Consider the following 288358-nt stretch of genomic DNA (forward strand, 5'->3'; position numbering starts at 1 on the left):
ATCGTCACCTTAGTCTCATATTAGAATTACGCGGTAGCTGGCTTAAAAGAGCTGCTTCAATTTTAACCATTTTGAGAAAAAACATCTATGTTACATTTGTTCTTGTTGAGTTACGTGACACACCGACACAATTATAGATCTAATAACGATATTCCAGCTTTTGAAGGTGTGAAAAACTCCATGCACAATTTCAGATATAAACCACCCTGTAACGGAGGTCCCTGAAACGTTATTGAGCTATGACAATAATTTCAGGTTTCAGTTAGTTAAAGGTGTCTGAAATTTACACTCATGGCATCGGGCACGAAAAGGAATATTCAAATTTCATTGCACTGCATCCTGCTATTTTAGTAAAACTAAAACAGGAGGTTTATGAGGAAGCCAAAAGTTAATAGATATCATATTTACAGAATTGGAGATGGAGTGCTGTTACAAAATATGGTGACCAAACGAGAAGGTTTTTATAATAAGGTCTATACTTTCGCGGGGAAAATATTTCTATGATATTGCTGAAAAACACCTTAACGTTACGCTTACAGTCTAACAAGTATTAATTATGATTGAATTGGTCTTAATTACTTCATGTAAGATGTGGTTGATATTTTTACTAATTATTATCAGCTCTACAAAAAACTTATACTTTTATGATCAAATTCTGAAAACAAAATACCCATATTTTTTATGGCTCATACTATATTGCGTTTGAACACATAACGACATAGTAGTTACAAAAGCCCGTGGGGCAGGCAACAATTCTTTACAACATCAGATTTAAGTATGGTGTACAACAACGTGCAAAGATTCGCAGACGGATCCGCGTTAGCTAAATAAATTTTGGGGAAATTATCTGGTTAGTAGTCCCCTACTGGTTGAAAACAAGTTTTGGGGAATATATGATTGAGCTTTTCCGTTCGTCCGCCGTTCCATACGTTCGTCCGCACTCACATTTCCGGTCCATAATTCGTCATCCATCAAGGGATTTTGATATCACTTGACACAAATGTTTCCCATAATTAGATGAAGTGTCAGGTGCAAACCTCGGACCCCTAGCTGAAAGGCCAGTGTCATAATCAGCATGGCTTTTTTTCCTGTCCGATCTGTTATTCAACCATTCGTGATGGAATTTTAATATTACATGGCACATATGTTCCCCATAGTAATACGATGTGTCATGCATAACTTTCGGATCCGTAGCTTAAAGATCAATGTCAAACTTGAAGTTCAGAGGTTAACTAGTATGTTTCGTATTTGTTCCAGAATTCTGCTATTCAATGAGGGATTACAATATAACTTTGCTTAAATGTTCCCACAATCAGACGCCGTGTCATGCGCGATATCCAGACCCCTTGCTCAAAGGTCAATGTCACACTTGACTTGACCGATCCATTTTTCTATTTTCCATGAAGGGATTTTAATATTATGTGCTATACTAAAATAAAACTGCAATTAAGGTAATCTTGTTAATAACATATAATAAATGTATTGGAGGAAACAGAAATTAATTGAATTTAGACATGACATATGTTTCACTATCAGCATAATACATCTTACCGATAAGAAATGTTACATTGATTCAATTGTATAAAATGAAAAGTTTAGACATCGTGACACAAACAGATGTTCAATGAAAACACAGTACACATAAGGTTAGCTAGGATATTGTGATGTTTATATAAAACAAGACAGGAGAGTAAATTGTGTGACTCGATGGAAACAAGAAGGATATATTTGCTCATCTGGTTGTGCTGGTTTAGTGTAGAAGATATATCGAATGGGAACGAGCATAAAGGTAAACCATTATACCCTATTAAATTATTTCAAACAATTTAAATATTTGCAAAATAAAAGCGGATACTGATTAAAAGTTACGACAGAAAGTATGGCAGGCTTAACAAGGGATTAATAATGAACTGTACTACAATTTTGTAAATGATTAGCGAATATATGAAGTCAGTCGCGTTTCGTCAACTTATGTGTTTTCAAACCCCACATGTTTTCAAACCCTAAACTTACTCTCTGTCAATTTTACTTGTGGGCCATAAATGATACCATCACTGACAGTTGCAGGTACTTGGTATAAAAGGTACCTGCTACAGCTGTCAAAATTAAAGATGCAATGCATGAAAAACAAATATTTCATTTAAATTATTTCGAGAGGGTGTGCAAAAAGTGTTGTTTTTTTTTTCACTATTACTTTTTGCATGTTTCACATATATCCACTGTATATATTTTCTGTTAATGTTAAAAAATATTTTTCACAGTGAAAATTACTAACTGTCTACTCGTCATATATAAACTATGTGACATAATCAAAAATATATTTGTACAATTGAATTTAAATCTGGTATTTGGCTTATATGAAATATGTAAAATTTGACAAAAAAAAAAATAGCAGGGCGATGGGAGCAGCGGGGAGGGGGCTGAAAAAGTTTAATAATTCCAGTTTTATCGATTCTTACCGATCTGGAATTTTTTTTTATAAAAGTCTGTAAACTGTGATGACATTTTGCTTTTGTTTCAATAGATACTTGGCCTTATTAAAGTACCACGAATAGATAATAGTTTTCAGACTTTATTCTTAATTTTCCGGTCATTAGATTTTTTTCGCTGTGAGAAAAAGACAGACATTTAGTTAACTATAAAAAGTCAAACACCAAGAACTACATTAAAAATAAAAAGTTCAGTAACTTTAACGACTCTAACATCATTCTAACAATAACTGTATGCATTTTAATTGCTGGTTTGAAAATATAATATTGAAAATGGCGTGATGATTTAAGTCCATGTGTCTAAAATGTGCTGTTAATTTGCTTTATTTATAAATTTAGTGTTTTTAAATGTGCAAGTCATCATTTGACAAGAATTTTATCACGTCCTGTGAAAGTCTTTAATTATAAATAATTTCTCTAAATTCATTAGAGGTTCGAAAACTGGTAGGTAACATGATGGTACCTCATTATCGTTGTAGATTTCTAATAATTTTGTTTTGCTTTGTCGACCAATTTGTACTCCATATCTTTTCAGGTGTAGACATAGGGTCAACCTGTAAACATGACAGTGAATGTAGGGCAGGAAATGGCGGGGAATATTCTAAATGCAATGGGAGACTGTCTATATGCATATGCACTGTCGATATTTTAGGTACGTCTGTAAGTGATATTAAAAATATGAAATTAAGACGAATGGTGCAAAAACTGCGTGGGAATGAACGGTTATGTCGCTTTAACGTAATTTACATGCGTGTGTTTTGTTTGGCATGAAAAGTAACGTTATATTTCTACCTCTAATTCAACAAGTGCCATGTCAAGAAGGCCGTTAGCTGGTATGTTTACACTGTCAATCAAGAAAAGTCCTTAAGCCTTTGATATACTGGTTACTCTAGACAGATAATCAATTTCTCAGTTTTTCTTTGAGAATACAGGAAAATTTAATATTTCTTATCAAAATATCAAATAATTTAGATATATTACTGATATGACAAATTGTATTCATACCATATGTTGGTGTTACGTAAAAGGAAATATGTTGAAAAAATAAATCATCTTACGCACTTGAAATATTTGACAAGAATCCTTGAAGTACTGAATGCATTGCAACCAAGCAAAATATTAGCCTATTCGGTTAACTAATGTAATAAAATGTGCAACACCTCATATCCATTAGCAGACCTCTTGTTCCGGTCCGTCTCAACGGGTCGGTGTTACAGTAGGATCTTTGTTTGTAAATAACGGAAAAGACCGAAGCTTCCGAGTACCATGAATGTTTTTTACATTGCTCTCTGTACAATGACAAACAAAAAAACTACATCCAAATGAAAGTTGTTGCTATCGATGGTATGCCGCAATAAATATATTAACATGGACAGTTACAAGTCGTTGAAATTTAAAATTCACTCTAAATCAGGTTAGATATAGAAAAGACGCTTGTCGAAGAAAATTATTTAAATCAAAACCAAGCTTGTCGAAGAAAATTATTTAAATCAAAACCAAGATTCCTGCTTTAAATGAGCATACTGTTAATTTATATTGTTCGGCCCAGAGTCTATTTACTTTATTAATGTCTATATGTGTCATATTCCGTGTCTTTAGAGTAAATGTGGTTAGGTTTGAAATAAAATTTAAAAAGTGAAAAACCACAGCGACAAGTCTTTTTCTACTTCCATCAGTAGCATAATATACAGGCCGCTGACCAACCAACCTTGTATACATTCTGACAAGATCTGATATATCGGTAAGTTAAAGAAAAAAGAGAAACGAGAGTAAAACAATAGTATTTACTTACAGACCATAGAGGGAACATTATGAACGTCAGGTTTACTACTAAGCATGAACAGAGATTTTAATCATAAAATGCTTTCTTGAATAAAACTTCTTATGCTTAATCATCTGCTATAGTAATGTTTTTCGTTTATGAAATTAATCTTAAGACTGGTTTGCATATTCTTTTCAACACTTTAATGGGTCCTTTTACTACTGCTGTTGGATCAGTCTACAACTGACTCTGGGCACGATTATAAAATGTAACCGTCTGCAGATTATGTAAAAATGTGGAAGTGGATTTTTAATGATTTAACATCTTAACATTTTATTTCGTTCCAATTGTAAAAGTTGGATTGTCAGGCTAAAATTAAGAAACCTTTCATTAATTTCATTCGTAAATGTAACTCTTGTGTATAAACGTTAGGTAAATATTCCGAAAATTGTTTGGCTTCTACAGAAAGATATCATTTGCAGGTTTCTGAAACCTATATTGTAAAAATATTAGTCAAACGCAACGTGAAAGCATTGCTTACCTTACAAGTGCCATTGAATGGGCCACGTAAGTTGTCACTGTTCAAATGGTATAGTTTAATGATAAAGCACCTTTGTTTTAGGTGATGACAGATGCCAACCCAGAGTTCGTACTGGAGGTCGTATGTGCAAGCATAAGCCACTCTACACTGAAAAAGACAAAAAGAATGTATGCGCCACGGAATGTTCAGCGAAAGGTAAATAAACAACAGAAAAAAAAACGTAAAGATATGTGACTGTTGATTTTGCTTAAATATCAAACAGGAGGAAAATGCCACGTTCCAAAAAAGCAGTCTCCCCAAAACGAAACACACAGCACACAGATGTGCAAACTACCAACACACACACACTCACATACAAAGCAAACACACGAGGACAAAACGATAAAATAAAGGAACATAGTGGAGCACCGGCTTGGAAAGGTCAGTGGCAAAAACACCATTGCGGATCTTAAACCGATTATTGGTGCGCACCCAACCTCGCTCTTCCTCCTACTATGTTCCAAAGTCACGGGACAGTGTAGATAAAAGTATACCCGCCAGGTGAATCTCTAACACACGCAATGGAAACAAAAGGCATGGCATGTAAAACAGAAAAATGCTCCAGTATAATTATATAAAAAGCAAACTTTAAGAAGACAGAGCATCAAGAGAAACACCCTTAAGGGCCCGACGAAACATACCAGAAGACAGAAATCAAAACAGCTCAGTCCTGGTGGGATTTAAAAACTGCTTATCACAGAGTCCTCACCCTCTTCCGCCAGACACAAAATGGGAAGCGTAGTGTCCAACTGTAAACGGGTTGAACACTAAACATGCGGTGTGTCTCAAACAGTTGGGTCGCAATACCTAGAAATTAGTAATAAACTGAATACATTTTTCCTTGTAATATAAAATACAGAGATGTTTAGATGTTTCAGAACGTAAACTATGTACCGTTCATTCAAAAGTAAGGAGGATCAATTTATTAATCTATTGCCTGAATGTTATATCTTATTTACCTCGAATAAATATTATCTACCTAACTGAAATATACATTAAATATTTCCTATAACATTTTACCAGTACAGAATACTAGAATACCCATACAGGAGGTATAAACTAAAATATTACGTTATGACAGCATCTGGAAATCTGCTTAAGAGGATTATTTTCATAACTTCATCATCTTAAAGCAGGTAATTTTGCAGGGAAATCATTGTTTTTAATCAAAACATGAGAATATTTTCAGGGACATGGGAATTGCCTGATGACATGGATTGGTATGGGTATTTATCAGAACAGTTTTCTTCAGTATACGTTCGAGATAAAAAGGTATTAAGAACGAAGTTCTAACATATCTCAGATATCATGAATTAAGATGAAATGGTTCGTGTACAATATAATTTTAACAAAAAATCCTTAAACGTCCGAATTTTCCATCTTCAGTTTCATAGCAGGTGGGGCGCAAGTAAGTCGTGCATATTTTTCGACCAATAAATATATATAGAGGATATTACATGAGTGTCTTTTCATACTGAATTTATTAAACGAGTTTAATAACATAATAAAATTCGAGGCTCTGCAGAGCATTTTATCAATTTTATTCAACGAGTTTAATAAATTCAATGTGGAAAGTCACAAATGTAATATTCTTTTTATCACATGTTAGCTTTTCCTGCCGAGACATAAAAAATCTATTTTCTTTAACTAATATAAACAAGTCAATATGACCAACGTCTCCTATACTACAAAATGTATAAACGACGTCGACGTCAAAGCTTTATCACACTTAACTAGAATGTTGCCAAATTATGTAATGACTTTATTTCACTTCCATGACGTCAAACATGTGATAAAACCTATTAAAAATCGGGATTTATAACGAAAAATCCAGAAATAACAAACTAAATGCAAAAGGGTGATGTTGCTTTCTGCGAGATATTAATGTATGCGGGTTTCATTTCAATGTATTTCTCAAAGCAATACCAAGATCAATGCAAAATTAAATGAATTATTGATACACGGCTTAGCTAATGTAAGGGAAACAACTTAATCAGAGGGGAATTGATTTAACACAATCGATAATCAAAAGGAGAGAATACTTGATATTTCTCGTTAAATGCTGACCTTGATTTATGAAACCGCAACATTTAAGTTATGATAGAAAGATATAAGTTTGACCGAAACCTTAACATGCATGAATGAACAAGACCGACATTATGACCTTATCAGGCTTGGGGCTGATTCATGTGTCAGTAATTGGTTACATTACAATTACTTTTATATTTTCTAATTATAATTACATTTGATTACTCTAAATTTTCACCAGTAATTGATTACATTACATTAATTGCACTCAAGTAATCATGATTACATTTGATTACTTTCAATATAACCATTTTTTGGACGACAGAAATATAGGCATATATAACTGAATATATGGCGTTTAACTTTATTTACAGATTTGATTATGCAATTAATGATTCATTCAATCTGGAAATCCAAAACCTTCATTTTTAGCACTGTATCTCACTGTAGGGTATAACTGCACTTAATCATCATTAACTTGTGAAAGTTTTCATTACTAAGACAACATCGTTCAGGTCTGAAGATTTTTCCTGCAAAACTAAACAGTCGTTCTACTGGAGCTGATGCTGATGGGATGGAAAGGTAGTATGCTGGTCGGAAAGCAAATTCCTTTTTCTTTCCAGTAATGTAACGGGTTTAGTTTATACTATTAATTTGTTTTTTAGCTCGATTGTGATGAAAGCTTCAAGCTTATTGGAGCCGCTCTCGAGTCCGCTTCCTGGAAAAAAGCCAGTACTGGGGTCATATGAGAAGTCATGGTCGTGACTACAATGGGGCTCGAACCCAAGATCCCTGGACTGAGCGGCCGACACCTTATCCACTAGACCACCGCTACCCTTTGGGTTTGATTCCAGATGTTCAATTTCTTCTGCTAGTTTACTTCAGTTCTCATATTATCTGGTGTAGATACATGTCCTTTCTTTGTTGGATGTCAGTGCGACGTTAAACTCAACAAAGTAAATGAAATAAATTTCTTTGTTTGGAAAAATGAAGCACTCACTTTGACATCCTTCAGTAAAGTGTGAAAGGACGGTTTGGTTGCATTGATAATATTATGCAGAGAAGGGACTTCTAACAAAACTCTCTGTGTAGTTTGAAGGATAAATTAGCCCTGATCTTATAATTACATTCTAATTTCAATTCAGGCATGTCATATTTGCATTACCCAGAGGCATTGTGTAAATTGTTGGTACATTAACTGCTAAATGTCATATTTACTCACCTGTGCATAACAACTGAACCCACAGTAGATAATGTAGGTGACACAGTGATTATTGATCCTTAAAGGGAAAGGCAGTGTTATTTTTTTTTATGTTAATTCCATCTGCTGGGATTTCTTTAATCATTTAAAGAAGTAAAAGAGTTTTCAAAATCGACTTAAAATGAGAAAGTTATGAGCATTTAAATATCTAATCAAAATGGCGGCCATTTTGTTTCCATGGCAACAAAAAAACAAAACGGCGGATTTATTAAATTTCTAGACAAATATTTGAACTCTATTTACTTATTTTTTAAAAATAATTTCTCTATTTTTTCCAGCTATGATGAAAGAAATTACCATGTTTTACATTTTACACTCAAGAAACATATAAAATTAATCTATTTAAAAGGATTTTTGCTAAAAAAAAAAGAATTCAGCAGTGTGTAAATGACGTCATAAACACACAAAATGGCTGCCTCCATGGTCAGAAATTTTCTTAAATTTCAAACTCTCCTTGTCCTTTAATAAGTTAAGACTATAATAAGATAGCAAACATCTCAATTGTTTAGGGATAATTATGAAATGAAGTGTTTTTGACTGCATTTAACTTAATTTTAGGAATATTCTCCAGATGAAGTGAAGCAAGCATAGTAGATAATCCCTTACATTGTAAATTTATATATCTATACCCTGGTGTCATAATAATAATCAGAAAGTAATGAAAAGTAATCATAATTACAGGCAAAACATTTACTTTAACTGATTACATTACATTACATGTAATCAGATTGAGGTGAGTAATCAAATATATTTAAATACTGGTAATGATTTGAGTAATCAATTACAGGTGGATACAATTACTATATTTGATAACCCTAAGCCTGGACCTTATTGACTTTCTTGGCTATCTCTCTAGTTCAAGGAAACATGACCAAAGCAGTAACAAGCGTAAATGGAAAACATGATGCATAAATTATCCCTCACAATATGCAAATATATATGTCATTTCCCTGGATGAAAGGACTGTTTTAAATAAGAACTAAGAATTATTGTGTATATTTCAATAAGACTTCCATTACAACTGTATTTTGTACGAAGCAAATAAACATAAACATAACGTGTTATCATTTCACCAGACTTCAGCTTGCTACGATCCAGAGAGAGCTATCCACAGTGTCCCGGATGGTTTTGTAATAAAGAATTCTTCAATCCCGAATGCTGGACTAGGAGTTTTTACAGAAATGTACATACAACGAGAGACAGTTTTTGGTCCTTATAAGGGCATATTCGACTATAACGGAGGTACAGGATACAGTTGGACGGTAAGAAAACTGTTTGGTGCTAGGAATCTATATAGAATGTTGCATAAGTTAATGTTTTGTTATAGAGCACCGAAAAGAAATTGATACCTCGACTCGATATGTAATGTCTTCTCTGACTGGCAATTATTTCAAGCTTTATAGATCAAGAGAGATATGTTTGTTCTTGATACATTTTGTAACATTTTAGAAATAAATCGCGGTTTAGCAGTTATATTATGGTCATTTGGTCAGAATGTCTTTACGTTTTTTAACCATAGCCGTGTTGGAAATCCTGTATCGTATAGCTTTATTTTATGTTTTTACATTGTTTCGATTTATCCAATTTAAATGGCAGGGGCCAGTTACGCATTTGGCCCGGGTACGTTTTTTAAATAAAACAGATAGATGTACTTTAAAGGCATATATATTCAACTGGTTATTTATGATGTTTATAGAACTAAGGATTCCTGCGTACGAGTAATTATTGTGTAAAATAAATATGTGCTTGAATCGATTTTCCTAGCTCTGTGTAGACGGCCGGGTCTAAAGTCTTACCTGAGGTAACGGAAGTCAGACGAAATGGAAACGGTCATCCAGCCATCCAGATTCAGCTCAAATTTGCGGAAAAAGTAAACGGTTATGAGACACTTTTCTTCCCACCATTATTTTCGTCTGGTCACATGCTTTAAAAATATACATGTGTTCTAGGTCAGTCATTTGCAGATAATACAGTACAGGTCGCGCAAGGTGTGCATTTTGGGCCATTTTTGCCTGAAAACTTAGTGTCCTGAAACCGGCGTTTTCTCGATTTTAGCACAGAAGCAACAGAATCGGCAGACTGAAAATGTCACATAATGAAGTGCTAAGTATATGCAATACATCCGCTCAAGACTTGCCTTGAATTTGTCAAAATTGGATTTTTTATGATTTTTTTGTGGAATTTTCAAATTTACTGTCCCTTGCCCCCATAAAATGAGGTAGGTTATCTTAATTTTTGTACGTGCGCATGCCCAACCGGAAGCTAACGTGAAGATTCACGACAACGTTTATGTCAAACCAAATGTGTATGTATATTCATTCTTCTGAAACAAAATCATTAACCTGTGTCTAATCTTCTACTTAAAGGTAAATAATTTTGAAATAATGAATTAATTACCTCAGAAACCCTAAAAGACATTGCTGCGCTAAAATCACGCATCGACGTCATGGTGTTACGTGTCAGTTTCCGCGCAAAATTGATAGTAAGGCATAGATAACTGAGCTCATCAAAAGGAAAAAAAAAACAAGGATAAATATCAAACATGGGAAAGCCGTCGAAAGACTGGTTATCAAACAAAGTTATTTAACAAATGAGAGAATATGCGTTACCATGGAAACATGAGCTCCGCGACATATACATTTTAAGTTTGTATAAGGCTAACGTGCATTCTAATAAAATTATCAACTACACAGACTTCTGCGGATAACAATCAAAAGAAAATACAATAAAAACTTGGTAAAAGGTGTTAAATATCTGTATTTTCTGTCTTCTTTCAATATAAAATAACTTTGGAGGTCTATGTACTTCAAACATGATAAATGAACTCGAGATTGTAGCAGTTGAAACATTGAATTACAAGCGACGGTTCAACTTATATAAATTCACCCTTGTGACAAGGTATACTACCTCCTTAAAAGTGTTTCTCACTTTGGAAGTATTAGTCTTCTAAAGCGACAAAGGCATCAACAGAAGTCTGCTTTAAAAATAGATTTATTTTGGCATTAAATATATTTATCTGAAACATTCTGATATCGCGTGACAACTAATGTTTTCAATAAGCAACACGTTCATACAGTTTTTTTTTCCACTATTCTTAATATTTCTTTGCATTATGTGTCAAGAAGAGTTTTTCATTGCCGGCTGCTTATTGGTATGGAAGCACATTTTGCTAAATGAGAGTTTTCAAGGGTAGACTAACAACTAAACATTGCTTTATGTGCTACAAGATATAGCGTGCAGTCTAATCATGCTGAAATTTTACTAAAATTTATCTAAGAATGTTAACTGTATGACTAATTTCAAGATAGGAAATTTGCCTTTGTAGTTATTTCTGACAAGTTCACTTTTATTTACCGTCAATATTCACAGCCAAGTCAGTACAGAGTTTGGACGAGCCATAAAGCATATCACCAGATATGACAAATTATACTATGAAAATTCTTTTTCTTTTAAGTATTGTTGTTGGTTGAGGCTGTATACTAAGAGGATAATATACGGCTCCGGTGTGCCTTCTGGTCATAATGGCACACCAAGTGTCATAATAGCCCGAGGGCCATTATGATAAAAGGTGTGCCATTGTGGCCAGAAGGCACACCGGAGCCGTTTATTGACCTTTTTATTATATACCCGAGACCTCCAAATCCTTTATATTCCCAAGATGTCTAAGGATGTTATACCACGCATAGTTTCCATCATAACATGGCATGTATTGTTTATTTTGAAATTTGCGATAAAAAGCATATAAATTCATAATTCATGAAACGTGACAAGGTGTTACTAAGTAAATTAGCAGTTCTCTATAAGAGATTCGATAATGCAGTCCAGTTGTATATTAAATTTTAATTACTCACAATTCACAAGTGGTGTAAATTTATTTGACTCTGCCGCTCCTCTACGACATTTCTTGGAAATTCCTCCACTTTTTTAGGTCCGATTTCGTTTCCGATTTTGTATTATCATTTTTTCATGCTTTCAGCAAACTGATATGTGTTCAATTCATTATTTATATTCTGTAAAAGTCTATCTAAATTCAATAACCGATCCGACTCGCTCGCCGGCCATTTTGGCGTTGCTGAATGACGTCGACTCAAGAACGCGCAGACGTTCCGGTTACCCGGGGCCATTATGATTATGGCGCGTGAGGCGCACTGCGCCATTATTGATTCGTCAACAGAGGCCGTAATGACCATTTTAACGTGTTTTTTTGTTACTATTTATAGTAAGGTATATAATAAATGAAATTAATATGTTCATTAATCTTATACATAATATGTATAATTATCTATAATGCAAACAAAGACTTTGATATCTAGATGAAATGGTAAGGATAATATTACAAATCTATTTTTTTTTTATTAATGTTGCATTCTATAACTCATCCTGAAAACTATTTAAGTGCCAAGAATATATATGTTAAATTATTTCAGTGATAAAACTGTATGTAGATTTATTGGCAAGTATAGAAAATCGAAAGAATGAAAGAAATAGATCGATGTTTTCATACAAGAAGAAAGCGGGTGCAGCGGGGTAAACTTTGTACAATCTAAACATGCGTGTCTTTCGCGCTCGTTAAACGACAGGTGTCTTGCCCTTTAAAATTTAATTTATGTATAAAATAAGCTTGATGGTATTATATAGAGGATATTACATGAGTGTCTTTTCATACTGGATTTATTAAACGAGTTGAATAAAATAACAAAATACGAGACTCTGCCGAGTATTTTATCAATTTTATTCAACGAGTTTAATAAATTTAATGTGGAAAGTCACAAATGTAATATTCTTTTTATCACACGTTAACCTTTCCTGTCGAAACATCAAAAATTCTACTTTATTTTACTATATAAACAAGTCAATTTGACCGACGTCTCTTATACTATTAACGACGTCGACGTCAAAGCTTTATTACACTATAGTCTGTCCCACCTAATTTTGGACCTCAACTTTGGGCCGATATGAAGAAATGTAACGGGATCAAAGAACATAAAACATGTTTTTGTGAATAAAAAAAGTCGAGAATTTCAAGGATTTTTGCAACAGTCGTCTGGTTTTCCCGTGCGACAAAATTTCAGTTTCTCTATGGGAATTCGCTGTTGTTTATTTCTGGTCGCCATTGCCAAAATATTCTCCATTTTGGAGATTTTTGGGAAATTTCACGTGTTATTCCTCGGGGACGTTTCACATTTATTTTTTACACTTAGCTAGATCTTTTTTTCCTCCCGTAAGAAACAGAATGGGTTTGAAATAGAATTTACAATTTAGTAGACTGTTAGTAGATCTAGTAGACACAAACGAAATTTTGAAAATTGTAAAAATGAAAATTAGAAAAAGTAGATCTACTTACTTTGCACGAAAGAATCCTGCCATTAAGTATTCAGTTATAAATTCCTTTAATCATAATTCCATTTATCCTTAAATCCTTCCAATCGATGTCCAGTTCAATGCATTATTTTCAAAGTCAGAAGTTTTACACAGAAAATCCATCATCCGAAAATTGATCCAGTCAATATGCGGCGGTGTTTCGAAGAATTTCAGGCAAATAACTGAACCATGCATTTGAAACAATATCTTAAATCACAGGATTTTCCAAATGCCTAATCCAGGAAGAACCTGTACGATACAAAGTCGTCAACTGCTTCAGCCTTCATAGAATATAGCCTTCTACACATTTAAGCTCGCCATAACACAATAACTTTTCAAACGCTAAATTCCAATTATGTCATACACATATTTATAAATTCGAAATTTGGACTTCTTACCTGTAAAGTGTAGATGATTGTTAGTTAGAATACCCAGAATTATCAAGGACAGTCGAACATCATCAAAGGATATTGGCTCACATTCAATTCATGTTTACAGCGACTCACGTAATACAATTGGACATGAATAATACAAACTGTTCTGTATTAATAGTTGTATCTCACAGAAATTTAACTATCTGAAAAATATAAACATTTATCACATGTACAGATCAATTCAGACTTTAGTTTTGAAGATTATTGAAATTTCATCAAAAACAGTTTTGGGGTGTATTTCAATTGGCTGCCGTTAAGTGGGCTTCTCGGCCATGCGGTTGAGACTGCTTACTTCGAATCACTTGGCCCTAAATTCCAGTGGCACGAAAATCCCTTTGTGTGTAAAATTCTTTCATGTTAGGAAGCCATCCAGCTGGCTTTCAGAAGGTCTGTAGATCCGCTTAGGTTCTCGTCCGTGATGAAATAATGCCCTAGGATCTTATTCCGCCATCAAAAACTGTAAAGTCGCCAATATGACCTAAACTGTGTAGGTGTGATGTCAAACCAAGCGTAAAAGCAACAACACGAAAACCAACAAATGTATCGCTGTTAAAAGCATTTGGTCAACATAAGTTCTGAAGTTTCATGAGATTCCGTATGATATATACAATGAAAATCCATTTGGCATGTGACTATATCACGGCATACACATGACCGCAGTGATATTCTTTGTATATTTTGCATTAGTTACAAGTTGTGGCAATTGATACAGTCATTTTTGCCAGAGTATATTTTTGTAATGAAATGGGTAGATGTATTTAATAAGCTAATTATACACAGTACGGTAAAGTTCCTGCAACTACGAAATTTTCGACTGAATTTCTATAAAAATTTTGAATTGCTACAAATCATTTTTAACGGAAACACTGTTTTATTTGTATTAATTTTGCGTTCAACGTGTTTTGGAGGAATTTTCAAAATAGCTGCGCACTGCCCCCGTTTGTAATAGAAGTAAATGTTTCGTATACGTACTTTTTGGCGAGAAAAAAGCACGTGTTTTTCATACCATCGAAAATGAAAGTAACTAACGCGCTTGAACATGCTTCATTTATCTGGCTGAAGAACAAAATACCCCTTCAAAATGTCATATTTTTATTTCGTCTATAGATCTACCATGCCTATCAATAGCACAAACATGTTTAAACATGCCCCACTCTACAACGGCCGAGAATGAGAAATAAAGACGCGAGGATGGAATTGATAAAATAGATATTATGTAATTATAAAGAATAAAGGCAATTATTAATTTGTTTAACGTAGTCCCTTATATAGGCCGTTGTCTCAAATTAAAATATGTACATATTAAATCATTAATTGCATTGAGGAATAATGTTTCACCTAGATCGAACGGTCACTAAAATAGTGAGACGTAGGTAACAGAAAGTACCAGTCAGTACACAAACATGTATTCATGCTAAAAACAACATTTTAACATCCGAACCTTTGATACGATTGTAAACAACAGTAACCCATAATGAAAATGAGTTAAATGGGTTGCGCGCATCTCTGCTGTCCCCACCTCTATTATGATATCTATGGCTGAAACAATGATACGCACTTGATTTGAGACATGTATTTATTTTACGTCAATACTAACGGGTATTACTGTAAGTACAAACACGTTTTCTGAAAAAAAAAGCTGAAAATCTGAAACGGAAATAACTGCTTAATTTGAAGTAAAATGTTAATTCAGAACCTTCCGTACAAGTAAATCCTACAAGTTTTGGACAAAGTGTGTTTTAATTTTCCATGTCTGTTATTCAACAATAAATGACGTTTGTATGGACGCCGCCATCTTGGGATGGACGTCACGTAATTTTACAACGCAAATCTATGGGGAAAAACATAAAATCTTGATTTTTAACTTCATTTTACATTTTTTCAAAAAAATGAAAAAGGTGCTTAGATGTATTAACCTTCTGGTATTAACGATGCCATTTTTTGACAATTTTACATACAGTATAAATAAATTATCGGAGGTCCAAAATTAGGTGGGACAGACGTCAAACATGTGATAAAGATATATATATATCCAAAACTTACTTCAGGTAGATATACATATCAGCAACAGGAAGTTTTAGCTAAACGCCGTACAATCCGTTAGTATCTGGAACAAAGACAGCATATGACGCTAGCATATAACTATTTTGTTCCGAAAATAAATTACAAGATAAGGTAATTTTATTATGGATAAACATTCATTTCTTAGATGTTTTACACAGATATATAAAGATGAAGTCCGACAGGAGCAGATGTTTGTTGATGCTTCGCACGAGTATTTATCAAACTGGCTGAGGTATATTAATGCGCCTGTATCAGCAGAGACAGAAAATATAGTTCCCTTTCAACACAAAGGCAAGCATACGTACTGGTATATTCGTGTCATTTACATTATTTACATGAGTTGCTTCAGGGGTGAAGAATTCTGAGGCTGCAGAATTAGCGTATCTGTCTTCACCCACCCCCCACTCACCCGTAGACAGACGTGTTAACTGTATCCGTACACGTGTTGGTTCCACAGAAGGACATTTGTTAGACGCCATTCAATAATATTTTTAGCCTGCATAATGTAAAATTGTCTTCCTGCTATAAAAAGTCTTGCACTTAAGGATGTTTCGATTCGCAAGGGTATATGATATTAATAATCATTTATTAAAACAACAACTAAAGAAATTTTTATCACAAATGTTGAAAAAGAAAACTTCGTTTTAGAACATAAGAACTTTGTTTGGGGTATAAAATTCATTAGAGATCGTTTATTTTGCAACCAAATTCCGTCAAAAAGTGCACACAGTCTGAGTGAAAACAGCGGGCGCGGAGACGCTGGTGTTAACGAACAAAACATTATATAATACATTTTGTCTGAGACGGAAACGGACGGGAGTATGATCGTGGAATGCGACACACGTATAGATTATGTGCAGGCCTAAATTAGCAAATTAAAATCCTACAGACGGCTTTAAAAACAAATTATTTATCCAAACTATTGGCAAACATATCTAAATTAATGGGAACGTACAGTGTGTGTCCAACTAAAGAGTATCAGTGTAGAGTTTTAGTGACGTTAGTCAAAAATATCAATGCAGGGACGTATGGTGGTATGCTGTACAGAAGTATGTGTTTAGTATTGGCATATACAATTTTAACTGCCATGCCACGAATCCAATTTTGTAACCTTACTTCAGCTTATCGGGATTGCTTATTTTGTGATCAATTTAATTTAACAGTAAAACCGTTACCATGTTATTGTAATGTTACCAAATCTGAAATTGTACGTTTCAGGGCATATGTACTATATGGCATTGAAGGCAATACCTCCTGGAACGGAGCTGCTTGTTTCATATGGTAAAAAGTATGCAAAACGTCTAGGAATAAAATATTTTAAAAGTCCAAAATATGCTCATGCAAAATGTAAGTATTGAATATGATTGACTTTGATTCTACAGAGGTGCTCGTGTGTGTTAATATGAGGTTCATTTATGAGTTGTTTCTCTGTAAGATAATGTAAAAATTAATGTCTAAACTCCTCGTCTTGTTTTCAAATATTATAATTGATATGGCAAACCAGATTAAGACCAGGTAAGAATAAATTTGAAATAATAGTTTCTCATCTAGACAAAACGTGTGGGTTGAGTTATAGTTTTCTGTATCAAATTCTTTTGGATTTGTAACGTTGTCGAATGAAATTCAACAAAGTTCTTTGCAAAAATGCAGATGGAACGTGTCCGCCCGGACACCAAATCAAAAAAGCTCGCCCAAAAGTGCTATACTATTTTCCTCAAATACATTCTGTGCTCACAAGAATTAAAACTAGACAATTGAGCCGCACCATGAGAAAACCAACATAGTGCATTTGCGACCAGCATGAATCCAGACCAGCCTGCGCATCCGCGCAATCTGGTCAGGATCCATGCTGTTCGCTTTCAAAGCCTATTGCAATTAGAGAAACCGTTAGCGAACAGCATGGATCCTGTCCAGACTGCGCGGATTCGCAGGCTGGTCTGGATCCATGCTAGTCGCAAATGCACAATGTAGGGATAATACACGTTTTTTTTGTGTATTAACGCCTGCAGAAGCCCGCGGGATTGTTTGTGACCGGGACCGAAGGTCGAGGTCACAAACATATCCCAAGGGCTTCTGCAGACGTTAATACACAAAACAAACGTGTATTGTCGCTATTCTTGCATAAAAATATATTTCACGACGATTTATGTATTGTTTTCATATGTGATGACTTGACGATTCCGGTACATTTTTTATTTACCATTCCAGTTGTTCTTGGAAACGGTAAACATGTTTTAAATATCCGTATCCAGGGCCCGGAAATAAACAACACTATCAAAAGCACATCCTGAAGGTTTTTAAGCGATTTTTTTATCTCTCATTATTACAAACATAAAATTACCAATGATTGTTCATATCATTTCACAATTTGGTGGACTCGAACACAATTTCAAGAATAATAACTTTACATTCGAGTTATATTGAGCACGGACACGCAATTGGAGTACGGATGAGTACGGACGTAGTGTCAAGTTTCCAAGCTGTTTATATAAATTCTTCGAGGAATTAGATAAAAACATACTGACTGATACTTACCAAAATCATAAATAAATCTGAATTGAGTTCTAAAAGGGGAGTAAACAAAGGAAGAAACGAGTACCTACAATGTTTGGGGCAGCGCATTTGGCGTTAGTTACTGATACAGTAAAACATGCTATGGTTTAGATTCATCTTTAATGCTTCAAGAAGAGGTTTTTATGAAAGAAAAAAGACGCAGATACCAGATGTCAATCTGCGCAGAATTACATATACGTCCCTGGGAAAGCATTTCAAAAATAAAAATCGGGTATTAACAGCACGTGAATTGCCTTGTTTGCACACGATTTTTCTCCCGTTAATACATGGGCGGATCCAGTGAAAAAAGTAGTTTTTATGCAAGAATGTTGGTTTTCTCATGGAGTGGCTCATTTCTTGTTTTATAGCAGGATATGCTGGAGGTTTATGTACCAACGTAGGTAAAAGCTGCCGATATGACAAGAACACAATCTGTGTACGGGGTTGGTGCTTTTGTATACGTGGATCTCATCGTAGAGCCGGATTTTGCATACTAGGTAAATTTGACTCTCATCCAACGTCTGCAATTTGAAGATCTAACACATTAATTTTTAGAAATAAATATACAGAGTACTCTAGTTTAACTTGAAACGTCTGTTATGCAGTACTAAATCAACGCGGACCTGAGTCGAAGGCAAATAGAATGTTTGGAAATGAATGCAATAATTATTTGAAAGTGAATTGTATATAATACACTTTTGTTTCCTCTCCATATGTAAAATATAAAGGGTACAAATACATATTCCTTAGACCTACGTTAACAACGTGCAGTCCTTAAAATATAATTTTATCCGCTTTGTAGATTACTTGTAGACAATGTGACGTATTGAAAGCAAATCACTTTTTTCCCGTTTTTTTTTTTTGTTTGCTTCAAATATAGAATGTCTTAAAGAAAGAAAACCGTTGTCATTCACTTTGAACTTGCTTCTAAAAACTGTGATCAAATTATAAATTTAACTAATGACAATAATCATGAATCGTACCCCTGTGTTTGTAAAACATTATTTGGTATTTCCTATACTCTTATTATTATTTGACAGTATTACTCTATTTAAGTGCATGAGCACATATCATTTGTCAAACAAGAGCACCGTCTCGCGGGTGCAGACGCTCCTCTGATTTTTTGTCTCTATGTGATAGATTCTTTTTAAGCCAAAAGCGGTCATAAATCTTGCAAAAAGCAGTGTTACGGTACTTGCTGTACACAGCTCTGAATGGCAAATAACTGCTCTAAGTTTTAAAGAAATAGCTTTGACCATTAAGGAGAAAAGGTTTACCTAAACACAAAATTTAACCAAGAAATCTGATATTTTCTAAGTCTAAAAGGGGCTATAATTCTGCAAAAGCAGGATGAAATTATGTTTCTTGCTGTTCAGAGTCAGCTTTTGATGGTGAACAAGTGTTTCAAGTTTCAAAGCAAAAGCTTCGATAGTTTAAGAGAAAAGCTGATCTAAACATACAACTTAACCAGGCAACGCCGACACCGACGCCGATCAAGTGATGACAATAACTGATCATTTAAAAAAAAATCTGATGAGCTAAAAATGATTTCTTTCTATGTACCAGATGAAACATTGGGTGGAATATGTGCAGGTTCCGACGGGGAAACTTGTAAACATGACAAGTACGCCGAGTGCAAGAGAGGAGTATGTGTCTGTAAAAACAGTTCTACTCCCGCCAGGGGAGTCTGCATACCTGGTAAATGCTACCTGAATCTTTTTAAAAGAATATTGTTCAGTTTTTAGAGAGTTTGTCAATTCATCTGGCTATGTTCATGGAATTGTGACTACTTATTCTGCAAAAGAAGTTGACAACTTATTCACGAGGATGGATGTTATTGTGCGTTTTATTCGACCTGGTGGGGCGGAGTTAATCTCTGTCTTGTGCAAATAATGGCAATCTTAAAAAACGAGCAAAATAGGTAGAACAATATAATTGTTTAATTCCGTAACCAACGACTAAAATTCAACGGTAATTTGGTTACAATGTAAGGTAGATGGCCACTGTATAAGAAATCAGGCTACCGAAAATACTACATATCCTGTACAATAATGCAGTGGACCGTACCCCACCCTCCAGGTCGATTAAAAAAGTTGCAGCACAAAGATCTCTTTACTTAGCCAGCCGGAGCGGATTTTTAGAGTGATGCAGATACATTACAATAAGTTTATACATACGTACACAAATACTGCAAAGGTCATCGCTACCTTACATGAACTTAAATACTTATTTCACAAGAAAGCAATGAAACGGTTATTCAAAAAGTCTGAAACGATAAAGTTTTAGTGACATAAAATCGGAACTTATTTATTTAACAAAATGCTAGTAGTTTCATTCTTTGACCGAATCCTAACTGTTCCTTCTGTACCAGAATATTAATAAATATCCATGCACATTTCTTTGGAGAAGCATTAAAATTGTATTATCAGTTTTTCATTGTTGTCTTACACGCCTGGTAAACAATAGAGCTACCTCTTTCAGAGGTATACGCTAAATCGCTCTGTCGCAGCTTCCGAGCTAGTGCATGTCGCGATTAAAAGACGTCAACAAAGGTGAGCGTCATCATATTTTTGTATTTTTACAAGCATTGTATCGAATATAAAAAATTGGGGAATGGTAGGCGATGTAGATATAGTTTAACTTTACAGAGAACTTAAAGTTTGCTAATTTATTCTTGATTTGTGGTCGTGGCGGTGTTTACCAGCAAGCTGATTTAGCAGTGAATTCGGTTGTTTCGTCATGAAAGCACTTTAGGTGTCAAATATTTACATTTTAACTGATACCAAGAAGCAAACCAAATAGGTATGAGCTAGCTGTAAAGTATAAAATGTATTTGGAAAAAAAAATATACCGAAAATGGCTTGGGAGTAAACATATTCACTTCTTATTGTGAGAGACAGCTTTGTCGTGAAGGAGATAGTCATGTCGCCAAGGAGATAGCTCTGCGTTGCATTAACAGATTTGAGCAGTTTTGAATGTAACAGGAAAGTAGTTATGTCCAGTTACGAGATTCAATTCAAATATCACGTTTTATATTTATACAGCAAAATACATATTGCTTTATATTTTCTAATATTTATTTTGCTTGTTTTGTATTTAGTGCCGTTTTAACCAGAACTTCTAGATTCAGCACCAGTACTAACATTTTTTTTTTGTAATTTATATTTTATTTGAAAAGACATCATTTTACAAGTTCACATAATATAATATCATCAATAGTTCAGTAATGTTGAATTGCAAACAGATAATTGTACATAATAAATGATGACACAGTCAGTGAATAACAACCACAATAATCGTATATTCTATTGCCAGCAAAATTTTGAAGGTAAACAAAAGCTCTAATATTATGGACTTCCTTGCTTGTAGACAAAACAAGATAATTAAAGGAAGATAACAGCTGTTATTAATGATACATACTTTCTGACTGAGTTGTTTCCCTTTGTAAGACTGCCACACGGAAAAAGCAGATAAAATAAGAAATTGAATAAAACATATTTTGTTATTTTCATTCTTTAAAATTTTAATTTACCTTTATAATAATATTTCTTATTATTAATAACAGTTTGGTCGTGCCTTTTCTAATTTAACAAATCCATTCTATGTATTGAGAAATATATTTTGCAAGTGATTGAATAATAAAGTACACCGATTTTTATTTTCTAAAGCTTGATCAGGACAATAGAACTATTTATCGAGTTAGAGAAAAACAAGAGAACGGAATCTGATTTGTAACACAAGGTTGTCAGTTGCTACTGTAATACTTTGAACACAATACTATAGAAGTACTCCAGGAAAAAAAACCGAAGGATATATAAAAAATAGAAAGAGAAAGAAAATAGAAAGGCAAGGGGGTTTAGCGCGTGAATTTTCTATCTGTGTGACCGGGTGTTTTTTGTTGTTTTTTTTTTTTGTTTTTTTTTTTTTGGGGGGGGGGGGGGGGGGGGGGGAGGGTGTGGGCTTCAACCTATTTTTAACTTGATACAAATAATATAGAAGCGCTTTGACCTTCAATATTATGATATATAAAGTATAAAAGGTAGCATAAAAAGAGCATTTATATAAATCTGGTATAATAGCGATAACAATAATTTCTGTTTCAAAGAATTTCTACTTTAACAAGGGGAGGAAATCTCTCCGTTGATTTTCTAAAGTCTGTAACTTTCAGGTTTTAACTGCATTGTATTTATTTACTTTAAATAAATAGTTGATATTCTTCTTCAGTCCTTCTATGTTTGGCAAAACATTTTTCATTTTACAAGAATGAATATATGATTTACATGAAATCAGGATAGTGTTAAGTACATCTGGAAATAATCGATTACCAAATAAAGTATCGGTATTTGTCCAGTTTGCACCTATGTAATTGATGAACACTTACTTTGAATCCAACTTCTAACATTTAACCAGAATATGGTTATAAATGGACACTCATAAAAAAAGATGTAAAATAGTTTTTTGTAGCTCTGTGACAAAAGGAGCATTGGTTATCATGAACAATACCCATTTTGTAACCAAGACGGTTAGTTCCTAAGATTCCGAGATTGATTCTGTACTGTAACCACAGTAGTTTTGGATCTGTTGTAACTTTAAAATGTAAACTGTACATCTTTTGCCAATCAAAGTTAACAAGATTTATCTCATTTATCCATTTTTGCTGAGATATTGGTTTGTGTTTCGTTACAACAAGTGTATCGTAAATAAACCTACATCCCTGCTTTTGTGTAAGAATAATTTCAGACAAAAGAGGTTGTAATGGCATGTTTTCCTTCTTTGCTTTATGTGAAACATGTAAGGTTTGTAAATAAGCTCGGATTGCAGGTACGATATTATTATAAAGTAAAAAGTCATTTCCTTCTATTTTATATATTTCATGAAACACATCAAAGGATAGAAGATTTCCGCCTTTGCCCATAAAGTCATTTACTAAAAAACATCTTTACAAATGAAATTTCTAGAACAAAATGGCTTTCTGCCTATATGAAAATTATGACTATTAAAAACGGGTTCTGAAAGAAAATCTTCCCAACTTGATGGAGTATTTACCAAAAGTAATTGGTGTATTCCTGTGAAAACATTTTTCGAAAATGGATTTTTAACTTCTGAAACTTTCTTTTGTAAAGTCTTACGGTCTTGATTTACTGTATCTCGTTTAACCTTATCTGGGCTATTATTCCACAAAAACCTAAAGAACACATTCTCTATTTCCTTTATCATATCACGCGAGGGGGTAGAAAGACTAGCAAAAAGATGATTAATTTTTGGTAGTGTTAATGTTTTCAAAACATTTTTTTCCAATAGGAGTTAAAATCCTTTTAGAGCAAATTGTCAAGAGAGTTTTAATTCCTTCAATTTCTGGGCCAAAATTCAGTTGTACAATATCCTCTAAGTCTGTTGAAAAATTTACTCCCAACAACTTAAAGGTAATTTCTCACTGAAGAGACAAATCTGGACAAATACAGTGATTTCTGTTCCTTAAAGCACCAATCCATAACTGCTTTAGTTTTATCCACATTGACATGGAGGCCTGAAATTTCTGCATAGAACTTTAGCATGTTTATAGTATTTCTCAGTGACTTTGCTGAACCATCTAGCAAAACTGTAGTGTCATCAGAATATTGTGACCGTAAGAAAACCTGACTGAATACTTTAATACCTTTAATGTTCTTATTTTGTTTTATCAAAAGCAGAAGTATTTCAGCACAGAGGATGAATAGATAAGGAGACAATGGATCGCCTTGGCGACAGCCACGATGTACATAGATAGATGACCATTTACAGTTACAAAAGACTGAACATTTTTGTAAACAAGAGCTGTTGGAGGACAGCCACGCTTGACTATTCAACAGCCTTGTCAAATGAATGAATACAAAAGTCGATAAAGGAGCATAATTTTGTAAAATGCAAAGTAGAGTTATTGAACCTTTGCACTGTATGTCATATCATGACAGTGAACAAGTGTGTGAAGTTTCAATCTTTTCCCATTAATGGATACTGAGACACCAGCTTACATACAAAAACTTAACCCAAAACTGCTAAGTCGAAAAAGAGGCATAATTTTGAAAAAATGCAAAGTAGAGTTATGGACTTGCACACTGCATGTTAGATAATGACAGTGAATAAGTGTGTGAAGTTTCAATCCATTCCCATTTGTGGATTCTGAGATACTAGCTTATATACAAAACCTTAACCAAAAATTTCTAAGTCGAAAAAGGGGCATAGTTTTGTAAAAAAGCAAAACAGAGTCATGGAACCTGTGCAATATAAGTCAGTTTATCATAGTAAATATGTATGTGAAGTTTCAAGCCATTCGCACAAGTGGTTACTGAGATACCAGCTTACATACAAAAACTTAACCAAATCGGGACGCGGACGCCGACGCCGACGCATGGGCGAGTCCAATAGCCCTACTATTCTATGAATAGTCGAACTAAAACCTTGAACCAATTTTAGAAAATCACCACCAAAATTGAAAAATCTTAGTACATTAAACATAAATTTCAATGACACAGAATCAAACGCTGTTGCAAACTCAACCAAATGTAGCATCTCCGGGATATTTTGTTCTTGTGTGCAGCTCATTACATCATAGATTAGTTAGCACCAGTACTAACTTGTTTTCAGCAAGTGACTATCAGCTTCTCCATTTTAATTTTTGTGTCATAGATGGAAGATAAATGATTTCAGACACACTGTGAAATAGTCAGGTGCATCAGACTCAAAGCCCATGATCAATAGATCTGCACTTTCACTCTTCACCTAATTAAGCGGGCGGGCTATATTTTCTTAGAATCGGGATGTGCTTCTTTTTCTATAAAATAATTAAATTCAGTTAGATAAAATGTAATACGTGAAATAATCTTGTGAAAAGCAAGGGTCCCTTTATTTTTTAAGACGCCAACTTTGGTGGCATTGGCTCTGAAACTTGTTTACACTACGTATTACACTCGTAAAATCAAATCTGAATAAAATGATGCCATAATTACTTTTGTTGAGGACACGGCAAGTTTGTTTGTACGTACCGGTAAATAAAATGTACTTTGTACCAATATCAGAGTCGCTGTGACTTCATCATTGTACGAGCACGTTCAAATGCACTTGTGAATATAAATGTACCCTGAAGAAGACACGTGAGAGTCGAAACGTCGGTTATTTTCAGTAAACAAACGTTAAAACCATCCTGTGTTGATTGTTTATTCCACTTTTCCCACTTATGTAGCATTGTAAATACAAAATCTGAAGTTTTAAACAAGTTTTAAACAGTCATGCTGATTAACTAGCTAAATAAAATTTATAGGACAACTTAAATTTACGCTGAAGCTAAACATTATGCATTTCGTGTGTTGACAATGTACGCATTAAATTAACAACATCAATCACACATACAATAACTGACAAAATGACCAAAGTGACCGAATTCTAAATTTTAGAACTTTCTGTATAACTGGAATTCTAATTTTCATTTCTGTCAATCTATCTTTTATCTGAACCAATCAGACGCGTTTGACTGAAATAATTTAAATTCGCTAGCATGAAATTTCGCGCAAACGACAAAAGATAGTTTCGCGCGCATTTTCAATTTAAAAAGTTTTTTTCATAAATCGCCAGCATCACATGCGTCACTAATATGTGACGCCTGTAAATAAAAGCGGTCCTTTTATGACCTTGTTAAAAATCAATATGACAGTGCAACTGATAATTGGTGACCTAGTTTTTGACCCCAGATAACCCATTTTCAAACTTGACCTAGATTTAATCAAGGCAATCACGCTGACCAAATTTTATGAAGATGAATTAAACATACAGCCTCTATGGCATACACAAGCTCAAAGTTGACAGTAGACAGACAGTGACAGACGACGGACACCGGACATCGAGCCATCACAATCACTCACCGGAGCAAAAGTTAACAGAATGTACAACTTTTCAAAATTAAAGCCTTATGATGAAACTTGGCCTTGATGTTCCTCATGCTGATTTACTAGCTAAATAAAATTAAAAGGACGGCAACTTTACGCTGAAGCTAATCATCATGCGTTTCGTGTATTGACAATGTACGCATTAAATTAGCAACCTCAATTACATATACAGTAAGTGACAAAATTACTAAAATGATCGGATTCTAAATTTAAGAACTTTCTGTAGCCGAATTAAAATTCTAAATTTCATTTCTATCAATCTATCTTTTATCTGAACCAATCAGACGCGTTTGACTTAAATCATTTAAATTCGCTAGCATGAAGTTTCGCGCGCATTTTCAGTTTAAAAAGTTTTTTTTTTTTTTTTTTTTTTTTTTTTCATAAAGCGCCAGCATCGCATGTGTCACTAATATGTGCCGCCTGTAAATAAAAGTGGTCCTTTTATGACCTTGTTTAAAATCAATATGACAGTGCAACTGATAATTGGTGACCTAGTTTTTGACCCTTAGGATAATCCATTTTCGAACTTGATCTAGATTTTATCAAGACAATCATGCTGACCAAATTTTATGGAGATCAATTAAAAATACAGCTTCTATGGCATACACAAGCTCAATGTTGACAGACAGACAGACAGACAATGACAGACGCCGGACGCCGGACATCGAGCCATCACAATGACTCACCTGAGCAAAAGTTAACAGAATGTACACTATCAAAATTAAAGCCTTATGAAAATATTTATCAAAACAATACTTGGCAAGTTCATACGTATGTGTATCCGATGGAACAGTGACTGCATATTATTTCAAAAGAGGACAACCCAACGTAGATATTGTAAAAAAATTCAATATAACATTAAAATTATGAACACAGAGCTCTCTTATGAAAACAGAACTATCTACTTGGCGACTTTACTCCCCCTTCACGACAAAGCTGTCTCTCATAATAAAAAAGTGAATATTTTTACTCTCAAAACCCTTTTTTTGTATTTTTTATTCCAAATGCAAATTTTTTACTTTACAGCTATGTACGCCTCCTCGGTTTGCTTCTTATATTGGTTAAAATGCAATATTTGACAATGAAAGAGCTTTCATGACGAAACGGCCAAATTCACTGCTAAATCAGTTTGCAGAAGAATAAATTAGCAAACTTTAAGTTCTCTGTAAAGTTAAGTCATATCTACATCGCCTACCATTCCCCGATTTTTGATATTCGATACAATGCTTGTAAAAATGCCAAAAAAAAAAAAGATATGATGACACTCATCTTTGTTGACGTTCTTATCGCGACATGCACTAGCTCGGATATTGTGACAGAGTGATTTACCGTATACTTCGGAAAGAGGTAGCTCTGTTGGTTACCAGGCGTGTCTTAAATGTTCGGCTAGGTACATACTGGAGAAACTGCAGGCATGGTTAAAATCATTTTTTAAACATATTTTTTGTGTACTAACATTTCAGATCATACCTAAACACCCTACACTAGTCTATTTGGAAAATGCTTTTGAAAATAGGATGCATATTGTAGTTAGGGTCACTGTCAATAGCGGTACAAAACTTGCACAGATGCGCGGTTTTGTCTAAGCGTCGCATATAAATCAGCATAGTTTACACCTGTTTCACTGTGTTTAGGGGAATGATCAACTGTGGATGCTATGACGACAAGAACTACAGTTTTGCATTTTGTGTATATTATCGTTGTTTTCCACCATATTATTGAATTTCGGGATAAACTTTATTAGATCTATATTAACTCGTCTTAAAACATTGATGTGTGTGTGTGTATGTGCATGCGTGCGTACGTGGGCGCGTGCGTGCACATGTAGAGTAATCGTCTTTGTAACTGTAAACACACATTCTTCGTATATTTAATATACAGGTTAACTAGCAATACTATTCATGATGAAAAATAATTTCATTGTCATTAATTTTCAAGTGAACATTATCTCATTTTCCTAAAAAAATAAATCTGTTAACTTGTTGTTTCATGGGAAATACAAGACGAATTTGCCGGTGGTAGATGTACGGGCCCTAATGGTCAAGACTGTATGTTAGACAGCAATGCAGAATGTGTGCACGGCTTGTGTCACTGCAAATATGGTACAAGTTTGATAGAACAAGCATGTAAAAGGTAGGACTCAAAACTGAATAGTTATGCGTTACTTTTAAGGATTTGAGCCTGGTGTATTTTAGACTTTGTTTGATTCAATGATATGTGTAAAAGCAAATAATTAATTGAGGTACTTGATGGATATCTTGGAATACAAGAAACACATAGAAACTGTTCTGTTTTGTCAACAAAGGTACTGTATATGTGTTTAGAATATCCCCTGATTATGATTATTTTAAATGATGCGAGAATACTAGTAGTATTTTGAGGAAATATGATTTCAGCTTTGGACGCAGTCTGGATCTTAAATACTTTAGAACTTTTTGCTTTGTTACAGATGAGACATACATGGTAAGATGTGATGTTAGTGACGGGAACGTTTGTATTTGGCACGAATGTGATGCTGGAATATATTTGCGTATTGCAAGAAAGGTTACTGCGTCGGTGGTGTATGTAACTAGGTTGGGCATTTTTGTCATTGTTTTAATTCATACTTTTAAGACACGAATTATTGCTCATTTCTTCATTGCTGAAGTTTGCATGTAATAATTTATACGCGTTAAACCTACTAATATTTGGTCTGAAATGATATGTTTGTGCCAATAAATAAGGACATGAACAATATGCATTATTTACTATGATGGAACAGAAGCGGCATGTAACATAACGTAGGAGAAATATTTTTCTTACGGAAACTAGTTCGTAATATTCAAATTGTTCAAGACACCTTTATGGTTCAACAGTTTAATCAAATGACAGCCCTTCGCATCTTCGATGTATTGAAAGACAATTGAAGAAATATCTATTAATTTTACTTCACTTCTTCGGCATATTCGACAGAATGATGAAATATATTATGAACAATGAGACCCAAAGAATTTTGCAGAATAAATTGTACAAGCCTATGGAAAATATAATTATTTATTCAACGTCATTAGTAAAGATCTGCGACCCATTTTGACACACGTGTGTAGTGCATAATAACTATAGCAATTATAGTGAATGCAATGATACTGTTTTAATGATTTATTTTGCTTATTTTGGTTTAAAAATGTGATCCCTTACAAAAATGATAAGTTTGCGGCAAATTTGCCGCAAAGTTGCGATAAATTTGCCGCAAGTATTTTAGTTCACCAGAACAGAGTAATAAATGTTTGCAGGAGTTTGCCGGTAGCGGCGATCTTTTGGCAAACGGTTCAGTGACTTTGCTGCAAACTCACCACAGACTTTACTGAATGAAGAGTTTGCCATAACATCGCCAGAAACTTTATCATATGATTTTGTTCACCAAAACGTCACCAGAATCTTTTATCTATATTTTCGTCTTCAAAACATTCGCCATAATCTTTTATCTGACCAGATGTGAAAATTCGCCATAGGATTGCCAGAACAGTATCACATGACTTCTTTGTTTTTATTGGCTGCGTAGAGTGTGGCTCCATTTTCAAACTGGCAAACAGCAGTTGAACAACGATGTATTATCATGGATATTTTTTGTATCCATACTTAACAAAAAACTTTACAAAAAGATGGTTAAATCACGGAAGTCTATTATGTTTAATTCTGTGGATGAATGTTGCAATGTAAGGTTAGTTTTCACATTATTACACAGCAAAAAACTGAATGATTTTTAACAGTCAGCTTTTGTTTAGTTTACACGTTTGCTACCTGAATACCACCAGATACAACAGATTGCAATAATTTAGTGAAGAAGACATTTGCACACTGAGGAAATTTTTGCAAATCAGTTATCAGCTTTCATAACCTTTAAAATATTTAAAGAGTTTCAAACCCATGTAAGCATAAAACATAAGACATACTTTATCATACTGATATCGTACATTTGTATTTCTGTCTGTATAATTATTTAGAAAAGATAAATCATTATTATGTTTTCTCTTCATTTCATTTAGGCCAAACATAAATTATTTATTATCTCACTTAAATTCGTACCAGAAATAAACAAGCAAGAATGTATAGGATTGGTACAAACAGGTAGATGTATTTATTCCATTTTCGCACATTCAAAAATCACACATGAATAATGGTTCAACAAAACAACAAAAATTGCCATAATGAAACGTTGGCTGCACTGTCTCTTAACATATAAGAAAAGAAAAAAAAATAGCACGTAAACATTAATGGTATCACGTGAATAGTCCCGAACCACTATTCCCACTCACTATGTAGTATATAAATCACAACCACACTTTGCATGTCTCCCGTCTTTCGTACCCGAACATACTTCAATTCCCATGGCAACAGAAAATCACCATTACTGAAACAGATAAATTCATATAGAAATATATACATAACATGTGAAATATATTCGATCAAATTATATAAAACTTTTTATTTATTTAAAAAGTTTATGTGCGACATCTACCTGTTCAGACCGTCGAATGAAAAACATTTTATAAATCCATAAAGCACGAAAACTTCGTGAATACACTTGACTGACCACTATCACGGTGGTCAGTCTAACATATCTCGGTACGGCATACGACCGTCAATAAATATATTTATGTTTTCTCTTCATTTCATTTAGGCCAAACATAAATTATTTATTATCTCACTTAAATTCGTACCAGAAATAAACAAGCAAGAATGTATAGGATTGGTACAAACAGGTAGATGTATTTATCGACAGAAAAAGAACGGGCCAATTGTTTAAGTTGATTATGCCTTAGCTTAAGAAATTTAAAACAACGAAAATATATTGTCATTGTAAATAATGTAAACAATATTTTTCTTCTACAAAGGTCAAAATAATTACAATAACATACAAATATATTTTAAAATAGTTATTCATAGCAAAATACTCATACTTTTGAGCAAAGAAAAACAAGTTTATACAAAACGCTAAATCCCCAAATTTAAGGAAATAGACCTTTTAATATCGCCGAGTACACGCACGTAATGATCTTTGGCATTGTCTGATCGCCATCTAATGTGATTTTTAAACAAACGGTCATTGACACCAACAACTGCAGCTTTTGTTACTCTACCGGTTCTAAAGGAATGAAGGCCGAAGTTTTTAGCGCCTAAACCTAACATGGTAAGCTTCTCCGTAAAACCTCTTTAGCTCTAGTATAGCTCTAGTGTAAAACGTGCTTGTTCTCATTCTTGATATACTTGACCTTTCGAAAAATAATCTACACTGGACACGTAAAATTCCCAGTTCTTGCGATAACAACAGTTTGAATTTCATTAACAGATCAGTTTTACTTGAAATAATAGTCACTTTGACCTGTTTTTCGTCAAATTTCAAATCGCAACCTCCAAGTCTAACAAGTTATCGAAGAGTAAAAATCCTACGAAACTCAAGAGGCACATAACTGTGAATCTAGCATCTATCAAGTCCGACGTAAAGCCAAAACGTGTTACATATTGTAAACCCGATACAGAAACTTACTGTTTCTCTCATTATACATCTCTTGCCATATGAACCATGAACCAGTTAAGACTTACATGGATCAGAAAACCCAGCAATTAGATGTACAAAGGTAAACCCCTAAATAACTGCATTGACCTAAGATCTTTTTGTGAACAATGCAACAGAAATACCAGAAGCTTGGTAAAGAACTTAATTTATAAATTTTACACCAATTAAACCTTTTGAAATAACAAGTGTACTGTTTATAAATGTCAGCTTTAGATGTTCTCACTAACTATTTAATATCTTTGCCGAGTCCTACCAGATCTGTATGAGTTATCAATAAAACTATCTCTTGCCAGATACCAACACGAAAAACGTCTGTCAAATGTATACAATAAGAAAACATCTTTAAGAAAACACATTTACAGATAATTAAACTTAATTCCTGTTTAACACAGGACTTCGCCCTACATAACTGTGATGTAGGCGGCCTCATTCAATGAATTATAAATGTGAAAGATTTTTAATTCCTGTATAACACAGGACTTCGCCCTACATAACTGTGATGTAGGCGGCATCATTTCAATGATTTATAAATGTGAAAAAAAAAAATTCCTGTATAACACAGGACTTCGCCCTACATAACTGTGATGTAGGCGGCATCATTCAATGAATTATAAATGTGAAAGATTTTTAATTCCGGTATAACACAGGACTTCGCCCTACATAACTGATGTAGGCGACCTCATTCAATGATTTATAAATGTGAAAAAAAAAAATAATTCCTGTATAACACAGAACTTCGCCCTATATAACTGTGAAGTAGACGGCATCATTCAATGAATTATAAATGTGAAATTTTTTAGAATTCCTATATAACACAGGATTTCGCCCTACATAACTGATGCAGGCGGCATCATTCAATGAAGTATAAATGTGAATTTTTTAAGAATTCCTATATAACACAGGACTTCGCCCTACATAACTGATGCAGGCGGCATCATTCAATAAATTATAAATGTGAATTTTTTAAGAATTCCTATATAACACAGGACTTCGCCCTACATAACTGATGTAGGCGGCCTCATTCAATGATTTATAAATGTGAAAAAAAAAAATAATTCCTGTATAACACAGAACTTCGCCCTACATAACTGTGATGTAGACGGCATCATTCAATGAATTATAAATGTGAAATTTTTTAGAATTCCTATATAACACAGGATTTCGCCCTACATAACTGATGCAGGCGGCATCATTCAATGAATTATAAATGTGAATTTTTTAAGAATTCCTGTATAACACAGGACTTCGCCCTACATAACCGTGATGTAGGCGGCATCATTCAATATATTACTAGAACAGCAACGAATTCGTTTCGATGGCACCTATGTTAAAAACTAGACATCTCCTGCACAATTTTGAAACACGTTCCAAATCAGAATAAAACAAATAACTAGTTCTACATGTATAGTTTGGTTTGTAAAAAAAACTAAAACAGTGTATCTGAAAAGTCAGATTTGATTTCCTACATTGACGTCTCAATCTCGTACATGTATTTTACATTTATTTTTAGAAAATGAATCTATTTTTATGTTTCCATCAAAGGGACTATCTCAAAATGTGTTTTACCTGTCAAAATTGACAGCTATGAATATTACGAATTATGAAAATATAAGTAAATATAAGCGCTAAAGAGAACAGAAAATAACAGGAATTTTGAAATAAACGTATTCAAAGTATCGAAAATGAAGACAATAATTTTCTAAAGCAGCAAATATTTATATGTTTATTTATTTATTTAAATGTGTGTTTATATAGGCTAAAGTTAAATTTTCACAGACAAAATTTTATTATCAAAACGTCTTGATCCAAAGACTGACTGGCTGCCTCTGACGAAAATGTCTCGTTGTTTTCTTAAATTCCAAATTTTTACGACAAAAATCTTGTTCTCAGCATTGTGCTTAAAGAAAACTGGACCAAAAGGAATAGCTGGGTCATTTTGGCAGGGACTATAGTAGAACAATAGTACTTATTGTCCACACAGAAACCTAGAAAATTTTTGATAGGATAGATATACATCAATATGATAGTACCCATTTGAATATAAAACTGAACTGTCTCTACGGAAATATTCGGAAACTACTTTCCAATCCTTGAAAGATATATTTTCATTACAAATATACTTATTTACAATTCTAAAGTATACTATAAGCCGCCCTTTCCTAGACTGTTACCTAACACGCTAAATGGTACAAAAGTGTTTGAACAATATAACCACAACTGAACATTTCGGATATTGATTGCTTTACAAAATCCAAATTTTTAAGTGTAGACTAGTTAACAGAACGCAGAGGAGTATTGAAAAAAGGAATCTTGTAGCCTTCAGTCAAAACATCAATTATTTCATTGTAAGCCCCTATTTTTATTCCAGTACTGTAAGTGCTGTTTAAGACTACCTTTGACATTAATACTATTGTCAGAAATTTTTTCTTGAAAGCCAATTTCGTGAACTTCAAAGAAAGTATCGCACTCAAAATACTGAAAATAAAACTTATCATTTATTTGCGTTTGCTGCACCGATTCCTCTTCCAATAGACTTTGTGTTAGACTGGTTGTACGTGTTGGTGAAGTTGGCCCATAAGCAATCTTTTCGGAATGGCCTGTTTTCCGGCATGCGAAGTGGATGTCTATACCCGAGTCTCGTCTTTTCCTATGAAAATCAGTCAAACACTGTAAAGGATCCACCTTTGGTCCATCTTGGCAATCTTGGGTCCATGACACCAGAACGCATGAAATTAAAAGAATTTTTAGCATTACTGACATGAGAAGTTTTAAGCTTTTTAGTAGCCTTAATTTCAGCAGATTTTAGTTTCTTTTCGTCTTCACTATCATCACCAAGTGAAGGGGTCCCGTATTCGCGAACCGTGGCCCAGCCCCCAGGGGAATTTTCTGCGATCTTAATGAGTTTATTTCTATACTGCAATTTCTTTTTTTTTTTTAAGCAAATTCTTAGCGAGAAATTTAACATGTGCTGAATCCTCGGAATGAACAATAATTTATTCAACAAAGTTAAAAACGTCGCTGTTAAATACAAACTGCTGCCTGTGTGATTCAACCTTAAACTTAAGTACTTTATCTTTCACTTTGGTGTTGCTCGAACTGCCTGCACCGACAGAAAACTGTTTCTTTAAATCACTAATTTGACAGTCAAAGTAACATCTAAAAAGTCCTAAAGCTTCGAAAACATTTCCTTCACAATCCCCTGAGGGCTTACCTGTAATAGGGCCACGTGCGCCTCCTTCAAGTTGACCGAAATGCCCTCGAGTGTCACCATGTGGTCCCCTTTCTTGCAAAAATTGCTGACTGCTTGAAGAACTTTGAAAAAACGGCTGTCGTCCTAAACTGCTCTCGCCTGATGAGTCTTGTTGAACAATTTGAGACAATGAACTAGGAGTGTTGTCTATTTTGTGCGCGGAAAAAGAATTGTCGATTTCCCTTGACATAATGGTAGAAGAGAAAAGTTTATGTGCGACATCTACCTGTTCAGACCGTCGAATGAAAAACATTTTATAAATCCATAAAGCACGAAAACTTCGTGAATACACTTGACTGACCACTATCACGGTGGTCAGTCTAACATATCTCGGTACGGCATACGACCGTCAATAAATATATTCAGCAGATGATATTTTTTGCCAATTTAAGAGACAAATATGCCTTTCCTTGAAAATATATTGCTGAACTAGGAATAATGTATTACATTATATCAATTTATGACCCTGGCTGAACCCAGATCCAGTGCCTGTTACTTTAGCGCCAAAAGTTTGCAGCAAATTTGTGGCAAACAAATTTGCATAATTGTTTGCAGCAAAGTCACCGCAAACTATACTCAAGAAAGTGTGCACTCAGGTTTTCGTCAACTGAAGTAGATTATGTTGTCCGACGTTGATTATTTTGTCTAAAAGTATGTCAAGTTTGGTACCAAAATTTAGTGCGGTTTATGGCAAATTTGATGTGTTTCGATCATTTCCAAATTTTGACATTTATTGGGATTCTTGGCTATTCAAAGCTAACAGGGGTCAAAAACGGAAGTTGTAAATCTCTTTCTTGTTAGATGATAAAAAAGCTGCCTGTTCCTCAAACATTATTTTGTTTAAATATCATGTGTGAACACCTCTGCTATTTATTCAAGCATTGATATGGCAACGCTTAGACCTAACGTAACAGTAGAATGACGTCACGAGGATTTTTTCCCATTCTTGAGTAGCGGTTGTCACCCGAGTTTTGCTGAATCTAATGCACAACTTGACCAGTTTAGTGAAATGGCTGGTGCAAAAGAATTATGACATTACTTTGGCACCCAAACGTTCTGTTGACGTAAGTAACGTTGTCACCCCGTTGAAGCATTGTTAAGCTTCAATTCGCCGAGTTTCACTTAGTCGTGGCATTTTATATTCAGCATAGATTTGAAATCTAATGGTATAAGAAAACTGACAAAACACGTTTTTGTAGACATGTACATTTTCTATGGACAGCACGTGCAAATCGTGCAAATGTCTACTATCGCTAGTTATCTTGACACCCCCCAGTTTTTATGGTAAAATTGAAGGAAAATCAATAGTACATGCTTCGAGCAAAGTATATTGCAAATTGTAGACGGTTACCTCTTTTAGAACTAAGAATATTCAAATTTAAAAAGTGCACACTTTGTTTTGCGTTTGAGTATAATTTGCATAAATAGTTTGCCAAAAGCTCGCCAGAACTTTGCCATTATTTAAATTGAACTTAAAAGTAATGTTTTCTTTGTCAACGGTCTAAGCTTCTGTGGCAATACACGGCTTTATTTCAGTTTGGTATTTGGAAACAGCAACATGAATATACTATTACAGTGAATTTACATTTCTCTTTAAAAATGTTTAAACAGTTAATTCTCCATAATCAGTATATATATTGTAGCAAAGTATACTGATATACAAAGAAATTTTTCACTCAGTTAGACACAAATGAAGTTATTGGAATGATAGGAGGGGTGTTCCGAAAGTAATGCAACTAGGTCTGTATTTTGCAAATTATGTTCATTTAGTTCAAAATTCCAGTTCATTTTGATTTAAATAATTTTTTGTCTCCTCTTTAGCAGCTACTCAGTACCTCAGCTCAAAAGGGGGCATTTTGATAATGTATTACCAGTGAATGTCCTCTTGATGAAATATAACTATTACATTCCTCAACAAGTTTGAAAGAGGACCACCCAAGGAACATCAAGGCCAAGTTTTATCAACTTCCATCCAATGGTTTCAGAGGAGGTGTTGTTTGAAGAAAAACGTGGACGGACGCCGGATGGTGATCAAAATATCTCACCCTGAGCTCTTTGTGCTAAGATGAGCTAAAAATTATTGTGAATATATTTGAAGCAATTTTTTTTCATATCAAAAACAAAATATAAACCTGTTTCATGTGATTTCTTGTTTAATTTTGAAATTATTCATACATGAAAACTGAGTAAAAAAACTAGAAGATGCTTTTGTAAAAAAGCGCATGTCTCCCCCAATGCAAAGTCGTATAGGCAAGAAGTCAATAGGGGTCAGGAGCGAAAGTCAAAGAGACACTGATGGCTGGCTGCAATAGGGATCGTCTACTTGGCATGTCCAGTCATCCCGCTAAGTTTCAACACTCTTGGCCTAGTGGTTCTCAAGTCACTGTTCAGGCTCCTGTGACTTGACCTTTGATCAAGTGACCCCAAAATAAATAGGGGTCATCTACTCTGCATGTCCAATCATCCTATCAAGTTTCAACATTCTAGGTCAAGTGGTTCTCAAGTTATTTTCCGGAAATGATTTTACATGACCAGGCCCTTGTGACCTTGACCTTTAATAGACTGACCCAAAAATCAATAGGGGTAATCTACTCTGCATGTTCAATCATCCTATGAAGTTTCAACATTCTGGGTCAAGTGGTTCTCAAGTTATTGATCGGAAATTGTTTTCTATGTTCAGGCTCCTGTGACCTTGACCTTGACCTTTAACAGAGTGACCCCAAAATCGATAGGAGTCATCTACTCTGCATGTTCAATCATCCTATGAAGTTTCGACATTCTGGTTCAAGAGGTTCTCAAGTTATTGATCGGAAATTGTTATCAATGTTCAGGCCCGTGTGACCTTGACCTTTAACGGAGTGACCCCAAAAACAATAGTGGTTTACTCTAAATGACCAATCAACCTATGAAGTTTCAACATTCTCGGTCGAGTGGTTCTCAAGTTACTGACCGGAAACGGTTTTCCATGTTCAGGCCCCTGTGACCTTGACCTTTAATAGACTGACCCCAAAATAAATCGGGGTCATTTACTTTGCATGTCCAATTATCCTATGCAGTTTTAACATTCTGGGTCAAGTGGTTCTCAAGTTACTGATTTGAAACGGTTTTCCATGTTCAGGCCTCTATGGCATTGACCTTTAACAGAGTGACCCCAAAATCAACAGGGATCATCTACTCTGCATGACCAATCATCCTATTAAGTTTCAACATTCTGGGTTAAGTGGTTCTCAAGTTACTGTCCGGAAATGGTTTTCAATGTTCAGGCCCCTGTGACCTTGACCTTTAACAGTGACCCCAAAATCAATAGGGGTCATCTACTTTGCATGTACAATCATCTTGTGACGTTTCAACATTCTGGGTCAAGTGGTTCTCTAGTTATTGATCGGAAATGGTTTCAAATATTCAGGCCCCTGTGACCTTGACCTTTGATGGAGTGACCCCAAAAACAACAGAGGTTGTCTACTCCATCAGCCCTACAACTCTTTGAAGTTTGAAGGTTCTAGATCAAACAGTTCTCCAGTTATTGATCGGAAATGAAGTGTGACGTACGTACGTACGTACGTACGGACGGACGGACAGGGCAAAAACAATATGTCTCCCCCAGAGGATGGGGGGGGGGGAGACATAATTACAGGTACATATCAGGATTTTCGGTCGTGACCAAAGTGGGGCTTGACCCAACCTTCGAGCCGTTTGTGTTGAATGGGCAACACATTAAGCACTAGACTACCTCTGCCCTTGAATTCATCCCGTCACCGCTACAATATACAATAGACACTCTAATAATACAATGAAGTGCAGCACATACAACAGAATACAAAACGAAATTCTGACCCTCATAGTTTACAAATGTCTTACATAATAATTTCAAAGCCTATATAAGAGACATGATAATTGTAAACTGGGCTGAGATCAAAATACACTGCTGAGTTGTACCAAAAGCTTGAACCATTGTGTAACAGTGTAAAACAAGCGGGTCATGATGACCCTGGATCGCTAACCTAAGTAATATTGCATACATCATCAATAACAAGAAAGTATGTCAGAAGGTAAAATAAAGCATAAGTACTGATATCTGTGAAAATGGTCCACATATCAAAGCTGATGCTAAAATATTCAGAAAGTAGGTCAGTAGGTCAAATTCAAGGTCATTCAGCATCAGAATAATTAAAAATCTGCATAGCTGTTGACATAGTAAAATAATTTTATTTATCTATTTTGTTGGGTTTAATGTCGCACGGACACAATTATAGGTCATATGGTAACTTTCCAGCTTTGGTGCGCCTTCATTATTTCATCACAAGTGGGCACCTTGGTAGAACGACTGACCTTCCCTAAGTCAGCTGGATGGCTTCCTCACATGAAGAATTCAACGCCCCGAGTGAGGCTCGAACCCACATTGATGAGGGTCAAGTGATTTAAAGTTAGCGACATTAACCACTCGGCCACAAAGGCCCCAGTAAGATAAAGAGATATCTTGAATGAAGATGTATGTCACACCAGCACAAATCATGAAATGAGCCACGCCATGAGAAAACCAACATAGTGGCTTTGCGATCAGCATGGACCCAAACCAGCCTGCGCGGCTCATTAATGTGTCTTTGGAAGCCATTTCTGTAAAATGAACATGGAACATTCCCTTTGCTAGCAAGTCAAGAGAAACTATGAACAAGTTTGTTAAGTATCTGCCAAGATAAACATGGAATCCATTTGAACACATAAATTTAACATAATCTTTATCCTGAGAATTGCATGTAAACAGCACTGGCAATTAAATTTACAGATTCTAGGCATTATCCAAAACTCAGGTGTATTTACAAGTGCATATTTACAGGCACGCTCCAATAATACTTATGTCCCATTCTTTTCCAGCTCACGCACAAGACCATAAACAAGTGTCTTAATTGCCGCTAGACTCCTCCTTATCCTAAATTCTTTCTGGGACGCGAGACACATTACTTAAACTGTTGTGACTTTCTTTAAAGGCCTTTTTACATAGAAATGCAAAAAAAATAGGTATAACTTTAAAAGTTATCAATATTTATTAAATAAATTACACTGCTTCCCCTTCTCACTAACTGATACACTTGTAAGGTATACTGACTCTCCAATAAACATTGACCCTTGCTTATTGGAACCATACTGTGATAGACATTAGACCCAACTGTGCTGGTGAAGACAGAAATCCCTTGGCCCACTGCCACGATCTAGGCCTTTACTACTGTGACTGTTTACTACTGTGTGTATCAAGCGACTGTTTACTACTGTGTGTATCAAGCGACTGTTTGCTACTGTGTGTATCAAGCTACTGTTTACTACTGTGTTTATCAAGCGACTGTTTACTACTGTGTGTATCAGTATGCTATCAGTACCTGTGCATGCTTTTATACACAGGGGGCCTACGAACGAATTGTCATCTTTGACCAAAAAAGTCTTCCAACAGTTTTACAATAAATAATAGTAATATGATCCACTTTCCTTAAACAAGAGGGCCATGATGGTCCTTAATCGCTCACCTGAGTACCTTTGTATGACTATATAACTCACATTAAAACCAAGTGACCTCAGGTCAAGGCTTTTAATAGACCCTGGACCATGATTTGCACAATCTTGGTGAAGGACCACAAGGCAATGCCACATGTAAAATATCTAAGCTCTTTGTCTCACAGTTTCAGAGATTGTGTTCATGTTTCTCCTATAGATCTCTATGTAAAATCTAGAGACACCGGGGTGGACAATATACCATAGCCATATAGGGAAAATAAGCTCTGCCCCTTGGTGGTCACGTTTTTTTGGATCAGATAGAACAGCTTGAGCAATTTTGATATAAAGGGTCACCCAGAGATCATTTCTACAAAATATTTCTTAAATCCCGTTTATAACTTCCGATGAGAAGATATTTAAAAATTTTACTTTCGGTTGCCATGGCAACCAAAGTTCTGCATGGATCTCAATATATTTCCCAATATTTTCCCTGTGTAAACCATGTGACCCCCAGTGTGGGGCCATATTTGACCCATGGGAGACAATTTGAACAATCTTGTAGAAGACCACTAGATGATGCTACATACCAAATATCAAAGCACAATGACCTGTGGTTTTTGACAAGAAGATTTTTACAGTTTTTCCTTACGGTTGCGAAGGTAACCAAAGTTCTGTATGGAATCCAGTGCTTTGAACATTTTTTAAAGCAGACCATCTAAGGAACTTCACTGTAAAGTTTCATTAAAATTGGCCTTGTGGTTTAGATGTTGTTTAAAGGAAAATATTGACATGACGGACGCTGGACAATCACTGACCAAAATAGCTCACCTTTGAGCACTTCGTGCTCATGTGAGCTCATAAGTAAACCCATTGAGTTCATCCCCTAACATACTTAACTGAAGATCAGATTGGATAATAACCCCAGACCAGCCTTCTTCAGATCATGACTTTCTTTTGACTTCCTTGCACATCCATTCAAAGACATTTTTGTTTAAACCCACATACTGGCATACTGAATTTTTAAATAATACTAAAACAGATTTTGAAGGAAGGACAACCAAATTACTCCAGTGTCTTCCATTTGGATTTCTGTTAATATTCTTAGATTGATCCATGAGGAATTCTATAATTTCTTCACTTGCACTGGGTATCAGCTCTTTATATTTATTAGGAACACATCTGCAGACTCTAAATGTCATCTTTTGGCATACACTACATGTTTGACAAGAATTAGTTATGGCCAGTATTCTAACACAACTTTACTTTATGATTGCCAGTCTTCAAGTGTGTGAAATCTGCTTACAACAACTTTACTTGGTACTGACACACCTCCACACATTTCTAAGCTACTGACTATTTGGCAAATAAGCTGAACCCCTTTTTCGTCAATGATGAATTTATTGTCAATACCTAGCTTCTTCAGATCAACTTGAACACCAGCATCTGAAAGGATCCATTCACCATTACTGTTGAAGGAAATATTTTTCCTTACTTCGATACCATTACTATAAACATCAGTTTTCATTTCAAAATTAATAGATGTGACTTCAAACTTTTGGAACAATACATGGTCATGTTGTAAACAAAGGTATCAAGCTGTAAGTCAGTAAATCGCGGGCTTAGCGCAAAACGGTTGTAACTTCTTCTTTATTTCATACAAGTTACAACCGTTTTGCGCTAAGCCCGCGAAATGGTACCAGATAAAATTCAAGTTCCTAAAGGAAATAGACAACATGAAAACATCTACATTGTTAAGTACCTGATTTTCACATTTCTAATATTTATATATGAAGCAATGTTTTGGGAGAGACATTAAGGTATGAACATACTAAATACCTGGCCTTCTTTATTCTAGATAAAATTGACAAATTTCAAATGGCTACAGCACAGAGCAAGGACCTGTTTTAAATGTTTGTAGCTTACATTTTTACATTTTCTTAAAATATATTGTCAGTGTTGAAAAAACATCAAAAGTAAATTGGGGGGTCATGTACTTCAGTCAAACAAACCAACTACAATATCAACTAAAAAGGATACAAAAAAATTGTATGACCTATATTTCCATAATAAATCTGTCATGCTATCATATTATTGCGAAAATGATTCCTATATGTCAAGGATAGATCTGTTATGTGATTTTAGCAAAAAAAAAAATGTAAAAAAGGAAGGAAAAAAGCTCTACAGGGCAAAGAACGAGGACTCTTTGAATGCGCCATTTTGCGACTACCATGATTTTTTCCGCGCCAGTTTTCTATTTAGTCTCTGTATACCTTAATTGTGATCATTGCATTGCTTAATTCTGTTGATCTGTATTGACCAGTATTGACCCTTGATTTTTATTACCATGTACACTTCATAGAACCAGTTAAATGCCAGTGCAATAACACATTTATGTATAAGAAATATAAATCTGTCAAACAAATGTATTAGAGAAGTACTGGAAAACAAATCAAAATTCTTAGATATCTATTAAATTGGTGTTAATATCAGTTTTTTATTTTATGAGTCTTTGGATGAGTCATTTGATTTTTTTATATAAATCTATTGCCCTAATAAATACAGATATACAGGTTAACTCGTGGACCTAAACATGTGAATATTTTTTACTTTTTTTATATTTTATTCATAAGATCCATGAATTCTGATTCTTTATTTATGTTAAGTTCAGTAATATGATAATTTAATGATTGAAATAAATTAATTTGCCCTTAAAATGTGATTTTTAACAATTTCCCCTTTAAGGACCTCATATTATTTTTCCGAAGTCATGTATATTGAATATGTATAAAATGTAATTGGAAAAAAAATTGTGTCAAGGTTATAATTGGTTAAGGTAATGAATTAACATTTTTTAAATTGTTCTAGATATATTTAATTGAAATAAATAAAAGGGAGTTCCCCTTTGGGGCCTCAGCTTTTTGTCTATTCAAGCCAACAAATTGTATATGTAGTCCATTTCTGATCCAGTATACTTTATGATAGTTAAACACAAACTTTCATGCTTTCTTCATAAGAAACATCTTTTCACACGCAGTTTTGAAATTAAACATACAGTAAAATCTGATCACCTCCCTTTTTAGTATGTATCTTGAGAAATAAGAGTGTTTTGTAGTAAACTTTGTACATTTGTCAATACCAAATGGTTGTTTGTCTATGCTAGTGATATGTTATCCATGTTAAGATCATATGAAACATTACTTTAAAGATATATTTCCATTTCAAGGAAAAATAATTTCAAGATATTTTTACCTCCCTTTTTTAAACTGATTTAAAAGGAGGTTCCAGCGTGTCTCCTCCTATTGTAGGATTTGGGATACATTAAAGTAATTTTATGTAAAATTTGGTGCTTTCTTCCCGAAGGGGAACATCTTTGCCATTTTTTGTTCCATATCTTACTCGCTATATATGCACACTGTCGCTGTATTTGATGATACCTCTGAAAATGGATGGAAATAAACAAAGATACCTACCCGTTTGCACATAGATACTATCCTCGTTATGTCAATGAACATTCATAAAACTCCTCGGATCGATTACTTCCTCTTTACTTCTTTTTCTCCTTCGGCCTCTTTCTAAAAACGACAAAATTTGTGGATGAACTTTCGAGCACCTGCACATGTGCATATGATAAGACCTTTCTTTTCTTCTCGAAAGGGAATTCGAACACCAGCCCCTGATCTGCGCATGTATGCGTAATAGGGAGATGCTTCGGCTTCATCAATTTACCTTATATCGTATCGGGTAATATTCGCCTCTGTTTATAGGCGCAACCTCCATTAAGGTAGTGCTCATTACGCAACTTATTTACAAGTGCATACAATATACACAGATTGGTTTGTTCATACTTCAACTTACTCCCAGGCTTCAGATTCATAATCACCATTTGCAATACATGAATTCACAACATGACGACAGAAGAAGATATTTTAATAAAGTGTAAGTATCAAACGAGCTGTAATAATTTGGAAATAATATACAAAATGTACCTAGAACAAGTATAAGGTGGATCCAGGTTTTTTATCAATGGGGCCCGCCAGACTGTAAAACGTATTTAGTTTCACCAAAATGTTTCGTCTTTTTCATTTTTTCATTTCCCACCATTTTATGTCCGATTTTCAACATTTTGAGAATTAGCAAATTCCTTGAGGCTTTAATTTATCCGACAAACCTACAAACCTACTAGAGGTGGTAACAATGAAACAATGTTGTTCCTGTCAGTCTCAATTTCAATTTCTGTTGGGCCTACGGTCCTGGGTCTCTTCGGTTCACAATTCGAGAAGCAGACATTAACAAAAGGAAAGACAAATTTACATCTCCAGTAAGGGAGCGTCTATAGGCAATCTTCTATCTGTAGACACCGCTGCAATAAAACATTAGTGGAACAGCCGAATTCATATCTTCTTAATGGGTGAATATTTTAAACAAGACAAGACAACACGTACTGACAGGCAATTCAGTTGGTTAGTACACACAAGAATGGATCTATGTGGATGGATCGTGATAGCAAATTTGAAGAAATTATGCGAGAAGAAGTTTACTTCGGATAGGCAGCTTCCAGTAACTGAAGGATATGGAAAACCCAAGCTTTATCTTAATCTTGGTCATTGCATATTATCGCTAAATTTTAGAAAAGGGATCTGCGTCTGTGTCTCAGTGTAATGTTCATTTCAATAACGAGGACGGTATTCTCTCGAATGACAGAAACAACGAGGATGGTATCATGGTACATCGTCAGAGGTATCCCTTTTTCTACACAATGTCTTCAAATAAAACGCTCTAATGTTACTGTATTTTTGTGAAACGAAAGCAATGGCTTACACACAGAATGCCTTCTTTTTATTTCTTAGCAAACATTTCCTAATGTAATCCTAAATAATACAATTATTTATGAAAAAGATAGCATCGCCTTAAAATATCTTCATTTTCGCGACAAAAAATTTTTTTTCACAATTATTCATATCATATGAAATTTGACATGAATATAGTTATGTGATCTTACACCTTCAATACTAAAACTTTTCAAATCTTCATTTAAATACGGAATAAATACATGTTTTAGGTGTATAAATTTATTCAGTTTGAGTAAACGTCTAATTCGCTTGTCAAGTACATGTAGAAATTATCCGACTCCCTAGACCATGGACATCGGTCACTCAATATATAAATTTGCCTTCCACATGGAAAATTAGCTAGCTGAATTTAAAGCGTTGTGAAAAATCAGGTAAAATCACTTACAAATCATTTGCTTATATTTAATATAAATGTTTTTGAAACATTTGATTAGTTATCTGTCTTAACCTTTGATTTTGCATTTTCTACTTTTGCATGAAATGACTCTATTTGTTGATAATACACCTTTGGAGACATGTTAATCGAAACCAACATAAATAAATTCTGTTTTATGTAAAGGCACGAAAAGTCCTGCTAAAACACATATTTGCATGAAAATATTTCATTTCTTAAAGGTTTATTAGACAAAAATACGATTACGAAGACAAAATATATGTGAAATTTGATGTAGCTAGATTGTTGGTCTTTAAATAAAAAAAAATATTGTATCAATATAAATTATGTGCTGAACGTGCATTTTGCTTTCAAAATATAGGCTAAAATCCTAAGACAGTGAGTGAGCCACACATGCAAACAAATATAAATCATCCAAAACTTGAGACAATTATCATCACAGAGGAAGAAGTAACAGAAACACTCAAATCACTTACAGTAGGTAAAGCTGCAGGACCTGACAACGTGAACAACAGAATCCTGAAGGAACTCTCTCAGGAACTTGCAAAACCACTCTGTCATCTTTTTAACATATCTATCAGCACTGGTCAAATGCCATCCAAATGGAAATTGGCACATTTATATGCTGTTTTCAAGAAGAATGACCCACAGCTAGTCTCAAACTACAGGCCTATATCACTTCTAAGCACAATCAGCAAAGTACTAGTTTCTATATATAATACTTTTTGCCAAGCATTAGATGAAGGTAAAGAAATCCGTGCAGTTTTTTTGCGATATATCCAAAGCTTTTGACCGTGTATGGCACAAAGGTCTTTTGTTCAAGCTGGAATCTGCAGGTGTATCTGGAAGCCTATTAAAATGGTTTCGTGACTACTTATCTGAGAGAAAGCAGAAAGTTGTTCTTCCTGGAGATTCTTCTCAAACGGTTTTTATCTCAGCAGGTGTGCCACAAGGTTCTATCCTTGGTCCTCTTCTTTTCATCGTCTTTATTAATGACATTGTTCTTAATATCAGTTCAAATATCAGACTCTTTGCTGATGATACTAGCTTGTACATTGTTGTTGACAACCCGGTCACAGCAGCCGAAACCCTTAATTCAGACCTCATGAAAATAGACGAGTGGGCAAATGAGTGGCTTGTCGATTTCAACCCTAAAAAACAGAATCACTTCTTATTTCTAGTAAAAACAACAAAAACTGAATCCTCCTCTGTATATGCATTGTGTTCCAATTAACGAGGTGACGTCTCACAAACATCTTGGTGTTGTTTTTTCAAATGACGGAAACTGGCACGAACATGTAGATAGTATCAAAGAAAAGGCATGGAAAAGAATCAACATAATGAGAACCTTGAAATTTATTCTTGACCACAAGTCTCTTGAAACTATCTATTTGTCTTTTATTCGGCCTCTCCTGGAGTATTCTGATGTCGTTTGGGATAATATAACCCAGCACGATGAATTTGAACTTGAGAAAATCCAACTTGAAGCATGCAGAATTATTACAGGAGCCACCAAACTTGTTTCTTTTGCCAATCTTTATAAAGAGACTGGCTTCCAACCCCTTAAAGTCAGAAGGCAAAAACATAAACTCACTCTTTTCTACAAAATGAAAAATCATTTAACTCCACAGTATCTTTGTTCATTGGTACCTGACACTGTTTCACAAACATCCGTATACAATCTTAGAAATGCCGGTGATTCCAGAAACCTGCTTTGTCACACACAGCTCTTTGCAAACTCCTTTCTTCCATCAACTGTTAGTGACTGGAACCAACTTCCGCTAGACCACAGAGATTCTCCAACATTGGGCATCTTCACAAGACGACTTTATTCTGATGTAACGAAAGTTCCATCTCATTATTATGTAGGTGAACGTAAATTCCAAATTCTTCATGGCAGACTTAGGACACATTGTAGTTCTCTTAATGAACATCTATTCTCTAAAAATATCGTAGACAGCCAACTGTGTGTATGTGGCGAGGTGGAAAGTACACGCCATTTCTTTTTCAGCTGTCCTAATTATCAGAGAGAGCGCACAGAACTATTTAACTGTATTAGGCCAATTACCACAGTTACACTAAAAACACTGTTACATGGCGATTCCTCAATTACAAGCGGACTTAACAACTCCATATTTCTCCATGTACATAAATATATACAGAAGACAAAGAGATTCGATATGTAATTTCTTTATTACTTTTTTTCTTGAACACTAATAGTTGTAATAATAGCTTTGTATTCCAGGTCCTTTGTCAGCTTAGCCCTTCTTTATAGCCTTGACGAAAGTCCTAAAACTCCATGTGTCTTAAGTGACATTTCTGACCTATCGACCCCATTTCCTCTATTTTAAATTTCTTCCTTCCTTCCTATCCCTATCTTCTTAGATATTATTGCAGGATAAAGCATTTATAATTTAGAGTAAATTTCATATAAACATTTCAATTTTCTTATCCAAAAATCCTTTTTGTCAATCTATTTTAAAAATACAGTTGACACATTTTGTCAGATACCATTATATAAACGAAGAAACTGCAAGCAGAACATTATGATGGATTGTTTATATTGTTACCATTGAAATTGTATTAGTTATAGGGAGAGTGTTTTAAAAAAGCTTATAGCTTTCTACTCAATCCTATATGTTTGTACATTTAACAATTTAGTGTAACAGATGTAATTATGTCAATAAAATACTGTTTAAACCAAGACAGTGAGTGAGTGAGTTAGGTTTTACGGCGAATCGACACAAAATGGTCATATATCACCGAGTGCTAAGACAGTGGCCGATGTCCATTGATTTATTATATGCAATAAAACTAACTTATAGTCTCCCATTATAGAATTTGTAATTAATTGTCATTGGTTCATTGAAAGGATATGGTTCTACTCGATAGTAAAACTAATGATTTATGAAAACAGTTGTCTTTACAACGTTATTTCTTACCTTTGCTCGTTATACATACTTCAGGACAGTAACTCTTGCATATATTATAAGTGACGATTGATTTTTTGTATGAAAAACGCATTACCAGTGTGAGAAAAAAATCATGATTGTTTTTCGCTGAAATGCATATTTCATCAAAACTGGCCTGGTGAATAAGGAGATGTACAGGTCTGTATTGTTATGGTTTTGTAAAATTGTGTCTTTGCCTTATTTCTATTTCAACGTAAATGGCCAAAGGCAAGTAATTTGCTGATTTGCCAATAAAATTTTAACTTGAACTATCAGCATAATACATCTAACCGATAAGAAATGTTACATTGATTCAATTGTATAAAATGAAAAAAAAATCTTTAGACTTCATGACACAAACAGATGTTCAATAAAAAACATAATACACATAAGAGTACGTATAATATTGTTATGTTAATATAGAACAAGACAGGAGAGTAAATTGTGTGACTCGATGGAAACAAGAAGGATATATTTGCTCATTTGGTTGTGCTGGTTTAGCCTAGAAGATTTATCGAATGGGAACGAATATATAGGTAAACCATTAAATTCTATTAAATTATTTCAAACAATTTAAATATTTGCAAGATGAAAGCGGATACTGACTGAATAAATTATATAAAAGTTACGACAGAAAATATGATAGTCTTAACAATGAATGAATAATAAATTGTATTGCAATTTCATAACTGATTAATGAATTTATAAAAGCAGTCGCATATCTTCAGTTTACTTGTTTCCAAACCCCACTTATTTTTGAAACCGTAACCTTTTACTTGTGGGCCTTTAGACAGTTGCAGGTACTTGGTCTGTTTACATAAAAAATAAAATTACTTACTGTCATCTTGTCAAAGTCGTGTACAAATTATGTGACATAATGAAAAATATATTTGTACACCTGAATTCAAACCTGGTACTTGGCTTATATGAAATCTGTTCAATTTGACAAAAAATGTGAGCAGGCTCGGGGTGGTGGAGCAGTGTTAGATGGAAAAAAAAGTTTAATAATTCCAGTTTTATCGACTCTTCCCGTTCTTAAATATTTAAATAAAAATGTTAACTGTGATGTCATTTTGCTTTTGTTTCAATAGAGAAAATACATTTCTAAATGTTTGATACTTGGAGTTATAAAAGTACCACTAATAGATAATAGTTTCCACACTTTATTCTTGATTTTTCTGTCATTTGATATTTTATTTTGCTGTGAGAAAAAAAATCATTAAAAGTCATGAATATCAAGAACTACATTCTCTAACATCATTCGAACAATTATTATATGCATTTTAGTAGCTTGTTTGAAAACAGAATATTGAATACGGCGTGATGTTTGAAGTTTATGTCTTAATTTCTAAAGACATGTTGGGTTATTTATAAATTTACCGTTTTTAAATCGTGGTTTCAGTCATCAACTGAAAACAATTTTATCATGGCCTGTAAAAGTCTTTAATCATATGTATTTCCCCTAAATTCCATAGAGGTTTGAAAACTGGTAACTATATTGTATCTCATTAATTTTGCAGATTTCTAATAATTTTGTTTTGCTTTGTCGACCAATTTGTACTCCATTTTTCAGGTGTAGACATAGGATCAACCTGTAAACATGACAGTGAATGTACGGCAGGAAATGGCGGAGAATACTCTAAATGCAACAGGAGACTGTCTCTATGCATATGCACTGTCAATATATTAGGTACGTCTGTAAGTTGTACTAAAAATTAAGGAATCAAACGGATGGTGCATCAAATGCTTAGGAATGAACGGTTATATCGCTTTAGCGTAATTTATAAGCGTGTGTTAAGTTGGCATGGATATAACGTATTTCTACCTCCAATTCAACAAATTCCAAGTCCAAAAGGCCGTTAGCTGGTATGTTTACACTGTCAATCAAGAAAAGTCTTCAAGCTGTTGATATACAGGTTACTCTAGACAGATAATCATTTTCTCAGTTTTTCGTTGAGAACACAGGAAAATTTGATATTGCCTATCAAAATGCCAAGTGATTAAGATATTTTGTTGATATGGCAAAATGTTGGTGTTGTGTAAAAGGAAATGTGTGGGAAAAATAATCAGCTTACGAACATAAAATATTTCACAAGATTCCTTGAAGCATGGAATGCAACCAAGCAAAATATTAGCCTATTCGGTTTACTAATGTAATATAATGCGCAACACTTCATATCCCTTAGCAGAACTCTTGTTCCGTCCGTTTCAACGACGGGTCGGTATTACAAAAGGATCGTTGTTTGAAAAGGAAAAGATCGAACTTTTCGGGTACCATGAATAATTTTTACATTGCTCTTGGTACAATGACAAACAAACAAGCAAATTATGTCCAATTTAAAGTTGCTGCTATTGATGGTAGATGGTAAGCCGCAGTAAATATATCAACACGGACATTTAAAGGTTATTGAAATTTAGATTTCAGTCTAAATCAGGCATGATCTGTGAATAAAGAAAAGGTCATTGCCGAAGAACATTATTTAAACAAAAAAAGCATGCCTTCTGTTATAAATGGGTACAATTTTAATTTATATTGTTCGGTCCACAGTCTTTTCACTTTATAAATGTCAATATGTATCAAATTCTTTGTTTTCGAAGTAAAGTGTTTGGAATGAAAAAAACAATAGTCGAAAGCCATAGTACTAAGTCTCATTTTTCTATTCTATAAATGATGTTGGATGTTTTTTATTTTTTTAAATTGTCTTCAAATTCCCCTTTTTGATCCCCGTAAAGTTCACATTTTTAACTTGTGATACATTTTATTGATAAATATTTATTCAATTATACTAATAACATGAAATAATTTGTTGAAACATATCTAAAGATAAAGATCTATATTATAAAGCAATATCGATTGAAATGTTTTTGTTAAAAACAGTGGTAATTTTTACCCCCATTTTTAGCCCTTTCAAAGGCATTTGCCAGATGGTCAGTGTATGTTTTTAGATTCAGCATACCCAAAATATGTTTAAAAAAAAGTATGTTGGACCAAATACTAACAAAATGCTTGTAACTAAGCTTATATCTGCAAAATCGGACTAGACAATCACGCTGAACAGTTGCGTAATATACGGGCCGCTGGCTAACCTACCGTATACTCTAACAAGATTATAAGATTCTTTCACTGGTTGCTGGTGCAGATGGGAATTTCCGGTCTCGAGGGTATCTGTTTAAGCGGTTACGAGTCTCCAGCCGAGTGACCGCGTAAACAGTTACCCGAGAGCCGGATATTCCCATCTGCACCTACAGCCAGTGATAGAATCTTTTTCTTGCATACCATATTCAACAAAGAAGAGTAAAAAATAAATAAAAATAAATTCAAACAAATGATTTTCTTATAGCACTTTTTTCGTATAGTAGCTTATTAACAAAGCGCGGGAACTTTACGTCCGTAAACAGGAAGTACGTCATGACGTTACAGAGACGAAAACAACGTAAGAGTTCCGGTTTTGTTTTATCATCTGCAATGCAACATTATGTTATATTCTTAAGATAACGTTTTTTGAATCGGGAAATATGTTATAAGGAACAAAGAGGAACTATCAATGTATTTAATTTTTATCCCGTTTTACGAAAAACATTATTATTACTATACACATCTTCTGCACATATGTAGTTCATTAGAGTCATTTTACCTATGCTCGACCAGCCAAGTGCTCGACCACTATTTATAAATGTACATGTTTATTGAAAAAAACCTTTGAACTCACGATTGTTGTTCATTTATTTCCTTCCCGGCATCCTTGTATGACATCATACACATTTGATCTGGATCTTTAAGGGGCTTGTTTGTTTACAGACGACAGCTTCTTTGCATCTGTCAAAATACTTACCGTGAATCTCCTCTAGAAAATGATGCGTCTTTCCCTAATTCTTTAAGTTAAGTGCTGGAACAACGTATTTTATAGTCTTCTAACCTTTATTGATAATTTGACATAAGCTTATATCTGTAAACTATCGACTTGAAAGTAAACTTTAAAATGTAAACAAACACGCCCACCTCTCGACAGGTGAAAACAAAAATGGCACATTCATTTGTTGCGTCATGTAGACGCTTGAAATAAAGAGATTCACCGTGCCATAAGACAAGTTCGATAACATGATTATGGACATTTGACTTATTGAAGTTTTTAAGTTTGTTTGATTTAAAACGTACAGTTTGATTTCTTGTTAAATTACTTGATGGATACTGCAGACACACCATTTACCAATGTTCCTTTTGCCCGCTTTTCAGGTAGGTGTTTCTAACTCTTGTTTGAAAGTCTGAAACTTATTAGTTTTCAAATCTGAAAACAAAACTAGAAAATATGAAGTTTTGACTATAAAAATATTTGTTTGTTTAATTTTATGATTACCTCTGAAAAAAGAAATCGGTCTGGTCGAGCATAGGAAAATGTCACTTTAAAATTTAGTGTTTTACACCCTATAGTTTGAACCACGCTATATTTTATCCTGATCAATGTCAGCCAAACACTTGAGTGGAAATTAACCAATAAAAGTAGGTCAATTCAGAAACTAAACGTTTTCCATAACCTTGTCAGTTTTTAATTTGTTTCGAGAAACATACATGTAAATCTGGTCAAGCATAGGTAAAACGAGTCTATACGTCATTTACAGCACGAGAGTCATCTTACACCCCGGGGTGTAAGATGGAGTTTTTCAGCACCGGTGAAATCACCAGAAATCCCCGTCTGGTATGCAAGAAATGACAGGTCTTTAAGTTAAACAAAAAAGGAGACAAGCGTTTAACAATAGTATTTACTTGCAGACCATAGGTCACAAACAGGTAAATAGTTTTCCCTATATATTCTATATAAAACTGACATTTTTTAAAGAGCTACCAAACATAGCTAGACCCATTTCAGAGAACAGATCCTTACCTCATTTTAAAGAGTTATGATAAAACTGGTATAAAATGATAAGAAAAGTAGGGGTCATATATCTTCTAAGAGCGATTTCTCTGGTCACATTTGTATACTGTAAAATCACATCAAAATCACACTGCTGTGACCTGGAAGTACTACTCATACTAAAATTGAGCTTCACTTCACCAAATACAACCTGCTCTCTCATTTGCCTACCAAAATGTCAAAAATACATCCACAAGGAAATTTAAACAGAAACTAGCTTTAATTTAGACATGTAGTGGTTGTAGGTATATAAGGCCACTTGCAACAGCCTTGCTGTTGGGTTAACCCTTTAGCGACGTGGTTAGAGTGTCCGCCTTCAGATCACGAGGTCTAGGGTTCGATCCTCGGTAGAGTCTGTGGTATTTAACTACAATGGCGACGAGGATGTTTGACGGATTCATGCATTTGGATGAGGCTAGAAATTGATAGCAGGTTCAGTTAATGCCTCGGGCTAGAAACTGGTAGGAGGTTCAGTTGATGCCTCAGGCTAGAAACTGATAGGAGGTTCAGTTGATGCTTCGGGCTAGAAACTGATAGGAGGTTCAGTTGATGCCTCAGACTAGAAACTGATAGGCGGTTCAGTTGATGCCTGGTCCTTCAATGTTATAGAGGAGAGGAGTGTAATGGTTGTAGGTATATAAGGCCACTTGCAACAGCCTTGCTGTTGGGTTAACCCTTTAGCGACGTGGTTAAAGTGTCCGCCTTCAGATCACGAGGTCCGGGGTTCGATCCCCGGTAGAGTCTGTGGTATTTTACTACAGACCTCTGTTGCGACGCCAAGTGAAAAATTAGTGTTCAAATACCTGGCAGCCATTGCGCGACTAGACCAGATGGCTCCCACGCTGGTTCCTTTACTTTAATTAGGCCCATACAGGGGCCTTTATGATCGTCAGGATTATGAATAAGCATGAATAGAAATTTAAATCATAAAATGTTATCTTGAAAAAAAAACACAACTTCTTATTCTTTGTCATCTGGCAGATTCTAAAGCGAGGTCTGTCGTTTATGAAAACAATTTCAAGAGTGATTTATTTATTCTTTTCATCACTTCCATGGATCATTTTACTACCGTTGTTCGATCAGTCTACAATCCGGCACCGGGCACGATTATAGAATGTAACCGTCTGCCTATTATGTCAAGATGTGGATATGGATTTTTAAAATGCCGCGAATGATTAAACATCTTGACGTTTCATTTCGTCCCAATTGTAAAACTTGGATTGTCCGTCTAAAATTACGAAAATCTTACATTAATTTAATTGGTAAATGTAACTGTTGCGTATATGTAAATATTTCGAAAATTGTTTTGATTCTAAAGAAAAATATCCTTTGAAGGTTTCTGAAACCCATATTGTTAAATTCCTACTAGTCTGAACTGTACTATTATTCAAACGTAAGCATTGCATACTTTATAAGTGACATTGAATGCACCACAGAAGTTGTCACAATTCGCAGGGTAATGTTTAATGATAAAGCACCTCTGTTTTAGGTGATGACAGATGTCAACCGAGAGTTCGTAGTGGAGGGCGTGTGTGCAAGCGTAAGCCGCTCTACACTGAAGAAGAGCAAAAGAATGTATGCGCCATGGAATGTTCAGCAAAAGGTAAATAAACAACAGAAAATAAACGTAAAATGTGTGACTGTTGAATTTGCTTTAATATCAAACAGGAAATACCACGTTCCAAAAAGAAAGAAAGAAACACGAGGACAAAACGAACAAATAAAAGAACATAGTGGAGCACCGCCTTGGAACTGTTTATGGTGCGCACCCAACCTCACGCTTACCCCAATCATGTTCCGAAGTCACGGGACAGTGTAAATAAAAGTAGTCCCCGCTAGCTGAATTTCTTACACACGCAATGGAAACAAAAGGCATGACATGTACAACATTAAAATACTCCTATATAATTATGTAGAAAGCAAACCTTAAGAACCAAAAGAGTATTCGCAAAAGACTCTTAAGAGCCTAACGAAACAGGTGTAGCAGTGTGTATAATTCGCCTATGATAATGATTGTCCGATTAGCTCAGTTGGTAGAGCATCTGACTTGCAAGCAGAAGGTCGCAGGTTCGAGTCCTGTATCGGGCTGCACATTTTTCCGCTCCTGTTAAATTGGTGCCGTGAGTGTGGTGACTAGCCTTGGAATCCTAGAGCTAGGGTGAAGCAATGGCTGGGTTAGTCAAAAGAATCTGAGCTTGTCTTTGAAGAAAAGGAGAGAGGAATGTAGCAGTTTGTATATAATGTATATAATTAGTCTATGATATCGATTGTCCGATTAGCTCAGTTGGTAGAGCATCAGACTTGCAGCAGAAGGTGGCAGATTCGAGTCCTGTATCGGCTGCACATTTTTCCGTTCCTATTACATTGGTGCCGTGAGTGTGGTGACTAGCCTTGGAATCTTAGAGCTAGGGTGAATTAATTGCTGGGCTAGTCAAAAGAATCTGAGTTTGTCTTTTAAAAAAAGGAGGGAGGAATGTAGCAGTGTGTATAATTAGCCTAAGATATCGATTGTCCGATTAGCTCAGTTGGTAGAGCATTTGACTTGCAAGCAAAAGGTCGCAGGCTCGAGTCCTGTATCGGGCTGCATATTTTTCCGCTCCTATTACACAAGCAAGAAGAACAGTTCAGTCCTTGTGGGATTTAAAACTGCTTATAAAGGAGTCCTCGCACTCTTCCGTTAGACACAAAGAGAAAGGCGTAGTGTCTAATTGTATACAGGTTGAACACTATGATTAATGCTGTGTGTCTCAAAACAGTTGGGGCACAATATCTATAAAGTAGTAATAAACTGAATAAATTTTTCCTTGTAATATAAAAATACAGAGATGTTTAGATGTTTCGCAATTCAATCTATGTACCGTTCATTCAAAAGAGAGGAGGATCAATTTTGTAATCTATTGCCTGGATGTTATATCTTATTTACCTCGAATTAATATTATTTAACTATTAAATATTTCCTTAGGATAACATTTTACCAGTACGTAATACTGAAATACCCATACGGGAAGTGCAAACAAAAATCACACGTCCGGAATCTAGAAGTCCGCTCAAGAGAATTATTTTCATAATTTCATCATCTTTAAGCAGGTAATTTTGCAGGGAAATCATTGTTTTTAATCAAAACATGAGAATATTTTCAGGGATATGGGACTTGCCTGATGACATGGATTGGTTTGGGTATTTACCAGAACAGTTTTCTTCAATATACGTTCGAGATAAAAAGGTATTAAGAACGAAGTTCTAAAATATCTCAGATATCATAAATTAAGATGAAATGGTTCCTGTACAATATTATAAGATTCTTTCACTGGTTGTAGGAGCAGATGGGAATTTCCGGCCTCGAGGGTAACTGTTAAGGCCGTAATGAGACTCCTGCCGAAGTACCGCCTAAACAGTTACCCGAGAGCTGGATATTCCAATGTACACCAATAACCAGTGACAGAATCTTTTTCTTGCATACCGATTTCCAAAAAAAATAAATAAATGAAAATAAAATCAATCGAACGGCTTTCTTTTTAAAACTATTAAGTTCCGGTTTTGTTTTATCAGTTGCAGCGTAACGTTGATGAATTCTTGATAAAATAACGTATTTTGAATCGAGAATTCCTACGCATCTGAACTCTGAACAGTGGTAAATCAGACGATAAACAGCTCGAAGGCCTTAATTATTTGTTAATTCTAACATGGCTCGATTTGATTTCCAGTTAAACAAAGAAGGAAATCAAGCTCTGTATAGTCTGCGATAAACAACGGTCGACGCGCGGACCGGTAAGATAGCATTATGACGCCAATAATGACGTCAAATTGCCGCATGAGGTCCGATACATTACTCCTCGCGTAAATGAAGTTCAGCGTAATATTTATTAGAATATTTCAATGAGCATGTCAGAATAAAAACAATCAAGGCCTTCTTGTGTTTTATCGTCTGATTTACCACGGTTCAGAGTTCAGATGCGTAGGAATTGAACCTTGAGGGCGTTATCCCGAGTGGTTAAATACTGAAGCATCTGTACGATGAACCGTGGTAAATCAGACGATAAACCACAAGAAGGCCTTGATTATTTGTTAAATATACTATCAGGAACAAAGAGGAACTGTCAAGGTATTGGATTTTTATTCCGCTTTTGTTTTTGTTTTTTTTTTAATGAAATATAAATTACTACATAAATCTTTTTCATATATGTTGTTCGTAATACGTCATTCACAGCATGAGAGTCATCTTACACCCCGAGCTGTAAAATGGATTTTTCCATCAGCGGCAAAAATACCGGAAATCCCTGTCTGGTATGCACGAAATGTGTACTTGATTTGACAATATATTTTCTTCTCATTTAACTGAAAAGAAATAAACATCTGAATTTTTCATATTCAGTTTCTTATCAGGTGGGGCGCACGTAAGTCGTGCATATTTTTCTACCAATAAATATATAGAGATCTATAAAGGATTTTACATGAGTGTCTTTTCATACTGAATTTATCAAACGAGCTGAATAAAATGATAAAATGCGAGCATTTTATGAATTTTATTCAACGAGTTTAATAAATTTAATGCGAAAAGTCACAAAAGTAATATTCTTTTTATCACATGTTAGCGTTCCCTGTCGAAACATTAAAAATTCTACTTTCTTTGACAATATATATAGGTCGATTTGAATAACGTTTCCTGGCCCCAATTTCCTGAAAAAAAATTAAGTAGTTGGTTAGTTAAGTCTGTTATTTAAAATGTTTGTCTTTGTCCTTTATGCGTCTTCAATGTTGACAGAACCGTATATGTCTATTTCATAGATCAAAACACAATAATTCTGAATTTTACTTAAGTTTGTTATATCATGCTTTAAAAAGAGAATTATCATATTTGCGTGACAGAAATCAGTACTGCAGACAAATACTACTAACCATAGTGTATTTTAGCTGTAAATACATTGTTATAGAAAAATCAGCTTTAAATAACAATCACTTAAGTAATATCACGATTTTAAAATAACAGACTAACTAAGAAATTACTTAAATTTTTTCGTGAAATTGGGGCCTGTACTATAAAAGACGTCGACGTGAAAACTTTATTACACTAAAGTTTAGTGCATTATCATTTTTTAAGTAATGGCTTTATTGCAATCCCACGACGTCAAACATGTGATAATTTTCGTTAAATGTTGACCTTGATTTATGAAACCGCAACATTTAAGTTATGATAGAAGGATAATATAAGTTTGACCGAAACTTTAATATGCATGAGCAATTTCATTTTTGATGAAAATGACCGACATTATGACACCTTATTGACATTTTTGGTGATCTCTCTAGTTCAAGGAAACGTGATCAAAGAAGGACAAACGTGAATGGTAAACATATTAATGTCATTTCCCTGGATGAAAGGACTGTTTTGAATAAGAACTAAGAATTATTGTGTATATTCAATAAGAATTCCATTACAACTGTATTTTGAACGAAGCAAATAAACAGAAACATAACGTGTTATCATTTCACCAGACTTCAGCTTGCTACGATCCAGAGAGAGCTACCCACAGTATCCCGGATGGTTTTGTAATAAAGAATTCTTCAATCCCGAATGCTGGACTAGGAGTTTTTACAGAAATGTACATACAACGAGAGACAGTTTTTGGTCCTTATAAGGGCATATTCGACCATAACAGAGGTACAGGATACAGTTGGACGGTAAGAAAACTGTTTGGTGCTAGGAGTCTATATAGAATGTTGCATAAGTAAATGTTTTGTTATAGAGCATTGAAAAGAAATTGATACCTCGACTCGATATGTAATGTCTTCTCTGACTGGCAATTATTTCAAGCTTTATAGATCAAGAGAGATATCATGAGCAATTTCATTTTTGATGAAAATGACCGACATTATGACACCTTATTGACATTTTTGGTGATCTCTCTAGTTCAAGGAAACGTGATCAAGGAGTCTATATAGAATGTTGCATACGTTAATGTTTTGTTATAGAGCACTGAAAAGAAATTGATACCTCGACTCGATATGTAATGGCTTCTTTGACTGGCAATTATTTCAGGCTTTAGGCCTATAGATCATGAGTGATATGTTTGTTCTTGATACATTTTGTAACATTTTAGAAATAAATCGCGGTTTGGCACTTTTTATTTTATGCTAACTGACGAAATACTGTGTTTTATCAGTGAGATATTTATCCATATCACTCACTGCATACCACTCACTGTAAATGCCGATCTACTTGTACATTGTGTATATATTTTAAATTATTTCCTTAAAACAGGATGAAAATTGTAATCGTACTTTGTTCTTTATAGTATATTTCTCGATTCATTATTTTACTTCATGAGCATTTCATAACGTTATGCAGCAAAATATAATATAAAATGGAATTCTGTTGTGTGCGTCTTTCTAACGTCACAACACGTCTGACGTCGTGTCTGTTAACGCGCGTCTGTTTCTCGCGCTGAGATTTAATTTTGTTGCAAAATGCACATCTCAACGTAATCAAGCATAAAATAAAAAAATTTTTTTTTGTTTTTTCGTGAATATGGAATATATCTCACTTCGAAGTGAGAAAATTTTCACATTTTCACTCGCGCTACGCACTCATGAAAGTATTTGAAATTGTCTTACTACTATGGTAAGCCAATTGTCTAATAACTATGTGAACCCCGGTTCACGGTCGAAAAACTAGGATTAACGATCGAAAAACTAGGTTTTTCAAATACTAACCTATATTTTCTAGCGAAAACATAAGATACCGGGCGTAAACCATAGTTAACGCTCGTGAACCCAGGTTTACGTTCGATAAACTAGGTTTCTCGATTGAACTATGAATTTTGGTCGTTATCCTAAGTTTACGAGCGTGGACCTGTATTTACGAGCGTAAACCTGGGTTTGCGTGCGTGAACCATGATTTACGAACGTGGATCTATGTTAACGACCGTAAACTTGGGTTTATGGCCGTGAACATGGGTTTACGACTGAAAATATAGGTTCACGTTCGTGGACATAGAATAACGACCGAAATTCATAGTTCAATCGAAAAACGTTTATCGAACGTAAACCTGGGTTCACGTTCGTAAACCCAAGTTCACGGTCGTAAGCATAGGTTCTCGCTCGTAAACATAGGTTCATGTCCGTAAACTATGGTTCACGGCAAGCCAATTATCCAATAATTACGTTTTTGGTAAAAAAAACTAGGATTATCAAAAATTAAACTTTATTTCCGAGAGAAAACACAGAATAACGGTTGTAAACCATAGTTTACGTTCTTGAACCCATATTTACGTTCGATAAACTAGGTTTCTCGATTGAACAATAAATTTCGGTCGTTATCCTAAGTTTACGAGCGTGAACCATAGTTTACGAACGTGAACCTAGGTTTACGACCGGAAATCATAGTTTTGTTCGAGAAATCTAGTTTCACGCTCGTTAACATAGGTTCACGCCCGTAAACCTACGTTCACGCACGTAAATATAGGTTCATGTCCGTAAACTATGGTTTACATAAAACTATGTTCATGCTCGTACACATAGGTTCACGACCGTAAACATAGGTTTACGGCCGAAATTGATAGTTGATTTGATAATCCTAGTATATCAATCGTAAACCATGGTTTACGTTCGATAAGCTAGGTTTCTCGATTGAACTATGAATATCGGTCGTTATCCTATGTTTACAACCGTAAAATTGGGTTTACGAACGTGAACCTAAGTTTACGAGCGTGAACTATGGTTTACGATGTTATCCTATGTTTCGCTCGAAAAAAAAATAGGTTAATATTCGATAAACCTGGTTTTACGTTCGAAAAACTTGGTAACGTAAACCTAAGTTCACGATCGTATACCCAAGCTCACGTTCGATAACATAGGCTCACGTTCGAAAATATAGGTTCACGTCCGTAAACTATGGTTCACGGTCGTAAACAAAGGTTCACGTCTGTAAACATAGGTTCATGGCCGTAAACCCATGTTCACGCCCGAAATTCATTGTTGATTCGATAATCCTAATATATCGACCGTAAACCATGGTTTACGTTTGATAAACTAGGTTTTTCGATTGATGATTTCGTTTAAATGAAATAACATTTCGTAGAAACGAAATGATTTCGTTTAAACGAATTAGTTATTTCGTTAAAACGAAGTGATTTCGTTTAAACGAAATGTTATTTCGTTTAAACGAAATAGTTATTTCGTTCAAACGAAATGATTTCGTTTAAACGAAATAATTATTTCGATAATTCTGGAAAGTTATTTCGTAAATTATTTTGTTTAAACGAAATCATTTCGTTTAAACGAAATAGAAATAAAAAAAGTCTCACATTACCTAAGTGGAAAAAAGTGTGTAACATGTCACTTTAGGGGCACCGTACAGGAGGGTAAACATTGTGTTTGCTGTTTTAAAAATGAAAATATAAACAGTTTATTTAGAGTCAAAGCAAGACAGTTTTGAACAGTCTGATTTCAAATTATGTAATTAAGCTAGAAAATCTTAATGTAACTTTTAACAGGGTTTAAAAATTGGTATATAAATCTACCCATAAATCTTCCGTCAAGCATCATTTCTGCTATCAAAATTTCTGCACCGGAAGTCAATCAAAATAAACCTTGATGACATCAATCTGCCTGATTTCCACTGTAAGAGATGTGGACTGCGTAAAATAGCAATAGGCGTTACGAGAAAGAACTGAAACACATAGATCCTCTATTTATTTTTTCAGATATAAGTCAGGGCTATCTGTAATAAAAATATTTTAGAAGAAAATTGTTAACTTTTAAAAGAAGTTCAGGCTGTAGCCTTTTGGTATTGATATGGGTAGGTTATGAAAAATATGTAGCAATTTGATGTTTTTGAATTATTTCAATTGTCACATAAGTGGCTAGGCAACCATATTATTTGTGCATAGACCTATTGTTTTAATTTAGAAATATTCAAAAAAAAAAATAATGTCAAATTCCATTTTTATATAACAGGTGCTATTTCCAAATTATATACTTTTTGCAGTGATACAGTTTCACAACAGTGATTGTTACAGAAATGGTAAAAATATCAGTTTCTAAATATAGCTCGGGAATATATGGCAGGTGCTTCCAGGAACTAGAAAGTAGGTCACGGATAAAATGTGTTACTGTGAACTCAACGAAAATAGAATTGTGTAATTTTTTAAAGCAAGATGATCAGGAAGGGGTAAAATTTTGAGGAAATGGTGATTTGAAAGATGAGTTTATCTTATTTACTTTTAAAATATGCCTGTTTTTGTTAGACTGTCGAAAACACATGACGCTAGGACATGCATTTGAAACAATATCTTTAATCACAGTATTTTCCAAATGCATAATCCAGGACCTGTACGATACAAAGTCGTCAACTGCTTCAGCCTTCTTAGAATATAGCTTTCTACACATAAAAGCTCGCCATGACACAATAACTTTTCAAACGCTAAATTCTAATGATGTCATACACTATGACATCACTAAATATCTCGAGCGATAAAGTGCATACGCGGCACGACGTGGGCTATCTTAAGCATAGCTACCTCAACGACAATTAATTTAGTAAATAATGAAACTAACTGAGTCCCGAATTTAAAGAGGGTAAAGTCAGCTGTCGACTGTGTCAGTCTGGCTACATGGATAAAATTTAAGTCAAAGGCGGGAATTGTTCAGTTTGCTTTAAGTTTGAGCCCAGACCTAAATCTGAAAAATAGTTAATTTGTTACCTTTATAACAAACATATCGACACTGCTAATTTAAAAATATACGTGTAAAAGGGATTTTTCTATCACCGACAAAAACAAACAACCTTCACGTTACCGGTTACGGAAGGTGCGTTATATTTACGAATTTGAAATTTCGACTTCTTACCTGTAAAGTGTAGATGATTGTTAGTTAGAATACCCAGAATTATCAAGGACAGTCGAAGATTCTCAAAGGATATTGCCTCACATTCAATTCATGTTTACAACGACTCATTTAATACAATTGGACAAGAATAATACAAAATGTTCCGTATTAATAGTTGTATCTCATAAAAATTTAACTATTTGAAAAATATAAACATTTACCACATGTACCGATCAATTCAAACTTTAGTTTTGAAGATTATTGAACTTTCATCAAATATTTTAAACGGCATGTGTAGTATAAATAAAGCGACAGTGTGATTTATATGCCTTTAAATTAGAATTTTAGCAGTTTTGGGGTGTATTTCAATTGGCCGACATTAAGTGGGCTTCTCGGCCATGTGGTTGAGACTGCTTACTTCGAATCGCTTGCCCCTAAATGCCGGTGGCTCGAAACATCCCATTGTGTGTAAAACTCTTTCATGTTAGGAAGCCATCCAGCTGGCTTTCAGAAGGTCTATAGATCCGTTTAGGTTCTCGTCCGTGATGAAATAATGCCCTAGGGCCTTATTCCGCCATCAAAAACTGTAAAGTCGCCAATATGACCTAAACTGTGTCGGTTTGATGTCAAACCAAGCGTAAAAGCAACAACACGAAAACCAACAAATGTATAGCTGTTAAAAGCATTTGGTCAACATAAGTTCTGACGTTTCATGAGATTCTGTATGATATAGGCCTACACAATGAAATTCCATTAGGCATGTGACTATATCACGGCATACACATGACCGCAGTGATATTCTTTGTATATTTTGCATTAGTTACAAGTTGTGGCAGTTGATATAGACTTGAAACAAGCATGCAGGAGCTCAAAGAATCTCAGTATGAGCAAAATGAAACAATTTTAGATCTGCAGTGTAGAAGTATGTAAGAAAACCTGATATTTTATAATATAAAAGAAGCTGAACTACAAGAAGGACAACATGAAAATACTGAACAAACACTACATGAATTATTAATGAGAAAATGAACATAAAGCAAACAATAAGATTCCAAAGAGTACACAGACTTGGAAGGAGAAGACGAACTCATTAAAGCCACGCCCAGTTATTGCAAAATTTAAAGATGACAAAGATAGAGATCTCATTAAACATACAGCCCCAGAGACACTAAAAGAAACAGAGTTTGGTGTAAGAGAACAATTCCCAAAAGAAATTGAAAATCGCAGAAAGTTGCTATACCCTAAACTGAGAGAGGCAAAAGAAGAAGGCCAAAAGGTAAAACTGGTAAGAAACAAATTGTTTATAGAAAATGAATGGTATATACTAGCCAAAGATTCAGTCCTAAGAAATACTGATAGAAATGAGGGCACACATTACAATAGAAGAAACCCTACACAACAACCTAAACAAAAAGAATATAGTCACAGAAAGGTGTACTATGGAAAATCTACAAATAGAAATAATAGACAGTACCAAACTCCTATACCTAGATACACAGCACAAGACAGTGCAAACATAAGTACCCCAGTTGCAAACAGATATCAACCCCTAGCTCATTTGGAAGATGCAGATGATAAAAGTTACAATCATTCTGGCAAAAGACCAGCAAAGTCCCCAATAGACACTTGCAAAGAAACAAAAAAAAAAACGTAGAGAATACCCCCAAGCCAATACTCTGACAATGAAAGTGATGTTGAATATCAACAAACTACAAATGACAAAGTTTTGTCAGAATTAGAAAACCACAAAAATGATAATGAAGCAGCACAACTCTCAGTTTATGAAGTTGAACAGGAAGGGAATGGATTCTAGCAGGATGCAGAGGGCAACTTGCATTCTAAGCAAGACAGTAATACTGTGACAGAACAAGAGATAAAACTATGCTCAATAAATGTTTGTGGTTTGAAATCAAGGCTTAATTGCCCAGAGTTTATAGAATTTATAAATAAATATGACATTTTCGGCATCCAAGAAAGTAAACTTGATGATTTAGATAATGTTACAATTGATGGCTATCAAATATATATGAATAACAGGCATGAGAATTCTAGACACAGGTCCGGAGGAATTCTTTCTCATAGTTAAAAATGAATTGAGATCAAAAATTACAGTTTTAAAAAATGAAAGCAAATTAGTGCTATGGTTTAGATTAGATTTTAAACACAATAATCAGTGTAAACATATCATTGGTGGTGTCATATATATTCCACCTATAAAAACCAGATATTCTAACCAATACCCATATCTAGAATTGCAAACAGAAATAAGTAAGTTTAATGATCAATGTCTTCTCTTGTTTGGAGATTTCAATTCACGTGTTGGAGAAAAATGTGATTTTGTTCAGTGTGATGAGTTTATTTTACATACAAATGGAAATGATGAGCTTGTATATGAAAACAATGAAATTTTAACAATATTAAAGGAGAACAATGTGCCTTTAGAAAGAAAGGTTGTAGATAAAGCTACAAATGAGTATGGTCATATGTTGATTGATTTTTGTGCTAGTAATGACCTATTTACATGTATCATTAATGGTAGAGTTGGTTCAGACTATGTAAATACAAGTACTACATGTAAAGGAAAAAATACAATAGATTATTTCATATGTACAGTAAAGTTATTTGAGATAGTTAAGAAAATACAGGTAGAGAATTTTCAGATTTGTTATCAGATATACATAACCCAGTTACTTTAACAATTGATTTACAAAAGGAAAAAAGAGATAGAAATGATATAGAAAACATCATTTGTGATGAAAATTTAATCAAACTATGGGATTGCAATATTAGCAATGATAATTTTATAAAAAATATTGACTTACTCAAAGTAGAAACTATACTTCATAACCTGAATACATTAACAGGCTCTAGTATGGTGAACCAGGCCAACAGAGACCAAATTGTTGAGAATATAAACTCCATATTTATAAACAGTTGTAAATCAACATTTGGGGTAAAACAGCATAGAAGAAAAAATAAAAAAAAGGATCAAAACATTTAAGCCTTGGTTCAACCAAGACTGCTTTAGCATGAGAAACCAGTACCATATTGCACGGAAGATGTTTAATAAAAATAGATCAGAAAGAAATAAAGAAATATTAAAGAATGTTAGCATAATAAATACAATACATAAACTACATAATAGGAATAAAATATAAAGTCTAAGAGGGTTAAAGGGGAATATCCCAAAAGAATATTGGAATACAATAAATAATGTAAATAAAACACATCAAGGACAACATGCTAAACTTGATGACTTATATCAATATTTCAAAAACATAAATTGCAGTAAAGATACAAGTTCAACCGATGATAATGCAAGTAATATTGAAGAAATAACAAGATTAAATGAGATAAATGAAGATATAAATATTGCAATTACAGAAGAAGAGATAATAGGAACTGTAAAAACATTAAAAAATAAAAGTCCAGGGGTAGATAATATTTTATATGAGCATATTAAAAGCACCTTAAATATAATGTTACCAGTTTAAGTAAAGCTATTCAATATTATTTTTGATTCTCGGGTAATACCTGGATGCTGGACAGAAGGTAATGTCATGCCAATATATAAAAAAAAGGGAAATATTAAAGCACCAGAAAATTATAGACCTATCACACTTTTAAGTTGCTTTGGAAAATTATTTACAGCTATTATAAATAAGCGATTAAACAAATTTGCTGAGGAAAGTGATTTTATACGAAACTGTCAAGCAGGTTTTAGAAAGAAACACTCAACAATAGATAATTTGTTTGTTTTAACTTGGCTTTTAGATATATTAGGCGCACAAAAGAAAAAATTGTTCTGTGTGTTCATTGATTTTAAACAGGCTTTTGATACTATATGGCGACAAGGACTTTGGACAAAACTACTGAACTGTAATATAAATGGTAAATGTTTTCGTGTTATCACAAACGTGTATGTAGATATAAAATCTAGAATAAAAACAAACAGGATATTCTCAGTTTTTCCCTTGTATGACCGGGGTAAGACAAAGTGAAAATCTTTCTCCCTTATTATTTGCAATTTATTTAAATGATCTAGAAAACTTTCTCAGTAATGAAGATGTAAATGGTATCAAATGTAACATAAGCCTTGATGACATTGGAATGTATTTCTAACTGTTTATAATATCATATGCTGATGATACAGTTTTATTAAGTGAAAGCAGTGCAGACTTACAGAAAAGTTTAAATGTATTTGAAGACTATTGTAAACAGTGGAAATTAGAAATTAATACACTAAAAACTAAAGTTCTTATCTTTGGCTCAAGGAGTAAAACATATGAAAATCATTTCCATTCTAATGGTGAAACTCTAGAAATAACAAATGAATATAAATATCTTGGTCTCTATTCAACAAAAACAAAAAGTTTCATTAAAACTTAAAAACACATTGCAGAACAGGCAAATAAGGCCATGTTCTCTTTACTCAAGAAAACAAGAGCTCTTAATTTATCTACTGACTTGCAAGTTGATCTATATAATAAAGTCATTAAACCAATTTTGTTATACGGATGTGAGTTATGGGGATTTTCAAATAATAAAGATATTGAAACTGTACAACTAAAATTTTTAAAACTGATACTTAATCTTAAAAAGTCAACACCATCACATATGGGATATGGGGAATTAGATGTCACACCCTTACAGCTAGACATTAATTCTAGAATGATTAGAATGATAAGTTTCTGGAGTAAATTAACTGATAGAACAAGTAATAAATTATCTAATAACATGTAAATAATTCTAAATGGGTTACAGGAACAAGGGAAAATAAATTCAAAATGGTTAATATATATAAAAAATTTAGTACAAAAAAATGGATTTGGAAATATATGGGATCAACAGACAGAAATAAATAGAAAATGGTTTCCAAAGGCTTTTAAACAAAATATAAATGATCAATACTTGCAAGAATGAAATGATATAATATCAAAATCAACAAGCAGTTATAGTTATAAATTATTTAAGGACAATTTCAGAATGAATAAATATTTCTTCTTATTACCAAACTATTTTTGTAAAATTTTAACAGCTTTTCGCACTAGAAACCACAGACTCCCAGTTGAGGTTGGTAGGTGGACAGGATTATCATTGGCAGAGAGAAAATGTAACCTATGTGAACAAACTGAACTAGGAGATGAATTTCATTACCTACTTTGTTGTATTTTTTTTTCAAGAACAGAGGAAGCAATTGATAAAACAGTATTATTATAGACACCCCAATATAATAAATTTTTCTAAGCTTTTGAACAGTGGAAACAAATTTGAATTAATAAGATTGTGCAAATTTTTAGATATTGTTATGAAAACTGTTAGAAATAATCCTTAAAGATTTGAAGAGACCGGTAGCGAGTTTTAAAATATTATTTCAAATGATCCATGTTGAATTTTGTTAATATTTTGTTAATTTTATTGTATAACTACTGCTGACTATATAAATTGTTTGTAGTATATGTTATATTCCATGCAATGGTCAATGTTTTAAATATATATTAACTCAAGCAGAACTAGTTCTAACTGAACTATAGTTTAGGTCTTATAGGTAACACTGACTGTACAGTATATGAAACGTATATATGATAATGTTATATATATGTAGATATCTTGTTTTAAGGTACATAAATATTGTCATAACTGATCTCTAAGATATCCACCAATTTAAAATGCAAGTTAAATCGCTCTTTTCTTTCGTTTCGCAAAAGAGTGTACAAATTTGCTGCATTTCTGTGCTGTTTCCATAGGTTATGCTATTTAAATTATAATAGCATATTATTGTATATGGAATTATGAGCACGTAAATACCATGTATATTTTAATACTCATTTTTAATACCATGTATATTTTAATAATCATTTTCCCTATATTTAAGTGCATCTAAAGTGTGAATAATTAATTAATCCAAATCTGTAAAGTTTAAACAGAAAGTTCTGATCCTAAATGCATCCTCATAATCACAGACATTTGGCACAGGGCTCAGTTGGAAACTAATATTCCCCTCCCCCAAGTACTACCCCCCTCCCATACACTACAACCCCCTCCCATACCCTCCCCCACACCCCCATACCAAAATAACACAAAAAAAATGTTTAACACATCTCTTTAGGATTCATGTCTTTGACATTATGACTCAGCATTTACCTAATATATAATCAATATAATGTCATTATAATATACAGTTGAGTCTATGCAGAACACAGGGTTTTTCAAAAATGGCATGTTCTAATCTCTGGCCTGGCCTGGCCCGGCCTGGCCTGGCCCGATGAGCCCAATTTCCGACTGGGCCGGGCCAGGCCAGGCCAGATTTTATTGTACATAGAGAAATGAATGGCATAAAATCTAAATATACAATTACAGTAGCAGGCAGTATTAACCTGTATTGTTTACTTGCTGCATGTCAAACAAAATGAGAAACCAGTTCTCTGGAGAATCATTTATTAGCCGTCATTCATCTTATTTGAAATACAGATTTGCACTGAAGAAAATGGTGTAACTAAATGATAACTACCCATTTTTTCTGTGATCAAATTATTTAAAGTCAACTTTAACACTTGGTTTTAAAACTAATGTCTAATTTCATTGATAAGTTTACCTGCTGCAATATAACTGAATATTTGCATGCAGTGAATTCATCTCTTTGCGAATTGTAATTACAGGTTGTGTCCCTACTATCCTTAGCTGACCTTTTAACTGTTCAGTTGAACTTTTAATGTGTGTTTGGTTTAGTTAAGCTGATGTTCAATTTATGGAAGAGTAATAAAAATAATATTCATTGTGGGACCTCTAACTCATTGTCAGGGTGTTGGCATTTTAGATTATTGATATTTTTCTTGCACAAAAAAATAATGGTGCATTGTGTTTATGTTATTTCTAAGTGATATATTTAATGATAATGGATGCTCTTGAGCCTGTTTCAAAAAAACTTTGTAGGATTTTTTTCCACATACTTAGATCAATATAAAAACAATCTTACAAAAATATTCAATACGTGTATAACCTAAACTACAAACTTTACTTATCGCTTCCCCACACTATACTATCCCAGATTCTAGAACGGAGGTAGCATTATTTTAGAAATTGAAAGTTGTTGTCCGTTAGTATTGACAGGTGCCACTTATTAATCTTCGCCAATATTTTCGGGAGTTTTCTTTATTTTACACCATATTTGTAACCTGAAAATATCTAAATTGACCAAAATAACATACAAAGTTTACCAATGGCACAGTGGCGTAGTGATAAGTTCTCCGACTTTCACACATGTTACCGTGGGTTCGATTTCAATTCAGATTGTTTTCATTAAATCAATATAATGTCATTTTATTGATACTGTTTTTATTCTTACAACATTTTATGGTAATAATTTGTATGTAGAAGAATGTCAAATACTTGTGTATATCTTTCAATAAATGAACAATAAATCACGATCAGTGACAATTTTCCTGCATTCTAAGTTTACAGATGAATTATTTTTTAAAAATGATAATGAAAATGGTCAAAGGTGTTTCGAATTTACAGTCCCGAGATTGGTAGCTGAACGTTTTGTCAGCACAACTATATCTGCATGTACGACCTGGCGGTAAAGAAATGTTTATATTTTATTTGGTTTTCAATATTTATATTTTTATTTATGTTTGGGCAACAAAATGTTTTTTACGGAAGTATACGGAATATTCTTGAGTGCTAGTTCAATAATTTCGGACAATACTAAATAATCCTTAATGGACAAAATAATAAAAATTAGTTAGGTTATTCAATTGGGGGAAAACCAAACCACTAGTCAAGAGTCAATTGAGGTGGAGATCCCCTGATAATAGTCATAACAATTAATCAGACATCACCTTTAAATTAGACATAATAGTTATGTTAGCTATAGGCTTATTCCCAGGTGTATAATTTTAGAGAGTGGGAATTCAAAATGTATTTATATAATGTCTGAAATATCCAAACTTATTCCAAAAGTCAGATTTTAAAGATGCTATAGAAATCACTTTCACCTTCTACGAAATTGAAATCTATGGCCTGGCCTGGCCCGGCCCAGTCGAAAATTGGGCTCATCGGGCCAGGCCAGGCCAGAGATTAGAACATGCCTTCAAAAATATAGCCCTTTTGTACAATACTGACACCTGACACAGTAAACTTATTGTTCCTTCTGTTGAGAAGGAATATTTTAATTCGGTAAGTCACACTTGACTGAGCTACTGATACCGAAAGCTGTTGTCATTACAAGCTGGCCAGTTAAACTCCGTGACCTTAGAAATAACCTCTGACGTTAGACTATTCTTTCCTAATTGAGGCGACTCTCTGACTGAACGCGTTCCGTAGAGTACATATTACTAAACCCGAGGATGTTATTTCCTCCATTCTTGAAGAACATAACATATATTCAGTCGACCAGATAGACATATATCAGCAAATTTAAATGTAAACAACTAAATATTATCGTTACCTTCAAATGCATGGTTAATATATGAAAACAAACCCCATTGCGACCCTCTAATTATGCGCAGCAAATTCACACATCGAATCGTAATGGATTGACCGGGTCAATGTCTTATTGCCGTATTTACTCTACTGAAAATGGTAACAGATTAAATTTGTTGTTGGATTTAACAATTTATGTTAAATAACTAGCGTAAATACTTACTTGACATTTTTTGGCAGTATAAAACAGACATTGCAACAAAAAATTTACAAGATGATCATTTTATATTTATATAGATGTGCCCTAGAAGGAACTTTTGCTATGCTTTAACTTGTATAATAATAATACAATTGACAAGGTTTATGCAAATACAAGCTCCTGCCAATCATATTTTAGAATTAGCACTTGTCTTAATACTGTAGGGTTAATGAAAATACTTACATTCTGACGTAGATATAATATCCAGGTTTTTGATTTGGTCTTCATGAACCAAGATATCACTTCCCCAAAATCACAAAATAAATGGTCAAAATAACTAATTTATATATCTATATTCCAAGAATACAAATCCCGTGAATACACACAATTCCTTATATTCTGATTGTATTTTCCTGGAAAGCATACTCCATTACTGGTTGGGAACCATTTTCCGGACAGGACCAGTTTCCGGACACATGTAATATCCGCTTTATTTCGTTGTTATTCATGTGATTGTTTCATCTAGATAATTTAGATGTTTGTTCTTCATGTCTACAACAAACCACTATTTGGCTGTATAATGTTTGGGTTTTTGATGATAACTCACCTGCGTTTACAAAACAACTTTCTGTCTTAACGGGGCATGAAGATAGCATTGCGCATGCGCAGTAGTTCACACATGCCGTGGTATCAAGTGGGGAAGAAATAATCAAACTACATAATGATTGTATGCTGATAACATGTTCTACTTTTAATTTCACGCTAAAAGTTACGCAAGATGCAGGGCTGTCGATTTTTGCACTAATTTTATTCTATATCTATTGGAATTATCAAGAATTCGTATAAGACGAAATTCGAGTTTTTTATAGTCAACCTCGGTTTGCTTTCGTAGCTGCTATTGAACGTCGGGTTATGTTTCATGTGCAGTTTTGAAAAGATGAATGATAAAGACATGTGTAGAAATAGTTTAATTACTTATTTTGATATCAAATTAACAACAAAACACCGTCAAAATATTTGTCCGGATACTGGTTTACCTGACGGGAAAAATAACTTATTTTAGTGACCCCATTTGAGGCCCCATGGAACCCATATTTTACGTCACAACGCGATGCTGATTACAACATCGGATGTGGAAGGAGCTGAAGTTTGTGCAGTGTGGGCTTCATTCATGTCAAATATTTTTTTAGGGAATAATGGAGCCGATATATGAAAATGTGTCCGGAAAATGGTTCCCAACCAGTACAGTAATTAATTAATTCACTAGGTTATTAATCCATAAATATTTCCACGTGGCAACCTTTTATGCCGAAAGTGGTCAATCAGTCACACAAACCGTTGTAAAAACACACCCAGGCGATTATACGTTTCATAGCATCAACTCGGAACACGACCTATTTTTAACATTTCTACTGATATGATTAGCAATTAAGGCAAAGAAATACCGCAACATTGGATGTAGTACTATTATTCTGTAATAGCAATATCTGTATTATCTTCATTTTTGTGTGTGTTAAGAAGTTTTTATTGTTGCCCTCATGTATATAATGAATGTATTTTTCTCATGTTTTTGTATATTTGTACAAACGGAGAGTTAAATGAAATAAACTTTGTAAACTTTGATACAGTCATTTTTGCCAGAGTAGCCTTAGGCTATATTTTTGTAATGAAATGGGTAGATGTATTTAATAAGCTAATTATACACCGTACGGTAAATTTAAAGTTCCTTCAAATACGAAATTTTTGACTGAATTTCTATAAAAATTTTGAATTGCTACAAATCATTTTTAACACTGTTTTATTTCATTTTTTTTTTTATTTATTTTTTTTTTTGTTTTTTGTTTTTAGTTCAACGTGTTTTGGAGGAAAGTTCAGTACAGCTGCGCACAGGCCCCGTTTGTAATAGAAGTAAATGTTTCGTATACGTACTTTTTGGCGAGAAAAAAAACACGTGTTTTTCATACCATCGAAAATGAAAGTAACTAACGCGCGTGAACATGCTTCATTTATCTGGCTGAAGAACAAAATACCCCTTCAAAATGTCATATTTTTATTTCGTCTATAGATCTACCATGCCTATCAATAGCACAAACATGTTTTAACATGCCCCACTCTACAACGGCCGAGAATGAGAAATAAAGACGCGAGGATGGAATTGATAAAATAGATATTATGTAATTATAAAGAATAAAGGCAATTATTAATTTGTTTAACGTAGTCCCTTATATAGGCCGTTGTCTCAAATTAAAATATGTACATATTAAATCATTAATTGCATTGAGGAATAATGTTTCACCTAGATCGAACGGTCACTAAAATAGTGAGACGTAGGTAACAGAAAGTACCAGTCAGTACACAAACATGTATTCATGCTAAAAACAACATTTTAACATCCGAACCTTTGAAACGATTGTAAACAACAGTAACCCATAATGAAAATGAGTTAAATGGGTTGCGCGCATCTCTGCTGTCCCCACCTCTATTATGATAGCAGAGCTACCGGCGCCGTGAAGCGGCGCCGACAGCGTCGCATTACGGTTAGACGTGTGAAAAAGAAAATGAATAGAGAGATCAAGATCTACCTGGGTATACTATCGAGTTGAAAATTCGTGGTACTTTCTGGAATCGGTGTTGTTCGGATTTTTTCATGTGATCTTCAGATGTACATAGTAATTAATCAGTAAAGACGTCAGTAGACGCTTACTGTTTACGGTTGACAAAAGCGTCTCGCTTACTGCTTTGAATATTGAATAAAAATGTAATTGATCGTTCGATTATAAGAAATTAGTGCTAAATACATTTTCTACGAAGAAAAAAGAAATAAAATACAATAATTTCATTTTGAAACGACTTCCGTCACGCTGCCGTTACTGAACTTTACAATAAATACTTATGTTTGTCCATGTGACGTCATAACTCCACATTGGTGTAGTGGTTAGCGAGTTCGCGTTGAAATCCAGAGATCGTGAGTTCGAACCTCACCTGATCCAGACTTTTTTAATTCCTTTTTTATTTCAGTCTCTTTTTTTTGTATAATTATAAGTTTTGAAAATATTGTATAACTAAAGTCATTCATGTAAAAATTAACAAATGTTTATAATTTTGATGTCAGGTTCTAATGCAGTGCCTGTGCAGTAGTCAGTAGACATAACTTTAAAAAAAAATAGCTTTAGGATCAAAATATACAGGCCTTGAACTGTGAAAAGCAACTAATGCTCTTTTCCCCGTTCACATATATTTCGTCCGTTAGCTTTAAAACCACTAACCAGAGTTTATATAAATAAAACTATAACTATTGGCGATGAATTATCAATAAATATCAAAAAGGTTCTTACTGCCATCCCTATTCTCTAGTGCTAAAAGATTAACCATAAAAAGCCATAGATTGTGAATTTAAAAGTTCTGCAAATAAACAGGTGTTTTCGAGAATTTCGGCAAACACTGTTTTTCTCTAGGTAAAATTCTGATCTGCCGTTCATTAACTTTTAAAAATTGCTAGTCTTTTGGGTTAAAACAAGCTTTGTACAGTCATGTAAATAATTGTAATTTTCCAATACAAGGCATCTCTTATAGCAGTATTTTTGACTAAAAGTTGGACACATTCTTCCATCCAAAAAGAACCAAAATTTGACAATAATGACATTTAAAAGAACTACAATAGTCATTTCCAGGATTACGTTAATTCTAATTTCTATTAACTTTGGAATTGGAACATTAACTTTTTTCATTAAGTCCTCATTGCCAAATATTTACACGCAAAGAGACAGAATTCCTTTGGCTGTTGGTCTAATGAGATTCTGTTAAGTTTGAAATTTTCAAGATTCAAGCTTTTCAATTTGAAGGAGTTATCATTTGTGACTGGTTTCCAGTATGAAATCTATATCAAACTTTCTTTTGATAATAATATATAGAATATCTTTCGAGTTTTTCACATGTCAAGAATTAATCTTGATGCAGTCTAAAACATGCATTCAGAAATCATGAATTATCATTAATATTTATAATTTTAATAGATCTAATAGAACATAAACTTCCTAAACGAATCCATAATTCCAGATAATTCCAGCACCACTCCTTTAATTTTTAAGGGGCACTGGTGATTTTTCAAGGGAGCTCTGCCTTTTAGGTAGCACCTAATTTCATATTATCTATGGCTGAAACAATGATACGCACTTGATTTGAGACATGTATTTATTTTACGTCAATACTAACGGGTATTACTGTAAGTACAAACACGTTTTCTGAAAAAAAAAGCTGAAAATCTGAAACGGAAATAACTGCTTAATTTGAAGTAAAATGTTAATTCAGCACCTTCCGTACAAGTAAATCCTACAAGTTTTGGACAAAGTGTGTTTTAATTTTCCATGTCAGTTATTCAACAATAAATGACGTTTGTATGGACGCCGCCATCTTGGAATGGACGTCACGTAATTTTACAACGCAAGTCTATGGGGAAAAACATAAAATCTTGATTTTTAACTTCATTTTACATTTTTTCAAAAAAATGAAAAAGGTGCTTAGATGTATTAACCTTCTGGTATTAACGATGCCATTTTTTGACAATTTTACATACAGTATAAATAAATTATCGGAGGTCCAAAATTAGGTGGGACAGACGTCAAACATGTGATAAAGATATATATATCCAAAACTTACTTCAGGTAGATATACATATCAGCAACAGGAAGTTTTAGCTAAACGCCGTACAATCCGTTAGTATCTGGAACAAAGACAGCATATGACGCTAGCATATAACTATTTTGTTCCGAAAATAAATTACAAGATAAGGTAATTTTATTATGGATAAACATTCATTTCTTAGATGTTTTACACAGATATATAAAGATGAAGTCCGACAGGAGCAGATGTTTGTTGATGCTTCGCACGAGTATTTATCAAACTGGCTGAGGTATATTAATGCGCCTATATCAGCAGAGACAGAAAATATAGTTCCCTTTCAACACAAAGGCAAGCATACGTACTGGTATATTCGTGTCATTTACATTATTTACATGAGTTGCTTCTGAGGCTGCAGAATTAGCGTATCTGTCTTCACCCACCCCCCACTCACCCGTAGACAGACGTGTTAACTGTATCCGTACACGTGTTGGTTCCACAGAAGGACATTTGTCAGACGCCATTCAATAATATTTTTAGCCTGCATAATGTAAAATTGTCTTCCTGCTATAAAAAGTCTTGCACTTAAGGATGTTTCGATTCGCAAGGGTATATGATATTAATAATCATTTATTAAAACAACAACTAAAGAAATTTTTATCACAAATGTTGAAAAAGAAAACTTCGTTTTAGAACATAAGAACTTTGTATAAAATTCATTAGAGTTCGTTTATTTTGCAACCAAATTCCGTCAAAAAGTGCACACAATCTGAGTGAAAACAGCGGGCGCGGAGACGCTGGTGTTACAAAACATTATATTTTACGTTTTGTCTGAGACGGAAACGGACGGGAGTATGATCGCGGAATGCGACACACGTATAGATTATATGCAGGCCTAAATTAGCAAATTAAAATCCAACAGACGGCTTTAAAAACAAATTATTTATCCAAACTATTGGCAAACATATCTAAATTAATGGGAAATGTACAGTGTGTGTCCAACTAAAACGTATCAGTGTAGAGTTTTAGTGACGTTAGTCAAAAATATCAATATAGGGACGTATGGTGGTATGCTGTACAGAAGTATGTGTTTAGTATTGGCATATACAATTTTAACTGCCATGCCACGAATCCATTTTTATAACCTTACTTCAGCTTATCGGGATTGCTTATTTTGTAATCAATTTGATTTAACAGTAAAACCGTTACCACGTTATTGTAATGTTACCAAATCTGAAATTGTACGTTTCAGGGCATATGTACTATATGGCATTGAAGGCAATACCTCCTGGAACGGAGCTGCTTGTTTCATATGGTAAAAAGTATGCAAAACGTCTAGGAATAAAATATTCTAAAAGTCCAAAATATGCTCATGCAAAATGTAAGTATTGAATATGATTGACTTTGATTCTACAAAGCCTGATGATGCTCGTGTGTGTTAATATGAGGTTCATTTATGAGTTGTTGTTTTTTTTTTCTATAAGATAATGTAAAAAATATTGTCTAAACACCTCGTCTTCTTTTCAAATATTATGATTGATATGGCAAACCAGATTAAGACCAGGTAAGAATAAATTTGAAATAATAGTTTCTCATCTAGACAAAACGTGTGGGTTGAGTTTTATTTTTCTGTATCAAAATCTTTTGGATTTGTAACGTTGTCGAATGAAATTAAACAAAGTTCTTTGCAAAAATGCAGATTGAACGTGTCCGCCCACACACCACATCAAAAATGACTAATATATTCGACTATTTGTGGCTTACAATGTACAGATTCAAACTGAGCCTTCATTTATTTTCCTCTATTGAATTCTATGTTCACAAGAATTAAATACTATACTATTTTCCTCAAATACATTCTGTGCTCACAAGAATTAAAACTAGACAATTGAGCCGCACCATGAGAAAACCAACATTGTACATTTGCGACCAGTATGGATCCAGACCAGCCTGCGCATCCGAACAATCTGGTCAGGATCCATGCTGTTCGCTTCCAAAGCCTATTGCAATTAGAGAAACCGTTAGCGAACAGCATGGATCCTGACCAGTCAGCGCAGATGGGCAGGCTGGTCTGGATCCATGCTGATCGCAAATGCACAATGCTGATTTTCTCATGGCTCGGCTCATTTCTTGTTTTATAGCAGGATATGCTGGAGGTTTATGTACCAACGTAGGTAAAAGCTGCCGATATGACAAGAACACAGTCTGTGTACGGAAATGGTGCTTATGTATACATGGATCGCATCGGAGAGCCGGATTTTGCATATTAGGTAAATTTAACTCACACCCAACGCCTGCAGTTTGAAGATCTAACATATTAATTTTTATAAATAAATATATAGAGTACTCTAGTTGATCTTGAAACGACTGTTATGCAGTACTAAATCAACGCGGATCTGAGTCGAACGCAAATGGAATGTTTGGTAATGAATGCAACAATTATTTGAAAGTGAATTGTATATACCGGTAATACTTAACATTCACGCGTTGTAGACTTGTTTTCCCTCCATCTGTAAAATGTAAAGGGTACATATACTACATTAACAACGCGCACGTCGCACTGCAGTCCCTAAAAATATAATTTTATCCGTTTTGTAGATTTCTTGTAGACAATGTGACGTATTGAAAGCAAATCACAATTTTCCCGTTTTATTTTTGCTTCAAATACAGAATGTTTTAAAGAAAGAAAATCGTTGTCATTCACTCTGAACTTGCTTCTATAAACTGTGATCAAATTAGAAATGTATCTAATGACAATAATTATGAATCGTACTCATAAGTTTAAAAAAACATTATTTGGTATTTCCCATCTGACAGTATTACTCAATGTAAGTGCATGTCATTTGTCAAACAAGATCACCGCCGTGCGGTTGCAGACGTTCATCTGATTTTTTGTCTCTATATGATAGATTTTCTAAGCCAAAAGGGGTCATAATTCTTGCAAAAAGCAATGTTACGGTACTTGCTGTACAGAGTCAGCTTTGAATGGCAAATAATTGCTCTAGGGTCCGTCCCGAGGGCACCTGCGCATTGGGTGGTAATGAGGCTTGCCGAATTACCACCCATGCGCAGGTGGCCGAGAGACGGATATTTCCATCCGATTCGTAAACACATGACTGATATTTTTTCTTGCATATCGTCTACATGTTAGCATTTTATTCTGGCAGATTATTTTTCTTGCATACCGTATTCTACAAATAACAGGTAGAAATATTTTCTTTGTAGCACTCTTTCTTATAGTAGAGCGCGGGAAATTAACGTCCGTAAGCAGAAGTGACGTCATGATGTTTTGCGTTACGCACAATAACAAAGTTCCACTTAAGGAGGTAGGTTACCTTCATATTTGTATGTGCGCATGTCCAACCGGAAGCTAAAGTGACGGTTTACGACGAGGTTTACGACAAACTAAATGTGTTTGTATATTCATTCTTCTGAAAACAAGTCATGAACCTGTCTTCGATCTGATGCTTTATGGTTTAATAATGCCGAAATAATGAATAAATTGCCGCAGAAACGCTTCAAAACAATGTTGCCTTAAAATGACGTCATTGACGTCATGACGTTACGTGTCAGTTACCGCGCAAAATTAATAGCTTTTATCTTGAAAGTACGCAATTCTGTGCATTTTCTTTATTTTAACTATTATCAAATAACCATTATTTGCTGAAATATTTTTTATGAGTCTTTTGCTCTGAATAATAATCAATATTTTGCTTCTTTTATGTAGTTATATTGAAATGTTATGCGGAATGTAAGAAAATGGATGATGGTAACCAATGTTATTTGGAATATAGCTGGGTGAAAGGTTACTTGTTACGGCCATTTTCAAATAAAAATCTAGCAGTTTGATCTGTAATACCTATTTTTCAGGTTCCGTTGATAATTTGAAACTTACATACTAAAACTACGATCTAAAATTGTTCAAATTTCAGTAGAAAATTGTGGTTTCTTGAATTGAATTGATGTTACCATGGAAACGAAGCCCGTGACCTATGTATCTAAATGTAAAATTAAAAAAAGTTGACATTGGTCTATTTAAGTAACACAGCTTCGGCTTTTTATTTTCATTTCAACAATATCCATGAGAATAATAGCAGCATGCTGAAAGATTTTTTCATGAAAATGTCAGACGAGGGGTACTGCTGTAAGTATTCTAAGATGTGAAATTTGTTTGAATAAATGCAGATAACACGAAAATATAACTTACGTTAGAAATTATATGTTTTAAAGCTACATTAACTAGAAAGATAATCTTATTCAATATTTTTATAAGAAATTACGACAAAAAGTAAGATATAAGCGATTTTAAACATCCCTGTTGCCATGGTTACTTTAAACTTTAAGAAAAATAGGGTACCATGTAAAGCGCTTGGTATTTTACTAATAATATTACCAAAATATTCCATGTTGGTCATTAACAGAATGGCACTGAAGCCTTCAAAAACCCCTATTTTTATACATAGTTGGTTAAAAATAAGAGAAAATGCGTTACCATGGAAACACGAGCCCCGCGACATATACATTTTAAACTCACATTAGAAAGCTTACGTGCATACTAGTAAAATTATCAATTATGCAGACGTCTACGGATATCAATGAAACTAAAATACACTGAAAAGTGTTAAATATCCGTATTTTCCTTCTTCTTTCAATATGAAATACCTTTGGATGGTCATGTTCTTCAAACCTGGATAAAAATTGAACTTGAAGGGATAGAGACACACGACATTGAGATTGTAGCAGTTAAAACTTCATATTACACGAAATACAAAAAATTGCTGCGGTTCAACTAATTTGAATTTACCCTTGTAACAAGGTAACCTACCTCCTTAAATTTTATCGTTTGTAGCGTAACGTTATGTTCTTATGGTAAACTAACGTATTTTGAATCGAGAAATATACTATAAGGAACGGAGAGAAACTATCAAGGTACCTGCTTTTTTCGTATTTTTACAAAAACAGAGTCAGCTGTTGATGGTGAACATGTGTTGCAAGTTTCAAAGCAAAAACTTCGATAGTTTAGGAGAAAAATTGACCTAAACATTAAACTTAACCGGGCAACGCCGACACCGACGCCGATCAAGTGATGACAATACCTCATCATTTAAAAACCAGATGCACTAAAAATGATTTTTTCTATGTACCAGATGAAACATTGGGTGGAATATGTACAGGTTCTGACGGAGAAACTTGTAAACATGACAAGTACGCCGAATGCAAGAGAGGAGTATGTGTCTGTAAAAACAACTCTACTCCCGCTGGGAGTGTCTGCATACCTGGTAAATATCATGCATATGCTACCTGAATCTTTTAAAAAGAATATTGTTCAGTTTTTAGAGAGTTTGCAAAATAGGTAGAGCAATATAATGCTTTAGTTCCGTAACCAGCGACTGAAATTCAACGGTAATTTGGTTACCATGTAAAATAGATAGTCACTGTATAAGAAACTACATATCTTGCACAATAATGCAGTGAACCGTACCTCGCACGCCAGGTCGATTAAAAAGCACATTACGATTAAAAATGTTGCAGTACAAAGATCTCTTTACTTAGCCAGCCGGAGCACAGGTGGCAGTAACGTACCTAGGATACAGTATGAGTCCATGAGCCATATGCATTTAAATTTACTACAATTATAATGTTTTCTTAGGAAAAAAATGACAAAAAGCCATTGTTGTTGTTGTTGATGATGATCTTGAAGTTTCCCCCGTTGATTTTGCGAGGCACCCAAGGGGTAATCCTTGGTAATTGGCGAAGATAATGAATGGGTTAATCCAACGAATAAATCACATATATCCAAGCAGAAGAATATATACACATATATACACACACTATGCAGATAGCTTGCAGCCTAATTTCACTCTCTTCAAGATATTAAATAACAAATTTTCTGAACTTTTCAAATGATTTTCACTTGTATTTACTTCAAACTTCACTTTTCTAAAATTTTCATTTAATATTTCACAACTATTAAAACATTATTATTTTCCTCATTTCTTTTCAATGGCACTCCTTATTTAACTATGTGTTATCTCCCCAGATAAATTCAATACTGCTAAATTAGGTTGCTCCTGTGACAATGAGCCATGAGAAAGGTGATCAAGAACAGTTTGACATGTGCATTGCTTCCAGGTCCGTTTTTTTTTTCAAAACAATATTTCCTTATCAATGATTAGCCACCTTTTCGGCAAAAGATTAATCTTTCAGAAAAACCTTACTTCAAAACCCAATTCCAAACCGTTTACGCATTACGAGCGAGCAACGGCGTACGAAACGATAGCGATTTCTCCACCCGAATAAATCCCACACATTTTTCGCACCGAAGTCTCCCCCCTAAAACAAATCAAGTACACCATGTCAGTTAAAAGTAGCACTACAAGCAGTCAAAATAGGCTAAATGTAAACTAACAAGACTTAAAATAAGGTTCAATTCTACTTAATTACTTACCAGTTGTTATTTATTTGAATTTGGTAAATAATCCTCGTGAGCCATCGCTGCTTGTTTATATTCGGGTACTCTTTGGATTTTATCGCTACGTTTGAAATACGTAAACTGTCTCCGCCAATGAAAACGTTCTTTACAACCACTGTCTTGTCAACGGTATTCATGGCAGGCGAAGGTAATTTCCGAAAGCGAAAATGTTAAATAGCGAATTTGTAAGTAACAAAGTAGGATTGAACCTTGTTTTCGGTCTTGTTAGTTTGTGTTTAGTCTGTTATGAACGGTTATATCGTTATTTTAAACTCGCACTGTGTGCTTGATGTGTTTTAGGGGGGAGACTTCGATGCGAAAAATGTGTGGGATTTATTCGGGTGGAGAAATCACTATCGTTTTGTATGCCGTTGCTCCGTCGTGATGCGTAAACGGTTTGTAACTGGGTTTTGAAGTAAGGTTTTTTTGAAAGATTAATCTTTTGCCGAAAAGGCGGACAACAATTGATAAGAAAATATTGTTTTGAAAAAGAAAAACGGACCTGGAAGTAATGCACATGTCAAACTGTTTTTGATCACCTTTCTCATGGCTCATTGTCACAAAATGGCTTTTTGTCTTTTTTTTCCTAAGAAAACATTTTATTTTATGTTTTTCGGTGGTTTATCGAAATATAACGGTGAATTATATCCTGATAAACTCACTGGCCACTCAGTGAAAATTATCAAATCTGATACCCGATTAACGTCAAAAAGTTTACCGAGCGTACTGAAAGCCGGAAACAATATGATGATGACGTCGTTAAAATGACGTCATCTTTGCGATGCTTCCTGATAAAATTTCCCGCAAATTTCGACATTTTATTGAAATAAACACAACAAAAGTAGAGTTTTAGACATAAAATAAACAGAAAAATTGTTGGAATCGATATAATATCACGGTAATTTAACTCGTGAACACCAAAAGTTGTTATTTTCACTCGTGGCTGCGCCACTCGTGAAAATATCACTTTTGGTGCCCACTCGGTGAAATTATAACGTGATATTACACCGAAACCAACAATTATCCTCTATATAATTGTAGTAAATTTAAGTGCATATATGGCTCATGGACCCATACTGTATCCTAGGTACGTTACTGCCACCTGTGAGCCGGAGTGGATTTTTAGAGTAATGCAGATACATTACAATAAGTTTATACATACGTACACAAATACTGCAAAGGTCATAGCTACCTTACATGAACTTAAATACTTATTTTACAAGAAAGCAATGAAACGGTCATTCAAAACGCCGGAAACGATAACGTTTTAGTGACATAAAATCAGAACTTCTTTATTTAACAAAATGCTAGTAGTTTCATTCTTCGACCGAATCCTAGCTGTTCTCTTCTGTACCAGAATATTAATAAATATCCATCCACATTTCTTTGGAGAAGCATTAAAATTGTATTATCAGTTTTCATTGTTGTCTTACACGCCTTGTAAACAACAGAGCTACCTCTTTGAGGTATACGGTAAATCGCTCGGTCGCAACTTCCGAGGTAGTGCATGTCGCGATAAAAGAACGTCAACAAAGGTGTCATCATATTTTTCGCATTTTTACAATCATTTTATCGAATATCAAAAATCGGGGAATGGTAGGCGATGTAGATATGTTTTAACTTTACAGAGAACTTAAAGTTTGCTAATTTATTCTTGATTTGTGGTCGTGGCGGTGTTAACCAGCAAACTGATTTAGCTGTGAATTCGGCCATTTTGTCATTTGCTATTGTCAAATATTTGCATTTTAACTAATATTAAGAAGCAAACGGGTAGGTGTGAGATAGCTGTAAAGTATACAATGCACGTGAAGATAAAAATGTACCGAAAATGGCTTGGGAGTAAAAGATATTCACTTTTTATTGTGAGAGACAGCTCTGTCGGGAAGGAGATAGTCATGTCGCCAAGGAGATAGCTCTGTGTTACATCAACAGTTTTGAGCAGTTTTGAATGTAACAGAAAAGTAGTTATGTCCAGTTACGAGAAACAATTCAGTTATCACGTTTTTTTTTAAAGAAATGAAATGCTTTTTTTCTGTGTTCATGCGAAATGAACGTCAGAATACTGAGGATCGGCAAATCCATGAATAGCGCTAGCGATTCATGTTTAATTTGCCGATCCTATTTTGTCGTTCATTTCGCATGAACACCGGAAAAAATCATTTCATTTCTTATATTTACATTATATTTCCTTTCCATTTGTAAACAAGATAATATTATAAATTGCATATATTTTGTGGCATTTAACATTAAAATCAGCATCCCGGCCATTCTGTTCAACACACGGAATAATTGCGACGTCGTATAAGGAACGTTCTCCCGGACTATACGCGGACGTCGTCAAAACAGCGGTCGGTTATCACAATGCAGCGATGACTTATATTTCGCGCCTTTCCTTCTGCTGTTCATACGAAATGAACGTCATAATTTTCAATGGAAAAAATAGGGCGAATGTAAATATATATCTATACAGCATTTGTATAGTACATATTGCTTTATATTTTCTTATATTTATTTTGCCTGTTTTGTATTTAGTGCCGTTTTAACCAGAACTTCTGGATTCAGCACCAGTACTAACTTGTTTTCAGCAAGTGACTATCAGCTTCTCCATTTTAATTTTTGTGTCATAGATGGAAGACAAATGATTAAAAACACTGTGAAATAGTCAGGGGCATCAGACTCAAAGCCCATGATCAATAGATCTGCACTTTCACTACTGACCTAATTAAGCGGGCGGGCTATATTTTCTTAGAATCGGCATGTGCTACTTTTTCTATAAAATAAATTAATTCAGTCAGATAAAATGTAATACGTGAAATTATCTTGTGAAAAGCAAGGGTACCTTTAATTTTTAAGACGCCAACATTAGTGGCATTGGCTCTGAATCTTATTTACACTGCGTATTACGCTTGTAAAATCAAATCTGAATAAAACGATGCCATAATTACTTTTCGTTGAGGACACGACCAATTTGTTTGAACGTACCGATAAAAAAAAGTACTTTGTACAAATGTCAGAGTCGCTGTGACTTTACCATTGTACGAGCAAGTTCAAATGCACTTGTGAACATAAAATCTGAACTTTTATAACATTCATGCTGATTTACTAGCTAAATAAAATTTATAGGACGGCAACTTTACTCTGAAGCTAATCATCATGCGTTTCGTGTGTTGACAATGTACGCATTAAATTAGCAACCTCAATTACACATACAATAAGTGACAAAATTACTAAAGTGATCGGATTCTAAATCTAAGAACTTTCTGTAGAATTAAAATTCTAAATTTCATTTCTATCAATCTATCTTTTATCTGAACCAATCAGACGCGTTTGACTGAAATAATTTAAATTCGCTAGCATGAAGTTTCGCGCGCATTTTCAGTTTAAAAAGTTTTTTTTGTTTTTTTTTGTTTTTTTTTTGTTTTTTTTTTTTTTTGGGGGGGGGGGTTCTTTTTTTCATAAATCGCCAGCATCGCATGTGTCACTAATATGTGCCGCCTGTAAATAAAAGTGGTCCTTTTATGACCTTGTTAAAAATCAATATGACAGTGCAACTGATAATTGGTGACCTAGTTTTTGACCCTTGATAACCCATTTTCGAACTTGATCTAGATTTTATCAAGGCAATCATGCTGACCAAATTTTATGGAGATCAATTAATAATACAGCCTTTGTGGCATACACAAGCTCAATGTTGACAGACAGACAGACAGACAGACAATGACAAACGCCGGACGCCGGACATTGAGTCATCACAATGGCTCACCTAAGCAAAAGTTAACAGAATGTACAGCTATTCAATATTAAAGCCTTATGAAAAATATTGTTCAAAACAATACTTGGCAAATTCATAAATATGTGTATCCGATGGAACAGTGACTGCATATTATTTCAAAAGAGGACAACCCAATACAGAAATTGTAAAGTTTTCAATATAACATTAAAATTATGAACACAGAGCTCCCTTATGAAAACAGAGCTATCTTCTTGGCGACTTGACTCTCCTTCACGACAGAGCTGTCTCTCATAATAAAAAGTGAATATTTTTACTCTCAAACCATTTTCTGTATATTTTTATTTCCAAATGCATTGTTTACTTTACAGCTATGTCACGCCTCCTCGGTTTGCTTCTTAATATCGGTTAAAATGCAAATGTTTGACGATGAAAGTGCTTTCATGACGAAACGGCCAAATTCACTGCTAAATCAGTTTGCTGAAGAATAAATTAGCAAACTTTAAGTTCTCTGTAAAGTTAATTCATATCTACATCGCCTAGCATTCCCCGATTTTTTTATATTCGATACAATGCATGTAAAATGAAAAAAAATGTATGATGACATTCGCCTTTGTTGGCGTTCTTTTATCGCGACATGCACTAGCTCGGATATTGCGACAGAGCGATTTACCGTATACCTCTGAAAGAGGTAGATCTGTTGGTTACCAGACATATCTTAAATATTCGGCTAGGTACATATTGGAGAAACTGCAAGCATGGTTGACTCATTATAAACATATTTTAGTGTACTAACATTTCAGATCATACATAAACACCGTACACTAGTCTATTTGACATGCTTTTGAAAATAGGATAGCATATTGTAGTTGGGGCTCATTGTCAATAGTGGTACAAAAACTATACACAGATGCGCGGTTTTGTCTAAGCGTCGCATATAAATCAGCATAGTTTACAGGTATTTCACTCTTTTAGGGAAATGATCAACACTACAGTTTTGCATTTTGTGTATATTATCGTTGTTTTCAACCATATTGTTGAATTTCGGGCCAAACTTTATTAGATCTATATTAACTCGTCTTAAAACATTGATGTGTGTGTACGTGCGTGCGTGCGTGCACATGTAGAGAAATCGTCTTTGTAACTATAAACACACATTCTTCGTATATTTAATATACAGGTTAACTAATAATGCTATTCATGATGAAAAATAATTTCATTGTCATTTATTTTCAAGTGAACATTATCTCATTTTTCTTGAAAAATAAAACTGTTAAATTGTTTCATGGAAAATACAAGACGAATTAGCCGGTGGTAGATGTATGGGCCCTAATGGTCAAGACTGTATGTTAGACAGCAATGCAGAATGTGTGCACGGCTTGTGTCACTGCAAATATGGTACAAGTTTGTTAGAACAAGCATGTATAAAAGGTAGGTATTCAGAACTGAATAGTATAATGCAGTTACTTTTTAAGGATTTTGAGCCTGGTGATTTTTTTGACCTCTTGTTTGATACCAAACTGCGTAGTAAAAGACAAATAAATTAATGATATGGTCTTGATAAATATCATGGAATACAAGAAATACTTACGACACTGTTCCGTTTTGTCAACAAAGTTATTGTATCTATGGGTTTAGAATATCCCCTGATTATGATTATTTTAAATGATGCGAGAATACTAGTAGGTATTTTGATGAAATTATCATTTCAGCTTTGGACGCAGTCTGGATCTTAAATACTTTAAGTAACATTTTTTGCTATTGTTACAGATGAGACATACAATGGAAGATGTGATGTTAGTGACGGGGAACGTTGTCATTTGGACACGAATGCTGAATGTTGGAATAATATTTGCGTATGCAAGAAAGGTGCAACTGCCGCCGGTGGTGTATGTAAACTAGGTGGGGATTTTATGTTCATCATTTTAATTTCAATACTTGTTTACGACACGAATTATTCACCTTTCTTCATTTGCTCGTAAATTTGCATGTAACTACAATTATAATCGCGTTAAAACCATATTAACAGTTTAATTGTAGAAATGATATGTATTGCTTCTCTTAATAAAAAAAAGGAATGAACAATACTGCATTCATTTATTTATAGATGGAACAGAAAGCGGAACATAGGAAAAAATGTTCACTTGACGGGAACTAGTACAAGACACCTTTGATGGATCAACAGTTTAATCGAATTACAGCCCTTCGCATCTTCGATGTATTGAAAGATAATTGAAGAAATAGTTCTATCTATTAATCTCACCACTTCTTCTGCGTATTCGGCAGACTGATGAAATATATTATGACACCACAGACTTTACTGAATGAAGAGTTTGCCATAACATCGCCAGAAACTTTATCATATGATTTTGTTCACCAAAACGTCACCAGAATCTTTTATCTATATTTTCGTCTTCATTTCATAATCTTTTAATTATCTGACCAGAGTTCGCCAGTGGAGTGCCAGAACATTATCACACGACTTCGTTTTTTTTTTTTTTTTTTTTTTGTTTTTATTGGTTGCGTAGAGTTTGGCTCCATTTTCAAACTGCCAAACAATAGTTGAACATAGATGTATTAACATGAATTTTTTCTGAATCCATACTTAACAAAAAACTTTACAAAAAGATGGATAAATCACGGAAATCTGTTATGTTTAATTCTGTGGATAAATGTTGCAATGTAAGGTTAGTTTTCACATTATTACACAGCAAAAAAACTGAATGATTTTTAACAGTTATATCTTTTGTTTAATTTAGACTTTTGTTACCTAAATACCACTAGATACAACAGACTGCAAACAATAATTTCGTGAATCTGAAAATTTATGAAGACTTTTGGACACGGAAGAATTTTTTTGCAAATCAGTTAACAGCTTTCATAACCTTTAAAATATTTAAAGAGTTTCAAACCCATGTAAGTATAAAACATATTTTACTTAAGACATACTGATCTCGTACATTTGTATTTCTGTCTGTATAATTATTTAGAAAAGATAAATCATTATCAGCAGATGATATTCTTTGCTTATTTAAGAGACAAATATGCCTTTTCTTGAAAATATATTGCTGAACCCAGATCCCTTTGTTCTTCAAAAACAAAGTGCCTATTACTTTACCGCCAAAAGTTGCAAACAAATTTGCATAATTGTTTGCAGCAAAGTCGCCGAAAACTAATTTGCATAAATAGTTTACCAAAAGCTCGCCCGGACTTTGCCATTATTTAAATTGAACTTAAAAGTAATGTTTTCTTTGTCAACGGTCTACGCTTTTGTGGCAAGACACGGCTTTATTTCAATTTGGTATTTGGAAACAGCAACATGAATATACTATTAAAGTGAAGTTACATTTCTCTTTGAAAATGTTTAAACGTTTAATTCTCCATAATCAGTACATATATTGTAGCAAAGTATACTGATATACAAAGAAATTTTTCATTCAGTTAGACACAAATGAAACAAGGCAGTCTGAAAGACAGCTAAATCCCCCGCAACTGCTATGGATAGTGAAAGGGTAAACCTTTGACCTTTAGCTGTGACCTTGACCTTGAACTGACATGGCTGACTCATAAATTCTGCACAATGTCTTGATGAGGTGATCATTTGACCCAAGTTTCATGAAAATCCTTCAAGGGGTTTAGGAGATACAGAGCTCAAACCTTTGACCTTGAGTTGTGACCTTGACCTTGAGTTGACATGGTTGACTCATGAGTTCTTGATGAGGTGATCATGTGACCAAAGTTTGATGAAAATCCTTCAAGGGGTTTAAGAGATACAGAGTGGACACAAAATGGAAGGCTCAAACCTTTGACCCTAAGTTGTGACCTTGACCTTGAGCCGACATGGCTGACTCATAAGTTCTGCATATCGTCTTGATGAGGTGTTTATTTGACCTAAGTTTTATAAAATTCCTTCAAAGGGTTTAGGAGATATAGAGCGGACACGAAATGGAAGGCTAAAACCTTTGACCTTGAGTTGTGACCTTAAGTTGTGACCTTGACCTTGAGCCGGCATGGCTGACTCATGAGTTCTGCACATCGCCTTGATGAGGTGATCATTTGACCCAAGTTTCATATGAATCCTTCAAGGGGTTTAGGAGATATAGAGTGGACACAAAATGACCTTGACCTTGAGCTGGCATGGCTGACTCATAAGTTCTGCACATCGCCTTCAAGGGGTTTAGGAGAGATAGAGCGGACACAAAATGGAAGGCTCAAACCTTTCACCCTAAGTTGTGACCTTGACCTTGAGCATGCATGGCCGACTCATGGGTTCTGCACATCGTCTTGATGAGGTGATCATTTGACCCAAGTTTTATAAAATTCCTTCAAGGGGTTTAGGAGATATAGAGTGGACACAAAATGGAAGGCTCAAACCTTTGACCTCGAGTTGTGACCTTGACCTTGAGACGACAAGGCTGACTCATGGATTCTGCACATCGTCTTGATGAGGTGATCATTTGACCCAAGTTTCATGAAAATCTTTCAAGGGGTTTAGGAGATATGGAGCGGACACGTGTTACGGACAGACGGACAGATGGAAGGACGGACGGAAGGACCACTCCTATAACCCCCCACCATTTGTGGCGGGGGATTAATAAATGGAATGATAGGAGGGTTGCAACTAGTAATGCAACTAGGTCTGTATTTTGCAAATTATGTTCATTTAGTTTAAAATTCAAGTTCATTTTGATTTAAATAATTTTTTGTCTCCTCTTTAGCAGCTACTCAGTACCTCAGCTCAAAAGGGGGCATTTTGATAATGTATTACCAGTGAATGTCCTCTTGATGAAATTTAACTATTACATTCCTCAACAAGTTTGAAAGACGACCACCCAAGGAACATCAAGGCCAATTTCATCAACTTCCATCCAATGGTTTCAGAGGAGGTGTTGTTTGAAGAAAAACGTGGACAGAAGCCGGATGGTGTTCAAGAAAGGATCTTATGGTGACACAAGTTGTGTGCAAGTTTGGTTAAAATAAAATCATAAATAAAGCTGCTATTGTGCCGACAAGGTCAAAATAGCTAATTCTGGCCCTTTCAGGGGCCATCACTCTGGAACTCATAACGGAACCTGGCCACTTCAAGAAAGGAACCAAGATCTTATGGTGATACAAGCTAGTTGTGTGCAAGTTTGGTAAAAATCAAATCATAAATAAAGCTGCTATTGTGCAGACCGGGTCAAAACAGCTAATTTTGGCCCTTTCAGGGGCCATAACTCTGGAACCCATAAAGAGATCTGGCCAGTTCAATAAAGGAACCAAAATCTTACAGTGATACAAGTTGTGTGCAAGTTTGGTTAAAATAAAATCATAAATGAAACCACTATCATGCAGACAAGAAATTGTTGACGAACGGATGACGGACGAACGGTGATCACAAAAGCTCACCTTGTCATTATGCGACAGGTGAGCTAAAAACAGCGGGTAGGAACATTCCCTTTGCTTGCAAGTCAAGAGAAACAATGAACAAGTTTAAGTATCTGCCAAGGTAAACATGGAATTCATTTGAACACATAAATTTAACATAATCTTTATCCCGAGAATTGCATGTAAACAGCACTGGTAATTAAATTTACAGATTCTAGACATTATCCAAAACTCAGGTGTATTACAAGTGCATATTTACAGGCATGCTCCAATAATACTTATGTCCCATTCTGTTCTAGCTCACGCACAAGACCATAGACAGGTGTCTTAATTGCCATTAGACTCCTCCTAATCCTAAATTCTTTCTGGGACGTGAGACACATTGCTTATCAGTATGCTATCAGTACCTGTGCATGCTTTCATACGCAGGGGGCCTACAAACGAATTGTCAGCTTTGACCAAAAAAAGTCTTCCAACAGTTTTACAATAAATAATAGTAATATGATCCACTTTCGGGCCATGATGGTCCCTAATCGCTCACCTGAGTTCCTTTGTATGACTATATAACTCACATTAAAACCAAGTGACCTCAGGTCACCACTGCAGAACTAATAACTCATATGTACAAAGTTTCATTGAAATTAAAGCTCACATTTAGGGGATGGGGATACCCACCTGTGTCCACCACAAAAAAATGTCCATATATACACTTTGTTTCAATGGACTTCCTTTCAATATGTGAGAGTAGTTTTCTCCACATTTTTTTTGCAGAGAAGGGTATTCAAGAACCCCGTCTTTATCCATTCCAGAAAAAATATGCTACACACATCATGTGAATCAACTTTCATTAAAATCCTTGTAAAAATGTGGAAGCAGTCCTTTCTACAATCTATATGCAACGGACCAACCAGCTGACCATAAGATAACTTATGTATTCATGCCCCCTACCCCTTGAACTATTTTTTTAGGGGTATAAAGATTGTTGCATAACCTGATACATATATAAGGTGCTCTTTCATTAAATTTATTTCAATGAAATAAGAAAAGTAACACAGGCATGTTTTAATCAACTTTATCTCTATAAATTAACAATGAAAAGGTATATACCTAACATAGAAAAATAACAGCTATTTTAATACAAATGTAATGTAGATCAACCATTTCAAGTGATCAAAAAGCATGAAGCATATCTCCTACAGCAAGCATATCTTATAAATAAAAATTTGAATAACATTTAGCAGAATTCTCTAAAACAAGAATTAAGCTGTTGCAGTGTTTGTTTGTTTTGGTGGTTTTCATGCCAATTTTCAACGGGCTGTCCTTTATATACATGTACAGGATTTGTTTTTAGTACTTAAAGCCTGTTCTCTGCACGTAACTGACAACTCATCAACATAATTAAGCGGTAGAGACTGAATGACTTTAAAAATGCAATGTTTTTAACCTATCGCCATGGAGAACATACTTCTTTATATCAGTATATCCCACATAATATTATATAAAAAGAGATAACAAAATAATGCTGCAATACTTTTTTAAAAGAGTCACAATATTCATGGGTATACTAAAATTTCATTGAATACGTCAACCTAAACGAAAATACAAAATAAGATCATACTTTTCATACTCAAATGACAAAGTAAATTACAACATTTGAGGGAAAAAAACGCATCCTGCTTTTTTATGAGATTTAAATGACATTTGGTGCTTTCTTCTTTTGGCATCCTTTGTCCGACTCCATTACAACTTTATTTAATAAATACACAATAAGTTAATAATCTAACCATATAAAGCTATAAACAATTATAAATACACACATTAGACTAAATAATGGAATAAAAATAATTCTAAATTTACATACATATCACAGATGGCTTTATCAAAACAAAATATGTCTGAATTTTGCCTCAATCCTTTCCGTTACAAGTTTTTTACAGGAATTTTCCTAAAATGTAACACAATACCATTCAAATCATAAATCATTATAAAGAATTCCAAGAGTGTAATAGGAACTTTTTACTTGTCTAAAATACTTTAAATTAATTTTGAATTTATCATCACAAAAACAAAAATATTTGATAGAGTATTTGCCACTGTAAATTTCAATCATGCTGCTGTATTAACAGAATCAGTAACTACAATCTAGCAAAAATTGTAGAAAGAGGCGCAAATGGCTAACCTAAGAATGTCCTTTATCTTTTGACTTTGTACATTTTAAAGACGATTTCTGCAGATATATTTTAGCAGTTTTTTTTTCTAGAAACTGTTGTCAGTGCTGAGATAGGATGACCTAGCAGAGATCAAACCTTAGGATACATACCAAACAGCTAGTGTAAAAAGTAGTTTTTCTCAAAATTTAAAGTCTGGGAGAAAAAAAAACCCCATATATTTGTAGTTTTTTGGAAATTTTATCTATAAAAAAATAAAGCATTCAAGGGATTCTTTTAACAATTTTGTATTTTTTCGAGAATACAATAAAACATCAATATTGGTTATCTTGCTTCAGTTGATTGACACTGCAAAGGATCAAAATTTCAGAAAAATGTTTAAAAGCATTTAAAAGAAATTAGGAAAATGCTGAAATCTTCTTTAATATCTCACAATCTGAAACTTGTTAATACAGCACAGATGCAACAATTTACCTATATCAAACAAGGCAGTGGAGCTGTTATAAGCTATAAATGCTTGTAGAATAATGAACAATTTTTTTTTATAATGAACAATTAGTATCTATACCCAATCTGACTAAAGTACATCTCCAATTAACGCTACGCTTTGGATCTGAAGACGTGCTATTGATAGCCTCGTTCTGACTACCCTACCGCTAGCCAATCAGAGCCTTGCTTTTAACATTTTGAAAGTGAAAGTAGAAGTTTAAAAAATTTATATTTAGCCTGGGTTTTTCATGTTTACAATTCTTATGATGACCACATCATGACTGCGCCCACGTGTTTTGAGAGGAATCATATGTCACGTTATGGACTTGGTCACGTAAGGTGTCAGGCAGCCAGTTAGCTCAGTCAGTAGAGTATTCACCCTGTAAGCGAGGGGTCCCGGGTTCGAGCCCCGGACTGACTGCACATTTTTCTCACCCTTTGACATTCGATGGTATTTTGATGGTTCAGCCAAATGCTTGTTGAAACGATTTGTCTGACTTGGTTCAAATAACAAGAGGGTCATGATGACCCTGGATCGCTCACCTGAGTAATATGAGCCACATGTTTCAAATGGCAAACTGATGCTAAAATATTAAGGAGGTAGGTCAGTAGGTAACTGAAAGTCAGTTTTAAGATTGGTGTGCAACTGTACATGTCACCCAAATTTCAAGGCTGTACCTTAAAAAACAAAAAAGTTGGTCAGTAGGTCAAGGTCACAGTCAAGTGATCCCTTATTGCTTGGGGTCATCAGGTAATTATAATTAAACATTCTAGGAAATATGATCTGATAATTTTTTAAGTATTTTTTCCTGTATAACTCATAACTCTTTTCACCCCAGGGGCATAATTTGAACAAACTTGTTAGAGATCCACCAGGCAATGCTACATACCAAATATCAAAGGCCTGGGCCTTGAACTTTCATACAAAAAGACCTTTAATTTTTTTTCCTATATAAGTCTATGATAAACTTGGTACACCCAGGACAGGGCCTCTTTTCACCCCAGGGACATAATTTGAACAATTCTGGTAGAGAAACACTAGGAAAGGCAACATACCAAATATCAAAAGCCTAGGCCTTGCAGTTTCAGGCAAGAAGATTTTTAAAGTTTTTTCCTTATATAAGTCTAGGTAAAACTTGAGACCCCCGGGGCAGGGCCTCTTTTCACCCCAGGGGCACAATTTGAACAATTTTGGTAGAGGACCACAATGCAATGCTACATACAAAATATCAAAGTCCTATGTCTTGTGGTTTTAGAAAAGAAGATTTTTAAAGTTTTTTCTTATATAAGTCTATGTAAAACTTGTGACCCCCGGGGCTGGCCTCTTTTCACCCCAGGGGCACAATTTAAACAAATTTGATAGAGGACCATAAGATGATGTCACATACCAAATATCAAGGCTCTACACCTTGCAGTTTTAGACAAGAAGATTTTTTAAGTTTTTCTTTTCGGTTGCCATGGCAACCAGAGTTCTAAATGGAATTAAATTCTTTGAACAATTTTGAAAGGGGACCACCGAAGGATCATTCCTGTGAAGTTTGGTGTAATTCTGCCCAGTGGTTTTCAAGAGGAAGATTTTTTTATAAAATGTTGACGGACACACGACACACGATGGACGACTAATGACAGACATTGAGCGGTCACAAAAGCTAACCATGAGCTTTTGGCTCAGGTGAGCTAAAAACAATTTTGCGAAAATAAAAATAGCAATATCGAAAATCCAAATATACAGAAAGATGAATGTGAATGGGTCATCCTCAGCCCTTCGTTTAGAAGATCATGAACTTTAGTCAGATTGTATCTATACCTAACAAATAAATACACAAAATGTAAAAAAAAAAAAAAGTTTATATGGATAAAATATTCATAAAAATATAATACATATCTAAAAGGAAGATAAAACTATGTCTTAAGTTTGTAAACTATTATACCAAGAGAAATTTGTACTTGAAAATAGTTGAGACAATCATTACAATGCAAGTATTTTCATATATACAATTTACAATAGCTATCACATATATGAACTTCTCATGGAAGGAATAGACGTATTGGCACAACAGGTTATAGATAATGAAAAGCATAAATGAGCCACACTATGAGAAAACCAACATAGTGCATTTGCGACCAGCATGGAACGGTTTCTCTAATTGCAATAGGCTTTGAAAGCGAACAGCATGGATCCTGCAGACTGCGTAGATGCGCCGGCTGGTCTGGATCCATGCTGGTCGCAAATGCACTATGCTGGTTTTCTCATGGTGCAGCTCAAATACAGAAATAGAAAATATATAAAGAAGAAGTTTCTAAACTGAAAAATTTAGATTTTTCATAAGAAAAACATGACTTTGTAGCAACAGTAAAACAAACACATTTGTTGTTTTCTGTTAAAGTGGTGCTGTTGAATCAAAGACATGGGATTTGAGAACATGCACTGCACAAGTGTAACCTTATGTATTATAATAATACAAATTCTCTTAAAGCACCCGCTAGGTGGCATATTTACACATTGATCACCAGTAACAATTGCTATCCTGCAAGTCATATAAATGTCTTATTTACATGCAGTACCACTTTAAATCAGCAAACATGTGTAGATTATGTTTAACATGTACCATATAAGGAATGTTTGACAGGATTTTTGGTAACCTACTAAAGCTTTGGCCATATCTAAGACAATAAAGTAAATCACAGGCAAAATTTAACTACTCATAAGATCTAAACCCATGACCTTAAAGCAATAGTGCTTCCTTAAACCTAAAGTAAACATACAAGCATATGGATATGATGTAGTATAGTCAGCAATGACTCAGATTGTGCAGAATGACCATATCACATATTCAAAAAATATTTATAATGTACACTATGTTTTACTGCCTGTTCCCAACAACTGTGTATACTAAAAAAACTCAAAATTTCTGACATTCTAAATCCATAACCATAACTTGATCAGCCTTTATAACTTGATAATAAAGTGGGTGTTGAAAGTAATTGTAATACAATTTATGATATGTAAATAAAGTTCTATAATCTAGACTTTTTGTTTTGATTTGATGCTAGGAGATTTTGGATCTTGTATAGTCACTTTCTGCTGTGATTGAAGGCTATCAGATCTCGACTGTCGGGACATTCTTCGTTCTCCAAGCAGAGGGACATCCATAGATGACTTTCGACTACCATTTCCTGTACCTTTTGGCTTACCTGTAAAACAGTTGTGATTTTTAACACACAAATACAGGCAGTAAGTTATGAGGTTAAATGCATTACAACAAAACAAAAGTCTATCCAAATCAAAGTAATGTTCTACTGTGTGATCAACCAACTTTATAACAGGGCTTTTGTGAATGTCAACTTTATTATGCACGATTATACAGTTATACACCATCCTTAGAAGGACTCCATGCATAGATGTTGGAACTTTTTAATCTTAAAGATATAAGGCAAATTGTATATATCCAAAAATGTATATTACCTTGTGTAACATACTGATATAAAATTATTAATTATGCTACTTCATAAAATTTTACAGGAAAACTTTGCTCTGTAAGAATCCATCAACAAATAGAACAAAAATTACAACAACTGGCAAACGCTTTAATGTCCCAAATAGCTGAAATTTACAATGAAAACTACCTTATCAAAATTGTTAGAGACTTAATTTAAAATTTAACATTAATGCATTTTGCAATTTTATTGTATTTTGAAAAATGGACATTTAATAGAGAAAAGAAAACATGCAAGAAATTTTCCAATTAAAATAAACTTAAAGTAAAATGTTACAACAATAAATTAATTGATACAATCTAAACACATACCATTTTCTCCATTCTCCACAGATCTCCTGAAAAACAAATAGATAAAATAAACACATTTTACAACCTGAATACTCTGTCCTTTAATTTAAAAGAAAGACTATCTAAACTTAAAATCAGATAAACATTCAGCACTATTTATTAATTATATTTTATTGCAACTTCATATATAATTTCTTTAATGATTGATGTTAAACAACCTTGTAACTTCTGGCACAACAACATCAGCTTGAACTACTACTGCACAACCTTGCTACTTCCGACACATCAATATCAGCTAGAATTTTTGCCAAATGCTGACTAATATACTCCCTTTACCAACTAAAATTTATCTTGTATACAATGTAAATTTTCTTAGAGTTAATCCTACTTTTTAAGCAATCACATGACAAATATTTTCAATATTTTTCAGTATTTTTTCATGTAGAGTAGTATATTCTCCACTTAGCACGTTATTCAAAGGCTAATCTATCTCATCTTGTACTGAAAAAGTAAGGAAAACACTACCTGGAATAGAGGCTATGAAGTGAAATACTCAGCATTAAGAAACACCAGTCAGTCACTTTGCTCCTTCTCCTCTGGTTTCTTAACACTGAAGATTCCACCTCATTCCCTCTATTCTATAAACAATCAAAACATTAACAAGAGCACCGCCATGCGGGTGCAGACGCTCATCTGATTTTTTTGTCTCTGTATAATGGAAATATTGTCCTTGCCATAATTATCTACGTCCAAAAGGGCCCAAAATTCTTGCAAAAAACAATGTAGAGTTACAGTACTTGATGTGCAGAGTCAGCTTTTAATGGTGAATAAAACTGCTCCAAGATTTAAAGCAATAGCTTTGACCATAAAGGAAAAAAGTTGACCTAAACGCAAAACTTAACCAGATGAGCTAAAAATGATGAAACATATGTTTACAACTACTTATCTTACAACATGCACATTCACAGTCAACGTCGGAGCAAACTGCCTTAGTATGAGGAGTTGGTCACAGAAAGTGATACAGATATATGCTAGTTGGACTTTTGAGACAGAGGTATATCCAAAGTATGAAAAGATGTTGATGGAATGGAAATAAGACAGGAAATGGAAGGGCTGAATGTAATAAGCCCCTCTGAGGGGCAAGAATAAATCGTTCATACTTCCTTTCTGAGTCTCCATCAGTCTTACTTCCTTTCCTCTCATCAGATTGACTTCCAACCGAGGCTCTGTCAGTGCCTACACTCTTTACTGAAGCTGTAATTATATACATATAATCAGTATCACACCTAGTTTGATGTCATAAAAAGATTTTCTATAGTATTCAGAAATACCACCCTATTCATATAGCTAACAGTCATTCTTGTATGAAAAGAGTTGATACATAATTCTTGCCTACCTAGTGGGGAAAGTATACATTTGTCCGAGCACATGCCGGGGAGAGATATTCCTGTCTTTCCTTACGGAAAAATCTTGTCTAAAATAGCATGCACTAAGGTGACATCACATAGTACTGGCACTATTATGCCGTCATAAACTATATAAATAATGTCAGGAAATACTCAAATTTATTTGTCTCCATGATCTATTTTGAACATGATGGGCAAGAAAAATGATCTAACATATCTGCTTATGTAAGACAGCTGTTTCCCCAACCCTCAGGACAGCTTGGATAAAAAAACCTTGCTAACACTCGGTTTTCCATTCCACACTGTCCCTCGGGTAGGGAAAACCCCATCTTACACAGGCAGGCATGTAAGATCCTTATAATATTCTGTCTTTTGAGCATTCCTTAACAATAACTCATCAATACTTACTGGCAACAGCTAATATGGTGGCTGAAGATCCATTACATACTACCAAAACCCATGAGAATTGCAAAAAGTATTTTGGTAACATACAGATGTCCGTTATAAGATTCTTTCGCTAGTTGTAGGTGCTGATGGGAAAAACTGGCTCGAGGGTAACTGTATAGGCAGTAACGAGGCTACGCCGAGTTACCATGTAAGCAGTTTCCCGTGAGCCAGATATTTCCGTCTGCACCTACAGCCAGTGATCGAATCTTTTTCTTGCATACCATATTCAAGAGATCGGGAAACCAACATCCATAAACAGGAAAGACATCATGACATTTCAAAGACAAATGACAAAGCATAGTTCCGGTTTTGTTTTATAAGTTACAGCGTAATGTTATGATTTTTGATATAATAATGTTTTTTGAATCGAGAAATATGCTATTAGGAACAAAGAGGAACTGTCAAATCATTGGATTTTTATTCCCTTTTATGAAATAAAGTACCAGTTACTACAAAAATCTTCTACATATATGTAGTTTGTTATAGTATGTCATTTATAGCATGAGAGTCATCTTACACCCAGGGGTATAAGATGAATTTTTCCAGCACTGGTAAAAATTCTGGAAATCCCCAGCTGGTATGCAAGAATATCCTATCTAGTATCCATGTTCACATCATTACCAGATTGTTCTCAGCAAGCAAAAAACAACTTCCCCTCAAAAATCAATGAAGGATGAATGTCTTCAGATTAAGTGTACACTGTCAAATCACCAAAGAGAACAATTGTCTTGCATTGGTAATTACCTGTACCTGTCAGTAATAAGGTAAAGGATGATTCATCAGTATATGTCAGCAATGAGATACATTAGGATTCATCAGTATCTGTCAGCAGTGAGGTAATAAAAAGATACATAATGTGTATCTGTCAGCACTGAGGTAAATAAGGATTCATCAGTATAATTACCTGTATCTGTCAGCATTGAGGTAATAAAAAGATACATCAGTACAATAACCTGTACCTGTCAGCATTGAGGTAAATAAGGATTCATCAGAATAATTACCTGTATCTGTCAGCATCGAGGTAAATAAGAATTCATCAGTATAGTAACCTGTACCTGTCAGCAGTGAGGTAAATAAGGATTCATCAGTATAATTACCTTATCTGTCAGCACTGAGGTAAATAAGAATTCATCAGTATAATAACCTGTACCTGTCAGCAGTGAGGTAAATAAGGCTTCATCAGTATAATTACCTTATCTGTCAGCATTGAGGTAAATGATGATTCATCAGTATAATAACCTGTATCTGTCAGCAGTGAGGTAAATAAGGATTCATCAGTACCATTACCTTATCTGTCAGCATTGAGGTAAATGATTCTTCGGCATGATTACCTGTATCTGTCAGCATTGAGATAAATAAGAATTCATCAGTATAATAACCTGTACCTGTCAGCATTGAGGTAAATAAGGATTCATCATCAGTATAATAACCTGTACCTGTCAGCATTGAGGTAAATAAGGATTCATCAGAATAATTACCTGTATCTGTCAGCATAGAGGTAAATAAGAATTCATCAGTATAATAACTTGTACGTGTCAGCAGTGAGGTAAATAAGGATTCATCAGTATAATTACCTTATCTGTCAGCACTGAGGTAAATAAGAATTCATCAGTATAATAACCTGTACCTGTCAGCAGTGAGGTAAATAAGGATTCATCAGTATAATTACCTTATCTGTCAGCATTGAGGTAAATGATGATTCATCAGTATAATTACCTGTATCTGTCAGCAGTGAGGTAAATAAGGATTCATCAGTACCATTACCTTATCTGTGAGCATTGGGGTAAATGATTCTTCGGTATGATTACCTGTATCTGTCAGCATTGAGATAAATAAGAATTCATCAGTATAATAACCTGTACCTGTCAGCAGTGAGGTACATAGGGATTCATCAGTATAATTACCTTATCTGTCAGCACTGAGGTAAATAAGAATTCATCAGTATAATAACCTGTACCTGTCAGCATTGAAGTAAAAAAGGATTCATCAGTACACTAACATGTACCTGTCAGCATCGAGGTTAAAGGCCTAGATTCACTACTATATAAGTGTCCCCCACCCCCACAAATCCAATATACAACTCCCATCTTATCTGCTGCTTATCAATGATTATGTAACCGTAACTGATCAGAGGGCAATTAGCACAGCAGGGACCCCAACTAGACCATGAAGATGTGTGCAGCGGGGTTGAAAGAAATTAATTTTTCTTCAGTGAATGTGGAATGATAATAATATTAATTATTATTTAGATATTATATAGATGATAATAAGTATTACTTTAATGTTATAATACTGATAATAATAACAATAAAAATAATCATACCAGTAAAAATAATTATTATTATTATTGTTATTATTATTATTATATTACATAAAGGATGACTAAAGATACAGTAATAATATTGAAAATAATAATGATAATAAAACACAAGCATAGTGAAAACTTCAGGAGTTCTTTGTGCTGACAAACAATATTTTTCTAATTGGAAACTGGGTTTCTTGTATTCATGTAATCAACATTATTTGAACTTAAAATTATTGTGTTCCATCTATACTGAATTTTCATTTACAGTATGTTGCCAAAAGTGACTTTTTTTTCATGCTTTGCTTTGTAACTTTGAAATGCACATACTGTTTTCAATCTGTAGACAAATGTTATTTACAGTATTCTGCAAGCTTTAGATGAGTGAAAGTCACAATTTTCTGAAATATCACAATTCTCCAGACAGAATTTAAAAAAATAAAAACTTGCATATTTCTTTAAGTAAGTTTATCATTATTTCATTATTGTGAAAATAAGTGTCTGATTATCTTATTATTGTGTTTGATCAACAAATATTTTTCTTTACCTAGAAATGCCAAAAAAAAAACTAGTATAACTTTAAAAGTTATCAGTTATATATCAACTTAAGGTAAATAACATTGTTTCCCCTTCTCACTAATTGATACACTTATAACGTAGACTGACTCTCCAATAAACATTGACTCTTGTTAATTGGAACCATACTGTGATGGTCATTAGCCCCCAACTGTGCTGGTGAAGACAGAAATCCCTTGGCCCACTGCCAAAATCTAAGCCTTTAAAAGGATTCATCAGTATAATTACCTGTATCTGTCAGCAGTGAGGTAAATAAGGATTCATCAGTATATTTACCTTATCTGTCAGCAGTGAGGTAAATGATGATTCATCAGTACAATTACCTGTATCTGACAGCAGTGAGGTAAATGATGATTCATCAGTATAATTAGCTGTATCTGTCAGCAGTGAGGTAAATAAGGATTCATCAGTACAATTACCTTTTCTGTCAGCATTGAGGTAAATGATTCTTCAGTATGATTACCTTATCTGTCAGCATTGAGATAAATAAGAATTCATCAGTATAATAACCTGTACCTGTCAGCAGTGAGGTAAATAAGGATTCATCAGTATAATTACCTTATCTGTCAGCACTAAGGTAAATAAGAATTCATCAGTATAATAACCTGTACCTGTCAGCATTGAAGTAAATAAGGATTCATCAGTACAATAACATGTACCTGTTAGCATTGAGGTTAAAAGGATTCATCAGTATAATTACCTGTATCTGTCAGCAGTGAGGTAAATAAGGATTCATCAGTATATTTACCTTATCTGTCAGCAGTGAGGTAAATGATGATTCATCAGTATAATTACCTGTATCTGACAGCAGTGAGATAAATGAGGATTCATCAGTATAATTACCTGTATCTGTCAGCAGTGAGGTAAATGATGATTCATCAGTATTATTTAACAGTTCCTCTCTTTCTAAAGCATTCATGTAGTTAGAGTAAGTCCATGAAATCTTGTCTTTTTCCTCCACCTCTGCATCACCCTCAACACTTTCTGCCCCACCCAGGGCCTTAAATGGATCGTGAAACACATCCTCTTCTTCTCCCAAGGGAGGTAATCCCATGGCAGCTCGCCTCTCTGCCTCCTAATGTAAAACAAAAACACAACAAAATGAGGAATTACACTAAGTAATGAATCAGTTATGATAGTCCTGGGCAATTCCACTCATATATTTCTGTTTGTCTGCTACAAGATGATAAAGATATATGCAATGAAAGCAGAGAGACTTTGCAAAGTTCCATGCATTCAAATCGTTTTCTAGTCCTGTATTGATGATAAATATGGTTGAACCCTTGGTTCAGAGAGGCACATTTAAGCCTTACACGAATGTCATAAAACTTACAAAGACTTACATGTTGCAGAATACCTTTTTACATAAAACTCGTGATGAACATTTAGTGCATTCTTTCATTTGCATTTATAAAAGTAACATTATAGCAGGTGATATGGAAACAATTAATAATAATTTGACACAAAGAAATTGGATTACCGGTAACTTGTTTGCAGAAGCCATGCATATAGAATACTAAATACTTTGCATCAAGCTTGTTAATATAATTATAATAACTGGAAATGTAAGTAATAAATATATTTTGTATATGTTGTATGAGGAGAAATGAATATAATGCAATATTTGTGTGCTCAAACAATCACACCTGACAATATACCTACTCCTGATACAGAATACAGTAAATTTGGATAACACTTTGAAACCTCATCAGTGCTCTAGATTGGAATCTTAAGGAACAAATCTGCCCCTTCCCACCTTTATATGCATGCTATACAATCTATCCACAGTTCCACCACCAGTACCCTGCCTTGAGCAAAATATCAGTAATAAACTACCATCATTATTCAGAAATTCTCTCTTCTCCTATCTAGAGCACTATACCTGAATTGTGGCCCATAAAATGGAAACAGAAGCTTAAACACATTATATCTTAATAACTGTTGTATTACAAATAAAAATAGTGAAAACACTGTAACTCAAAACTTAAGAAAAAGTGTGGACCTATAACACTGTGATGTTCCAAACCAAATACCACACTATGTGCTCCAACTATATTCATATGTACATATATATGTGCACTAGTACATCAATCCAGACCAATCCAAATAAAAAAACAATCACAAAAACCAGTGATGGCCTTTCCTATTGGTTTTCTAACCTTCCACCATACAATGAATATAACAGCATTCTACATCCCTATAAATGTTTTTTTCCCACTGTTCAGTATCACTCATTTTCAATGAAATCCATCTTATTCTCCAGTTGGCATTAACATGGCCTAATCACAGCATCATCAATTTTGCTCTGTATAAATATTCCCTTTAATAATACATTACTTAAAAGGTTTTTTACAGTGAAAAAAGTGCAGTTTTGAATATATATATGATCAACCATGCAAAATCATGCCAGGAATTACCCGAAATTTTACGTAACGCATTTTCCCCTGTAATAATTATAAGCAATACACCATTAAAGCAATGAAAATAAATACAAGACTACTTTTAAAACATTATCAAAGCTTCATTATTAACATAATAATAAAATGCATTATGCATGCAGAGCATGCACATTAATTGCTTCTTCATAAAACATTAATATAAAATCAAATAATATAAATAGAAAAAAACCAAAACACCTAAAAATTCTCTCTATTTAATGCAACATTTACCCATATCAAATCCAACTAATATTTCAGGCTGGTATGACATCCAAAGTTTAAAATGTTTTTTTTGCAAACAAGAAAAAAGAGAGAGAGAATATTAACTTTGTGCCCTTCTGTACTTGAATCTGAGAGTTGGAGACTTGGCAGGCCTAGCAGCATATGCTTATTTTTTTTTAAATATAGCTGATATGATGTTAAGAATGTTGCCGACGACATGTGTGATAATATTCAAACATTTATAAAAATTTGAATTTCCTTTATGTTTTTTAAACATTTAAGTTTAATAACACACTTGAAACAAGACATTTCCCACTTAATGATAATATTTGTGTTTAAATTTGGATGATAACTATAGGTGCTTTTGAGAAAAGTGCATGTCTCCCACAACTGCCTAATCATCTGAATAGTAAGTCTGTCTTTATATACTGTTTACGTGTTGGAGTAAGCGGCCTATAGGTAATTCACATGTTGGAGTAACCGGCCTATCGGTAATTATGTTCAAGGGCCATAATTCCGAAGTGCCTAAGTCGATTTGGCTAGTTATCAAACTTGGCCGAGGACTTATTGGCAAACACATTTTGTTAAAGTTTGGTGAAGATCGGATGAGAAATGTTCGACTTAGAGTGCGGACAAGATTTGTGACAGACTGACAGATGGACTGACACACACCCAGACAGGAGTAAATCAATATGTCTCCCACACCATTGTGTGGTGGGAGACATAATACATACCAGACAAGTAAAATGATAATTTCTCTAAAATAGGTTCTGTTTGTCAGTGAGCATCTTTGAACTGTGTCAGTTGTAGCAAATCCTTGTGTAGTAATAATCTTAGCAGATTCAGGCTTGTAAAAAAAACCATCTATTTCTTAGTCAATATTTGCCATTGGTGAATGAACTGTATTTGTACTCCGACAATATCATTGCAATGTATGCATCTGACAGATCGGGGAACAAATGAAAATGGCTCAGAATGGGTATTTGGAAGTATTTTGCCTGATCAAGAGTATTGAAAAATTGTTACTACTTTAAAAAATCTTGATGAATATTCAGTGTTTGAATAACTACGTATAAAATATGTACTTATACTGAAATAAAACGGACAAAGTGAAATGGACTAAGACATTTTTATTTTGTTTCGCATTATATATTGTTTTACATTGTTGTGGTGCATGCACTGAATTTCCAATTGAGGTGTGTATTGTCAATTGATTTTTTTCTATATACAGATATTACTGTGTTAACAAAAAATAAAGGGAGATAATTACATGATAAAAACAATTCAACTTTTGTGCATAATACAATGACAAATTTCTAGAACTTTGGATGTCATACAGTGTTTTATGTTGGTTAACAGGGAGGGGTAATTTAAAGACTATACCTTAAACTTTGGCTATAAATAAATAAAACAAATGTTTCAATAAAATACTCTATTTCAAAAGTTTTAACACAATATTAATCAACTTTCATTTGGCTGCAATTCTACTCACATGACATATTATTATTATTGGACTTGGGTAAATTGGTTTTATTTAAGAATTACAGAAATTATCTAGAAATGTTGAGAATACTCAAAAGAGTAATTATTATAATAACTACTATGTCTGTAGTTTTAAACATATATTTGGCATAAATTGTAGCAAACAATTCTCAACACACAAAATCATGTCTATACATGTGTTAACTATTCCTGATCTCTGGTTCCTGGGATAAACAAATTCCAAAGTCTTAAAAACATTTCAACTCTAACCAGAATTCAAACCCTACACAACTGTGAGCAAAACTCAGTCATCTGAACTGTTAATGATTTCATACAAATAAACAATATACTTAACCAGAAATTTACATCTTAAACAGATTTGTCTGTCAATATATACTGAACAAACCACCTTATCTGTCATTTGCCATTTTCCTTTACCTTAAAAATGGCTGAAATTTGGTTATCAAGATATTGGAATTTAAAAACATCACATTACACAAAAATGTAGTTTTATTCATGTTTGTTACTACCTCACCCCATTTGTAAAAAGTCACAAACATATTCTCTGAAGTTATGTTTTTAGAAAACAAGTGAATACTATTCATATGAGTAAGGAGTATATATAACTGTTGTTTTTTTATTAGAAACTGGTTAAATATCACACAATTATTTAATGCTTTACAACAATGTTATCATTTTCTTCCTACATTTTGCTGCTTTGAATACATTCTAGTGTATTTTTGTGACTTTTATAAAATGGGTTGAAGTCATAAAATAAATAAATAAATATATTGCCATATTATGATTTTGACGGAATTATGAATAGTCATTAAGCAACATATTGTACTGAGTATATGCTATTAGGTAATTTTGAAGACATCAGCAAAATATTAGATGGCAGTTTTGCTGTTTTGTTCAGTATGACATAATTAGTACATTATGTTGTAAATTTACAGTGTTTAAAACTAAAATACTAGGTACTTTATTTCAGTGGTAAAAGTGACTTATGAAATACTAGGTACTTTATTTCAGTGGTAAAAGTGACTTATGAAAAAAACATGAATATACTTAAATAATATCAATAAATTATTCAGAGAAGACAAAGCAGAGTGAATATTATTTCGCATATTGAAGAACTATATATATATTTTGTAACGAGAGTGAAAAAAAAAATCATTCATCAAAATATATTATCCACAGTGTCTTTTAAATATACAACACAACAGTTGCACCATCACTGCATTGCATGGTATATTAGTCTCCAAAATACATCAGTATCACGCAATCAACAATGAAATTCAGAATGGATTTAATATGCTGATCAAAGTAGAAAAGATGTTTTGAAACCATTAAAAAACGCTGAGACATTTTGACAACATTTTGTTGTTTACTTATCAATGAAGGACAACAAGTTTTAATTTTTTTCCATGATATGTTTATATTTTTTACATGCCTATTCTCCAATTATGTATTGGCTGATTAGTACAAAACTGTTAACTTATATAATTAAAAAATACACTATAACTAAACTATTTGATATAATGACAAATGGTTTAAATTGATGCATCATGTGTATTTCACGCTGATAACAATATTACAAACTCATATAATTATATATACAAAATAAAACAAATAGTTAATAAGAAATCTATAAAATTATAAACAATAAAAACAAGAGCTGTCAATTCTAGCGCCTGACTATTATAATTGATTGGTAAATGGGTTTATTAAAATTCAGAAATTTCTAGAAGTAAAACCAAAAAAATGATTATAATAAAATATATTCCTGTATTTTAAATTTTGATAAGCTTGACAAACAATTCGTAACACATGATGTGCAACATTGTTAATAGGATCTTGGTTCAGGAAAACATGATTCAATGCAAAAATTTAACTTAATAAATTCCAAGCCTACAAAGGGCATAAACTCAGTCACAATGTTAATGAGTTTGTACTATATAACTACAAAGAAATTCATCGTTAAACAATATGTTTAAATTATACAAAACCACCTTACTAGTTTTGCCATTTTCGCTTTACCTTAAAAAAGCTGAACAATTGTTCAATATTGAATAAAGCATAATTACACAAAAATAGTTGTACAAGTTTGTACTACTGCACCCATTGAATCAAATCACAAACAATTCTTGAAGATGTTTTAAAACAGATATTCATATGAGTAAGGACAAAACATGGTTAAATTAAAAACACAATAATTTCAATTGCACAAAAGTCATAATTTCTCCTAATAATGTCTTGCGTTTGATACAGTTCTAGGTATTTTGCTTTATAAGATATTTATCATAAAATGATATAAAATATATTCCAAATGCCAATTATGAAACATTTACAAAATTTACTATATATGCTTTAGGAATGAAACATCCAAAATTTAGATGGCAAAAGGTGGCTTTATGTTCAGTATGACAAATGTAGATTATGTTGTATGTACATGCTACAACTAATTGGATTGTAAATCAAGTGTTGAAAGTGCTTTGAATACAGTCTTTATTCAGTAAAGACTTATGTAAAAAAACTGATAACAAAAATATAACAAATTTCAGAGTAACAAAGCGGGACAATTATTCGCAAAAGCTATATGATATTTTAACGTAATCATTGCCAAATACAATCCGACAGGTCTTAATATACAAACAACAGTGTCATGATGAGTTTACTCAAAAGCTACTAGTTAAAAAGACTTGTATCAAAATTAATATACATGGTAGAAAAACTGTTGAAACCAAGATTTAAAAGTCCACAACATTTGGCCATAATTCATGACAACAATCTTGACGAGTTATGTACTCTTGCCTATATATGGACTGTTGATGGAAACAGTGTTAAAGTTTCAAAACTTAAACTAAAAGACTTTGTAAATGTGACTAAAGAAAAAATGTACACAGGGTGACCCGACGCCGAACCACCCATAGTAAGTTTAATAAAGCATCAAACATAAGTAAACTACATATCTGGTAAATAGTCAGTACAGAAAAACAACCAAAGTTGAAATGTGAAATAGCAGATTAAAGTCAAAGATTAAAAGAATGGAGTTTAAAATCTGAAAAATATTGTTTGCCGACTTTCTGTATGCACAAGATATCAAGAAATAGAATGAACATAGAAAACTGACATAATAATTAACTATAAAATATTGTCCATGGCAAGAAAATAAAACATTTTAATGCTATCATCTACTATTACAGTTACAGCCATATTCACACTGTAAATTGAGGTGAAGTTTCAAACTTCTTAATTGAAAAGTAAATAAGAGTCAAAATAAATCAACTTCTGATGAATCAAGTTTTTTTATCAATTAATTACTCAACTGCAACTGTCATATCTTTGCCATATTACTGCATGACAAAACATAGTTCACCAGAAAGGAACAGAATGTTTTTTAAAAAAGGGGGAGGCCAAAGCTTTGCAATAATAATTACTGTATCTGACATTCACTTTAAGGTTTGTTAAAAGATGACAAAAACAAATCTTAGAACGTGAAAAATTAAGTGTCTAAAATGTTCACGGTCTTTTTGCAATTGTGTCATATTAAGAAAACAGACAGTTTATTACATACAAGTATAAACATAACAAATAAGAAGGGTTGTGGTATATTTCCATTGTGAATGAAATAACTGCAGTTTTAAGTTTGTTTTAACTTGTTGACTACTTACAGGCTGAACAGCAAGCTAAAAATTCAATGTGAACTTTATATATGGATTTAACATCCAGGCTGGATTATTTCAAAGGCGAAACTTTCATGAAGAAAACATTCAATTGGTGAAAAGTATTTCATTAACACTATAAATATTATGAACAAGACCAAGGTCATAACATAATATGCCAACATGACATACACCTCCATGGCAAAAGCAAAGTGCAATGGACAAAAATGTAAGAACAAAGCTAGAACTTTTATGAAACTCTCATATAACTAGCTCTGAAAATGCACTTTTCATTCAGTTAAGGTCAAGTAACTAAAGAAGAAATGAATACATGTACACTTAAACCTGTCTAACCTAGTTTCTAGCAGAAGTGCTTAAGTACACATAAAACTTCTAAATTTTTTATTAATTATTTCAGCTTAAACAAATATTTTACAAACCTTGGCTTGTTTTTCCTCTAATTCCTGTAAGCGCTTTCTCTCTCTAGCTCTGGCATGTTTGCGACGTCTTTCAATTGTCGGAAGAACTTTCTCCTCAGCGAGATTAAGACGGAAATCACAAAACTCTTTCCAGTGTGGGAATAGCACTCTAAACACCACCAACTAACAAACAAAAATATATCTTAGAATAAATACCTACACATTAAGAAATGTATTAAATGAAAGAAGATAAATTTCTGAATATACTTGCAAGAGAATATGCTAATATCAGCAGTCTTACAAAGTACACATAATTCATTCTAGTTAAACTGTTGCATATGCAATGCCAAGTACACAAAGACTATACTTTTTATTTCACAATATAGACCTCTGTCTTGTTTAATATCTGAACACTGTGTTTTACACCTTTTGATATATCAACTGTTTAGATCAGTGTCTTGGAAATGAAATCACCTAAACAATATATGAATATCCACAACTACAAGGCACTTTATACAAATTAATGTCAAGATTTATTTTGAAACTTACAATATTTTGTTGTAAATTTTTGTATATGTTACCTGAGCTTCTCTGAAGAGGTAGGGACATTTCTCATATTTCCTGTCTATGATCCTGTCAGCCATCTCTGGTGGTATATCTATCTGTAGACTAGGCGGGATCTGTGACTCAATGAAGCAGTTGATGATTGTGTTGATCTTCTGAGTGATCATAGAGTCCTCACAGTGGGCATGGTACATGTCCTGGTATTTAATACACACAACACTGTCTTACAATTTCAATATTTGAATTTTACATTTTAACATGTTTGGTCGGCCTCAAATGAAAATTAGCAATTAAAATAAAGTCAATGCAAAAATGAACAAAATAATGTACCAGTATTTACATTACTTCTCAAACAGACCTTTTTGTTTACACTTTAACACTTAAGAGTTATGTTCAAGGACTGCTTTCAAACCTGAAAGATGTACCTATCTCAGTCGCATTCTTGTCCTCACTGAGACCTTCAACCTCTAACCTCTGGGTTGAAGGCAGATGCCCCACCACTCCATACCTTCACTTTTTAATTTTTTGTTGTTGTTTTCTTTTGTATTGCTAAAATTTGATTGCAGGATTTTAAAATTTTATTTCAAAGTCAGGGCCCATTCAGAAAATGTGACATGAAAACAAAGTAACAGTAACACTTACCTTAAATTTTTGAACCTCCAACCAGAAGAGTACATCATTTTCTAGACTATCTCCCTTGATAGAGACAAACCTTCTGAACTGTACAGAGGTCACTGGGTTCAACAATGCTTTACGGAAGATAATGATTTCATTGGTAGAGGACATCCACTTACTATCCAGAAGCTGAAAAGAAATTGATGCATTAGGTCTAGTCTTGAGTAACCAAATGTGGATATCTACCGGTATCTAAGTGTCTGATGAAAATTAGATTCAGTTGATTAATAAATAAATGAAAGAATGAAGTCCAGTACAGATATCAAATAACCCTAGTTTACAGATAGAATTTTAATTAAACGGTTTTTGTTGAAGTCTGTTAAGTTGTCTGTTACTAATCTAGCAACCTAAAAATAACAAGCAAATTCAGTGAATTTATATTCCCCACTGAATGGGTTGTTTTGTGCATGAGGGGACTATACTATCTAATTTTAATATATATTCATGAATTTATTAAAAACAATTAAAGGGACATTTCTCTGCAGTTAAAACAGAAATTCTGATGAAAGTGTGCCTGCACCACCGCCCTATAGTAATCTATATTTGTATAAATTTTCATGAAGATCCATAAATGGATTACTTTGTTACGTGTGCATTAATTTTTAGGTAGTAAAATAGTCAAAGGGACATAATTCTGGTTACTGAAATTATCCTGATAAAAGTCATCCGTGCAACAGCACCCTATAGTGATCAACACCATTGGTATATTTTTAGCTCACCTAAGCAATGCTCAGGTGAGTTTTTCTGATCACTCGATGTCCGGCGTCCGTCGTCTGTTGTCTGTCATCTGTCTGTCTGTCAACACTTAGCTTGTGTATGCGATAGAGACTGTATTTTTCAATTAATCTTCATGAATATTGGTCAGAATGATAACCTTGATGAAATCTAGGCCGAGTTTGAAAATGGGTCATCTCGGGTCAAAAACTAGGTCACTAGGTCAAATCAAAGAAAAACCTTGTGTATGCGATAGAGGCTGTATTTTTCAATTAATCTTCATGAATATTGGTCAGAATGATAACCCTGATGAAATCTAGGCCGAGTTCGAAAATGGGTCATCTGGGTCAAAAACTAGGTCACTAGGTCAACTGAAAGAAAAACCTTGTGTATGCGATAGAGGCTGTATTTTTCATTTGATCTTCATGAATATTGGTCAGAATGATTGCCTTGATGAAATCTAGGCCGAGTTCGAAAATGGGTCATCTCAGGTCAAAAACTAGGTCACTAGGTCAAATCAAAGAAAAACCTTGTGTATGCGAAAGAGGCGGTATTTTTCAATTAATCTTCATGAATACTGGTCAGAATGATAACCTTGATGAAATCTAGGCCGAGTTTGAAAATGGGTCATCTCGGGTCAAAAACTAGGTCACTAGGTCAACTGAAAGAAAAACCTTGTGTATGCGATAGAGGCTGTATTTTTCATTTGATCTTCATGAATGTTGGTCAGAATGATTGCCTTGATGAAATCTAGGCTGAGTTCGAAAATGGGTCATCTCAGGTCTAAAACTAGGTCACTTAGTCAAATCAAAGAAAAACCTTGTGTATGTGATAGAGGCTGTATTTTTCAATTAATCGTCATGAATATTGGTCAGAATGATAACCTTGATGAAATCTAAGCCGAGTTTGAATATGGGTCATCTCAGGTCAAAAACTAGGTCACTAGGTCAAATCAAAGAAAAACCTTGTGTATGCGATAGAGGCTGTATTTTTCAATTAACCTTCATGAATATTGGTCAGAATAATAACCTTAATGAAATCTAGGCCAAGTCCGAAAATGGGTAATCTCTGGTCAAAAACTAGGTCACTAGGTCAAATCAAAGAAAAACCTTGTGTATGCGATAGAGGCAAAATTTTTTTACTGATTTTCATGAAATTTTGTCTGAATTGTTGCCTTGATGAAATCTAGGTCACGTTTGAATATGGGTAGCCTGGGGTCAAAAACTAGGTCACTAGGTCAAATCAAAGAAAAACCTTGTGTATGCGATAGAGGCTGTACTTTTCAAATGGTCTTCATGAAATTTGGTCAGAATGAATGCCTTGATAAAATCTAGGTCAATTTCAAATATGGGTCATCTCGGGTCAAAAACTAGGTCACTAGGTCAAATCAAAGGAAAAGCTTGTATATGCGATAGAGGCTATATTTTCCAATTGATCTTCCTGAAATTAAGCCAGAATGATTACCTTGATGAAATCTAGGTCAAATTTGAATATGGGTCATCAAAGGTCAAAAAGCAGGTCACTAGGTCAAATCAAAGAAAAACCTTTTGTATGTGACAGAGGCAAAAGTTTTTCAACTGATCTTCATGAAATTTTGTCTGAATGGTTGCCTTGATGAAATCTAGGTGAAGTTTGAATATGGGTCATCTGGGGTCAAAAACTAGGTTACTAGGTCAAATCAAAGAAAAACCTTGTGTATGCGATAGAGGCTGTATTTTTCAATTGATCTTCATGAAATTTGGTCAGAATGATAGCCTTGATGAAATCTAGGTCAAGTTCGAATATGGGTCATCTGGGGTCAAAAACTAGGTCACTAGGTCAGATCAAAGAAAATACTTATTTATACTCAATATTTTTGCTCCAATTTTAATGATAATTGGTCAGAATATATTTTTCCATGAAATCACTAGGTCAAACATGTTTCACTGTTATACTGTGTTATGGTGTGTTTCTCAGGTGAGCGACCTAGGGCCATCTTGGCCCTCTTGTTATGACAATCCATCAATAGCTTACTTAGATAAGTCAAAAATCACTACTTTTTAACCAAATCAAATGGAAAACCCCTGCTTTTGCTGGGTCAAGGGAATAGTACTATTATCTGAGCAAAGGTCATGAGCTAATTAATAAATGTATGATGTTTGGTGACCTGACTGAAATACGTTTTGAATTATAAGCATTTTTAATATCGGACAGACGGATACTAGGACACATGCACAGACTGAAAACAGCCAGATGGATAATGCCAAATCTATATACCACCACATTTGCATAATAAATGTATTGATCTTGTTTTGATAAGATCTAACATCTGCCAGCTCAACTATCTGACTTAAAGTGCATGTAATAATAGTAACAACACCTTTAACATATTCAGAGACTTTTTCTTTTTCTGCACCATGACATCATCTACAACATCATCCATGTTCTGTCTAGGTTTTTGCCTCACTGCAAACTCTGGAGTTGCAAGGAATAGAGGCAGCCATTTTTTCTCTAGTCTGTCCCTCACATACTTCTGTGCTTCAAGGATCATGGGATTAGGAGGTCTGTCTTCCAGAAGTTTACCCCACCCACCTCCAGCTTCTGCAACCTATTCAAATAGTGTGAGCTTTAAAATTCAGTTTCATAAAGAATACTATCCTTATAAATAAAAAACTACAAGCTTAAATTCCACTAAAAACCATTTTAACAATACAAAAGTACAACACAATCTGTAAATCTTCATAACATAAAAGTCAATATGCCATATATAAAAGAAATTACACTTCTTCAAGTCAGAATATTTATCAATTATTATTATTATAAAAGTATTGTATTTTCAAGCACTATCTGCAGAAAGAACAACAAGTGAAAGAAGTATGATTGATCATGTTCACAATGTATGTAATCTTACTTTGTCCTGTCCCTCTTTACCAGCAGGGCTGTTAGCACCAAAGAAATATTTCTTATTAAGATACTTCATTTTGATTTCCCGAGCTTTTGCATCCCTCTTCTTCTCATCAGTGTGTGTGATTCTACGGAACGCTTCAATATCCATCCAACACATGATGTCCATACTGGCGTAGTTTTCAGCCAGGAAGTTCCGGAAGTGTTCTAGCTCTATACGGTTATGCACGAGTTTCTCGAGCGTATAATCTTTAAATTCTTCAGGAATGTTTTCAATCAGGGCCTCATCATAAACTGGATCTTCATATCCTTCCATTACATCAGGGGTACTAACTCTCTGTATTAACAAGCATACGTTTTAAAGCGTAAATGATCTCTGCACTGTAAAGTTGTGAATATCTATAAGAAGATCCTTTGGAACCACAGCAGGCAACCAAACAAAGTAATAGCAGATTCAATTTTATCCAATCTGTTCATGACAGGTTAATGAAATATTCAAAATCCCTCCCACCCAGTAAACCATTACTTATTTGAGCTTCTTTTCCTTAAGAAAGTTGTGCTCACTGTATCCTATTCTTCCTAAGGTAAAAGGTTTTGGTAGAAAGTGTTATTCATTTATTGGATAAGTTTTTGAAATAAATTAACTTCACATGCAAAGAGTTTTAACATGGTATTCAAGATCATATACTAAAAACTTAACTATGATGCTACTTTGGTGCTGCTGATCTATGATTTGTTACTCACCAGTACTTGTTTTGTTATACTGTCATAAGGATTTTAAGTTTTTTATTGTTAATGTGTACCATGTTTTAATGATCGTGTAATGTACTTGATTTCAAAACTAGAAATACATTCTGCATTCCCACGGGCAGAATGTCGAGCCCGCCAGCACCTTTGACATCTAAGTGTGACCTTGACCTTAGCCCTAGGGACCTGGTTCTTGCGCATGACACTCCGTTTCATAATGGTTAACATTTATGCAAAGTTACATCAAAATCCCACCATGCATGAAGAAGAAATGCTCCGAACAAACTTCAACTTGACCTTTGACCTCCAACTGTGACCTTGACCTTTGAGATAGGAACATGGGGTTTGTGCATGACACTCCTTCTCACTGAGGTAAACATTCAAGCCAAATATAAACAAGACTGGTCCATGCATGTCAAAGTTATGGTCCGGACAAAATCAGACGGATGCACGCACGGACGCACACATATACACCGACCCGCCAGAAGTGACGACTATATCGAGCTCACCGCAAGCGGGCACAACAATAAATCTATCTCTCTAACAATATTTATTTATCTGGGATTTACGGCGCACCAACACAGTATAGGTTATATGGCGCCAAACAGGACTACAAATTTTGGTTTCACATCTCATTTACATCGAAATAAAAACATGAGGTATGGAATCAAAATTTGCATACCTGCTGGAATCACAGAGTTACAGCAAAACCAAGTGTTAAGACCCTATTACAATAAATTCATCTATCTCATTAATGACAGGTAACCGTACAAAAATTGTTATTTCATAATTAATAGGAAGATAATTCATCATTTAAAAAATTTATTAAATTTTTATGTAACTTTGATCCACAACAAGAGCTGTCCGTAAGACAGCCAAGCTCGACTATTCGAAATATTGTCACAGAAGCAGGAAATTATTACCCAAAATGTTAAATATCAAAAGAGTTTTAAGTTCGAAAGGGGACATAATTTGACTAAAATACATATCAGAGTTATGGGACTTGATGTTATCAACTAGTTTTATAACCCGAAGAAACATGTTAAGTTTCAATTCAATATCTGCATTAGTTTTGGGGATAGTAACTTGCATGTTAAACTTTAACCAGAATTTTCTAAGTCCAAAAGGGGGCATAATTTGCTCAAAATACATGTTAAGAGTTATGGAACTTGACCCAGTGAGGTTGGTAATTGACCTTGAAAAAGAATAAATAAGTTTCAAAGCTATATGCCTTTTGGTAATAGCTGTATGTACTTGCACGCAAAACTTTAACCAGGATTTTCTAAGTCCAAAAGGGGGCATAATTTGCCCAAAATACATGTCAGAGTTATGGGACTTGGTGCTATCAACTAGTTTTATAACCCCGAAGACATATGTGAAGTTTCAATTTAATATCTGTAGTAGTTTTGGAGATAGTTACTTGCATGTAAAACTTTAACCAGAATTTTCTAAGTCCAAAAGGGGGTATAATTTGCCCAAAATACGTGTCAGAGTTATGGGACTTGACCCAGTGAGGTAGGTAATTGACCTAGAAAAAGAAAAAATAAGTTTCAAATCTATATGCCTTTTAGTAATAGCTGTATGTACTTGCACGCAAAACTTTAACCAGAATTTTCTAAGTCCAAAAGGGGGCATAATTTGGCCAAAATACATGTCAGAGTTATGGGGCTTGACCCAGTGAGGAAGGTAATTGATCTAGAAAAAGAAAAAATAAGTTTCAAATCTATATGCCTTTTAGTAATAGCTGTATGTACTTCCACGCAAAACTTTAACCAGAATTTTCTAAGTCCAAAAGGGGGCATAATTTGGCCAAAATGAAGGTCAGAGTTATGGGACTTGGTGCTATCAACTAGTTTTATAACCCCAAAGACACATGTGAAGTTTCAATTCAATATCTGCATTAGTTTTGGAGATAGTAACTTGCATGTAAAACTTTAACCAGAATTTTCTAAGTCCAAAAGGGGGCATAATTTGCTCAAAATACATGTCAGAGTTATGGGACTTGACCCAGTGAGGTAGGTAATTGATCTAGAAAAAGAAAAAATAAGTTTCAAATCTATATGCCTTTTAGTAATAGCTGTATGTACTTCCACGCAAAACTTTAACCAGAATTTTCTAAGTCCAAAAGGGGGCATAATTTGGCCAAAATGAAGGTCAGAGTTATGGGACTTGGTGCTATCAACTAGTTTTATAACCCCGAAGACACATGTGAAGTTTCAATTCAATATCTGCATTAGTTTTGGAGATAGTAACTTGCATGTAAAACTTTAACCAAAATTTTCTAAGTCCAAAAGGGGGCATAATTTGCTCAAAATACATGTCAGAGTTATGGGACTTGACCCAGAGAGGTAGGTAATTGACCTAGAAAAAGAATAAATAAGTTTCAAAGCTATATGCCTTTAAATGATAGCTGTATGTACTTGCATGCAAAAACTTAACCAAGGTGTGACGCCGACGCCGACGCCGACGCCGACGCCGACGCCAGGGTGAGTAGAATAGCTAGACTATTCTTCGAATAGTCGAGCTAAAAACTGAAAGTATTTTTACCATAGGAAGAGGCCTCAGAGAGCAAGAGAGAGTAAAATACTTACAGCTTTGATTAGTCCACTCTTCTGTAGGTTAAGGACATATTTTGATTTTGTCTCCAAATGTCTCTTCACCTCTATTAACTCAACCTGAAATATCACTATCATTTCTGATACTGTGTTTTTATCAGGTTTACAAACATTTTCTAAACAAGTAGCTTGACAACTTCTCCATAAGAAAGAAAACCTCGCTTTACATAGCAAAATCATTGTAATTTTTTTTTTCCTTCCAAATTTTGGAAAACTTAATTACTGAAATAAATCTGTAAAATCATTGAGAAACTCACTTTTTTTTCTTTCAATAATATTTCATACATGTTAGCCTCTATTTTGTCAGCTACAGTTATAGATAGGCAGACAGACAGACAGACTTTATATGGATTTTCTCTATGCAAACCTTGTGGTATGTTTTCTGATCCATTTCCCACATTTCCTGCCATGCCTCATACAGCACTGTGATGGCGTGTTCCTCTGCATCATCAAATAGTTCCTCAAATGGTGGTATCAGGTGACTGCGTATTTCCTGTGCTATCTCGTCTCCTAGACCTAGATGATGTTTTGCACCAACCACTATGTATTTAGAGTATACTGACTGTAAAATACAAGATTTATTTACATCTTCAAATAGTTTTAAACAAAACATGCAGTTGAACATCTTTGACTGATTCAAAGTTTATTCTTATTTAATAAAGGAAACTCACAATTTGACAAAATCTTAATCCATATTTGTTCAAAGAAATATAAACAAAAAAAAACACTGAAAACTTCCATGAACTCAAGAATAAATATAGCTGGCATACTCAAATCAACATATTCAGAGTAAGCTGTAAAATAAAATAGACTCAACATTTTACTCTGTGAATAACATGTAAGAAAGGGATTTTACAAACTGTATATTTTCATCAATAACTAGAATATCAGTATTCAGAGGACCATGATGAATAAAAATATTTTCATTTTTCAATGTATCTTAGTGTTCTCTAATAGCTTGTTGTAGTTAACAACACTGTCTAAAACAATATGACCAGTACAAGAAAGTTCATTATTATCAGGAAGAGCTGTGTTGGACCAAATTAACAAAAGGGAATACATCTGTACAAAAATAATGGTTTCTCCATAATGTATTCCCTATCAATGTCCTCGGTCATTGCATAAAATGTAAATTCAATCCCTTAAACAGTTTTTCAGTTATTTTGCAGACAAGCATAATGAAGTTTAATAAAAGGGCATAATTAATGAAATATGGGGCAATGTAGAGTAACGATTTCTGAACGATGCACTTCCCCTAAACATCCTATGTGAGAAATACAATTTCTCTTAATTTATTGCTATCACTGAGTGAAATATAAACAAAACTCCCTGATCTTTTCTTTATGAAAAGTATCATTAAAAGATATTAGGGAGGTGCTGGGGGTCACTGAAAAGTCAATAGGGTGATGGTTTTCCTTCTTAAGGTTCTCTTTGCAAGTGATTTTGACAAATTTCATTCAGCACTTTTATCAAAGTTATACTCTGGGAAACTGAATTTAAACAAGAGCACCGCTCTGCACATCATCTCGATGTGGTGAACATTTGTGCTAAGTTTCTTTACAATCCTTCAAGCAGTTAAAGTGTTACAGAGCGGACACGAAACACACTCATATGACTATTGACCCCTAAGTGTGACCTTGACCTTGAAGTGAGCCATCCAGAACATGCGCTCTGCAAGTCGTCACGATGTGGTGAACATTTGTGTCAAGTTTCTTTGAAATCCTTCAAGGGGGTCAAGATTTACAGAGCGGACACGAAACACACTCATATGACCTTTGACCTTTAAATGTGACCTTGACCTTGAAGCAAGCCATCCAGAACATGTGCTCTGCATGTCGTCCCGATGTGATGAACATTTGTATCAAGTTTCTTTGAAATCCTTCAAGGGGTTTATATAGAGCAAATACGAAATTGCTAACGGACGGATGGACTGAACGGACAGACCGACAGACACTGGGGGCATAACATAATACATCCCTTTGGGCATATAAAAAGGGAGATAATTCAAAAAGTAGTAGTTCTTGTACATTGCACTTCTTTTTATCGAGTGGATGGTCAACAAAGTCCATCTGATAGTTTAAGAATAAGAGTAATTCTATTAACAAATGTTATAAGGAAATTTAATAAAAGAAGATCATTCAAACTGTAATCAAGGTGGAGTTATTGTTCTTGTACACTGCACTTTTTCTCAATGTGCTCTGTCATTGTGTGAAGAATTAACGAAAACTTAGAATATTTTATTTGTTATGACCTGGTCATGTCATTTACCTTTACAATTTTCTCAAATATTTTTAAACCAACTGCTACATTTTTTTCTAAGAAATAGGCAGTAACATGTGAAAAAGCACCTACCTTAGCTTTTTTATGAACAATGTATGGGTCCATATATTTTCCATAGAATAACATGTGATAGGCTTGAATATCTCTCCAAAAATTCATGTTATCTATCCATATCTGAAAAATACAATAACATCTGTAAAACACTTTTAATCTCTTTGGTTTTACATATACGAATTGTCTCCCTTCACATAAAACATTCCCTTCATTCTGGAGGCCATAAATGCACTTCATAGAGTTAACCAGGTAGGTACAAATAAAGAACATCTGTAAGGAGTAAAGGACAAAATGATAATTACCTTGCTACCACTTCTCTCCACATATTTACGGAAAAAGCTACCAGAGTCATTCTCATGGTGTAAAGCTTGTAGCAGGTGCTCCATTCTATTTCCTCCCAGAAATTCTGATACTTCTGAGGAAAGGTCCTCTGATCTGAAACAAGAGTGCCAGATTGTAAAAAAATATGCCCGTCTAAATATTCAGTAACGTATCATAAAGGTAATAATGTTGATGTTGTATGCCTTGTTAACCCAAAAAAAGAGTAAGAAAGTATCAAGGTATTTGTGAGGTTCCATGTGGGATGAAATAACAACAGACAATCGGATCAAAACTGTTTGAATGGAAAAGGCTAATTTCGCAGATTTCAAGTAATTCAAGGGCCATAATCCAAGAGTGCCTGAGGCAATTTGGGTGGTTATCGAACATGGCCGAGATATTATGCCCAAAAACATTGTCACCAAGTTTGGTGAAGATCGGATGAAAACTGTTTGACTTAGAGGGCAGACAAGGCTAAATAAGCAGTTTTTCGAGTAATTCAAGGGCCATAATCCAAGGGTGTCTGAGGCGATTTGGCTAGTTATCGAACTTGATTGAGATATTATGCCCAAAAACATTGTCAGCAAGTTTGGTGAAGATCGAATGAAAGCTGTTTGACTTAGAGAGCAGACATGCTTTTGGATGCCGACCGACGGACAGCCCACCTTCCCACCACGTGTGTTCACATAATACGCCCCACTCAATACAGTTTTGACATACATTTTTTCCGCTGATTCAAGGTTAGATTAATGAAATGATGAAATTTTATATGACGGCTTTTCTCACATGTACAACCCATGATGGAAACACTAGTCCCGTAGTCTCTTCATAATGAAAAATCAATATTACACAATGTCATATTCTTGGGGAATTTACATTAAATCTACAAAAAAAAATGAAATACAAGTTTGTCTCATATTTATCTTATTTTGAAGAAACCCGCACTTTTATTACAATGATATATATTATTTTACAAGATGTGCTATTGCAAGAAAATCAAACTGAACAACAGCTATTTTAACTGTCTCGATTATGCTATTAACTCAACAAGGGTTTATTAATAAAAGATCATGCAATGAAGTGTGATAGCCACAAAATCAAAATATTGTTCAAGGTAATGATCCTCAATCTTCAATCTCAGGGTCACTTGGATCTTGACCTTTAACTTCCTAACAAGAAAAAGAAGAGGGGTCCTCTACTGACCATAGACAATAACACCAAGAAAAAATAGGGGACATGTGCAATCATCCATCAAGTTGGTCAAGTGTAGGTCAAATTATCATTAGTTACTAGTTGGAAAACATTATGTGTCCACTCCCCTACAGAAAGATGGGCAGACAGAATCAATCAACACAAACAATGCTTAAACTACATAACTCCTCTTTTTGAAGGGGGCATCAAAATATATTTTCTAAAAGCAAATACCAAATGTGCATAAAACAGAAATTTCATTTTCAGAAATATCGTTCTTAGAAATAGGTAATTTTAAATTCTTTCAAATATATTTTCAAATATGATATACTTTATGAAAGATGTAAATTTTAATACAGTTTTAAATGCCTTAAGTCAATTTAAGAATATTAAGTCTACCTGATTGAGGCTATACTTGATGCTGCTGATGATGGCCTTGACCTTGGAGTTCCTGATGCCTTTGACCCTGCATTCATTGAACTTTGAGCAGGTGACTTTATACGTACACGCCCTGTTGCAGACTCAACAGATATTCTTGATGACGTTGAGTGAGCGGTGGAGGGGCGGGTACTTGGCTTCACTGCCGATTTTGGTCTAGAGGACAATGAGACCAATGAAGTTCTTCTCGGAATTCTGCAATAATGTGACAGAAAATTTATAACTAAAATCATAACCTATATATATCAGAAGCTACACTTTTATATGTCTGCTAATTTCATTAAGAAAAATTCAGTAAGACACTTCTACCTGATCTGAACTGGTCTTTTTTTCAATAACAATCCAATGTAAAGATATTAAAGAAGTTTATATTGAAGAAATTCTACTTATTTCACTTATCATTTTATACATGTCATAACCAGCTGATGAGAAGGAACAGGGTTGAGCCAGAATTTCAGTACTGACCAGGCAGTATCTTTAAATTCAAAACAGTGTAGCATACACATGATTTCCATAAGTATAGTATTAATAATTTCAAAATGGGTTAGACTATATCACCAAATATATGGTCAAAATGCACCAGAGATATTTCTCTAATTTAAAAAACATTCTGAGGGAGCATGCCCTAACCCCTTAACGTCTGCCTGCAAATTATGTGTGTGCATATCCACTGGTAAAAAACTATTCTAATCACATTTAAAAAAAACTAACTTAGCCGAGGCAGGTCTTCTTAACCTTGGTGTTGAGGTTCGCGCCACATTGAGTCGTGGAGAAAGCAGCTGCGTGTGAACCATTTGTTCTTTCTGCCAGTTGGCTATGAACTTGATGGTAGGCTCAGCGTAGGTCCTTTTCAAGCCTACAGGAGGAGAAGTATCTAGGGTATCTGGTGGCTCAAAATATATTGGCTGAATCTGAAAGAATATATTGATCCTTAAAATTTTACCATGAATCCTGACTTTTCTTTATCTAGTATAGACTTTTTAATTTCAGACATGTCTTTACAACACTGATAACACTGCTAACCCTTTTTTTTGTTTTTACTGTAGATGAGACTGGACCAATTAACTATTAATACATAATTGCAAGATTTGGTCATATACAAAAGTCAGTGTTAAATTAAATAAGTAAATGTTAGCCTACAAAGGAAAGCATATGACAGAATGATTGTGTGAACACAAAAAAAAGTCTAAAATTCTGAAAATTCTAGAAGTTCACAGTGATACTGTTTTTCAAATATATCACAGAAGTAAGGTGATACTGACAAGACAGATGACCATACTGTTCCATCTGTTACACAGATATCAAACAGTGATATATAGCTATACAAATACTGTCAAATCATCAACATTTGTGGGAGGCTAACTTTTATCAAGTTCATGGTATTGCAAATGCACAAAATCTAATTCCAAAAGACAAATAAAAGTTCCATTCATTTGATCTTCAAAAGTTGGAATCTATGAATACATATAACCATGAAAAAACATTTTTGCCAAATGCTTTCACAGTAATCTGCAGTAAAACCATAATCATTCCTGACACATATTTTTGTGGATTTCTTGGTCAAAAATCCACAAAATAAAGCATTATGAACTGACTTATTTATCTTAAACATTTGAAATCCACAAAGTCATGATGAAACTGCTACTGAGGCTAAACCAAATAAGTGAAATCATTTTACAGTAAACATCAAATAGAATATTTTGTATTAACCTGAGGTGCTATGACTGGCTCTTGAACTTTCATTCTTGGAAGACATGACTTTGGCCTGAGTGGTAAGAGAGATGCTGTAGGCGGGTTTGGATCTATGCCGGCTGGATGCTGGAGATGCTTAAGGTGATGGTAAAGGAGATTCTTGTCTGGGTTGGTTCTCATCATCTGTTTCAGTAAGAATCTAGGTGCCCTGTCACACAACAGATTTGTAAAAATAATGCTTGCTGTTTTAAATCATAAAAATTGTTTGCAAACCTAGCTAAACAGTAACTGTTCAGCATACAAAAATCATTTCAAATCCTTTTGAAAAAGTTTGTGATTTTCTGCAAAGAGCAGCATACTCATTAACCAGAAATATAGATCAGTCTAGTAAATGGTTTACAGGGAACACTTTAACACAAGAATAATCCAAGTTCAGTATATACCAGTAAAGTACAAGAGGTTCAGCTATTTGGTTGTGAACCATCATCAGTTTATCCATGGTCCAAGCAGAAGGTTCAGACAGACCCAGCTGTATCTTCTGCTCGACTGTAAGCTCAAACTCGGCACCAGGCTTGTGGTACTTCTCTCTCAACCAACACAGGTACCTGTACAAACAAGCAAGATGTCATTATTGGTGGCAAGCCTTTGAATTTATACACATGTGCTCCCATTAGATTTATACACATGCAATATGACAATAAAGCTTCACATGAAATACCATGGTTTGATTGGTATTAATATATTAAAATTTAACAGACTTTCAAAAACAGTTAAGTTTGCCAATGATGATTTCTTAAACAACACAACTGTTAAAGTGACAGTTCATAGTTTAAATGAGCCGTGCCATGGGAAAACTAACATAGTGGCTTTGCGACCAGCATGGATCCAGACCAGCCTGCGCATCGGCGCAGTCTGGCCAGGATCCATGCTGTTCGCTAACGATTCTCTAACTGCAGTAGGCTTTAAAAGCGAACAGCATGGATCCTGACCAGACTGCGTGGATGCCCTGGCTGGTCTGGATCCATGCTGGTCGCAAACCCACCATGTTGGTTTTCTCATGGCATGGCTCAAATATGTTTTTAGAAAGGAAAGAAGTAATCCATTTTATTGCATGCTTTTCAATGAATCATTGAAATATTAGAGTGAAATATATCTGGTATTTTCACAGTGAAAATCAGCAAATACGGAAAATTTAGTAAAAGCATGAAATAAAAAGAAAATTCATTTGTTTTACAGTTTTGCACACCATAATTTACATTTTCATTTGTAGCTGCATGACACCTGAAAATATTGCATATGGTGTTCACTCGGTGAAATATATTTTTGATCTTATACTAAAACAAACATTTTAAATTCCCTCTATGAATATAATCATAATGTTGAAGCACTTCAATTATTTCAGTGAAAAGGCATAAAATTCATATTGATTAAAACTGACATGGGATCATGTGCTTCCAAACCTGAAATGGACTCAAGAGGTTACATATCCTTTCCACGGCCGTAACATAGTTAAACATATCAGCGTCTGATGGTCCTTTCGTGCTTCCGTAGAATCAACATTTATTATATGAAACTCATTTAGTCTGCAGCTCTCAAATACTGAAATATCTTACATCAGAGGCATATAATGACACTTTCAGACAACACCAAAAATGTTTACTTTCATTTTCTTTACTTTGGAAAAAGCTGAAGGTCATCTGACGTCATTTTCTGTGTTGTCAAAAAACATACATATGCTTGGCGAGATTGCATGAAAATGTGCCGGCAGTCCTAAGGATATACAAGATTCCAGAATGTGAACACATACACAATGAAAGTGTATTTACTGCATCAGATATTATCAATAATATTATATACAGCAGATAAATAATCTTTATATCTGTCATTTAGGTTAAGCTGCTTTGTTTCTTCTTCACTTTTGCATTGTAATGAAATGCGCTTTACAAACAAAAACTAATTTACATCGGAGTCCGACAAGTAATATCCAGTTATTTTTCTGTTATTTTGCAAATAAACAACTAATTTACCTAAAATTTTCAACTTACTGCAGTAGATGATACAGAATTTAACAATTTTATAGTAATTAATATTTTTCAGTATGAAATATCAGGGCAACGATGAACTGTCACTTCAAGGTTCAATCTTTTGAACGTTGTTGCAGTTAGCAGATAACGGAATGGTCCATACAAACATACTGGAATAATGAAGATTTGTTACCCTCTGTCTATACATGTTTAATCTCAGCAAGATTTCATCTCTCTAGACTAGAAATATGTCCACTGGGTAAAGGGTCCCAACAGAAATAACAAACTGTCCATACAAAGACAGTTCAAAATTCTTTAAAGGTTTCCCTACTTAAATATCTTTGCATGATGGTTGAGCATCAGATAAAGTTTGAAAGTTCTGCTTCATAATGAATACAAGAAGGGTCGAAGACAGACAAGGACGAAATTACAGTAAAGGAGGAGGGGAGGGGTGGGTTCATTGCTATTGAGCAGAAATTGTATACATACAGCTGTATCTCACTGTGATTGGTCATCAGTCTCATCCTATCAATGTCTACCCATAAATTCCAGTTCCTTTCACCTAGCGTGCCCTTCAAGAATCTTTTAAACTGATCTACACCTTTCCTTGTACTCAGACTGTACGTCTTGAACTTGTGTTTTCGGAAGAAAGTATCTTCTTCTTCGTAATCCTCCTCACTGTCTAACAATGAATCCACATCACTCTCCTCCTCCATATTCTTCCTCATTCTTTCACTGATTTTCTGTTCATTCTCTTGCTCAGTAGTAGTAGCTTCTTCAGGTTTCTCTTCTTTGTTTTCTTCAAGAAGTGTAACTCGGTCTAATGATTCTACAGTGAGTTTTGAAAACTGGCCTCCTTGAAAAAGTTCATAAATTTCTGGAATTTTTTCTAACTCAGCTTCTTCGAGGTTTGTCAACTGTCCAACAGCTTTCTTTAAAACCACACCAACTATAACAGATCCTAAATCATCTATATTCTTAAACACTATTGGTTCCGACTCTAATGCAAGACTATCGTTCATATCAATATTTTCATCATCACCTTTACCAGAGTCTCGTTCATCATCATCAATTATTCCTAATTCTGCATCTTCAGACTTAAAATCCACCCTTTGTTCTGGTTTAGGAGTGGAATATACTATAGAGCTATATGGTCTGTCTTTATTTATAACACATAGATTGTCCGTTACACGATGTGTAGGTTTACTGTCTCCAGAGAAAAGTTTGCTCATCATTATATCATCCTCGTGTTCATTCTGACTGTACTTAGACTGGTATAAAGTACTGTATGAACTATTCTTCGTGCTTTTGGCTGAGCCTTTCAAGGAAATTCCCAGTCCGCTATCTGATCTATTATATGGATCGCTGTAAGCACTGGTGGGTCGCGCACTTGTAGGGCGTGTACTTGTGGCAGATCTGACTCTCTCACTAGTTGGACGTGAAGGTGAGGTGTAAGTGGTCTCATGTTCGGTGGCTATCTTCGCTGTGCTGTACCAGGCATCAGTTTCTGTGGTGCTAGCATTTCCCATGCAGACATACAAATCTTTCATCAACACCTCCTTTGGGTCCACCTTTACTTCTTCATCTTCCGCTTTCTTTTTTGCCTAAAAATTGAAAGATACATTGTATATACATGCTGGTGTTCATCAATACTCAATTCGCGTGTGAAGTGATGCAAATTTTACTATTTGTATTCATAAATTTCATCTTTTTCTTATTAGTTTTATACAGACTACTTTTACACAGAGCCAAACATCAAGTACAGACACAAGACACATTTCACGAAGGAAATAGTCCTTCTGTTGTATCGCAATATATTTTATTTAACCATTTTAGGACCTGAGTTGTCTCCCTTGCTCACTGATACTTGACATGTACCTTTTTCACCCTAGGTTTGTAATCAATCTTCATGAGAACATATTCTCCTTGTTCTCCAGTAATCCTGGCCTGACCCAGCAGCTTTGACAGTCGATATTCAAGGTACAGATCACTTTCCAGAAATGACGGCAATCTTTCTGCCTTCACCCAGTGTATACCTTGCTCTTTATTCAGTGTCTGAAACAGAACATTTATATGGAACGCATATAGAAAAAATCAGAAAAATGAAGTATGATAAAATGGAAAATTGAATCAAAACACTTCAGCCAAACTTATTCGAAAACTGAAATCAATGTTAATGCATAGGTTATGTGGTATACTTTATAATTCACAGAGAACTGAAGTAATAGTACTGAAAAATCCTGTACATATACTCTGATTTTGTTTTTCATTTCATAACTGACATTAATGTTTCATAATCTTTGCGTACTTGTCATCATGATTTGAGGTATTAGTAAAATACTTCCAAGAAAAGAGTTTAAAAAATATTTACTGTGACTGTGAAACTAGTGTGTATTTCTTGATTCTCTGCCTCTTTTTCATGTTCTATAGGTATAAGAGGTATATCGATGAAGCTGTGTTTTTTGGCAACTCTGTAGATCCTAGGGGTTCGAGCCTGCGACCGTAATGCCTCCTTGATTTTCTTTGCCAGCTCTTTCTTGGCAGCACTGACCACCTCAAAACCTCCTGTATCCTTGTTGAAATACAGGGGCTCAGGAAATGTCTGAAAATACATAGCAATATTTAAATATTTTTGAAATACAGTGGCTTGGGAAATGTCTGAAAATACACAGCCATATTTAGACCTTACTGAAAAACAAGAGGACCATGATGGTCCTGAATCGCTCACCTATCCCCACATGACCCAGTGTTGAACTGAGTACGACGTCGTTATTTCTATTATTTGACATAGTGACCTAGTTTTTGAGCACATGTGACCTCGATATCATCAAGATCAAAAATTCTGACCAATTTTCATGAAGATCCATTGAAAAATATGACCTCTAGAGAGGTCACAAGGTTTTTCTATTATTTGACCTAATGACCTAGTTTTTGAAGGCACGTGACCCACTTCTGAATCTGACCTAGATATCATCAAGGTGAACATTCTCACCAATTTTCATGAAGATCTCATGAAAAATATGGCCACTAGAGAGGTCACAAGGTTTTTCTATTTTTCGACCTACTGACCTAGTTTTTGACCACACATGACCCAGTTTCAAACTTGGCCTAGATATCATCAAGAGGAATATTCTGATGAATTTTCATGAAGATCCATTGAGAAACATGGCCTCTAGAGACGTCACAAGGTTTTTCTATTTTTCGACCTACTGACCTAGTTTTTGACCGCACGTAACCCAGTTTCAAACCTAACCTAGATATCATCAAGGTGAACATTCTCACCCATTTTCATGAAGATCCATTGAGAAATATGGCCTCTAGAGAGGTCACAAGGTTTTTCTATTTGTATATCTAATGACCCAGTTTTTGACCCCACGTGACCCAGTTTCAAACTTGACCTAGATATCATCAAGGTGAACATTCTGACCAATTTTCATGAAGATCCATTGAGAAATATGGCCTCTAAAGAGATCACAAGGTTTTTTTATTTTTAGACCTACTGACCTAGTTTTTGACCCCACATGACCCAATTTCGAACTTGACCTAGATATCATCAAGGTGAACATTCTAATTTTCATGACCATCCATTGAGAAATATGGCCTCTAGAGAGGTCACAAGGTTTTTCTATTTTTAGACCTACTGACCTAGTTTTTGACCGCAGTTGACCCAGTTTCGAACTTGACCTAGATATCATCAAGGTGAACATTCTGACCAATTTTCATGAAGATCCATTGAGAAATATGGCCTCTAGAGAGGTCACAAGGTTTTTCTATTTTTAGACCTACTGACCTAGTTTTTGACCCCACATGACCCAGTTTCAAACTTGACCTAGATATCATCAAGGTGAACATTCTGACCAACTTTCATGAAGATCTCATGAAAAATATGGCCTCTAGAGAGGTCACAAGGTTTTTCTATTTTTAGACCTACTGACCTAGTTTTTGATGGCACGTGACCCAGTTTCGAACTTGACCTAGATATCATCAAGATGAACATTCTGACCAACTTTCATAAAGATCCCATGAAAAATGTGACCTCTAGAGTGGTCACAAGCAAAAGTTTACGCACGCACGAACGCACGGACGACGGACGCCACGCGATCACAAAAGCTCACCTTGTCACTTTATGACAGGTGAGCTAACAAGAGCACCACCTTGCGGGTGCAGATGCTCATCAGATTTTTTTGTCTCTGTATAATAGAAATATTGTCCTACCCGAGATTTTCTAAGTCCAAAAAGGGCCATAATTCTTGCAAAAAGCAATGCAGAGTTACGGTACTTGTTGTGCAGAGTCAGCTTTTAATGGTGAATAACTGCTCTGAGTTTTAAAACAATAGCTCTACTGTTAAGCAGAAAAGTTGACCTAAATGCAAAACTTAACCAAGAAATCTGATTTTCTAAGTCCAAAAGGGGCCATAATTCTTGCAAAAAGGAGGATGGAGTTATGTTTCTTGCTGTACAGAGTCAGCTTATGATGGTGAACAAGTGCTGCAAGTTTCTTGATAGTTTAGGAGAAAACTTTACCTAAACATAAAACTTAACCAATAAATCTGATATTTTCTAAGTCCAAAAGGACTTATAAATAATTCTTGCAAAAAGCAGGATGGAGTTATGTTTCTTGCTGTACAGGGTCAGCTTATGATGGTAAACAAGCGTTGCAACTTTTAAAGCAAAAGCTTTGATAGTTTAGGAGAAAAGCTGACCTAAACACAAAACTTAACCATGAAATCTGATTTTCTAAGTCCAAAAGAGGCCATAATTCTTGCAAAAAGCAGGATGGAGTTATGTTTCTTGCTGTACAGGGGTCAGCTTATGACGGTGAACAAGTGTTGCAAGTTTCAAAGCAATAGTTGTGATAGTTTAGGAGAAAAGTTAACCTAAACATAAAACTTAACCAAGAAATCTGATATTTTCCAAGTCCAAAAGCGGCCATAGTTCTTGCAAATAGCAGGATGGAGTTATGTTCCTTGCTGTACATGGTCAGCTATTGATGGTGAACAAGTGTTGCAAGTTTCAAAGCAATAGCTTTGATAGTTAGTTTAGGAGAAAAGCTGACCTAAACATAAAACTTTACCGGGCAACACCAATGCCGATCAAGTGATGACAATAACCCATCATTTTCTTTTCAAAAAATCAGATGAGCTAGCAAGGGCTTGGAAAATTACCTCATTTAAACCTTGTTAAATACATGGGCACCAGAAGTATCTCAAAATACATATTTAAATCTTGTTGAAATACAGGGGCTCTGGAAATGTCCGAAAAAACATACTGTTGAAATACAGATGCTTGTGAAATGTCTGAAAATATATTAGTACCTATATAGCCATTTTAGTCTTGTTGAAAAGAAGGGACCTGGAAAATGTCTGAAAATACACAGCCATATTTAAACCTTGTTGAAATACAAGGGCTCTGAAATGTCTAAAATTACATAGCCTCATTTAGACCCTGTTGAAATACATGAACACCAGAAATGTATGAAAATACTGTATGATAGCCACTGAAACTCTACTGTATCCCTGTTGAAATTCTAGGGTGGGGCTGTGGAAATGTCTGAAAATTCAAAGTCACTATAAACCTTGTTGAGATAAGGACTCAGGAAAAGTTTGAAAATACATAGCCACTTAAATCTTGTTGAAATACAGGGACTAGGGAAATGGCTGAATATACACAGCCATTGAAACCCTCCTATTATCCTTGCTGAACTGAAATACAGGGGCTCAGGAAATGTCTGAAAATATATTAGCCATTTAAACCCTCCTGTATCCTTGCTGAAATACAGGGGCTCAGGAAATGTCTGAAAATATATAGCCATTGAAACCCTCCTATATCCTAGCTGAAATACAGGGGCTCAGGAAATGTCTGAAAATATATAGCCATTGAAACCCTCCTGTATCCTTGCTGATACAGGGGCTCAGGAAATGTCTGAAAATATATTGCCATTTAAACCCTCCTGTATCCTTGCTGATACAGGGGCTCAGGAAATGTCTGAAAATATATAGCCATTTAAACCCTCCTGTATCCTTGCTGATACAGGGGCTCAGGAAATGTCTGAAAATATATTGCCATTTAAACCCTCCTGTATCCTTGCTGATACAGGGGCTCAGGAAATGTCTGAAAATATATAGCCATTGAAACCCTCCTGTATCCTTGCTGATACAGGGGCTCAGGAAATGTCTGAAAATATATAGCCATTGAAACCCTCCTGTATCCTTGCTGAAATACAGGGGCTCAGGAAATGTCTGAAAATTATGCATTGAACCCTCCTTTCCTTGCTGATACAGGGGCTCAGAAATGTCTGAAAATATTGCCATTTAAACTCTCCTATATCCTGCTGATCAGGGGCTCAGGAATATTGAAAGTATAGGCTTTAAACCCTCCTGTATCCTTGTTGAACTAGAGGGATCTGGGAAATGTCTGTAAATACATAGCCATATATGATAAGTGGCCATCTTTAGTAATTCAATTAGTAATTTAGTATTTAGTAAGTAAAGACTTTCATCAAATTTACAGTGAACAGTGCAAATAAAAACTGCAAAACTTTCTCGAAACTTTCAAAAGCATATAAAAAAAATATTATTTTATCGGTTTTTAGTGTATTAGGTTGGCTCATGTCAAATTCATAAGCTGAGTTACATATGGGTTCTTCTGTAAATTGTTTTTATGTGTTAACAGGAGTAATTTTTCCATGGACATTTTCATAAACCTTCAAGTTCCATTAATTTTGTGTAAAAGTACATTTTGGATCAAATCATATCAGATCTCTATGCAAATCTGATACAAGTAATTTCTGCACTGAAACAACTTTGATCTTGTCTGTTGTATTATCTCAGTACAGATATCTCCAAAGCATTTTCGTAATCAAAGAAAACCAACAATTTACTGAGACAGCTCATATTTCACAGGATTTAAAGTGTTTACTGTATTGGCTTTATATTTGAAAGTCACATAAATTTATGCTAATTCTTTTGTATTCTACTTACACCGTGTCATACTGATTATGTTAATAAGGGATTTAAATTCAAATCTCATACATTCATAAATACCTTTTTTAATGGGATTTCAACATTTCAGTAGCATTATTATTCTATACTGCCATTAAGAGTAAAATTTTTTAGCCAATACGTTTTTCCTGATATTGCACACTACCCTCCCACATTCAACAAACTTTCCTTTCAAGTGAAGTGCTAACTGCTGTTTTTTTTTGTTGTTTTTAGATGCATTTTAAGGAACAAGAAACAAAACAGCCCAGACAACAACCAACAACCTAAAATTCAATTTACATTTAAATGACACAAGTATGCTAATAAAACAGCTTTTTGCTTCTATTTCTAAAAACATCAAAGTAACATCCATCCTTGAAGAAAGGAGTTTGTGCATAAATTATTGCATATTTTCGCTATACTGCTTTCCTCATTGCATATCTAACAAATAATGAATTCAATATCAATTTTGACTTTTAATGTTTTCAACTTCTTCATCCATGATGCCTGATGCAAACAAGTTTGCAGAAACAAAAACATACTGTTAGTCCAAAGGAAATAAACTCTGCTAAAAACATAATTATGACTAGAACTAAAATAGAACTTGGCTTGTAGTCTCTTCATCAGCCAAATCCACACCTAGTGAGCTCAGTATGAGGCTGCATTTAGTCCAAAGATTCTGATGCAAATAGCCTTACAAAAATGACAGTTAACCGGACAATGGACAAATGTGCTATTACAAAAACTCGGCTCAGGTAAACTAGGTCTTTATAGCTAGTGAATAAATAATTTAAGTTCAAAAATATTCTCAACATAAAACTTTCTTATAAATTATTGAAACTGAGCAGAAAATGGAACTTATATACCTTATCAGGGGAAAACTTATAGGATTAACCCTTACCATGCTGGACACGATTGGTTCTGCCTTTGCAACCAATGAAGATCATGATCAGCCTGCACATCTGTGCATGATCATGATATGCACTGTTCAACATCCCGTCAGTGTCTATTTGGAATGCATGTTCATTACAGAAATTTAGCAGGGTAAGGGTTAAAATATAATTCTTTGTCTAAAGCACACGAGACTGTTTTTGCAGCGGTTTCCAAGGATGTATAAAAGATTGAGAAGTCAAGAGATGAAACAAATACTCAATTATTCATAAGGACAAACATTTTCATTTCAAAAGTTTATGGCACTTGAAATGTTGTATACTAAACAAACAAATCTGTTCAAACAAAAGGCTGCTCAGATTACAACTTCTGTGAAAGTTTATCTTTCAAGAGGGACATAAATATCTTGAATATTCATATTTTAAATAATTCATTTGAAAGAATATGACTTGAGCGATAAAGGAAAATACAACCAAGCTTTGGCATGTGTCTCCCATGGAGAGAGAACACTGCACTACCTTTATACAAGTCAGCACTATGACCCCTGGGAAACTGTCAATTTTATGTTTTAGAGGTGGTCATTCTGAACTTGATCAAGTAACAAACTTTAATCATTTATGCTAACAGTAGGAGACCAATCGCTTGAGGTCGCCAGGGGATGAGCAGACTAGTAAGAGTTGTTCAGAGTTTTTAGCAATAACTAGAATGTGTCTGTAGGACACAGGGTGTGCCCCTCACTGGTACATTTGTCACAAATAAGGGGAAATAATTCAAATGTTTGCAGTCTTAATGGGGTATAGCCTCAACAAACATTTTATGAAAAGGATTCATTATTCTAGGCTATATACTTTTTGAACTATGAGTGTCACAAAAAAAAAATTCACTATTTTGGCTATTTCAAGAGCCGTAACTCTGTAATAAGCACTAAGATTCTCAAGAAAAATGCCAAGTGCACAAGGTCAAATCATAATAAAGACTCAAGCAAGGTTTCATGAATTTACATCAAATACTTTTTGAACTAGGCACATAATTAGGTGAAAATGTTCATTTTTTGACTATTTCAGGGGACATAACTCTGAAAATAGGGGGCGGAGGCAGACAAAAAATAGGAGGTGTGCAAGTTCATATCATGATTAAGACTCATGCAAGGTTTAATCAATTTATATGTAATACTTTTGAGCTAGGTGCTTCACAAGGTGAAAATGTGCATTTTTTTGACTATTTCAGGGGCCATAACTCTGAAATTAGGGGGAGGACCCAGATGAACAAGAGCTGTCACAGGAGACAGCGTGCTCGACTATTTCGATGCTGGATAGTGAAACTGGGCACATCTGAGGAAACTAGATCTGTCACTGGAGTGTTTAATGACTCCAATTGTGGATGAAGATATTGCACAATAGCCTGAGTCTATGTCAAAAATATCAACTTAAAGTAATAAGAGAGGTAAAGATAAAATGTATCAAAACACTATATAAGTATATCCTAAGCAAAAAGGGGCATAATTCATTAAATATCGGTGCCAGAGTTATGCAGCTTGTGTCATATAGTGTGGGTGATGATGCTGAACAAATATTTTAAGTTTGAATCAAATCCATTCAGTAATAACAGAGACAGAGTGAAAGTGCATCAAAACTTTAACCTAAAATTCTAAGTAAAAAGGGGGAATAATTAATAAAAAATTGATGCCAGAGTTATGCACCTTGCGTCATATGGTGTGGGTGATGATGTTGAACAACTATTTTAATTCTGAATCAAATCCATTCAGTAATATCAGAGACAGAGTGAAAGTGCATCAAAACTTTAACCTAAAATTCTAAGTAAAAAGGGGAAATAATTCATGAAAAATTGGTCCCAGAGTTATGCACCTTGTGTCATATGATAAGGGTAATGATGTTGAACAATTGTTTAAGTTTGAACCAGATCCATTCAGTAATAACAGAGATAGAGTGAAAGTGCATAAAACTTTAACCTGAAATTCTAAGTAAAAAGGGGAATAATTCAAGAAAAATTGTGCCAGAGTTATGCATCTTGTGTCATATGATGTGGGTAATGATGTTGAACAACTATTTTAAGTTTGAATCAAATCCATTCAGTAATAACAGAGATAGAGTGGAAGTGCATCAAAACTTTAACCTACAATCTAAGTGAAAAGGGGGATAATTCATGAAATACTGGTGCCAGAGTTATAGCCCTTATGTCAGATGATGTGGATGATGATGAGGAATAAGTATTTCAAGTTTTAATCAAATCCATCAAGTAATTACAGACTGAGATAAGTTGAAAAAAGAGAAAGTGCACCAAAACTTTAACCAAGGTGGGGACGCGGAAAGACGCAGACGCCAACGCCGGGCCGAGTAGGATAGCTCTCCTTATACTTCGTATAGTCGAGCTAAAAATAGGAGGTGTGCAAGTTCATATCATGATAAAGACTCATGCAAGGTTTGATCAAATTATATGTATTACTTTTTGAGTTAGGTGCCTCACAAGGTGAAAATGTGCATACTGGCTGATATTTACTGGCAGGGCAAGGAACACATGCTGATACTTACTGGCAGGGCAAGGAAGACATACAGGTACTTACTGGCAGGGCAAGGAAGACATACAGATACTAACTGGCAGGGCAAGGAAGACATACAGATACTTTCTGAGAGGGCAAAGAAGACATGCAGATACTTACTGCCAGGGCAAGGAAGACATACAGAGACTTACTGGCAGGTCAAGGAAGACATAATGATACTTACTGAGAGGGCGAAGAAGACATACAGATACTTACTTGTAGGGCAAGGAAGACATACAGATACTAACTGGCAGGGCAAGGAAGACACACAGATACTTACCGAGAGGGCGAAGAAGACATGCAGATACTTACTGCCAGGGCAAGGAAGACATACAGGTACTTACTGGTAGGGCAAGGAAGACATACAGATACCTACTGGCAGGGCAAGGAAGACATACAGATACTTACTGGCAGGGCAAGGAAGACATACAGGTACTTACTGGAAGGTCAAGGAAGACACACAGATACTTACTGGCAGGGCAAGGAAGGCATACAAATACTTACTGGCAGGGCAAGGAAGACATAAAGGTACATACTGGGCAGGGCAAGGAAGGCATACAGGTACTTACTGGCAGGGCAAGGAAGACATACAGATACTTACTGGCAGGGCAAGGAAGATATACAGGTACTTACTGGGCAGGGCAAGGAAGGCATACAGGTACTTACTGGAAGGGCAAGGAAGACATACAGGTACTTACTGGGCAGGGCAAGGAAGACATACAGATACCAACTGGCAGGGCAAGGAAGACATACAGATACTTACTGGCAGGGCAAGGAAGACATACAGGTACTTACTGGGCAGGGCAAGGAAGACATACAGATACTTACTGGCAGGGCAACAAGGGCATACAGGTACTTACTGGGCAGGGCAAGGAAGACATACAGATACTTACTGGCAGGGCAACGAGGGCATACAGATACTTAATGGCAGGGCAAGGAAGACATACAGGTACTTACTGGCAGGGCAAGGAAGACATACAGATACTTACTGGCAGGGCAATGAAGGCATACAGATACTTACTGGCAGGGCCAGGAAGACATACAGGTACTTACTGGCAAGGCAAGGAAGACATACAGATACTTACTGGCAGGGCACGAAGGCATACAGATACTTACTGGCAGAGCAAGGAAGACATACAGGTACTTACTGGCAGGGCAAGGAAGACATACAGGTACTTACTGGGCAGGGCAAGGAAGGCATACAGGTACTTACTGGGCAGGGCAAGGAAGGCATATCGATACTTACTGGCAGAGCAAGGAAGACATACAGGTACTTACTGGCAGGGCAAGGAAGACATACAGGTACTTACTGGCAGGGCAAGGAAGACATACAGGTACTTACTTGGCAGGGCAAGGATGGCATACAGATACTTACTGGCAGGGCAAGGAAGACATACAGGTACTTACTGGGCTGGGCAAGGAAGACATACAGGTACTTACTGGGCAGGGCAAGGAAGGCATACAGATACTTACTAGCAGGGCAAGGAAGACATACAGGTACTTACTGGGCAGGGCAAGGAAGACATACAGGTACTTACTGGGCAGGGCAAGGAAAGCATACAGGTACTTACTGGCAGGGCAAGGAAGACATACAGGTACTTACTGGGCAGGGCAAGGAAAACATACAGGTACTTACTGGGCAGGGCAAGGAAGGCATACAGATACTTACTGGCAGGGCAAGGAAGACATACAGATACTTACTGGGCAGGGCAAGGAAGACATACAGGTACTTACTGGGCAGGGCAACGAAGGCATACAGGTACTTACTGGCAGGGCAAGGAAGACATACAGGTACTTACTGGGCAGGGCAAGGAAGACATACAGGTACTTACTGGGCAGGGCAAGGAAGGCATACAGATACTTACTGGCAGGGCAACGAAGATATACAGATACTTACTGGCAGGGCAAGGAAGACATACTGATACTTACTGGCAGGGCAAGGAAGACATATAGATACTTGCAGGGCAAGGAAGGCATACAGATACTTACTGGCAGGGCAAAGAAGACATACTGATACTTACTGGCAGGGCAAGGAAGACATACTGACACTTACTGGCAGGGCAAGGAAGGCATACAGATACTTACTGGCAGGGCAAGGAAGACATTGATGTACTCCACAAACAAGTCATCCGTGGCCAGGAAATCTTCAGGCATACAGATACTTACTGGCAGGGCAAAGAAGACATACTGATACTTACTGGCAGGGCAAGGAAGACATACTGACACTTACTGGCAGGGCAAGGAAGGCATACAGGTACTTACTGGTAGGGCAAGGAAGAAATACAGATACCTACTGGCAGGGCAAGGAAGACATACAGATACTTACTGGCAGGGCAAGGAAGACATGCTGATACTTACTGGAAGGTCAAGGAAGACACACAGATACTTACTGGCAGGGCAAGGAAGGCATACAAATACTTACTGGCAGGGCAAGTTAGACATAAAGGTACATACTGGGCAGGGCAAGGAAGGCATACAGATACTTACTGACAGGGCAAGGAAGACATACAGGTACTTACTGGCAGGGCAAGGAAGACATACAGATACTTACTGGCAGGGCAAGGAAGATATACAGGTACTTACTGGGCAGGGCAAGGAAGGCATACAGGTACTTACTGGAAGGGCAAGGAAGGCATACAGGTACTTACTGGGCAGGGCATGGAAGACATACAGATACCAACTGGCAGGGCAAGGAAGACATACAGATACTTACTGGCAGGGCAAGGAAGACATACAGGTACTTACTGGGCAGGGCAAGGAAGACATACAAATACTTACTGGCAGGGCAACAAGGGCATACAGGTACTTACTGGGCAGGGCAAGGAAGACATACAGATACTTACTGGCAGGGCAACGAAGGCATACAGATACTTAATGGCAGGGCAAGGAAGACATACAGGTACTTACTGGCAGGGCAAGGAAGACATACAGATACTTACTGGCAGGGCAACGAAGGCATACAGATACTTACTGGCAGAGCAAGGAAGACATACAGGTACTTACTGGCAGGGCAAGGAAGACATACAGGTACTTACTGGGCAGGGCAAGGAAGGCATACAGGTACTTACTGGGCAGGGCAAGGAAGGCATATAGATACTTACTGGCAGAGCAAGGAAGACATACAGGTACTTACTGGCAGGGCAAGGAAGACATACAGGTACTTACTGGCAGGGCAAGGAAGACATACAGGTACTTACTGGGCAGGGCAAGGATGGCATACAGATACTTACTGGCAGGGCAAGGAAGACATACAGGTACTTACTGGGCTGGGCAAGGAAGACATACAGGTACTTACTGGGCAGGGCAAGGAAGGCATACAGATACTTACTGGCAGGGCAAGAAAGACATACAGGTACTTACTGGGCAGGGCAAGGAAGACATACAGGTACTTACTGGGCAGGGCAAGGAAGGCATACAGGTACTTACTGGCAGGGCAAGGAAGACATACAGGTACTTACTGGGCAGGGCAAGGAAGACATACAGGTACTTACTGGCAGGGCAAGGAAGACATACAGGTACTTACTTGGCAGGGCAAGGAAGACATACAGATACTTACTGGCAGGGCAAGGAAGGCATACAGATACTTACTGGGCAGGGCAAGGAAGACATACAGGTACTTACTGGGCAGGGCAAGGAAGGCATACAGATACTTACTGGCAGGGCAAGGAAGACATACAGGTACTTACTGGGCAGGGCAAGGAAGACATACAGGTACTTACTGGGCAGGGCAAGGAAGGCATACAGATACTTACTGGCAGGGCAAGGAAGACATACAGATACTTACTGGGCAGGGCAAGGAAGACATACAGGTACTTACTGGGCAGGGCAACGAAGGCATACAGGTACTTACTGGCAGGGCAAGGAAGACATACAGGTACTTACTGGGCAGGGCAAGGAAGGCATACAGATACTTACTGGCAGGGCAACGAAGATATACAGATACTTACTGGCAGGGCAAGGAAGACATACTGATACTTACTGGCAGGGCAAAGAAGACATATAGATACTTACTTGCAGGGCAAGGAAGGCATACAGATACTTACTGGCATGGCAAAGAAGACATACTGATACTTACTGGCAGGGCAAGGAAGCCATACTGACACTTACTGGCAGGGCAAGGAAGGCATACAGATACTTACTGGCAGGGCAAGGAAGACATTGAAGTACTCCACAAACAAGTCATCCGTGGCCAGGAAATCCTCCTGAAAATAGATAAAATGGAATGCACTGGTCTGATATCAATTTACACCTGTTCATAGGATACACAAAGATTGAATCTTTCAGATTCTTTTAGGATGACAACACAGTTGAACACTAGAAGCTTCTCTGGTCTGATCACTTTGTTCAACAAGAATTCTAACCTGCATGGTTCAACTGGTCTGTCAGTTTAACAAGGATGGAATTGTATATTTTCTCAGATACTGTCTTTTTTTATCATAACATGTTGGATTGAAAATAAACCTAGTCTTCCTGTTGTCTATAGTCTGACCTTTGGATAATATGACCACTTAGGCTAACATTCTCTTGGTTAAACTCTGTGAACTGTGGTATATCAAACAATAAACCCTACTGTAAGTGCCTTGACTATTTACTATACATTTGTTAGTAGTACATATCATTTACAGATTCCATTCCAAATTTTGATAATTTCTGTAAAACCTCTAACTATCCTATCATATTGCCACTCCTGAAAGCAACTGTTACCATATTTTTAAGATGCAACACAAAAATCCATGAAATGAAAGTCTTGAAAAAAGTATGCTATGGAGAAATGAGTCTTCTCGCCCAATGTTATGCACCATGCAAAATATTCAAATGAATTCACATTTAATAAAATATAGATCATTCGCAACCAAGATGCCAGGTTCAGACTCTTCTTTGACCATTACCATACCTCATGTTGTGGCACCTTATACAAGTTTCACAGAGGACTAAAAGAGATTTAAGCTGTCTATACAACTGAACTTTACAATGACAATTGATTCCGTAGACCAAACAGATACCACAAAACAGGACAAGGCCTGTATATACTAAAACCATATTTTGTACTTGACCTGAAAAAAGTTACACAAAGTGTAATATATTTCTCAAGGTTGACAATGTTAATCTTTCATTTTTAAATGTATTTTTATATTGTACCTTTGATATTAAAATGAAATGCAAAGAGTAAATCAAATACTGAATTCTCTTTAATCATTCATTCAAACATTTGAATAATATAAAATCTATATCAATTAGGCAATTGTAGTATGTAACATGAAATATCAATTTTCATCACAAAAGCCCCTATTTAATGGAAATGAATTGATCTTTTCAGTGTTAATTGCTACCAAAATCCATTTGCTCGTGACCAAATGTTCAAAGTTTGTCTAATTACTTCTGTTACAATCTGTATATTTATTCAGCACATTTCAGTTTCAACATTTGATATTTTCTAAGACATACATTACATTATAGACTATCCCAAAATAGCATAGACAAAGCATACAAACGATAACAAATATTTTTCACTTGATATAACATTTATAATATTTTAAATGTACATGAAATGATAAATAAAATAGATAAAATATGATGCATAACACCTTGGCACTTGATGCAATGTCACAGGTCGCAAATGATGTCCTGACAACTGACAGCATTTACTAGTAATGTCTGGGTGAAATTTAACCACTTTCTAGAGTATATCAAAATCTGCACCAGTCAAAAGATTTCCTGCGGCCAGAAGTTATACAGACCAGAAATTGTTATGGATGTATGTGTGACCACTCAGTCTAAAAAGTAACTTATTGGAGAATAACGTGCTTGTTTTTTTTTTTTGTTGTTTTTTTTTTAATTATACAATTACGCTTAAATGTAGGAAATATTACTCCATTCTACATGATTTACAAGTAGATCTATGAAATATGTTTTTCTTAATTCTGAAAGTTATTGTTTTGAGCAAAAATAACTTTTAGCTCAACTGGTCACATTCCTTGACTATTGAAATGCTTCACTAGAGCGATCACAAATGTGATTCATGCCTTCACCTGGACTTCGTTGACATACTAAGTATAGAGCAAGACAACACAGGACCATAATCCAGGAAATTAAAACCCCTTATGCACAACTAGGAATCAATACTGATAATTGCTGAAAGTTTGAATAAATTATATGATATAATGAATGAGGAATTTAGGTCACAAACATTGCTCTATATATCATATAGAGTGCCGGCTATATTGCAGAAACGGCGTTCCATAAATGCGATAAGCCAATCGCATATCGGTAAAAAGTCACGTGAAATCACCCAGTCCCCATGTGCTACACTACTTGTTGTATTCCAATATACCTGCGGCCTCCAGGCCGCAGGTAATAAATTTTACTTTTTTTCTAAAACCACAACTTAATATGTATTTTCTGTGACTTTAAACAGTTTAAAATTAGGAATGTGGTAGTGAAATGAATAAAACAGAATATTTCTATCAGTTCATATTTTTGAAATTTTGAAATGTTATTAATAACATGTGGATCTAATTGTACCCATAATTTAAAGGAAGTAATGTCTGTAACATTTGAGGTATCTGTCATTGGCAAAATAACAAATGAGCCGTACCATGAGAAAACCAACATAGTGCATTTGTACCGTATTTTGGTGTGTATAGTTCGCGGTAATGTATAGTCCGCATCTAATTTTTGCTCTGGAAATGGTCGGAAAATTTAACTTCTAGCGTATTAGTCGCATTTAAATTTCGGATTTTTTCCCCAGCAATATTTAATATTTACCGGCAAAAAAGTTATGGCAGCGGCCATATTGATGCCACGGACTGAATTTTTATCAGAACCTGATTGGTGGAAATCGGACAGTGTTATTTTCGTTCCCAACTGTTTCGTACCAACAGTAGTATTGGTAACAGACTACATCAAAGAAAAGCGGCTTTTTGACACTAACTGGCAGCAGACGGTTTGCGGTTTCATTCTGTTATGCAAGTTTAAGTGTGAATTGTTTGCACAGCAATTATAGCACCTTTCCGTGTCATGTAACTAACCGCGTTCTTTTGATTCTGAGTAAAAAGATTAACAAAATATCTCTTTTTGGATTTTTTTCTTTTATTTAAAAATCAAAAGTAAAAAATTATCTTTCAAGTTTTTTAATACGCTAAGAATTAGTAAAAACAATGTTTGGAATGGAGGACGGATCTGTCCGGATTTAATCCAACCCGGAGTACATGTCAATGGCGTCCAGTAAAACGAAAGTAGAAACAAACGTAATTCAGACTGCAAAAACATCTTTGAATTAAAGTGATTCGTAATTTTAATAGTCTGTATGGGTTATTTACGATATATTTTATTGAAAGTAACCGCTATTGGTTGAAAAGCTGCCGATATTGATATTTTTTATCCATTTTGTTCGTTCGTAACAGATGCACGTAATTTTGAGAGAGCTACGGTCAGAAAATTGGCCCGAAAAAAAACTGCTGGCAATGTTCTGTCGTATAGGTCGCAGGAACTTTTTCAGGCAGCAAAATGGGTAGAAAAAGTGCGACCTATACGCACCAAAATACGGTAACCAGCATGGATTCAGACCAGCTAATAAAAAAATGCTTATAACAGTGACAGTTAACCTTTAAGTGTAAAAAAAAATACTTTAAATGGTGACTGTTAAGCTTTAAGAAGTAAAACCAACTCTAATCTCTTTAGAGCACAATAAAAACTGACTTAATACTATAGTTTAACCAAATCTCTAAAAATCCTCTATGATATGTTGAAAATTATATCATCTATACAATTAGGCAGAATACCCCTCAGTGTTAAAATATGCACATAACCTCTATCTATTAAGACTTAAACATGAAACATTTATATCAAAAAGATTGTTTACTATTGATATTATGCTGGTTTCTATATTAGTGATTTTTAGTAAAAATCTCCAAGTTTGTAAGTTATGAGACTATTGTAACACAATTTAACCTATCTAATTAATGTTGATCCAGATCAGTTTGGGTTTTTTTTGTTGTTGTTTAGAATTTGCTAGTACAGGGGCAGGTAGAGTTACTAAGAGGCCACATAATTATGTAAAGCATTTCATCAAATTAATTTATTTCAATATTTCTCTAGTCATTTCAGTTCAAGAAAGTCTCAGGGACGTTCTTTTTCAGACCATGATAAAGTTTTTTTCAGACAACATTAGGTGCATAGACAGTTTTTATTTAATATAAATAAAATAAAAAAAAAACAGCTACTTCCATGAAAACATTTATATAATGAAGTAAAATCTTTTCTAGAAATTCTGGGGTACGTTCCTGGACTATAATCTTTCTGAAATATAAAAGTAAACGTAACATTTTACAATGAAATTATAACGATAATTAGAATCGTAAAAATTTGTAGCAATTCAAACACAAATATCAATACATTACCCTACATACTGTAGGGATTTAGCGACACTTTCAATATTGACAATACGATCTGCCAATATTTTATTAGCGAGACTTTTGATCTGTGTAACGTGTCTAAGTGACCAAATGTTTGAATCAATTATATTTTTGTTGGGGCATTTATCATATTTTATTAGAATGAATGTATACAGTTGAAATGATATTGGAAAGCTGTATATCAACTCTTCAACATTTTATAATGACATACCATGATCTCTATTCACATTCTGGAGGCTCAAATTCAAATTATAAAATATTTTAAAAGCTCTTCCCAGTATTTTGATCAATTCATGTTAACTAAAACCCATTAAAAGCCCTAATATACTGTGAAATCATTAATATTTGTGGGGGACTAATTTTCATGGTTTTCGTGGTTGAGTTAATCCACGAAATTTAATCCCAACCAACAAGTAAAATTCCCATTTATTTTACGTTCAAAAGTTGATATCTATGAATTCATATCCCCAAAAAATTGCCATTTTGACCAAAACCATGAAATTTCATGCCCACAAAATTTAATGATTTTACAGTATAATGAATGATATTTTTAAGTTCAGGAAGCAATACGTACTTTTTAACACTTATTTTTGATATTGAATGTCGTTATTTATAAACAAACATGAATTTATTTGAAATTAAGCTGAATGAATTTCTGTATTTACAATGTTTCCTCAGAACAATACAATTGACTCATAACAGTTTATGCTAGATGTCACCTGAATTTGTGTTGTCTTCAAATCTTGCTGATTAAAGGGGAGACAAAATAATAAAAAATCAATTAAGTAGTGATATCATTAATGTTATAAAAAAAAAAACTTTCTCACTTATATTGCTCCCAATGCGCTCCATAATGTGAACAAGGTAAATAAGATTTACATTTTTCATCTTAAAACTCAGACTTAAATAGAAACTGAATACCCCATCATTCTAACATTTAATTCAGTACGTAAATAACTTGTTTAATATGCTGATAATGTAAACGTATCAGCAATTTAAATTGCATATCAGCTTTAAATGTAAGATAAGTTAATTAATAATTTTGGCAACAATTTTAGCTACGAGTTGATATTTGGCAACAAAGTTGTTATTTCTATCTAAATTACTATTTGAAGGCAAAAGTTGCCTCTATACTATTTTGCTGACCAAGAGACATTTTTTCAATTTAAATTCAAATCTGGTGACCAAGTTGCCTCTAACTTGTATCTTTTTTCTCTGGTGTACAGTAATGGAACATTATCTTTTTTCAAGTACAGAATGTCATCTTAAAGTAATAATACTGCCTTAAGGGCAGTAAATCTGACAAAAATCATGCAAATATCATCTGTAAATACCTGTGTAACAGACTGAAAATACTTCAGCCCTGACTGGAAATCAACTTGGGACCTCTCACACCTAAGGTGAACACTCTACCACGTCGCTATAAAAACTAGCACAACAGCATGGAAGTATAAGTACACTATTAAACTCTACCCTACTACATACTGCCTCCCCCCACCCCCCATCCTCCTGCACATATAAGAATTCATTCCTTAAATTCTAGGAGTTTGAACCTATGTGTGACATTACAAGGTGTCCATTCATATCTACTCGTGAGTTATTTATATTTGGCACCAAATGTAACAGAATGAAAATACTTCAGCCCTGACCGGGAATCAAACCTGGGACCTCTCAAGCAAGGAGTATAAGAGTCGATCACCAGAAATTTATTAGCGTTATAAGAACAAAAAATATTTTTTATATACACCCTTCTATATTTCTAAAATGGACTGGTCCATCCATCATTCAATTTCGGCACTACTTTTTTATTATTCAAAGGAATTTACAGACTGAATAGTGAACAGTGCAGACCATGATCTGCCTGCACAGATGTGCTGGCTCAGATCTTAGTCTGTGCTGGTCGCAAAGGCAGAATCACTCACCAACAGCAGGTTAAAAGTTAAAGAGCCATAACTCTGTTTATGATTTTAGTAGCAATAAAAAGGTAAATTCATATAAAAGTTTTCAGGAAACATCTATGCGCATCCAAATACATTCCCACCATAAACTACTTTAATAAGACTTGAACCATTAGACATACCTGCTTCAGTCTGAACTATAAACCTTCACTACTATCATTTTCAGGAAAATATAAAACTGTCATAAAACGGAAAAAACAAGTTCTTAAAAAGTAACTAGGTTTAAAAATAAATCTTATACAAGATTTGATAATTTTTTTGCCTTTCATACTTCACTTACCAAAGTTTTAGCCTTATTAACAATCAAGGCCATGGCAACAAAATAAATCCTTTCTTTACTTAAACCATACCACAGGACTAAAATATCACCTTGTTGTAACTACTAAAACACTCAGAATATTAACACTATTTTTTATTTTTTAATTTTCCATAAACTTTTTGTTCTCATATTGCAGCCATTAACACCTCCAATCCCTTTAATGTTTCAAGATTTATATATTAAAGTTCTCAAATTTCCACTTTAACAGAATGACCTACTGTTTCAGTTATTTCTTTAAATAATAACGTCACACTATAGTTTAACAATACCCATAACTTTCTGTCAACGGGAAAGGTTTAAAGCAGTAAAAGTCTAATCTTGTATTGATATATTGACCAAAAGTAAATCCTAATGGCTATTGCTAAAATTTACACATGTCTTAATTTCTGGTAATAACATAATAACATAATGACTTCCTTTAAACACACAAGATAAAAAACATACATAAATCATGAAGAAAGTAATATAAAAAAAAAAAGAATTATTGTAACTACTTTCTTTACTGCAATTAAATAAACCCTTACCCTGCTAAATTTCAATATTGAACTTGTCCATCTTTCATTTCAGACAGTACCATTAACTGTTAAAAGGGAATTGCTTACAAAAATTAGCTACAGACTAAATAGCGAGCAGTGCAGATCATGATCAGACTGCATGGATGTGCAGGCTGATCATGACCTACACTGGTCACAAAGGCAGAATCAGTCGTGTCCAGCATTATAAGGGTTAGAATATTATATGTAAAATGTATGATTTTCTTTAGGAGGCGGGGTTAGTATTAAAAATTATGACTGTATAATGACAGGATTATAATTTCATTTATTTTCTGCAGGAGTTTACTTGTAAATAATTAATGCATGACATGCAAACTCACGACCGCAGGTTTCATAATCAGACAGTGTTACAACTGGACCAATGTGTCTGTCCGCTTTTTACTATATAGTCAAATCAATTCATTTATGTTGTAACAAAAAACATACTAGAGTATGAACAAGCATAAAGTCTGCTATTTTTTTTATTTCAAGGGCATGTGACTCAAGTACCAATCATCCAAACTGTCTGGTTTTCAAAAGTAACAGATATCTAAATTATGCTTATCTGACACTGAATATCAAAAAATAAACAAAGACATGCAGTGCATAGGCTTAAATCAGTTATTTTGCAATATCAAGAGTGCATAGCTATAGCATCTGCCCCAGTTATTAGACCAAGATACTTTTCAAAAATAAACAGGATCTTTCAATTATCTTACCCACTTCCGGGGAACATCCGGTGCTAGAGTGCATCCCTGTTGAGCTGTAGTTCATGAACTGATGAGCGTCCATGAACTGTTCACGAACTGTTCATGAACATTCCTGAACCATTCGTGAACAATGCGATGAATGTTCCTCAAAAAGTTTGTGAACTGTTCACAAACCAAAAGTTCATGAATTGTTCATGAAACTATTCCTGAAAAAGTTCACCAACTGTCTGTGAACCTAAAGTTCAAGAATTACTCATGAACTGGTTCTTCAAAAATTTCACCTTTGGTGCATGATTTTAAGTTCATGAATTATAAGTTCAGTAATCAAACAAGTGACTTCATTCAGAACTCCAGTGCAGTATTTGATTTTACTTCAATTATGCTGATGGTTCATGAACCTGAAGTTCATACACTGTTCATGAACTTCAAATTAATGAACTGATCAATCAAGTCTGAAATTCATAAAATTTATAAAACTGGATCCGTTTACTTGTAAAAGCTTCTAGTATTTACAGCTGAAGGCTAATACCAGAGTTACTGATAAAATACATATGACTAGGAATGTTACTACATGTATTTTGTATCTTATGTTGTCTGCAATTTGTACAAAATTTTGATTAAACATTGGGGATAGCTAACAGAAGTTTCAACATTATTTGGCAATTTAGAAAATGTCACTGGAAAAGAATAATGGTGTACATTGATACTTGGTTGGTGAATTTATTGATGTCTTTCATTTCATACCAGAAATCCTTGAAATATTCATGAACTTGTTTAAGAATGAATCAAGATTTTTTCATGAATGTCAATATACCTATAGAATTCAAGAAAAATTCTTGAAAAACAATGATGAACATTTTATGAGCAGTTTAAGAATATTAAATTCTTAAAACATTCTTGGTGTGTTCTTAAGAAAAAGTCATCTAATAAAAGTACTAAAAATTCAAAACCTTTTTCTAGTTCATGCAGTACCAGTTCTTGAACGCAATAAGGAGTTTCTGAACTGTTCACTCATTAAACATAAAACTTAGGTTTTCCTTTTACAATAAATAAATAAGTTCATGAACTGTTCATGAATGTTCATGAACATTAAATTTATGTCACATGATCAGTTTCCATTATTTTGTTGCATGCTGGGAAATTTTTTGCACATGTGATTCAGCAATTTTTTTAGAAGTTTGTGCAGCAAATGAGAAGGAAATATTTATCATACTACAGTAAGGAATGGTTTAAAAGGAACATGAGTATACTGAATATCAAATAAGTGATTATGGTGTTGTCATAAATTGTTCATTTTAAAAATATAAAATCCTTTTAAAATGTCACATGTTTTCACGACCCTGAAACAAAGCTAGTATCTAATCTGAATGTCAATCTTGAGATTAAAGTAAATTAGACCGTCTAGCAACTGAAATCTGGATAAAATTTCACTTGGGATTTTGTTGTTTTTAGTAATTTTTAAATGCAAAATGGACACAATCGGATGTCTTCGGATTTAATCACAGGTTTAAACAGTCCAAAGTGTTCTCAAGTCACTGACCTGAGAAAGCCTGCTTTTCTCAGACAGGCTTTATCAGGCAGTTGCTATAGTAACGTCACTATTGTCAAAATCACTGTTTCTGATCAGCTGGGTTCATCAACTTTCCATTTATCTTGTTACCTTCATTTCATGAATCCTTGGTTCATGAACTATGGTTCATCAACTTGATGAATAGTTGATGCCGCAAAAAGTCCCATTTCTAGTTGATGAACTGTTCATGAATAGTTCACGAATAGTTCAAGAATTATTCATGAACTGTTCATCAAGTAGGCGAATTTCTGGTTCATCAAATTCATGAACCTATTAATTCATGAACTTTTATGAGCACATCCAGTTCATGAATTTGATGAACCAGTCCAGTTCATGAACTTGATGAACCACGCCCAGTTCATGAATTTTTGATGCCGTAAAAAGTCCCATTTGTAGTTCATGAACTTTCGCGAACTATTCGTGAACTGTTCATGAACAAAGTTCTGGAATAGTTCAAGGATTATTCATGAACTGTGCAAGGGATAGACAGCACACTAGCATAAATTCAGATATTTTTGCAATTTCAAGGGTGCATAACTCTGGCGCTAATTATTCTATTTGGGTGGTTTAGGAAAAGAATCAAGATATTCTGACCATGTAACACTGGACCCACGTTACATACAAAACCCTCATCAGAATTGTAGAGTGAACAAGAGCTGTCACTAATGGTGACAAATGCCCCCGCAGCGCCTTGACCTTTGACCTGGTGACCTTGACCTTTGACCTGGTGACCCCAAAGTCAGTAGGGGTCGTGTACTCAATAAGTACTATCAGCATGTGAAGTTTGAAGGTCCTGGGTGCAGTGGTTCGCGAGAAAAGTGCCTTCATGCAAAAAGTTAACATTGGCCCCTGTGACCTTGACCTTTGACCTGGTGCCCTAAAGTCAGTAGGGGTCGTGTTTTCAATAAGTACTATCAGCACGTGAATTTGAAGGTCCTGGGTGCAGTGGTTCGCGAGTAAAGAGCCTTCATGCAAAAAGTTAACATTGGCCCCTGTGACCTTGACCTTTGACCTGGTGACTCCAAAATCAGTAGGGGTCGTGTACTCAATAAGTACTATCAGCACGTGAAGTTTGAAGGTCCTGGGTGCAGTGGTTCGCGAGTAAAGTGCTTTCATGCAAAAAGTTAACATTGGCTCCTGTGACCTTGACCTTTGACCTGGTGACCCCAAAGTCAGTAGGGGTCGTGTACTCAATAAGTACTACCAGCAGGTGAAGTTTGAAGGTCCTGGGTGCAGTGGTTCGCGAGTAAAGTGCCTTCATGCAAAAAGTTAACGATGTGATGAATGAACTAACGAATGGACGGACAGTTGAAAACTAATATGCCTCCCTTTGGGGGCATAAAAAGAGGCAAAATTTTGTCAAAGGAATATGCCATGTGAGATGATCTCATAATGTCAAACAATAATTAATACATGGCCAATTTGGACCATATTCTGATATGTATACATGCCATGCACATGGGCCAAACGAACTACAAAGAATGCTTGCATTCCCAGCTGTAACTTTTTCAAATTATTTGTCATTTACAACTATATTACTTCTGTTAAGCATTTTTCCTTTTTACATTAAATTTTACACGTTTTGTTCTATGTACATGTATTTGCATGTAAATGACAATGTTGCCTTTACAAGGCTAATGCCCATATGGGCCTAGTTCTTGAATAAATCAGTACAAGTAATCTCCCCTACCCACAAGCTTCATTATAGTAAAGTACTTATACAGCTTCAGTGAGCATGAAATACACGACCAGATGATTGAAGCTGCACAAACCAAAATAATAATGTTTTTCTTTATGCATATTCAGGCAACTTTTTAAAATGTGGTTCTTTTGTACAATACTGGTTTAAATGAACCAGCCAGCCAGCACTAAATGGGTTATAATATGAACCACAAAATCATTTCAAGGGAAATAATACAAAAAAACATTTTTAATACTAATGATGTATTTGTCTCCCTTGTTCCAACTGAGACAATATATTCCAAGCTAACTGAACAGTTTTTATGGAAGGTATGGTTTTGCTTCACTACGACTAATCTATATGTAGCAACAGATTCCAACTGAGCTCAGTGATCAACAGATTCCAACTGAGCTCAGTGCTTCATGCAAAACCCCAGATAAATAAGGATATAAATGATATCATCAAATAAAATGAGCCGCAACATGAGAAAACCAATATAGTGCATTTGCGACTAGCATGGATCCAGACCAGCCTGTGCATCTGTTCAGGATCCATGCTGTTCACTAACGGTTTCTCTAATTGCAATAGGCTTTGAAAACGAACAGCATGGATCCTGACCAGACTGGAGTGATCAATGCTCCCAATGCCGGTAACAATCTCAAACTGAGTCAATTAAATCTCAGTAATTTGAGAAATAACAGAGATGTTATGAAAGTGCAAAAAAATATTAACTGAAATTTCTAAGTATTGAAGTGATATAATTCAGGGATTACTTCTGCCTGAGTAACGTGCCAAGAATGCATCATATTGTGCAATAAATATTTGAGCCGTGCAATGAGAAAACAAACATAGTGGGTTGGCGACCAGCATGGATCCAGACCAGCCTGCGCATCCGTGCAGTCTGGTCAGGATCCATGCTATTCGCTTTCAAAGCCTAAAGGAATTAGAGAAACTAATAGCGAACAGCATGGATCCTGACCAGACTGCGCGGATGCACAGGCTGGTCTGGATCCATGCTGGTCGCAAACCCACTATGTTGGTTTTCTCATGGCACGGCTCATTTCAAGTTTGAATAAAATTCATTTAGTAATAACCTTGACTCAGTGTGCTGCAATTTTAACATGAAATTCTAAGTGAAAAGGGGGAATAATTCATTACATATTGGTGTGAGAGTTATGGTTTTTTTGTCATATGATGTGGTGATGATCAGGAATAACTACATGTGGTGATGATCAGGAATAACTACATAAGTCTGGAGCAAATCCATCAAGTAATAACAGGGATAAAGTGAATGTGCATCAAAAGTTTAGCCAAGATGTAGATGCAGACAAGGACATCAAAGCCTAGGTGAGCAGTATCGTTGATAGCTCTCCATATACTTCATATAGACAAGCTAAAAATCCTTTTCATAATTCTAGCATTATGTTCTGCACAAAAGTGTTACAAGTATATCAAATAAAGGGAGATAATTTAAGTCACCTTTTTTCAATATCCTCTGTCAATGTGTGAAGCTTTAACAAAATCCTTGCAAAAGTTTTAGAGTTAAATGTGCAAGACAAATGTTTTATGAGTAAACATAAAAAGACAGATAACTGGAGAGTTTTAAAGTAAATGATAGCTAAGCTTCTTGCACTTCCTGTTATTGTGTTAGGTTTTATAAAAATCCCTTTCATATTAATTATACTCTGTATACAAGTGTCATAAGCAAATCAAATAAACGGAAATAAACTCAAAGTGTTACAGACAGAAGAATATGCTCTAAGGGACAGATGCACAAATGCACTTACTGAAGAATCATAAAGGGGCTGTCATATAAATGAGCCTTGAATACAGGGCTGTTTAAGCCTCAGTTTCCTCCCTTTAAAGCAATGAACAGAGGGCCATTATAGTCTCTTGGTCATGGCCTTCTCTACATTGTAGGGTTACGAATATGAATATAACAGAATTTTCCAAATTTGCAACTTAGTAAACAAGAGCATCAAGATCATCAGACCCTACATCGCTCACCTGTTAAACTTGGCTTTTGAATCATCATGATAATCATTTTGACAGAGTTTCATGAAGATTAATAAGAGTTATAAAATGTGGCCTCTACAGTGTTAACATGTTTTTCCTTTGATTTGACCAAGCGACCTAGTTTTTGACCCCATATGACCCAGTTTATTGCCTACGAATCATCAAGATAAACATTCTGACCAAGTTTCATGAAGATAGGCTCATAACTGTGGACTCTATGGTGCTAACAAGCTTTCCCTTTCATTTGACCTGGTAACCTAGTTTTTGACCAAACATGACCCAGTTTCAGGTGGGCCTAGGAATCAGCAAGATAAACATTATAACCAAGTGTAGTGAAGATAGAATCGTAAATGTGGCAACTTTGATATTACCAGGTGACCTAATATGCAAGCTGTGTGCAAGTTGGATTAAAATCAATTGCAAAATATGGTCTCCATTGTGTTCACAAGCCAAAATAGCAAATTTTGGCCTTTTATTAGGGGCCATCACCCAATAACCCAAAACAGGATCTGGCCAGTTTTCGAAAGGAACCGTGATATTATGACAATACAAGCTGTGTGCAAGTTTGATTGAAATTGGTTGCAAATTGTGGTCTCTATCTTGTTCACAAGAAATTGTGTAAGAACAACGGACGCTACCTACGAACGCCACCAACGGATGACACACAAATGGCAATCACAAAAGCTCACGCTATGTGACAGGAGAGCTAAAAACTATATATCTATTACAGCCATGCATATATTATGGATTGGCTATACCAAACTGACTCAGAGAAACTAGAAACACGGCATCCTCAAATCAAACAAGTGAATTGCCATGCAATACAAAGTCCCCTACTGGAAGGCACCTAATTTTCTCTATTGTTATTTATAGTAACAACAAAGGTAAGTTAATCCTAAAAAAAAAAAAAAAAAAAATATATATATATATATAAAATATTTTTTTGTAAGTCCACACATAACTCTTTACCAGGTAGAGCACCTAAAAATTAGATATAACTTGCACGTTGTACCACAGAAAAAAATGGTCTCAATTTTTCCCTACAGCCAGTAATAAAAAAGTTACAATACATGTATAAGCTATTTATAGTAAAACAAAGGGAAGTAATCTTTGACCTCCAAGTGTGACCTTGACTTTAGACCTAGGGACCTGGTTCTTCCGCATGACATTCTGTCTCATGGTGGTGAACATTTTTGCTAAGTAATATTAAAATCCCTTTAAGGATTGTTGAGTTAAAGACTGGACAGGAAAAAAGCCCTTTTGGCCTTTGACTTCCAAGTGTGACCTTGAACTTCCAGCTATGGGCCTGGGTTTTGCGCATGCTATGTTGTCTCATCTAGGGGAATATTTGTGTCAGCTGATATTTAAAACTGTTTGCATGACAAAGTTATAGACCGGACAAGAAAAAAAAAAAGATTTTTGTTCACCAAGTGTGTGTCCTTGACCTTTAAGCTAGGGTTCTAGGTGTTGCACATGACATGTCATCTCATCATGGGGAACATTTATGCCAAGTAATATTGTAATCCCTTGATGGATGAAAGAGTTATTGACCGGACAGGAAAAAAACCTTATTGATCTTTGACCTCCAATTGTGACCTTGACCTTTGAGCTAGGGGTCTGGGTTTTGCGCAAGACATGTCATCTCATCATGGGGAATATTTGTACCAAGTAATATTAAAATCCCTTAATGAATGACAGAGTTATGGACCGGACACGCAACAAACCCTGTTCATGCCATTTAAACATTTGACTGCCAAGTGTGACCTTGACCTTTGAGCTAGGGTCTGAAAGTTGTGCATGGCATATCGTCTTGTTTGAGGTATATTTGTGCCAAGTAATATTAAAATCCCTTCATAGATGGCAGAGTTACGGACCGGACAAAAAAAAACCCTGTTGACCTTTGAACTCCAACTGTGACCTTAACCTTCGAGTCAGAGGTCTGGGTCTTGCACATGACACATCGCCTCATCATGGGGAACATTTAATATGCCAAGTAATATCGTAATCCCTTGATGGATGAAAGAGTTATTGACCAGACAGGGAAAAACCCTATTGACCTTTGACCTCCAATTGTGACCTTGACCTTTGAGTTAGGGGTCCGGGTTTTGCGCTTGACATGTCATCTTATCATGGGGAATATTTGTGCCAAGTAATATCAAAATCCCTAAATGAATGACAGAGTTATGGACCGGACATGAAACAGACCCTTTGCATGCCACGTAAACATTTGACTGCCAAGTGTGACCTTGACCTTTGAGCTAGGGTCTGAAAGTTGTGCATGACACATCATCTTATTATGAGGTATATTTGTGCCAAGTAATATTAAAATCCCTACATGGATGGCAGAGTTATGGACTGGACAGGAAAAAAGCCCTATTGACCTTTGACCTCCAATTGTGACCTTGACCTTTGAGCTAGGGGTCCAGGTCTTGCGCACGACACATCGTCTTATCATGGGGAACATTTGTGCAAAGTAATATTAAAATCCCTTCATGAATGACAGAGTTATGGACCGGACACTAAATTGCAGACGAACGGACGGAATGACGGATGGAAAATTGCATTCCTATAGTCCTTGAAACTGGTTTTCAACCAGTAGGTGACTAATAATGATGAACAAAAGTCACATTATAAAGTTTTAAAAGACATTCTTGACTGCATCCAGGAAACATAGTACATAGAAATTCTTATATTGCATAAAGCGAAAAAGAAATTCTCCAGTTTCTAATAATATTTATTGCGATAAGGATTTAAAGATATCAAAATATCTAAAATCATTCTATTCAGCTAAAATATATAAAATAAATTATGAGATAATCTTTAAAAGAGTTATACACTTATGCTGTGGTATTAAATTGTAAATTATTGCAGTCAATGAGGAAAATTTATTATTTCTATTGAAGTTTTATGACAAATTTCACCAGCTATATTCTATCATTGTAGAACATGAGAGGCTTTCAAAATCCTGTGATAATCCTTTTGGAAAAAGAATAAGCATTCGAAAGTGTACATATTAACATACAAGTGAAAATGGATAAATTTATAGAACGTACTGTTGACATGAAATAAGATTACAGGTTCGCACGAACATTATCTTTTGTCGTTTTCCATCATTCAGAAAAGCTTTGCAAACAGAACTGTTCGAAGTGTTTGAACAAGAAGAGATTTAAATCTTGTATTTCCATATTGGGCTCCTAAACTATTGAGTTTAGACCTTGCAAATTAAATTATCTTAAGAAATGTGGGAGATTTTTGATAGTGTTGTTGACGTTACAGAACTTGATGCTCAATAGTGCCGCAGCAACCGGTGAGATAAAGGCAAAAGTCAATTAAATGTAAATGAATACAAGAACTTTATTGTTGTTTAAAGTGTTTGTAATAACCACTATCAGCACATTAATTGTGTCTTCAATCTGATTTCTTCAAGCTTCACTAAACAAATTTACATTATCAAGACATTTTCTGGGTAAAAAAAGAATATTTTTTTGATTGGGTTAATGAAATGCAGTGCTAGCTCTGGCAAAAATGAGATAACAGCCATCTGATTTCATATCAAACCTTAACCAAAAAATTTCTAAGTTGAAAAGGGGACACGGACGCTGATGCGACGCAGATGCAGTCGCGATGCATGGGCGAGTCCAACAGTTCTACCTATTCTTTGAATAGTCAAGCTAAATACTCAGGTGCACAAATTTACATGCTGGACAATATTTCTACATGATTTCATGACTCTAGGTGAAATATTTTATAAGATATATGCAACATAAACTTTTAAGCACTTTATATGATTATATTTTTCACTAAATGAAAGACCATAACTCTGGTCTACTTGTGTAAAATCCCAAACAGAACATCAGGTGCGCAACTTCACATGCTTTATAACAATCACTTACTGTTTTATGACTCTAAGTCAAATATAGCATGCCCTTTCAATCAAATTGCCATAAATTTGGTCTGACAGAAATCTGGAACAAAATCCCAGGTGGCGGGAAGGAGGGAGGGGGGAGGGTTTCACAAAAACAAGAAACAACACTTTCTATTTTAGGGTCAAATGAAGAGATAAAGAGTGAAAATAGTTTAAGTTACTCCAATGCTTATTCATAAATCACTTCAAACATAAACATCTTAAATCATGGAAGCTGTCAACAAATGTACATGTGAGATGGTAAGAAAATGCAAACTAAAAGATGCTTTTGTAGAAAAGCGCATGTCTCTCCCAATGCATAGTCCTATAAGACATTTACGGATTAAGTCTACGTGGACTGTGGACACCTAAGGCGATAGATTTTTCAAGGGGACCGTCTCAACATAGTTTAATTATATTATGCGCGATATGAAAAAGAGTTTATAACGGCAATAGGGTTATTATATCATCACTATGCGGTAGGTAATATAAATTTGGATGTGCCTGTTTTTAGCTCGACTTTTCGAAGAAAAAGTAGAGCTATTACACTCGCGTCGGCGTCTCCGTTGGTTTAAAATTTTTGATAAAGTCAAATATATCTGTTACTGTCAAAGCTATTGACTTGAAACTTAAAATACTTATTTACTATCAAAGTCTACACAAGGAAGAAATTTTTACAGAATTATGCCCCTTTTAAGTTTAGCATTTTTGGTTATAGTTTTTGAAAAAAGTCAAGTATCTCTGTTACTATCAAAGCTATTGACTTGAAACTTATAATAGTTATTTACTATCGAAGTCTTCACCATGAGAAATAACCCCATAACTCTGATTGAATTTTGATAGAATTATGCCCCTTTTAACTTATAATTTTTGGTTAAAGTTTGTGATAAAGTCAAATATCTCTGTTACTATCAAAGCTATTGACTTGAAACTTAAAATAGTTATTTACTATCAAAGTCTACACAAGGAAGAACACTCCCCATAACTCTGATTTGAATTTTGACAAAATTATTCCCCTTTTAATGAAGAATTTTCTGTTAAATTTCATTATAAAGTCAAATATCTTTGTTACTATCAAAGCTACTGACTTGAAACTTAAAATAATTATTTGCTATCGAAGTCTTCACCAGGACAAACATTCTACGTTACTCTGATTTGAATTTTGATAGAATTATGCCCCTTTTAAACTTAGAATTGTTGGTTATTTTTTTGTTGATAAAGTCAAATATCTCTGTTACTATCAAAGCTATTGACTTGAAACTTAAAATACTTATTTACTATCGAAGTCTACACAAGGAAAATCAATCCCCATAACTCTGGTTTGAATTTTTACAGAATTATGCCCCTTTTTTAATTAAGAAATTTCTGTTAATTTTTTTTGATCAAGTCAAATATCTTTGTTACTATCGAAGCTACTGACTTGAAACTTATATGACCTTTGACCCCTTAGTGTGACCTTGACCTTGTATCTAACCATCCAAAACATGCACTCTGCACGTTGACTCGATGTGGTGGTCATTTGTATAATGTTTCTTTAAAATCCCTCAAACAGATCAAGAGTTACAGAGCGGACACGAAACAAAGTCATATGACATTGACCCCGAAGTGTGACCTTGACCTTAAAGCAAGCCACCTGATACAGGCGCTCTGCACGTCCTCTTGATGTGGATAACATATGTTTCAAGTTTTTTTTAAATCTTTAAATCCGATATTGTTAACGGACAGATGGACAGACAGACAAACAGACAGACAGACGGCCAGATGAACACCTGTGGTATCCCAAAATACGTCCCTTCGGGCGTATAATAACAACAAAGGAATGGAGATGCAAGATATTACGTTTCCTACAGTTTTCACAATGTTTTACCTGCTGACCTACATTTTGATCCCAATTTACACAGTTTAGATTTTTTTTTCATGTTGCACGACGACGACGATGGAATACGGATACTTTGCGATCAGACTAGCTCATCTTTTCAACTTTGTCGCAGATGCGCAACTTATAATATTGAAGAACATTTCAGGAAAGTGTTATGACGCTAGATCAAATACTTTTTGCGATATGTATAACAAAACATTTCTTTGGCGAACAGACGGACGGACAGACAAATCCAAATATTATCCTGTGCAGTGACATATTAAGCCAGACCTTACCATCATTATAGGAATGTTTTCCTACCAAACATAAATTAAAATTATCATGCTGAGACGGTCCCCTTCAAAAATCGACCGTCTTAGGTGTTCACAGTCCACGTAGACTTAATCCGTAAATGTCTATAGGCAAGAAGTCAATAGGGAAAGTCAAAGAGACACTGATGGTTGGCTGCAATCATCTACCTAGCATGTCTAGTCATCCTACTAAGTTTCAACATTCTGAACCTAGTGGTTCTTTAAGTTATGACTTGGAAATGGTTTTCCATGTTCAGGCTTCTGTGACCTTGACCTTAGATCAAGTGACCCCAAAATCAAAATGGGTTATCTACTCTGCATGTGCAATCATCCTATTAGGTTTCAATATTCTTGGTAAAGTGGTTTTCAATTTATTGATTGGAAAGTGTTTTCTATGTTCAGCCCCCTGTGGCCTTGACCTTTGATAGAGTGGCTCTAAAACAATAGGGGCCATCTACTCTGTAAGTCATATCACCCTATGAAGATTGAAGGTTCTAGGTCAAATGGTTCTCAAGTTACTGACCAGAAATGGATTTCCATTTTCTGCCTGCTGCGACCTTGACCTTTAATAGAGTGATCCCAAACTTTATAGAGGTCATCTGCTTTGCAGGTCCAATCATCCTATAAAGTTTCAACATTCTGGGTCAAGTGGTTCTCAAGTTATTGACCGTAAATGGTTTTCCATGTTCAGGCCCGTGACCTTAACCTTTAACAGAGTGACCCCAAAATAGAAAGGGGTCATCTACTCTGCATGACCAATCATCCTATGAAGTTTCAACATTCTGGGTCAAGTGGTTCTCAAGTTATTGATCGGAAATCGTTTTCCATGTTCAGGCCCCTGTGATCTTGATCTTTGATGAAGTGACCCCAGAAACATTAGGGGTCGTCTACTCCAGCAGCCCTACCACCCTATGAAGTTTGAAGGTTCTAGGTCAAATGGTTCTCCAGTTATTGATCATAAATGAAGTGTGATGTACAGACAGACGGACAGATGAACAGAGCATAAACAATTTGTCTCAAACTGGGGGAGTCATAATAATGTTGCTAGATATCTTCTTCAGATTGTAATTTGTACATTACTCATGTTTTACAGGCATGTATGTGTTAAAACTTTTGTTTGATATATTCTGTTAATGTTACAGCATGAAATTGCTAATTTGCATTGTCAAGCTTTAATAGTGCATTAGTTACTTTTTGGTTTCTCAGCTGATTTTGACTGGATTTTCAATCCCGACCATGATTAAGAAAATATTTGAATGAATATTCAAGAACTTTACATTTTCTGTAACAGACAATGTATTTAAACTGCTTCTTAATACTGACAGAAACTTTAAGAAACTGATGATACCATCAAGTCCCGATACAAAACAATGATTTAAGGCATTTTTTGAACTTGCTAAAGTCACTAATTTCAGAAAACCAAAATATCATAAGAGTGTTTTTCAAGATATTGAGTGGAAACAGTTTTCAGTGTTCAGGCTCCTTTGACCTTGACCTTTGACTTACTGACCCCAAAACAAAAAGGGTCACTTATTTCATAAACCCAATCATGCTAATATCAAGTTTGAAGGTTACTGAACATAAACTGTTTTCAAGGTTTAGGCCCCTTTGACCTTGACCTTTGACTACAGGATTCATTTACCTAATAAGCCCAGTTATATTTCCAAGCTTGAAAGTTTTGGGTCAAGTGATTCTCTAGTTATTGAATGGAAACTGCCATTCACTCTACCGACAGACGGACCGACCGATGCATACAAAGCAATATTCCGCCCATTTCTTCGAAGGGGGAGCATAACAATCAAGTGAGATTTGATTTAGAAACAAAGATGTAATACTTACAACATCTTCAATATCAACCTCAACTGGATCTGAAATAGAAAACAAAGTTGATACATTTTTCATTCATTTTATACAAATATGATGAAACAAGACTGAAATAGGCCATGCCCCTCTGTTACAAAAATATATGGCATATGGCAATATAATCTGCATATCTGAGGAAACTTTATTAGCTGAAGCTATTAGTATTTTTTTATCCTACAGTTTTCACGGTAACATCTCAATCATGTGTATAATGGCAGTCATTCTATGATTTATAAATAGTTATAAGCAGAAGGTATTAACTGTATCCAAACACTAGGAGGTGGGGGTGGGGATACAAAGGTTATTTAGTTATGCTCCGGACACAAAATAGGACAGACAGGCAGACAGACAGACAGGCGAGCAGACTGATGGACAGACACATGTTATCACAAAATACATTAGGCATATGAAAATGAGTAAGTACACATTCTGCTATCTTCAAACTGACAAAATTGCAACAAAGGCAAAGAAGAAAGAAGAGCCAACTAGGACATAAAAGAAAACAAGAGGACCATGATGGTCCTGAATCGCTCACCTCTTCCCACATGACCCAGTTTTGAGTATGACGTCGTTTTTTCTATTATTTGACATTGAGCTCATGTGACCCAGTTTTGAACTTGACCTAGATATTATCAAGATAAAAATTCTGACCAATTTTCATGAAGATCCATTGAAAAATATGGTCTCTAGAGAGGTCACAAGGTTTTTCTATTATTTGACCTATTGACCTAGTTTTCAAAGGTATGTGACCCTGTTTTGAACTTTACCTAGATATCAAGGTGAACATTCTCACTAATTTTCATGAAGATCTCATGAAAAATATGGCCTCTAGAGAGGTCACAAGGTTTTTCTATTTTTATACCTACTGGCCTAGTTTTTGACCGCACGTGACCCAGTTTCGAAACTGACCTAGATATCATCAAGGTGAACATTCAGATCAATTTTCATGAAGATCCATTGAAAAATATGGCCTCTAGAGAGGTCAAAAGATTTTTCTAATTTTAGACCTACTGACCTAGTTTTTGACCGCAGTTGACCCAGTTTCAAACCTGACCTAGATATCATCAAGATGAACATTCAGACCAACTTTCATACAGATCCCATGAAAAGTATGGCCTCTAGAGAGGTCACAAGTTTTTTTATTATTTGACCTACTGACCTAGTTTTTTATGGCACGTGACCCAGTTTCAAACTTGACCTAGATATCATCAAGGTGAACATTCTGACCAATTTTCATGAAGATCCATTCAAGGGTATGGCCTCTAGAGAGGTCACAAGGTTTTTCTATTTTTAGACCTACTGACCTAGTTTTTGAGCGCAGTTGACCCAGTTTCAAACTTGACCTATATATCATCAAGATGAACATTCAGATCAACTTTCATACAGATCCCATGAAAAATATGGCCTCTAGAGAGGTCACAACGTTTTTTCATTATTTGACCTACTGACCTACTTTTTGAAGGCACGTGACCCACTTTCGAACTTGACCTAGATATCATCAAGATAAACATTCTGACCAATTTTTATGGAGATCCATTCACAAGTATGGCCTCTAGAGAGGTCACAAGGTTTTTCTATTTTTAGACCTACTGACCTAGTTTTTGACCGCACATGACCCTGTTTCGAACTTAACCTAGATATCATCAAGATGAACAATCAGACCAACTTTCATACAGATCCCATGAAAAATATGGCCTTTGGAGAGGTCACAAGGTTTTTCTATTATTTGACCTACTGACCTAGTTTATGATGGCACGTGACCCACTTTCGAACTTGACCTAGATATCATCAAGATGAACATTCAGACAAACTTTCATACAGATCCCATGAAAAATATGGCCTATAGAGAGGTCATAAGGTTTTTCTATTATTTGACCTACTGACCTAGTTTTTGAAGGCATTTGACCCACTTTTGAACTTGACCTAGATATCATCAAGGTGAACATTCTGACCAATTTTCATGAAGATCTCATGAAATATATGGCCTCTAGAGAGGTCACAAGGTTTTTCTATTTTTAGACCTACTGACCTAGTTTTTGACCGCACGTGACCCACTTTCGAACTTGACCTAGATATCATCAAGATGAACATTCAGACCAACTTTCATACAGATCCCATAAAAAATATGGCCTTTAGAGAGGTCACAAGGTTTTTCTATTATTTGACCTACTGACCTAGTTTTTGACGGCACGTGACCCAGTTTCAAACTTGACCTAGATATCATCAAGGTGAACGTTCTGACCAATTTTCATGAAGATCTTGTGAAATATATGGCCTCTAGAGAGGTCACAAGGTTTTTCTATTTTTAGACCTACTGACCTAGTTTTTGATGGCACGTGACCCAGGTTCGAACTTGACCTAGATATCATCAAGGTGAACATTCTGACCAACTTTCATAAAGATCCCATGAAAAATGTGACCTCTAGAGTGGTCACAAGCAAAAGTTTACAGACTGACGCACGCACGCACGCACGCACGCACGGATGGACGACGGACGACAGACACCGCGCAATCACAAAAGCTCACCTTGTCACTTTGTGACAGGTGAGCTAAAAAAACGAGCACAAACCCCAGTGACAACAATCAATGTAGTAAATGAAAGGCCACTGGGAGCACCCAAAGTTAGAAGATGAAACTGCAGACAGTACTAAACTGAAAAATGCAATCTTGTCTAAATTCAAACAGCACACTACAAAATGGCAAAAACTAGAGGTAATTTAGATTATTCTGAATCTTGTCAGATCATTGCAAGAAATTCAGTAAATTTATCAGGATGCTCAAGTTTTGAGTCTCAGGTTGACAGAATAATCCTGGAATCAAGATAAATTGTGAAAATAATAAAAAGCTGCATTTTCTCATTAAAGGGAGGTAATTTTAAACTAGACAATAACAAAAAATTTTGACCTCTCAGTGTGACCTTGGCCATGGAATGTTTAGATACAGATCTTTGCATGAAAAAGTTATCAACTGGACAAGAAAATAACTGAATATATTGAGTGTGACCTCAATCTTAGAGCTAAGGGGCTAGGTCCTGCACAAAACAAGTCTTGCTGTTAGTTATGGTGTATGTTTGTGCCAAGTTACTTAAATACTGGTACTGATGATAAACCCGAACAGAAAATGAGGTTTTTTACCAGTAACTTTTTTATTTCTGTGAATTGTAATCAATGGTCGGTATCAAAATAAAGCTTAACATTTGCTGAAAACTTTACATAATTCAAATTTATATTTAGTAAGCAAACTCACACGAAATGAGGCCCTGAAAGAGGTTTGTAAAATGGGGACTGTATGAACATTGATGATAAATTCCACCACTTTGTCATTTACAAAATTTTCTTCGTAGTATTATACTGAAACTTTCCCCAAAAGCTGCAACATTCATTCCTGATCAAGTAATGAAAAGTGACCCAATGTCCAACCTTCATGTGTCAACAGTGAGCATGTGCAAAAAACACACCCTTCCCCAGTAATTTTGGATAAATATTTTTATACAGATAAATGTAAGTCATTTATTTATACAGAATATTTACCAATTTTGTTTTTGTTTACACCAGTTAGTGAAAACTGTTAGATGGTGTGTTCACTTGTATAAATAACCGATTGCAACTGAATAATTCCAAGGTGGTCGACTTTATCATCTGTCCGGGTTTATCATCAGTACCAGTATCCATCAATGTATGACAATGTTTCTGACAAGCAGAGAATGGGATGTACTGGCACACTGATGGACTGATGAAGCATTAACCTATAGTACCTGAAAATGGAAGACAATTTCTGTTTCTTATAACCTGCTCTGTTAAAAATGTAAATTATATTTCTGTACCATTCCATTGTTAGTGATATCAAGACAGACAACATACCTTGTTCAGTTTCGTGACAAAATGTTGAATCAATCTCTTACATTCAATGATCATCCCATTTTGACATAGTAATTTAGGAGTTCAGTTTAACTATTTTATTATTATGGTCTTAGCACATTTCATATCTGTTAGTGCATTTTTGTACATAGAGCTGAAGTTGACAAGACAGAACAGGGGAGGTAATTTAAAGTTTAAATTGCAATGACTGTCATTTCTTGGTCAAATGTGATGAAATAAGCCACAAAATGCTGCTAATGATTCAAAGATATCATCTAAATCAAAATACTGAAATTGTTTTTAAAGTTGATATCACATCCATTGTATATTCTAATATGCTTTTCTCTGTTAAAACACTCTTACGCTAAAATGACGTCATGCTAACGTGCGGTGACGTCAATGTTTTTGTTGCGACCAAGAAAGAGCGTAACTATATTTTATCTACTGTTTTCTCGGGCGGAAATACGTCGTCGAATAATTCCACTCGGGCTACGTCCTCATGAAATTATTAGGCCCGACATATAACCGCCCATCGTGCATAAATAGTGTTAAAATACTCTTTTGCTATAAATTATTTCTTAAATATTATATATATGAAGAAGTACTTTGCACCTATATCAATAAAATGACTTTTCAGTGGACTTTTATGGAAGTAAAAGTAATCAGCTTTTAACAAAATTAAAAAATATAAAATTTTGCTTGCAAAATTAGAAAAAAAAAATTATTTTTTTTAATTGATCATCATCTGTTTTTGTGGTGAATACAATTTTGTTGTACTTAAAAGTTTATTCAACACTTACAAAAGGAAAAATTCCTGGGAAGAGAAAAGTACCAAACTGATTTATCCATCATGAACATCCATTAACACAACCTAAAACACTAGCAACACATATTCAAATAGTAGACTTTTGGCAAACAGCAAAGCTGAAAACCAGGCATTCAATTTATATTGATTAAAACGACATGATCCTAAATAAGGGTAAACATTATCAATTTAGACCAACTTGATCTGTAATGAATTGCATATAAAGCAAAATTAAATTCATAAACATCAATAACTTCAAAAGTAAAATGATCTTAACATTTTATGTCAGATATAACAATGAAGCTTCCTCTAATTGCAGATATTATTGTTAATAGATATATTGTTAATAGATAGAATATGATAGTATAGAACAGTTAGAACTTGTCAAAATCTAAACATAAAGGAGCAAAGTTTGGCACAGTGACATTATAAATACAAATATGGTATAAATAGTTTGACGGGTTCATACAGAACATCTGAGACAAAGTCTAAGTATTTTTTACACTTTTTCAAAGAATATTTTTCTTGAAACAAGCTTATCTTAAAATTTTAGTCAGAACAACTTTTATCATTTTTTTTCCCAAATCGGATGCTGTTATATCTGAATTTGCTCTGTGTGAATTGAGATAAAATGCCATCATAAACCTCAACTTATGACTGTTAGAATCGATAAATGATCAAATACAGAACCATACTGTAAAACACCCATCACTCAAGGCTGCAACTGGTTGTGCAAACTGCTCCGTTATCCGCTTACCAAAAACATTTAGGTTTGATGACCAATTTCTATTGTTACATTTTCAAACAAGAGGGCCATGATGGCCCTATATCGCTCACCTGAGTTTAATTGCTTTCTTGAAAAAAATTCTTTGCTAAAGCTAAACAAATAACCCCATCGGGTGGGGTCAATTTGACCCCGGAGGTAATGATTTGAACAAATTTTGTAGAAGTCTACTAGGCAATGCTACATGTCAAATATCTAAGATCTAAGCCTTCTGGTTTATTTTTTGAAATTTTTTGAAGATTTTCCTATGTAAAATCAAGTGACCCCTGGGGTGGGGTCAATTTTAACCCCGGGGGTCATGATTTGAACAAATTTTGTAGAGGTCCACTAGGCAATGCTACATATGAAATATCTAAGCTCTAGGCCTTCTGGTTTATTTTGAAGATTTTTCTATGTACAATCAAGTAATCCCATGGGGCGGGGTCAATTTGACCCCGGGGGTCATGATTTGAATAAATTTTGTAGAAGTCTACTAGGCAATGCTACATGTCAAATATCTAAGACCTAGGCCTTCTGGTTTATTTTTAGAAAATTTTTGAAGATTTTCCTATGTAAAATCAAGTGACCCCTGGGGTGGGGTCAATTTTGACCCAGGGGTCATGATTTGAACAAATTTTGTAGAGGTCCACTAGGCAATGCTACATGTCAATATCTAAGCTCTAAGCCTTCTGGTTTATTTTTAGAAATTTTTTGAAGATTTTCCTATGTAAAATCAAGTGACCCCTGGGGCGAGGTCAATTTTGACCCCGGGGTCATGATTTGAACAATTTTAGTAGAGGTCCACTAGGCAATGCTACAAGTCAAATATCTAAGCTCTAGGGCTTCTGGTTTTTGAGAAGATTTTTTAAGATTTTCCTATGTAAAATCAAGTTACCCCCGGGGCGGGGTCAATTTTGACTCTGGGGTCATGATTTGAACAAATTTGGTAGAGGTCCACTAGGCAATGCTTCACACCAAATATCTAAGTTCTAGGGCTTCTGGTTTTTGAGAAGAAGATTTTTAAAGTTTTTACTTTTGGTTGCCATGGCAACCAGAATTCTGTATGGAATTCAATTCTTTGAACAATTTTTAAAGAAGACCATCCAAGGAACAACCCTGTGAAGTTTCATCAAAATTGGCCTGTTGGTTTAGGAGATGTTGTTTAAAGGAAAGTGTGGACGGACGGACGGACGGACGGATGGACGCCGGACGGTGAGTGATCACAATACCTCACCCTGAGCACTTTGTGCTCAGGTGAGCTAAAAACATATACCCAAAGTGATCTAAGATAAATGTTTCAGTATGGTTTTAAAACATTTTATTCGTATTCATAAAGACTGCCCTCTCCTAGCTACACTTTGTGAAAATTTAGGACATCAATTTTGAGCACATACTGTAAAATCACACTCTGCGTAACTTACTGCTAATAGAGAGTTTGAGATTTCAACCTTCGCCTTCCCCTTCAACGTCTCTTGCGAAGTTAACGTATGAAGTTGAAGTTCGATTAAAATTCCTTGAGATTTCAAACATTAGAATGAACCTTACTTCTTTTAATCCGCCCAATCAATTTATCCGTAATTATGATCGTTTTTTTCGTGCATTCTGATACCAATTGTCCGAAAGGGCAGGAATTTTACAAGAGACTTTAAAAATGAAAAGAATGAAAATTAAATGAAAAAAAACAACATTTCAATTAATATAATCATCGCATGGATATTAGAGCGATTACCTAAAAAAAAAAAAACGCGATAAAACAATGTGGTTTTATATAAAATTATGTCAGTATAGTCAGTATACAATGCACAATTGTAAATCATACACGAGAAGAAATAAAAATGATTATTAGATACCTAAAATTATTTTCCATTGGGTTTCAATGGACCGCGATCGTGCAATATTTTTCCATATCATGACGTTGAACGCTTTCATATCGGACTAGTCCCAATCCGTGACTCTAGTTACCTTCCCTGACAGTCCGTCCATTGCGAATCTCGTTTCTTTAGATTTGTGTTGCTATTGTGTATTTGTTTAATTTGTAATTTTTGCAACATTTTTTTTTTTACTTTTACACTTTGATTAATCTGACCTATTAGATACTGGCATGTTGTAATTTATCAGACTGAAATGAAATGAAAGTTATAATTACGTCATGAGTTGGACTAAAATAGGACGTGGAATGTTTTCTTAACGTTGTAATGGAAAGAATCGCGTGACGTCCATGGCGTCCACGCGCACGTTGCGACAACAAGTTGACGTCATTTTCGCGGAAAATATTAATGCGCGTCAGTTTGATTTGTTTATTGCATTATCGGAGAATTTTTTTCCGTATTTTTAAGTCTTTCGTGACAGAACGATAATTTAGATATAAATTAATCATTTGATAGTGGATATGTAATAAAAAGGTTATCAACTTTGTATGTGGATATATGCACTCGTTCTTTCGCGGACAATATTGCGCTCCTAAAGTCGCGCAATATTACCGCTGCAGGACTCGTGCATATATCCACATACAAAGTTAATAGCCTATTATGAGCATATCAAAGTGATAATGACACTCTGTATGACTCTGTATAATGCCAAACTCTCAGACAGCACAATATGATTTTAATATACTATTTTTTAAGTACAGCATCTGCGGATCCAGGACTTTTTGTAAGAGGGACACCAACATTAAAGAGGGGGTCACCCATTTCGGGGGGGGGGGGGGGGGGGGGGGGGGGGGGGGGGGCGGGGTCACGCCGAGTTTCAAGACTGACTTTCTTTGTAAAATGTAAGAATCAAAAGGGGAATTAACCCACAATGTCTGTCTGTCAGGCTCTGGTTCCGTGCATTTAAAAAATGGAGTTATCCCATACGGCTAACAGGAAAAGTCTCTCATCATGATATCATAAATCTGAAATTGTCTGATACTTCAAAAGAATTTTCCGTCTTACCAGTACCATTTTATGTTTATAATTAAAACGCAATTGTCGTATTAAGTGTCCGACAGAAACAGATTGATTTTATTTGGATGTGAAAATAAACTGTTCCACCAAATGATAATCGCGCGTAATTATTTATTTTTCAAGTAAAATGACTGTCATGCCATGTGCCTCCATCCAGATTTCAGTCTTTGATGCGAGTATGTGGACAGAGTAGATGTAAAAAGAATGAAGTTTCGACATTCGTGATATCACATCTTCGGACGTTCAAAACTTCACTTCATACGACAGAAAGGCCCATCTGGTATAATCCATACCGCCTGGGGACACAAATATGCCGTAGAAGTTAAAGTTTGAACAAAATCTCAAGGTTTCTCAAAATCAATTGATAACTTTATACTTCCAGGTTCAATTCAATGTATTTAGTTAAAATCATTAGCCATACAAAACTTCATTATTCTTATACCTATTGATAGTGTTTCGCATCAAATCTAGTCTAATTATATATATGGATAATCAAATAACTTAATAAGCAGAAATCCTGAAACTAAGTTTTTTATTTCGCATAGTAATAAAGCGAAGTCTTAGGCTTACGTAATATTACATGGAAAACTTTAGTAGCAACGTGTGATTTAAATAAAATACACGCATGTCGGTGATGTTTTACCCAAAATATATATGAGAGACGTTGAAGGGGAAGGCGAAGTTTGAAATCTCAAACTCTCTATTATCTCAAATGAAACTTCAAAATTTACAGAATAGTTATGTCTGAGTGCATTATGTTATGTATAAAGCTCTTGTAGGCAATATGGAATATGAAGTTGTAAATACCAAAAACATTTTCATAATATAAGCTGAAAACATGCTAAAGGTATGCCATAAGTGACATAATGTTTTGAAAAGGTGCAACATGATGCATCAGTGTTCAAAGTATGAAATTTAAAAGGAAAATAATCATATTTTTACCAATTACAAGTGGATTATGATGCAATACTGATTTTCTCTCTATGCAACATTACATTTTCACCCTGTCATACTTGCTGTTTCAGCATCAATGAAAAGCTGATGGCACATCAGTGCAAAAAATCCATCAGGAATCGTAACACTATCAAGCAGATATTTCAATTTCCTATTAATTATCATCTTATAATAATTCATCAATATCACATAATACTGACATCCAAGACACAATATACATCTATTGAAAACTCTGACAACAGATTTTCACAATCAATTAGACAGATTTAATAGAACTCAAATAATTATAGCCAGTGCAAGTTTTAATTGTTATATTCCTGAAGGCAAAAAGGAAATTCTGTTTAATTTACAACAATGTATTTAGCTTGAGCTCAAAGAAAGCTAAAAAAAATGAAGCTTAACTGAACTACTCTGGAGCCCGCTTTTGGGAAAACAAGAGCTGTCACTAAAGCTACAGTCACACATACGGATATGTCCGTGCATTGAGGTACGGTGCGGATAGGATTAGTCTGTGGGTGTATAACTAAGGAGCAGTACGTCTTAGTGCGGGAAAAATGGTGAGAAACAGGAAACAAGAGATCACAGAGTGATCTTGGCGCCCACCAATGTGCCATTTTTGAGTCTTCCAAATTTCAAGTCTTATTGACTAGCTCAAGGTCAAATTTCATTTCTGTACACAACACTGTGCATGTGGTCCACATTCGAAAGCTGTAGCTTGAGAAATGTGAAAGTAGGTCAAAATCAAGGTCAAATTTTATTTCGGAATACAAAACTATGCATGTGGTCCAAACTTGAAGCCTGTACATTCAAAAATGTGAAAGTAGGTCAATAGGTCAATGTAATGGTCAAAGTTTGTTTACGTACACAAAACCATGCATGTGGTCCAAATTTGAAGGCTGTAGCTTGAGAAATGTGGAAGTAGGTCATTAGGTCAAAATCAAGGTCAAATTTTATTTCGGAGTACAGACCTATGCATGTGGTCCAAATTTGAAGCCTGTACCTTCAAAAATGTGAAAGTAGGTCACTTGGTCAATGTAAAGGTCAAAGTTTGTTTCGGTACATAAAATCATGCACTGGTCCAAATTTGAAGGCTGTAGCTTGAGAAATGTGAAAGTAGGTCACTGGGTCAAAATCAAGGTCAAATTTCACTTTGAAACACGAAACTATGCATGTGGTCCAAATTTGAAGCCTGTATCTTCAAAAATGTGAAAGTAGGTCACTAGGTCAATGTCAAGGTCAAAGTTTTTTCAGTGCACAAAACTATGCAAGTGGTCCAAATTTGAAGGTTGTAGCTACAGAAATGTGAAAGTAGGTCACTATGTCAAAATCAAGGTCAACTCATGTCAAGGTTCATCTTGCCACTCAAAACCATACATGTGGTCCAAATTTGAATATTGTTGGTTATTGACAAGAAGTTTTTAAAAGCTTTTCCCTATATAAGTCTATATGAACCATGTGACCCCCAGGGCGGGGCCATATTTGACCCTAGGGGGATAATTTTAACAAACTTGGTAGAGAACCACTAGATGATGCTACATTACAAATATCAAAGCCCTAGGCTTTGTGGTTTGGACAAGAAGATTTTCAAAGTTTTTCCCTATATAAGTCTATGGAAACCATGTGACCCCCAGGGCGGAGCCATTTTTGACCCTAGGGGGATAATTTGAATAATCTAAGTAAAAAACAACTAGATGATGCCACATACAAAATATCAAAGCCCTAAGCCCTGTGGTTTTGGACAAGAGGTTTTTCAAAGTTTTTCCCTATACAAGTCTATATAAACCATGTGACCCCTGGAGCAGGGCCATATTAGACCCCAGGGAAATAATTTGAATCATCTTGGTAGAGGACCACTAGATGATGCTTCATACCAAATATCAAAGCCCTAGGCTCTGTGGTTTTGGACAAGAAGATTTTCAAAGTTTTTCCCTATATAAATCTATGTAAATTATAGAAATAAACAAAGGGCCATAACTTATTAAAAAATTGTTGAACCAGTCTGATTTTCAGGGGGACACAACTAGGGTACCAATACATCATTCTGACAAAGTTTGGTCAAAATCCCCCTGGTAGTTTCTGAGGAGATGCGATAACGAGAAATTGTTAACGGACGGAAGGACGGACGGACTGACGGACGGACCACGGACGCAGAGTGATTTTAATAGCCCACCATCTGATGATGGTGGGCTAACAAACAAAACAATACAGGACGCGAATAAGTATGGATAGGTATGAGGAACTACGTTGAATTACGTTTTACTTCGCCTTGCAACTTGCCCAGTGCACGGACGGGTCTGCGGTAAACTACGCTTAAGTACGAGCAGCCTCGGATAGCTACGTTCAGCTACGGCGAGGTACGTAACAGCACGGATAACTACGTTTAAGTACGTTTAACTACGGATGAATAAGTTTCAGCCAAGTTGGACTAAAGTCACGCTCAAATGGCTACGGTTCGCTCAAACTTTTGTGCATGTTCAAACGTTGGAGAAACCTGCAAGTTTGGAATAAGTTTTGAATATGTTTTGGTATGGATTAATACGAATGACTACTCTGAGGTATGGCTCAGGTACGGATCGATAAGGATAACTATGTTTCCGCACCGTATGTGACTGGGTTATTATGGTGACAAATGCCCCTGTAGCACCTTGACCTTTGACCTGGTGACCTTGACCTTTGACCTGGTGACCCCAAAGTCAATAGGGGTCGTGTACTCAATAAGTACTATTAGCATGTGAAGTTTGAAGGTCCTGGGTGCCGTGGTTCGTGAGTAAAGTGCCTTCATGCAAAAAGTTAACATTGTGATGAACAGACAGACAGCTGAGAACTAATAAACAGTACATGTGTCGACCATACAGGCAGGGTTCAAACCAGCAACAGTGGTTTTTACAGCAAATACTTTATCTACTAAATTACCATGCTCCCTGCTGTTGCTGTTGACTAAATATTTTTTATATTTAAATTCTTATAAATGTTTTAAAAACATACCATGATACTATTATTTGGAGAAAAATATATGAATTCATTAATTGAACTAGGCATTAGCATAATCATGAAATACATTCTTACATTTTGCAGATCTGGACACAATGGCGCCATGAACTCTTTTGTGTTTATGTGTTTAGAATCAACAGCAAAAATATATAGAAAACTTGCTACTTGTTAATGCAAATGTTTATACCTGATAACAAAACATACAGGAAAAATAGACATGATCTTTCCCTACAGATAGCCACTTTGTTCAAATCAATGTCCCTAAGCCCCCTTGAGAAAAAATTGATAGCTAAGATTAACTTGCGACAGTTTTATTCCAATTGATCAAAGCCTAAAATGGAATGAAATAAAACCTATAGATTCCATCCATTTAGGTTGGCATGACAGAAAGATATATATCTGCAAAACTTGCATTTAGATAAGCCCAAAGTATCATTTTGGGGACTAATGCGGACATAAATAATTGAGTCACCAAAGTGATAAATTCAATGCTAAAACAATCACACCTGATAAGAGACAAATATTTACCTACACTATCAAAACTGGTACAAAAGATCAATTTGAAACATGTCTTATTAATGTTCAAATATTTAAATATTTTTATATCTCTAAAAGGTCTAACAATACAACATTGTAGATCAATATTTGAGATAAATACATTTTCCTTGACTTTAATAGTTTTAAAATTACAAAGAGCAGATTAGCATTAACAGAAAAGATGCAAAAAAACCCTCGAGTGTTTTAAATCAATTTGAATTTGTTAACCCTTACCCTGCTGAATTTCTATAATGAACTTGTCCATTTTTCAATTTGGACAGTACCATTAACTGTTACAAGGGATGCTTACCAAAAATATACTGATTGAATGGCGAACAGTGCTGATCATCATCAGACTGCATGGATGTGCAGGCTGATCATGATCTACACTGGTCGCAAAGACAGAATAAATCATGTTCAGCATGATAAGGGTTAAAAGCATTTTATATAATAGTCCAAGTAACTTGTCACTAAAATTAATATCACTTCAAATTCAGTGAGACAGGAAATCTAGCCGATTCTACAAAAGACTGATTTCACAATTCGTAACTTAAGACTGGAAATTGAAAAACTTCTCAATTTTACACTTTAGCGTTCTCTTTTATGAAACGTGAAATCATGAAGTATAAAACAATGAAATTCATGTATTCACATCTGCATTACTTTTTTCTGAAATTTCATAAAACATGAAACTGTGAATTATGAAACAAATCTGTTTTTAATTTCATAGCAAGTGAAATCACAAAGTAGTCAAAGGTAAAATCATGAAGTTCATGACTACATACATCATCATTTAAGGTTTTATATTGTTAAGTATGTAATTATGAAGACACCACCAGTCTTCCATATTATTCACCCTTGACTCTACCAGTGGGCCAATTCATTTCACTTTTGTGGCATACACCATTTCGCCTGTGACAGACAACCGGCTAGGCGTTCGTTTGGCTTCCCAGCACTGCCCGGGTCTATCCGGCATACGCCGATGTGCCCGGGTCTTGCAAGATAGGCAAAGCAGCAAATCATACATTTTTGCAATATAAAATCAGATAAACATTTGGAAATTTGGGTTACTACAAGAACGTTTTGCTAACTTATTTGGAACAGGCCACAATAGAAAAACATAATAAATTGGAATATTTTTTTTTGTATTTGCAGCTCACCTGGCCGGCATAGGCTGAAACGTTTGTTTATTAATAAACCGGGGAATTTTTTGTTTGCATGTCCCAGGTTGAGTGAAACGAATTGGCCCATTTATGATTCATGCCATTGATTATAGTGCATATTTTCTTTGTCAATTAATTACATCAAGCACATCCCTTACCACAATAAAAAAAAATTACATAGAATTCAAAAGCAAACAAGAACATTATGGATCAAATATTTGAAACATGAAACGAGGCAGTAAATGAAGGGTTTTCACACTCATCCTTTCTAGTCTAATATATGGCAACTTTTCCAGCTTTGGATAGTAGCAGAAGATCCCAGGCGCTCCAGGCATTGTTTCGGCATGGGTGGGCAATGCATAAGTTCTAAAGTTGTGTCACATCACATGCTTTACATGCATCATGTCGGGTAAAATTCACATATATCAACATATGATGAATAGATATGTATGTAAACAATCTTAAACACTCCAGAATGCTCCGCCTTGTGACAATTCACAGCCATGCGAGTTCATTCACTGGTTTTAGAGGTTTATCCTTGCAAATGCAGATGCAATTTAGAACGGTATTTGCCATCTCATAAATAAACTGTTTCAACAAGAAATATACAGGTACTATATATTTTGAACTACGTATTTAAGTTTTCTTGGTTAACAAAGTCTGCAGGCAGAACTTCCCTATTATTTGGAAGGGGTATTCAATTTTTATAATAAATGTCAGATTATGTAACAAGAATTATAAGAGAAGATCTTTGCATGTATCTAGGATTTCTGACTAGGTCATTTGTTAACAAATACATCTAAACAAATCAGAACTACTTGAACAAATCAAAACTATTTTAATGAATACAGACTTAATGAATCATGTTAATCTTTAATTCATATATAGATAACTTCTTTGATTTGTTAGGGCTATTGATTATACAAATGAATTATAAAATGTTGAAATTTAGACCTCTACACTTTTTGTACATTGTAATGGAGGAACACAATACATAATACCAAACCTATTATTACAAAGTTATTCAGGAAGTTTGCCCTAGCCTTATTTATTAAATTGAAAAACACATTGAATGTGTATCCTACCTGGGTATATGAAATCAAACTTCTCCATTCATATGGTTTAGTTTCTATACAGTTCATGATGCCAGTAACTGGAAAGCTATTTACATGAATGTATTAAGTTCAAACTTATGGCTTTCTATTTACAATAATAGGTCATAAAATGTTGTTTGATAAAAATTAATGTATTTACCATGTATGGAGAATAAGTAAGGTAATTTTAATCATGTACATCTATTTCTGCCCCCAATATTTCAGACTCAAAATTTACCGTCTGTGACAGGAATGTCCAAAAAAAATCAACACTTTAAATACAAGACCATAAAAGAATAAATAGTAAGAAAGTATCTCATTAAATATTTAATGATGTTAATGCTCTCTGAAGGTGGTTACAGTTAGACAGCTGTTCTATTTTAGAAATCACTCTTCACCTATAGATGATATATAAGTGATACACAACTTAAACAATAAAATTTTGGAGGTAAAAATGATTGTTTACTATTTCTCTCTTGAAGGCTTCATTCAATCCATTCTTTCAGTTTTACTTAATCTCTGTTGTTTTTTTTTGTTGGGGACTATTATAATTATTCACCATAATTTAGAAAGGAGAAAATAAAATCAAATGTTTAACAGGCATTTTAAAACTTTAAACATTAGTTTAAACATATTTTATTTCAAACATAATGTGCATATTACATTTTACAAAGGTCTTCGTTAATAACCCTAGCAAGGAAAGATTTAAAAAAATTCTTAAGACAAAAAATTGTACATTTCAAGCTGATTACTCACCAAGATTTACGGCAATTGTCTTCATTTTTAATCCATAGAAAATCCCTTAATGTCTATGCAGCCATTTAAAAAAATGGACAGAAATCTAAAAGTCACAACAACAGTTCTTTCACATCATTTTAATTTTTAATGAATTCAATCTTCAATCTAACTATAATAATTATTGTAAACATTTATAACAAGACAGTGCTTAACATCCAATCCTAATTTAAACCAATTGATATCAAATGTCTTGAACAGTATACAAATAGTTAATACACCTTGTCGAATGTAACAGGTTTCTATCTACTGAAGTCAATAGCAGCACTTGTTGATATCCAATCACCTTTATTGTAGAGACATACAATTATCAAATATTGGTACTGTGTCAATAAATGAATATTACGCGGGTTATACAAATGATAAAATTGAATAAAACATTGTTTAATCTGATAACATTTTTGAAACACTAAAATAATTCAAAAGAGAATATACCATGATTATTTAAAAAAAGGAGCAATGACGTCAAATTTAATCATTAAATTCTTGCTATGAAATCCTTTATGAAAATTAAATGCTTTCAAAAACTTTTCTAGCAGCATTTTGCTTGCCTATGAAGCGGCAAAAAATATGTTGTAAAAAAATCTGTTCATATAAAGTATATATATGCTCTTAAAGTTGCTATGACCTTGACCTTTCATCTAACATCTCAGGTTACTGGTTAAAATCTGGAGTAACTCTGACCTAAATTTCTGACCTTGTTACCCCAAAACCAATATGGATCATTTACTGACCAATGTAAATCCAAAGAGCAGAAACTGTTTTTCAATCTTAAATCACTTTTACTTTGACCACTGACCAACTGACCACAACAGCAATAAATATTATCCTTTGTCTACATGCAATGATCCTGAGAGGTTTCAATACCTAAAGCCCAAGAATTCTCCAGTCACTGATCAATAACCTTGACCTTAAACACACTGACTACATAAACCTATAGTACTGTCTACTAATCATGTGCAAACATCCTAATAAGTTTGACAGAAATAAGCTCAAGCATTCTTTCAGTTATATGACTGGCATAAGCAAAGCTAATTATATCTCATAGTGTGACCTGGCAATTCTACCTTGTGCTATACAGTCTACTGCAAAAATCAGCTAAGAGGCATCACTCTGGTAAATTAACACTTTTAACAATTTGTTCATCTAAGCATAATGAATGATGTCTGGAGAGAAACATAACATTCAGTTAATCATGATTAAGAAAGAAGAATTTCGACAAATTGCACTTAATCTAAAATGTACCATAACAATATGAAAAAAACACAAAGGGCAATAACTTGTGCAAAATCAAATATATCTCCGTGTATGGGTACCATAAATATTGCCTCATGCATTCAAAGATGCATAAAATACAAAGCATCTATATTCCTATAGTAACCCTTTGGGCTAATATTAATCTCATACACTGATACAGGGTATAAAAAGACCTGTGTATGCAACAAGGGAGCTATAAATTGCAAAATCAGCTGAGGTATGGAGTGTGTGTGACCACCAGATGAGAATTAGAAGTAACCAGAAGATGCTTTTGTAGAAAAGCTCATATCTTCATCAATGCATAGTAATATGCAAGAAGTCAATAATCATCTACTAGCATGTCCAATCATCCCACTAAGTTTCAACATTCTGGGCCTAGTGGTTCTTAAGTTATGAACTGGAAACGGTTTTCCATGTTCTGGCCCCTGTGACCTTGACTTTTGATCAAGTGACCCCAAAATAAACAGGGGTCATTTACTCTGCATGTCCAATTATCCTATGAAGTTTCAACATTCTGAGTCAAGTGGTTCTCAAGTTATTGATCAGAAAGTGATTTCCATGTTCAGGCCCATGTGACTCTGACCTTTTACAAGTTACTGATCGGAAACCATTTTCAATGTTCTGGTCCCTGTGAGCTTGACCTTTGATCAAGTGACCCAAACATCAATAGGATTCATCTACTCTTCCTATGAAGTTTCAACATTCTTGGTCAAGTGGTTCTCAAGTTATTGATCAGAAACAGTTTTCCATGTTCAGCTCCATGTGAACTTGACCTTTGATCCTGGAACCCCAAAAACAATAGAGGTCATCTACTCTGTAAGCCCTATCATCCTATTAAGTTTGAAGGTTTTAGGTCAAATGGTTCTCCAGTTGTTGATCGAAAATGAAGTGTGATGGATGGACGGACATACCTACGTAAGGGTATTCATGTGGCTACTTTATTGTTCTCTCTATTGTTCTTTTAGCCATGTTATAGTGCATATTTTCTGACCTGGCGGAGATATTTATAGAAAGGTCATAAATGGACCATTCTATCATTTAGTTTAGGGTAATCGGCTACATCGTTAGATTTGGTTTCATTCCGTACGAATAAATCCGATATGCACAAGTTACCTATTGTTTTTAATGGTAAAGTCTGTACTAAAAATATCTTCGCCAGGTCAGAAAATATGCACTATACAGAAAAATAGCCGCATAAAAGCTTACATGAATGACATTAAAGAAAAAGTACAGTTACCTATTTTTCCTATAACCACCTAAGTATGTAAATGTAAGCTCGGACTGACTGACTGACGGACAGGCAGACAGGGCTTAAACAACAGGTCTCCCACAGTGGAGGTGGGAGAAATAATGATCTTCATGTCTCTGTGTGATACCGAAGAGAAATAAAAAATGAAGACTTGGCTTAATGTCATAAAGAACATATACTGGTATGACAATCTCCAATATAGAACTATCCTCACTTGTCAAAATTATCAGATTTTCCCATAAAATTACAGTTGTGTAAAATGGTGACACTAATGTGTGCCAAAATGCTAGCTGGCAATGACTTGACAATTCCTGTGTCAAGCACACAATACTTAGATGATAACATCATGCATTGGCAGCAGATTTATTCCTCCATTCAGATGTATTACATAAATCTACTGATTTACTGATACATTGACACAGTTGGAATTTGTTGACATGTCTGACAGTTTATCATTCCTGGCACTAAACGCAGTAATCACACACTCAGACTTTTAGTCAAACGCTCATGCTAGTCACAGTTAATCTCAGACATTCAGTTTTTTGTCTTGTAATTTTTATTGCCTGTGGTAATTTGTTACAAACTGAATAATATTTTTTTCCTACTATACTTATTCAATTCAAGATGGAAGACAAAATGGGTCTGATCACCTGGCCAGTATTCATAAAGTGTTACATTTGAATCTTAATTTGACAGTTTTGTTGCAATTTTCACCAATTAATTTATTAATCCCCTGCCACGAGTGGTGGGTGGTTATAGGAATGGTCTCCATCTGTCCGTCTGTCTGTAACATTTCGTGTCCGCTCTGTATCTCCTAAAACCCTTGAGGGATTATGATGAAACTTGGGTCAAATGATCACCTCATCAAGATGATGTGCAGAACCCGAGAGTCAGCCATGTCGGCTTAAGGTCAAGGTCACAACTCAAGGTCAAAGGTTTGAGCCTTCCATTTTGTGTCCGCTCAGTATCTCCTAAACCCCTTGAGGGATAATCATGAAACTTGGAACAAATGATCATCTCATCAACACGATGTGCAGAACCCATGAGTCAGCCATATTTGCTTAAGGTCAAGGTCACAACTCTAGGTCAAAGGTTTGAGCCTTCCATTGCATGTCTGCTCTGTATCTCCTAAACCCCTTGAAGGATATTCCTAAAACTTGGGTCAACTGATCGCCTCATCAAGATGATGTGCAGAACTCATGAGTCAGCCATGTTGGCTCAAGGTCAAGTTCACAACTCAAGGTCAAAGGTTTGAGCTTTCAATTTTGTGTCCGCTCTGTATCTCCTAAACCCCTTGAAGGATAATCATGAAACTTGGGTCAAATGATCACCTCATCAAGACGATATGCAGAACTCATGAGTCAGCCATGTTGGCTCAAGGTCAAGGTCACAACTCAAGATCAAAGGTTTGAGCCTTCAATTTTGTGTCCGCTCTGTATCTCAAAAACCCCTTGATGGATTTTCATGAAACCTGGGTCAAATGATCACCTTATCAAGACAATGTGCAGAACTCATGAGTCATGTCGGCTCAAGGTCAAGGTCACAACTCAGGGTCAAATGTTTGAGCCTTCCATTTTGTGTCTGCTCTGTATCTCCTAAACCCCTTGAAGGATTTTCATGAAACTTTGATCAATTGATCACCAAGACGATGTGCAGAACTCATGAGTCAGCCAAGTTGGCTCACTGTCAAGGTCACAACTCATGGTCAAAGGTTTAAGCCTTCCATTCTATGTCTGCTCTGTATCTCCTAAACCCCTTGAAGGATTTTAATATGACTTGGATATAATATTCCCTTATCAAGACAATGTGCATAATTCGAAATTCACCCCTGCCAGCTTAAGGTCAAGGTCTAATTCAATGTTTAACGGTTCCACCCAATACCATCAACCCTTTCACTATCCATAACAGTGGCGGGGGATATAGCTGTCTTTCAGACTGCCTTGTTACTATATTGATGCATTTTATTATTATGTGGATGACTGATAGACTTGGACTCTGTCTTACACTTCAATGAAAATAATATGCTGAATAATCCACAAGAGTGGTTTTAAAATGAAAAAGAAAATTATAAAAAAACTTAAAATTCTTATCTTATGGTGTTTTTCTTAGCTAATATGTTTTAAGGATATAGACCCAGGCAATAATAATTGGTCACTCACAGCTTTGTTCTACCTTCCTGATCATTCTTTCAGCAATACAGATCTTGGCAACATTCATATCTCTACACACAGCATCCATATAGTAAGGTTTATGAAGTTTCTAGTATAGAAAACTACTGTATATGTTCTTTCTGTTTTCCTAAACTCAGTTATCTCTGGTCACTGTGCCACTAAATCATAGTATATGTAGGGTAAATCCGTAGAAACTCGGACAAAATTCCAATGAACAAACTTGACAGATTGCTATACTTTACTAAATGGCGATAGCTTCCTTTGGATTACTTCCCTTTACTTATAACAACATTAGTTTCCCATTTTGAATCCAATTGCACTGTAATGTCTGAAGCATTCTGAAAGATACGAAGAAAATGTACCTTCAGGTGAAACAGCATGACTCGGACAGCGTAGCAGAAATTCGGACATGCTGTAGTAGAAACTCGGACATGTATTTTTTACTTGTCAAAACTCGGACATAACACGATTTTTTAACAAGAGCTGTCGGAGGACAGCAACGCTCGACTATTCAACAGCCTTGTCGACTGAATGAATACGAAAGTCGAAAAGGGGCATAATTTAAAAAAAGCAAAATAGGGTTATGGAACCTGCATAGTGCTTATCAGCTCATGACAGTGGACAAGTGTGTGAAGTTTCAATCCATTCCCATTAGAGGGTACTGAGATACCAGCTTACATATAAGAATTTAACCCAAAAGTCCTAAGTTTAAAAAGGTGCATAATTTTGTAAAATGCAAAGTTGAGTTATTGACCCTTTGCACTGCATGTCATATCATGACAGTGAACAAGTGTGTGAAGTTTCAATCCTTTCCCATTAGTGGATACTGAGATACCAGCTTACATACAAAACCTTAACCAAAAAATTCTAAGTCGAAAAAGGGGCATAATTTTCTAAAAAAGCAAAATAGAGTTATGGAACCTGCTTTGTGCATGTCAGATCATGACAGTGAACAAGTGTGTGAAGTTTCAATCCATTCCAATTAGTGAGTACTGAGATACCAGCTTACATACAAAACCTTAACCAAAAAATTCTAAGTTGAAAAAGGGGCATAATTTTGTAAAAAAGCAAAATAGAGTTATGGACCTGTGCAATGTAAGTCAGTTTATCACAGTGAATAAGTGTGTGAAGTTTCAATCCATTCCCACAAATGGTTACTGAGATACCAGCACCAGCTTACATACAAAACCTTAACCAAAAATTTCTAAGTCGAAAAAGGGGCATAATTTTGTAAAAAAGCAAAATAGAGTTATGGGACCTGTGCAGTGTAAGTCAGTTTATCACAGTGAATAAGTGTGTGAAGTTTCAATCCATTCCCACAAGTGGTTACTGAGATACCAGCTTACATACAAAACCTTAACCAAAAATTTCTAAGTCGAAAAAGGGGCATAATTTTGTAAAAAAAGCAGAATAGAGTTATGGGACCTGTGCAATGTAAGTCAGTTTATCACAGTGAATAAGTGTGAAAAGTTTCAATCCATTCCCACATGTGGTTGCTGAGATACCAGCTTACATACAAAACTTAACCAAATCGGGACGCGGACGCGGACGCCTACGCGGACGCGGACGCCGACGCATGGGCGAGTCCAATAGCTCTACTATTCTATGAATAGTCGAGCTAAAAATGAACAACTGTAAGCACATGGTTATCATGAAATAATTTGAGTGTGTATGTAATTGTCTAAGGGTACGGATCCGTACCTCTAGATTCTGATTCTAGAGCTATGGATCCGTACCCCTAGACAATCCTGTTAGGTGTTGTCTAGGGGTAAATACCTTCTTTTTCCAGATGTTGTGTGTTATTTACATCTTAGATTTTGTTGCAAATAAACAATCAAATAATATTTTACCAATATCAAACTTAAACTTGAATCTAAATTGTTCATAGATACCAGAATTCTCCCGATTGTTAACACTTTCATTCGAACCTAATAACCGAGTAACACCAAATAAATAACAAAGTATCGAACTGGCACAAAATATATTAGACCAAGTGATCTTGAGATATGTTTTGCCATACCATTTATAATAATGACTTAGTATGTAGTATTTACGTTTTCCGCACATTTGGCGACCATTACGTATATTTCACGTTTTCATTTCCTTCAACTCATGTCCGTTAATTGACGGTCGGACCACTTTTTTGCCCGAACATAATATCGACCATACCAGTTTTTTGCATGAAATTTTATCTTTTGCTTAGATGAAAGTGCCGAAATTTTGCCTTGTTAATTATCCACAACGAGCAGTATCTGTCATGATTACCCTCAGGGTGTGAAAACTTCGGCACACTTCGTGTCAAACGTATCGACCCTGTTTGAGTGGATTAATCATAATTAAACTCTTATCTGATACATCTTTAATCTGCTATAATAAAACAAAACTAACCGAAAGTTGATTTCTACTAACTATTTTGATTAATCTTAAATAATTGATTTAAATCAAACAAGAGCACCACCTTGCAGGTGCTGATGCTCATCTGATTTTTTTGTATAATAGAAAAGTTGTCCTACCCATGATTTTCTAAGTCCAAAAAGGGACATAATTCTTGCAAAAAGCAGAGTCAGCTTATGATGGTGAACAAGTGTTGCAAGTTTCAAAGCAATAGCTTTGATAGTTTAGGAGAAAAGTTGACCTAAACATAAAACTTAACCAAGAAATCTGATATTTTCTAAGTACAAAAGGGGCCATAAATCTTGCAAAAAGCAGGATGGAGTTATGTTTCTTGCTGTACAGGGTCAGCTTATGATGGTGAACAAGTGTTCCAAGTTTCAAAGCAATAGCTCTGATAGTTTAGGAGAAAAGCTGACCTAAACATAAAACTTAACCAGGCAACGCCGACACCGACGCCGATCAAGAGATGACAATAACTCATCATTTTTTTTCAAAAAATCAGATGAGCTAATTAAATGCTGATGTACATCTCAACTATGAAAATATGTAAACTTCGTTTCTATCTCCTCTAAATTCTGAAACCGTATACTTAATTTGTTGCTGCAAAATGGCCATACCTCAAATTCCAAATTAGCCAAAGACACTGAAATTTCCGAAACGCACCTTTGGTCAGAAAAATCCAGTGAATAGAAGTTTTCAGCCTTTGTGGTTCACCATAGATCGTGGTTGCATAACGATGAAACTACTGACCTCGCTTATTGTCATGTGTGTATGGTTGCTCACAGAGATGGCAAGTATAAGTTCAAATCTTGATAAAGCCTTGACAAAGCCTTCATTATTAATGGATTTTCGAAATGGAAAGATACTAGCGTATAAAAACATATCTTCGGAGCTGTATGCCGCAGACTAGACTCAATAGTCTCATGACTATGCATGTGCATAAGCATAGAACAGACACTCTCGATTTGACCTCTATTGCAGATGAGTTTACTGCTAGGAATGAAAATTGTAGATGTGTTTTTGGTAAATTTTGAACGTTGAACCATGAGCTCAGTGTGTTAAACATGTAATATGATACGAGGGTTCATGTGGACCTTGTATATATGTTAACTACTGAATAATTATATAATGTTGTGTGTTGGAAAATATCATAATAAGTGACTATGACCTCGAGCAAATGTAATACTGAATTTAGTAGCTCCGAGACAGGTTTATTTATGCATGAACGATTAAACAAATACTATGTCTATAACTGTATTGGTTATTATAACAAGAGGACCATGATGGTCCCGAACGCTCACCTTCCCCCATGACCCCTTTTGGGTTTTTTTACGGGTTTTTTTTTCTTTTTTTTGACTAGTGACCTAGTTTTGAGCCATGTGACCCCGTTTTGAATTGACCCCAATATTATCAAGATAAAAAATTTTGACCAATTTTTATGAAGATCCATTTAAAAATAGGTCTTTGAGAGGTCACAGGTTTTTTTATTATTTGCCTATGACTAGTTTTTAAAAATACGGCCCTGTTTTGAACTTTTCCCAATATCTTTAAGGGGAAATTTTCACTATTTTTATGAAAATTCCCTGAAAAAAGGCCCTTGGGAGGGGCACAAGGTTTTTCTATTTTTTTTACTACTAGCCTAGTTTTTTACCGCAGTGACCCCGTTTCGAAACTGACCTAGATATCATCAAAGGGGAACATCAGACAATTTCATGAAGATCACCTCTTCCCACATACCAGTTTCTAGATACGTCGATTTTTCTATTTTGACAGTGACCTAGTTTTTGAGCTCAGTTGACCTAGTTTTGAACTTGACCTAGATATCATCCCGATAAAAATTCTGACCAAATTTCATAAGATCCATGAAAAATATGGTCTCTAGAGAGGTCACAAGGTTTTTTATTATTTGACCTACTGACCTAGTTTTTAAGACAATACCCCGTTTCAACTCTAACCTAGATATCATCAAGGTGAACATTTTCACCAATTTTCATGAAGATTCATGAAAAATATGGCCTTAGAGAGGTCACAAGGTTTTTCTATTTTCAATACCTACTACCTAGTTTTTGACCGCAGTTGACCCCGTTTCAAACCCGACTAGATATCATCAAGTAAAATAACAATTTTTAAAAACCAAACTTTCTAGAGAGGTCAAAAAGATTTTTTCTTTTAGACCTACCTAGTTTTTGATGGCACGTGACCCACTTTCGAACTTGACTTAGATATAATCAAGATGAACATCAGACCAACTTTTATACAGATCCATGAAAAATATGGCCTCTTTGAGAGGTCACAAGGTTTTTTTTATTTTGACCTACTGACCTAGTTTTTAAGGCCACATGACCCACTTACAACTACCTAGATATCATCAGATTAATATTCGACCAATTTCATAAGATCCTTAAAAATATGCCTCTAGAGAGGTCACAAGGTTTTTCTATTTTAGACCTACTGACCTAGTTTTTGATGGCACGTGACCCAGTTTCGAACTTGACCTAGATATCATCAAGGTGAACATTCGACCAACTTTCATAAAGATCCCATGAAAAATGTGACCTCTAGAGTGGTCACAAGCAAAAGTTTACGGACTGACGCACGCACGGACGGACGACGGACACTACGCAATCACAAAAGCTCACCTTGTCACTTTGTGACAGGTGAGCTAAAAAGAACAAAGAAAGAAGAGAAATTAAAGAAGCAAAACAAAATAAATTCTAAAAAAAACAACTATAGCGGAAATACATCAACATTCATGAATAGCAATCAGCTTAAATTGGGCAAATGTCGGATAGTTATCCTTGAAAAAATATAAAAAATTGACTGAAAATCTTAATGGAAAATGCTTTCAAAATGCAAGGAAAACCCACTTACGGGCATCCCAAATCTTAACATTTTCTCGGGGGACAAACCCCCCTTACAAGAGGAGAGTATCTCCACTGTCCTGCCTTCTGCACTCTTGAGACGCCTTCAACGTCCCATGGCCAGACCACATTTGTGTAGCCAGCGATGGCCCTGACAATACACCATAAGCTGTATACCGCTAATTAATGAGTGGTACAAACACGCAATCTGACTAAAGTATATCTCCAACTACGCTATGCTTAGGATCTGAGAACGAGCTATTGATAGCCTCGTTCTGATGACCCTTTCCCTAGCCAATCAGAGCTTAACTTACAACATTTTGCAAATTTCTAGTTAGTCTTGATTTTTGATATATACAATTCTTATGACGATATGTGTCAGATATAGCTGGTTAGCTCAGTCGGTAGGCCACTTGCTCTGTAAGCAAGGGGTTCCTGGTTCAAGCCCTGGATTAACTGCACATTTTTCTTACTCTCTGACATTTGAACAATTCGTCTGATTGGTTGAAATAAAAATATATTTGCGAAAATAAAAATAGCAATATTGGAAATCCAAAATTTACAGAAGACGAATGTGAATGGGTCATTCTCAGATCTTTGTTTAGAAGATCAAGTACTTCAGGCAGATTGTACAAACACGATAATCTAAGGCAATTAACTTTTCACATTGATTAATAAACACCTTTGATAATGACAAGGCATTATTGTACTTAATACAAACCGCGAAATGACCACGTGTCGTTCGGCGCGTGGCATGACTGACATCTGTCAGAAGCTAATTAACATACGACGCTCCGCCTACTGCCATACTTGCGCTTGTGCCTGCGAACAATATTGATATTCACTGGGATTTTGATTGATAAGGGGCAGAACTTCCGAACAAGAGACGCATCGAGCTAAGCGAGCGCATGGGGCGTATTCAGTGCGGGTCAAAAACGAGGTTTTCTCAATTTTCTCGGGTCACAACCCGGGACCTTGGGTCAACCGAACGCCCTGAAATCTGTCTTTCCATATTTGGGGTCAGAAACACCAAACTTATAACTATCGTCAGCATTAGAAAGGGTTTCAAGTTCTATCAATTAGAAATCGGACGTCGATGCGATTCATTTTGCTGGAAAGCTGCATTTTTATTCGTCTGACTTTTAACTACAATGCAAAAAACTTCGGACACTTCAGTTTTTCTCTATTTTACATTTATTTTCCCCGTTTCTTTTTACAAAATATCATTTTTTATTACATTTTCAATAACTATAGTTTCGGTAAGATCATTTATATGGAAGCTTTTGAATAAATAAAATGAAAACCACTGATTGCACCCAAGGATTCAAATGACCCGCCTTGTGATATAGAGCAAAATTTCGTATAGGATGTGTGTGTTACGTCACTGACTAATGTGTATACATAAACGGTGTCAATGAAAAGATAATGCAGCTGTGTTATTAGATAAAGCAAGGGGCTATATAACACTAAAAATAAGGCTTTTGGACCTGTAACGGTGGAATTAGTTAGATAAACATGTTTTACTGTTAGCTGTCCGAGCTTCTACGATTTCCGACTTTCTACGGATTTACCCTATAATTATAAAGTAATGACATTACCCTCCAGTACATTTGTATGTATATACTATATCCTTACAAAATACCTATTTTGGTAAAAAAAACACACAAAATTAAATGATTTCACAGTACCATTCAAAATATCAAGCTTACTTTAATATGATAATATAACACTTCCTAATGCCATTTCTGTAGGACCATGTACACAACCTTCCTTTTGCCATGATTACTGAAACAAATTTATAATATTACAATCAATTATTTTTTTTGTTTTCAGATTTTTTTTCATATAAACATAATTACAGCAAAATATGCAACCATTTTAATTACATCTGTAATCAATTCTGATCAGTAAACAGACCAGTCAGAAACTGACAAGTCTCCGTATGTAAAACACTAAAAATTTTGGCCATTAACACAACATGGCTTTCTCTACTGAGCCAGTATATAGTTTTCAACTTCTCACATTATTTTGACCGCACAATCACACCTATCAATCCAAACAGCCCTGTTTTTAAGCATTCTACAAGGAGTTTGTCAGTAAATGGCGATTGTTTTAGATCATAAGGTCCATTTCAAAGTATAAACGCTGGAGCACATTTGGAAGATAACAACATTAACTGTTGCAAACCAGTCACAAGCTGATACAAGGATATAAAACAGGTAATTTATTTACTGGTATATATATTTTACTTCATTTGTCAACAGGGAGACAACTCTAATTATCTTTGCTTTCTTATTAATACAGATTACCTTACAAAAACAACCTCTGAAAATTTTCAGTTCAGGCTTATAGTTTCTTCCACTCTTGAACTTCAGAAGAGATTCCATCGTTTATTACTGATTTCCATCAGAACACAGTTGTCTTTAGCAGTTTTCTGAAAAATAGGAATACTCAGATCTCAAAATTTTATTATCAACTCCATGATATTACTGTATCTGATGTTTGGTTCATGTATCCTGTAACAAGACCTTTTGTTTAAGAACTCCAAAGATTATAGAACTTTTTAAGATTTAAAATACAGTCGACATTGTATCAAGAGACCGCCCAAGGGTCTGCTAAAAAGTGGTCTCTTAATGGAATGGTCTCTTAATGAATTTCAGTCAGGTGAAGAGAACAGTTATTTTAACTGTTAATGTAACTGTATTTATTATGAACATATATATATGTATATATATTTCACAAACTGTGAATATTATAGCTGGATTGTTCGTCAGTTCGAATATTACAAAAGTTATTTACATTTAGGCAGGTGCAAAACATACTCGCTAATTACACAGGTGAAGAAATGCCCGGCGGGAATTTGGTACCAGGTCGCTTAATAGATACTTTTGTCGAATATTTTACCTGTCGGGACTACATTTATGTGGTCGCTAGTCGTTTAATAAAAAGGCCGTTTAATGGAATGAATTTATATACTGAAAACGTTCGGGAGGGATTTTGACCGGTCGTTTAATACAAAAATCGCTTAATAGAGGTGGTCGCAAGTACGATGTCGACTGTATACATGTACTGTTTCCTGGGACATGCATTTGTGGATTTCAGAATTAATCTACAGGCCACAGATTTTATAGAGATGGACATTCTTAAATAATATATGCAGGGGCGTCGGAACAGGGGCTGCAGTCGCGGCCCCAATAATTTTCCCAAAAACGATTTTTGTAAACTTATAAGTTGGAACCGCATATCCACGGACCCAATATTTTGTATAGTATATTAATTTTGCTTCGCGTTTAACAATAGATATATATATGCTGTCCAGATTAATGTGTTACCATGGTGATGGTGACATGATGGGGACTGCTATTTGGAGTCATACACAAATGTTCGTGATTGAACTTAAATACGCGTGAACAAATTAGCATGGTTTTAATTCACATGTTTATAGTTAATAGTTAGGTACGTTTAAGCTATACCCCGCCGCTAAGATCTAAGGAAGTAAACTAGAAAATCAAGAAAAATAATTAGGTTTTTTTTCTCTTTTTTTTTAATCACGGGCGTCGGAAAGTGTTTATGATTATCACACCGCTATGTAAGGAATTAATTGACCAGCAGGAAGTTGGCAGTAAGCAGTTGCAGCAGTTACAGCAGTTAACTGCTACAACTGCTGGCAGTTACAGCAGTTAACTGCTACAACTGCCAGCAGTTACAGCAGTTAAACATTGCGAATGTATGAAATAACAATAATTACAAAGCTGAAAAATAACAATGCTTTTAGTAAGAATGTAACATCTATACAATATATACAGTTTGAAGTAGCATAAACCTACGGATCACCGAAGTTTGCACTGGAGTAGTACTTGCAGTTTTGCTGCTTTTAGGTTTTAATAGCAGTTACGGTAACAACATTCTTTATTCTATTACTGTTGTAACAACAAACATTAAATTAACAGAATCCATGTTACTACTGTATTCCCAATTTTGAGGGCAAACCATATATAGCTACGTTTATTTTTGAAATAATATCTAGCAAAAACATATTTTAACATAAAAATTATATAAACAATACGCAGAGTATAGGGCCTACACCTGCGAAAGAATTCCACGAGTCTTGTCCGAGTGAATTATCCACGCAGCGTGTAACTGACTAGTATTGTTTGGATAATTAAAACATGGTTCCGCTGATTATTATTTCGATCGATTGTCATATGTTTTTTTTTTATGTAAAAACGTAAATGGAAGAATGGGGAAGCACTAGTTCACGTCTCATTTAAGGCACCGAATATTGTAGGTGGACACGTCACCGTGCAACGTGTATTTGTGCTAACAACGCTGAAAAAACGTAGTAGTGCGTAGAGTGACGTCTATCCTGCATACCTAGTAATCCATACACTGTGCGTAAATTAGCTTTTAAGTGTAACAAGCCTTTCATATGAAATAGAAGATTAAATGTATATATAGCAGCACTCTTTATTCGTACCTGTTAAATGTAATTTTTTTTCAGAAACATGTTGGTTCATATTGAAAAAATGTTAGTTTTAAATTGTTGCGACATCAACCATTTCTGTCAATTCAGCATACAACGCCAACATCATGTCTTTGGTACTGAATTAATAGAATTATTGTGTCTAATACCTTTATAAAGAAAAAGACCTCAGTATGTTTAAATTGTAGTTACATTAATGTAACTGTTATGATATTACATTGTTACAGTACGTATAATATATTGTCGGAACAATGTTGTCTTTTTTCCCCTAGTATCGTGTGCGCTGAACTAATGTGTCAAGGTTCCAATTTCACTGGTTGCAGTTCCAATGTGGTTTTGTCTTTTGCCCGGCATTAAAAGATAGTCCCGACTGGAGATCACATGGAGTTAATTTTGGCTAGTGATTGATTAAAAAATCTTTAAACGGGGTCAATGTCAAGGTGTTTGCCTTTCGGTCCTGGGGTTGTAGGTTCAAGCTCTTATAGGGTCGCGACCAGGGCTTCGGAAATTTGCCGGTTTGTCAGTTTTGGACCGATTTTTGACTTTTCAGACCGATTCGTGAAGTGAAAAAACGAAAAAAATCGGTCCCATAAAAATGGAGAAAAGTATAAATTTCAGTCTGATATCTCAATACACGACCACCTGTCAAGCAGGAAATTGTTGGTCGCACCTTCAGATAATCAATAAACGTGTCAATCAGTCTAATTGTCACTTTGATAATCGGTCTGTAATTAGAACGTGACGCAATCAGTGCTCGCGCCGCACATCCTTTAATGTTTGCAGACAGCCGACTGCAATGTATTAAACATTTTTGACTGGTTTCCAACAGTTTCTGACTGGATCCAAATCATTTTGACGGGGATCCACTTCATTTATTTAGAATCCGACGGATGGCTTATTTCAAAAGGCTATGTTTGATCACGGGTAAAAAACAAATGGTCACTGCATTTAATCAACGAGCTATAATTGTACATTATAGGTCTTTGATTTAATGAGACATCACACGGAAAACCGATAAAAATAATTTCAATAATTACTTTATGAGAAAAAATTACATGATTCATGTTTTGGGGCTCCAGTTGAAACAAGTGCAGAAAATCGTCTTTGCAACCCGACCGTACAAAAAAGAAAAAGAAAAAAATGGACTGGCAAACACGAATGATAAAGAAAACCGGGGTTGCGCTGTTTATCAAATTGGTCTTTTAAAAAACGTTTCAAAATGAGTTTACATCAGAAAAGAACATATAACTTTATAAAATGTAGTTGCTTACTGAAGTACAACGTAAGTGAAATGAAATATCCGTGGCCAACCCGCATGATCTTTTGGTACATGCGGGAAATTCGATTTCAGCGTTCACATAACGGACACATTCGGTCCACGGCAGAGTATTCTTAAAATACTGAGGATATATGTCGTGTAATTCACTTTGACGCATTGTATTTTATAGGATTCCGTCAAAGAATGAGGAAACATCACAAAGTATCTGCCGTGTATACGGTACCGAAGTCACGTGCGTTGGCTTTTAGACTAGTTACCACAGGCACGGGTACAGTGTATATTTTTTGTTTAATATAATTTTTTTCACACAAATATACTTTATATATGTTAGTCAAAAGAAAAAAAAATCGATGACAAAAAATCCGGTCATAGTATCATTTACACTGAAAAGGTGAACTATGCGAGCGTAACGCTATGGGAAGCTACTCGGCAAACATGTGGAACATTTCAAAATCAGAGTTTATACACTTGCAGCCACTACCTGCATGATCGCACCTTTGAAACATTTAAAGCCTTCCATAAAATTAATGCTAAACTGACCCCATAAATTGCTTTGAAAAACACAGTACAAGTCTCAACAAACAAAATATTTCAGTTATCCCCGGTGATTTCATTCCGGATAGCGGACGTGTTCCTGGTTTTTATCACTTCATTCGACAGCTGAAATCGCCGGGGATATTTGAAATATTTCGCTCCTAGAGACTTGTTCTGTGTATTACAAAGCAATTTATGGGGTTAGTTTAGTATTTATGGATAGCTTAAAATGTGTCGAAGGTGCAATCATGCAGGTAGCGACTGCAAGTGTATAAACTCTGATTTTGAAATGTTCCACAAGTTTGCCGAGTAGCTTCCCATAGCGTTACGCTCTTTTCAATGTATATGACACTATTACCGGATTTTTTGCCATCGACTTTTTTTTCATTTGACTAACATATATAAAGTATATTTGTTTGAAAAAAAATTATATTAAACAAAAAATGTACACTGGACCCGTGCCTGTGCTAGTTACGTGCCTCAGCAATTTTATCCTTGCAAGTATTTTCTCGGAAAAACATCGAAATTTAAACAAAGTAACGATCACTCATAACACTGAATAACTGTCTTCATTGTATGGTAACTCGCAGTGACCGGTAACTCATATTTAATGAATGACATGCTTATTTCTTTACTCTATCACATTTTACAAAATGTGTAATATTGAGAATGCGGTGGATGGGGTAGTGCCGATATCAGGATTTTCGTTTCGGACCGATTGAGTTATCAAAATTTCCGGAGCCCTGGTCGCGACAACACCTTAATCTTACTTCTTTTTCAAGGAAGTGGACAGAATAAGTGTGAATCTTTATCACAATTAGGGTGAAAGAAATAGATAAAACGGGAGACCATGTGAAACGCAGTAGGAAATAATTACTACTACAAAATCTAATGTAAATTATACTTTGGTGATGAAAAGCGCGTCTGTCATCATTCTATTTACCTAGACTCATTTTATTTTATATTATTATTTTGTGTGTGTGTGGGGGGGGGGGGGGGGGGGGAGGGGGATTATATGAACCTACTAGGCGAATGCTATTTAGAGAGATACGCAACGAGATAACGGTATAGCTTTCTATACTGAAAACCTGTCCTTGTCAAAAAAGGGGAGAGCGTTCCCGGCCAAACACCAAAGTCCACCCTTGCTCGGAAATCAGACCTTAACCAGGATGGCCACCACCCGGGCGTGTCCGGCGTCCACCCTCTCTACAACGACCGCCCGGTGGCACCCCAGTTTCTTCTACTGTTGCGGGACTGGACCCCGACACCGAAACTCGCCATTTTACGTTCTGCCCAGACTTTGAAGCACGCTCACGAAAAAACCAGACCTTAACCGGGATGGCCGCTATGCCAGATCCGCATGCACGGACCCTCTCTACAACGCCCACCCAGTGGCACCCCAGTTTCTTCTACGGTTACGGCCAGGCAATCAACTGCTGGAGGCGAAATGGCGTTTTCGAGCGTTCCCGGCCAAACACCAAAGTCCACCCTTGCTCGGAAACCAGACCTTAACCAGGATGGCCACCACCCGGGCGTGTCCGGCGTCCACCCTCTCTACAACGACTGCCCGGTGGCACCCCAGTTTCTTCTACTGTTGCGGGACTGGACCCCGACACCGAAACTCGCCATTTTACGTTCTGCCCAGACTTTGAAGCATGCTCACAAAAAACCAGACCTTAACCGGGATGGCCGCTATGCCGGGTCCGCATGCACGGACCCCCTCTACAATGCCCACCCGGTGGCACCCCAGTTTCTTCTACGGGTTCGGCCAGGCAATCAACTGCTGGAGGCGAAATGGCGTTTTCGAGCGTTCCCGGCCAAACACCAAAGTCCACCCTTGCTCGGAAACCAGACCTTAACCAGGATGGCCACCACCCGGGCATGTCCAGCGTCCATCCTCTCTACAACGACCGCCCGGTGGCACCCCAGTTTCTTCTACTGTTGCGGGACTGGACCCCGACACCGAAACTCGCCATTTTACGTTCTGCCCAGACTTTGAAGCACCCCCACTCATTTAGTTTCTTGTCATACATTATGTTTATTCTTTTTACCTCTCCTTTGTTCAATTATAATGATAAATAACTACTTGAATATAAATGCATGTAAAATGCATATACGTGTTATATATAAATTTAGTACCCGGGACACATTCGAAACTATCAAAATCTTTTCAGTTTCCACTTTGAAATTTGGAATTCCCTACTTTCATTTTAGTGAAAGATAATTATGTAATGGTTTTTGACTTTTCTTTATGCTAATATAAAGTTTAGTAACTCTTACTTAATTCTGTAATATCACATGAATTAATTTCCTTTTATTCTGAAAATTTAATTACATTTGTTTCATAGCATATATACAGTTTGTTAGAATTACATATTAATAATTATTCTAAGAGCAATTTTATTTCTCTTTCAAATGTAAAAGAATTCTGATTATGGTATAAGTAAGATATTTATTACTTATGAATATGTTAATATGCTAATTTCATACCATTTTAACTGTGACTGAAAGTTTACATAAATACTAATGAAATCAAAGCAACTCAGACCCTACGTCTAGCATATTTTTTTGTCACAAATCCGTGGGTTACGGGCAGCCATTTTCTGTCATAACCCAATGGATCACATAAATTTCTACATCTAAAAGGGTCGGGCAGCCCAATTCTGTCATAACCCTTATATAGTATATGGTACATTATGGGTTACGGACGGCCCTCTTCCGTCACAACCCGCAAGTTCTTAGCAAAGCCTCATCTATGAACTGTACCTTACTTGTCACATTTTATTTTATGATGTATTAACTTAGCTGTTCGCTATTGTTAAGAGTTTTATAAATAAATTTGAAAACTGCTTGGTTTTTACTTTGTCTAACTTTAGAGTAAACTTGATATACCCAGTGTACGAACCTACGGTAGTAACCACCCTGCTGAAATATCTGCTCTTTGGAGCTATAGCATGGCTGGAAAGTTGCATGCTTAGTGAAACTCTTGAGTGAACTTGAGGGTTGCCAGTTAAGTGCATCCTACAGGATCAGCTTAAGTTGGCACTATTTTAAGTCTGAGCAGATGGAACGGTTACAATTGTAAGGGAAAGGGAAGGCGATACTGAGGAATTCTTTCTGATTAATTTCTCTTTGATGGACTATAACTTACAACCGGTAATACAAGTAGCTGTAAACTGCTGCAACTGTCAGCAGTTGTAGCAGTTAACTGCTGTAACTGCTAGCAGTTCTAACAGTTAACTGCTGAAACTGCTAGCAGTTCTAACAGTTAACTGCTGTAACTGCTAGCAGTTCTAACAGTTAACTGCTGTAACTGCTGCAACTGCTAACTGCTCACTTCACACCGATAATTAATTGTTGTTTTTACTCAAAAATTGATAGTTTAAACAAAATAAGAAATGAAGTTCATCTTATGTCATATCTTTTATGATAGTCATAATGTATCCTCCTAACCAACCACTTAATTTCAAAGTTCCAAAACGCACTTTAACAAAAATCCTGAACAGCGCTCATTCATGTTCAGTGGTTCTAATGCTGGAAATAACTGTGACAATGTTGCCAATATTACTCTTTCTGCTGTTACCAAAAAGTTCATATATGAAACCAGCTTCTCACGCTATGTTCTTTTGAAATTGTTACTGTCTTGAAACTGATATTAGTTATGCCTGCCACCAACGCTACTAGTGAGTGTTCATTTTCAGCTTTAATTAAGGAGATTAAAAATATACTTACGTTTCAATATGACTGAAAAACGTTTAAACCACACTATGACTTTACATATTCATAGAAAGGCTACAGACAGTATTGATCTAGATGTTTTGCAAATGAGTTTGTGAACAGCAGAGACTCATCTTTAATACATTTTTGGGAAGTTTTAAGAGACTGACTAAGTCCAATTACACTACTGTACATAACAGCTGACGTAAAACTGATCTCACATTAAACTGATTTGTGAATGTTGAAAACTGTTAAGTTAAATACTTGCGCTTCAACAAAGGACATCGGACATTATGCTAGGGATTTTGCCCTAAGTTCAATGCTATTTCTTGACTTCAGTGGCTGATAGTTTTATATAACAGCTTCAAATCTGATAAATAAGTTATATTCCTATCAAACTGTCACAAAAAATAGTTTTATTTTATATTCGTTTTCTTGAAATTCGAACAGTTTGTAACTAAGGGTCATATTTTTGAAAAATTTAAAATGTGTATTTTTAGTTAAAATAAGCACTGGTATTTAAGGTATGTCTACTATGAAATATTTTAACACAATAAATAAACTGATACCATGCAGATTATCAGTTTTATTGAAATTTTTCAAAATAAATGAAACGGAAAAAATAAAAGTGGAACAAAACATTTGGTCCCTAACTGTACTTCAGTTATTTCCACCCGAGTGCCCATGATAACACTGATGCATTGATCATATCCTATTGTTTGTTTTCTATACATCTATTGCTATACTGTATTTATACACATGTATTAGTGGATCGCGATAATTTCATTTTAATGGTACTCGGTAAAATCCAAAAACAGGTAAAGCAGGTGTGTTATCCGATAAGTGGTGTTAATTTGTATATTATAGTATTCTTAACTCTAAATACGGTCCTTTATTCCAAAACAGATTTATAGCCTAGTGGATAGTGTGTCGGACATCTATTCTTTTTATGTTTGTATGGTGTAGGTTCGAGCCCTTCTTTTTTTAAAACGATTTTTACTTATTCTATTTTGCAGGTTTTTGTTTATATCGTCTTTTGTATTTTTTCTTTCATTTTTTTATTTATGTATTTGTTTAATTATTATTGCAATGTATATAGATTCAATGTCTATTCTAATAAGAGATCCTCTGAAAAATGTCAATAAGTACTCAGTATAAGTGCACAAGAAAATCATGATATAAATAGTTTACATGAATTCCTTCTCCAGATAAAAACATGCTGGAAAAATAAAAAAAGTAGCTCGTCCTGTATTCAAACCATCACCGTAAGCTTACAAATCACACGTGTTAACCACTAGACCACGCCGCAACTTACATTGGTTTTGCGATATAAGATATTTGTCATATAATGTGTCCACCTGATTCCCTATTTCATTGTTATGGGTTAATCCGGTATTAGTAAATAAAGGCTACAGTTATCGCGTTTTGTTAATACAATACTGACCGGGCATTATGTGGAGGATTATTATTGAATACATGCAGTGGTGTAGCTGGCCATACATTGGCGTAGTTGGCCTTTTTCAGTTGAAACGGAGGGGTGCAGGAGACTGCCTATTCTGCTGCGGGTTCAGGGATGCCTTACTTTTAGCATTTTATATCAGTGGAACTTCACTAGCTTGTATCAACATTTATATAGATATTCTTGGGGTGTCTGTTTTAGTTCTTTGAGGTCCTTACTAGTATTTCCAGGGTTCCCGCTGTCGGTCGCCAATGGCGCCAAATGCGACAAAATGTAAATTCTGGCGCTAAAAATCTTCAATTGGCGAATTTCATTGGCGCCTACAAGATAATCGTCGATCTTATCTTCTAATCTTTCTCAATGACGCAATAACGGATTATCCGATATTTAACACTACACGAAGACATTACACATCGTGTCAATATCGATTTACACCTCGGGGCATAATTTAAAACTTCACCGAGTCACTAGAGCGTTCCTCCACGCAAGAACGATTATCAGTCAATCTGATTCGCCAAATTTTGCCCCGCCTACTTACACGAAAGCAAATGAAACGAAATATTAGCTGCGTGCTTCGTCTAATGCACCACCTTTTTTATGATGCAAAAAAACGCGAGATAAATTTACAGGTTATTTTAATAACAATCCGATTCGCCGAAGTAATTGAGACCGAGAAAATGCCGAAACGTAAAAACGCGATCAAAAGATACATAATTTTATGCTCCGATCGTAAATAGATAATTTCAGTCGCGGTCGTATAAATTCAATCGAAGAATTTTTGAGATACAAATGAACTAAAGCAGTTCTTTTGGTTCTTTTACGTGCCCAACGTAAAGCATTGATACACAGGGAATTTTACAAAAGCTCAACCCCAGAGCTTCGAAACAAAGTGCTAATAATACCTGTAGGTGGTATTTTCGCTATACAATAGTATGTATGAATGGAAATAGAAATTTAGTTAAATATATATAATGAAACTTAAGCATTTTAAAAAGCTTTTCAAAAGTTATAAAATAATATAAAACAACACTGTTTTTGATAAATGACCTAAATAAATTTTGAAATAAAAAGTTAAAAGAATAAAGAGATAAATATTCATGTTTTAAAAACATCTATTTAGTGAAAATGACCATTAAAGGGAGATAATTGAAAACAGCAAACTATATAAAGAGATAATTTTATAGATTGAGCAATTACTTTTGTTTAGAAAATGTTCTTGAAAATGGTTGGGAAGATTAAAAACTATTTTTGATTCAATGTGATATTAGGATAAATATTCATGTTTTAAAAACGTCTATTTAGTGAAAATATCCCTTAAAGGGAGATAATTAAAAATGGCAAACTAATAAATTAAAGGGATAATTTTATAGATTGAGCAATTACTTTTGTTTAAGAAAATGTTGTTGAAAATGGTTGAGAAGATTAAAAACTATTTTTGATTCAATGTGATATTAGGATAGACTGGTTCAAGAGCAAATTGCATGGTTACTGTAAAGAATCAAATGAAAAAGAGATTGAAAAAGAAAATGGTATGTCGCAAATCACAGACTATTGGCTCCAACTTGAGAGCCACTGGCGCAAACTTTTCCTAATTGGCGAATTTGTTGGCGCAAAGTGAAACTGACCCAGAGGAAACCCTGATTTCGGTTGGTTTCGAAATAAGTTTCAGACGTGTGAGCGAATTGATGTTAATTCTGGGGGTGTCAGTGTTAGTTATGGGCGAGTCAGTATTAGTTCTATGGGTGTCAGTGTAAGTTCTAGAAGCAATTAGGTTAGTTAATGAGATGGTGTCTGGTGTAGTTTTTGTTAGGGTATAGGATGCTGGATCGAAATAAAGCAAATGTTGCTCTTAAAATGCATTCTAGGTTCGCTTCAACTGTGTCCTACAAAAGGTAAAAAAGTTGCACCTAAGTGGCACTATTCCCATAGAAGTTCGTCTGTATTTCTTTGTCATGTTTACGTTGAAGACACATAATTATGTAATATGTCGAAGCCACTTGCTCGGTTCTTGATTTATGACAGATGCAGCTGTCTCAATCCTGATAACACTCAATCGACGGACTTACACTGTCAAGAGCTAACAGATCTGATAGAAAAATTCATAAGATATACTTATAAGGATCTGTCTGCTTTCTAGCTTCACTTTCTATGTCCCCTTTTTATTTAGTTTAGTGTTTTCTGTGCTTGAAATAGTTACAAAAATGAATAAAGCTGTATATATGTAAGGTTTAGGAAACACTATACGTGTCAAATATTTATGTAAAAATTTATTTGCTGACACCCTGTACGTAGTTTTTTTCAATTTTAAACACTTTCCCACCTGTGACCAAGTGCCATTTTTGCAGCATACGTATATAATAATAATTTACAAAGACATGTGAACTATTTTGTTGCGTCATGGGTGGGAAAGATGTTTAAAACGTAAAAATGATTTCTGTTCATATTTTAATAGAAAAGAGAATGAGAAATGTCTGCAAAGTCTTCTTTTTTGTTCATAAACTTGTAAAATGAAGTCGCATTTATCAAGAAATGGTCTTCAACTATCATAACTATGCAATTTCAGAAGTCTATCCCTTTGTCACGTTTTCCTTAATCGGATAGGCAATCTGAATAGGAAAATGTCCGAGGTCCTTTATAAAATGTAACGATTATTTTTCAGTATATGAAATTCAAAAAAAAAACAACAACAAAAAAAAAACAAAAAAAATAACATGCATGTATTCTTTGTATTGCGTTATACATTATTAATTATGATAAGAGTTTATTTTGCTTATAGTCATGTAAATAGTAATAAATACTGGAGAACTGAGAGGCGATTCAGTACCCCTAAAATGCAGCAGAACTTGCCAAGTATGCTCCTGTTCTTTTAAATGTTTTCCGGGGGAAACCCCCTAACCCGCTTTACAGGAGAGGGTATCTGATATGATGATCAAATGGAAAATGTGGTCTATATAGTGTTAACAAAGTTTTTCTATGATTTGACCTATTGACCTAGTATTCAGCTCATGTAACACAGTTTCAGATTTACTGGCAAGCATTCTGGCAACGTTTTTATGAAGATCAAGTAGAAAATTCAGCATCTAGAGTATTAACAAAGTTTTTCTATGATAACCTATTGACCTTGTTTATGACCGTAGGTAACCCAGTTCTATTTGTGACCTAGACTTCACAGAAACAAATTTTCTGACGAATATTAATGATGTTCAAGTAAAATACTGTTGCCTATAGAATGTTAACAAGACTTTTCTATGATTTGACCTAGTGACTAGTTTTTTTTACCTAAAACAACCCCAGTTTCAAGTCTGACCTAGATTTCATTATACTAAGAGACAAACATTTTGACACATTTTTATGATGATCAATTAGCAAATGTGGCCTACAGGTAACTAACAAGGTTTTCCTATGATCTGACCTAGTGACCTAGTTTTGAATCTGATTTAGATTACATCGAAACAAATATTCTGACAAAGTTTTACAACGATCAAGTAAAAGATGTGGTCTTTACGGTGTTAACAATGTATTCTATGATTTGACCTGATGAACCTTGTTTTTGACCTGAAATAACCCAGTATCAGTTTGACCTAGATTCCATACCAATTCTGCAGAACAGACTACCTCAGACACTCCTTCTTGAAGTTCTTCCCTCAGCTGTACGCCTGTGGAACCAGATGCCAGAGCACAGTGCCACTGCACCCAGCTTGGAGGCCTTCAAGAGGGGTTTGGTGACATGCTAGCACAGCTAACAGATATTGTAAATAGTTTTAAATGCACATCAATTGCACGTACCTCACATCTACTTTGTACAGTCACCATGTACGACAATGCTCCAGAGTGAGCCCCATACATTAACGAAGGAAGTGTCTAGCCGTCCGGTAACCGGACGCCTAGCCTGCGTTCTAGCTTAGCGGACGGCTAACAGATCCTCAGGGTATTTTCTAGCCGTACGGTAATAGATTTCGTAATGAATAAGTAATGATTTTATATAGTTTTAATGTTATTTACTAAAAGATATCGATACTTATCTGCAAAAAAAATTGTGTGAATACATACTAAAGATTTACAATAAATCACTGCATTATTCAGCCGATAAAATGAAAGTTTGCTGAAATCAATAATGGCGAGATCGCCGTGACGTCTCTCAATAAAATATTTTCATCTGGTGGCTTTTATTGGAACGGAATTTTTAAATTTTAACCTTTTTTTTCACTGGATTTTCAAAATTAAAACATTTTTGAAATACTGACAATTTTCATATTTTAATATTCAAATATTTTTTTAGTGAATAACTGTTTTAAATAACATTTAATTTCAATAGCAGCAGTGTATCATATTCAAAACTTTTAGAAAAACAGTAGTTAAGCGTTCATAATTAATCCATTTTATATCGAAATAATAGTCAAAATTAATTAATGAATTGCTTGTTTTATAAGCTTTCCATTCTTCAAAAATATATATAAATTTGTATTTTAACAATTTAAGTTTAGGCCTAAAAAAAAGTCTTTGTTTCCGGTAACATGCTCAAAAAAATTAGGTACTAGGTAGAATCTAGGTTGGAAAAAACATTTTTTTTGGATTTTCTTTTTATCAAGGGAGACTTTTCAGAAATTATTTTTGTGTCAAAAAAAGAATACAAATAAGGGGGTTACGTCTTTAGAGCATCAGTAAGTTGATTTCTAACATCACTGGCCATGTTTAAAGCATAAAAAGTGCAGTTTTGCAACTTTTTGTTAAGAAGTTGAAAAAATATTCTCCAAGGCCATAAAAACATTTAGGGTCGGGCCAAAAATTTAGGGTAGGTCGGGATACCAGAAACAAACATTTTTTTTTTACGCCTTAGGCCGTTAGAAAAACATCACTTTTTACAAAATAACATGGACGTTCGGCGATCAATGTTTTATCATTTCTAAATATAGAATATCAACGGATTTTTATACAAACACGATCTCATTCGTTTTATCGACTGAAAAATCAGATAAATATTGATATCTTAAGTAAATAACATTTAAAACTATATAAAATCATTACTTATTCATTAAGAAATCAATTACCGGATGGCTAAAAAATCCCTTGAGGATTTGCTAGCCGTCCGGTTACCGGATGGCTAGAACGCAGGCTAGGTGTCCAGTTACCGGACCGCTAGACACTTCCATTAACGAAAGAAGAGAAGAACAACACTCTGATATAAAGCTTTATGAAGATGAGGTATAAAACTTGGCTTTAATACTATATTGTCATTCAGATAGCTACGCATAATAGATCAAGAAACAAACACCCAAGTTTATGAAAATATTGTGAAATGTCACTACTGGTACTGATGATAAACCCGGACAGATGATAAAGTCAACCACCTTGGAAATATTTGATTGCAATCGGTTATTTATAAAACTGAATACACCAATTCTAATAGTTTCCATTTACAACACCAACTGGTGTAAATAAAAACAAAATTGGTAAATATTCTGTATAAATAAATGACTTACATTTATCTGTATAAAAATATTTATCCAAAATTACTGGGGAAGAGGGTGTTTTTTTGCGCATGCTCACTGTCGCCACATGAAGGCCTGACATTGGGTCACTTTTCATTACTTGATCAGGAATGACTGTTGCAGCTTTTTGTGGAAAGTTTCAATATAATACTACGAAGAAAATTTTGTAAATGACAAAGTGTTCGAATTTATCATCAGTCAACCTGCTTACAGTCCCCATTTTACTAACCCCTTTCAGGGTGGGGGCCTCAATTCATGTAAGTTTGCTAACTAAATATAAATTTGAATTATGTAACGTTTTTAGCAATGTTAAGCTTTAGTTTGATACCAACCATTGATTACAAATTGCAGAAATAAAAAAGTTACTGGTAAAAAACCTCATTTTCTGTCCGGGTTTATCATCAGTACCAGTAAAGACCATTAGATAATGGCTCATAATTTGTCGCAGGGGCAAAAATTTACAAAATGTTTTTTTGGCATTTTTTCTCACTCAGAAAACATTATCATTGTACTATCTTCCAGAGTGTGTACGAGTTGTAAGATCTTTTTAAAGCTGCATGGCTATAACAGATCAATTAATTCCATCTTTTTCACAACTGGAAAGTCACCTCGCGAAATCGTATGTCAAAAGACAAATGTTGTTTACTTTAATAGACTATCGTCTAGCCTTTTCTAAATGACTTAATAATATCACATGGTTTCTATAGAATCTACAGTAGTTCTAAAGAGATAAGAAACGTAAACTGTTGTCCAGCAAATTAAAAACTCATTGTTGCAGAAACCATCTGTTGTTGTTATTGCTGCTGCTGACTAATTGTTTACGAGTGACTTTTTCTCGGCTTAAGCCCAGATTGAACACTGTATCGCGTAGTATAGCGAAAACCAGCGAAAGACACATCTATAAATAGCTAGAAAACAATATGTGCAGCAGAAGACGAGGTGGCCGAGTGGTTAAGGCGATGGACTGCTAATCCATTGGGCTCTGCCCGCGTGGGTTCGAATCCCATCCTCGTCGGATACTTTTTCTATTTTGTTCATATTTGTGTATCAAATTGTCCTTGCTTGTTACTCTCACATTTTTATTGATGTTTTGTCTATATATTTACGGCTACTAAACCCTAGCTCCGTCAAAAAGTGATGATAAGGAAAGGAGCTGTCGGCATTTCCGTGGTGCAGCTCAGTATCACAGTTATTCATTATCGCGGGCTCATTACGAAAAAATGCTATTGACGGTAACATAGTTCATTTTCTGGAGTGCAAGATTATAAAAAGGCAATTTATACGTGGAAAAATACAATGTTTTATGCCACCCCTGAATACCCTTAACCTTCATTATGTCGCCTATATGTCACTCTTATTTCATACTCGTTTCTATTCCCCGTTAAGTTACAATGGTACCGGAAACGTCAATATTTTTCCATACACTGACGCCTGAATTTCATATCGGGTGCGTGACGTAATTCAGTGTTTGTTGTTGCACTATTTTTTTCTGTTTAGTTCAATATTGTCAATCCTATTCAATAGCCTGAATCACGGGGGAGGAAGTGTCACACGAAGGATTCAGGCTATTGAACAAATTTCATTAATTACATTATATTTATACGTGTAGATGTGTATGTAATAAAAAAAGGTTATTATCTTTGCATCAGCGGAAAGAGTCTAAAATCGCGCAATATTTCCGCTGAAAAACTCGTGCATATTTCCCGATACAAAGCTAATAACCTATAAATATATACCTCTAAAAATAGGCGAAACGGGTGTGGGGTAGCCCAGTGGTTTTATTACCTGTGACGCTCCTCGTCGTTAGAAATTATCCAAATTTCTGTATATTGTTGAAGAGACACCCTTCTTTGGATTTAGGGTATTTTTGTCACTTTATTATTATTATTATGAAATTTATAAAAAGGAAAAAATAAATACTGTGGGTCAATTTAGAGCATAGATCATAACTCCCGAACAGGTGGAGCAGATCCAATTTTTTTTCCAATAATGAATGAGGAGTTGCGATCACAAAAAATGTTGCACGGACGCACGCACGGACGGATGCCATTACCGGGGGGTCATAATATTATGACCGGGGGTCATTATTCTATGGGGGTCAGTTTACGCCTAAAACATTCTTTGTTTCCGGTAACATGCTAAAAAATTGGGGTAGGTAGGTCAGAAATCTTCCTTTTTTAGATTTTTTTTAATAAGGGAGACTTTTCGGAAATTATTTTTGTGTCAAAAAATGAATACAAATAAAGGGGTTATGCCTTTAGAGCATGAGTAAGTTGATTTCTAACATCACTGGCCATGTTTAAAGCATAAAAAGTGAAGTTTTGCAACTTTTTGTTAAAAAGTTGAAAAAAATATTCTCCAAGGCCATAAAAACATTTAGGGTCGGACCAAAAATATTTCTGATTTACGCTGTCAAACTTGGCCACTAACGGCACTTTTTGGGCGTCATTTCTTAGCTTCATTTTCATTGTTTCTCCAAGGTTTTCAGCATATCCCTGTTTTAGTTGGAAGCGGGCACGAATGAAATTAATATATTTTTAAAAGGCCATGGCTCATTGTCACAGGAGCAAATTTTTTTTCAAAATGGCTTTTTGTCATTTTTTTCCTAAGAAAACATTATAATTGTAGTAAATTTAAGGGCATATGGCTCATGGATCCATACTGTATCCTAGGTACGTTACTGCCACCTGTGGTTCGATGGTGACACTGCGATTGTGAAGCACGACAGAGCGATGGCGAAGCGTGACAGTACGATGGTGAAGCGCGAAAGTGCGATGGCGAAGCGCAACAGTGCAGTGGTGACACTACAATGGTTAATCGTGACAGTGCGATGGTGACACTATAATAGTTAAGCGTGACAGTGCGCTGGTGACACTTCGATGGTGAAACGCGACTGTGTGATGGCGAAGCACGACAGTAAAATGGTGAAGCATGACGGTACGATGGCGAAGCGCGACAGTTCGGCGGACTGTCACCATCGTACTGCAGCGCTTCGCCATCGCACTCTCACGCTTCGCCGTCATTTTTTTTTTTGTTGATTGTTTGATAAGACTTTTTTTTCCATTACATATCAGCTGAGCTGCAAATTTCTAAACTGAGTAGCTGCGTGCCAATCGCGATTCTCTGCGACATTATTTGTGAACTTAAACGCATCTTCTACTTTATCTGAATACTTGAGTGTTGCTTTTCGATCAACCCTTGCCGCTTGATACACTTTTAAGAGTGCATATGCATCTTCGACATCACCGTGGGCATATTATGTCTCCTGCAAGAACTCAGAGTAAAATGAAGTAGGTTTACACTGTTTAATATCCTGAAGTTTTCTTTCTAATATGTAATGGAAGAAACGTCATATCAAGTCAGCAGTCGAGCTCGAGTTACAAACAGAAAATCAATGATAAAAATTATATAGTATTTCTTTAAACTAAAAATGAATGAGTAGACAAACTCAGCTAACAGAAAAAATCCAACTTGTTGGTAATTCTTTACTTTAAGGCGCACAGTTATAATATTTTACATTGATATCGTCCATGTATGTAAAGTGCTTTAGATAAATTTGAAACGGTAACAAGCATGAGTCCATTATAATCACACATTCACATCGAATACTAATAATAAAAATGATAAAAGATTTTTATGATTCGCTTTTTGACAGAAGTAATTCCATTATAATCACGTATTAAAATCGAATGCTAATAACGTTTATTGAAGTAAAAGAGCCGTAGGAACAGTGGGAGAGGTGGGGTGGGGGGGGGTGGGGGGGGGGGGGGCAATAACTTGACCGATTATGGTAATTATCTTAGCAATTTGTTGACAGCGAGTCAAGTTTAGCTGATTTTCAAAATGTGCCCCCCCCCCCCCCATCCAATCTGAAAATGTTTCCTACGGTCCTGAGTAAAAACCAAAAGTTCGCAGCTCAAAACTAACCGGAACTTCTTTTTTTCTATTATAATTCGATTTACAGTATATGTATTATTTTCTTATAGTTTAGTATATGCTTTCATTGAACGTATATTTTTACGATAAAATGTCGACAATATGTTTCATAGTGAAAGTTTTCCGAAATCGTCCGAAACCTTCAGCGTAACTTTAAAAATACCACAAAATTAGGTTGGGGTGGGGAAACAAAATCGGTCGTAATGAGAAAACGAAATCGGTGACATACACTTTTTTGTTAATCAAACGCAAGTGAATATATTTGCGCATTTATGATTAAAATTTAAACAAAATTCCTCAACTTGAAAACATGTTATACACGTAAAACGGACAAATTTCTAGCAAAACTCTACGTTACGCTTTATGTAAGTCTGACGCTTTATAATAAGTCATAATCTTAACGTACGTCATAGTTCATTCATTTCAGGAAAGGAAATTTGTAATCTTTTAAAAATATATTAATTTCATTTGTGTCCGCTTCCAATGTATTTATAGTGTACGTGTCTATGCATCGTACCATAGCTCGAATACAGGCAGATATCAAAAATGTACGAATCTGGAGAAAAGCTCTTGATACCACGATTTATATAATATTCTAATGAAATTACAGTCATCCTGTAATAAAAGTGTTCTTACACGGCACTGCATTCTCCGATTTTTTAAACAAAGTTTATCAACAAAAATATAAGACAGAATGTAGGCCTAAATATTAACAATTTGAAACAGGGAAATGTCAATAGCTCTTTTTCCTTATCACCACTTTTTAGTGGTGGCGCTAGGGTTTAGTAGCCGTGTATTTTTATGTAACAATAGTTACTTCATTTCATTATACTAGCATTTCAACAAATAGTAACAATATCGAAACAACATTGGTAAATATGTCCTTTATTTAATTAAAGTTTGTTTAAAAATTGGCATCTTGCACTGCAAATAAAAAAGAAGCGTAAACCCGGCGAATAAGACTTTTACCGATAGATGTCTTGTTTCTATTTGTTTGTAGCAGGGCATTTTCTCGAAATCATTCATCTATTTAAAGAATTTCACGAATATGTTTTAACGTTATCAATGCGCGGAAAGAGGTTATACATGACGAGGGTGTAGCCCGAGTGAATTATTCTTGCGACGTATAACCGATTTTGAGTGTATTTAAAGGATTTTTTGAGTCGGCTAAACGCTGTCAAGCGTTTGACGAGTCCTTGCTATCGCCCGATTTCTTATTCTTAAATGGCCTCACAACACAGCGAAGTGATGTAGTTCCATTAGATTGTCTCTAATTTCAAAGAGTTCATTGATCGAATGAAGTTCATTTATGTCAATCCTATTTGCTGTGACCAATTTACGATGTAATCTGTCATATTTATGACTTGTAATTGTGCAATACTCGAATAAAGCCACGTATTTTCTTCCGCGGTAACTCATTAAGCATAAACACGCATAACGATTCTGCGGGATTTGGTAATACATTTGCGCATATGATTATGGTGACGAATTTTATGCCCTTTTGTCACAAAATAGCAAATATGATGTTCACAAATTCAAATAAAAACTGCATATTAACTTATTAGCCAAATCATCCATTTGTTACCCTGTCCGTTTCAAAAAATAATCTTTAAAATCATTGCGCAAATAACAAATTTATTTCGCTGTGCATTTTATGAATGGCGCAGGCTTACAAAGCTTGCGTAACATCCAGCGAAAGACAAAATATAGTTCCAGAACATACTGCTAGTATTTCATTGAGTGGGTACCTCTGAAAGCATTTGAATATCTCTTATCAAAGAGTTTACCACATCGATGAAATTAAATTATGACAGCTTCATTTTAAATGACCCGAATAAGATATGTGCAGTACGTTAATTCTTCCGCGAGACTTCGCGGATGAATCCTAACTACATTCTGGACACTTGTCGGCGAACACGCGTGACCTGTTTATAGCAACGCTTCTACGACTTTGCGTGGGTTGAATTTTGCAGTCAGTAAACGGATAAATTATCGGAAGAAGAAGCTCTTACTGGTTTGTTTAGTTACTACTGATATTAAAAATGATTTTATTTCTTATTTTTCGAGAAATAAACAAATCGGCGAAACATTAACTTGTATTTTCTTGTAGTTTTCGAAATCGAAAGTAGATCGTCTATGTTTGGCTGCTTTGATGAAACGAAACAACGTTTTTATGAAAATATTTAAATAAGAGGTAATTTAACCGTAAACTTCAATGTCAGATACTGCCAATTGCTGCTAAATGTCTTCGTATCATCACAATTTGTAAAATATATTGTTGAAACTAGAGAAAAGTCTAATCGTATCCGGATATAATATTTTGGGTAAATATCGAGCTGTGTTATGAAATTTAAACATTCAAGTAACATACATGATAGATATTATTGTAACAGAAATGATTCTAGAATTTATTTTTATTACACCTACATATAATCTATATCAGACTCATATTCTAGTCCTGAGGCATGATCTGAAAGTAAAAAGATGAAGTGACAGTCATACTTTGGATATTCTAATACTAGAAAGAATCTAGGTAATATTTAGAAATTGAAACAGAAGATTTTCAGTTAAAATCGCACCAAAGGCTGTATCAAGGGTCTACATATTCAAAAATTTCTTGTGGCAATACCCCAAACCCTACTTGCAGGAGGGGGTATCCTCCCACACCCTTCCCCCATATTGCCACTTTACAGTTTGATACATTTGCCCTTTTACCACCTGCGGCAGTGCCCATTTCAAAATCTGACTGCAATTTAAAGCGGAAAGAAACACCCCTCCCCACACCCACCCTGCTACCGACCACGTAAAAATGGCTCAAACATTTTTCTGCCCAGTCTGGGCCTGTCTGTCTACATGAATCAAAATGGATAATTGAAAGTGGATGGACTTCGGGATAACAGACATGTTTTGTAAGGGGTTAACAAGTCTGAAATAGAATAAATGATAGTTTTAACTAAAAAAGAACTGCATTTATTAATATCGGTTACACTATATATTGACACTCAGCAACATTTACATACATGTATCTCGCAAAAGTAAGTATACTTTAAATTGACATCACTAAAGTCTTATAATATGATTGAACAATACCCAACATATGACAAGGCAATCGCCAGGCCCATTATAATATCTGTAAAATATCAGTTCTTTCGTCCATCCGTTACAAATAGAATGTGGCAATCTGCGCTGTAAAATTTTAATATTATAAATTGTCATATTCAAATTTTATCATGTTCGAATATATACCAGCCGATAATTGCCTCTTTTGGCAATGCCGGAGGCAAATGTTTACTGGAAAAATATATAAAGTCATGGGCAGTATCTTAGTGTCAGCTGTCAAATTGTAGTTTGTACTTGCAACATTTTTATTTCTGCGAACCACTCTTCAATTTTAGAGAAATATATTGGGTTTAAATACTTGTATAATGTCAATCAATGTTTTACTAGGCATCGACCGAATGTTCATTTCATTTATTGTAACAAAATTTATTTTATGCTTATTGGTGAAATACTGGAAAATAGCAGTGAGATATAAATCGATATCATTCACAGTGCCGAACTTCTTTTTTTCCCAGATAAATTATCTCCCTTGTAGAAATATATTCTTTAATTACCTCCCTTTGCTGCCTTTAAAATTACTGGATTATACTAATACTCAAGCCATACATGAGTCATGAACTGCTAGACAATCATAGATAGAACAGGCTAGCTATAATTAAATTTGCAAAAGAAATAATGTAACCTTTGTCAGCTTGGTTGCTAGGCCTTGCCATTCATATAGCTACTGATATATGTGTGTTTTCTCTACTTTTTTCCATTGGTTCACTATCGTATGGTAGATTTTACTGGCGACAGCACATTTAGTTGGTTGTTGTCTTAGTTAATTATCACAAGACATCAACTCAACCTTACGTAATATGCCAGCATTTTCGTCGAAGTACTTTCCCACTCCAACTCCGAGCTCAGCCAGTTGTGTTCCAACTTCCATCCATTTTGTTATGCTATGCAGCTCCTAGATCAATATTTCCTAGCTATTTCTATTGAATCCATGATGATATTTAATTCTGCAGCTTGATTTTCCAAGGACTTACGCATATTCCACAGTTTTTTTCGTGTTTTTTTTTTTTTAACCTGACCTTCAGCGTGTGTTTTGGTAAACAAAGCAAGCTTCCGGTTATTCAACGAACTGACGGATTAACCCGAAAAGTTTTAAATATTCTTCTACTTAACTACCGGCATTTGTCAATGTCTGTATTAGCCGCGGACTGTGTATTTTTTACAAAAAATATTTAAATGCAGTTTTTGTTTTTAAAAACAAAATGGCGTCGTGTTGATTTAATGAACCTAATCACCAATATTCGATGTTAATGTGCCTAAGTGTCCATGGTAATTTAGCGGATGTATCATATGTAACACGGTAGCTTAAATAAATCCGAATTTCGTCATGAAATATTGGATTTATATGAACATTTATGCACGTAATAAACAGAAAATTTGTTGATCTTCACAAACTAGCATAAAATAAAAAGAAAATTTGTTTGTTTGCAGTGAGATATCGAAATATATCATCACCGATAAGGGAGACAATTCTGATATTTTCACTCAGGCTCCGCCTTCGTGAAAATATTCAATTGTCTCCCTTATCGGTGATGATATATTTCGATATCTCACTGCAAACAAACAAATATCCTCTATATCTCTTTAGTTGGGGAAAAAACTAAAAACAAACTGAAACTGGTAGACTATACTGTCAGTACATCAATCATTAGCCGACTCAGGCACTTCAGGCCTTTGATTTCTACTTTAGCTCTAGCAGCCCCTAAAAGGGGCCAAACGGAAGAAAATAAAAAAGTTTGACAGGTGTGTGTAAGGATGCTACAGACCAAGTTTGGTGACGATCCATTAAAGTGGTCTGCAAGAAAATGTCATTTAAAGATTTTTTACAAGTTTTAGCTCTGGCAACCATGGAAAAGGAGCTAGCGAAATCATCTGAACAAATCTGAAAGAGGATCATACAAGGATGTCTATCAGGTGGTTCATGAGAAGTAGTAGAGTTTTTTTTCTATATTAAGCTCTAGAGGCCCCTGAACAGAACCAAGCAGAACCATAATTTTGACACAAAAAAAAAAGAAGAAGAAAACTTGAGGGAGGTTTATGCCAGGATGCTACAGCCCAAGTTCAGTGTAGTTTTGACTAGCAGTTTCAGATGAAAGGATGTTTAAGTAAAACTGTTGGTATAGGACATTGGACCATCCACCTGTACTAATAGCTAATTCTGAACTAAGTTCAGATGAGCTAAAGAAACAATGGTGTTACAGACCAAGTGTAATGAAAGCCCATCAAGTCACTTAAAGGTATTTCAATTTTTAGCTCTAGTGGCCCCTAATTGGGACCATGCAGCCCAATTTTTGACCTTACAATGATGTTACAGGCCAAGTTTGATGAAGATCCATCAGGCACTTATTGAGAAGTCATTTGAACGTATTTCTATCTTTAGCTCTAGTGGCCCCTAAAAGTAGCCAAGCTCTTCCATTTTATAAAAAAATGAGAGAGAACCCAAAAAGGATAGTACAGATCAAGTTTGATGAAATCTATTCATGAAAAGATGTTGATTTAATGTACTTCTATTTGTAACTCTAAGTGCCCAAATTTGAACAAACTAGGGAAAGGACCTTATAATGATGTTACAGACCAAGTGTGATGATAATCCATCAAGCAGTTCATGAGAAGTAATTTAAAGGTTTTTCTATTTTTAGCTCTGGCAGTCCATAAAAGCGGCAAAGCTAAAATATTTGAACAAATATTATAGAGGACGTGCCAGGATGCTATTGACCAAGTTAAGTTTTATTCTGACAAGTAGTTTCAGAGATGTTTTCTACAGACAAGATCCCCAAATGGGCCTTAGTCACTAACCTGAATAAAACCTTAACCATCTGACTTTGCCTCTAAGTTTCGTGAAAATCCTTTAAGCTGTTCATTAAAACAGAAGTTATTTAAAGATTTTTTTCTATGTTTTGCTGCCACACACCAAATACGCATTATCACGGGTAGTAAACGCGCAATCCAATTCCCACTGGGAATACGCTAAAAATGGGTTGCGCGACTTCCGGTGCTGGTGTTGCGCATCAATATATACAAAATCGAGGTAGGTTGGTTTTTGTTTTTTGTAAATAATGACACATTTACGAGTGCTTTCGAAAAAAAGCAAAATGCTATTCGACACAAAAATGAATAAAGATCATATGTGTGAAATACCAACTTATTAATTTAAGAATCGGCCCTGTTATCACGAAAACTCTGTTGGCTCCAGCTGTCAAAAAAGCATGGAATCATGAAAAATGCAAATTTTCTAACTCTTGTGCCTTCTTTCTGGAAATGTGACGCTTCTAATGACCAAACGCGTGTAAAACAGTAATGAATGTTGATTGGCAAAAAATAATCGGGAATGGGGTTGCGCCCCGGGAATGGAGTTGCGCGTATACATTATATACATTATGATGTATACGAGCAGCTCCATTCCCGGTGCGCAACCCCATTCCCGATGATTTTTTTTGTCAATTATGTCCCCGTAAGCAGGATTTGAAGCAAATAATTTTGATATTCGTTACTTTATAACAGTTGAGTTATCATAAAAAGCATCAGATGTCCTCAGATTAGGCATATGAGGTCAGAAACTCCCATTTATGTTGATTTCATACTTTTTTCACGTTTCGTGTCGCCTGAGTTTTTGTGATAATAGAGCCGAATCATAAATCACAAACCAGATATTTTACACATATGATGTATTATCATATTTGTGTCGAATAGCATTTTGCTTTTTTCGAGAAAATTTATTCTTGTCTCATACTAAGCAAAATCATAACTTCACATACCTCAATTTCGTCTTTTTTTACGCGCAACACCAGCACCGGACGTTGCGCAACCCATTTTAAGCGTATTCCCGGCGGGAATTGGATTGCGCGTTTACCACCCGTGATTATATATAACCATCAGGAGAAGTCATTTAAAGGTAATTCTACTTTAATGCCCCTAAAAGGGCCCAGGTGTCCCCATTTCAACACTTAAGACCTTATACTGATGTTACAGACCAAGTTTGATGAAGATCCATCAACCGGTTCATGAGAAGAAGTACTTTAAAGACTTCCATTTTAAGCACTAGTTGCCCCTAAAAGGGACCAAGTGCCCGCAATTAAACAAACATGTTAAAGGACCTTATAATGATGCTGCAGACAAAGTTTGATGAAAACCTATCAAGCAGTTCATCAGACAAAGTTATAAAATGGTATTTCTATTTTTAACTCTAGCAGACCTTAAAAGGGGCCACAAGTGCTTCTAACTTCTAACTGGACAAATTTGTTAATGGACCTTATATTGATGCTACAAATCAGGTTTGATAAGATCCATCAAGCGGTTCATGAGAGGAAGTCTTTCATAGGCATTTCTATTTTTTACTTTAGCCGCCCCTAAAAAAGGGCAGTGCTCACCCCCCACCCCCAATAGAAGAAATTGGGAGAGAACCTTATACATTATAATGTTATAATGATGCTACAGACCAATTTTGATAAAGATCCATTGAGACATAGTTGTTAAAAGGTATTTTTATTTTTAGCCCTATCAGCCTCTAAAAAGGCCAACTGCCCAAAGTTGAATAAATTTGAGGAAGGACTTTATAATGCTCCTACAGACCAAGTTTGATGTTCATTAGAAGAAGTTGTTTAAAGGCACAAGAATGTATTTCTAATTCCATCTCTAGCAGCCCCTAAAATGGGCTAAGTGCCCCTGTTTGAATAAAATTGAGAAAATTCCTTATAATGATCCTCTTGACCAGGTGTGATAAAGATCTATCAAGCAATTCATGAGATGTTATCTAAAGGTATTTCTATTTTTTAACTCTAGCAGACTCTAAAAGAGGCCAAGTGCCCCCAACTGAACAATGTTGTTGAAGGACCTTATAATAATGATGCTACAAATCAAGTGTGTACCATACCATGTATTTTATATACTGAAATCAATCAATCAGTCAATCAATGAAGATCCATCAAGTGGTTCATGAGAAAGAGTCATTAAAAGACATTTCTAATTTTAGCTCTGGTAGTCCCTACAAGGGCCATTAATCCCAATTTGAACAAAACTGGGAGAGGACATTATAATGATGCTACAAACCATGTTTGATGAAATCCCTCCAGCAGTTCATTAAAACAAGAGCTGTCAGTCAACAGCGCACTCGACTATGCTCAGTGCTTGATAGTATAATATAAGCTATGAGTAAAACTTTAACATTACAATAAGCATATTCTAAGTCGAAAAGGGGCCATAATTCAGTCAAAATGCTTGATAGAGTTGCCTCCTCCTTTTTACAGACTGGGGTCATGATGGTAAACATGTATGCAAAATATGAGAGCAATATCTAAATGGACTTTGAAAATATTTAGGGTGGTACGCAAACTTTAACATTTATTCTAAGTCGAAAAGGGGCCATAATTCAGTCAAAATGCTTGATAGAGTTGCCTCCTCCTTTTTACAGACTAGGGTCATGATGGTAAACAAGTACGCAAAATATGAAAGCAATATCTCAATGGACTTTGAAAATATTTGGGGTGGTACGCAAACTTTAACATTTATTCTAAGTCGAAAAGGGGCCATAATTCAGTCAAAATGAAGTTTTTACAGACTGGGGTCATGATGGTAAACAAGTATGCAAAGTATCAAAGCAATATCTCAATGGACTTTGAAAATATTTGGGATGGTACACAAACTTTAACATTTGTGTGACGCTCACGCTCACGCCGGGGCGCGTAGGATAGCTCCCCTATTCTTCGAATAGTCGAGCTAAAAAGTCATTAAAGGTATTTCTAATTTTAGCTCTAGCTGCCACTTAAAGGGGCCAAGTGCCCCCATTTGTATAAAATTGGGAGAAGACCTTGTAATGATGTGACAGACCAAGTTTGATGAAAATCCATCAGGCAGTTCACGAGAATGTCTTTTAAATGTATTTCTATTCTTAGCTCTAGTGGCCCCAAAAAAGAGCCCCCTAGTGCCCCCATTTGGACAAAACTGGGAGAGGACCATATACCATAATGAAGCTACAGACCAAGTTTGATGAAGATCAATTTCACTGTTCATGAGTTGTTTAAAGGTATTTCTAATTTTAGTTCTATTTTCAGCTCTGCCAACCCCTAAAAGTGGCCAAAGGTGAACAATTTGAACAAACTTGATTGAGGTCCATGCCAGGATGCTACTGACCAAGTTTGTTGTAATTCTTACCAGTAGTTTCAGAGATGAACAAAGTTAAGGTGAGCTTAAAAGTGTTTGTTTGTTTTGGGTTTAACGCCGTTTTTCAACAGTATTTCAGTCATGTAACGGCGGGCAGTTAACCTAACCAGTGTTTCTGGATTCTGTACCAGTACAAACCTGTTCTCCGCAAGTAACTGCCAACTTCCCCACATGAATCAGAGGTGGAGGACTAATGATTTCAGACACAATGTCGTTTATCAAATAGTCACGGAGAACATATGCCCCGCCCGAGGAACGAACTCACGACCCCGCGATCCGTAGACCGATGCTCTACCTACTGAGCTAAGCGGGCGGGCGAGCTTAAGTGTAGACGGACAGATGATGGACAAAAAGATGGACTGTGAGCAAACATTATAGCTCATCCTGAGCACCCCATGCTCAGATTAGTGATATACACACAATTATAATTGATATCTTTTTGAAACCAATTTGTTCGTAGTAACAGAGACGGGCACCCAGTTGTGACTGGTGAAACTGCTACACAGTTTGAAAAACAGAAATTCCAGCCAATTAGCTATAATCACCATCTAACTTTGAACACAAGAAACATGCATTCGTAGCGTGGCTACAAACAATAAAACATATGCTGTTGTCATTGTCACATCCCTTTTAACTGCTTTCTGTATGGATTTAGGAATAGGGCTGCATTTCCAAACAGCATGTAAAGATATACTATCGAAAACAAAACAAAATTATGATCAATGTTTATTATTATCAATACTATAGAAAAAAACGGTTTAACAATTTAAAGCGGAAAGAAAAAGAGATACAACATCTAGTTTTAGCAGGACATAATTTATAGCTATCATGAAAATACATGTACAATGAATAAAACTTTGCTATCAAACATTATGCAAAATATGTATATAAACAGTTCTACTGTATTTACAATATTTCACCAAATGACAAAAAAAAAATGTCATTTTGCTGTATTAGCACTTTTTTATCACTTATAAATCTGGACTACAATCTCAGCAGGAAGGATAATCAGAACAGACTATAGGCATTCAATGTAAGCTCGAAGCAGGAACCAATTTATACAAACATGGCCATCTGACTTTCACTCGCATTTTTATATCAATGTGAAACATAAAAACATGCATAGCTTTATACAGCATGTACATTAATATGCAGTAACAACACAATTGTTACTTGTATGAAATCACTTTCCCCGAAAATAAACATTGGTAATCATCAACAATTCCAAACCTTTACAACATGATTTACTCATATAACAAACAACCTTTTATATCCCTACATATTTTTGTTTCAAATATAACAGGTATTCACTAACAAATCCAAATCCCTGTGTTCAACTCCTATCCATTCAGAGAAATATCCATTCTGAAATGATGTAATGATGGTGTGTAATTACATGTCAAAATGTTCACAATTTCAAATGGATTTTCAGTCTTATTTACCTAAAATAATATAGTCAATGCTGATTGATTCAACACTAGAAATAGGTATATGTATATAATTAAAGGGTCATTAAAACTGAACCTTGATCTGAAAGATGCATTCTGCTCTCATGGATTTTGACAGGCCAGATCACACTTGTTCTAGGCCTGACAATATATACTCCAACCAGTTACAACACTGCAAATCAAAATATAAATATAATAACCCTACTATATTACAAATAACTGAGTTTATTTTCTTGTTCTGCCGATGTCACCATTACAATGATTCTCTATTTTTCTATCTCAAATACTTAAAAAGTTAAAATTAGCAATCAATCTGTGAGCGAATTAATATAATGTCATTCTGATGAAATGTTGCATAATCAAGATATGACATTCTGAGAAAGGATAGCATAAACCATTTCACATTCTATAAAAACAAGTGTAGGCTGATAACTTCTGTTAGAAAAAATATACTTTAAAAAGAAATGTGAAATGTGACATTGGAATAAGTAATGAAAATTCAACCATTTACATTAAGCAGGTTACCAAGAAACAGCTTAACCTGTTGGACTTTTCTTATCCCTCTGTACCAGTTCTATAACTTCATGGATTCATTGAATTTCAATAAGTCTGCAATAAAGTATGTCTGATGAATAATTTCTCCACATTTAACCCTGTTTGAAACCAATGTGCATATACATTGATGGCTACTGAGATGAGAAGGCTATAAACGTTAGAAAGAGTATATGAGTGTTTGTCTATACATCAGGCTCCATGTTTTAAAATACAAAAATGCTGCACCAAGATATAGAGTATAAAAGAAGAAAACTGATTCAATATGAATACTTTATGGTAAAATAATGAGGGCAAAATATATTGCATCATGAACATTTAGCACTTTCAATAAAAAAAATGACACATTTATATACAAATAAATGGAAAGCAAAATCATTGTTAGCTTTCCATCATGTGTTACAACAGATACAAAACAGAAATAAACATGCACTTTCATTTACAGTTACTTAACTCATTACAGAACCACCAAGCAAAAAAAAAAGAAAAAAAAGAGTATTTCAAGTGTGAGCCAAACGCATGCACAATCTGATCGAATAGGCAAAATTTTATATATTACTGTGAAATCATTAATTCTCGTGGAGGGCTAATTGTTGTGGATTTCTTGCTTGTATAAATCCATAAAATGAAATCCCAATGAGCAGATCTAAATCCCATTTATCTAACCTTTCATATTCTCCAAAATAGCTATTTTGACTTGAACAACAAAATTTCATGGCAAAGAAATAAAATGACTACAACAAATATTCATACAAACTGAATTAATTACCCTGTCAATTACATGCAACAAATGAGGTATATATACAAAGTTACTTTAATTGGAATATCTTTGTTCTCAAGTACCTGGTCATGTAAACATATTAATGTCTCATTTTGAGGGCATTACAGTTATTATGCAATTGAGATAAGTAAGAGTAGTTCAGCAAGATATTGTTCTGATAAATAGAAATCTAACTGTCTGGCCAGGAAACAGTCTTAATGCCAAACAAGTTAATGCCACCAAACATCTTTACAAAAGCAACTTTATAGCTGAGAAATCTAACTTAAAAACCAAGATAATTTCTAAGCAATTTTAAAAATTTTCCTATACAGAGGGTGGATATGCCATTATAGGTAATACACAGCAAGCAGAACAAAAACCCTAGTAAGAAACTTTTCCATACAGGTGCGATCGACTAAATTCTTTATGCTTCTGAAACTAAACTTCGCAAAAAAAAAACTATGAATGATTAACCAAGCTTAAAATTTTATAGCATGACCACTTTTAAATACACTGAAATTAAATACAAGAAAATAAAGTAATTTTGCTCCCTTGGAAAACTGCATGGCATGAGAATTTCGGCCAGATTTCATTATTTATAATATGATACCTAAACATAAATCATGAATAAAGTAATGATTATAGAATTTCAGAATTACTAAACCTGACATAAGGACTTGATTGTTAACACTCTTCCAATGTTCCTCTCCTCAAACATTTGTTACAGTATTTGTTTTTGTTTTTGAAAAATGAAATGACAGAATAGACAGATGGAACCTTTCCATCTGAAAGTATCCAATATGGTTTAAAAAAAATCTAAACTAGAGCTGCTTTTGAGAAAAGCACATGTCTCCCACAGCTGCCCAATCATCTGAATAGTTATGTATCTGAGTCAACCATGCACTAACATGACTTGGGAGTTCGGATACTGGCATCTTTGTACAGAACGATTTTCGGTAATTCAAGGGCCATAGATCTGAAGTGCCTGGGCCAATTTGGTTAGTTATCGAACTTGGCTGAGGACTTATTGGCAAACACATTTTGTTCAAGTTTGGCGAAGATCGGATGAGAAATGTTCGACTTAAGAGTGCAGACAAGATTTGTGACAGACAGACACATGGATACACAGACAGAAGTAAATCAATATGTCTCCCACCACAGTGGTGTGGGAGACATAATAATATATTTTATGGGACAAATGAAGTCACATACAAATCTGAACTACTTTAACATATATAAAACAAGAGCTACGCTCGACTATTCAACAGCCTTGTCGATTAAATGAATACGAAAGTCGAAAAAGGGGCATAATTTAAAAAAAGCAAAATATGGTTATGGAACCTGCATAGTGCTTATCAGCTCATGACAGTGGACAAGTGTGTGAAGTTTCAATCCATTCCCATTAGTGGGTACTGAGATACCAGCTTACATATAAGAATTTAAGCAAAAACTCCTAAGTTTAAAAAAGGGGCATAATTTTGTAAAATGCAAAGTTGAGTTATTGACCCTTTGCAATGCATGTCATATCATGACAGTGAACAAGTGTGTGAAGTTTCAATCCTTTCCCATTAGTGGATACTGAGATACCAGCTTACATACAAAAAGTTAACCAAAAAATTCTATGTTGAAAAAGGGGCATAATTTTGTAAAAAAAAGCAAAATAAAGTTATGGGACCTGCTTAATGCATGTCAGATCATGACAGTGAACAAGTGTGTGAAGTTTCAATCCATTCCAATTAGTGAGTACTGAGATACCAGCTTACATACAAAACCTTAACCAAAATATTCTAAGTCGAAAAAGGGGCATAATTTTGTAAAAAAACAAAATAGAGTTATGGAACCTGTGCAATGTAAGTCAGTTTATCACAGTAAATAAGTGTGTGAAATTTCAATCCATTCCCACAAGTGGTTACTGAGATACCAGCTTACATACAAAACCTTAACCAAAAATTTCTAAGTCAAAAAAGGGGCATAATTTTGTAAAAAAGCAAAATAGAGTTATGGAACCTGTGCAATGTCAGTCAGTTTATCACAGTGAATAAGTGTGTGAAGTTTCAATGCATTCCCACAAGTAGTTGCTGAGATACCAGCTTACATACAAAAACTTAACCAAATCGGGACGCGGACGCCGACGCATGGGCGAGTCCAATAGCTCTACTATTCTATGAATAGTCGAGCTAATAACAAAATATAATATCACACATAATTTGTAACAGCCATCAAAATTATGTTAGAATAAGCTAGGCTCACATGCATAATAATTAGGCAAAAAGTAAACATTTAGGCCAGAGTTCAACTTAAGTCATTTCAACTTTTCCTTGATTTTTCTGTGTTCTTCCCTTTTCTTTTTCAAAGCAGCTATTCTATTGCAGACAGCTGTTTTAGGGATTTCAAAATTTTGGTTCATTTGAATGCTCTGCAACTGTAATTCTTCAAAGAGGGTGAATCTTTCAAATAAAGTACTTTTAAAGGAACTGAACAAAGCCTTTAAAACAATGGTCCTTATTTCAAACCCATGGGCTACAACTGTATAAAAAGCAATCTGGCAAAGTTGCAACTAAAAGAATTAGAATACAAATATTAATTTCATGATTATCAATTTTCGTCCCAAGATTTCTTTTTAAAAACATCGTATTTGAGAATGAACCAATGTTATATTATATCAAGCAAAAGTAGCACATGTATGTGACATGGCCAAATTCCAAAATACATATATAAGCATCAAAATTAACCTTAATTTAATATAAAACTATGAAATTACTAAATAACTTGAGGCAATTATAAAAACATTGCCAAAAGGTAGGGTACACAACGGTATCATTAACTGCCTAACTAGCAAATAAGTGGGTTTAAATATTTGTATTTACTTAGTTAGCTTGAATTGTTTGGTTTACACTTCCAGGTGAATAATGCTATCATTACATTCACTGTATTGGTGTAATATATAGGTTCCTCACAAAGCAAGTCACAAAGCAAGTAACACAGAAATGCTTTACTAACAAAACAAAAGTTATCTTCTAGATTCCTATCAAATGACAATACATATATCATTGATCATTTAATAACAAAAATATATAAAACTAACTGTTTTTTATTGCCATATTAAATGACAATTATACATTTATCACTGATTTGATTGGTTCCAAACCATACATATCAGTCACTTGTACAAATTAGAATTTTCTAAATAAATTAACAAAAAGTGTATAACAAGTATATAACAGAATCTATGTGGAATAACTAAAGGGATATACAAGAGATATCTATCTTTGATCACACAGCCCTGTGGGAAACAATCACCATACATTATGCTATATATGACTGGTTCCAGTCCCATCTACTGTACTATAAAAGTCAACCTGATCACTCCTTAAATATTCTATTTATAAAACCTTCCACAAAATGTGCATGTGAACTTATTCTGGGGGGAAAAAAAGCATAAAAGTTGGCTAAAGTTTAACAACATGTACTTCTGCATTTCATAATTGCTACTGTTGACAACAAAATATTGGTGTAGATGAGTTTAATGAAGTCCACCATATATTGAACAATATGCATGAAAATGTCAGTGCTGGACTCCGACTGTGTACCTATATAGCTGGGCCAATATATCTACAGCTCACTCAATAAATATGCCAATACACTGGCCTTTGTTCTATTGTAAAACATGTCTTAACCTGATCAATATCACATGTGAAATTCTATTTCATTTGCCATTGTTTACAATACAACTAAGCAAAAATGATTTATATAATATTTAAAAGATCAGCAATCATTTTTAGGCTACATTTCTTAACATTTTTAAACCATGATTACCATATTTATACCATAGAAAACAAGAGTGCAAGAATGTCACAATATACGCCCGTCACAGCAAATTTCTTTACTCTAGCACCTGTATTTGCAAATGGAATTTTAATTTTGTGGTTGTTTAGTAATAACTAAGTGTTTTGTTTTTCTAAGTCCACAAAAAAACTCCTTACCAGGTAGAGATACCTTAAAATACACCTAAAATTGGAAAGTAACATCTATGTTGTACCACAGAAAAGTGGTCTTGGTTTTTCCCTACGGTCAATTATAAAAAAGTTACAATATAAGTTATTTATAGTAACAACTAAGGGAAGTTAATCTTAAAAAAAATCAAAAAAAAAATAAAAAAAAAATCAAAAAAAAAAATTGTAAGTCCTCACAAAAATCTTTACCAGGTAGAGACTGGTCAAAATACACCTCAAAATTGGATGTAGCATGCATGTTGTACTACAGAAAAGTGGTCTCGATTTTTCCCTACGACTAGTAATGAAAAAGTTACAATATAAGCTATTTATAGTAACAACAAAGGGAAGTAATTCGAAAGAAGGGAACTGCGCATGACACTTCGTCTCATGATGGTGTATAATTGTGTCAAGTTACATCAAAATCCCTCCATGCATGAAGAAGAAATGCTTCGGACAAAGTCATTCTTCTATCTGACCTTTGGCCTCTAAGTGTGACCTTGACCTTAGACCTAGGGACCTGGTTCTTGCGCATGACACTACGTCTCGTGGTGGTGAACATTTGTGCCAAGTTATATCAAAATCCCTCTATGCATGAAGAAGAAATGCTCCGGACAAGGTTTTCATTCTTGTATCCTTTGACCTCTAAGTGTGACCTTGACCTTAGACCTAGAGACCTGGTTCTTGCGCATGACACTCCGCCTCATGGTGGTGAACATTTGTGCCAAGTTATATCAAAATCCCTCTATGCATGAAGAAGAAATGCTCCGGACAAAGTTTTCATTCTTGTATCCTTTGACCTTTAAGTGTGACCTTGACCTTAGACCTAGGGACCTGGTTCTTGCGCATGACACTCCTTCTCATGATGATGAACAATTGTGCCAACTTTCATCAAAATCCCTCTATGCATGAAGAAGATATGGTCCGGACAAAGTCATTCTTGAATTTGACCTTTGACCTCTGTGACCTTGACCTTAGACCTAGGGACCTGGTTCTTGCGCATGACACTCCGTCTCATGATGGTGAACAACTGTGCCAAGTTTCATCAAAATCCCTTCATGCATGTAGAAGATATGCTCCGGACAAGGTCTGTGGACGCCGCCCGCCCGCCCGCCAGCCCGCCCGCCCGCCAGGGGCGTTCCCATAATACGTCCCGTTTTTCAAACGGGCGTATAAAAAAGTGAAAGAAGAACCGCATGTAGAAAATAATCTTTTTACAGACAATAATCTGTTTACACAGTGCCCTATTTCAGCTACAGCTGTGCAAATACATAAACATGACCAAAGTTGCACATGTTACAAAATCTACCTAAACTGGTTTGATCCGCTTCATATAACTTTCTGGTTTTTATTTCAAAACTTGGCAAAAAAGCAGTAAACATGCTCTCTGCATAGTAGGCTCCATGCCAGATAGAGCTTAAAATAGAAACATCAATGAAACTACATTTGATACAAATGCTTTCTTTCTATGTATTTTGCTTTTAATTAAAATGCAAGTTAAAGTTTTCTATAAATTCATATGCATATAATGATACAAATTCAATTAAAAGTAATTATTAAGGATGGAAACAAATATTAAAACACACACTCAAAAAACTTGTCTAGGTTATTTGAATATTCGTATACAAACACCAGTCCACAGTTTAGACGACGTTCTAGTATTCTATGTCTAAAATACTCTATACTCGGACAACTTGGTGTCACTTAATCATGTGAAATACTTTTATGCATGTGATGAAAAATCAGATGTTGTTTGATTGAACAGTATTTGATCTGCTCTTATAGAAATAAGAAATAAATTAGATAAAAAATTCAATGCACCTGTCTTGGAAGTTCTAACAATGCATCTGACTGTCTTTTACTGAGTAATAATTTTTGGTTGGTTTTAACTGAGAGTAAACGTGATTTGTGTTGGGTTTTTTACAAAGTGACTGTAGTTATGTCCCTTTGTTTTGGTACCAATTATATTTACAATTAGATTCATACTTTACTTATGAAATAAAGGTATTTAAACAACAAGCTGACAAACGTTTTCAATTTAGGATCTTTAACTTGCACAAATGACTTTTGTTATCAAAATACCAGCCAACACAAAGTAGGGTTATTGAGCTATTGGGAACTGATGGCGGGTCCAAAATCTCTTCTTTTCACCAGATTAATGTAATATTTGTCTTACACCAAACATGTTGAAAAACTTTCTAAAAATATTCTCCCATCCTTAGCCATTACATAAATTCCTAACAAAAATAACTTTAACTTTTTTTTCTTACATTCTTAACAGAGGATAGTACCAATAACCTTTGTAGAGTGCTGTTGAATCTGAAATAATTTGTAAATAATTTTAACATAAAAGTCCGCATTCAGTACTAGTACCATGTAGTTTTGCAAATTATCAACTGAGATAATTTAAGGCCACATATATGGGCAAAATCTGGTTTCAGAACAGATGAAATATCTGCAAGAGTTTCAGCTGTTACCATTACTTCTGGTTAAGAACAGAAAAAAGGTTCACTTACACCTGACTGACATTCAGTGGTGCTTTTTTGAACAAGGGATCCTTGCTTGGGTCATAACTTTCTACAGTCCACTCTGTATTGTGCATAATAAAGCGCAGGAATAGTTTATATAACGTGTGCCTTGCTTTGATTTCTACAGTCATGGCTATGAAGAAGGCGACAAAAAACATTACTCCACATGTGAGTGTGATTATTTCTTCTGATGTAAGCTTAACCTTGTTTTTTGGAAACTTGGCAGCATTGTCACGGTCGGATAGAAAGCACATAATGGTAGCTATAGCACAGCCAACCATGATGAGGAGATTGAGTAGGAATATAATATGAAGACACTTGTCTCGTGGACGAACTCTTGGCCATCTCCACTGGCTGAACTGAAATGGAAAATCAACAATTTATGATAGAGAATGTGATGTAGGAGTCTACGCATTCACACATATGGATGCAAGTGCCCATTTTAAAATAGGCCACACTCATCAAGACAAGTGTAGCTAACATTAAGTTGATATACTTTTCACTACAAAAATTGTTAAATAAATATCAAACAATAATAGAAAATCAACCTTGCGCACAATTTACAACAAATTTCTGAAATTATTGGAATCAACATCAGAAGTAGGAGACATCCTTTTAGTAATTACCTGGAATTTTAAGTTATTCTTAAAAAAAAATGCACATTAACTTTAATTTAAATATGGAGCAAGCAGACTGAGAATGCTAAATAATAGCTAGATCCATACAATAATGCTCTGCATATAATATAAACAAAGCAAAGGATTGAGAGAAAATCCATAACTCTATTATACAAGTCTCATTGATCCTGTCTAACTTACACAGCAAGATAAAATATATGGTTTTACCTTGAATTGTTTATGCCTCATATACTGGAAGTGGCAAAGTTCACACCTTGGTGGTTGTTTCTTGCCGCGCCTCTGTGAGATTCTTATCCATTTCTGAAAAATATCAATTTTCTAAATAATATATTTGGGATCATGTTGGACCTTTCTTTTTAGGTTACCAACAAACTGTGCCTCAGACACTGGAAGCCATACAAAATCCCTTCTTGTCCTTTTTTCCAACCATATCATAATTAATTATCGTCTTAAAAATTGTAATTTTTTCATTTCTGTTCATCATCATTTATTTTTAAATTTTGAATCAACAAAATCAAGGGGAGATTTTGTCCACCTTGGTCAAATTTAACAGGGGGGTGGGTTGTCATATATTTTTCAAAAAATATATGCCTCAAAAGGTGTTCACAGACTTTTGGTATTTTAATTTGTTTTTAAAGCCACATCGCATCACATCTTAAGACGGTCCTAGTGCACTTTACCATTGTTTATAGTTACTTTTATAAAGCTGATGCTTATTATAAAATATCTGACTCAATTATTTACCATCTGAATTCCAAAAACATTCCATACAATGTAATTAATTATTTTTTGCAGTACTTCTACCTACCTATAGAAATTCTGTTTCTATGCAGAAGAATACATGTATCATCTCATTAGCTTATGTTTTTTATTTAGAAGTATGTTATTTTAATGAGGGCTTCACAGTTGGCATTAATTCTTCTGCATTGAGTGTACGCATGCATTGAATAAACACTATTAAACCTACCGGTATGTTAATACTAACCCGAACAATTAACCAGTATATTGAACACTTAATATGTAAAAAAGGGGCTTTTTAATGTTTGTGTTCCAGCCCCACAATCTATCATAAAGAAAACTATGATGTATTTTAAATTATCTGCTGCAACCTTTAGTATTCTGCAAAAAGAAATTGATTAAAAGAACCCAGGGAGGCGATTTAATTTTACAAACACACATGCAGACCACAAATCCTATTAATAAGACAGCATTTTAAGGTACATTAATTGCTTTGGGTATATTGTTCCTACCTGTTTATATTAATCATAAAAATCAACAAAAAATCACAGACAATTGCAGATAAAGTGAAGATTTATAATCAAACCTGTGATAAAGATTACATATGTTGGAAAAACTTCAAAACTGTATAACTTATAAATATATTGGTATCATTAATTTTATTGACTGAATATATATTTAAAGTGCACTTGACACATTTTCACAGTACTTACAGTGACAACAGTTTACTGGCAAGACATGGAGGAATTAGACAGTCATTTGGAGTTCAACAGATTGATAAAACTCAGCATGTTTACTATTGGTATTATTCCTAGAGAAAGTAAGGCTAATGACCAACAGGGTGGTAGAAATAGTTCACATAATCAGGTCAGACATAGCTGATTCCAACCAGGCCTGTGCATTTGAACCAGAAACAAACCATATTCTGACATGTGTACATGGGCTTAATGAACTATGTTAGATGCATATATTAAAATGACTTTCAAAAATTGACAAGATATGTGCAAAGAAAAAGATTCGCAATAATGTTCAGGCGTGTAAAAATCCATCTGAGCCTGTATTTTGTGCTAAGTAGCCTCGACTTGTTTTTTGCTGAAGACAGAGATAAAAGAAGGTGGTTTTGGCACTTAATATCATAAATCATGGATTATTTAGCTTATTTTTAGGTAATTTTCGAGTCACACATTAAACCGGAATCCACCTAAAAACCGAAATACACCAGAATACACTTTCTATAACCGGAATACACCTGTATTTTTTAAATTAAACGTATTTTTGAAGGGTTTTTTGACAGAATTCAATCATATGATGATGTATAACATAAATAATTAAGTTACGAAAGGAAAATAAAATACGTTCGGGCAAAACGATTTTATACAAGATTGAAATTCGGTGAGCGCATGGCCAATTTCCATAACCGAAATACACCTGTATATTTTTAATTAAAGGTATTACTGAAGGGTTTTTTGACCGTGTGCTTGCCGGATTTCAATCTCGTATAAAATTGTTTTGCGCTAAAGTATTTTATTTTCCTTTCATAAGTTAATTATTCATGTTTTATATGATTGAATTCTGTCAAAAACCCTTCAAAAATATCATTAATTAAAAAATACAGGTGTATTCCAGTTCAAGAAAGTGTATTCCGGTTTTTAGGTGGATTACGGTTTAATGTGTGACCGTCATTTTGTACTTTAATTTGTTCACTTCCTGCCACTGGCAGCCATGTTGTAATTTCCAGGCATGTGATGCAAATTAGCCAACTAAAGCTGGTGAGTAGTACTGGGAGACAACCCATGTTTATGCTATTAAACAGGATAAATAGCAGTATCACTATTACTACACATTTTTCTTAACTTAAGTCTGTCACTCAAGTTAACAATGTCCCCAATTTACTCAAATGAAACCAAGGTGAACTACAATGACTTAATGGAAGTATTTTCTACATTAGTCTATACTGACTTGTATGTAAATCAATATTCAAAACTCAAAGTCATTAAGCTAGCTTTGAAAACTTGATAAAGTAATCTTTAATAATATGATATATTTTTTAAACCTTATCTTCATTAGAATTAAATACAGAGAAAGCTATTCAAAAATTCAGATTATATTTTTTAAAGGGCTTAAATATAGCATCTGGAATCCACCTCCAGTAGACTGGCAAAACACACGAAATAAGATGGCAAGAAACCACTTTTTCAAAAGTTTGCAGGGTACCCGGTACCAGTCAACCCACAAAGGCCCCTTGTATGCTTAAGGTAGAGGACCCATAATCATAATGACGATTGGCAATTACATTCTCCCCATATGCAATTTCGGCTTCTCCATTTTTTTCTGAAAGCCATGTGCCCATTGAGCTACATTTACGTGTACATAATGTAACATCTAAAGGATACCAATATGCCCAAGGAGTAATCACGCTGAAATAGCTCAGTGTAATTACAGGTCTGCTACCTTAACCTTAATTAAGTAAGTCTGCCATTTGCCAAACACATATGGTAATGATTTATTAAGAATTATCCCCTACCTTGAGACATGAGACATGTATATATCGTAGTGTACCAGAACATCGACATGGTGTGATCAGGGGGTCCCTCTCATCTCCTTGCATCTGACAGATCTTACAGAACGAGTACATGTCTGTTCCACAAGACGACACTGTCAGAGAACTGTAATGACAACTTGACATCTTTTTTGATAGGACACTAGGTGACCTAGTCAGTTCATCAATACGAGATCCAACACTTGGCTTAGCTCTAATAGGCACTTTGTGCATTGTCCCCAGCGAGCTACCTAGCCACACTAGGTCCTGTTGAGCAGACATTGGGACACGTTGTGGTGGGAGACTTATACTGGAACTTCCTGCTGCGGTAATGTCATTAACATCACAAACTATAGGACCAAAGTGGGGCACAATTGGTCGACCATTTAACAGTAATCTCGAAGGACTATCCGACACTTTCATTCTTATGTCCATAATATCATCATCAGAATCATCATCAAGTGAGAAATCTGTTCCGTCTCCATCTGTATCAACTGGAAGCTTTGTGTCCGAATCATCGGGCGGACGTGGCAACTTGTGATGGCTGTCAGATTTTTGCTGTGATTCACATTCGCAATGATTATGAAGACTTTCCGCCTCTACACCGTTTTCTGCCATTCTTCTTGTTAATGTAAACTTAACAGTTTATCCTGAAAATATATATCAACATACATCAATGGTTCCAGAATTACATCTACTGGTCAGTATTAGCTATCTAATAGCCATATCACAGCTTAATTTCAAAACAAGATGGTAAGTGTAATCAAAATAACTTCCAGCAATGCATATAACAGAATTTAAAAACTGAACTTAATTACTCTAGAATTAAAGTTATGCGTGTACCATACTCCATGAAAAAGATTATGACATACTGCCTGACTACCTTATCAAGTATCTGTTGCCTTACTTGTAGCATACACTAATACTTTATACATGTACATGTATACACTTAGGCTATAAACCAGGTTGTCCTTGATCACAGTCACCTCAACTATACATTTACCAAAGATAAATGGTTAAAATCTTTCTCCTCATTTTTCAATGCAAATGTTTAACTTTTCTATTTTATCTCAGATTACTCTTAACAGCTTTATATATATAATCCAGCTGATATAATCAGACCAATAGCACATACTACTGGTGACATGGGTCATCAGCTGATTCAACCCTGATTTTTGTAACTTCTTTTGATTTAAAATGGTAAAATATCCTTTACAAAAAAATAATGATTGAATTTTAACTTATATTATCTTTTTAAACTTTCGAAATTTTTAAACAACAAATTACTAAAATAAATGCTAATTTATATACGGTATTTGAAATTTCATTTCCATAATAAGCCATTTCTGGTCCATGAACATTAACATAAACTTTACATGTTAACATGTACAAGAAATAGTAGTATGACATGCAGGTCAGATGGCGGACAAAAACCACATACTAATCCCCAATGATAACGAGACTCCCGCTGAAACGCGAGGACGAGTCCATGTCATGATAACTGATAAAATAACAATTCATAATCATTGCACATTAGTTGACAATTAAATATTAGTATTTGTTTCATTTTAACTATCCACTAAGTATGCGGCAACATAGCTCAGTCAGGTAAAAAGCAGATAACAATAACATTAAATATAAGCATCTTCTTTTGTGAGTCGAATCCTATTCAGGATATCTTTTCAGATTTTTTTGTTTGTTTGTTTTACTTATTCCTTTTTATTTTTGATTCCATATTTTCGTTTCTGTATTTGATGGTTTGCGTATAATTATATGTCTTTATATAACATAATATTATGTTCATTATTCGCTTAAGTGCATGCATTAATCATCTTTGATATGAAGCTAAACCTTTCTAATCTGCCATATTGGCTTTAGATATTTCTCTGTCGTGTTGCCACAGAGCATATGAGGGAATCTAAATTTTTTATACCAAAATGAAATAAAAATTAAATGCTGATGCTGAGTTTCGAATCCACACGGCAAAAGACCTGTTTAACATGGACAGTATGCTTTACCTCTGAGCTAATTTTTAATTGGTACTAAAACTAGAAATATTTAGGTTTTAACATGTTAGAAAAATGTTGATTTCCCTGTGTTCCATTTTAATCTATTTATAGTCATGTTTGTAAATATCAAGTTATTGTTGGGGCATAGTACAAAAATATTAGTAAGCATCTGAACATTATATACAATATTTACAGGGAGAGACAATAATGAGCTATTTAATATTATATAAAATTATTCAATAGTTGTCTTCTTCTTTCAAATGCGTTGTATACCTACATAAGCAGCTAACGATCTTGGATATATTCTGTGTTTTTACATGATATTAGTTCTATGAATTTAACAAAATTTGGATGAATTCTAAAATAAGGTTTAATGTGTTGTTTTCTAAGATCTTTGTTAAGTACACACTCACATATGAAATGATACTCATCTTCATGAACATTATTTTACATATATTACATTATTTTACGTTCGTTGAAGATTGTACTAGGTGTTTTCCAACGTCCAGTTTCCACTTCTAACCTATGTGAAGATAATCGAAGTTTGGTTAAAGCAACTCTGTATTTATAAACATTGACAATATTTAGGTAAGATTTGAACTCAAAACTAGCAATATTGGGATAGAACAATACTCTTGAGGACTCCTCTAATTTTGTATTCCAATATATACAATAGTGTGTGCTTACAGACCATAACAACCTAACAGATCTGTAAAGATTGTACAGTTTTTTGGTATCACTTGACAAAATCACTATAAGAATACCTACCTGTCCTAATTTTGTAGAGATCTAGGAAAACTTTGGTTCACTGTCCAAAAAGTGGAACAATGGCCTATATGCCAAAAACATAATAGCTTAATGATATGGCATTCTGTTTTATGTAAATGGTAGTGACCAGGCATGTAATGATCACAAGATAAAGGATTATATCAGAGTTGACTGTCCTCTATGCCACAACAAAATGGTACAATCATTTAGACCACATTCATCAACCTACATGCCAGATTAAGTGTGCTACATATATATCTAACCCCCAATAACTGTAAATCTGAATTGGTGAAGAATAACAAGAAATATTTTGCTGGTCTTTAAATTTTGAATGCTTTTTTTTGTAAAGTTAAGTCTGACAGCAATGAAACACAGATGCCCCCATTGTGTGATCTTAGGACGCAAAGTATGAGTCTTGTAAATTGGCATTTCGACAATAGAAAAAGTACCGGTATACTGAACTTATGGACTGAAAATGAAGAATTATCTTAACTATTTATTTCATCATTAAATGTTGAATTCCATCGTTATGATAAAAGTTTGTTCCTGTTTATTTGAATATTCTTCTACGTATATAAGATTTATAGGCTAGATGACAAATCTTTCTCTCAGGCTCTGTGACCTTGAACTTTGAGCTAGGGGAATGGGTCTTGAATGTGATATGTCAACATGTTATGGTAACTTAAGTGTTTGTACCAAGTTATTTGAATAAAACTTAGATAGGACAAGAAAAATGACCTTAATTCTTTAACCTCTAGAGGTCTGGATGTTGCATACATGTGACTCGTCATCATGTAATGATAATCTGTCAAGTTATTTAAAATTTCAACATAGCATAATGAAGGCTGGATGTAATTTTTCACAAGCATACACACTACTATATTCCTAACATTTTTAATGAACAAGAATATGACCCCAGGCTGAAAATGTTTCATCAAATAAAATATAAAGCCAAATGAGAGGCCAACTGCAAAAACTAATGAAATTCCCATTAATATGTGCATGTCCACTTCAAAAACTGAATTCTGTCAAATGAAAAATATCAAAATTACAAGAGTTTTTAGACAGTTAACTTGAAAGTAGGTGAAAACTTCTTGTAACATCTTAAATACTTATGAGAAAAGATCTCATGTAAAGTATGTGATAACCACCTTAACAATAACAAGAAAAAATCTTGTTTATAAATTCGTAGAGACTTAACCTAAGCCTTCTTTACACAAGGGAAACAATCCGTTTATATAGTGAAATTGTTGAGTGGACATCGTTTGTTAATCTTAATCATGTCCATGTTATATCAGTGCAAAGGGCAAGTAACCTATCTATGTTAAATGCTATGCATGATAACACAGTCATGCATCTATTTATCTAACAGTCCTGAAATTGATTTCTTCGATTTTCTCATATTTCTACATATTTTTCCCATAATTTGACACATATATATGGGTAGTTGAGATTGTTCTCTTTCCAGCAGTAGCCTTTTCAACATATTTCACCTTGTGAAATTCTGTGGGTTTTTACTTTTAAAAAAAAATCGTATGTTTGTTGACAAATTTCATCACAGAATATGTCACACTTTCCTCAGGGCATTAACTTGTTTGATCTTTACATAGTTTTCTATTCAGATTGCTAATCCATGTGGCAATTATGCATGCTTAGACGTAAAAAGTGCATAGTTTGCATGAGTGACAAGGTTCTACCTCAATAGCCACCTAAGCCTACCAGTTGTCTCCATTTTTTCCAAATATTTTACCTGGGATCATTTTTTTCAGCTCAGATAACTCTTTTTCAGAAAATGATATTTTAATAATTTTTTCAGTCCTTTTACTTTGATGCAGTTAACTACACATACTGGTTGGGAACCATTTTCCGGACACATTTTCGTATTTCGGCTCCATTATTCCCTAAAAAAATATTTGACATAAATGAAGCCCACACTGTACAAACTTCAGCTCCTTCCACATCTGATATTGTAATCAGCATCGTGTTGTGACGTAAAATATGGGTTCCATGGGGCCTCAAATGGGGTCACTAAAATAAGTTATTTTTCCCCGTCAGGTAAACCAGTATCCGGACAAATATTTTGATGGTATTCTGTTGTTAATTTGATATCAAAATAAGTAACTTAACTATTTCTACACATTTCTTTATCATTCATCTCTTCAAAATTGCACATGAAACATTACTCGACGTTCAATAGCAGCTACGAAAGCAAACCAAGGTTGACTATAAAAAGCTTGAATTTAGTCTTATACGAATTCTTGATAATTCCAATAGATATAGAATAAAATTAGTGCAAAAATCGACAGCCCTGCATCTTACGTAACTTTAGCGTGAAATTAAAAGTAGAACATGTTATCAGCAGACAATCATTATATAGTTTGATTATTTCTTTCCCACTTGAAACCTTGGCATGTGTGAACTACTGCACATGCGCAATGCTATCTTCATGCCCCGTTAAGACAGAAAGTTGTTTTGTAAACGCAGGTGAGTTATCATCAAAAGCCCAAACATTATACAGCCTTATGAAATAGTTGTTTGTTGTAGACATGAAGAACAAACATCTAAATGATCTAAATAAAACAATTACTGTATATGTATGAATAACAAAGAAATAAAGCAGATATTACATGTGTCCGGAAACCGGTCCAGTCCAGAAAATAGTTCCCAACCAGTATATCTAAAATAGATAGTTCTTACTTGAAGTTTGTATTTTTAGTAACACTGCCTATTAAAATTGTGAGAACAGATTTTATTATGGAAAACATCTCATTATTATACTAAGTTTGGTTTTGAGGTCAGCGATGTTTTTGTACTTTTATTAGTGGAACAGTCCGTTATTTAGGTAATGTAATTTGGTATGATAGTGGTTCTTACCTACATAACGCTTAAGTAAATCATGCTGATTTCCCTATTATAAATTGAATTCTCTAGCATCAAAATCAAACTATACAAATGCAAGAAACATATTGTTATGATGTGGAGATCTCAAAATCAACACAAGTAATTCAATGAAATACATCTATGAAGTTAGAATACTCTAGGCCACATGGTTTTCAGGTTCTTAATCAGAAACTGATTCTAAGTTCAGGCCCATGTGATCTTGACCATTGGCATATTAGCTCCAAAGCTGAATGGGGTCATCTTAGTACTGACCAAGACCCATAAGCAAAACTGATGAAGTCTGAATGTTCCAGGTCAATTAGTTCTAGAGTTATTGATCAGAAACTGCTTTCAATGTTCAATCCCATCTTTCCTTTTAATTATATTAAGATCTTTCCTCGTAATAAAAATTAAATTAAATTACGAGACATTATTCTCGTATAAACAAGATGTTTTCTTGAATCTCCGATGATTACAGGATCTTTTCTCTTAACAAGATCTCTTCTCATAATAAAAGTTATTGTTGAGAAAGTAGTTAAAACCCGAACACACACACACACACACACACACATAATAAAAGTTATACCCTAATAAACAAGAGCTGTCGGAGGACAGCAACGCTCGACTATTTAACAGCCTTGTCGCTTGAATGAATAAGAAAGTCAAAAAAGGGGCATAATTTAGTAAAAAAGTAAAATAGGGTTATGGAACCTGCATAGTGCTTATCAGCTCATGACAGTGGACAAGTGTGTGAAGTTTCAATCCATTCCCATTAGTGGGTACTGAGATACCAGCTTACATATAAGAATTTAACCCATAACTCTTAAGTTTAAAAAGGGGCATACTTTTGTAAATTGCAAAGATGAGTTATTGACCCTTTACACTGCATGTCACCTGCATAGTGCTTATCAGCTCATGACAGTGAACAAGTGTGTGAAGTTTCAATCCTTTCCCGTAAGTGGATACTGAGATACCAGCTTACATACAAAACCTTAACCAAAAAATTCTAAGTCGAAAAAGGGGCATAATTTTGTAAAAAAGCAAAATAGAGTTATGGAACCTGCTTTGTGTATGTCAGATCATAACAGTGAACAAGTGTGTGAAGTTTCAATCCATTCCAATTAGTGAGTACTGAGATACCAGCTTACATACAAAACCTTAACCAAAAAATTCTAAGTCGAAAAAGGGGCATAATTTTGTAAAAAAGCAAAATAGAGTTATGGAACCTGTGCAATGTAAGACAGTTTATCACAGTGAATAAGTGTGTGAAGTTTCAATCCATTCCCACAAGTGGTTACTGAGATACCAGCTTACATACAAAACCTTAACCAAAAATTTCTAAGTCAAAAAAGGGGCATAATTTTGTAAAAAAGCAAAATAGAGTTATGGAACATGTGCAATGTAAGTCAGTTTATCACAGTGAATAAGTGTGTGAAGTTTCAATCCATTCCCACACAGTGGTTGCTGAGATACCAGCTTACATACAAAAACTTTACCAAATCGAGACGCAGACACGGACGTGGACGCCAACGCATGGGCGAGTCCAATAGCTCTACTATTCTATGAATAGTCGAGCTAAAAATGGGATGATTCAATGAATTTTTTTTTTCAATCAGATAGGGTAAGTTTTAATGATTATGAACCAACCCTTTAATTCTTCAACTTAAGCAACTTCTGTGTGTGAGTGCAATTTCAAGGAAAGGTATAGCAGCAGGATGTCCCTTTCTAAGCTGTTGGTAAAAAATTATGGGTAACAAAGCACCGATACTAAGTCAATATTGCAAAACACAGAAGACCCCATTTTCAAGTGTGTTCATGCAAGAGAATGAAAAGTGCAACACCTCTCTTGCCCCTTCTATCAGCATAAATGGGAATTCACAATTGAATATTGCATGGACTCGGTGATCCCAAGGATAAAATAGACCTGGAGGAGAAAATACCAAGGTCCCTTATTGGAGTGGTACTCTGGTACGGCTTAATTTCACAACCCTACTGCATAATCTGTGAACAATCTCATCATGTTGCTAAAGGCTTATCCCAACAGTAAGGTTGAACATATTGAAAGTGTATAAATCTATTATCATTGCACTTTCCCCCCTTCACTTTTCAGAGCTGATCAGGTCTACAGAATGGACCTCCCTGCAAGAGTCCTATTAACACACTTTTAACACCACCGAATAAATTATCATTGAAGTAACGTACGGTACTGAGAAACAAAACCCCCACCACATGTTATTGGTGTACATAAATCTCTATACATACAGTAGAGCTCAGAATTCAGCTACCCTACTGGGTCTCAAAATTGCCCTCAATCGAACGGAAGCATCTACTGACACATGCCGTCAGCTATGATTTAGACAGACATTCCTAAATATAGGTATTATGGCTACTTTTGTTTCTCTATTGTCATTTAGCCGTAAGAAAAATACCACATAAAGCTTTAATGAATGACAACAAAGACAGAGGCCATGAAGCTGTATCGACAACCTTTGACCTAAAGATCATCAAGATTAACATTCTGACCAAGTTTCATTAAGATATGGTCATAAATGTGTTGACTAGCTTTTCCTTTGATTTGACCTGGTGACCTAGTTTTTGACTCCACATGACCCAGATTCAAACTTGACCTATAGATCATCCAGATTAACATTCTGACTAAGTTTCATGAAGATACAGTCATAAGTGTGGCCTCTAGAATGTTAACAAGCTTTTCCTTTGATTTGACCCGATGACCTAGTTTTTGATCCCACATGACCCAGATTCGATCTTGACCTAAAGATCATCAAGATTAACATTCTGACCAAGTTTGATGAAGATATAGTCTTAAATGAGCTAAAAAGAAAAGTCACAGTTGACCTGAAAAATTCATAATTAAGCATTTAGTTCTGATAATTAATCCCTTCTTTTTCTTAGCACCAGTTTTCATTATAACATATTTTGTCCTACATTTGTTTTAATTCCAGGCTAAGGTAGTTGTAGGATATGCAAATAGTGTTGAACATACTGCAAGTTTTCAGTATTTCAAAGTGTATATATACATAATTATAATAGTACATAAACATAACTAGAGGACCATGATGGTCCTGAATCGCTCACCACATGACCCAGTTTTGAGTATGACGTCGTTTTTTCTATTATTTGACATAGTGACCTAGTTTCTGAGATCATTTGACCCAGTTTTGAACTTGACCTAGATATTATCAAGATAAAAATTCTGACCAATTTTCATGAAGATCCATTGAAAAATATGGTCTCTTAGAGAGGTCACAAGGTTTTTCTATTATTTGACCTATTGACCTAGTTTTCGAAGGTACATGACCCTGTTTTAAACTTTATCTAGATATCATCAAAGTGAACATTCTCACTAACTTTCATGAAGATCTCATGAAAAATATGGCCTCTAGAGAGGTCACAAGGTTTTTCTATTCTTATACCTACTGGCCTAGTTTTTGACTGCACATGACCCAGTTTCGAAACTGACCTAGATATCATCAAGGTGAACACTCAGATCAATTTTCATGAAGATCCATTGAAAAATATGGCCACTAGAGAGGTCAAAAGATTTTTTTAATTTTAGACCTACTGACCTAGTTTTTGACCGCAGTTGACCCAGTTTCAAACTTGACCTAGATATCATCAAGATGAACATTCAGATCTCATGAAAAGTATGGCCTCTAGAGAGGTCACAAGGTTTTTTATTATTTGACCTACTGACCTAGTTTTATAAGGCACATGACCCAGTTTCAAACTTGACCTAGATATCATCAAGGTGAACATTCTGACCAATTTTCATGAAGATCTCATGAAATATATGGCCTCTAGAGAGGTCACAAGGTTTTTCTATTTTTAGACCTACTGACCTAGTTTTTGACTGCATGTGACCCATTTTCGAACTTGACCTAGATATCATCAAGATGAACATTCTGACCAATTTTTATGGAGATCCATTCACAAGTATGGCCTCTAGAGAGGTCACAAGGTTTTTCTATTTTTAGACCTACTGACCTAGTTTTTGACCGCACATGACCCTGTTTCGAACTTGACCTAGATATCATCAAGGTGAACATTCTGACCAATTTTCATGAAGATCCCATGAAAAATATGGCCTTTAGAGAGGTCACAAGATTTTTCTATTATTTGACCTACTGACCTAGTTTTTGAAGGCACGTGACCCACTTTCAAACCTGACCTAGATATCATCAAGATGAACATTCAGCTCAACTTTCATACAGATCCCATGAAAAATATGGCCTCTAGAGACTGAGAGGTCACAAGGTTTATCTATTATTTGACCTACTGACCTAGTTTTTGAAGGCATGTGACCCACTTTCGAACTTGACCTAGATACCATCAAGGTGAACATTCTGACCAATTTTCATGAAGATCTCATGAAATATATGGCCTCTAGAGAGGTCACAAGGTTTTTCTATTTTTAGACCTACTGACCTACTTTTTGATTGCACGTGACCCAGTTTCGAACTTGACCTAGATATCATCGAGATGAACATTCAGACCAACTTTCATACAGAGCCCATGAAAATATGGCCTTTAGAGAGGTCACAAGGTTTTTCTATTATTTGACCTACTGACCTAGTTTTTGAAGGCATGTTACCCAGTTTCTAACTTGACCTAGATATCATCAAGGTGAACGTTCTGACCAATTTTCATGAAGATCTTGTGAAATATATGGCCTCTAGAGAGGTCACAACGTTTTTCTATTTTTAGATCTACTGACCTAGTTTTTGATGGCACGTGATGCAGTTTCGAACTTGACCTAGATATCATCAAGATGAACATTCTGACCAATTTTCATGAAGATCTCATGAAATATATGGCCTCTAGAGAGGTCACATGGTTTTTCTATTTTCAGACCTACTGACCTAGTTTTTGATGACACGTGACCCAGTTTCGAACTTGACCTAGATATCATCAAGGTGAACATTCTGACCAACTTTCATAAAGATCCCATGAAAAATGTGACCTCTAGAGTGGTCACAAGCAAAAGTTTACGGACTGACGCATGCACGGACGACGGACGCTGCGTGATCACAAAAGCTCACCTTGTCACTTTGTGACTGGTGAGCTAAAAAGTACAGTTACCTACTTTTCCTGTAGCCACCTATGTAAGGTCGGAACTGAAGCTATGACGAATAAGCTGGAAACCAACCATTGGCCTACCATTTAGTATAAATTTTTTTTTACTACCCTAATTAATTACAACACTTTATTTTATGCTTATTGGTGAAATACTGGAAAATAGCAGTGAGATATAAAACGATATCACTCACAGTGCTGAACTTCTTTTTTTATCAGATAAATTATCTCACTTGAAATATATTCTTTAATTACCTCCCTTTGCTGCCTTTAAAATTACTGGATTATACTAATAGTCAAGCCATACACAAGTCATACATAGAACAGGCTAGCTATAATTAAACTTGCAAAAGAAATAATGTTACCTTTGTCAGCTTGGTTGCTAGGTCTTGCCATTCATGTAGCTACAGATATGTGTGTTTCCTCTACTTTTTTTTCCATCGGTTCACTATCGTGTGGTAGATTTAACTGGCGACAGCACATTTAGTTGGTTGTTGTCTTAGTTAATTATCACAAGACATCAACTCAACCTTACGTAATATGCCAGCATTTTCGTCGAAGTACTTTCCCACTCTAACTTAGCCCAGCCAGTTGTGTTCTAACTTCCATCCATTTTGTTATGCTATGCAGCTTCTAGATCAATATTTCCTAGCTATTTCTATTGAATCCATGATGATATTTAATTCTGCAGCTTGATTTTCCAAGGACTTACGCATATTCCACAGTTGTTTAGATTTTTAGTGTTTTTTTTAATCTGACCTTCAGCGTGTGTTTTGGTAAACAAAGCAAGCTTCCGGTTATTCAACGAACTGACAGATTGACCCGAAAAGTTTTAAATATGCTTCTACTTAACTACCGGAATTTGTCAATGTGTCTGTTAGCTGCGGACTGTGTATTTTTACACAAAATATTTAAATGCAGTTTTTGTTTTAAAAACAAAATGGCGTCGTGTTGATTTAATGAACCTTATCACCAATATTCAATATTAATGTGCCTAAGTGTCCATGGTAATTTAGCGGATGTATCATATGTAACACGGTAGCTTAAATAAATCCGAATTTCGTCATAAAATATTGGATTTATATGAACATTTATGCACATAATAAACAGAAAATTCGCTGATCTTCACAAACTAGCATAAAATAAAAAGAAAATTTGTTTGTTTGCAGTGAGATATCGAAATATATCATCATCGATAAGGGAGACAATTCTGATATTTTCACTCAGGCTCCGCCTTCGTGAAAATATTTAACTGCCTCCCTTATTGGTGTTGATATATTTCGATATCTCACTGCAAACAAACAAATATCCTCTATGTCACTGGAATAGAGTCCAATTTTGACAAAAAACACCACTTGTGATAGACAAATCAACAAATTGATATTGAACAAAAACATACTTTGGAAGCATGAATTATAAGCAGCAACAGACTGGAGACATGCAACAATCAGATCTTCACTCCACTTACACTAGTTACAGCAACAGAAATTAATATTGAAAAGGCAACATAACCCAATCCAAAGTACAACACCTACCCTAGTCCTTGTACATGTATTCCATTATCAGCTGTTCAAACCTGGGCATGATTTTTTGCTAGCCACTTGCATAGATATGCATACAGGCTACACACGTCCATTTTATGATGAGGAATCTACGCATTTAAAATACACATGTATACTATCACAGTAGAACACATCTTAATCTGCGCAATATTAAAGCCGAAAGAAGTAATCTCGGAAAATTCCCACTTGATGACAAAAATAACTCGCTCATCATGCTTTGTGCTAATGGAGAAAAACTGGGTCAAGCACTATTCTAGTGCCTACAAAGATAGTAAAGGTCAAAAACAGTGTCAACATAGGAAATGATTATGTGTGTTGTCATGCAAATAAAACAGCCAATTAATTGTATTTCGATTTCAACGATGAAAAAGAAAAACCTTACCTCAGATAAGCAAAATTCGGTCTTACACCAGTTTCAGCTGGATTTGTATCGGTCACGTGACTTTTGTTTATAATATTGATTGTTACCCGGCTTCATGTAAATCGATACTAAAACAGCAGACTAATTGTGTCGCTTGAAACCAGAACCATCGCTATGGCCGTGACCTCTTATGATATCAGCGTTTATCTTAAATCCAGTTCAGTTCAACTTGATGATTCTATCCTATCAATTAATATTTTTTTGATATTAAGCTAGGCCCAAAAAAATCTTTGCTCGCAGTTCTTAACCGTTAAAAACTTAGTTTAATTTAATGGGGCGCCGTTTTACTATTTTATAGGCATTTTTTGATATCAAAAAATCATTTCTTGATATCAAAAATTCGATTTTTTTTTATATCAAGAATTCCATTTCTTGATATCAGAAAATCATTTCCTGATATCAAAAAATCAGTCACATTTTTGTATATCAGAAAATCGATTTCTTAATATCAAGAATTCATTTTCTGATATGAAGAAATCAATTTTCTGATATCAAAAATTCGTTTTTTTGATATCAGGAATTCATTTTCGGATATCAAGAAATGCTGTCCTTTTTTTGATATCAGGAAATGAATTTTTGATATTAAAAATCGTGTTATTTCTTGATATAAAAAAACGAGTTCTTGATATCAATAAATGATTTTTAGATATCAAAAAGTCAAGCCTATTTTTTGATATCAAAAATTCGGCACTTCCCATTCGGCACTTCCCGATCTAAATATAGATGGATTGAACAGGATCATATAGAACTGTAAAATCTTCGCTATGGAACGCCTAGACTGTCTTGACATGATGATTATTACTTCATCATGTGCATTTCCCAATATATTCGGTACAAATTATAATCTTTCTTGCAGATAAAACATTTTGTTATGTACATTTACTAGTTTGTCCGGTACATTTCTTAGTTTGTGTTGTGCATTCACCAGTTTGTGCTGTACAATTGATAATTCGTCGTGTGCATTTTCTAATATATTTGGTAGAAATTATGATTTGTCTTGTAGACAAAACTGTAAAAAACTCAAACCGTACTGGAACTCTGACCTTGGTAAAGGCCACAAAATCATGAAAGAGACCCTAGTGGTCTAAATCCGCTTACATCAAAAACAATTTATGAGTCAATAGTAATTCCAAGAGCGCTTTATGGGTGTGAATTATGGAACAGTTATACAATCAGTGATATGTCTGAACTGGAAAAGGCACATCGGTTCTGTATAAAGCTCATTCAGTTATTTCAAAAAAGCACAAATACAAACTATACATTATCTGCCTTAGATATGTCTACAATGGAGGCTTTGATCCACTATCGAAAATTGACCTTCTTAGGACAGCTGTGTCGATTACCTTGTAAATATCTGGCAAAATCGTTTTTGTCAATCGTCTGTTCAGTTTTATTAATAACACCGTGTCCAACGTATACGTCGCATTTACGGCGGGTGCGCTACATAAACGGTGTATTGTACGCTCCATTACCGGCATTTCCTGTTGATTTTGTCAACATTCTGTATGGTGAGGTAAGAAACACTACTTATTTTCGTTGAAGTTCAACGTGTTTAAAGAAGCGATATATTCAGTACGAGCTGCAGATCATTCACGCTCCCCATGGTAATGTGGTTTTGGCCAGTAATTCTCTAGTTACTTCAAACATTCGAGTAAACTGAGGTGTAAAGTCGGTTTCGAACTCGGACGTTCACTTTCAGGTTCATTTTCTGTCTCTTAAAATCATTCTATTAACTTTTCACCTGTTTAACGCGAGAATAGTATAACAAGTTATGCCAAAATTAGCGATGTACGCCCTATAAAACGGCGCGTCCACAGAAGTACGCCACATAAAAAGGCCGTTACCTTTATCTAAAATGCAACAGTTACTATCATTATTGTAAGGAATTTCCGGGAAAGATATGTAAACCCCACCACTGCGTACTATGACAAATTCCTAGCAAATAGTCTGTTTTAAAATATTAATTTTAATATCGAGTGTTATCAAATAAACTTGTGTTGTGCATTCACCAGTTTGTGCTGTACAATTGATAATTCGTCGTGTGCATTTTCTAATATATTTGGTAGAAATTATGATTTGTCTTGTAGACAAAACTGTAAAAAACTCAAACCGTACTGGAACTCTGACCTTGGTAAAGGCCACAAAATCATGAAAGAGACCCTAGTGGTCTAAATCCGCTTACATCAAAAACAATTTATGAGTCAATAGTAATTCCAAGAGCGCTTTATGGGTGTGAATTATGGAACAGTTATACAATCAGTGATATGTCTGAACTGGAAAAGGCACATCGGTTCTGTATAAAGCTCATTCAGTTATTTCAAAAAAGCACAAATACAAACTATACATTATCTGCCTTAGATATGTCTACAATGGAGGCTTTGATCCACTATCGAAAATTGACCTTCTTAGGACAGCTGTGTCGATTACCTTGTAAATATCTGGCAAAATCGTTTTTGTCAATCGTCTGTTCAGTTTTATTAATAACACCGTGTCCAACGTATACGTCGCATTTACGGCGGGTGCGCTACATAAACGGTGTATTGTACGCTCCATTACCGGCATTTCCTGTTGATTTTGTCAACATTCTGTATGGTGAGGTAAGAAACACTACTTATTTTCGTTGAAGTTCAACGTGTTTAAAGAAGCGATATATTCAGTACGAGCTGCAGATCATTCACGCTCCCCATGGTAATGTGGTTTTGGCCAGTAATTCTCTAGTTACTTCAAACATTCGAGTAAACTGAGGTGTAAAGTCGGTTTCGAACTCGGACGTTCACTTTCAGGTTCATTTTCTGTCTCTTAAAATCATTCTATTAACTTTTCACCTGTTTAACGCGAGAATAGTATAACAAGTTATGCCAAAATTAGCGATGTACGCCCTATAAAACGGCGCGTCCACAGAAGTACGCCACATAAAAAGGCCGTTACCTTTATCTAAAATGCAACAGTTACTATCATTATTGTAAGGAATTTCCGGGAAAGATATGTAAACCCCACCACTGCGTACTATGACAAATTCCTAGCAAATAGTCTGTTTTAAAATATTAATTTTAATATCGAGTGTTATCAAATAAACTTGACTCAATATATGAAATTACTGTGTTTGTAGAGCTACATTCACAATAAGATATCGTGTATAATAATTTTCAGTCAGTTGTCAATAATCATTTACCTGGCACTCATTAATCTTCGCCAATATTTTCGGGCGTTTACGTTAGCTTACGAAAGAATCGTATCCTGAAAATAGTTACATTTGTAGAAAACACATTACACGATGGGGTAGTGGTGTCTACGCTCGATACCATGGGTTCCAAATTACCGGCATGGACCATTTTATCGGCATTGATTTTATTCTAAGATTATTTCACGTACATGTAATATTTTTTTACGAATTTTAATTGTTTTCTATTGTAGATTTGAGCTGCGCCATGAAAACCAACATAGTGGCTTTGCGATCAGCAGGTTATACTGCAGTTATTCTGTCAAAAATGTGCTTCCGTGGTGTACTCGAAAGAAGTCCTTAATAAATAGATCCTTATTTTTCCATTTTTCACGCATTTGCGCGTAAATCGGGGGCCAAATGGGCATTATTTCACTCGTGGAATGAATTGACATAAAATAGGACACTTTTCATGCTAATATTCGCATATTTTCGAGTTGTTTCTTGTGTAGGGTGTTTATTCTGCGAACTGCTTTCTGAAATGCGGAAACATGAGGGTACCTTACTTAAGTTGACTTTCTTTATTTGTTGAAGATCTAGAGTTATTTTTACAAGAAAATACAAGTTCTGGAATAGATATAGAGGACATGATTTTACTTTTGTTGTTATTTGCTGATGATATGGTTATACTTGGTAAAACGCCGCAGGAACTTCAAACGCATTTAGATAAATTACACGAATATTGTAGAGATTGGGGGTTAGAAGTTAATACTGAGAAAACAAAAATTGTGGTGTTCAGAAAAAGAGGAGGTTTACTTCAAAACGAATCTTGGTCTTATAACGGTAAAAATATTGAGGTAGTGGATAATTTCAATTATTTAGGGACTGTATTTAACTACACTGGCAATTTTGCACTTAATCAAGAATATATCACAGGTAAAGCGCTTAAGGCATTAAATGTTTTAATTGTTAACTGTAGGAAATATAGACTTAAGCCAAAACTATTATGTCAGCTTTTTGATGCTTTTGTTGGTTCAATTTTATCTTATGGTTCGGAAATTTGGGGATTTACAAAGTCAAAAGAAATTGAAAGGATACATTTAAAGTTTTGTAAAACGATTTTAAATGTAAGATTAACAACCAGTTCTACAGGTGTTTATGGAGAGTTAGGAAGATATCCACTTTATATATCACGTTATTTACGTATTGTTAAATATTGGTTTAAAATATTAAACACTGATAATATTATTCTCCGCTATGTGTATCAAAAATCATTAAATGATTGTAATAAAGGATTAAATAATTGGGTTTTAAAATTAAAGAACCTTTTATGTGATTATGGTTTTGTAGATATTTGGAATAACCCTTATGTAATTGAGTGTAAACATTTTATGCATATATTTAGGCAACGTGTTATTGACTGTTTTATTCAAGGTTGGCATGTATCTAAAGAAACTAGTGCTGTGCTAGAGCTGTACAATAATTTTAAATTCAGTTTTACTTATGAAATTTACTTGGATCTATTACCAAACAATTTGAGATTGTATATAACTAGACTTAGAATTTCTGCACATAGCCTTAGAATACATACTGGACGATACGCCAGAAATAGATTACAAAGAAATGAACGTTATTGTCAATGTTGTAATGAAAGGGATATAGAAGATGAGTTTCATTTTATCATTATATGTCCTTGTTACACAGATGTAAGAAAACAATATATCAAAAAGTATTACTATACAAGACCAAGTATGTTCAAGTTTTTAGAACTGATACAAAGTAACAATAGGAATACACTATTTAAGTTAGCAATGTATTGTAAAAATGCCACGAATATCAGAACTTCGATTTTAAATAATGTATTGTAATATCACATTATCATGTTGTATGTTTTCTTTATTGCTTTATTATACTGTTCATCCTCAAATAATTTGAAATGCTGCTGTACCAAATATCGCATTAGACCTATATATTGTTAAAAATTGAAATTATTGTATGTTTGATGATGTACGTTGTACAAGTCAAAATAAATTATATGTTCTGTTCTGTTCTGTTCTGTTCTGTTCTGTATTTCACTGCATACTTTTCAATACCCCTTTTTCTTTTTGTTTTCAAATGTATGGATACCTTCTGGAAAAAAGGTCAACGACGGAGTGAAAATCTAGAAACTGTAACAAATTGTTCTGAAGTAGCTGAATTTTATATGAAACAAAGAACAATTTCTTTTATTGGTATATAGCCAGCATGGATACAGACCAGCCTGCGAATGCGCGCATCCTGGTCAAGATCCATGCTATTCGCTAATGGTTTTCTAATTGCAATAGGCTTTGAAAGCGAACAGCATGGATCCTGACCAGACTGCGCGGATACGCAAGCTGGTCTGGACCCATGCTGGTCGCAACGCAACTATGTTGGTTTTCGCATGGCGCGGCTCATTTTATTTTCTGGAAATACTTATGACATAAAATCTGTCATTCATTTTTTCTAAGATACTTTAAAAGAAAAATCGACAGTTTCTTCTACGGTTATCTTGAATACAAGTGTTATTCATTCAGGAAATAAACAAGAAATGATGATTATTAGTTGATCAGGTAAGTAGGGGAGAACGGTGTTGAATGTGCCATGGGTTGGTAGTGCCACGGATGACTTCCCACCTTTATTGAAGAGCTTAGACGTCATTTGCAAATATTTTAATCGCGCCATTTTTCAAATACATTTCTTTGGAAAGCACAGACATTGTAAACAAAAGGACAACGAAACTGTGTTTGAAATACCGATTTGGACCACTATAAGTAATTTTTGACGTAATACACATTTGTGTTCTGACAGTTCGTTAAAATGTAGATATATCGACATAAGATATATTATAAAATTCAGCATTTTGAGTTATGTGAATTCAGAAATACGAAAAGGTTAAATGCCATGTAGTTTTATGATGCTTTACCATACTGTAAGATAAGTGTGTAGAGGTTGTGACGTTTGACAGGCCATGTTGACACTAGCAGTATTCTTAAACTAAAGATTATATCCGCTGTTGTTACATCTCATTTTTTTAACGGAAATGTTATTTCATGTAAACATAGTCTTACTTTACTGATAAACTGAAACAGCGCTTGAGAAGAAGGCAAAATATGAAAAATGGCACATTCAACCTCCCTTATGAGAATTTTCTTTCCTGTTAAGTCTGCAGATGAAATTTGAAAAAGAGATATGGTCAGATGTAAGCACCAAAAACACAATTGCGAAATTAGGAGCGAGAAACGTTTTGTCCGCACTGCTACCTGTATATTCAACATTGTGTTACTTGTGAAATACATTTTCAGTTTTTAATTCGTTTTAGGTTCAGACACCGAAGATAAATTTACGAAAATATATGGAATATTCATGATTACCAGGCAAAACCTTTAACGGGCAATTCTATACCGTACTGTTTATACATAACGAGCATGTTTATTTTATCTTCAGAATAATTAATATTACTGTTATATTATGTAATTCCAAAGCCAATTATATATGTTAAAAATGTAAATAAAATGAAAAATAGATGCGAGTGAAGACATATGTAATCAGCTGCTATAAATTTAACGGCCTTTTTATGTGGCGTACTTCTGTAGACGCGCCGTTTTATAGGGCGTACATCGCTAATTTTGGCATAAAGCTCCCCTAAAACATGAATTTACGCCATGATATATATTTTTATTTGTAACTTGTTATACTATTCTCGCGTTAAACAGGTGAAAAGTTAACAGAATGATTTTAAGAGACAGAAAATGAACCTGAAAGTGAACGTCCGAGTTCGAAACCGACTTCACGCGTCAGTTTACTCGAATGTTTGAAGAAACTAAAGAATTACTGGCCAAAATCACATTACCATGGGGAGCGTAAATGATCTGCAGCTCGTACTGAATATATCGCTTCTTTAAACACGTTGAACTTCAATGAAAATAAGTAGTGTTTCTTACCTCGCCATACAGAATGTTGACAAAATCAACAGGAAATACCGGTAATGGAGCGTACAATACACCGTTTATGTAGCGTACCCGCCGTAAATGCGACGTATACGTTGGACACGGTGAATAATGACAGACAGCGCCTAGGTTTTATACCTGACTCCTACAGACCGTTACAGAAATACAGTCTCGTGCATGTATTAGACAACTATGTAAGAACTGGTGAGTTCCCTTCAAAACAAACCTGGAGGTACTTTTACATAAACACATTCTGTTACCTTCAAAGCAGACGGCAATTGAAAATTTATATCAACAGAGACCCTCCGCAATGAACTATCTACCAAAGGTCGGTAACGCGAGTGTATTTTGGTCACTTGCCGTAAGTGTCCCAGAATTACGTCCCATGTGTCATGTTGCGGCGTCTTTGATAGGGAAGACAATGTCACGAAGATTCGTTGAACGTTGTCCTGTATGCACCAATCTGTGTGAAAACTTAATTGACCACGTAATGAATTTTTGCCCGGAATCAAATGTAGCACGTACCTCTCTATGGAATCATATGATTCACTCCGGTGGAATTAATTCTTACAAATCATGGATATCGCAGACACGCGACAGTCAGTTGGATTCAGTCCTTACTTTGTGCGCAGACAATGTGAGAGATGGAAAATTTAATTTTCTAAGAGTGATTTACTCATTATTCAAATGTATATTTAATGGATAGTTTGAGCTGTTATTAGGTAGTCGGAGAGACAGTCTAGAATGCTTTATATCAGTTACGTTTTAAATTAAACGTATTTATTATATGTATTATTGTCACAAATTGACATACGGGCCTTATTTTATCTGAAGTGTAAATGCAGGTATTGCATCATCTTTTTGTAAATTTTTGAGTTATTGAGGTAAATGTCAGATTTCACGCATGAAATACCTCTCATGTTTTTCTGTATTTCATAACTTAAATTTCCATGTAAATTTCATTAAATTCTGTTCAGTAATAAGAAAGTTGATATTTTATAAACTTCAGTAATTTATGTTTTTATCCCCAAAACCACTATAATGGGCCTCAAATTGTCAATTTAAATTCGCGCCAAAGTAGTTAGATTTCCCGGCTATATCGTGAATCCCGTGAAAATGACAATAGTCATAGCTCACGGCTTAGCCGTGAATCCCATGAAATTTAGTATTTGGCGGGACATTATCCTTTAAATAGACGGGACTAGATATGCCTTGCGCACACCACCTTACGACTTTATAGACGAATCTATGTCTGAATTATTTTCTTGCTAGAAATTTATGCTCGATCGAGGTAAGAAATTTATTTGTTAGATTTTTGTATGATTTTTGCATTACGATTTTTATTTGGTAAATTTTTGTTCATTCTACAGAATTCTGTAACATTTACTTTTCGGCACATGATTTTGGCTAGTTTCGGTATATCAGGATAATTTATTAAATTTTTCAGACTTCTGTAAATTATTTAGAAAGAGGAGTCTAAATGTTTCATTTATATAAGATGTAAAATTTGTACTGAAATTTGTATCGTGATAATTGTAAAGCACTGTTTCAAAAACTTATGTCAAACATTTTGTTAATTATGGAACGCCATTACTGCATTGTATTGTTATGTATAAATCTATATGGCAAGTCTAGTGCCATGTTTGTAATATATTATTGTAATTTGTAATTGTGTGCCAGTCTATAGCACATCTAATTAATGTCCGTTGTAGTGTATGGCATTAGATATTATATGGATGCCAACTCTCATATAACGTTTGATTTACATTGAATTTTGTTAATTTGTAGTTGTTAAAAATGGCTGCAGTTTATCATTTCCATTACTATAATGTTTCATCATATACTTTTCATATCTTTTTCATACTTTAACTTTAGTCTTTTAAGTAAGTAATCTTTGTAATAATGGAAGTAATAAGTGACGTATTTTAATCATGTGACGTATGAACTTAGTAGCACATATGTTTTGTATAAGTAGCACGTATTATTTATGGGAGCCTACGGAGGTATGGTGTACCCAAAGGAGCAGTTTTATGCCCTGACTTATTTGTTTTGCTATGGTGCTTACCATATGTTATATATTTTAGCTTCTTCCGCCAGACGATTTTCCTGGTGATGTCATAACCCGGAAGTACAATGCCCGAGGTTCACTTGTCTTCACTCGCCTGGATGTGATATTCCCAGCGCAGAGCTTTCGTCCCATGGTTGTGCCGTAAACCGCAAAGACGATGATTTTTGTTATCCTCTGAAGTCAGCTCAGGGATGCAATCACCTACCACCATAGGGAGCCAACACGGAATCAACGTATTCACGGTTTAAAGGGACTGTATTTTGAATTTAGAAATCTGTTTTGTTTGTGCTACTTAAAGTTCACAATTGAATTAAAGAACTGTGTCACGTCAGATTAGAATGGAATTTAAGAACTTTTGTATCTAGAGATACTGAACTTTCTTTTATTTTTCTTTCTTCTAATCAGTTTTTTTTTCTTTTCATATCTATTCATTGTTAATAATCATCTTATGTAAATAAATTTGTAAATATTGTAAAGGGTGTTGATTTGTTCTGATGGTTACTGTCGCCGGTACGGCCATTCCTGTCACAATTATTGAAAAGACTTATGTTAATATCAATCTCTTGAATAGATCTGATTTAAGTATCATATCATAAATACCTAGTATAAATACTTATTAATATTCTAAATTAATTTCTGTGCATATCATGACTGCTCAAAATGCTGAAAGTTAAGCAACGCTTTAATAATTCGTTATCGCGAAATGTATAGCACTCAAGTTAAGTGTAATGCAATTAACTGGGATATGCATCACTATTTTCTTTATATATTATCTAAATCGTATTTGATTTCAGCCATATCTATTGCTGTCTAAATACTTTCGATTTCGATTTAGACATTACTATTAATAGAACTTGTGGTGTAACTATATACTTAACAGTGAACATAGGACTTTCCTAGTAGTTTTATTTCGATTATCTACTAGGAAAATCAAAAATGTATAACGCTGTCAGATACGATACGATAACCAATGATATCTGTACTTATTTGTGATTTAAATTTAGTGTGTATGTATGCATTAGAAAATATTCTCGTGTAATACACTGATAATTGATTTTCCTTTTAAATTATTTTTAAGGAGACTTATATTTTGTAAATAATGTTTGATATATATTATATAATTATCCGTGTTAATGATAATTGGATTTGTTCTACAGGTATATCAAAATGTCTGTCTGTAAATATTGTCGAATGTGTATGTTTGTGTGTATATATGTTCAGCTCTTCATGTATATTGAAGGAAATAAAGTATCTATCTAGCTTTTCCCGATATGTTCAGTCATGTGCATTTTCCAATAGATAGTGAATGCACAACATAAACTAAGAAATGTACCGGACAAACTAGTAAATGTACATAACAAAATGCTTTATCTACAAGAAAGATTATAATTTGTACCAATATATTGGAAAAAGCACATGACAAACTGATAATCATTATGTCAAGACAGTCTAGGCGTTCCATAGCCCGCACTGAATAAATTAATTAACTAAATTAACTAATTGCATGTCTATTTTTAGAAAGGCGGGAATTTTTGATATCAAGAAATACTGGCCATTTTTTGATATCAAGAAATCGAATTCTTGATATCAAAAACTGATTTCGTGATATCCAGAAATCGAATTCTTGATATCAAAAAATAGTCCTTATCTCTAGATATCAAGAAATGATTTCTTGATATCAAGAATTCGATTTCCTGATATCAAAAAATATGACTATTTTTTCGATATCAAGAAATGATTTTCTAATATCAAGAAATCAAATTCCTGATATCAAGAAATCGATTTTTTTTATATCAAATATTCATTTCCTGATATAAAAAATTCGATTTTTTGATATAAAAAATAGACAGCATTTCTTGATATCAAAAAATGAATTCATGATATCAAAAAATAATTCTTGAAAAATGCCTATAAAATAGTTAAACGGCGCCCCATATAATTTATCCATCATGTGATATCATACTTTCGTTTGTGATATCACTAAAAATTTATCGAATGATAGATCTATCATTAATTTATTCATCATTGATTTATTCATGGGCATGATATCGACGTATGAGATAAACGGAATTTACGGGTCATAAATCCATTTATTTTATGCTAGAACTAACTGATGAAATACTGTTTTTTATCAGTGAGATATATTCCATTTATCCTACCACTATGCATTTATCAGGCCGATATCTGCCTGCCGTGTAAACTTGAGGTTTATTCAGTCAATGCAGGTTTATACCGTCAATGCAACTGACGAACTACTTTTTCAAGTATATGTGCTATAGGCAATGTAAACAAGAGTTCAAAGCTCAAACACTCCATCATTTTATGAGGATAGCCACGGTAATTTTTTTTTTAAAAATTGGTTCCCTCTATCCTAGTAAACCTCCATACGGAATGGTACGATGACAGTTTTTAAAACCTGTGTGAATCGACCTTGACTTTGTGTATTTGGCGTTCACTCATTTTTAGTTAGAAATTTACACAAATAACCGGGTTTAAGCAGTTGTTTATTGTAATTATTGGATCTAAACCATTCATGGTGGAAGGAATTTCATTACCTCACATTGTCTTGTACGAAATTGGAGTGAATTTAAGACTGCGGGCATTTGAATTCATCTCAAGCGTGGTTTTCGGCTGTATTTTATCCGAGTCAAAACCATTCTGCTTGTTTTGTACGCGAATGCCCTGTTAGCACCGATGATTTATAATACAAAGAACTTCAGAAGGCAAAGTATGAGGTACGAAATAATGTTTTATTGTAAGGAATCGTGGGTAAGTGGACCAAGCAGACAAGGGCGTAGGAATTCACAAGTGAGTGAAAATCTGGATTATTTTTGTATAGAAAAAACATTTTGAAAGGAAATATATTTTATACACAGATTTTATTGACTGCAGGATAAATAGAATATTAGGTTACTGTCTTTCTTAACTTAAGTTTATCCACCTCGTCTCCGAAAGGTTTATCCCCCTCGGCAAGCCTCGGGTGGATAAACCTTTCTCCAACTCGGTGGATAAACTTAAGTTAAGAAAGACAGTAACCTAATATTCTCTATATCACTCACTGTACATAGGCTTATAGACACTATAGCTTTACCGATCTACTTGTAGCCTACATTGTCTCAAAAATTTCAAATTATTTGCTTAAAACAGGATGAAAATCATAATTGCACTTTGTTCTTTATAGCGTATTTCTCGATTCAAATTATTTTACTTAATGAGAATTTCATAACGTTATGCAGCAAGAAAAAAATGGAACTTTATGTCATGTGCGTCTTTCTAACGTCACGACACGTCTGACGTCATGTTCGTTTACGCGCGTCTGTTTCCCGCGCTGGGATTAAAATTTGTTGCAAAGTGCATATCTCAACATAATTAAGGTGGAATGCGCTTAATTTGAAGTTGTTAGGTTCCGTTTCGAAATTTTGTGTAATATAAAATTCAGCATATTCCTCATAGAATGCGTATTTTACTTTTTTGATATTTCTGTAACTTTTTTTCTCTACAAACCTTCAAACACGTCCATTTTTGATGAACCATAATTTCACGTCCGTCAGACTGTTTTCTTAAATCGTTCTGTTCAGTCAACAAGTATCGATTTGCTTTTTTCTCATCATATTTTCATTTTAAAATGTCTTTGAAATGGTGTATGATTTGTGGAGATCATTTTAACGTTGAAGCCGATATTAACGTTAAAGTGACGTCAGAGCGACAAACATGACGTTTAGTTTTGAATAAAAAGTTTGCGCTAATCTTGTCTCATGTAAAACCCAAACGATAGACTTTGACAAAAAACTAACATGATCATAAAAACTTTATTTTCTGTCGATTGAAGGGAAAAAAATGTGTGGTCACCGAATTCATTTTCGCGTAAAATTACATTACGCTACCCCTACCCCCAAATAACAACATAGCTTAGTTTGGCTGTCTTTCCGATATATCTCTTTTCAAATCTTAGTATTTTACATTCTCATTTATCAGTTGTTCACTACAGGCGTGAAACGAATCATGGAACGTGAGAAAGAGAGTTTTCCTTTCAAAAAGGTCCTTATAACTGTAAAATTGGCGACTTCATTGAGAAATGGTTTGAATGCAGAATGTATTACATACGCCAATACGACATCTTTGCTTAAAATACTGAGCATGTTAATTTTGAAAGTCGCTTTAAATATACTTTCTATATGATAAAGCTTTTTTTTTTCAAATATTTCTTATTCAAAGTACTAAAAAACATGTTTTCCGTTGTAAAACACTGCTAACATGAAGAATATTTGCATATGCAATTGTGTGTATTGTTCGGAGTTTTCACACTTGAAACACAAACAGAAAGCATCATTATTGTACAGTATCATTGGTCAATATTATACAACAGATTCAAATATTCTAAAGGTTGTGATTTCAGACGTATGACCCTTGACTCAACCGCCCTCCAAGGGAGTAAAGGTTGTTTGTATCTTGTTTTTCTTAATATTATCTCTAACCATCCTAAGTACGCACACACGCACGCACGTACATTCCGAGGTCTTACATTTTTACTATTTCGTTTCTTACTTCACCACCCTAGTAACGTCTGACCATAAGATAAATTGCCATGGGCTTGTCCGGTTAATTACCCGCTCCACACTTACGTTCCCATAATTTGATGGCGGAATTTGGTTTTTACGGGTCAGAGTTAATTTTTCATTATTTTGAAAAATTTTACCACAGACGCTATTGGAAATAAATCATAACTTCTACAAGTTCAGTATTCATGATATAAGAGAGGTTTCGTTGAGTTACAGCGAGTGTCAGTCACAACCGCTGCTTTCTTTCTTTCTTTCTTTCTTTTACCCCATCCGCTTAGCTCAGTAGGAGCGCAGATCTATGGATCGCGAGTCCGGTCCCCGGGTAGGGCATGACGATTTGATAGAAGGCACGTGTCCGAAATCATTCGTCCTCCACCTCTGATTTATGTAGTGAAGATAGAAGTTATTTGTTGGGAATACAGAGTTAGGTTAACATCCCGCAGTAACGTAGAAAAACCAAGCTAAAAAAAACTTTCTTTTTTTATGTCATGGATTGTTTTCTTTACTCGTATTTCTTATGTTTCTAATATTAGGAAACAGTATGATGTATGGAATATGTTTCTATTATGTGTCTATGAATACAAGGATAACATTTGTACATACATCTCCGGAGAGCTAAAACCTCTTTGCAAAGGATGGTGTTTCTATCTAGCCAAGTTGCTAAATAAATTAACCTTTTCAGAGCATCAGCCTCCTTACAACAAATATGCTGTTTTCCCGTGGTTATGAGGAGGATTCACTTTATTCGAAATCGGTGTGTCCGACTACTCTCCAAACAATCGAAATATTTCCAAAACGTAAAATTTGTAATAAAGTTAGATAAAATAATGTTTACACGAACATGATGTTATAATTACATAAAGGCTTTCTAAATTTTAAAAAATTGTATTAGCACTTTTTTCCGAGTTATGTGTTATGTTAAAATGAATATTTCTCATTTTCACCTAGGTTTTACTTTTTTCGTACTGTACCGAGGTTGGCCAGATTCTGTTTACCCCAGTACATGAGACGTAAATATCGACTTCAACGTTAAAATGATCTCCACAAATTATACACCATTTCAAAGACATTTTTAAAAGAAATTATGATGAGAAAAAAGCAAATCGATACTTGTTGACTGAACAGAACGATTTAAGAAAACAGTCTGACGATCTTGAAGAGGAGAGTGAGTCTTTGTTCCCGTCTTCGTTCTTTGAGCGGTTTCCAGCCAGGTAGGTCAATCATTTTGGAAACACTACTTGTACGGCGATAGTCATTATGAACAAAACGCGCTGCACGACGTTGAATGTTTTCTATGCGCGTTATATCTTTTGAGAAATATGGATCCCACACTGTTGATGAATAGTCCAGCACTGATCTCACAAGTGAGATATAAGCTGTTTCCTTGAATTGTTTGTTACAGTTCTTCAAATTCCTTCGTATAAATCCAAGAGTTGAGTTTGCTCTGTTACATATTTTATTGATGTGTGTAGCCCATTTCAAATTATCACTGATTGTTACTCCAAGATAAGGGTTTTCTTTCATATGTTCCAAGATATGATTGTCCAATGAATAATTAAAAGTAAATGGCTTCTTGCTTCGATGGATGGACATGATGTAACATTTTGAGGCATTAAAGCGCATTCCCCACTTTTTAGCCCAGATCTCTAAGGCTTTCAGATCTTTTTGCAGTTGTATTTGATCTCAGATACTTTCAATTTTGCGATACAATAAACAGTCATCTGCAAATAGTCTAACGATGGATTTGACACAACTTGGCAGATCATTTATGTGGCACAAGAAGAGCAGAGGCCTTAACACAGTGCCTTGTGGCACACCCGAGTCCACGGAACATGGAGTTAAGAATTCACCTTCAGCTACTTTATACTTGTTAATTTTCGGTGGGGCACAGTATCGAAAGCTTTACTGAAGTCCAAAATTGCCATGTCAGTTTGTATTTTAGAATCAAAATTTTTCATAATATCATGCATTGTTATTATTAATTGACTTTCACATGAATGTACACTGCGAAAACCATGTTGTAGCTCTGTCAAGATCTTATTTTGTTCCAGGTGATTAATTATATGACGACAGATGATATGTAATTTTATCTGGGCCACAGGCTTTGTTTGTATTAATGTTTTTCAATAGCTTTTCAACTCCTGCAGGCTCAATATTGATGTCACTTATTTTAGAATATTTGTGTTTGGTATTCATTTCAGGTAGTTTTTCATTTCTATTTTCCTTAGTGAACACAGATTTAAATTGTTCATTCAAAATATTTCCTTATCTTTGCTGTCTTGGTGTAAAACCCCATATTTCTAAATTCCAGAAACACCAACATTGTCCGTTCTCTTTGACTTCACGTAATTCCAAAAAGGTTTGCTATTTTCAGATTTTCTAGGGAGTCATTTAGCACCGAATCTATATAGTTCCAATGAGCCTTGCGAACTGCACGTTGTGTTTGTCTTTTATATAGTTTATATTTATCCCATGAAGCTTTAGTTTTAGATTGTTTTGCCTGTTTTTAAAGCTAACATAAAATGCATTAAAGATATCACAAAAGAGAATATTGGAAATAACCAAAAACAATTTTCTTTTGTGTCCTTAATTCGAGTTAATGATATCCTACATTCATTTTTAGATGTCTGTAAAAACATAGTATAATTTTCGGTTGAAAAGCTCATTCAGAGCTTATGTTGTAATGTTATAATTATGTCTTGCCGACTTAAAATAAAACTGATCTTACCTTATCTTATCTTTTATTTAAATATATATGATTTTTATATTCTTATTTCAATTTATGGATATCAATAATTCGTTTATTATAGTATTATTGCAAGATTTTTGTCTTATTTAATGAAATCATTAAATCGATTTTAAGATATGCAAATGGGTATATATATGATACCCAATGACCATCGTTCATTAAAATATCTTATGTATATTTACTTCAAATGTAAAAAACCCTCATATTATGTAGGCTATTTAACTTTAATAAAAGTAAAGTAATTGTGTATGTAGAGTTACATTCATAATTAAATGTCACGCAATAACAGTCGATTGTTAAGGATGTCACCATTTTGAAAAATGTTTCTTTGAATATTTCTGCCCCGAAAATAAATGCTAAATCACCAAAATATGGCTATAATAATGTATCATTTCGCCAAACAGATCCTACTTGTTGCGAAAAACAAAATCACACACTTAATTTTGGCAGGTGTAATGAAGTATTTCGACCCCCATAGAATAATGACCCCCGGTCATTATTCTATAGAAAATGTGACTCCTTTCCTGTAAAATATTGACTCCCCTTATAAAAAACTGACTCCCTTTGAAAACTCTATAGAATAACGACCCCCCCCCCCCCCCGGTCAATATTCTATAGAAAAACTGACCCCTCCAAGTAAAATACTGACTCCCTAAAGATGACTCCCTTCGAATCTCATAGAATAACGACCCCGGTTGTTATTCTATAGAAAAAGTGACTCCTTCCATGTAAAATACTCACTGCCGAAATAACTACATTCGAACTCTCATACAATATCGATTCCCGGACATTATTCTATTTAAAAAAGTTACTCTTTCCGTGTAAAACACCGGCTCCTAAAAAGACTTCCGATGATAATATCTATTAAAAAGTGATCCCCACCAAACCTAACGGACAATTTTACTAGATCTACAACTCTAATACCCTCCATTGCCAATAGTTAACATTTTGATTGTACTACTACTACTGGTGCCGCTACTTCTATTTGCTATTACTACATGTACTTCTTCTTCTTCTTCTACTACGACTACTACTTCTACTACTACTACTACAACTGCTACTACTGATACTACTATACCTGCTTCCACTAATACGTCTTGTACATCTACCTCTTCTTCTCCTGCTGCTGTTGTTGCTGTCACTTATTCCTCTGCTGCTGCTGCTGCTACTACTGCAACTGCCACTACCACTGCCACTACCACTACCACTACCACTGCCACTACTACTACTACTACTACTACTACTACTACTTTCTATTGTTGCCGCTACCGTACTTTACTGCCACTGCTAAGTATTGCAACTTCTATTAATACTAAGTTCTATGCTAGCAGTTTCTTGTGCAGTTTTCTTCTGAAGAATTACTTCATACCGAAGTTTGCAGGGAATATTGACACTGGTGTGTTTTGTGAACGTATTGTGAATTGTTATTTTCCTGAAAAAAAATGTATACACCAAGATACAGCGTCTAGAAATAGAATCCCTTTTCCCGTTGCGGAATGCTCTGATTTCTGTGTCAAGTGATGGTATCTGGGGCTAATGGTCAAACGGAAGGACGAATGGACGGACAAGGGCAAATCTATATGCCCCCCTCCCCCGAATGAGTTATCACTAAATTTGACCAAATGACCGGGGGTCGTTTTTTTATGGGAGTCAATATTCTTCGTGAGGTTCAGTTTACTTTACGTGGGGGAGTCATAGTACTATGATCTGGAGGTCATAATTCTATGACCGGGGGGTCACTTTTTCTATAGAATAATGATAAACTGCAACTGCAACTGAAATAAAAGTTAACATAGCACTTAATGTTATCTAGGACAAAAAGAGCTAAAAATTTCAAAATTCAACAGTTTTTTAAGTTTCTTTTTTCTAATTATATCTCTTTGATACACGGTGACCCCAACTTTTTCATTTTCATTTTGAAACATTTTTATGTGTAATTAAAGCAGCAAAACATACACTATATATATATACATATATATACATGTGCGGATCCAGAGTAGCCAGAGTTCAGCAAGAGTATCCAGAACTCTGGCCAGCATGTTTATCCAGAGTAGCCATAGAAGTCAGAACTCTGGTTACTCTGGCTAGCCAGAGTAGCAAGAACTCTGGTTATTCTGGCTGGCCAGAGTAGCCAAAGTTCAGCAAGAGTAGCCAGAGTTCAGCCAGTAGCCAGAACTCTGGTTACTCTGGCTGGCCAGAGTAGCCAGAGTTCAGCAAGAGTAGCCAGAACTCTGGTTACTCTGGCTGGCCAGAGTAGCCAGAATTCAACCAGAGTAGGTAGAGTTTCTAGATTTTTAACATGTTCTGGATACTCTGGTCAGCCAGAGTAGCCAGAGTTGCCAGAGTAACCAGGTCCCGTGTTCGCAAAACATTTTCAGTCTTAGCTGAGTTTGATTATGAAACTTAATATGTCATTTCTATCTAAATAGCATGTTTAAACTGAATTTCAAGTGAATTACTATTTTCAAATGCCTATTTAGAGTAGCCAGAGTAGCCAGAGTTCAGCCTTAGTAGCAAGAGTTTCTAGGATTTTAACATGTTCTGACTACTCTGGTCATCCTACTCTAACCACTGAACCGATTCGACAGTAATGCCCTTAATACACAGATGTATTTTCAATGCTAGATAAGGACAAAAATTGATGTCATAGTAGCCCGATATTACTAAGGCTTGTAATATCTTATGAGGTTCTCATTTGCGTTGAGTCCTATACGGATGAGTTTTGTGAAAGCTAAAAAAAAAAACTCAGTACCATATATTTTTCATATGCAACGTATAGTAACAATCGCTGTGTAAATATTAAATTTTACTCCAAATTGACACCGTCATCCTACCCTAACTAATGAACTGAATCGGCAGTGAAGCCCCTCAAATTGTAAATCACCTTCTTAATACAAAGATATATTTTAAATGATAGAGAAGGACAAACACATAAGTCATAGTAGCACGATATTACTAAGGCTTGTAATATCCTGTGCGGATCCTACTTGCGTTGAGTCGTATACGGATGGGGTTTGTTAAAGCATATTTCATTACCACTCATGAACAGACTCAATCAAACCGAGTCTGCTGTTATTCTTCTTGGTTGCATTCTTTGCTTCCAAAGGATCATTTACCAGATTTTATTGCAATATCGTGTGCGGATCGTATACTTGCGTTGTGTCGTATACGGATGAGTTTTGTGAAAGCTGAAACCAGAGCTACTCTAAATAGCCACTTGAAAATAGTTATTAACTCGAAAATGCTATTTAGATAAAAATGAGATATTAAGTTTCATAATCAAACTCTGCTAAGACGGAAAATGTTTTGTGAACACGGGACCTGGTTACTCTGGCTACTCTGGCTGACCAGAGTAGCAAAAACATGTTAAAATCCTAGAAACTCTGGTTACTGTGGCTGGCCAGAGTAGCCAGAGTTTCTATGATTTTAACATGTTCTGGCTACTCTGGTCAGCCAGAGTAGGCAGAGTAACCAAGTCCCATATTCACAAAAGGTTTTCAGTCTTAGCTGAATTTGATAATGAAATTTAATAATAATTGAACCGTGCCATGAGAAAACCAACATAGTGGGTTTGCGACCAGCATGGATCCAGACCAGCCTGCGCATCCGCGCAGTCTTGTCAGGACCCATGCTGTTCGCTTTTAAAGCCTATTGGAATTGGAGAAACTGTTAGCGAACAGCATGGATCCTGGTCTGGAGCCATGCTGGTCGCAAAGCCACTATGTTGGTTTTCTCATGGCGCGGTTCATATGTCATTTCTACTTAAATAGCATGTTTAAAACTGAATTTCAAGTTAATAACTATTTTCAAGTGGCTATTTAGAGAAGCCAGAGTAGCAAGAACTCTGGTCACTACGGCTGGCCAGAGTAGCCAGAGTTAAGCAAGAGTAGCCAGAGTTCAGCCAGTATCCAGAACTTTGGTTACTCTGGCTGGCCAGAGTAGCCAGAGTTCAGCAAGAGTAGCCAGAACTCTGGTTACTTTGGCTGGCCAGAGTAGGCAGAAATCAACCAGAGTAGGCAGAGTTTCTAGATTTTTAACATGTTCTGGCTACTCTGGTCAGCCAGAGTGGCCAGAGTAGCCAGAGTAACCAGGTCCCGTGTTCGCAAAACATTTTCAGTCTTATAGTAAAGGCCATTTATGGCCAAAATGCCAAATAAAGGAAAAAAACTCGCAAAGAATTGATTTTTTGTCTAAGTATTATTCAAGATGTATGTAACAACATATAAAAAGTATAGAAAAGTATCATGATGCAAAATGTCTATTTTTGGGGTAAAATGTTAAAAAATATATATAAAACTGCGGATTTCTGGAATCAATCCATAACAACAGAGTTATACAACTAAAGAGGTCCAAATCTGGCACAACATTAGATTACTATATTGTGCAAAATGTAAACTTATTAGAAATTTAGAAAAAAAATGGCGTCTTAAATCCAATATGGCCGCCATAAAAACGACATTTAACCCAGATTTATCGTCGATTTTATGTCAAATTGTCTCTATCATTGCTTTTACATATAATAAGCTGGTTATTGTAGGAAATAGTATGCAGTTTACCTAAGATGAAAAACAATTCAATACGGGACAATAGTGAAGTATACAGAAAAAATTGCCGAGTCATTCAGCAGTAGAAATTGTCGTAAAGCAGCGATAACTTCCTCATTTATTAACAAAACATATGAGTATGAGTACATTTTATCTTAGTTTGATCATTTCCCATCTGATAATCATGGTTTTTAGGCAAAATTACATTAAAGGGTGTTTTCAGTTTTATTTCTTTTCCAATAAACAGGAAAACGGCGCGAAAAAAATGGTAGATTCAAATAGTCCCCAGTTATTTTCCCTATTTTCATTGCAATTAATTTGCTGAAATGACATGAAAGTTCTATGCTTGGCATGTAGGTAGCATTTTCACAATGAAATAATAACATGACAGTATTTGTCATGGAAACTTAGATCATTATTATTATTATTATTTACCTGGCCCCGTGTTCACAAAACATTTTCAGTCTCAGCTGAGTTTGATAACGAAACTTTATTTGTCATTTATATCTAAACAGTATGTTTAAAATTAGATTTGAAGTTAATCACTATTTTCAAGAGACTATTTAGTACTGATGATCAGTCTCATTTGGAATTTAACCATGAAGTTTTAGTAAAACTGATATTAAAATTTCCAACTCAAACTCAGCTGAGACTGAAAAATGTTCTGTGAACACGGGGCCAGATTTTTATAGCGCTCTTTTCATCCATAAAATAAACGTTCAAAAGCGCTGTACAAACTACCTATCACAGAATGATATGGACATACAATACAACACAAAAAATATATCAACAATAAAAGGAGGTATACTTAGCCTGAATCAGATTTTACTCTACATTTAAATTATACACCACCACTACAATTTGGGGTCTCATTTTTAGCTGATTTTGCAGTTTGTGTGTTGGACTGAAAACATTTTTCTTGCATAAAACATGACTCACACTTTTCGTTTAATGTTTTTCAGCTCTGATAATATTCTTCGAGAAAATGTAAGTTACAGACATTTTAAATTGGTCTTGATGTGTGCTGCGGTCATTGGAATTATGTCATTTTTATATAGAATAAAGAAGAACAGCTATTTAGTGTGTTGTAACCTTATGGACAACTTGGGTTATAACAGCGATAGCTGGATCTCAGCAACACATATTATGTTATGTACAATAGTAAAAGGGAACCGACTATTTGTTAGAGCAAGTACTTGTGTACTCGTTGTAAAATATATTCGTATTTGGACCAATCAGAAACAAGTTCCATAAAAAGCACCAATCAAATGACATCTCTGCTAGGGTGTAGATAAGTTGACGGATGACAATGAAGTCATTCTGTATCCAGCGATTGATGTAAAGACACCGGGGATGCAACTCATAATTTATCCCAGTACCTTGATATATGAGCTGTTGCAGCTACACTGTCAGGGCAGATAAATTATATAAAAGAATACGCTTGAGACTAAAGAAGAGTTGCAGTAGTGTAACTAGGTTTCGAGCTTTAGGGCCAGCGTATAGAAATTAAACCTTAACGGGACAGACAATAGCAAGGACAGGCTGGGCATCGGAAAACTGTGACAGAGACTTTTTGTTTGGTAATCTTCTGAGTCAGTAAGAGAGTTCCAGCCTACAGACAAGGTTTTAACGGTATTAGCAAGTACAGCCAAGGCATTGGGGTCATACCTAGAAGGTAGTTTAATGCTATATGTTATAGAATATAAGCGCTGAGCACCCAGGAGTCAGAGCAATCATATTGAGTTGCAGCTTCATGTAAGAGAACTTCGGCTGCACATCTATGTGAAAGGACTCGTATGTTGTCGATTCAAAGACATTGTCCGACGGAAACTTGAACAAAACGATTAGTCAAATATATTATCCCTGTTCTACAGGAGTTTGGGCTGATTATCATTAGTTGAAGGTTGTTAGTTATAAACATTGCGTGATTCACCTTATCCCTGAAATTATCTAGCTCATTACTGAAATCATTTTTGAATCATTGGTACACTAATCATTCAGGCGAGATAGCTAGAGAAAATATATATATGTGGTACTGTACATGGTCTCACAAGCTTTACGTTTTAACAAAGGACATTCTACATAGTTTGTTAGCTAGTCCGAGCCATAGCAACCTTAGCCATTGGACCCATTGCGTTGTTCTAGATACTGAAGGCGTAAGCACTTTCCTTGGGTCATATGACTCGTATCCTGACATACATAATATTGATATACATATGCTATGTGGAAGTGTTGTTATGATATAGATTTATATGCTATTGCGAATCGTATTTTAGTAAAATGTATTCAATTATTGTTCTTGTTAAAGGTTATGACACACTTAATAGCTGTTCCTCTTTGTTCTTTATCTATATTTCCAATGACTGCAGCTACCATCAGGACCTATTTTAAATGTCTGCATGTAGCTTACATTTTCTTGCAGAATATTGTCAATACTGAATTAAAAAAAGAAAAGCATGGGTCATGTTTGATGCAGAAAATATATATTCAGTCAAACACACAAACTGCAAAATTAGCTAAACAATGAGACCCCAAATTGTAGTGGTGGGGTATGATCTAAGTATACATGACAAATTATGTAGTGTTATTATTTCATTATGAAAATGCTACCTGAAAATGCTTCCTACATTTCAAGCATAGATCTGTCATGTGATTTCTGCAAAAATTGAAGAGAAAATAGCCCTACAGAGCGAAAAACTGTGGACTATGTGAAACCGCCATTATGCGACTGCCATTTTGAACCATTATCATATTTTGTGTCTGTTTGCCTATAAGAAAAACTTTCCTCTAAGATTGTGTCAGTGTCATTTGAATGTACAAACAGTAACCTAGATGCATAAAAATACTAGGTTTTAGTTTCATAGTATCATACCAACTGATTCTCAAAAGAATTACAATGACAAGAGTTAAGATATTTTACATGTAGCATTGGCAAATGGGACTTTTTAAAAGTTGTTCAAATCAATACCCCAGAGTCAAAAGTTTTATATAGAAAAAATAACATGATATACTTACATAGCAAAAATCTTTTTCAGAGCCGCAAGGGTAAGAGCTGAAATATTTTGCATGTAGTGGAGTTCTTTCAAACTGGATTGAATCACCACCCCAGGGCAATATTAGTCTCTCTCTGTGAATTATCAATATACTTCTAATCTTATACAATATAAGTTTAAAGTTTCCAGAATGCCCAGAATTTAGAAGTTAACAATTACAAATTGTGAATTTTTACTATGACTGTCATAACCCAGAAGGTCCAGGTGAGCGATTCAGGACCATATTCAAGACCATATGGGTCCTCTTGTTTATATTGATATCATAAACAATTGCAGTGAATTCCATATAACTTTGCGTGTAAAAATAAAGACTATTCATTTGAAGGCTTCTGGTTTTGTGTTTATTTAACTTCAGTGTTTGCCTTAAATTTGTACCAGATAAATTAACTTGAAGACATAAAATAAAAGAAATTGGAGAATAAATTTTTCATACTTGTTGACAGCAACTAATTCCTTAAATTTGCATTTTAAAGTTGTGGAAGTTGACGAAATGTTGACATGTGAACACATACACTTAAAGCGACTTAATAACGCAATTTCATCTAAACCCTTGGGAAAAGGTAGGTACCTGTGACATGCCAATTAAAACGCAAAATGCCATTCAAAAATTGATTGTGGTCACCTTATGCTATCAGACAGACAATCAACATTCCATGTTGTATTAACTCGGTATTACTTGTGTATGTGTATGAAACGATATTGACTGTGTTTTGATTAAACAGTTATAGGACTGCTAACTGATAAGTAAGACAATTCTTTGAAGTTCGTTTGATGAATCACTTGATACACGAAACACTAAAAATCGTCCCTGAGGGTACAAAAAAGGGTCATTTCGCAACCTGTTGAAGCCCTAGAAACTCTGGCTACTCTGGCAGAAGTCCGTTTTATGAATCACTTGATATATAAAACACAAAAAAATCAACCCTGAGAGAACCAAAATAGTCAACAATCTTCTCACACCTTTCCAATATAGCTTCCGTTCCAAACATAGCTGTGAGGCTCAACTATTATCCTTTACACAAGAAATTTTTGACAATCTCCTATCTGGAAACAAACAGATCTCATTGTAATGGATTTCTCGAAAGCTTTCGACAAGATCGATCATAAACGCCTTCTCTATAAACTCGTGAAACTTTGTGTCTACAGAATCTCTCTATCCTGGATTCAATCTTTCCTTAGTAACCGTTCTCAATCTGTAGTAGTTGAAGGCTCACACTCTTTACCAGTTCTATCAGGGGGTTCCTCAAGGTTCAGTGTTTGGTCCTTGTCTCTTCCTTTGTTTTATCAATGACCTTCCTGACTCTGTTAAAGGTAGAATACGCTTTGCTGATGACACTATCATATACCTCAACATAGACTCGTTAATAGACTCTTACAAAGTTCAAGATGATTTGACAAAATTAGAAGAATGAGAACGTAATTGGTCTATCACTCTATGGAATTCAATCCTGATAAATGCGAAGTAATAGGAATCTCAAACAAAAAAGAAAAAATATCATCTTTCCATATAAATTACTTAATCAAGAACTAAAAACTACAGAAAATGATAAATATCTTGGGATTACTATTTGTGATGACTTAACTTGGAAACACATATTGAAATTGCATCTTCTAAAGCTAGTAACACTCTCAGATTTATAAAAAATATGTACTATGTAATAACAATAATATCAAAGAAACTGCCTAAAAACATACGTTCGCCCACAGTTAGAATACTGTAACACCATATTGCATCCATTGCAGAAAAAAACTTAGCATATGAGATTATTATTATTATTATTATTATTATTATCATCATCATTATTATAATACCAGATTTGTTGAGCGCCCATTTAATATAAAATATACGTTCAAGGGCGCTTAACAATTAAACATGTGACATATCGCAGATATGTAGGAAAATCGCAAAAATATGGCATATGACTATTAAAACTGAAACTGAATGATTTGATCAATGGATATTTGTACAACATTATTCGGGATGCATGTATTCTTCAGTGTTCTAGTGTCTGCCATTTAAGAGTTTCAAACATTGATGTAACGCTGCTTTGGTATGAGTAGCCAGAACATGTTAAAGTCCTAAGAAAGTCTTGCTACTCTGGCTGAACTCTGCCTAATCTGGCCAGACAGAGTAACCAGAGTTCTGGCTACTATGCTGAACTCTGCCTACTCTGGCCAGCCAGAGTAACCAGAGTTCTAGCTACTCTGGCTACTATAAAAAGCCAACTGAAAATAGTTATTAACTTGAAATTCAGTTTTAGATATGCTATTTAGATAGAAATGACACATTAAGTTTCATAATCAAACTATGCTAAGACTGAAAATGTTTTGCTAACACGGGACCTGGTTACTCTGGCTACTCTGGCTGACCAGAGTAGCCAGAACATGTCAAAATCCTAGAAACTCTGGCTATTCTGGCTGAACTCAGGCTACTCTGTTAGAAACAGCCAGAGTAACCAGAGCAAATGATATCCTGGTGACTCGGGCTACTGTGGGTACTTTGGCTGACCAGAGTAGACAGAACCTGTTAAAAATCTAGAAACTCTGCCTAGTCTGGTTGAATGCTGGCTACTCTGGCCAGCCAGAGTAACCAGAGTTCTGGCTACTCTTGCTGAACTCTGGCCAGTCAGAGTAACCAGAGTTCTGGACACTGGCTGAACTTTAGCTACTCTGGCCAGCCAGAGTGACCAGAGTTCTGACTTCTCTGGCTACTCTCGCTAAACTCTGGCTGAACTCTGGCTGCTCTGGCTAATTTCACGCACATCAAATAGATACCGTCATCCTGCCCTAACCGATGAACTGAACAGTGAAGCCCCTCAAATTGTAGATCACAATCTTAATACAACAAGAGCTCGTAGAACAGGAAATGCCTCCCTTGATGCATTCAGTAATTACACAAGGAACAGAAATTATTTGGTGACTGTACAAAAAAGTTCTACTGTTCTGGATCAATGTGACCTTGAACTTTGATCTACTGGCCTCAAAATCAATAGGGGTCATCTGCTGATCATAATCAACCTCCCTATCAAGTTTCGTTATACAAATGTACTAGCCCCAAGCGTTCTCAAGTTATCCTCCGGAAACGGTTTAACTGTTCCGGGTCAATGTGACCTTGATCGTTGGCATACTGACCTCAAAATCAATAAGAGTCATCTGCTGGTCATGGTCAACTTCCCTATCATGTTTCGTGATCATAGGCCCAAACGTTCTCAAGTTATCATCCGGAAACTGTTCAACTGTTCCTGGTCACTGTGACCTTGACCTTTCATCTACTGACCTCAAAATCAATAGTTCATCTACTGAACTCAAAATCTGCTGATCATGACCAACTTCCATTTCAACTTTCATGATCCTAAGCCCAAGTATTCTTGAGTTATCATCCAGAAACCGTTTAACTGTTCCAGGTCACTGTGACTTTGACCTTTGACCTACTAATCTCAAAAAGAATAGGGGTCATCTGCTAGTCATGACCAACCTCCCTATCAACTTTCTTGATCCTAGGCTTAAGCATTCTTGAGATATCATCCGGAAATGGATTGGTCGACCGACCGACACCTGCAAAACAATATACCAATATACCCCTCTTTCTTCGAGGGGGTGGGGGGGGGGCGGACATAAATATACCTAGACTTTAGGTGTTTTGTTTTTTGAGCAGACTATAAGTGGTTTTTTATATATAGATATAATTCTATTAATAAATATAACAGAAATGTCTCTCCTATAATCCGTAGTAACCAACAATGCTTCCGTTGTCGAGAGCTGACTGGAAACCATACCAACTCCTTAGTGTTCATGAAGTTGTCCTTTACTTACCGCTTCTCTGCATCTGGTCATATAAATAACACTGTTGGTCTTAATCCCAGGAGTGTGCATCGCTAATGAAGCATAATTGTTGTTAGACGTTCAGGAATGACTAAGTTAGACGTTCTGGAATGACGAACCCACCTGTCTGATTTTGACATTCCGGAATGACGAACCCGCCTGTCTGATTAAGACGTTCCGGAATGACGAACCCGCCTGTCTGATTTAGACATTCAGGAATGACGAAGCCGCCTGTCTGAGTTAAACGTTCCAGAATGACTAACTCGTCTGTCTGAGTTAAACGTTCCAGAATGACTAACTCGCCTGTCTGAGTTAAACGTTCAGGAATGTCAAACCCGCCTGTCTGAGTTAAACGTTCCAGAATGACTAACTCGCCTGTCTGAGTTAAACGTTCCGGAATGACTAACCCGCCTGTCTGAGTTAAACGTTCCAGAATGACTAACTCGCCTGTCTGAGTTAAACGTTCCAGAATGACTAATCCTTCTGTTTGAGTTAAACGTTCATGAATGACTAACCCACCTGTCTGATTTAGACCTTCCAGAATGACTAATCCGTCTGTTTGAGTTAAACGTTCTGGAAGCACGAACCCGCCTGTCTGATTTAGACGTTCTGGAATGACGAACCCGGCTGTCTTATTTAGACGTTCCGAAATGACTAACCCACCTGTCTTGGTTAGACGTTCCAGATTGACTTACTCGCCTGACTGGGTTAGACGTTCCAAAATGACTAACACCGATCCGCATTGACTGGGTTAGACGTTCTCGGACGACTAACGTCCAGTTCTGGGATAGACATTCTCGGAAGGCTAAAGTCCGGTCCTGGATCAGATATATTCTCGAACGGCTAATGTCAGGAACTGTGTTAGACATTCCCGAACAGCTAATTTTCGATCAGAGGTATACACATGTATTTCAACGCTTGGTTGGCCCAAGAGCTTTGCTGTGCCGTAATGAATTTTGACCTTCTTTTACCGTTTCTTTTCTATGTAATAATTCAAATATTTATTAATTTGAGCAATTTGATTGGTTTAGCCTTACTCATATGATGAGTCTATTAATTTATAATTTTTGTGTTCATGTGCATATTTCATCGGTTGAACAATGCCAGATAAGACGGCGGTAACTTTCTTATTCCTAAATGAAACATAATTGTGAGCACTAACTTAGTTAGTCCATATTGCTATGGTTTGGATTCAAAATTTGACAATTTTTTGTGAGAATAGGAAATAGCCTCGCAAGATATAACCTTCATTTGATGTATTATCTCTAAAATTTTACTTGTCCATAGTTTTATTGCATACCTTGCATATATTTATAATATAAATGGATTATATAACTTACTAACCACAAACTGCACGGTTATTTTGCATAAACGGAAAGTATACCGGACATATACAATGTAAAAAGTTCCTTTTTTCTTTGTTTAATCTTTACACATCATACTGAATAATGTTCTCTCCATCAAGCACATGTCAATCAGGTATTGCATGAATCTGGAACAATTATAAAGGAAAAACAAGGTTCAAATCGTAAACTGGGCTACACATTCATGCACGACTATCCCTCACTTTAAAGGCATTATGAAGAGTTGTTCTAAAAGCTGAAAAGGGATTTCCGTTCTTAGCGATTATCGAGAAATAACGGGGCTACACTGAATGAAACGGATCAAATACGTGTAGTTAGAAGCGGTTTTAATAGCTGTATATAGATTTCTTTTAAACCCTTATATGGTATTTATGTGATATATCAGATTGATTTGCGGTCATATTAATCAACTTTTTAATACAATTAAGAGAGTGTTCTTTCTTATCATCCTTCTGATTGGGTAAGTATTTGTTACTGGTATCCAAACTATATTTAAACATTGATGTTTCTGACTATGAAAGAAGTCATAACAAATTATCATCTAGGAAATAAACAATTTTAGCACTGATATATTGTTATACGATTTATTTATAGATAACAATTTATCGATATTTCCATTTGTCTATATTTTCCCTTTTCCGTCCTACTCTAAAGCGGCTTCAATAATACGTATTTTTCACTGTATAAATGCAACTCAAATTATGCTGCTATGAAGTTTATTCAATGTTTATAACACATCTCTATTCAAAAGGACTATCAAGTTCAGATTTATATAGTGATACATTACCTTTGATACGAGAATAAACAACAACAAAAAAAAAACAGTATCAAATTGCCAAACTAAACTCCTTTACTACGTTTGACTTTAAAAACATATTACACTTATTCAGCATTCGGAGACAGATGTAAATTTTCTCAATTTGATTAATTCTAGGGCAAGCGTTTCAGAGCGACAGACTATCCAGCTGTTTAAAGTAGCCAAGATAATAAGCCGACAACATTTTTTGACTAAGATTGTTGAGCACTGTAACAATTGATCAAGTTATTTGGCAGATACTGTCATTTTTCGTAATATTAAGTAACTGAATGGCCATAACTCAAGAGTGACTGGGAATATCCAGCTGGTTATAGAGCTTCTTCTTCTTCTTCGTTCGCAACTACTCTGTCAGACCAGAAGCCTCGATGAAACTTGTGGTTTGCCGCAGATCCTCAATGCCTCTATACAGTTTCTGGTGAATTGAGGTATCTATCGACCAAGTCGCAGCTCGCTCCTGATCATGCCTTTTACATTTCTGAAGTATATGCGCCGTAATCTGATCTTCCTCACCACATGGACAAGTTGGTGATGGTGCCAGTCTGTATTTCTTGTACATGTGAGCATTGAGCTTGTTGTGCCCTGAGTGAAGCATGACCAGCATCACTTGTTCAGACCGATCAAAGAGATGAAAAGCATCTTCCTCTATCCTTGGTCTCGTTAGTGCCTTGATGATGGTGAATTTCTCCTTGTATCTCACAGGTGTTGTTGGTTGTTCTGATTGAGCTCCTAGCTTAGCCAGTTGGTCTGCCTCTTCATTGCCTGCAAGTCCACAATGAGATGGAATCCACTGAAGTGCTACTTCAGGTTATACGCATGCTCTGCATTCTCTTGGCTAGCTGCGGAGCTTTATTGTTGATCAGAGCTTCCATGACACAAAGTTCATCTGTGAGGAAGACGCCTGAGGAACTTTCTTCTGTCGAGTCTTCAACCATTGAGACGGCCTTCATGAGTGCTTCAGTCTCCGCCTTATAATTGCTGCAGTGTTTTCCTGTGGCTGCATGTAGTGTTTCTCTCTTGCCAAATGGGTATTGAATGAAAACTCCTGCTCCTCCATCTTTGATGGCGCATGTGGCTGATCCATCTGTATAGACACGAGTCCATGTTTCCGGAGGATAGTCTTCACTGACCATAGCCAGTGTGAGGCTCTTCCGAATACCTTCATCTTCTTGCTTCCAGCGGTCAAGATGAGAAACAGCAAGTCTCACAGTCACTGAGGACAGATCATTCGCTAGTGGGTTTATAATGTCTTCACTACCTAGGGGAGTCGTTGGTATGTTCAGCTCAGTTTTGAACTCTCGGTTGTTTTCCTTGGCCTCGTGAACGAAGCTGCTACGTTTGAGCCGATTTTTGGTGTAGCCATCCAACTTGGCTTTCATGGGATGGTCTTGGAAAGACCTGAACTTCTCTGCTTGAAGCAGGACCTTTGCATGTCTCCTGTCTTGTAACGGCTGTGTACCTGTAGCTTCTCCATGAAGGAGATTGGTGTAGACTTTGTAGCACCTGTCATGATCCGCAATGCTTGGTTCTGAACCTTGTCTAAAGCCTGTTGGTTAGTTTTGGCAGTAGTGGACCAGGCAGTTGAGTATACTCTAAATGGGGTCTCACTGTTCCCTGATATACTGTCTTGAGTATTTGCTCATTTGCTCCACACGTTGTTCCAGCAAGTTTGCGCATCATGGCAAGCTTCCTACGGGCTTTCTCTTTTGCTTGACTATTGTGGGGTTAACCATTTATCAAAGGTCACTCCAAGGTATTTTGCCTCGTCTGCTTCAATCAGCGAAGTATTTCTCCCATCTTGATTTTACCCACCCTCTGCTTTGATGACAGGGAGAATAGTGTGGTGGACGATTTCTCTGTATTGATCGAGACACACTAATTTCGAAAGCTTGTTGATGGCATCTTGCATCCTGTGTGTGGCTGTTGTGGCATGTTCTTCCTTACAGCATAACACCAGGTCGTCAGCGTAGACTTCCTGTGATGCGTTTTTGTTTTTGTTTTTCATTTTTAGGTGACATCCATATATTAATGTGTTAACTTCTATTTCGTTAATTGCTATTTTATTGACGTAATGACATTTTCTTATCAATATATTATACATTATACTACATGTTACTGTTTAATCGGTTCAAAAGCTCACACGAGCTTATGTTATAGGTCGACTTAAAATAAATCTTATCTTAGTAACATGTTCAGGTCCATTGAGATCATAGAATCCATTCATTGTAAATTTATATAAGAGTCCCGTGTAGGAGTGCTTTACAGGTCTGGCAAGCTAAAGAACCAGGGAAGCTTCTGGAATCGGAGCGTCTTCTGTATCTTGTACTGTCCTCCCACTAAAATACTAATAGTCGCCCATATTAGTTTCCGGTGGTGACTATAAATACGATTTCAAGCAAAATGTGATATCCTAACAATCCGAACTTTATACTTAACGATGAATGCAGTCTATCAAGGTCTGACTATCAAGAGGGAAGAATGGACAAAGCGACTGATCACACAGAGATACTATGTTCAGGGTGAGCTAATTAGTAAAGGCGGATGATCCATCATTCGTCGACCATTGTCCATTGTACTGTGCCATCATATTTACTTAAACTTTTTCTTCCTACCTGCTTGCAGCATTAATTAATAGCCAAGGTAGTTTCCCCAAAGTCGCAAAACTGTACAGAAGTATCGGATAAGTTGCGACTCTTACATAAGATTTTAGACATAATGTGTGAAATATTGTGGCAGAAACTGGTTTAACACAAATATCATGTAGTCTCAGAAAAGAATAAATATCAATGCTTTTGTTTTGTGAAAAAGCGGCAAGTGGGGACATTCATATCTGTCGAATATGGAAGCGTCCTGGTGCCAGCAAAGAGATTTAAATTTGTCTTACGTACGACTTACTATCTCCTACGTAGGAGTTAGTATCTCCTAGGTAGGACATAGTATCTCCTACGTAGAACTTAGTATCTCCTACGTAGGAGTCAGTATCTCCTACGTAGGAGGTATTAACTCCTACGTAGTACTTAGTATGTCCTACGTAGGAGATACTATGTCCTACGTAGGACTTAGTATTTCCTACATAGGAGTTAGTATCTCCTACGTAGTACTTAGTATCTCCTACGTAGGACATAGTATCTCCTACGTAGGACTTCATAACTCCTACGTAGGACATAGTATCTCCTACGTAGTACTTAGTATCTCCTACGTAGGATATTAATATCTCCTACGTAGGACTTAGTATCTCCTTCGTAGGACATAGTATCTCCTACGTAGGACATAGTATCTCCTACGTAGTACTTAGTATCTCCTACGTAGGACATAGTATCTCCTACGTAGGACTTATAGTATCTCCTACGTAGGAGTTAGTATCTCCTACGTAGTACTTAGTATCTCCTACGTAGGACTTAGTATCTCCTACGTAGGACATAGTATCTCCTACGTAGGAGTTAGTATCTACTACGTAGTACTTAGTATCTCCTACGTAGGACATATTATCTCCTACGTAGGACATAGTATCTCCTACGTAGGAGTTAGTATCTCCTACGTAGGACATAGTATCTCCTACGTAGGACTTAGTATCTCCTACGTAGGAGTTAGTATCTCGTAAGTATGTCACTGACTAAAAGACTCTCAAGCATGCGCAGTGGAACAATGTACTCATGTGTACTATTCAGTAAGGGTACGGTGTGTAATTTAAACTACACGGCATGGATGACTTTATTGCTAGCAATTTTGCCTACAGAGCTAGCTTTAAAACACTGCTAGATCTTTCTCTTTCAATAAAAGTTTTAAAGGAATTTATAACACTACAGTTATAAATTCTTAGACTAGATGTATATTGGGCCGTTTGGAAGATAATGCTTTGTCAAAAAGTGACATCTCTTTATGTGTCTAGCGCTTACAGATAAAGAGAGTTCTTTTTTATTGACTGAGAGTCTTAATTACTATATATTTTCTCTTAATTACAGTACTATATTTAGCTCATTTTTATATATTTTTTCCTACTGCTACTGAATTTTGTGATCTATTCCCGAGAATACACTCAATAATAATGTTCCGAAAAACTAATGTCAAATCAACTTGTGGTCCGACGGTTTTGCTTTCTTCAACATGATGTGCGTATCTTCTATATATTGTATATGTTGTGAAAAAGAGGAAGAATACGATAGTGTTAATTATTTACAGTTATCCGCGTTACACCGTATAGTGGATAACTGTTGTCCTGTCATAGCTGCATTACAAAACATGTAGAACAAGTTTTGGTATAGCCAAAGGCGTGGCTTTATGCTATATAAATAGAAGTAATAAGGGGGGGTATTCAGTTCTAGCGAGATTTTTCTGGAGTCACCTTCTACTTTTCAACATGGACGAAAGAATGGAGAATATGATACAGGATAAAGTTCAGCAGGCATTTACGATGCATAAAACAGATATGTTGTCGGAGATGGAATCCATGTTCAATAAGATAAGTGAAAATTCTAACAGTTCTCAGTTAAATAAAATATCTGGTATTGTGAAGTCGTCAGTTGGACAAAAATTTAAGAGAAAAAGCAATGAGGAACAATTTAAAATTAATGAAAGTATTTCATTAAAGTTAGATGAAGCATCTGAATCCAACAATTTGCAAGAGGCACGCTCAAAAATCGCGGAAGGTAATTGTTTTATTCATATAGTAGAAAGTTTACATTTGAAAGTTTTGCTTCTTTTATCTTGTACATGAAATTTGTGTTAGCACGATGTCGAGAATTTTAAATACCATCAAGGACAATTTGGTGCATTTGCACTGAAATTTGCAGAAATTTATCGAATATGTATGGATATACATATCTTATAAATTAGAGAGCAACGTACCGTAGTGGTAAGTGTATTGGCTTAGTAAACTAGAGTTCTAGAGTTCGAGCCCGGAGAGGGAAAATAAAACTTATATATATATTTTTTTTTCATCTATAAAATAAATAAATAAATAAAGCAACATCTGGATTAATTTCTAACCTAAACATCATGGTGGTTTTTATTAGACAATAAACATAAATTGGACAAAATGATAAAAGTTCATAGAAATGTTTTATTTTGTAGCGAAGACCATGATAACACACAGACAAAAGCTGATAAGATTGGCCGATTCGTCCGAGCTAGGATGGAAACTCGTAAATGAATATGAGTCAAACCCTCTAGCCAGTGATTCGGACGACGAAAAGCGTATATACAAAGCAGAGGCACGGGCCAACCGTAAAGCTAGAGCGGAAAAGGTTAAGAGACGATCCCAGTTTAGGACAGCACCTTATCGCAAGATCGAGCCTAGCAGAATTGATCAAAGCCCACGACAGCAAAACCAAAGTCAGCAAAATTCAAGACGTTTGCCAGGGTTATGTTTTGCTTGCGGAAAACCAGGTCATTGGAAGGGATCACAAGAATGCCCAATGACCAATACTAACAATAAGATAAGTACTTATTTTTGCAATAAGATTTGTAAGCAAAGTTCGGAAAACTTTTCAGGTGTCACCAAAGGTTTAGAGCAAGAAACAAAAGGTGAGAATCTTTCGAAAAATAAGTTTGATAATAAGTCAGAAGACTTTCAGAATTCCGGAAATGAAAGAGATCAAAAACAGGTAAAATCACCAGTAGGTAGGCTGAAAGAATGTTTTACCGAATGGGAAAGCGCAACTAGCAGTCTTTTTATCAAAAATATTGTAAAAGAAGGTTACAGACTACCTTTTAAAGAAATACCTAGCAGCGTCGTGTTAAAGAATAATAAATCGGCTAGAGAGAATCCAGAATTTGTTCGTACAGAAATTAAGAGTTTATTACAGAAAGGTGTCATATCAAAAACAGAAAATCTTCCACATGTAGTAAATCCTCTAACTGTAGCATATGGTAAATCTGGAAAACCAAGGTTGGTTCTAGATTGCAGACATATTAATCCGCATTTGCACTTGTTTAAAGTCAAGTTTGAAGATGTTAATGTGGCTAAAGACATTTTTGAAAATAGTTCTTTCTTATTTACATATGATCTAAAAGGTGCATACCATCATATTGATATTTTTGAAGAACATGGAACATATTTAGGATTTTCATTCGAAAACACATTTTATGTATTCAATTCCTTGCCATTTGGAATTCGAACAGCAGGCCATATATTTACGAAGCTTTTGAAAGTAGTTGTAACAGTATTACGTGAAAAAGGTCACCGAGTTGTAATGTTTTTAGATGACGGTATAGGTGGAAATAGAGATTATGAGACCGCAGTTAGGTCAAGCAGATGTGTTCAAAACACAATAAAGTCATTTGGTTTTCTTTTCGCAGACGAAAATGTCAATGGCAACCGACACGGAATGTCGTATGGCTAGGTCATGTAATTGATATGAATAAAAATTTGTTATTCATAACGGAAGAACGAATAAGGATTTTAGAAATAAAGATAAAATCACTTGTTTTGCAAATACGATTGGATAAATGCGGAATAGTACCTGTCAGATTTTTAGCTTCAGTAGCAGGCCAAATAATCTCTATGCAAAGTGTAATCGGTAATAAAGTGAGATTATATACAAGAGAGTTGTTTAAGTGTATAAACGCAAGAGCTAGCTGGAATGCACCGGTAAGGGTATCAGAACAAGCAGTAGGAGAACTGCTGTATTGGAAAGAGAAAGTACGATCACTTAATGAAAAAGGGAAAGATTTAAAGTATTTCCCTAAGAGTGATTTTGTATTATACGTGGATGCGAGTGCCACGGGGTACGGAAGTTTTCTAGAACAAGATAACCTTAGTTCATATGCCTGTTTTGTTAATGACAAAACATGTTTCCCGGAAGCGGAATCGGAAGGTAAGTATAACAGTGTAAATGTTACAATCAAGAAAACATTAGCTTTCCCGGAAGAGAAAGTATGTGTCCCACCGGAAGTGGAGAGAGAAATGATACGTATGTCCCCGGAAGTGGACTCAGTAAGGAAAAATAGTTTCCCTGAAGTGGAATTAGAAGGTAAGTGTAACAGTGAAAATGTTACAATCAAGGAAATATTAGCTTTCCCGGAAGAGAAAGTCTGTGTTCCACCGGAAGTGGATAGAAAAATAATACGCATGTTCCCGGAAGCGGACATAGTAAAGAAAAATATTTGTCCGGAAGCACACACAGTAAAGAAGGTAGATTCGATTAACAAAAAATGTTTAAAATTTCCATGTAGGGAGATAATAGGAGATTGGTCGCTTGAAGAACAAAATAAAAGTTCTACGTGGAGAGAGTCTGAAGCTGTATATAGATCAATGAGAACATTTGCAAGTACCTTGAAAAATTCACATGTTACGGTATATTCAGACAACAAAAATGTAAAATCAGTTTTGTTAAATGGTAGTAGAAAAGCAAACATTCAATCAGTTTCAATTGATTTCAATAATATTTGTCAAAGAGAAAATATAAAAGTAAATCAAGAATGGATTCCCCGAGAAAGCAATACTAGAGCTGATTTTTTAAGTCGGTGTACAGATAGTGATGGTTGGGAAATATGTGATGATATTTTCCACACTTTTGACCTAAAATGGGGAAGATACACCATAGATAGGTTTGCTTCTAACCTGAATAATAAATGCAAGAGATTCAATTCGAGATGGTGGGTACCAGGCACAGAAGCAGTTGATGCTTTATCGCAGAACTGGTCACATGACATAAACTGGATAGTTCCGCCACCAAGATTGGTTATGAAATGTTTAGTAAAAACTCTCGAAGAGAAAGCTAAATGCACTTATATACTACCAAAATGGACAAGTGCGCCATATTGGCCATTATTGATAGACAACAGAGGAAATTTTAAATGTTTTATTAAACAATATATAAACCTGAGCAGGTCACATGTTGTAAAAATGGGGAATGAAAACCACGGATTGTTTTCACGTTCTCCATTAGCATTTGATATGATTGCCTTAAATATTGATGTTTAAGAAAAAAGTAAATTTATGTGAAGTAACCAAATAACATCTAGTTTACATGTAAAAGATATAGACTGTAATCATTCATACAGTATTATTTTCAACAGGTGTTGGCTTAAAGAACGTTCTTAAGCGGAAGTGCGAGGATGCTGGGATTTCTTCAGACGCTTACGATTCTACTCTTAACAAGATGTCAAGTTATTTACTGCAATCTAGAGCGGACAGTACAGTTACAAAATATAAAAACTCATACAATCAGTTCCAGCGTTATTGTCAGGAAAACGACTTTATTTCCATGCCAGCCGAATCTATATATGTAGCGATGTATCTGACTCACCTACTTGACACGGGAAAATCAGACAATGTAGTTACAGCAGCATTATATGGTATAAAGTGGGCGCACAATTTGAATGACTGTAATGAACCTACAGAAAGTAAACTAGTGAAAACTTTACATGACACTGCAAAACGAATTGCTTCAAAGCCAGTTAACAAGAAGGATATAGTTAGCAGCGAAATGTTACAAACTTTATGTAAAATATTTGCTGAAAGTTCAGATGTTGTAGATGTAAGAGATCTTGGTATGATAATGTTAGGTTATTCAGGCCCTATAAGTTTTTAAGGTTTAATGAAATCAGTAATTTACACTGCAATGATATTGAATTCAAAACAGATCACTTAGTCTTAAAAATAAGAAAAAGTAAAACGGATATATATAGACAGGGAAAGGAAGTCTTGATTTCAAAAGGTTCATCAGTAGCTTGTCCGTATTCACTTTTAAAAAGGTACATGCTTATCTCGGGTTTAGAAAATAATACAGAAGATTTTTTGTTTAAACCCGCCTTTAGATCAAAAGGCAAAGCATCACTTATAAAGAAAAACAAGAAATTGAGTTATACACGAGCAAAAGAATGTATAGTCAAGAAGCTTAGAGTTGTCGCTCCTGATCTTAAGTTAGGAACACATACTTTAAGGGCTAGTGGAGCAACAGCAGCCGCAAACACACCCGGGGTGAATGACAGATGTTTAAAGCGTCACGGTCGTTGGAAAACGGACCAAGCCAAAGATGGCTATGTTGACGATTCTTTAGAAAAGAGGCTGTTTATTACAAAATCTTTAAATCTATAATTGAGTAGAAACGTGATTTATCTGGATTTTTTGAAAAGATTCTCTATACTTTGTATTGTCTATAAATCATTCTCGCACCATGCACAAAAGTGTTTAGTCTTTTGTTATAATAGTTATTGTAAGGAAGCTGAGAAGGGACTTTACAGTTATCCGCGTTACACCGTATAGTGGATAACTGTTGTCCTGTCATAGCTGCATTACAAAACATGTAGAACAAGTTTTGGTATAGCCAAAGGCGTGGCTTTATGCTATATAAATAGAAGTAATAAGGGGGGGTATTCAGTTCTAGCGAGATTTTTCTGGAGTCACCTTCTACTTTTCAAAAAATCGAAGTTGTTATATTATTGTTGTTAAGCGTGTACTATATTTATATTTGTAGGAAATGAATTTCATGTAGAGGCATAGTGCATATAAGTGGGCATAAAATGTAATAGATGCAGCCTATGCATATGAAAGTATTTCATTCACGCAATTCAGCAGTTTGTAGTTAATCTGTGTACTTAACTGAATATTTGTTTTGACATTTAGCAAAAATGTTTTTTCATTTTAATTCAGACAAAAGAAAATTATGAACCAAGAAAGTCGGGGGTGGAGACACCTTTCTGTTTGCAGCATTTGGATATCACTACCTCCCCCCTCCCCCTCCAAATTTAAATAGATAATTAAAAGATGAGGGTTAAAAAGATATATAAAAAGGAGTTAGGGGTTGGGCAGCCGGCTCGCAGTTTCCCGACTTTCTTTTAAAACAGTATTCTTACAAACATGAAAGAGGCACGGTAAAAATTCTAATGTTCCCTTACAAAATGTTTTATTTTGAAGAACAAGATAGTTATGTTGTATCAAGAGGACATTAAATGGCAATTATATTGTTGAAATTATTTGTTATTGTAGAATCTGACTCTTGACCTGAATAAATCATTCTCGCACCATGCACAAAAGTGTTTAGTCTTTTGTTATAATAGTTATTGTAAGGAAGCTGAGAAGGGACCCGAATATCACGGCGAATTTGTAGGTTTCAGTCATCAAATCTGGTTATCCTTTGTTTAGTTAAGTTTATGCCTAGAGAGAAGAAATTAAGGACGAGTAACTTGGTAAACATGATTTATTCCCCTTTATCGCTCTTCACAGTAGAGCATGGGATATTACTTCTTATAATATAAGAGCTAATTTCACGCGAAATAACCTTTACAATTTTGTTTGATCAGAGTGACTAGATAAAAGAATAATTGACTAGATGAAACTTACTAAATCTTATAGAACATTGATAATCGCGTCATGCAATCAGGTCTATATAAATTCATTCTTTGTTATTGGTTAGAAACAGTGGTTATGAGATAATTTCACTCAATTCAACGAAAAGTTATTTATTTAAGCCCCTTCTCCACAAAATACAAAACTATAAATAGTTTAGAAAATAAATTAAAAATTGCAATAAATACCTGTTATCACCAGTCAACCAGCAATGTTCAATTAACACATGTACCGGAAACGCAAATATGACCATAGAGCGCTGCAGCACCGCAAAATAGGAACCCTTACGTATGATTTACTAAGTCCTACATAGGAGATAGTATGTCCTACGTAGGAGATACTATGTCCTACGTAGGAGATATTAAGTACTACGTAGGAGATACTAAGTACTACGTAGGAGATACTAAGTCCTACGTAGGAGATACTAACTCCTACGTAGGAGATACTAACTCCTACGTAGTACTTAATATCTCCTACGTAGGAGATACTATGTCCTACGTAGGAGATACTAAGTACTACGTAGGAGATAATATGTCCTATGTAGCAGATACTAAGTCCTACGTAGGAGATATTAAGTACTACGTAGGAGATACTAAGTCCAACGTAGGAGATACTAAGTACTACGTAGGAGATACTATGTCCTACGTAGGAGATATTAAGTACTACGTAGGAGATACTAAGTCCTACGTAGCAGATACTAAGTACTACGTAGGAGATACTGTGTCCTGCGAAGGAGATATTAAGTACTACGTAGGAGATATTAAGTACTACGCAGGAGATACTTAGTACTACATAGGAGATATTAAGTACTACGCAGGAGATACTAAGTCATACGTAGGAGATACGATGTCCTACGTAGGAGATGCTAAGTCCTACGTAGGAGGAGATACTAACTCCTATGTAGGAGATAGTAAGTCGTACGTAAGACAAATTTAAATCTCTCTGCTGGCACCAGGACGCTTCCATAGTCGAAAGAGTTCTAGTTTTGTAAGTGTGGAAGCCTCTGCAGGAACAAGCAGACTGAGTGTTTGCACAGGAATGATGCGGTTACCAATCTAATAATGCATTTACGATGACGTGATATTTCAACGATAACTTAAATTGTCTAACCGGGGCTGTCATCCTCTGTAAATGCGAAAATGTCGTGGCACATCAAGTTTAGACAATCAAATGACGGTAGTTGAGCTCTTCATTATTAATTACTATGAAAGATAAACTGTCTATTGCCAAGCTCGATATTCCAGCTCTGTATTCTTCATGATCAGTATATAAAATCGGATGCCAATGGTCGAGCATGGCATTGCAGCTCGGTATTCGTTTTCCACGATATACATGTAAATGCCGAAAGCCAATCCCAGCGGCAACTTCACAAACATTGCTAAACGTAGGATGCAGATCCGGACAGTCGCTTTTTAGAAATTAATTTCATATCAATATCTTAAATAAATTAGGAATTACCTTGTCTACTAGTATGTTCCATAATAGACCGGGGAGCTATATGCGACAATGAGCGACAGGTGTTTCGTGCACAGCTCCAAAACTCTGCTGTATCGTGATGAAGATTCATCTGGGAATTCATAAATTGTAAAATAATTAAAGGACAATAAGTCTGGTTAATGAAGGAATCCTTATGAACTCGCGCGACCACCACTCTCTATAATGGTTTATATTTGTGTAAAGTTTCAAGGGAAAAAACTTTTTCAGTTATAAGCATTTTCAATCTTTTTTTTACCAAATCAAAGGGAAAACTGCTTTTGCTGGGTCAAGGGGGATAATACTATATATATGTATGAGCAAAGGTAATGTGCTAATTAATAACTGTGTGAGCTTTAGTGATTCTAGCTAAAATACTTTTGAATTATAAGCATTTTCAATTTCGGACGGACGGACGGACGAACATCAGGACGGACAACGTCAAAGCAATATTCCTCCGCCTCCGGCAGGGATATTCAAGAAATTACTATTGTCATCGCATCCAGAAATATTTTATAAGCAAAAGCTTTGTATTTGATAATGGATAAAACTTTTCAATTAAAACACGTGATGATATAAACTTGTGCCGATTTATCTCCGACTATACCTAAACAAGACTTTATCTTTAGGTTGACCCGGAATAACTCTGAAAACATGTCATGTAATATTTGTAAACTTTATCTTGATCCTAAATTAGAAACATTATATATTTTCACTTTCTTGATAATGGACTATATTTGAACGTGATTTCTTCAGTTTGGTGAGTACCATTTCATTGATGTAACATATCATAAGTATAAACTACACTTTAACGAACTGTTTCAATTAAGGCTTTGTGATATTTTGATTTATGATAATTCTAAATTATAAATATTACGAATTTTAAAGAAGAAAGTAGGACGCTGGAGTAACGGGTAT

The 288358-nt window shown here is 35.0% G+C and overlaps 4 protein-coding genes, 2 long non-coding RNA genes and 1 other non-coding gene across 13 annotated transcripts in view; 4 read left to right on the forward strand and 3 right to left on the reverse strand.

The window, feature by feature from the left end:
• Positions 1-1599: 1599 nt before the first annotated feature.
• On the forward strand, positions 1600-56570 carry LOC123525311 (uncharacterized). The gene is made up of 15 exons (XM_053539619.1): positions 1600-1789; positions 3025-3141; positions 4874-4987; positions 6021-6103; positions 9197-9382; positions 16138-16270; positions 17198-17326; positions 18901-19029; positions 20099-20230; positions 28455-28584; positions 47001-47196; positions 47714-47861; positions 50511-50627; positions 55337-55450; positions 56566-56570. Exons 1-15 carry the CDS (start codon positions 1708-1710, stop codon positions 56568-56570), a joined length of 1815 nt encoding a protein of 604 aa, XP_053395594.1. The 5' UTR covers positions 1600-1707.
• Positions 56571-78165: 21595 nt separating this feature from the next.
• On the forward strand, positions 78166-90169 carry LOC123523623 (prion-like-(Q/N-rich) domain-bearing protein 25). The gene is made up of 6 exons (XM_045301282.2): positions 78166-78290; positions 79051-79179; positions 82057-82188; positions 88411-88542; positions 88882-89013; positions 89219-90169. The coding sequence occupies exons 1-6, from the start codon at positions 78167-78169 to the stop codon at positions 89239-89241; spliced, it is 672 nt and encodes a 223-aa protein (XP_045157217.2). The 5' UTR covers position 78166; the 3' UTR covers positions 89242-90169.
• A 3367-nt stretch (positions 90170-93536) lies between these two features.
• LOC123525891 (regulator of G-protein signaling 22-like) lies at positions 93537-181984 on the reverse strand. Of its 5 annotated transcripts, none has more exons than XM_053537962.1 (24): positions 179506-181984; positions 163617-163645; positions 142643-142705; positions 130447-130677; positions 129954-130130; positions 128565-129679; positions 126495-126656; positions 126070-126259; positions 125071-125270; positions 124321-124554; positions 122715-122847; positions 122431-122532; positions 120446-120640; positions 120055-120138; positions 116724-117053; positions 116193-116420; positions 113087-113248; positions 112462-112641; positions 111902-112063; positions 106072-106098; positions 104498-104729; positions 100084-100177; positions 98945-98970; positions 93537-98330 (listed from the first exon to the last, which is right to left on the reverse strand). In XM_053537962.1, exons 1-24 carry the CDS (start codon positions 179528-179530, stop codon positions 98161-98163), a joined length of 4551 nt encoding a protein of 1516 aa, XP_053393937.1. In that variant the 5' UTR covers positions 179531-181984; the 3' UTR covers positions 93537-98160. The 5 variants fall into 5 exon arrangements, with proteins under 5 accessions (XP_053393937.1, XP_053393935.1, XP_053393936.1 ...); XM_053537960.1 differs by lacking the exon at positions 179506-181984 and adding an exon at positions 168298-168386; XM_053537961.1 differs by lacking the exons at positions 106072-106098; positions 179506-181984 and adding an exon at positions 168298-168386.
• Positions 181985-181986: 2 nt separating this feature from the next.
• LOC128555518 (uncharacterized) lies at positions 181987-207234 on the reverse strand. The gene is made up of 4 exons (XR_008370125.1): positions 206928-207234; positions 191786-191910; positions 191186-191261; positions 181987-184559 (listed from the first exon to the last, which is right to left on the reverse strand). It is a non-coding gene; the product is annotated as an uncharacterized LOC128555518 (long non-coding RNA).
• Positions 207235-207370: 136 nt separating this feature from the next.
• On the forward strand, positions 207371-207452 carry Trnas-gcu (transfer RNA serine (anticodon GCU)). Its single transcript has one exon. It is a non-coding gene; the product is annotated as a tRNA-Ser (tRNA).
• A 20291-nt stretch (positions 207453-227743) lies between these two features.
• LOC123525309 (E3 ubiquitin-protein ligase MARCHF8-like) lies at positions 227744-245605 on the reverse strand. Of its 3 annotated transcripts, none has more exons than XM_045304252.2 (4): positions 245537-245605; positions 232827-233491; positions 229772-229864; positions 227744-229285 (listed from the first exon to the last, which is right to left on the reverse strand). In XM_045304252.2, exons 2-4 carry the CDS (start codon positions 233457-233459, stop codon positions 228911-228913), a joined length of 1101 nt encoding a protein of 366 aa, XP_045160187.2. In that variant the 5' UTR covers positions 233460-233491; positions 245537-245605; the 3' UTR covers positions 227744-228910. The 3 variants fall into 3 exon arrangements, with proteins under 3 accessions (XP_045160187.2, XP_045160186.2, XP_053393940.1); XM_045304251.2 differs by lacking the exon at positions 245537-245605 and adding an exon at positions 245128-245479; XM_053537965.1 differs by lacking the exon at positions 245537-245605 and adding an exon at positions 243958-244722.
• Positions 245606-288064: 42459 nt separating this feature from the next.
• LOC123525308 (uncharacterized) overlaps positions 288065-288358 on the forward strand; it is an 11551-nt gene continuing 11257 nt past the window's right edge. Inside the window, exon 1 of the long non-coding RNA XR_006681433.2 lies at positions 288065-288200. This is a non-coding gene — a long non-coding RNA (uncharacterized LOC123525308). The remainder of the gene's footprint in view (positions 288201-288358) is intronic.

The sequence above is a fragment of the Mercenaria mercenaria genome, chromosome 3 (assembly GCF_021730395.1).
Source record: "Mercenaria mercenaria strain notata chromosome 3, MADL_Memer_1, whole genome shotgun sequence".
NCBI lineage: Eukaryota > Metazoa > Mollusca > Bivalvia > Venerida > Veneridae > Mercenaria > Mercenaria mercenaria.

Excerpts from the sequence above, each read along its gene's own strand:
- LOC123523623 (XM_045301282.2), top strand. The coding sequence starts at position 78,167 with ATGTACTATATGGCATTGAAGGCAATACCTCCTGGAACGGAGCTGCTT. Across the intron at positions 88,543-88,881 it reads AGAACAAGCATGTATAAAAG|ATGAGACATACAATGGAAGA; the intron begins GTAGGTATTCAG and ends CTATTGTTACAG. Across the intron at positions 89,014-89,218 it reads CGGTGGTGTATGTAAACTAG|ATGGAACAGAAAGCGGAACA; the intron begins GTGGGGATTTTA and ends ATTTATTTATAG.
- LOC123525891 (XM_053537960.1), bottom strand. The coding sequence starts at position 168,355 with ATGTTCATGATGGATAAATCAGTTTGGTACTTTTCTCTTCCCAGGAAT. Across the intron at positions 122,533-122,714 it reads TGGAGAGAAGTGGTAGCAAG|ATATGGATAGATAACATGAA; the intron begins GTAATTATCATT and ends TGTATTTTTCAG. Across the intron at positions 98,331-98,944 it reads TGTGGAGAATGGAGAAAATG|GTAAGCCAAAAGGTACAGGA; the intron begins GTATGTGTTTAG and ends ACTGTTTTACAG.
- LOC123525309 (XM_045304252.2), bottom strand. The coding sequence starts at position 233,459 with ATGGCAGAAAACGGTGTAGAGGCGGAAAGTCTTCATAATCATTGCGAA. Across the intron at positions 229,865-232,826 it reads TACATGTCTCATGTCTCAAG|AAATGGATAAGAATCTCACA; the intron begins GTAGGGGATAAT and ends GATATTTTTCAG. Across the intron at positions 229,286-229,771 it reads TGAGGCATAAACAATTCAAG|TTCAGCCAGTGGAGATGGCC; the intron begins GTAAAACCATAT and ends TTTCCATTTCAG.
- LOC123525311 (XM_053539619.1), top strand. The coding sequence starts at position 1,708 with ATGGAAACAAGAAGGATATATTTGCTCATCTGGTTGTGCTGGTTTAGT. Across the intron at positions 4,988-6,020 it reads CACGGAATGTTCAGCGAAAG|GGACATGGGAATTGCCTGAT; the intron begins GTAAATAAACAA and ends GAATATTTTCAG. Across the intron at positions 16,271-17,197 it reads AGTTCCCTTTCAACACAAAG|GGCATATGTACTATATGGCA; the intron begins GCAAGCATACGT and ends TGTACGTTTCAG.